Source organism: Amblyomma americanum, chromosome 6 (assembly GCF_052857255.1).
Source record: "Amblyomma americanum isolate KBUSLIRL-KWMA chromosome 6, ASM5285725v1, whole genome shotgun sequence".
Lineage (NCBI taxonomy): Eukaryota > Metazoa > Arthropoda > Arachnida > Ixodida > Ixodidae > Amblyomma > Amblyomma americanum.
In genome coordinates this window covers 9,785,594-9,987,607 of record NC_135502.1, presented here as the reverse complement: position 1 = coordinate 9,987,607, position 202,014 = coordinate 9,785,594, and the positions used below count along the sequence as shown (strand labels likewise).

The 202,014-nt window shown below is 47.3% G+C and overlaps 6 protein-coding genes, 1 long non-coding RNA gene and 1 pseudogene across 11 annotated transcripts; 5 read left to right on the top strand and 3 right to left on the bottom strand.

The window, feature by feature from the left end:
* The first annotated feature begins 4,541 nt into the window (after positions 1-4,541).
* LOC144136281 (aquaporin-7-like) lies at positions 4,542-15,186 on the top strand. Of its 2 annotated transcripts, none has more exons than XM_077668500.1 (7): positions 4,542-4,913; positions 7,829-7,943; positions 10,387-10,513; positions 10,997-11,134; positions 12,642-12,760; positions 13,277-13,494; positions 14,840-15,186. In XM_077668500.1, the coding sequence occupies exons 2-7, from the start codon at positions 7,866-7,868 to the stop codon at positions 14,985-14,987; spliced, it is 828 nt and encodes a 275-aa protein (XP_077524626.1). In that variant the 5' UTR covers positions 4,542-4,913; positions 7,829-7,865; the 3' UTR covers positions 14,988-15,186. The 2 variants fall into 2 exon arrangements, with proteins under 2 accessions (XP_077524626.1, XP_077524627.1); XM_077668501.1 differs by having other exon boundaries at positions 4,684-6,097; positions 6,201-7,943.
* A 2,234-nt stretch (positions 15,187-17,420) lies between these two features.
* Positions 17,421-24,814, bottom strand: LOC144136280 (uncharacterized). The gene is made up of 3 exons (XM_077668499.1): positions 24,657-24,814; positions 22,355-22,708; positions 17,421-17,839 (listed from the first exon to the last, which is right to left on the bottom strand). Exons 1-3 carry the CDS (start codon positions 24,807-24,809, stop codon positions 17,654-17,656), a joined length of 693 nt encoding a protein of 230 aa, XP_077524625.1. The 5' UTR covers positions 24,810-24,814; the 3' UTR covers positions 17,421-17,653.
* A 906-nt stretch (positions 24,815-25,720) lies between these two features.
* Positions 25,721-55,099, top strand: LOC144094465 (disintegrin and metalloproteinase domain-containing protein 10-like). The gene is made up of 15 exons (XM_077628396.1): positions 25,721-25,887; positions 26,831-26,972; positions 27,905-28,023; positions 30,148-30,443; positions 31,740-31,871; positions 35,574-35,747; positions 41,150-41,342; positions 42,893-43,065; positions 44,277-44,457; positions 45,933-46,089; positions 46,896-47,093; positions 50,212-50,429; positions 50,902-51,104; positions 54,097-54,255; positions 54,865-55,099. Exons 1-15 carry the CDS (start codon positions 25,779-25,781, stop codon positions 54,877-54,879), a joined length of 2,469 nt encoding a protein of 822 aa, XP_077484522.1. The 5' UTR covers positions 25,721-25,778; the 3' UTR covers positions 54,880-55,099.
* Positions 55,100-67,726: 12,627 nt separating this feature from the next.
* On the bottom strand, positions 67,727-87,681 carry LOC144094464 (uncharacterized). Its single transcript, XM_077628395.1, has 11 exons — positions 87,646-87,681; positions 83,448-83,557; positions 82,573-82,826; positions 81,670-81,822; positions 80,708-80,853; positions 78,864-79,047; positions 76,924-77,024; positions 72,990-73,096; positions 71,277-71,377; positions 69,271-69,359; positions 67,727-68,014 (listed from the first exon to the last, which is right to left on the bottom strand). Exons 1-11 carry the CDS (start codon positions 87,679-87,681, stop codon positions 67,841-67,843), a joined length of 1,455 nt encoding a protein of 484 aa, XP_077484521.1. The 3' UTR covers positions 67,727-67,840.
* Positions 87,682-89,376: 1,695 nt separating this feature from the next.
* LOC144094546 (uncharacterized) lies at positions 89,377-96,406 on the top strand. Its single transcript, XR_013306519.1, has 3 exons — positions 89,377-89,464; positions 94,356-94,456; positions 96,201-96,406. It is a non-coding gene; the product is annotated as an uncharacterized LOC144094546 (long non-coding RNA).
* Positions 96,407-97,238: 832 nt separating this feature from the next.
* On the top strand, positions 97,239-107,316 carry LOC144094463 (uncharacterized; annotated as a pseudogene).
* Positions 105,515-170,284, bottom strand: LOC144136279 (dipeptidyl peptidase 9). 2 transcript variants are annotated; one of them, XM_077668497.1, is made up of 19 exons: positions 169,891-170,284; positions 167,917-168,223; positions 164,448-164,715; positions 162,811-162,979; positions 154,083-154,187; positions 150,581-150,768; positions 145,615-145,715; positions 144,830-144,983; positions 139,630-139,786; positions 138,949-139,013; positions 136,737-136,807; positions 135,878-135,959; positions 131,102-131,237; positions 126,756-126,842; positions 125,421-125,625; positions 123,589-123,700; positions 118,939-119,041; positions 111,432-111,736; positions 105,515-108,137 (listed from the first exon to the last, which is right to left on the bottom strand). In XM_077668497.1, exons 2-19 carry the CDS (start codon positions 168,216-168,218, stop codon positions 108,045-108,047), a joined length of 2,703 nt encoding a protein of 900 aa, XP_077524623.1. In that variant the 5' UTR covers positions 168,219-168,223; positions 169,891-170,284; the 3' UTR covers positions 105,515-108,044. The 2 variants fall into 2 exon arrangements, with proteins under 2 accessions (XP_077524623.1, XP_077524624.1); XM_077668498.1 differs by lacking the exon at positions 126,756-126,842 and having other exon boundaries at positions 169,891-170,267.
* Positions 170,285-174,678: 4,394 nt separating this feature from the next.
* On the top strand, positions 174,679-187,098 carry YL-1 (Vacuolar protein sorting-associated protein YL-1). 3 transcript variants are annotated; one of them, XM_077668494.1, is made up of 5 exons: positions 174,679-174,815; positions 175,232-175,377; positions 178,882-179,085; positions 184,060-184,256; positions 186,173-187,098. In XM_077668494.1, the coding sequence occupies exons 2-5, from the start codon at positions 175,267-175,269 to the stop codon at positions 186,717-186,719; spliced, it is 1,059 nt and encodes a 352-aa protein (XP_077524620.1). In that variant the 5' UTR covers positions 174,679-174,815; positions 175,232-175,266; the 3' UTR covers positions 186,720-187,098. The 3 variants fall into 3 exon arrangements, with proteins under 3 accessions (XP_077524620.1, XP_077524622.1, XP_077524619.1); XM_077668496.1 differs by having other exon boundaries at positions 174,679-174,820; positions 184,063-184,256; XM_077668493.1 differs by having other exon boundaries at positions 174,679-174,820.
* Positions 187,099-202,014: the final 14,916 nt, after the last annotated feature.

The window sequence follows — 202,014 nt, the reverse complement described above, 5'->3', positions numbered from 1 at the left end:
GTATGCAGACAAAGCAACCCCTCCAGTGCACGTAAATATAGTCAAAATAGCCAAATTTTGTCGAGCCACAGCACCGAGGGTAATCGTGTTTTCGAAATTTTAAAAAGTGGTATGGCGGTTACTAACGGCCGGCTACAAATCTCTAATTTCAACCAGGCTCCTAACTAATAGTTAAAAAGTTAATTATTGGAAATTAGTCAAGTGACTAACTAGTTAACATGATTCACCTGTTTTATGTTCGCCAGCACACGATTATTGTCTGCAGAAACCACCTTCATACCTCGAAAAGTCAATTTTTAAAAATTATGGTTCACCTTCACTGAAATACCTAGTATATTATGATACCCTTGCGCGAAGCAAGGACCTGGTCAGCAAACGGGGAAACATTGAGCCAAAATAAACACCGGGCCTTGTTGGCATTTATAGCCGACACAGATCTGCATGTGTATATATAACTGTCTTAAGCCGAACGGCATATTTGCGCAATTAAATATAAAAAAATTCAATCAATGTCATAAAATTGATCAGGGCAGACCCGCCGTGGTGGCTCAGTGGTTAGAGCGCTCGGCTACTGAGCCGGAGTCCCCGGTTCGAACCCGGCAAGGCGGCTGCGTTTCGATGAAGGCTAAACGCAAAGGCGCCAGTGTGGTATGTCATGTCAGTGCACGTTAAAGATCCCCAGGTGGTCGAAATTATTCCAGAGCCCTCCATATGCCCGCCTCTTTCTTCTTTCACTCCCATCTTCCTCCCTTCCCTTACGGCGCGGTTCAGGCGCCCGCCGAGATGTGAGAGAGATACTGCACCATTTCCATCCCCCAACAACTAATTTTCAAATTTTCCAAACCGCAGGCGTTCCGAAAAGCTATAACACCAGTGTACCCTGAATACAAGACATAACAGAACAAAGCACTGCGCTTGTTGTGCTTGTTAAGTAGCCATCACGTCCATGTTTGTGTCTTCACAGTTACTCGTGCGACAATGAACGACCGACTCACTTAACAACATGCTCTCTTAATCCATAAAGCTCATACATACGTTCCTCGCCGATCCCTAGGTTCCAACAAGCTGCTTAAAGAAAGCGATATACCTAATCGCGGCTAAAACACTCACGGCAACTGGTAGCAGGTCGGCCTCCTCGACGATCAGACTCTTGGCAGTCGGAGAATGCTCGTACTTCGCGTACAATGGCTTCTTCAGGGGACGGCTTTGCGATGCCGGCCTCGTGACCCGCAACAGTGAAGCCATCCTAAGGAAGTCATGTCCGGCCATCTGTTCCTCAACAACGGGTTGCTACAAATCCACATGCGTGTAATCACAGATATTACACAGCGTACTCAGTCGTTCATTGGCCCGTGAACCATGCTCTACGGAAGCAATCTTCTCAGCGGCAAAGATATCTTAACCGGAAAGTAGCCACCTGGTGTGTCGCTTGCTATCAGCATGCGCTGGATGATGCGCCGATGATACATCTTGTGCTCGTGAATGAGTACTTATGTCCGGTGGCTGCATCTTGCACTTGGCATATACGGTGGCAAAAGAGCACTGTCACTACAGACACAGAAGGCAAAACGTGGTGCGTTCTAAAGTTGTCAAGCACGAGCAAAAGCTCGTGTTTTTTCTTTGCGTCATGGTGGGACTCAGCAAGCCAGTAGGCAAGCAAATCGTGGGTGATACGCATCGCCCCGTTGAAACTAGTGCCTGGTTGCGCGCTCTTCGGACAAAAAATGGCACGTGTTATTAAGGCCTTTGTGTCTGGCCTGTAGTGTGCAATAACGCCGCTCACAAAGCATCGCAGCTTGCGAGACTTGCCGAAGAAAAAAGTCAGATGCCGGTCGCTGCTGCCCTTCCTTGTGCACAGAAGGACGTTAACGCAAAAGCTTGTCGTGACATCCACCAGCGCAGCTGTCCCGTTCCACGGCGTCCATTTTTGTAGGAAGCATTTGATACATTTTATCAGTCGCTTAAAACAACATCAAAATGACGTCGCCAAAGGCCGCACGAAAGAAAATGCCTTGGCTGAACACTATCAAGTTGCATCCCATGCCATCGATTGGAACAACGCCTCAGTCATCGCGACGGAGAAGTATTTATCGTCCCGTTTGCTTCTAGAATCACTTCACATCCAAACGACACCACATGTATTAAACCGAACGAGGGGTAATCTTCCTGAGATCTACGCATGCTCATTACGTCACCTGCACCGTACATAAGTAACTACCTTCGCCCATCCACTGCCATTGTGAACAAGGAACCCGTACGGGCCCCGAAACGTCTTTGTTTTTCCTTTTTTCTTTTTTGGCGAGTGCTCCTCTTTTTCTGTTATTTGATAAAACTGTGTAATTTTGTCGGTAATGTCTCGCTTCTTTTATTGGATTTTTTGGGTGCCCACGGGACGGGTGTCACGGATGTCTTCCTTGTTCCTTCTAACCGAGTTACATCGCCATGGCTGCTCGCTTATCTGAAGCACAGTACCATTGTTCAAATGTGTATTTATTTTTACGGTTTGACGGGAGCACCATGCTCGTTCGTAAAGAAATAACCTAGCGTTTATTATAAATGGGGCCGTTATATGTGAGCTCAACGTCTACTTGTGAGCGGTGTATTGTCCCGCCAACTTCCTTCGTGTTTTGTTCTATACTTGCGCATTTTAACCAAAAAAGACCCCCGCAAGGCGTTTCGCCGACATTGGCATAGTGGAGAACGTGCAGGGCCATTACAAACTTACTAATCTACCAAAAACAGGTCGCAAGGTTCAAGTTAAGTGGCATGTTCTAAGGATGCATCATAACATGGCACCAGTGCTACGCAATACTCGCTTCCCTGCCACGTGACGGCACTTGTCTATTCTCCTGGAGAATATTGTAATTAATGTATCAGGACACAGCAAGCCCCGATAATTATCAGAACTGCACGCAGAGATTTTCAACGACCGACAACGACCAAAAGTACTCGTAATATATAAGTGCTGATGCACGTGCGCGCTCCGCTGTTCCGCAGTAAAGGTGCGCTCACTAAGTAATAAATATTGTTTGATGTTGCGATGGGGGCAACGTTTCTGTCTGATCCTTGCAGCATGGCTTTACAGCTTAATACAAGATAAATATATTTGAAAATCAGTCGATCAATATCCAAATTTTTTGTGCGGTGTCTCGGTTCTGTCATTTTATTTTGTACAAGTGTGCGACGCGAAAGAAGCAAAGCAAAACGAAACAAAATAAGCGAAGGAACTGCAGACGCATGAACGACATCAGCAGTGATGTCGGGCTGAAGGAGAACCGCGTGTCTGTTCCTGTTGCGTTCCATATCACTGTGGACGCTGTCACCATCAGCGTAGAGCAAGAAGTAGCTTCGTGGGCGTGCGAGCTGCGCCTGAAGCAGGCACGTGGCCATAGAGCGACAAACGCCAGGTCCATTCCGTTTCAGGCTCATGCTCTTGCTTCGGGCGTAGCTCGCACGCTCCGCTTCTTCGCGCTACGCTGGTGATGACCGCGTCAACAGCAATGTAGGACGCAACAGTTCCCGACTGCTTGCCGGCAGTGTGCGTGAGCTGCCGACGCTCGGTACTTATTAACTGGAATGAAGCTGAACTATCCCTTACAAAAATTTCTTTAGACTTCTGTCTATAATGTCTATAGCTCTCTATAGACAAACACTAAAGAACAGTCTATAGACAATACAAGTCATATAGACAGTCTTTAGACAATCTATAGATTTATGGCCATACACTTTTAGTAGACTTTTGTCTATAGACAGTCCATATATTATGAATAGACAAAAATAAATATCTATAGGAAGGCAGTATGGTCTATAAGTCTATAGACTGTCTATAGACCATTTTTGTTAGGGATGTACCCTCCTAACGATTGAGCGGGTATATGCGAATTTTGTCGACCTCTCTAGCTATATTTTAATATTGTTGAGGAGTCGACCACGTTAGACAGTCTAGAATAGCCTTTTAAAGTGTTTCAGGCCAGTTTCAGTATTACGTATACATTGAAATTCGCAAGAGCCATCGGCTGCACCCGTCAAAAGAAAGACGCCTGTGATTCTTGGAGGTGGCTCTTGAATTCGCCTTCATCGGTTGGCAGTACAGGGGTTGACAGCTTTCCAAGCCTCTATTCTTGCATGTACCATCCTCGATTAAAATTCTTTCTCGACAGGTGTGGTGTGCATCAAAGGCTATCCTAGTTTTAAAGACGGTGTGCCCGTCGCAGTAGTGATTTTGGAGCAGCTGGCTATCCCCAGAGAAAGAAATAATCAGCACCTGCGGCTGGGCGTTGACTGAAACTGCGCTTAGGCTTTTCTCTACCTCCTACTAGCAGTGAGCAGGTGCGGCCGACGCGAAGTAGAAGACACGAGAGCTGCCGAAACATTGAACAAGCTTATTCCCGGCGTATTCTTTCTACCGTCCGCAACACAACAACAGTACATAGTGCAACCGATCACATGGCATGTGGTTTCGGCGCTCCCGGCACATCACATGCCGGCTCTGCCGGCAAAACATAAACGCGCCGTGCTTCTACTTGCGTCGTAGAAATCCTGTTTGTAAACCTGCGCAGAACGCCGCGGACATGTCCAGTGCGCCGCTCATTGTGGAAGCCTGTTGCAGTTATCAACTCGTGGCACGTGACCTGATCCTCGTCCACGACCAGCTACAAAAACGACGTCTGTCCCACCACCGTCATTCTTAGGACAGCGAGCGCAGTGACGGGACGTTCTTGCGTTTCGCCTGAGCATATAGGCAAGGCAAGGCTGCGCTAACGTGGAAAGGTGCTGCAAGTATCCGCCCTCCTGTTGTCTTGGTTAATAGAAGAGTCGACAAGAGGGCCTACCGTCTTCGTTCTGTGTTCAGCAATAGTGACCGCGGAGCGTTGAATTCAACTGCGCCTGGACTCATCCGCAAATCTTCGCAGGTTCGTAGCAGTCACTTTCTACCACACAGCTCCTTTTGTGTGTGGCTACCAATCCTGCACTTTTTGTTGCCTCAAACGTTGTTGGAGGCACGCATGGTTTTAATGGTTCCAAAGGGAATTTTTTTGCATTAGTTTTTCGTAATCAAGGTCTGTGCTCGGTTTTCTTGCGCCGTATGACGCATCCTGTTAAAGGCAAGTTCGCGCTCGTATAATTTTACGCTCTGCCTAGTCTGTCGTTGCACTAAGGTAGGAAGATATAGTAGCGGTCAGAAACTAATAATGTAAGAACATTACCCACCGTGAAAAGTGAGCGCGCGTCACCAGCATACAGTTGTGTAAGGTTTTATCTGGTCAAGGTGTCGCCTTGGTCAGTAGTGGGGGTCATTTGTTGTGCAGATGGCGCCGCGCTGTCGAGAGGCTGTCGCTAGAAGCGACTAGCATAATACCGTACACGCGTAATGCCATCCTGTACGTGCAGTTTATAGTGCACTTTTTATACTATGTCCCACTAGAAAGTGAACCGAATTAATGGAAAGGGTAAGCGAGTATACACTGCTGACGCCAGCAAATCGAGACGGCCGACTCCTACTCGAAGACGGGAACTAACTCGAAGAGTATATCTGCAGCCATTTTTATTACCAGTTAAATATGTACGAGCTGTTATCGCTTGGACTTTACATCCTGCCGCCAAAATGCGTCCGTCTTGCAAAGTAAGTTGTCTGCGGGCATCGTTGCCCCGTGCCTTCAGTGTGGCTGCCATTTCTATCTTAGGCAGCATCCGGGCGTTAGTGAGCGTGTCGAGCGATCCTTCAGCCGGGTGAAAGAAGGCGCGCTGGAATGAGGCAGCTGTAAACCGTCATTGAGCTGCAGTGATTCGAACAGATAGCTCGGTGATTTTCGAGGTCCAAAGATCGTGCATATCTGAATACACCGGAGGACTGCTGAGCAGATTCTAAAGGCAAAGCTGGAACATGCAATATTGTTAGGCAAGTTGGCGCAGCATTTACAGTAAAGTCAAACAGCACAACAGATAATTAAGTGCAGACAGTCGCGGCACGAGCGAACAACTCTCCACTAAATATTTCGTATCCTTGAAAAAGCAAGCTTCAATCGAGAGAACTCTTGTCTCGTGACTTGGGTTCATGCTGTTGTCGTTGTCGTAAGCTGCTGGTGGGATTGGCCTCGCTCTACTTTCTGCTCGTGTAGTTTCACTTTGCCCCAAGTTGAATAAGTATGTCGTTTTTTTTTCCTTCGTCCCGTGTTTTGAGCTGATTTACCTTTCTTTAGGATATTGTACCGACTTGCCCGTGCTTCTTTCTGCCTTGACAAATGTAAGCCTCGGTTAAGCGCCTGGTGTGGTTGTGCAAGCTCACAAGCATATCCATAAACTAGGAAGGGGATGATGCGGATTCAGTCTACCCTGTAGGTGCTGCAGAAAAATGCTTCAGGGGGGCCAAATATTGTGGAATGCAAACTGTCCTTAACCTTCAGAAGCAGCCTATAGCTGACGACGGTCGGCCTGGCCTGCGCGTCATGCGCATACGGCGATTCTGAGTTGGCCAACTCGCTCTGTCATACTGAGTTGTTCAAACGAACAGCTCAGTCTGGCGCGGTATTGCTAAAAAACTGGAAGGGTTCACATGCTGAGCCCCTCCACGCACTCGCCAAAAATCTTAAGGCTCCTGTCATCTTCGTTATTAGGAATTGTCCTCGTGGCGAAGCGTACTGGTTGCTGCAGGCTGGTAGCCACCACCTTTAATTACAATAATTCTGCTGCAGTCTGTTTTCAGCTGTAGCTCACGCTGGATGCTGATAAAATTAAGTCTGCATTAAAGAACTCTTCACCCATATTTCGATGCGTTGACGACGAGGCCAGATGATTCCATCACGGGGTGGTGTGCAAAACGTCGCGCAAGTCGGTATTGTTTTCAGTGCTATACTATTTTAGCCACTTTGTGCACGAAATGCGAAGATGTCCTATGTGATACCTTTTTGTATTCCGTATTTAGCAAGAGGCTTGCAGCTTTTGCCCGCGTCATACATAATGCATAGTCGCCATTACGCCCATGCACCCCGACATTCCGTTGTTACATTGTTCTTTCCTTTCTGATATCCACTTCGAATCGAGAATGCGGGGCTTTGAACCGGCCTGTCCTCAAATCTGGAGAGGACGACAGAGCAAACAGATACTTGATATCTTGCGAGAAGTGTGGCCCAATTAATATGCGAGGCCGCTCAACAGCCGTTGCAGCCGCTCCTATAGCGTACCGTATCAGTCATCCAGACGCTACATAAATAGCTTTCGCAGTTTTTATGTCGCCGTAGTACGTGCGGTTAAGGGATACTGAGGGAAACGCCATTCAAATGCTCTTGGTAAACGTGGATTCTGAAGGCGAAAAGTCGTCTACCGGTTTTGAAGTGAATTTCTGCGTAGCATAGCCTCAGATTCGCGAAAAATGAGGTACGCAATTTACTCGTGAAATCAGCCGGTTACGATGGCACCTGTATTTCTTTTCTAGATGCTAACTTTACTTCTAATCTCAGGGGCCCTTCTGTGATCAGGACGCGGTACCCTATTGTTAGAGGCAAACGTCACCTTGCCCTAGATGTTCCTTTACGAGGCCGTGGTAGAAATCGCCTGTTTCCTGAAAACTGGACAGGAAACAAACGCAGCATGTGCCGGTTAGTTGAACTGACCCCACCCCCCGCAATCCATTGTCGCAACTGCCGACCACTGACCCTCTTATCTATCCTCCTTTCCCCGATGGTCCCCGGCCTTCTAGGGGCTGGCTGATAACAGTTTGCAGCTTAAAGCATCACTTCAGTGCCGAAAGAACCGCTCCGGAAGCAGGGCACGTGTATATACAGGGAGGCCACTTCCGAAATCTAACTTTAAAATTACCATTTTGCTCCAGTCGCATCCTGAAGTTGTGGTATCCAGCAGCGGCCGAGATGTTGGAAAAGCTCAAGATCACCAATGCAACCCTGCGTGAAGCTCTCTCCGAATTCGTCGGAACATTCGTTCTTGTGGTGAGTTCCCTTTTCAGAAGCGCCTGCTCGCGTCGTTTTGTGCAAGCACTTCCCGCTGCTTTACTGCTTTTTTTTATCGTCAAGCCACAGGGTGACGCGTACGTTGTGTTCGCTTCCCCAAACATGCCACGTTCTTGCTACTTGGCGGGTTTCTCATCTTTCCCTATATATCTTTCGACATATCTGTGTATTGCTTAGCGTTACACGACCTAGCCCGGCATATATTTTGCGCCCTGCACTTCATATACCCAGGTAGTCAAAATAGTTTGTCTTTTACTACGCCACCGTTCGGGCCCGGTTGAGCCGTTCACCGATATACCAGTTACTGCGCAACTTCATCTTCTGAAACCGCTAATTCTAGAATATTACTCCCTCTAGACACTTCACTGGCTGCCTGTCTTAGGGAAAAGGCTGTTGCCGTGGCCGTGTTAAAAACGCCAGCCTTTTTAAGATGACCCTGGCGCATTGCGAAGCCTGCTGGCAAAGTTTAATCAGTTTGCTGCCTTGCTTCTTTGCGTGAGCTGTCAAATGCAGAACACATTGAATGTCCATGTGTACGGACCATTTCTGCCACTTCGCTGAATATTCGTATCGGTAGCCTACACACGTTTGGCAGCTAGGCAGATCATGGGGTGGGGGTCGCAGCATTGTCAACACCATTTAAGGTGAAGGGATGAGGGTAAACGTGCCATCCAAACCTTTCACTGCGAGCATTAAAAGCGCTAGTCGTTGATCCTTGGTTATGCGTTTTTTCTAGTCGTTGCATAGTGCATTCTAGCTGCAGCAGGTTGGAAGCACCCTCAGCACCCACCGCTCCTAAACAAGGCAAAAGAAAATCTTGCACTAACCGTACCGCCTTCGTAGCGGCCTTCATCACTCTTTGTGTAACAAAGGTTTTGCCTTTTGACCCTACCCATAGTTTCTTTGTTTGTTTCAGTGTCCTTGACACTTTCTGGAACGCCTTCCTCCAGACCACTTCAGCTCTAGATTCGCTCACTTGCAGCTTGGCGCTCGTTAGCTGCTCGGCTGGCTTACAGCCCAATCATCCGCGAACAACCACGACAGGCTAAGCCGTGTGCCCGCAATTTCCGCCCTTTTTTGGGTATTTGTTCACAGAAGAGCTCGACACGTATCTCCGAACGTTGATAAGTACACACGATCGTAAAATGCTAGGCTGGGGCTGTAAATTTTTCGGCTGTTCGAACAGAACGCCGTCGCGACATGTGGCAAGACGTCGAAGACGCAGCCTAAATTTCCAGTGGTCGCTCGCGCTCGACTCTTTTGAACTGTGCGACCTTGTTTACCTTGTATGTTTGTATATAGCTTCTGCCTGTCCCTTATCGCCGGCGCTTTTCTGTACTTCACCTCGCTATCATGTCCCTTTTGTTTATGGCGGTAGCAGCTATACTGCTTCAGATATTACATAAACCACACCGGTTGTCGTTGAGCTTGGATGGTTTCAAGCCTTCCAATGTGTTCTCGCTGCTCTGCAGAAAGCCAAATGGACTGGACTATTGATACAAATCATCGCCCACTGCCAAGTTATAGTTCTATAAAAAGGCTAACGAAATTCCCGCGTAGATTACATTTGGATAGCGGTGATACGAGCTCGGCGTGGCCTATCTGTTGCTAACGCCGAATGTTTTTCATGGCCAAGTGAGTTTTTCGCTACCGTGGAATCACGGTACACGCTACCAACATCCTTAGTCTCGTCGGGGAGCGCCGCTGAAAGATCTGATTAGTCTCAAGTGCTCGCATACAGCGCGCCTTGTTCGAGGCTAAACGCTCGACTTGCTTTCCATTCTTGCTTTGTCGTTGGGCATATTGCTATTAGCAGTGTCAACCCTCGGCCGTTGCTTGTGCCTCGCCAGGCGTGTGGGTGATGTGGGAAGGCGGAAGAAAGGCGCCATACATTGCCGGCACGCTTGGCAGCGCACTATGCTGGCACGAAAAGCATGACTTTTTATAGGCTAGTTCTGCAGCAAGGGGCCGAAAATTTGCTGCTCTCGACTCATTTGTGCTCGTAGATGTCTGCTTGAATCACAATATTCACTTCTGCCCCTAATGTGGAAGCATTTCTTGGGTCCCACACCTCTCGCGAAGACGCGCCGCTGGGTTGACGTTCACAATTTCCAGGTGATGGGAACGAACAGTTCGTTGCTTTCTGCCTGACGTATTGCAGGTATTCATGTGCAAGTTTTCGCTGTGACTGGGAAGCCGTGATCTGCAGTCTGCACGAGTTCCGCATGTTGCAACACCACAGGATGACCGTATAATGTTGCAATTTCATTTTTCTTTACAATACTACTTCTAGGGTGTCCAAGCCGCAAAAATCTGTTCCTGGCCTGCATATTTTTCTAGCCATTCTCGCCAGCACCTTGCGCTGCCCTTGGGTTTATCTTCTCAACACCAACACGCGAATGTGTGCCGCATTCTGTTGCAGCTGCTCGGCACCGCAGTGCTCGCGTCGCTGACCTTCGACAAGGCCGGCGTGGTGAGCTACAGTGCCGGGTTCTGGGGATGGGGCCTGGCCCTCACGCTGGGCGTCCTCGTCGCTGGAGGAGCCTCGGGTATGAATTTCCATCATACCGGACGGCGCACGCCTAACGTGCCTTAACGTGTGACCTCGATGGAACGAGAACTTTTAAATCAGTGGGGAGGAATTCGGAGCAGTAGATATAAAGTGCGCAGCACTATTGCGACACTCGGCTACGCAGCCTTTTTAGATGATTTATGCGCTTTCATTCCATTGTCGTTTAATGCCTGTTCGCATAAACATGCACAACCCTGCTTTCACGGCACGACCTTAGCAGGGCTGGCGCTGCGCTCCTGCGCACACCGAGGGTCTACGTTAACTAATATCGTAATCGCCCTGCATTTTTTTGCAGCTGCTGTAATTGCAAAATGCCGAGTATGGTTATCGTGCTCCTTCCTATAGTCCCTCCCTTCACGGCGCTGTCCAGGTGTACATCGCCCATTTGTGCCTTTAAAGTAATAAAGTTTAGTACAGGCGTACTCTGAAGCAAGATTATTTGTACGCCCGGCCTTTGCAGGGGCCCACCTCAACCCGGCGGTCACGGTTGCGTTTGCCACGGTGCGCAAGTTTTCTTGGCGCAAGATACTGCCCTACATAGTGGCTCAGTACCTGGGCGCCTTTCTCGCAGCCGTGGTAGTCTTCATCACTTACCTGGGTGAGGCTTGCGTGCTTACTTTTCTGATAAGGTTACATGACTGTGTGGAACATAAGACGGAACATTATTAATGCGATAGCGTTAAAGGTCCCGTCCCGAGGAAAACCCGGCGTCGGCGTGTGTTGAAAGTCCTGATTGATCTAGAGGGTGATGTAGAAAAGCAGTAAAGGTGGTAAAGCGGAATCGAGTAGCGGTCCTTTTAGTTGGAGGGGGGGGGGGGGGGGGGGGAGGCAAGCTCTCTCTGCACCACTGAGAAACGTTCGTTCAGTGGGATAGATCCCTTGTATTTACCTTGTATCTAGGTCGCACAGGAGGCGAACTGGAACGACGTTTCTCCCTCCATCGCAGCCATTTCTGACAGTAACAATTTCAAGACCACTGTATTTTGTGCCGCTTTGTGAAATGATATTGTATAACATGCACTGTTTATTATGTACCTTACCACTCATTTCTGTAACGCCTCCGGGCCTGGAAAGTATTCGAAATAAATTGCATTGCAGGACCGCTCGGTTAATTAGTCCTGAATTAATATGAACGATGATTTGTATGTGATCAGTATGTGATGGCGACGCAGGGATCCTTTAATGCTGTCCCGTCATACTGTGTGGAACTTGTGTTCCCAAAGTTTTGATGTGGTTCGATGCCCTCCTTACGTTCTGCAAACCTGTCGTATGACGGATTCGATAGCTAAGGCAGTGGAAACCACCGGTACATGTCTGTGGTCTGGGTCGCGTACAACTCATTCGGGAGCTACTGTTTAGTACCGTGCCACTTCGCTTAATCTCGATGTATTTATGCCATCAAATGGGGGAATTCTGGGCATATAAGTCGAGCGTGCGTTGCATACAAAAGTCTCAATTTCACGCATGAGCATGGCTGAATTTATTTACGGTATTACGCGTGCTCGCAACCATTTTGCAACAGCGCTCGTGCTGCCAGTTCTTTGTCTTGTGTGCTGCGCTGTGTTAATCCTGGCGCCTTACTCATTGCCCAGCAGTTCAACCGAGTAACATGCATAATGCTGTAGGATGTCGCAACGTGGTGAAAAAAATTGGAGGGGACACTTTAGCTCAGCCTCGCCTTAAGGGTGCGACTCGATAGCGAATGGGTTAATGCCCATGGATATATGCTGAATTTGTCTTTCTCTACATTCATTGATCCCTGGCAGTCGTCGCACCACTCCTGGCGCAGCTGTTAAGCGATGCGTCACTGCCCTACGATGGCAGGTGCTCCCATCGGGGGCGCTTGTGCGCCCCCAGGTTGCAGTCTTTTATTCAACTGCCACCTTCCACTGTGGTCAGTTTGCTCACAATCCGGTGCGCAGGTTGTCCTTACGCCACAGGGTCATGTGATTTAGTTATCCCACCTGATTGCTCTTCTAGGGATCTTACGCTCACAACGCCGACGACGCCCGATTTTCTGCACAACGCGAGCTGTAACGCTGTGACGTCAGTGTCCTCTTTTCGAACGGTATGCTTCTTACTTCATGTCCACCGCCCGTACGCAGGAGCTCTGCACCAGTACGACGGTGGAATCAGAAGCGTCACCGGCGTCAACGCTACGGCTGCGATCTTCGCCTCTTATCCTAAGGATTTTGTCGGCACCGGAAACTGCCTGGTTGACCAGGTATCTGATGGTTTTTTCGAACTTCGGGTCTCGGCAACAATAGTTCTGTCGCTTAACATGGGACAGGTACGATCTTGCTCACCTCCTGTCCATGCTACTGCTCTTTGCGGTGTGCTACCCGTCACACTTGGCACACGAAAGCTTTCCCTGATTAAGGCTCCAGGATATGACTTTAAAATGTATTGGGCGACCAAATGCTGAATTTTTGGAAACTATTTTTAGGAGCGTGTGCTGCAATGGCCTCCCTTTGAATTCCATTTCGGCAACAAGTAGCAGCACTTTAATCGCAGAGCACTGCACGTAATGACTCCTTGCTTGTTGAACCGGGCCTATGATAGCGATATACAATTGCGCTTATCTGACCCTAACGCAGCACGGTCAAGTAATCTGCACGGCAAATACGCCACACTTGTAATTGCGTCGCATGCACGATGTTTCTCTCGGACGCTGTAAGCAGATTACGAGCATTTCTCGGCCCTCAATGGACCCTGGGCACCACCGTCCTCCCCCTTTCAGATCGTGGGCACTGCGTTGCTGATGGTCGCCCTCCTGGCGATCCTCGACGCTCGGAACATGAACGTGGCGCCGGGGCTGCAGCCCCTCTTCATCGGCCTCGCTCTGGCTGCCATAGCCCTCTGCTTCGGCTACAACTGTGGCGCGCCTCTCAACCCGGCCCGCGACCTGTCGCCGCGCATATTCACAGCCATCGCCGGTTGGGGCGTCGAAGTCTTCAGGTGCGCTCGCGGATCTATGATCTTTCGTTACGGCGCCAACAGCGTTTTCTTTCTGCCGTTGTGGTCGAGCCCAAATGCAGTTTTCATGCTAAAGTGAAGGTATTTGCCTCTTCCGATTGCAGCTACCTTGTAACAAAGCAAACCAGAGTGACACGACTGATCACGATCAAGCAATTGCATGCCGGACCAGCCACTCCATTGAACACTTTCAGCATCTCCCGTTTGCATAGCACCTCAAATTCCGACCATATGTCGACTTTTTTTTCTACCCAGCCATGTATTAACTTTCAATCTGCTGCAACATGCATTATCAGTCTTCCTATTTTCAATCTCGGTAGCAAGGCCCATTGATACTTGCGACCCGTCATTAGCATTAAAATAGTTTTATACGGGGCGAATTGGTCTTGGTGTTACTGGAAACAGACGCACGACGCACAATAAGCCCCGCGGTAGTACCGAGGCGCCGCTAATTTGCAGAGTAGCAAAGCCATTACAAAAAAGTCGGTTTGCGAATCTAGACGCCTGCAACCGTCCTGATACTGTCGCTTTGAACCCAACGCTCTCTCGTATGTTTCAATGCGGTAAGGTCCAGAGTAGGGTGCGGCATCCATTTTACATAGGAAACAAATGGCGCACACATTATGCGTCTCACCGGAACTCTGGTCACTTCAGAGGCTCAGCCTCTGTCCAAAAATCCGCCGCGGTGGCTGAGTGGTTATGGCGCTTCGCTGCTGGCCAGAAAAAGTGGGTTCGATCCCGGCCGCGGCGGTCCAATTTCGATGGAGGCGGAATGCTAGAGGCCCGTGTACTGTGCGATGTCAGTGCACGTTAAAGAACCCCAGGTGGTCGAAATTCCCGGAGCCCTTCACTACGGCGTCCCTCATACCCTGAGTCGCTTTGGGACGATAAACTCTCTATAAACCAAACCTCTGTCCAAAAGTAAATATCACAAGAGGGTATCTTTTGGGTCTTACGCTAGCTTCTTATGTGCGCCGGAATTCTAGATCTCTAAGGTGAGAGCGACGTCTGTCCTCGCCATTACATGGTTTAGAAGGAAACCGCGAAGGCTCTTCACTTTAAATACATGGTGCACCTATTGCCCTCGCGTTGCACGTATCAACTTGTCCACAGTATTTAAAGCACGCTTGCAGTTTCCTGCATATTCCATCCATTTGGTTCGTATACCGATTACTAGATTATGCAAAAGAAACATATGGTCCGCTCAACCTGCTCCGCACCAATTCCATTTTTTTTCACTTCGCTGCAGACAGGCTGTCGCGGTTTCTCACCGCACCGGTACGTGCAAATGATTTCAATGCTCCTCTCACTATTTTTCTGCTTCTAGCTTCCGGAGCTACAACTGGTTCTGGGTGCCCATCGTTGGTCCGCACATCGGCGCCATCGTGGGCGCCTGGTTCTACACCCTTACCGTGGAGCTGCACTGCCCTGCCTACGACCACGATTCGCAGGGCAGCAGTCGGGTGCCCTTGTAAGGCGCTACGCAAAAGCACCCCTGCTGCCCACATTTTTAGGGCCCCTTGAGCACCTATGGTGGCCCGGCCACTCGTGTGTTCATTCCATTCTGTAACCATCCTACTGAACTTTTGTTGATTCCTTATGCTGCGCTATCAAAAATAACGTGCGGTATCAAAAATTTTTTAACCTACCAAATAAAGCCACTACTTGTTTAACAAAGTTTCGTTTCCTTGTTTACCGCAACTGTGTATTGCTTGAATCGCCGCAGCTGTGGGGGTGGGGCATTAATTTCGTCCACCTGGAATTTTTAACCACCACGAACATTGCCACCTACAGGCGTTCATTTCCGGCACACCCAGCCGAGCACCAGTAGAGGGTATAACACCACTACTGCCAGACATTCCATACCGAAAGCAAAAGCACGTCCTCGAGCATGTCATCGCATCCTAAAAAGAAAACGGTTACCTGTAGTTTCTACTATTCAGTTATGAGATGGATGTGTGCTGTACCAATTTGTGCTATTGAACGTGAAAATTGTTTCTATCGTTTCATTTTAAATTAAAGGGTGGCCGAGTTCCTGGTGGCTCTTGGAGCGGACAGTTTACTATTTTACGTAACGATGCTAAATTTAATCGTCCATAAAAAAGACATCCAGCCTATCACGGTTCATTTCCAGTGACATTTGAAAGTGCAGACCTCCTTCCTAGGGCTGTAAAGGTAATCTGATAATGACCCGAAAAGTTATGTACTCGAAAGGAAGCAATATTTTTAGTGAACACGGCGCCGATACATGTGCGACGACCTGTGGTGGGTTATCATGGCGCGCACTGGCTGGCATAAGGCCCATGTCTGGAGAAAGTACGGATTTTCTCTCGGTTACATCTATTTTAAAGTCTAAATATTCTGTCTATAACAAATATTCATGAACTCGGAGATGCAACTTTATCATCTTCTTTAGACGATGGGCTATCCGCAGAGACTTGTCCGTGATGTCGAGCTTAAAGCAGGCAGCTGCAGATGCGAGACGCGCCAGCGCGCTTTGGTTCAGTCTTCAGTTGGGCGCGATTTATGCGCTTGGCGGGAGCTCTTTCCCGCTGCGAGTTGAGGCGCATTGCACTGAGCAGGTATCCCATAAGCCTTGCCTGTGTTTGATTCTGGGCGACGTTGCGTTTCGAGACATGTGCTGACGACGCGCCGACCCCTTTCATATCCATCTTGGCAATCTGCCATATAGGCGGCGATTGAGTGGACTTGTGCACGCCTGCATCATTAGCGCACGTGTGACCTGCCTGATAAGCAAAACCTTCTGTTTCCGGTAGCGTGGTGCAGCAGGCACGGGATGTGCTCTGGTCGTTCGGGGAAAGACATAGAAGGGACGCGTCAGAGCATCTAAATAGGCTCTCTTCTGCTTACGAGGCCACGCATTTATTAACCTCATGTTTCCAAACACGGAGAGGTGGATACAACTGCTTGCCCTGTTATAGCAAGAGTGCGTGGCATTTTGCGCAGACGCCAGTATACAGTAAAAAGCGCCAATAATGGTTGTCACTTCAGAACGAAGATGAACGCGCAGTATTTATAAGAGAACCGAGTAATCATTCTGTCCTTGTCAGCGGTTCAATACCACACCATTATCAATCCTCCTCGCCAGTGCGTGCAAATCCAACTGAGGGCGGCAAGTGGCCGAGATCTGCACGCGATGTTACATCGCTTACATCGCACCATCTCTGGCCGTCTAGCATTCAGTTCGCTGGAGGAAAACTCTCTAGTTTTGTTGTTGCTGTATAGTCATCGATCAGTGAACCAACAGAGCCGTTGTTGGCATAGGACTTGGGGAGGAAGAAAGCCACGAAACATATCAACCAATGCACCGCAGGGAACTAAAATTAAACAAGAACTAAATCAATAACAAGAACCCGACAAGTTCATACAGAACGCAAAGCTTTTGCACCACCGCGGTGGCTCAGTGGTTATGGTGCTCGGCTGCTGACCCGAAAGACGCGGGTTCTATCCCGGCAGCGGTGGCGCATTTCTAGGGAGGCAAAATGCTATAGGCTTGTGTACAGTGCGATGCCGGTGCAAGGTGAAGAGCCCTATGTGGTCGAAATTATCCGGAGCCCTCCACTACGGCGTCCCTCATAGCCTGAATTGCTTTAAGACGTTAAACCCCCTAAACAATAACCAAACATATTATTGTATACAGTAGACCCAACATCCTCAGTTAATATAGTTGTCCTGCACAGTTTAAGGCAAAAAGGTCGAATTAGTCCTCCACTTACTAAATTGTGTAATTACGAATCAGTGATATCGTATAGCTGGTGCTGGAGACGGCAGGGCAAGGTGAAGGGGTTGTCTTAATTTACGGTTTATTTTGACACGTAAGAAGTGAAGTGCGCACTGGCTGAACTCGTGGGTGCGCCTGCCCCGAACTGATGGTCGCAGCTGCATATGGGGTAAAAAACAATCCCGCAGGTAAGAGCGCATATTATGGAACCGTCAAAACAATTGCAGTTCCGCGGCCAGGCTGAAAATTGCGCACGCTAAAGTTACTACAGCGAGGCTAATTAACTTTGCCAGCAGTGTAACGAGTGTTCGATTGTATAAATCGAGGTACTTGATTTGGTTATTCTTTCGTTATTGTTTTGTTCATCTTTTTTATCTGATGAACTGTGTAGGCACCCGTTTAGAGTGACTCGTCGTCGCTGGTATTTTCTATCCCGTCTCCTGTCCCATTCTCTTCGAGTATGTCGGCTGCTGATGCCTCGCTGCCGGCGTCCTGGCTGGCGCGAAAGCGTGCAGGACGGACGCGATTCGGCACGCCCTGAACAGCTCTCGGCTCCACTTTGACGGGGTTCTCGGTCTCCACCAACTGCAAGGCGATACGAGGACGCCGCCGTTAGCAGTGCTCCCTTTGGCAAGTTGTCTCCTGATTCCTATGTTCTGTTGCCCCCCTGTACTTAAGAGTTCATCGTCAAAGAAACGACAATAAGAGTATCATCGCAAAATATCACTAAAAAATAAAATTCGCCGTTTCCTCTGCAAGCAAACTGCACAAAGCTCCACGTATACTAGCGAGAGCTAGGTTACGGTGCCTAGGAATACTGTTGCGCTTCCGGAAGTATCCACTTATAAATGTGACAGCATTAGACGCCCCCTCCCCCCAACCAAGAAAAAATGCTTCGTCGACCACATAATTCCCTGAGCCGGAAATGACGTCACCGATCTGAAGTGACAACTATACGTTTCGGTGTATCTTCGTTGCGTCTGTACGCCACCTATAGACAATTTCGAGGAAGCATCTAACGACCAGCTAGAGGACCCGAAGGGATATCTGGTTGTGTGCAGACAGGCGTGCAAGCGTCCGCAAACACAACCATGAAAGAATGACACAAAACTCCATGTAAAAGCATCAACATCTTCTAATACCATCGCATTGCCAACACGTAAAGTAATTATATGTCCCTGTGAATTTTTGCTGACTGCTAGAGTGTGTACGGTTCATGTGTGCAGTCTAAATGTTTCCCCAGTTAGCAAGCGTGCTCTTGTGATTATTTTTTGGAACGCCAGTCTATGGGCGCATTTTTCGCGCTGCAAGTTTCCATGTTGTGGACCTAGTATTACCAAACTTCCAACAAAGAAGTGGTGTGAGAGGACGGAAAGTTTACAGTTAAAAATAAAGTAAAAATTAAGAACTGAAAGGCCAACGAGACATTGAATGCCTGTTCATCCCTGAAGTTGAAAGCAAGTGTTCTTATTCTGCTCCTATTCCTCGGAGGTTGGCGCCCTTATAATAGCGCACGTAATAAAGTGGCCAAAAACCCTCGCATCCAGAATTACCAACGGCGGCAATGGTGGCCCTGACTTTTATTTTGTGTGTGCATTCGGCACAGTCTGAAAGCACGGGGGTCTCGCTAGTCCTAAATTTAAGACAAATGCCTATTGCGAACAAAGCGAATATACCGGGTGTTTCACCGAAAACTTTCAAAATTTTCAAAAATAGGCTTTTGGGGGTAAAAATATACCTTTTGCTTCATAGTATTACTAGTGTTGGCGGACACTAGAAAACCGGCGCATCTTGGTAAGTAGTAAGTTGGTTAACTAATTTTTAATAATTAACTTTTTAAATACTAGAGTTAGGCGCCTAGTGACGTTTAGAGATTTGTAGCTGGTCGTTAGTAATAGCCATATCAGTCTTTAGAATTTCGAAAACGCTATTATTCTCGCCGCTGTGGCTCGACAATCTGGATGCATCGTGCGAAAACTTTCGAAAGCATGCAGACAAAGCAACCCCTCTGGATTACATGCGCGAAAACAGACAGACCACAAGGTAGATAAACGGGACGGAGCGCCTCCCGTCCCGTCCCGTTTATCTACCTTGTGGTCTGTCTGTTTTCGCGCCTGTAATCCAAAGATGTACCAACTTGCCCAGCAAGACGTTCTTTTAAAGCAACCCCTCCCTTGTGTACGTAACTAGTTGCAAAAGCCAAATTTTGTCGAGCCACAGCGCCAAGGGTACTTTCGTTTTCGAAATTCTAAAAACTTATGCGGCTATTACTAACGACCGGCTATAAATCTCTAATTGAAACTAGGTGCCTAACTCAAACAGTTAAAAAGTTAATTATTAAAAATTAATTAGCCGTCTTACAACTTAAGATGATTCACCGGTTTTCTGATGTCCGCTAACACTGGTAATACTATATCTCAAAAGCCATATCTTTACTCCAAAAGCCCAGTTTTGAAAATTTTTGAATGTGTTCGCTGAAACACATGGCATAGGGTGTTGGGAGTCCTTATGCAAAATGCGGACTATAGGACAAAATTCGAGACTGTTTGGTCCTTTATACGTGCGCCAGTAGCACTTCCATCCCAGCCACTGGGCGGCGGAAGAAACCAGTTTTGACATTGGTCTCTCCCGTTTTCCCGGTTATAGCATAGTGCAATCCGCGATCCGCTACCGTGAACCGCTTCCGCGAGACGCCACTGCGCGTGCGCAGAACGCCAAGGGGGCACCAGATGGCGCCACGTGCCCGTCAGCTGTGTGCGCGCCTGCCACGTCGGGACCTATCAGCGCGTGCGCAGTGGCTCCCGCGGAAGCGGTTCTCGGTAGCGGATCGCGGACCGCGTTATGCTATAACTCTAATAATGCGGTGCTACCGCACAGGCGGAAAGCCATCCATTGCGTTACTTCGCATGCGAGGCAACCGCACTCACGCCTCATTAGCCATCAGAAGAACGTCGAAAAGCGTATGTGAAATGGGATTTCTTTGATCGGAATGGAATTCTAATTAGTGTGCACGTTTGGATTTGTATTGTATCGTCTTTGTCAAAAGTAACCGGGCACAGGTGGTATGTTTCATAGCCGCGTAGCGAAGCACTTAGGGCAGCCCTTAAGCTCTGAATTTCCGTGAAGTAAGGTGAACCTTGTCCTCACGTTTTGACAGCTTTCGGTTTTCAGGGGTGCCGTAAAGGCTCCGTTATACGGTTGAGAAGCAAAAACCTGTTGCTCGGTTACTTTTGGCAAAGGGGGTACATTAAATATTATAGATGAAGACCGTTTGACCGTTCGGAGAGCGAACAGTACGGAAAACTGAACACACATTCACTGCACGGGTAATATGTCTCGTCACTTCCGTCGCTTCCTGGTCGGATAGAAGGTTGAAAGGTAGGGGCGGAACAAGTGGGGAACATGGCCACTCCAACGTGCTCCCAAAATTGATTTAAGCGCAGCTCTACAGCGCTATGCGCCACTGCCGAAGAAGTTTTCCAGCGTTGCCCCTTTACGCTTTCAACTAGTGATTAACTTGGGTTTCAGCGTGCAAACATGACCAGGCTAGTCCATATCGATGGAGCGGTGTGCTGCGAAGCAGGTAGAATGATATACTTAGCTCAGCTGCTCTTTTGTGGGCGCAGTGAACGAGCATTTGTCGCCTGTATGTTTATGAGGATGTGTTCGAGAGTTAGTACCGTCTGCGAAACTCAGCAGCTAAAACTGCTGCAAAATTTTGCTTCCTTTGCTCCACACAGCACTGCTTTGTCATTCCAGACAAGCCTTCTCGGGTCTGCACACTTTTTTAGAGCATATGCGAAATCCCAGCTTGGTCTGCGCGAACACTTGCATAATTGTATATACTAGGCTGCGTCGTGTTAGCACCACAGCGGATACTTCGAAACCATGCTACCCCTGCTATACGCGCACACAGGTCCGCCCTCAGTGGTAAACGGCGTGTGTGCAGGTAACGGCAATAAGAAATAGAACACATGGTGAGCAGTCAACCCATGATTGCTACGCAAGTATGAGCGACAAGCTCACCTTCTACCTTTTTTTTCCGCAATAATTCTCCTCCAAAAGAGTAACACGCAGAAGACATATTCAGTTTTAGTGCAGAGGTATAATACAATTATTTATTTTTTCTAATTGCTTGTATCCTTTTATATTGCAGGCCCATGCACAAAATACCGTCGGCGAAGTAGCGAACACGTGCCGGTTAGTTATGAAACTTATAGAATTTGAAAAGAATTAGTTTTTTCAAGCGTGGCATACTCTTTTCAAACTTCTCCGTGATTTGCAGAACAATTCGCGTGCCATTTCCCGCATCAGCTTAACTATGTGCAGATGAAAGAAGGTAACAGTCACTAAAACCAGGGAAAACAAAGAGAAAAGTTGCTTTTTTTTATAGAAGCCCTGATTAGAGGACAAGTTGTTAGCCCCAGAGGACCGTTCAGAAAGTAGAGGGAAATACAACATTCGACCGGTGAGATGTGAGCGTACGGCCTCCGCCAGCCTATTGGCTTCATTTGTACATATATCCCAACAGTCCCCTCATCTCGCTGTCATTTTATGTGAAATAGCTAACAGGATGTTGCACTTCGGAAATTGTTTTCGCGTACACCTACTCTGCGTCTCCGCTATTACTATGGCGTCGACTATACTTGCGCGTGCACTGACCTTAACTAGGCTTGTGACATATATCGCTGGACACCTCTGTTTTCTTGACAGAACGCCATACACAACAGCTGTATCATCGTTATTCGGAGATATCTGCACGCTGCTCTAGACCACCTTCAACCTTTGACCTGTTTTTTTTTTGTTTGTACAGAAACACCCCGAAAAGACGATCCAAGAAATAAAACGCTCCGCAAACGCCGACTCACAGGTTTATATCTAGCCGAGGAAAGGTGCTCGTGGAAAGCAAAAATAAAACAAAAAATATGCATATAACAAATTCGTTTGTCATGTGTATAGCGTGTTCTTATTGCACATTCACTTCCAAGAAAGCGTCTGTGGTGGCACCTTTTTTTTCTTTCTTTGTCCTTTATCTGCATGGCATTTTGTTGAAAATTCCGCCCAATCTACCCCGGCTCTCCGTAGCCCCGCGGTCCTCACCTTCACTGCAGGCAGCGTGAGCGAGGGATGCTGCTTCCGCGCCGTGAGCATCAGGTACACGATGAGGAAAACGATGATGCTAACCATCACGATCATGTACACGACGCCGCACGCGAACCAAGCGTTGCGGCCGGGCTCGGACAACTCGGACTTCAAGCAGAAGGCCCGACACTGCTGCGCTGGCGGCAGCTTCGGCGCGCGAGCCCGATCTGCCGCCGCCGGCGCCGGCGGCGGCGGCTGCTTGTGCCGGGGCCGACCATCCTGCTGCTTGTCGTGGCGCCGCTGCTGCTGCACCTCTGGCGGCGTCGGCGGTGCGGAAAAAGGCTTCTGGCTGCGAGCTGGCCGCCCATGTGGCTAGAACGTAGTCGCAGTGGTCGCTTTCTTAATTTTGGCTAATGCTCAAAACATTGTTCGAGTTATGCAGCCGCGGTCGCGGTGGCTTAGGAACTTTTGCTCTCGCCTTCAGAGGCCAAGGCCCCGGGATCGAACCTCGGCCACGGCGGTCGCATTCCGATGGAAGCTATTTGTGAAACCACCCATATTGATGTGCCATGACAGTGCACGTTAGAAGCCCCAGGCGAATGAAATCCGAAGCCTCCACTACGGCGTCCCTCATAGCCGACGTGGACCTGAGGGACGTTTACCTCCACATCATAGACCACACAAAACTTTATGCAGCAATGAAAATCCGAAGATAGTAAAGGTATTGCCAGTGGTGCGCTGAAAAGCGCGTATGAAAATACTCCCTGGCGCACTTAGGTAACACATGCGGAGGTAAATTATGTGCCTAACCTTAGACAACTGCACACAGATCTAACACGCAAAGCATTATTCTTGCACACTCAATGTATGCGTATGAGTTTGAAGGAAAAAGTGGCGGAATAACCATAATTATTGATATAAATGCACAATTTCTTCCAAATGTCTCCGGAAAAAATAATACATGTTATAACATAAAAAAAATAGCGTAACACTTATCGTGGTTAGTTCAGACTGACGCGTACTCGCAGAAGGTGTATAATACTCTTCTTTTCGGCTACCGGACCATTGTAGCATGAGCAACAGTTCCCAACGGCTCGGCAAGAGTCTGACGCATTTTCAATGGAGCGAGTTATTTTCTCACGAATAAGTATTCTCCCATGCCGAGACGAAGCCAAGTCCTCGAGTCGAAACGTTGGCTATGGACCGAGGCTTCACTCCTGCCCATTGTTTATATTGTATTTTCGCATGCGACATGCTGGAATCGATCAGAAGCTTTGTAAAGGCCATACTGCGTATCGTCGAAGCTGAAACTCTGTTCACACGTTAGATAAAGAATAAAGATCTCGATGGAAAATGTCAAAACTGTTCTCTCCGATTTAGGCTCCAAACGTGTCAAGTAGAAGCGAAGCATGCTGTCAGTCGTGTTCGGCGAATATTCGCGAAAAAAAAAATCGCTTCTTAATATTGTAACCTCTGACACATGGTCATAGACGTAAATATGTTATCTCAATAAACCCAAACGTACAGGTACCCCAAAAGTAAAACGAACCATTCATTCGTGTAAATAAAAATTGCGCTTCTTCTCCCCAGCCGCTTTGTAAGGCAAGTACCGGACTACTGCACTGTCGAGCGGGATGTGCCACGTGCGCCCTCGTGCGTGCATGTGTGTCGGCTCGTTGGCGGATACGCATGCGCGTTTACGTACATCTCCACGATACTCGATGACAGCGTACACCATCATGAAATAGAATTAAGACAGAGAAAACAAAGCGTTCACCCTTCCACCATGAACTAAAAAACATCGAAGTTACGGATTTAAAATATTTGGCCTAAAAGACAGTTCTCGCCGTCATCTTGTTTACTTGTAAGCAGTAAAGTGTGCTAAACGAAATCTACGACGCTTGCCTCTTCTCTCCAGTCATGAGGAACGTAGATATTACCGCATGCCGCAGTGAGAAACTCGCGAAAGCAGCTGGGCCTGATAAAGTGGATAGCTTCCGCTTGCTGTGCCAGAACGGCAGCTATGATAGGGCGCTAAAGCATCGGCACTGTAATCGGGAGGCTCAAGGATGGAACCCCTGCAGGGACTCCCGAGAATTACCCGCTCTCTCCAATTGCCTGCAGGCGTCCCCCAGCCGGGTGGACGGTTTACTCAGGGAAAGGTTGTATACCTGGTCTTCTAGAGCGAGCCGCCCAACAACCGGACGTGACCAGGCTGCTCTGCCTCCAAGCAGTCGGTTCCGAATCGATTCATGACAATCGTGCTTTGAATGACAGCCAGCAACTTCTTCAGCCAAAGATACAAAGAAAAAAATCTAACCTCCTGGAGTTCCCTGTGCGCTTGAAGCCCCGGCTGTTCCCGCTGTACCAGCGCACTGGCCCCTCGTGCAGGTGAGGCCAAGTGTGTGGGAGGCGTGAAGTAGTAACTGGGAGTGCCCTTCACAGCCGACGGGGTTTTCTTGGCCTTCGGCATCTTCCTCCTCGTCTCCGATTCCGTCTTCTTCTTCTTCTTCTTCTTCTTCTTCTTCTCCTCAAGTAATATGGCACATACCCACGTGGGGGGATTGGCCAAGGTATAGGGTAGAATGCCAATGAAGCATTTGCGCGGGGAAGGAAACGTCAGAAGACTGAATCCAGATAAAAAAAATCGGGAAAAATAAAATGAATTCAAGAGGTATGAGTCATCCGGAATAGAATCAATCTAGCCTTTTTTGGACATGCGAAAGAATTTTGTGTATAGCTAACAGGATAATCGATTAGTTGTACCCGTCGAGGCCAGACATTGTCGCTGCTGTTCTTCGTCCTCTTCAATCGGTAATGGGAAATGGCACACGTGTTCACTGGGAAGCCTACTCAGGTGATGACGCCTTGATGCGCGCGAAAATGCCTTATGGCAATTAAATTGAAAACTGGAGGGGAGTATAATTACTAAAGTAAACGAGGATGTTCCATGTCATAACCGAAAATTTCCAGAAATCTCTTTTATCCCTCTTTCCTGTAGTAGTTCGTAAAAGCCAACACTTTGGAAAAAACACAAAAATTTCGGATCTTAATTTTTTTTAAACCAGTTAAGATTTTCTTTCCGTCAAATTGGACTAGTAAATTTCCTGAAAAAGCGAATTTCCTCGAACTAGATGTCACTGAAAGTAAACAGCGAATTATCTTCTCTGAGCTAGCTGAATAACTATCAAGGGAACACGACTTTACGTGCAGGAAACAGAAAACACAGGCAAGGGAGTGCATCCGCTATTCATTCTTTTATACATCACTCATTTTTATCTCGCACACATGGCTGCAGTTCACTTTTTCTCTGATTATAATCACCGTTTCAAAATGTTCTCGCACCGCATGAACCGTGCTGCATGGAACAGTAGTGAAGAAAGCCCGCTGCATCACGCGAGAACGCGCCCGAAATAAGGCAAAGGAGAAGAAGCGGGAGAACATGGCTGACCAAGGGGAAAGAAGAGCGGCGAGCAAAGCGTTCAAGAAGAAAAGCGTCCTCCCAGCCGGCATCGTTCTCGTTCTGTTCTTCAGCAGGGGAGGGGACGCGGGTAAGTACCGGAAGGTGCGACGTGGGACACGAGCACGGTCTTGCCGGCACTCCGAGCAACGGCTGTTCGCGACTGTGCACTTTTGGCTCGATATACTGTATACGGGCTGGCTTTTGAGATAGCTAAAAACCGCCACCGATTGCTGCTCAACAATTGGAAGATCGTGAGGCTCTATTGTCTTTTCTCAAATATGAACCATACTTTCGCTTTTGATCGGAGAGCTCTAGCAATGCTCACGAAATTTTTAACGTGAGAGGGTTGCGTGACTGACCAGCTCGTGATCGCCAACCTATTCGTGATAGCAGTAACCTAACTACAGAGGCCGATGGGAAGGGTACCTGGCCGATCAACGACCGCATTAGCGTAAGCCTATATCCACAAGGGTTCCTTGGAGAAATTTTGCAAATACGGGTCCTGCTGGTTGCGAGTGTGTGCTTTTGACTCGTTATAAATGTATCTTATGCAAGAGTGAGGAACGACAGTTTCGAGTAAATTCAGTTTTTTAGTAACTCGCTAGTATTCTTGGGTTCTTTCTTGCTTCGTTTTTCTTTCTTCTAAACAATAATTGTCAACACCAGCTCATGCCTATAATTAACAATAGCATCCTTTCTAATTTGTCCTTCTAAACATTATGATAGTTAGCTCGCACAGTCAGTGCCCATGACGTGTGGTACAGGTGTCATCGCCGCATCGAGGTGGATGGACGCGAGCCGAGAAGTTGGCTTTTGGCACCGTTAATAAAAGCTATGCATCCACTCAGTGTTGCATTTAAGTTACGCGATGCTGACTTCGCGCATGTTGCCCCGCTGTGCTAAAGGTGGAATCACTGGGCAGCTGGCTTGGCAGGTGCGCAGCGGGGTTCGACAGTTGAACTCAGTCCAGCAGCGGTGATCGGGACACCAGCGCTGTAGTAACGAGGAGGGTTCACTTCACCGCAACGCAGATGAGCTGAGTCCGTTCATTGGCAACTACGAGCTGCTGTCTTACCCAGCCCAGCAGCCGAGCAACGAGAGCGCCCGAAGAGCCAAGCGCACCTCAGGCCAGTGGCACGACGCTGCCCGTGTTCGTTTCAAGGCCCTCGGGCGGTAAGAGTCAAAGCCGGGCGCTCACACGAAATTCGCAGAGCCCGAAAGCTGGCTTTGGACAATTCGCCAGTCGTAGTAATAGCATAATTTCTCTGGGCCGTGATCTAGGAATCCTCGTAATATGCTTTCAGTATTCAACTGCTCGTTTGGGTTCTACTTAAATTCGGTCTAATTATCCGGCTCGGCCTTATAATGATAGCTACACTACTAAAGGCCACCCTAGTATGAAAATGCAAGTGTGATTCCTTGGGGATCCCCATTCAATTCCAGACCTATACTGGGCATATGAAGGGTTAAAAAGCGACGTTATTGAAATCGGCCGTCGAGATATGATGCATTTTAGAGCAACTATCAATCACAAAGGTAAACTGACCTGAGAAATTTTAGGGCACATAATTGAAAAAACAACGGCGCGGAGCTTCATCAACCGCTCAAAACATTTTCTCGGGAAGAGCTCTTATATGCCAAATGAAAGAATACGTCGTGATCGGCCGATTGAGACGAACTGCAGGACTATAAAGGTGTCAAGCAGCAATGTGATAAAAAAGCTTGGACCAAAGCTGCTGCTGCCTGCGTTAGGCTGCATGCAACTTAAGTATACCCGCAAGTAGAAGCTTGGACACCCGCCTCCATAGCTCAATCGGTAAAATACCGTACGCGACATGCGGCGGTCGTGGGTTCGAATCCCAACGACAGCATGTGCTTGCGTTTTCCAGAACCACTACTCTGCAAAAATTTTGCACGTTAAATAATTGCACTGCTAGTTTCTCATTCTGACCAACGCCACCAACAATAACATTCTCTCGTGCCTTTGTTGGTTTCAATAACTGCTCGCTTCTTTTAAGTACTACTAGCGGTATATATGAACTTCAAAGCCGGCTACAAAGAGGCCCAATGCCGATGTTGTGCCGGTCTCTGCCCCTTACTTTCAGGGACTTCAACCTCGTGCTGCACCCAGACCTATCGGCCTTCTCCGATGACTTCGTAGTGACCACATCGGCTGGCGCCGTCGATGTCGATCTTTCGCACATGTACTCCGGTCACGTCGAAGGTGAGTCGTTCCGACAGCGATGACAGGCACGTATCCAAGAGGGGGTCCCCTTCCCACGATTCTCTCGACAGGCACTAGTTCTTTTGCAGGCGTATCACCCAGCAGCCTCCACTCCTAACCCCCATCCATACACAAAGTTACCTTTGGCCCCTCCCGAAAAACATTTCTGGCTACGTGCCTGACCCACCGCGGTAGCTCAGTGGTTCGGGCGCTCGGCTACTGATCTGGAGTACCCGGGTTCGAACCCGACCGCGGCGGCCGCGTTCCGATGGAGGCGAAACGCTAAGGCGCCCGCGTGCTGTGCGATGTCAGTGCACGTTAAAGATTCCCAGGTGGTCGAAATTATTCCGGAGCCCTCCACTACGGCACCTCTTTCTTCCGTTATTCTCTTAGTCCCTTCTTTATCCCTTCCCTTATAGGGCACGTTTCAGGTGTCATCCGCCAATATGTGTGACAGATACTGCGCATTTGCTTTCCCCCAAAACCAATTTTCAATTTTTTACGTGCCTGAGTAACGACATTTCTTAATCTTCCTTTCAGCACGACTGTGCAGCGGATACGGCCGCTACATTTTTCCGCCCTCTTAGTGCTGTTCAATCCACATTTTATTATTTGTTCCTCTTTCCCATAAAACAACGAATTAAAATACCTTGCCGCCAAGAAGTATAACGCTCTTTTTTTGTAATCAGAAGAAAAAAGATGAAATATTCAGTCTTAATTTGGTCAAGTTCCTCGGAAAAGCATTTTGGTGCTTACCACAACCGACCACAGACAGAGAAAAATATTCAGACAGGCAGGCACAGCGCTGCGTCCTTTCCAACGTACACTCGCATCCACCAGCTATACTTGCCACCTAAACATTCTCAAGAAAGTGTGCTGGTTTCATAGGGCGCGTGCAATGAAAGGCCCGAGACAAGACATCCGCGCGGCATGGCTGTTTATTTTCTGTGTCAAGTGAGCTGCGGCGGGCCACCCCGCGGACCGCCGCTGCGAAGGTGGAAAAGGGTGAGGAGAATGAAAGAGCACTCCCGCAGCGCGATCACGCGCGGGATTGTGTTGGTTAACTCACGTAAACGTGGCAATTTGACCATATTTGACACTTCACAGCACGTGCTCAGGAGGCGTGGTTGTCACACACACACAACCAAATTGTTTGCTGGTGACCTTGCGCCGCTACTGTGCGAAAAGAAAGCGAAGCAAAAGCTGCATTGTTGAAATATACCAATTTGAATATACAGTTGAACCTTGTTATAAACGAAGTTGAAGGGGACCGGCCATTACTTCGTTATAGCCCGTTTTGACCGACCTTTCTAGGGGAATTGTCATGCCTTCCTTATAAACCGTTTCTTTAAAACGAGATTCGACTGTATCTGAATATACCATAAAACGAAAAACACATACGCGGACACGGCCAAGATTACTTCTAGATATAACAGTACGCATTGGAGATCATCGCCCTCCAAGGGATAATCTCTGACGCCCATGAATGAGGCGGTCAGGGATGCATTGAATGCACTCGTAAACCCCAATACGCGATGCGTATGCTGCTGCTAGATCTGGTGGAAGCAAAAATTAGTGTTTCTCGCTCCAATATTCCGTTGTCTTAGGGTGTCCGTTAATCTAACGCATTTACCAATCGAACGGAGTAATTATCGGCTGCCATCGGTATTTCTTGAACTTGGCGTAACCGGGTTTCAGCATGAATTCCTGCGAGATAAGAGCTGATACGTTGCACTTTATGGCTTTACACGAAGAGGAGCTCACTCAGTGCACGCGTCTTTTATCACGCGCAACGGCAGAGAATGTGGCATAATCAGGGAATGCAGCGCGACAAAAACGAGGACAAACGAGGAAGTTGACAAGACCTGTCAGTTCGCAGTGCTTTGTACGCCGAGGGCTCCGCGGTTGAGAGTTCCTCTTTGCCACGTATGCGCCTCCTCTGATTTTGGTGCTAGCACACACCGTCGGACGGCGTCGACGCGCATCGCACAATCAGCATTTACGTGTATCGTTGTCAAAGATTAAGTGCTTAAGTTCCAGATAATACGAAGCTGGCTTCCGGTGATTTTTTTTTCGTATGCCTACGTCGTATCATTCGTTGAACTCACGCACTCGTTGATGCAGCTGACCCAGGCAGCCGGGTGTTCGGATCTCTCGTCAACGGCGTCTTCCAAGGGCGCATCAGCACTGGCGATGGGCGCTCTTTCTACGCGGAGCCGGCCTGGATGTACCCTGCGGTGTCCGAGAGCGGCCACTCGGTGTTCTATGCGGCCGAAGACGTGCGCTTCCCGCCGCAGCTGGGCAAGCACGGCGGCTGCGGCTTTGACCGCCTACAGGCGCACTTGCACGCTCAGAACGTAGATCTGGGCGCCCACACCTCAAGCCAGCACGCACACCACACACCGCAAAAAGAGATGTTGGTACGGGTCTGTTCTGTCAGCGCTGCGAAATTTACCGTCCAAATGAGGGAGTTTAATAAAATTAGGTACTGTTCGGCATGCGCCGAACATATGATAGGATGCGTTTTGAGAGCTTGCACGTAAGACATCAGAGACGCCGCAGTGTGCGTCTATGCCCTAACATCACGCAAAATACAGATGTTTTTTGCATTCCCCCTGCATCAAAACGCAGCTGCCGCGGCTGGAAGTCTATCCCAACACCTTGGGCGCAGCAGCCGAACGCTGTAGCGCTACAGCCACTGATCCTCATCCGCGGCAGGTAGTCTGTGTCGTATATGCAATGAACAGTAGCATCGTAAACGATTGTTTTCATTGTTTTTAGTACTCCTGTCTAGCAGCTTTTAAAGCGGAAGCTTTACACCATGGCCGCGAACTTGAGATTTCGCCGTGGCCGCACTCCAAGGAGGCACATGACGTCACAACGCGCGCCTCCCATATCTCTGTGGACACCCGAACCGCGCTTTCTTCTTTCCTTCCCTCCTTTATCCCTTCCTTTACGGCGCGGTTCGGGTGTCCACCGAGATGTTTTAGACGGTTACTGTGTTTTGCGCGCTCGCCGCGCGATCTGGCATGACGTCACACCGCGCGGCTCGCCGCCGCCGCCGTTTGGTATGATGTCAAACCGCGTTCCTCGTCGTTGCGCTCGCCTCCGCTCGCTTCGCCAGCTGCATCGCATGCCTGATAACATTGAGGAGGATTGAAACGGAGAGCTCGCATGCGCCGCAACCACAGATGTGTCGTCTTTAATGCGACAACAACATAGCTAGAAACCAGACTAACCTGGACTTGCAATCAAGATTAACCAAGACTAACCATGTTATGCCTTAGCTTTCGCTACGTATATCCTGGCATAGCCGAGCTAAGCCACTGCCAATTTTCTCTTAGGCATCGTAACATTAACGGACCTCGATGTCATTCCTGGCTGCTCCAAGCAAACATTGATTGATTAATTGATTGATTGTGATTGTTTAATTAACTGATATGTGAAATCTCTGCAACTGTTGGTGAAGTATTGGCTCTGGAAGGGCAAATCTGGTCGGTGTTGAAAGGCCTTTCAAGGTGTGAAATGAAGCGTAATGCGTGTTATCTGTGGATGTTCGTGACAATGCGAGGCAACGCTCATGATCTATGCTAGCAACCGGCTCCTCTGGTTTCGAAAGTGTCGGCTTTTCCGTAACTTAGGGCGTTAAAGTGTTTTCCTCTGCCACAAGGTTTATGCGCCCATTGCACGCTCACCTCTGGCTCTGTCTGAAACAGCGGAGGAAGCGGCGCTCGCCCGACATCGCCGACACGCCCGGAACGGGTACGCGGAAGCCGCATGCCCGCCGAGGCCAGGGCCGGCGGGGCCGCCCACGCCAGGACGCCACTCAGCGCCTCTGCCACCTGCAGGTGAGCCGCGCCTACCGCCTCGCTTCTGCGCTTGGCTGGTGCTGCGCGCCGTGTAAGATACACCCCTCGTCAAAAGCATACGGCCCAAGGGGTTAGCTTGTGAGGCCTGCAACGTGCCTCGTTATGCATCCTCAGCGACCGTGATCTCTCGAAAGAGGAATGGCTTCGCGTCCTCAATCCTGCCAAATTTTGGACTGCTAGATGTGCTTTGGAGCCCCGCTACACAGATTAGAAGCAAACCTCTTGGGCTGCGTATTTTTTTAAGGGAGCTGTACATCATGCCCGGGGCAAAATAACGATTTCGTGTAGCGTGCCAGCAAATATATCATAATTGTGTTGGCTGCATCAATGCAACATTCTTCTCACTGAAACGATGCAGTAGATATTTTATACACAACCTTTCTATTCTACCCTCTCATCTCTCTCTTCTTCTCTGTTATTCGCCAACGGCGAATTCTTCGTCGGGTTGTTACACGCTCCAACTCTCTATCCTCGTTGCACCTGGCGTGATAGGAGACTTGCGTCATGTCGGTAATGAAAACGTTTATTACTTATTTACTATCCATCTATTCGTTTTTTATGCTTGTTGCCCTTCGTCGTTGGCTCAAGCGACGCACCACCGCGCCATCGCCGTGATCTGCCATTTGTCGCGGCGGGCGATAAGAATGGAGCCTAATCGCAGGGAAACAATCGCCCTATAACACCGGCGCGGACCTTCTGCTATTGCACGTAATTGTTGTCGCGAGCAGTCTTGCTTCACCTAATGGCACACAAGGAAGCTTTCAGAGGATTGAGTGTATACAGCCGCTCACCGCCGATATCAGACACCGCTTAGTGACCATCTCGACGCAGCCAGGCGTGAACACGACTTTTATTGCGGATTAGATGAAAACACGAGGATTTAGGACAGCTTAGCAAGTTCTGATTTACCGAGGCGGTGCAGGAGTGTTTCTGTCGGTTACCACCGGGTTCATGACTGATTTATAAACCTTGAGTTCAATGGCGCCCACTGTATTTGCGTTTCAAATGCGTGAAAGAGTTATGAGTTTATTTTGTTAGTTGCGTGAGGGCTGGGTGCTAGAAGAGCGATCATCATCATCATCATCATCATCATCAGCCTTACTACACCCACTGCAGGGCAAAGGCCTCTCCCATGTCTCTCCAATTAACCCTATCCTTAATTGGTTTGATCATAGAAGGTTGTGGCCAAGTACTACACCAGGGTGGCCAAACCCTGCTCTGGTGAGAGAGTGCGTTGTCGGTTCTGGTCACCGAAATCAGGCCACACTTCAGGCCTGGTTATGCAATTCCATCGGCACGCGGAAAAATAAAAGAGCGATAAGTAAGCCTAACTGCTTGCACAGAACTTATGTCAACCTGCTGTACACCTTTCTTAAAAACGAGGACAGAGAACGACCCCGAATGATCTCGAAGAAACTGAAAGAAAGATTGCTGAAGTATTCACGATTAGACACGCCGGATCAGAGGCCTGTGTCAGCAGCGCTGTGTGCGCGCGTGCGTGTGTGCGTGCGTGGTTGTTAATAATAAATAATAATGCTATACTATCATAAACTCATAATACTACTATTCATTAAGAAACAGTTTGCGCTTCGGCGCCATTCTTCCTCGTTTTCTCATAAGGTGCACAGAGCGTTAGAGCAAGTCAATAAGCGTGCGTTAATGTCCCATTCAGTCAGCATCTGAACCGCGCCATGAGGCAAGAGAGGTCGATCCACGCAGCACGCTGTCATCACAAAGCACACAGACAGCCGCTAGCCGCCGTTATCTGATGCTATTTAGGCATGCCGATTAATATGGACGATGATGCCTGATAAGGCGCTATTTAATCGCAACAAGCGTGTCTATGTCTGCGAAAGGGTGCTCCAGAGTTATCCAAACGACCGCAAGGACCCTTTAACGTTATCGCGTTGTACTCTTAAGATGAACCTCTGGCCCAAGTTTTTTGGTGGCGGCAAAATACAAAAACGGCCGCACGCCGTACAATATCAATGGACGTGCAAGAACCCCACATTGTGTAAATTAGTTATGCGCCCTCCGCTTGGGCGTTCCTTGGAGTCCATGTGTCGATTCAGGGCGTTAAACACCACAATTTTCAATTTCACGCGATAGCGTTGAGGAGCTCGTGCCGCGCAAAAAACCGGCGTCGGTGGCGTTGTCAGGCAAAAATCCTGATCGGTCGATAGGGTCATGACGTCACATCCGCATGACCTCACGCGAGATTTGCTAACAACCCACAACGCTTATGTGAAACGTGACGCTACGCGTAGAATTAAACTAATTAAACATGACATTTAATACGAATTAGAGGTCGCCGCGTGTTTTGAATTATGTAACTTTATAGGGTAATTCATTTGGCTTAAAGAAAAAAATTGGTGGCGGTTTAGCTTTGGTTAAACATGGAGTGACGCGATAGCTACAGCTGGCAGAGTGGAAATTGGTCACGTGACCAACCAGGTGACGAACCACGTGATCAGCCACGAAGCCTCGCCGCTGGCAGCTGCTCCGCACCACGTGACCAACCACGTGACAGCATGGCGGCGCAGCCACGGGGTGGCGGCGCGCCGCCACGCTGAAGGCTCGTAATGCTACCGTAATGTAGCTATCGGTACAAAATTCTAAGAATTTTACGCGGGATTCGAACCACGATCTTCGGTTGTGAGCCAGACAGGTTCTAAGTAGGCCACGCAGGACACGCGTGCACGCCTTGAGAGCATCGGGAACAAGCTTGAGTGTATATGCGCGCCGTGTGGTCTTTCACGTAAACTGGTGTCTTGCGATTGTGTGCCGAGTGTCTGTGTAGTTAGAGAAGAGCACAGGCCGACATCGCTGCATACCCTTACGGCGGAGCTTAGGTGTCCCCATAGTTTGCCTACTTCACGAGGTCTAACCGGCTCACCCAGCTCGTGTGAAACTTGAAGATGGCCTTAGCAAAACCGAGCATAGTAACAGTCCCTCCAGGAAGAAAAATATCGCCGCGACTGGGTTTCGAGCCCCCGGCGGCACGAGCAGATCAGCTTTGCTGGCCACTGCACGAGGCACTATGCCATCGCCGCAGCCGATCACGCGTGCCTTAACTCCAACACACACTCGCGCTGTGCACTGCCCATCGCCGTCTTCATCAACTTCCATCGGTGACGCGAACACATCAGCCCAACCTCGATCAGAGCTTAGCCTGAGTCTAATATGGTCGCCAGACAGTGCCGACTGTCCAGCAAAGAAAGCCATGAGCCAACCAGGCTGAACACATGCTATCGCGCGTCTACTCGGTCGCTTTAGCTACGTTAAAACCCTACTACCTTTTTTCACTTGTTCCTAGTCTCAAAAACTTAGTTCAACTTCGCATGAGGCTATGGCAGCAGGAGATAAAAAATTCACAAAATATGTTACCAGTCGGCACCATATGAGAATTATGAAAGCACGTAGAAATGCAGCACCTCTGGGACATGAATTCAAAAGCACAGGCACATTTTCTTACGATATTGTGATTATCGACTAAAGGGAGTGAGTGGAAGGCGTATGTGCATTTTGTATTTGCGGTACCGATATCCTTAATTTACGGCGTTATTTTCTCCTTCAATTGTTTGTTTACACGGCCCTATCCAGCTCCGAAATAGGGTTTCATTTTTTTTAATACATAATGAAACCGTCTGGTGAGCGTAACTGGAGGCTCGCCCGACGCAGGTGGTGGTGGACCACACGCTGTACGGCTTCTTCGCCCAAGGGACGGACGACCACACTGCTCGGGAGCGCATCACCTCACTGGTCGGCACGCACATCACGTCCACCAATGTCATCTACACCGGCACCGACTTCAACGGCATCGTCGGCATGCGATTCGCGATCCAGGACCTCAAGGCGAGCCCATTTTTGCGCCCTTTGGCAGTAAGCTACATGTGGCAAAGAAATTAGAACAGTAGTACACTTTCAGTGGGCGCTCATCGAAGTGGGCCGTTCATAAGCTACCACTGGGGACGCATTTAAACTACTTCCTCAATTTGTCTGAACGCAAGCGTGGAAAGAAGAGATATTAATTTGCCAAACACTAAAGGTCGCGTTTCTAAACTGATGTTAAACTGGATGTTTAGCAGAGGGGGAGTCGTGGGGGGAGGGGGGGGGGGAAGGGGGGCTGGCTCCTGTTATTTATGCTGCCGGATTAATTGGCGCTGCAACCTTAATTATAACAAGACGCAGTATAGACAGCACATAGTACCAGACGAGGCACGATAGCGAGACGCTTGTGGTAGTTGTGTTGTACCGTGTGCTGTCTGTATGCCATCTACTAATTAAGCATGTCGCTCCGGACATGCACGATGTGGAAAGCGCTCAGGTCGGCACTACAGCCGCCGAAAAATCGTACTGACAGGGTTGTGGTCGATACAAGGATAAAGATGCATAGGTGCGGAGAACAAATCACTATGCAGCTAAAGTCTAGTATAGCACTTTATGTAAAAGTAAAGGCTGGTCGTTTTTTTTTCTGACTGTTTCGTCAGAAAAAAATTCAACTGACATCTCGACGCCACAGGGATTTGCGTGATAGGGGGACTAAAGCACCTAGAGACGTCATAAGGCTTTCATGCATGCGCTTAAACCCGATATTTGCAGCGCAACGAATGCTGCGAGCGTTTCTGACATATCGATATATCGTATAGAAACAATCCTGTTTGCGGCAAGATCGACTCAAAACGAAAAGAAGTCTGCTGGGTTTCCCAACATGACTGGCTCGTCGATGGATACCGAACGTGAGAATTCGTCGAGTTTTCCTTAATTACGAGAGGTGCTAGGTTAACCTATGCGGTGGACTTGTGTATTTCGGTTTCGGCCAGCTGACGTACTTGGCCGCTCACAAACCATAGAGCGTTTTACTAAGGACAGGACAGGAAACATGGCGCTACGGTGTGAGCGAGTTCCTAATCTGGCAGTTCATCCATCATTGGAATCACGGAAAGTACAGAGACTTCAGTAGAGCGACCTTTGAATGTCCAGCCCTGTCAAGACATATACAAAGCTCTTTAAAATATATTCTTTACAGTTACATATACAGCAGTGAACAAAAAGATTGATATTTCAATTTTTTTCTGCGCAATAAAATTTGCGCACAAGGTTTGTGAGATGACAATATGAGACTTTTTACACTATAGCAACTGTAGTGAGGTCGGCAATGTGCCACTAGGAATATTCTGACGCCGGCCGAACCATGGCCTGCAGCGCTCGCAGCCGCTTACAAAACCCGTGTCTGGCTCCAGTAGTCCTGGGACCCGGTCATCTTCGGGTTTCCCATCCTCCGGTGCTGCCTCAGCAGACGTAAACACGCACCGTGGGGAGCCGACGCGCCCCTGGAGCCAGGCGAGAGTCGCGGCCGTGTAAAGCAATGCCACGCAACTGCTGAGATAAACAAAGCGGGGGCGGGCTGCACACGGGAGGAATACAGGTTCGGCGGCGAGTATGTTTGAGTTCGAACGGAGCAGCGACTGTGCGCGGTCGCAAGTTCAGAGCGCCCGCGGTCGCACGAACTCTCCGCGTATTTCCGGGCAGTCGTGCGCGGCTGGCCCATTCATAACGGCTTGCGAGCCATATATAAGTGTGCCGTGTGCGGCCACAACCGGGACGCTGCGGCGAACCGAACCTCTTGTATTTTTGTGTTACTTCTAAATGTAACAAGAAATATATCTCTTCTTTAACAACACCTGCACCGTCTTGTGAAACTCCTATTGGAAGCCGATCTCGTCCGCGATCGGACAAACAGAGAAGTCTACCGAACATCAACGGAACATTACTGCAACCAATGTTTGTCATCATAATAAGCGACAGTTTGTTCTCACAGCAAATTTATTGAACAACTGCTTTCTGATCTGCGTGAAGTTATCGGCGATTATATGTTTTTATTACAAAATTAGGCAACAATTTCAAGAATGCCTTTTCACAGTAACCTAATGCATCAATACTTCACACGCAAGCCTTTTCCGGCGATCACTGCTTGATCGCGCCGAAGCATGGAGTCCAGGAGGCTGTCATTGAACGCCCAGCCCATAGTCCCCACTCTTGCAGCAGTTTCTGGACTTTATGCTCGGCGCTGCTGGGTTTTTTGTCGCTCAGACGACTTACGACACTCATCCGAATATATTCAATTGAAATAATCTCGCTACTATGGTTTGACCACTCCATAAGTTCCACCGTCTTCTTCTTCATCTAACATTTCACAAGCGTAGAAAAGTGCGTCAGGTAGTAATTCTTTTGAAACACATATTGAAATCCCAGATTCTTGATTGCCCATGGAAGCATAGCCTTTTCAAGAATTCCCTGATCAACCTTTTCGCTCATGGTACGTTGAATACACTGAAGGAGACAAACTCTATGAGCGGAGAATCAGCCCCGTGCCATTACGTTCCCAGCTCTGTGATTTAACGTGGGAAGTTGACTACGAGGTCCATATAAATTGCGTTTGAGGCGATGTATACAACAGAATCCCATCATTCCCGCGCGACAGGAACTTTGCTTCATCTAATTAAATCATTCCTTTTCATTCGTGTCCTATGCACATCGCGCGTTGCTTTACCTACATCGTCCAGGAAACCTAATTCTTTTCACAAATGTGTGGGGTTCGAGCTGGGCTCCTGTCGTTTAGTTGAGCACGTTGCGCATGACGTCTCACAGTCCATGAGGTTACTGTAGAGCCTGATAGTAGGGTCAAATATTCTGAAATGTCGATAACAGTCATTCTAGAGTTTTTTTTTTTTAAGGATGGCGCGAACAATGTCTTTCTCAACCACTTGGTTGACCATTCCGGCGTGTCTCCTGCGAAGATCGAGAAACCAAACCTCTTCAGAGCCTATATCTCTTCAAAACTTGTGAAGGCGTGGACTGCGCTACTCTGAAAACCAGTGAAACCTGTTGGTGTTTCATCACGTAGTTGCTGCCGCAGATAACTGCTATCTGATAAGTCCTGATGGCGTTAGGTTATTCTCACATTCCGCCCGTTGCTTATAAAATTTGCAGCAATGCATGTAACCGCAGATTATGCCACCTGTAAGTGACAGCAAGTTAATAATAATTTACTCGTGACGGAAAATGAATGCAGTGAGAAGTGCCCATGAAAGGACAAAAACGGAAAAAGAACTGAAAGCAAGCAGTTGCGCCCTCATAAATTCTAGATGGAAAAAGACGGCACTATTGCATGAAAATATAATCAGCAATCATCATCATCATCATTTATTGTCCCTTAAAGGCCCCTGTCGGGGTATAGCCAATTGGTGTTTTATAATTGTGATGTTTTGAATTTATGCGAAAAAATCAAAACATCATGTACTAATATTTGATCTGTTTCACCTTACGCACACTTATCTCTCGCTTGCATAGCTTCCAGAGCTTGCAAATAACTGTGCTTTTTTTAAAAAAAGTTTTGGGAACAGCTTCTTTTTTTTACTGAACGTGGCAAACCAAATTCGGTTTCAGGAGCGGGACCGCTCCCCTGAGCCATCAGCGACTTCCAGGTGGTGCTTCTGAGTTCCGCTAAACAACGTGACGTTGACGCAATTTTTTTTTACATTGCCCGCTAAATAGCAATGCGAATAACTTGTTTCTCGCCCTTTCATGGGAGAAAATAGGCCCAGATGAAGCGCGCCAACAATTTTTTTCATAGCCCCTTTTTGTCAGTTAGACATTGCAAATAAAGCTTTTGTCCCACTTCTTTTAAGCTATGAATGAGACGCAATAAATTACACACATTTAAACAACGAAAGTTGGCTTAAAGTGCATATTTAAAAAAAACTTTCTTGGCACTAAACAATTGGCCCCCGAGTTACCTGGTTAAGCTAAATGCAACTTAGGTGCGGTGCGCCAGCCCAATTGTCCTTTTTTGGCTTTATTTATCTTTGTGTAGCTGCTTTAACTTGAAAATTCGAGTTGCACTGAAGCTTGCAGCCTTTCCTCGGCTTTCTCTTGCGATAAGCCGCCTGGGCTTCTCGTTGCCATTCGAGTCGGCGTTCCTTCTGTTCAGCAGTGTCTGAAGCCACTTGTACTCGAGTCTCTACTGCGCATTCCCCCGGAGACTTGATCATTCGCCTCTTCTTTATGGCGTCTGGGTGCGCACACAACCGTGTTTCTCACTATTCATCTCTTTCAGCATCCCATTTAGCAAAGTTATACTGTATTCGCCGCTCTCCTTCAGCTTGCCGCCTCGCTTGGCGCCTTGTTCTTTTGCGTCGCTGTTCAGCTCGCCGTGCACGTCGTTGGGATTCGGCATCTGTCGAAGGACCTACTTCATCCATGACTTACCGTTTGCTGCACTGCACGTTCCTCCGGCGTCTTTATCCTTCACCTCTTATTCCTGGCACCTGCATGTGCACGCAACCGCGTTTCTCACTCTTCATCCTCGCTCCGCTCTGCTGCAGCTGGCGCGACGCACTTCTCCCATTGGCTGCAGCTGGCGGAAAGCTCCTCCGAGATTACCTGCGTTACTCCGAGGCTTCACCCGGACATAACGGCTTTTTCGCCAGTGGCACATTTAGTGCTAGCGTACTAAAAATAAAGTTGCCTTTCACTCTGTCCACAAATACTGCGTTGAAGGTCAACGCTGCTGGTGGCTTCCCCAGGTGATGTCCTCTTTGCGCGCAGTGGCTGAAGTGTAAAATGTCAACCAGCCCATCACAAAGGACAAGGTTCTTCTACTTTGCTTTTATCGAACGCCATGCTTACGGATGCGTCCGGTCAATGTGTAGTAATTCCGAACGTTGTACAGTGTGCGGATGTGAGCTTTTCTCTGATGTGGTATCTTCATTAAATAAATCATTAAAAGATATGACATGGCTACTTTCTTCGACTGTGTACAACAAACATCCGGCGCTGCTTCGTAAATGAAATTCTAATTGAAAGATTACGTTTATCTTCAGTGCTTAGAGAATTAATTTGTACCAACTGATTAGATAAATGCGAAAGAAACAATGCGCCCATCTGATATTCGCCACCAAGAATGATGCTGTGCGAGTTCTACTGCACAACATACACCTGTTGATTTTCAGCGTTTGGCTCTCGTTACGTGCTACACACGCTCTGAGCGATTGTGTTCGCATATGTAATTACAGATAACGACACTTAGCTTCTCTCCGCAAAAGAAATTTTCATAATTATGGCTTTAAACAAATCAAGAATGGTGGATTATCCTGCAGAAAATTATTATCCGACAAAACCCCAGGAACAAGCGAATTTCCCAGGGTTGACTACCATGCGAGGTGTTCTGAAAGGAGGGTGCCTTGCCGATGCAGATCAACGACACACATGTATGCGAAGGTCGTGATGCGGTCAGCAACCCCTTCTGTCGCCAGGATCTCGACGCCAACCTGATGCTGCACATGTTCGCGGCGGAGAATCGCAACGACTTCTGCCTCTCGTACGCCTGGACCAACCGAGACTTGGGCGAGGGTACCCTGGGTCTTGCATACCTGGCGTACCCCAATGGTAATCTTCACGCAAACTCCTCCACAATGGCTTCCATTGCATAAGCGACAAATGTTTCTTGCGTTCGGGCTCCGAATACTGCTCACCCCACTCAAGTTGAGCTTTCTCCTTCTAGCGCACGAGAAACAGTTTCACGTCGCCGCTTGTGTTCTTATTGAGTGCCCAGGACTAAGCTCGCGAAAAGTGAGCCAACGTCCGAGTTCTATAGGTTGGCCGGCTACAGAGAAAGAGGCGACAGACAGACAGCCCTACTGAAAAATGTATATAGGTTTGAACGGGTCAGCAAATAGGATTATGGCACATTTGGTTTGTCTTTATAGGATGGGCCTCCCAAAGTGGCTCAGTCTATGAGGAACACCGTAATGGAGGGCTCCGGATAATTTCGACCACATGGGGTTCTTAACGGGCACTAACAATGCAAAGTACACGGAATTTTCACATTTTTCCTCCATCGAAGTGCTACTGTAGTGGGCGGGTTCAAACCCACGTCTTGCATGCACTGTGTGATGTAAGTGCACGGTAATTAACCACGGGTAATGGTAGTTATATGGAGCCCTCCACTAAAGAGTCACTGAAAGGCTAAATCACTTTGGAAGCTTCATCCTATAATGTTAAACAAAATGTGCCATAATCCCATTTGTCCCCTATTCAAACCTGTACACATTTTTCAATAGGGAGCGTGAACCACTGAGGAAAGCCAATGAAAAGGCACTGTTACCTGAGATCTGTTCTTGCTAATCTCGCCTGGAAAGCAAGCGCCCAGACCCACGAGGCCCACTGTTGTCTCCGTGTTATCTCCGAAGTTAAAGAATGGGACAACACTGTCGTCATCGTCGTTTCTCGTGATTTACGAGTACACTGATTCCGGCCAGTCAGTAACTGACCTTACGTAGCAACAACTCTGTGAACTTCGACCTCAATTCACAACCTCATCTGTAAGGTCGATCGTCTCCATCCACAAAACAGGCCGTCCCGACTGTTGAGCTTGGGTATACAAGCAAGTCACAAAATGACTTCACGTGTGAAAACATTCAGGCAGCTTTATTCGTGACTGATCGCTGCACAGAATAATAGCGATACTTGTCTTTGTTGTCCTATTATATATAGGGACAAGATAATACACGGATGCAGGCTATGGCAAAGGCATATGTTTCGAGTGAAGACGTATCACCAGCGTTTTGTGAATTTATATTACGTTTCAATCAAACCATGCAGCCCCAGTCGAAGCCAGGGCTGACGTCTGATGATTTAAATTCACGTCACTGCAGAGGCATAAAAACATTTTCTAGCTAGCCAGTTCCCGCGTTAATGTCCTGTATAATCTCAGGACTAACCAGCGATTCTTTAGTACGCACAACGACATGAATGAATTCTCATAAATTTACACTTGCCCTAGCTTCCGTTATAGGCTGCACAGTTTAAATGAGACAAAGCTTGGCTACATTTGTTCCGGCTCACTTCAAGTTGACCCGGTCCTTACAATTCTCGCTGTGTTCCACGTAGGCTGAAACGGTATCTGTGTTTTACCGCGTGGGCCTGACCGTGCGCAGAGAAGCTGGGCGGTGCGTGCGAAAAGATGCGGTCGGTAAACACCCGCGATGGCATCCGGCGCATGGCGCTCAACACGGGCGTCGTGACCTTTCACCTGCATGGCGGGCCGGTCGCCCTGGCTGTCAGCGAGGTCACGGTGGCTCACGAGATTGGTCACAGCTTCGGTGCCCTGGTGCGTATATTCCTTTCTGCTTTCGCATTCCGCTTCCAAATGACAAACTGTGCTGCTCTGAGGAAGCTCTCGTTCGCATCAGGGGCAAAGCATAGCGCAGCGAATGACGATTCCGACTGCCCGCCGCTTTGGACAACGTATTGTTCGCTGCTAGGACAGGCCAGAGCACAAGAGCCGGCAGAATGCAAACCGGAGTTCAGGCTCGCGGAGCTGCTCTTGCTTCTGCGTGGGATAACTCCGGTTTGAACGGCAGTAGAAAACAGGATCAAGCCCTCCTGGTAGGTAATAAACAATGCAAGCAAAGCGGTAAACCTCTGACTAATTGAGAACCGCTACCGAGACTGACGAGCATCTCCTTGAATTCGTTTTCGGCTTCCTTCGTTTGTGGACATCCGGTACGATGCGTTGAGGCTTATAAAAAGAAATCTGAACCGCCCAAGCTTGCAACAGTGACGTGTAATAGGCTTTGCCCAGTCGTATATGGAATTTAAAAATGACAAATGATTACGGTAGTCAGTAATAAGAGATTTAAGTGCAGCTCTTCACACGCCATGAATTAAAAGACTAGCGCATATAACAGAGACACAGACAAAGAAGTAGACAGGACGAGCGCTCGTCCTGTCTACTTCTTTGTCTGTGTCTCTGTTATATGCGCTAGTCTTTTAATTCATGATGAAACACCAACTAGCCCAGCTTTCCGCCTTGACTTCACACGCCATCTGCCACCGCTGGCAGGTGGCGTGTTACGCTGCCGGCCACCCCACGGGATCTTTCCCGGCAACCACATTCCAGGTGGCGCTTCGCTCAGCTTCTTGGGCAGCTGGTTACGCCGACAATGCCGACGCGGAATGCACGAACGGGCGCCTAACAGCTGCGCTGTAAAGAGCCCTAGGAAGCGCTAAGAATAATTTAGCACAGTAGAAGGCGAGAGTGAATGAACACAAAGAAACTGCGAGCAAACCACCGCTGGGTGAGCTGGCCCAGGAAGGCCCCCTTGATTTTTTCTAGAAACAGAAGATGCGGGGAATCAGGAAGTGACTTTCAATACAGGGTTAATGGCAATCGGGATGGGGACTGAAAGAGCGAGGCGTTAAAGCCAATGCTTCAAATAGACTTTAACGGATTTTGAAGATTTCATAGGAGGGAGATCGCCATGACAGCGCTCACTGACACGCTTCACGCTGACTCAGTGACACTTCACATTTGCGCAGCACGACGAGACGCGCGCCTGCGCCCCTGGCGGCGCCACCGGCAACTACATCATGTACGCGCGAGCGACGACGGGGCTGATGCCGTTCAACCGGCGCTTCTCGTCCTGCAGCATCCAAAGCATAGGCGCTGTCCTGCACACCATCCTCAACAGCCTCTACGACAAATCGATGTGCTTCCTGTGTACGCACCGAATTTCCTTCCTCCTCCTAATCCCCTTTCCATCTCTCGTTGTCGCGCTCTGCGCTGCCGCCAGCGCCTCTGCCGCAATAGTGCTATGGACGTTTACCACAGACTCTCCACAATTGTTGCATACAGTACGTTTTGCACGGAGCGCTTTCAATGGCGACGCGTCTCTTACCCGACATGCAGAAAAAAATTACTTCCCTTATTTTTTTTCGAAATGAATGGCAATCCGGTGGCGCCAGCATTAACCAGGAAACGACACAAGATATCCGATAACTTTGCTTACGTCGTGAAATGTACAGGTGGGGCCAAAATATTATGGAGCATACTTCGGCGCTCCAGATTTTTTCACGCGTTCCGCAGAGAAGTGAAGTAAACGTGACGAAAATTTTCGCAAGTTATAGAAATTTGTAAACGGCCGCACATTTAATGATCTCCTGGAGATATTTACGGCCGTACACAAAGATGCCAGACAATAGCGATACAAAATTACATAAGCACAGCTACCTCAATCTGGGTCCATTTCGGTACTGCAAAGCTTGCATGCGCTTTGAGTATAACAAAGCGACAAAAACGATCGCTTCGTTATTGAGCTCTAGTGTCCTGTTTTTATACTGGAGCTCCGTAACGCGCAGCGCAGCTTTTGAACTGCGCGGTTTATGGCGCTGCACTAGAAATGTGTTCACTGTGCTTTCTTTTCCTCTCAGTTCATGCGTTCCCGCTTCGTTAACGACTAACCGTCCCTGAAGTTGGGCGAGTTGGTGATCCATAATAATACAGCAGCGCGTAACAAGGCAGGACAAAAGGAGGAACACAGAACGAGCGCGCACTGCTCTATTATTATTAACCATTTCTGTCTTGCATGACTGAACTAGGTGAAGTAGTAAAAGATCTGGACGCGGAGTCACTGGGTGCACAAGGCTACCGTATGTCCGCCAAACTATGCACGGAGCCGCCATGCTGCTGCGTCGCTGCCCGTACTGCTGCGCAGGCCTTTCCCGTGAACAAAAAAAAAATCTAACCCTTGAGAATGCAGTCTTCAATATTCCATTTGTCGCGTGTATTCGTGTCCCTTTTAATATTCGAAATTCACGGGGCACTGGACTTTTAAATTGAATACGAGTATTAAACGATGACATTTGATTCATGTTTGAAACTTTTGAATGCTCAGATAACTCACTCCCAGGGGAATTCTTTCAATCATTCAATCTTTATTTCAACATCGTGATGTTGAGGGGCACAGGCAAAAAGTCGAGAAGACTTGACGAGGCATGTGCCCCTGTTCTTTCCTCCATGCCCAGAGATGACGGACACCGACTTTAAGGTACAATGCGTATAAAGGACGAATGTTCAGGGGGCGTTGCCTGCTGCCCTATAGACACGAGGTAGGAGGTCTCCTAGCGACCTCTACTCGTACCGCATGCATGAATGCACTCGAGATGCCATTAGAGCCCATGGTCGGTCGTGTGCAGCGCACCAGGAGTCCTTCTGCGGCAACAACGTGCGCGAGGAAAGCGAAGACTGCGACTGCGGCTACAAGGAGCGCGACTGCCACGACCAGTGCTGCTTCGCACGCAAGAACTCGGAGGGGGCGCGAGGCTGCACGCTCCGCCCCAACGCCCAATGCAGGTGCGCCGCACGGCAGAGCGCCTCGAAGGCGCCTGCTCAGACACTGTAAAGGACACGATGAAAAAAGCACAATTCCCTTAAAGGAACAATGGCGACGACTTTATCTACTTTCGCACCTAATAAAAAACGATTCGATGGCCCTTTCTGCCGACACTGATGTTTGTTCGGCAGAAGCACATGCATCTATTGCTGAGAAAGTTGAACGTAAGAATTTTCGCTGTCATTCGGTTCAGGCTTGCCTCGTAACGACCGAAAACTGCTCCGTGGTCATCGTTTGGAAGTGAAAAGCGGTGTAGCTTAGTCTCACTGATCTTCACGGGAAAAAAAAAGGGTCTTGATATCACCCCAGTTAGCATGCGAGAAAAGGACGTGGTGGCAATACCTATCTTCTTTTTTTTACCTTTTGTAACTTGTAAAATCTCCGTTTGTAGTGAAAGTCATCTCTTTGCCATCAGTCAGCCGATACAGACCAACTCCAACTTCCCCTCAGTGTCGCTTAGCCTTCCTCGTGTAAGCATTTGATCATTCGTTTTAACAAATAAAGATTTCCCTATTGGGGAGCGTAAACGGTTTCCTTCCCTCAAAGAATAAGCATGAAAAATCAGTGTGGCGCGTACGCCAGAGCACTCCGTAACATTTTGGTTTGGTGTAAACGTATAAACGTGGACACAATGTGATCTCGACGCACGGCAAAGAACCAAGTGAAGTCGAAATTACCACGCGGCACTTCCTACGGGGTATCTCGTTACTTATGTGTGACGCCTTAACGCTTGAAAGCACGTTAATCTCGGCCCTATTCTGCGCAGCCCATCTGCCGGAAGTTGCTGCACCGCAGACTGCCGCTACGTCAGCGCCAACCATCGTTGTTCACCTGAAAATGACTGCAACCAAGCGTCATACTGCAGATATCCTTTACACGTTGCGCGGTCGTTATGGACACTACGCTATGGAACAGCAGAACGTGATTGGTCAACGCCCAGCAGCAATCCAGGCCAGCACAAATGGTCCCCAGCATCATTTAAATATACATCAGTGCCTCGTTATTATGGACACATTGGCTCCCGAGGCGAAGTGTTCATGAAGCGAGATGTCCGTAATAATCAATCGTTAAGAAAAACAAAAGATTTAGATAGAAAAAAATATTGCGTGAGCCTTCCAGGGATTATCTTCTTTCTCTTGTACATACCATCATCATCCCGTGGCTGCGCCTGTGGCACGCGCCCGGGTTCGCTTTTGGAATAAACACCAGGCACTGCCGTCTTGCCGTCTCGGTTTAGCCTTCCACAGACGTCTTGCCGTCTCGGCTTAGCTTTCCTTCACAATATTATGAACATCTCTTGTGTGCATATTGTGGGCTGTAAAAGTGTACATATTAGACACGTTTTTTTAGAGCTATAAGGGCATTGTCCTAGTCGTTGTTATCTTTAAAATAATGCGGTGGAGTTTTAAGCAGCTCTAGAAGGTATTCATGTGACGACACGGGCGCCATTTTCGTATATACGCGAATCTTCAGTGCACCCTAGAGCAGGTGGCGATCCTGAAGCGATGACAATATGATCAGCAATGCGCATGGCCTTTAACAGTTCTCCATGTACGTCCAGAATTGCTGCCACTGTGTCTTCAGTTCATAATGCTTAGTGGTCGATGAGACGCATAGTGCGTCTCATAGCGTCACCATCTATCTACTACCGCATCTGTTTACATCCCACGAACCGCTGTACATATCCGCACTCAGTCGGCTGCGGAAAATGTTGAGGTGTTAGTCGAATGAGTGATGACTCCCTAATTAAAATGTTAAAGTGCATTAAGCGGACATCTTTGCACTGTAAAACATAAAACAACAAAGGCCATTTCTTGGGCACTTGCGCTATCAGTCTGTCTTTCGGTGCTGTCGTGCCATCGAAAAACATGAAAGAAAACATAGTTCGGGCTGCCGAGATTTTGTTCTCAACACAGTTGATAGTAACGTGACACATATACATGGTCCCTCACGAACTTTGTGCATATTCACCCTGCCCATTGTCCGGACAGCGAGTTTCTATAGTAAGGAAGGTGCAAATACATAGAAAAAATTGGCAGTGGCTTAGCTCCGCTATGCCAGGATATACGTAGAGGGAAGTACGTTTCCCTGGCTGAGATTGTTGTTGGCACTGTATGTTTAGCAATGAGGGACATGTCCGCTTGAAATGTCCAGGTCGCAGATGCACTTTCATAAACTCCAATGGTGTGATCAGTCACACGACGGGCCTTCACATCCTCTTCGGTTGGTTGCCGTTGACTGACGCCTTCCATAGGCTCCATCTCGACGGCTATGCGGCGTCTATTACGCTCGGCAGTCTGGCGTCTCCGTTTGGCAAGGCGTTCCTCTCTCTGTTCGGGCGTCTCCGCTGCTCTCTTCGCCTTCTGACACTCCTCCTCTCTTTGTTGAGAAGCCAACTGCCGGGCGACAACCTCAGGATCGGAAGAGTTAATGTTCTCTTGTCTATACCGCCGTTTAGCAGCGTCTGAACTCTCCTTCTGTGCATCCATATCAAGCGTTGCGATACAGCCGCCAATTACATCTCCGCTTTTTATACGCAATGCTGCGCATGCGACGACGCGCGGTTCGGGGGATGAACGCGGTGTGACGTCATACCAAACGGCGGCGGCGGCGGCGAGCCGCGCGCTGTGACGTCTTGTCAGATAGCGCCACGAGCGCGCAAAGCACAGTAACCGTCTCACATATCTCGGTGGACACCCGAACCGGGCCGTAAGGGAAAGGATAAAGGAGGGAGGGAAACGATGAAGCGCGCGGCGCATTCACTCCACCTCCCCGGTTGCCATGGTAACGGTGCATGCGCACAGCTTTCCTCCCACATGTACCATGGTAAAGGCGCATGCGCACAACTGGCCTCCCGCATGTACCATGCTCAAATATCTCGGTGGACACCCGTACCGCGCCGTAAAGGAAAGGATAAAGGAAGGAGGGAAACGACAAAGCGCGCGGAGAAAACCACTCCTCCTCTCCGGTTGCCACGGTAACGGCGCATGCGCACAACTTTCCTCCCGCGTGTACCATGGTAAAGGCGCATGCGCACTACTGGCGTCTCGCCTGCACCGCGAAATGCTCGACTGGTAGCCTAGTGTAGCTCCCGCTACAAAATTTCTGGTGGTTTAGCTCTAGTTAACCCCAGTCGAAAGCGAAAAGCTGCATCTCTCTGGACATGTTTGTAGTCGAGCGACTGGCGGTCTCCTCGGCAGGCGTCGCATCGAACACACCTAGCGTTAGGCTGAACGCATCAAAGTGCGTTTTATGCAGAACCCACTTTGATGTCCTGCGCATGCGATTCCAGAAGACGCTTTCCCACGCCGCTCAGTCAAGGTGTGTGACGTCACGGAGGGAGTAGGCAGCACATCTGGGATGCCTTCTTTTCTCCTCTCCGCAACGCAGTGACGGAGCGCACACATGTGCCGCTCTCCACGGCAGGCATCACATCGATCATGCAGAACCCACTTCCATGACCAGCGCATGCCATGCCGGCAGACGCTTTCCGCCGTCAAAGGTCAATGTCAGAGGTCAGAGGTCAAAGGTCAAAGTCGAGATAGTTGGTGTCACGGCCGCTGGTGTCGCTGCTGTAGCTGACGTCATGTGTCGAGCCTGACTACCACCAGTTATGCTCATGGTTTGACCCCTAGCTACAATGAAAGTCAAACTTGCGGCCCCACTGACGGCTCGAAAAGCTGGCGTAGTGAAGATTTTCGCTTCAAAAACTTGGTCCCCTCGAAAACTGTCTACAATTGGAGTCGTCTACAATAACAGGAATATTTCTATGTGGTCATCTTGCGTAGCGCTGCAGGCAAGCTTTTGCGGTAGCGTTGGTCACGGCTTTGTTGGGCGACCTCAGCACATTGTTCTAAATCATTCTGCTGTAAAGCGTATAACGGCAGTGCTCATCTGGCCTTTCTGATAGTAAAACAGAGCGAAATCATGACTTGGAGCGCCCTGAAGATCGCAGACACTGCAAACAAACGCTACAGGTGCAGGCGGTTGAAGGCACGTCACGTCGGCAGGTTGCCCACGTCAGTTCGCATCTACAATAAATCATAAACAAAAAGCTTGACTTTGGGGAAGGGTTTAAAAAGCCTTGACGGAAACCTCTTCACCGGCGTGGCAGCCCAGTGCCCGGAGCCGCCGCACAAGCCGAACCTGACCGAGTGCAACCACGGCACTCAGGTCTGCCAGTCCGGCCGGTGCGAAGGCTCCGTCTGCCAGAAGTACGGCTACGATGACTGCCAGCGCGTGAACACGGGGTCCCGCACCAGTCCCCTCGAGATGTGCCTCGTGGACTGCAAGCGGGCTGGTGAGTGGACGTTCCCAGTGACGCTACGTATTTCGCGCGATATTATGGTTAGCCGGGAAACGCTTAACGAGTGGCGGACTTGGAATTTATAAGGAGTAAAAAGAGAGCTATGCGTCGTCTGCGTCCTTCCTTTTTATACGTAGTCCTTGTTCCTTATACCTTATCAGTACAGCTCCTCAATCTGTTAACACGCACTTTTTTCACGCTCGTGACTGAGGCTCTTCTTTGGTAACAAGCGCCACACCAAGTTGCTCAGCATTTTATGAGCTGGCGCGGGAATAATCCCTTTGATCAGCTGCAAGAAGGGCGTGACGCCATGCTAGAAGTCCCAATACTTCTCTTCAACATTTCATTTGATGAACAGCAAGCCACTGCCGCAGTTCGCAGCATGTGACAGGAAAGACGAAGCGTCACCCATTTCGAGCCTTGTGCTTTTCTCAGGAAGTGCATTCTCAAAATGGCGCCGGTGCAGGAGTGGACGGTCCCTGCCTGGACACGTGCAAGGAGTCCGCCCTGGCGCCGCTCTGCAACCGGAGACGCGAGCGCGGCGCGGCGTGCGACCAGTTCCGCGGCTACTGCGACGTGTTCCGCCGCTGCCGCACCGTGGACGAAGGGGGGCCGCTGGCGCGCCTCGAGCAGCTGTTCGTGCCCAACAGGCTGCGAGACTGGATCAGGGTGCGAGCGCTTGCTGGAACTGTTCGCTGCACACAACGTGGCGCTGCTTAGAAGAGCCTTCCGCTGACACAGTCGGAACAGCATGCTTGGTCACGCGTTGCTAGAGAACAACCTGAGCTGTTTAGGAACTGACAACTTGCAGAATTGCGGCCAGGCTGATTTACAGAAAGGTTTTTCTTCCCCACAGAAATTATATGCCAAAGGCTGCGTTTTCGCTCTCATTGCAAACTCTTTGAAACGCGCGTACAAAGAACATCCCATAGCTTACTTCTTTTTTTATTTTTTATTATTATTCATAACATAGAGACAGGCACTGGTGAGGGGAAGACACCATTGTACTCTATCGACTAGTGTCTATACTACTACTACACGGTTGCAGCATATATTAACGCCAAGGCTGCGACACCCGTGTCTTGTCCTCTCGATGAGATAGAGAAAAGACAGTGAGGAGGCTCAACCAGTCAAAATACACGGTTGACCAGCCCGCACAGGGGGAGAAGGATAAAGGAAGGAAGGGGGGAGAGGGAAGGAAGACTAGGAGTTGAGTCCATCCTTTTCAGGATGGACTCAACCTCAAAGCGAATTCGCGAAAATTTTGACGCATCGTACACTGACAAAGGCTCCTATTACTGCAGCATTATATTTCTTTTGAGACGACGGTGTCCTTTCGAGACACTGCTGTTACACTGGAATGCTGTGGTAGGAGCTACCACAGCGTGATTGCTGACAAGTAGCAGAAAATGCGCATTTCTTACGTTCTACAGCATGTTCACTATCGCGAATGGACATTAGTTGCGCGTGCTGTATCTTACATTGTCAGGGTAACCAGTGTGGTCGCTAACGCAGCAAGGGAAAGCCACTTGTGCAGGTATCGATAGCCTTCTGGTTCCAATGGACTGCCAGGTATTTTTTTAATGCAGAGTAAGGTTCAGAACAGCATTTTTCTATCCAATATTACTCTAAATTCCTCTTCACAAAGACTTTGCGTCGAGAATTCGCTTCCTGCACTTCTCTTTCGCCCTTAACAGCTGAAAAATGTACAACAGCCGTGTTGTGTTCTTCACCACACTCCACATGCGGTATGGCTCCCGAGTTGATCTCAAATGGCCTGTGGGATAACTTTTCAGCCACACCATGGAGCTCATTCTTCCTAAGGTATCAACTCCCGAAATGCGAGAAAAAATATAGAATTATAACGCATACTGATCACTCTTCCCGTGTACACCTGCAAATTGCTCAGCGCAGTGCGCCAATGACTGAAGGCATTTACATTTCAGTTATAGCGTGTCGCCTTGTACGCAACCGTCACCATGCATAAATCACACTGCCACCGACTGTTAATGACCAGATTTTAAGAATATGCACTCTTAAGAATGTGCAATCCGAAAGTAATATTCTGGAATGTACACTTAACGCCATAAAACTAAAACAAAACGCCGAAATCGGCCTTTACGGCAATGTGGAAACAGGTGCTGTCAAGTTCACAAGAACCGCATCATCATAAAAAAAATACAGAGGGCACTTAATACTGCTTACGCGCTTTGAATGTGAAGGCATTGTCTTATTGTGAGCTCTGTTGCGAGGTTTATTAAAGATTCCTATTTCTAATGACACACATACTCATTACCATACAGTCGTAATGAAACGCATACACTAGGTTCACCTTAATTCGCCAAAAAGTAGCGCGGTTTGCGGCCTACAACGTGAAGGCCTTGTACGACAGTATTTGGCGAAGTAGGATGGCTGCAAGACACTGCGATGAAGATGCGCGATCTGTCCGCGATTCGAAGAAAACGTATTTAAACTGCGTTAAGTGTACACAGAGCTATGTTTAGGAGATGAAGTTATCAGTCTAATGGGGAAGTTGTGTTCCTTGAAACGGTTCTAAGTTTTGAGTTAAACTCATGTCCGCTCCTGATATTTTGAGAGTGCAGTGCAGAACATAATCTGTTTGCGATCTATTGTAATCTGTCGAAACAGGCAATAAAGAAGCAAAAAAAGCGGATTTGTGGACAATGGGTTGAGCGCTCGCCTCGCAATCGGAAGGTCCTTGATTCAATTCCCCGAGCCTTCGGAAGCAAATTCATATTTTCTTCTTTGCTGTAGACGTCACTATGTTATGGTCTACTGTCGACGTTACGCGAGAGCATGGTGACGTCACTGAGAAATTTCGTGCCATGTACGCTGACGGACGGCGGCTGTTGTGCTAGTGGGACATACAAGGCTTTCGTCTAAATATAGTCTTAATTTCGTATGGTACAAAGAAATGGGTGCTACAGGCTGCTGTGATTGTTCTCGTAGATAATTCTGTGCGTAGCATCCGAAGAATAATAATAATAATAATTGGTTTTTGGTGGAAAGGAAATGGCGCAGTATCTGTCTCATATATCGTTGGACACCTGAACCGCGCCGTAAGGGAAGGGATAAAGGGGGGAAAAAATTACTCTCAGGGCGAATACAACTTGGGTTGTGTCGATACGGCGTTCTAATCACAAAGACACCACTTTCACCGAAAATGAGGGTCTTATAAACTATAAAAGATAAAAAAAAACGAAGTATAGATCTCGCCATCACTGGCCGTTTCGCAAGTAAAATTTCGCCGTCAACCAGATTCTTGGGCGCGGACCCTAGATGCTACGCGACAGCGCCATTCACTTCAAATCGCTGGCAACCCGTCCGCTTTGTAAGGACGCGAAGGAGTTTCAATCGACACTAGCGGGAAAATTTTTAAAGGCGATTTTCTCCGCGATAAATCAGTATTTGTTGCCGGACAAAGGTAGACATAGCCAGAAAGTTCCTGAAACTCAAATTATTTGTTACAACAAGAACTGCATAGAGTTGTCTTCAGTGTCCATTTAACGAAAAAAATTTTAAAGGGTCGCGACATGTTGTTCTTTAATCGACAAGTTTTCTCTCGCGCTCGACGAAAAGTGATTTCGGTCTGCTTGAGACTCCCATGTTTTTTTCTTGGAAACACGCCTGCTGTACGTAGCGCTACACGTGGCTGGTGGCGCTGCTGTGCGTGGCCTTCCTGGGCGGCGTGCTGCTGTTCATTCGCTGCTGCGCCGTGCTCACGCCCACCAACAACCCGAGGCTGCCCAAGGCGAAGACCTTCAAAGAGAGCGTGCAAAACCCCATGGAGCTACTCAGGGTATCAGTCGTTACTTTTTTAAACCGTTTCCGACGACATTCATCGCTGAAATCTAAGAACAGAAGGCACAGCAAGTTGGAACGCGTTCGTACCAAATGTAGCAGCGCAAACGGGAGAAGACAGGACAGAAAAGAGGAGGACGGAACATCTGCGCTGCTACGTCCAGTACGAACGCACTTAAGCATATACTACTCAGTGTAGTTTCTTCGTGGTATTTCCACTATGTCTCTTGTATTCATCGACGAGTTTCCTCGATGTTTTCCCAAGCGGAAATGTCTCTGTAACCAGCCACTTGATTAAGGACAACGCAATGGTGTCTCTGCCGCCCAGTTTAAAACAAGCAAGAAATTCAAATTAATTCATTGCAAATTCCAGCCCGTGTGAGCGACCGCTGTCCACCTCTTATTATAATAGTGAGTTGATGAACAAGCTTGTGACTTAACACGGTTGATGAACGCAGCGCAGATAAACGGCACAGAAGGAAGGGAGACACACACCAGCGCTCCTATGTCTCCCCGTCTTATGTCCCGCTTGTTCGTGCTGCAGTTTCAATAACGCCGGCGGCATGCAATTACTAACTGATGACTGCATCTTCTCTTCTAATTACAGGCTGCCTCGGTGTAGCGTCGACGAATAAGGACGCTTCTCCATCCTGCACGATATGCACATTCTCTCATGCACGACACAAAATAGGGACGACAATTCATTTATCACTTGTACGTTCTTCACGTCGTGATAGCTTCACCTGCCATTATAAGCACCTGTTGAAGCACGGCACCCGGCAACAACAGCTCGGGAATAGAATGTGGGCATAATATAGCCCATGTTAAATGCTACTTAGAACTGAACGCTGCGCGAAATCTTGCTCGCACTATATACTAAATCTTGGCGGACAGCTGGCATGCATCGTATATAATATGTCCTCGCAGCGAAGCATTCTTAACGCAACCCTTTCGCCCTGAAGGCATACTTGTTTGCCATTAATTTTCACACATCGGGCTACAGCTCCAAACAAGTGGCACATTCCATTAGAGGAGAAAAAATGTACATAAAATAAACGTCCCCGGAATTCGCGGTACAGCGCTTAAGAGCATCGCACACAGACGACAATTACTCATTCCATTCCATAGGAAGTTCCAAGGCGGCTTCAGACGACATGAACTGAAAACTGCACGCCACGAAGAGCACCAGAATGGTAGACGTCAAAGGCCGAACAAAACATGCTTCAGTTGCGTGAGGTCAGATAGTTTCAACCTTGCCAGTGCATCCGATTGAAACATTGCTCGCTCCTTCCTAATTTCTGGGGCTCACTCATGAGCCCCATTCTTCTCAACGCAATTTCAATGGGTAAAAGTGGAAACAAGAATTGATCTCGATTCAGTAAACGGCTGATGTTAATAATAAATTATTTTTCTAAAGGTATTTTTGTATCCCGTTGAAACTAGTACTTCAGGTCCATTGTGCTTCATTTTTATACTCATTCTTGATGTCTTAGATCACAGGCAGGCAGGATAATAATTGAAATTGAAATTTATTTTCTTTGTTTTGGACGTAGAGAGCCAGGATAAAAGGCTAATTGGCCTGACGAGGTCCCGGCACCTGAAACAGTGGCAGTGGTGCACAATGCATACCAAAATTATACGACGTGATATTACGGCCAACAAAATGCAAAAGCGGTGGCATGTACAAAAAACGAGATGGAGAAGCACTGCTTTAGGAAGTGCGGCCTCTGTATATAACGCAGAAGAAATATATATATATATATATATATATATATATATATATATATATATATATATATATATATATATATATATATATATATATATATATATATATATATATATATATATATATATATATATATTAAAACGTAATGACAACAAAAATACAAATAAAGAAGCACTGCAATTTGTCACCGTCAATTGCAATATAGGCGAGACAGATCGGTCTAAGCCTTTAGATGGCTTGTATGACCGTGCCAAAAACAATAATAGTGACTTAAAAGCATGAATCATGAGAATATAGGCAAAGAAAACAAAACCACAATAAATATGAGAAGAGCACACTAAAAGTATGTCTATTCAAAACAAAACTTAAAAAAGCATAAAGGCGCAGAATATAACAACGGGAAACAAAATGCGCTAATTCTAAAACAAATTTTACCATTCAATCTTCATAAATTCTCTCATCTTGCCACTAGAATTAGCCGTAAAGTCCTTGTAGCGCCCCTCGCGCCGCGCTCGGCTCGCAGGCCATGGCACGCGGCGCCTTACAAGAAAGAGGAAGTTGGGCTAGGGCGCCGCAGCGCAAATAAACAGTTAATCACTCTCTTTATTATTATTCTTAAAATTTTAAAATCAAAACACTCATCCCTTTTCTGTTCATGACGAAAAATTCACCGGTGTTATGCTCCCACGTGCTTTTCCTTTTTGTTAACTGCGTTCAGGTGAATAGCCACCCGATTCTTGGCCGATCCCCCAGTGTGGGTATGTGCCATCTTTTGATAGGCTAGCAACAACAACAACATAAACAGTTCGAACCTGAACGCTGTCCGAGCTGGTACTTCCTCGCCTTAGCTCCGACAGATTTGACGACCCGGCTTCGAACACGCAACGCCATCATCCTACATGAATTCCCCTGGTTCTTCCGCCCTTCCTATCGGCGGCGACACACCCCAGAACGCTCAGCCTCTCGGTGCTTCGGTGGCCGCGTTCCAGCCAGTCAGCCTGCCGCTCTTTTGGCCCAATATCCCCCGCGCCTGGCTCCTGCAGGTTTAGGCGCATTTCCAGCGGCGACGTATCTCCAGCCAAGGGACCAAGTTTCTTCACCTGGTGTCAACCCTGCCTCCTCCTGACGTCGCTGAGGAGTTAGCAGACGTCATCAGCTCGTCGGACACGGCTCGCCCCTTCGACACGTTGAAGGCAGCTCTCATCGACCGCAAGTCCGCGTCCAAGCGCACCAAGCTCCTGCAGCTCCTCAGCGCTACTGAGCTTGTCGACAGCTGCCCTTCGCAGCTCCTCCGTCGCATGCGCCAGCTTCTAGGAGACTCCGCTGCTCAGCCCGACCCACTTCTGCGTGAGTTGTTCCTTCAGTGTCCTCCCCAACACATGGTTCCCATCCTCGCAGCTGCGAGTGACGTTTCATTAGACAAGCTCGATGAACTCGCTGACCGTGTTGCGGACTACTCACAGCTCCCAAACGTTAGCTCTGTGACCAGTCCGCCTCCAACTACTGCCGCAGATTCTCAGCTTGCCAGCATCGAATGTCGACTTGATGCTCTCGCCAGGCGGCTCGATGTCCTCGCGCCTTTGCCGCGCCGTTCTCCGCCGAGGTTCAGGCCACGCCGCTGCTCCCCGGAATCCCAACCATCCGACGCGCGGCCAGCCACCTCGTCCTCGGCTGTCTGCTGGTACCACCGTATTTTTGGCAGCTCTACCCGCAAGTGCACACACGCGTGCTCCTGGTCGAGAAACGCTGCGACCGGCCACTGACGGCGGCAAGTTGTGCTGGTGGACGGACATGCCGCCTCTTTTACGTCTCGGACAAGATTACTGGCACTCGCTTCCTGGTCGACACGGGAGCACAAGTCAGTGTCATAGCGGCCTCTTGGGCAGATCGCCGTCGCAGGGAACAGACCTCCCCGCTCCAAGCGATCAACAACTCCCCATTCGCACGTACGGCCAACGGTCCCTGACGCTTAACCTCGGATTGCGCCGAACTTTTCGCTGGATCTTCATTATCGCTGACGTCCCGCAAACTGTTCTCGGCGCGGACTTTCTCAGTTTCTTCAACCTAGCCGTTGACATGCAAGCTCATCGCCTCATAGACCTCAGCACGCACCTCTTCGTCAACGGCGTACTGTCCACCACTGCGGAGACGAGGCTTCGCGCTCTCGTCCCTGTTTCGCCGTATGCGAAAGTTCTGGCTGATTTTCCCAACCTCACAAAGCCGCATACCAGAGAGTCACCGGTGAAGCACTTGATCACGCACCACATTGTGACTTCGGGGCCTCCGGTGTTTGCTCGCCCTCTTCGTTTGTCGGGAGAACGCGTTGCTATCGCTCGCCGTGAGTTCGAACACATGCTGGAACTCGGCATAGTACGCCCTTCCTCCAGCAACTGGGCATCGCCACTTCACATGGTGCCAAAGAAAGATCCGGGCGACTGACGACCATGTGGAGATTACCGCGCCCTCAACGCTCACACTTTACCAGACCGCTATCCACTTCCTCAAATACAGGACTTCAAGTCAAATCTGGCTGGGTGCATTATCTTCTCTAAAATTGACTTAGTGAAAGCTTATCATCAAATTCCTGTGGAGCCCGCTGGTATTCCGAAGACGGCCATTACCACACCGTTCGGCCTCTTTGAATATGTGCGGATGCCTTTTGGTTTGCGCAACGCCGCACAGACTTTTCAGCGAGCTATCAACGAGATTACGCTAGGCCTCGACTTCGTGTTTGCTTACATCGATGATCTCCTCTTAGCAAGTTCATCCGGTTCTGAGCATGAAGCTCATTTGCGCGCCCTCTTACACCGACTGGATGAATATGGGCTCGTCATCAACCCGAACAAGTGCCTCTTTGGAGTAGCTACAATATAGTTCCTCGGCCACCTTGCCACTCCACAGGGCATTCGGCCTCTCGACAACAAAGTCAAAGCCATTCAAGATTTTCCCGCCCCACGTCACTCAAAAAGCTCAGCGAATTCTTGGGCCTCCTGAACTTTCATCGCCATTTTCTTCCGAAGTGCACCTCTTTCCTGAAGCCTCTGACCGACCTTTTGACTACGAAAAAAGATTCTGCTGTGCCACTTGAGTGGACTGACAATGCTGCCGCTGCATTTGCTGCTGCCGAGAAGGCGCTCGCAGACGCCATTTTGCTTATACATCCAGTTCCTGATGCCTAGTCACCTGCGCCTCGTCACCGATGCCTCGAGCATTGCCGTCGGCGCAGTTCTCGAACAGTACGTCTCTAGTTGGCAGCCCCTCGATTTCTTCTCCCAAAAGGTGAAGCCACGTACCTGAGACTAAATACAGCACATTCGGTCGAGAATTGCTCGCTGTGCACCTCGCCATCAAGCGCTTTCGCCACTTCCTGGAGGGCCGGGACTTTCACGTCATCACGGACCATAAGCCCTTGACGTTTGCCTTCTAAAGGAACCACAGCACCTACACTACGCGAGATCCGCCAAATGTGTTTTATCTCCGAGTTAACAGTGGACCCCAGTCAAGTCCATGCCCCGGAGAATGGTGCTGCTGATGCGCTTTCTCGTGTGTGCCATGGCGTCTAAATCACCAGTGGACATGGAGGAGCTAGCGGCTGCACAGCGCAACGATCCAGAGCTGCAACGTCTTCGCTCCTCATCCACGTCCCTGTCCTTCGCCGAATGTCCACTGCCATTTTCCTCCCAGTTCATTACGTGCGAGACATCCACTTGCGTCTCGCGCCCCTACGTACGTACTTTTGGCTTTCCGTCGCACCATTATTGAAAAACTGCACCGTCTGAGCCACCCTGGTATTCGAGCTACGCAGAAGCTGATCACATCTCGTTTCCTTTGGCCAAGCATCAATGCCGACGTCCGCCACTAGGCAAGCACCTGCCTTCACTGCCAGCACGTCAAAGTGCATACCGTCACGCCTGCCTCTCCTTTTCTGCCGCCTGACGCACGGTTTTCCCACGTTCACATAGACATTGTTGGACCACTCCCGTTATCACGTGGGGCCTTTTATCTGCTCACCCTTTCACCCGCTTGCCCGAGGCGTTGCCCATTGCTGACACTACAGCCGAGACCGTTGCTTCGGCCTTCATGACCGGCTGGGTCTCTCGCTTCGGCTGCCCGTCTGTCGTCACCACCGACCGCGGCCGCCAGTTTCAATCTGCCCTGTTTACTGCTCTTGCCAATATTCTGGGCGTTCGCCACATGGCATGGTGGAACGTCTGCATCTACAACTGAAGGCTGCCCTTACCACTTATCAGCCAAGGGAACGCTGGTCCGACCACCTTCCCCCGCCCTCTTGGGCATTCGGCACTGAAGGCTGACCTCGGCAGTTCTTCTGCTGAACTAGTCTACGGCGTTCCCCTGCGTCTCCCTGGGGAATTCTCTCCTTCCCCCCCCCCCCGTTAATCCATGACGCTTCCACCTACATGCGAGACCTACGCAACACATTTCGCCGCATTACTCCTGTCACCCCTGCAGCCCATCACCCTGAGTCCTTGTTCGTCAACCAGGACCTGGCCTCCTGCACCCATGTCTTCATCCGCCGTGACCGCGTCCATCCACCGCTCACGCCGGCCTACGACGGACCGTTCCACGTCTTCCATCGTGCGCAAAAGACCTTACGTTAGACGTCAACGGCCGTGGAGACGTCGTGGCTGCTGACCGCCTCAAACCCACCTACACTGCCATTCCTCTGCCCGTCGGCCCTACACTCGCTCTCGCTTCGACCGCGCCACCATTGTGCGCAGCGTCCTCCAAGCGCATCCGCTGGGCGAATCCTGTGGCTTCGCTCTACGGGGGAGGGGGGGGGGGGGGGGGGGGCTCGACTCGCAGGCCATGGCACGCGGCGCCGGATAAGAAAGAGGAAGTTGGGCGAGGCGCAAATAAACAATTCGAACCTCAACGCTGTCGGAGCTGGTTCTTCCTTGCCTTAGCTCCGACATCCTCATCCGGCAGTTAAGAGTATCGGAACATAAGCGCATCGCCTCGCCTCGCCATATATCAACAGGGTGAGTTGTTGGGCTAGTTGGTGTTCGGATTTTACAGGCATATTTTTAGCGCAAAGGACGGGACGAGCTCGTCTTGTCTGTATCTCGTCCCGTCCTTTGCGCTAAAAATATGCCTGTAAAATCGCCATATATCGTGGTTGAACAAGGAACAGCGTGACAGTTATGTTTCCTAAGTTCTCTCGTCGGGATAGTTTCCTGTTTAAATTCACTGTACCAATAATTCTTAACAACTCTATCAATGAACAACGGTTTGGAGTTTGGGATGTCTAGTCCACGGAAGATATTTGCAGCTGACAAAATATAACCAACGTTTTTAAGAATAATCTTTAAAATGCTGTCGATCCTGCATATCCAACGATCCAAGAAAAAGGCAAAGATAGTAATGTCATATCTATCTTAACACACTGTGCGCCAGAGCATGTTCAATCTTTTTTTTTTACAGATAAAAGCACAAAACTTTTGATATTAAACAACAAGCATGGCACTGACCTCACTTTGGAACAAACAGATACGTGGCGATGCCGTGTTAAGCTATTGTCGAAAGACGCTCCTAGATATATAACACATTCCACATATTCAAAATGGGAACAATATACAAGAAACAGATTGAAATATGTAAGTAAAAAGGAATTTTTAGTGAGCAAAGAAAACAGACTAGCTGTATTTTTTGGGCGTTGACAGCAATTCCATTGTCAGTAAACCAGCGCATTGCATTGTAAATGTCATTTTGCAATAAACCAGAGGCCAATTCGTAGGAAAGATGTTTTGCCAGTAACACTGTTTGATCAGCACAATCGAACGCTAAAATTTGGAAATGGCCAAAGGGAAGTCATTGACAAAAATAGTAAACAACATTAGAGATAAAATTTGCCCCTGGGGTACACCAGCATTCAGCGGCAACTTAAACTGAAAATGCCCTTACCATCGGTAGCGACCGCTTGATAACGATCCCTGAGGTAGTTTTCGAGAATGTGGTAAAAGGCCCACGGAATATCGACAAATACAGCTTGTTTAACAAGATTTGATGGTTCAGGAAGTCAAATGTTTTCGCTATATCTAAGAAGAGAGCACGCGTGAAAAGATTCTGATCAAACGGCCCCGAAAGTTCACCCGAAAACTCCCAAGAATTGCAACAGTACCATGCCACGAAACAAAGCCAAACTGGCTATCATTCAGGACAGAAAATGTGTTAAGAAAAGGAGACATAGTGCAAAAAAAAACTTTTCAAAGACCTGGTCAATTACACGTATAAGAAAGAAATTTGCCGGTAGTTTTCAATCTTATCTTTATTTCCTGACTTGTGTAGGGGTAAAACAACTGCAGATTTCAGGCGTTCAAGAATTTTGTCACACTCCGAAAAGCCATTCAGTATGCAAAGGAAAATATCTGACAGAGCATTAAAGTTCTTGACAAGGAAGTGTAATGGTATTTATCATATCCAGTAGGCTTGTTAGGACGGAAACTGAAGAGAATCCCTTCTATTTGACATCTCGATCTCCTAGAAAGAAAAGCTGACGCAGGTATGGATTGCGTTAACGAACTAAGACTAGTAGATGGAGTAACAGCCCTTTTCGACGCTTTTACAAAGTGTCTGTTGAAAGCATCTGCTACTGCTGGTGAAGGCTGCCAAAAAAAATCGAACACAGAACATTTATTAGAATTCCTACCTCCGAGACAATTTACGGCACATTATCACGTTACAGGCAAAGACGCTTTCGCTGTGAGCGCGGTGAGCATCTCCCGCGGGGTAACGGCTACGGTGGTCACGGACCGAGTGGAAGAGCCCGAAGAGGCTGCAATAGCACTAGGGATCGTTCAGGAAGACACCAGAACAGTTCTCAGTGATTCCAAAACGGCCCTTCGCAACTTCGCGAGGAGACGTATCTCCTCCACTGAATACAAAATTATTCGTACGATGCCAAAATATAGGAAGGAAGTGGATCTGGTGTGGGTCCCGTCCGACGCGGGCGTCCCAGGGAACGAGGCCGCTCACCAGTATGCTCGAGGTTTTGTCAGCTGAGCCGGTGAAGGGGTCTCGGGACCGGATGTCTCCCGGGGCGACACGCTATTTACATACAAGGCCACAACCAAGTATAACACGGAACTTAGAGCGAGCCTGCCTCATCCGCATGTTTCGCTCAGCCGCGAACAGGCTGCCTCGTGGAAGCGGCTGCAAACGCGGTCGCAGCCAAACCCAAGGACGTATTCCAATATCTTTACCGATTTGGTAAATCCATATTGTCAGCTGTGCGGAGAGCCTGCCACCTTAGACCACATAATCTGGGACTGCACGGAGGATCCGCCTCCGGCAGATCGGGTCACATCTCCCAGGCTTGAAAAATGGGAAGTTGTTCTCGCCAGCCCGCACCCGAACGTTCAGTCCCGGACCGCGGCAAGAGCGCAGGAGGTCGCCGACAGACTTAAACATGCTGGCCACCTGGAGCTGCTGAAGAGACCCAAGATTATCACCACCTTCCTGGCAATAAAGTTTTCTCTCTCTCTCTCACTCTACCAAAGACAAAATTTAGCTCACATTATTTGAAGATTGCTGTAATTTATAAAAAAAGAAGGTAACGGCGCTTGGCCCCACGCAAAAGGGCTACAACCCTGTTTCTTGCAGACTTGTATTCTAGACGCAGAACTAGGTTTCTCGGAATTCTTTTACACCGCTTCCGCAAACTATCTCTATACGATATTATTAAGAATTTCCGGCCTCATCCAGCAGTGACCCTTTCTGAATACTTTAGTTACCAACCGAGTGCATTGTAGTTCAAAGATTTTCAGCTGCATATATATACAAAGCCTTTCATAGACTTTGTCCGCTGAAATTTCCGTAGTTAGCTATGCCCAATCAAACGAAGCGATAAGATTATCTAGCATAGATTGATTGACAATGGGGACAAAGCTTTTGCGCTGACCAGAAGCAATTACCGTATTAAAGGGTCCAGTTGCGTTCGGTAAAGCAAAACGCAAAACGGCATGCTACGAAATAGTGGTCGGCCAACCGTTGTAAAATTGTGCATGACCGAAATGAGCAATCAGGAGCTCTGACCGCTATGTGATCTAAGTCGGTTATTAACTGATCTAGTTTATTAACTAATCTATGTGATCTAGTCGGTTATTAATTAATTACACTCTAGTAGGAGCTCCAGTTGTACATTCTAGACCATAAGCAGACACTGCGATAGGTAATCAAAAACGGATACTTTCGTAGGGCATAAACTGTTGATATAAAGGTCGCCAGTCAAACAGCATTGTTCCACGGCATTCCAATGCAGCAAAGTTTATTCAAGTTGAATTAGAAACCGTAAAAGGCTGGAGGGGGGCGGTCAAAAAAGAGATGACAAGATGCACAGAAGATGACCCTTTACAGACTTTGAGCATTAGAGACTCAGCATCGCAAGAGATGCATCTACAGTAGAAACAACATAGCTGTCATTAAAAAAAATACCACCAGCATGATGCCCGTTTCGTGTAATATAATGGATAGAAAATTCCTGCAAGGTGAACGTATTAAGGCAAGCCTGGTAACCACAGATTTCAATACAAACACGTCAACATAGCCAGCTGCAGATTCAGCTATAGACTTGCTCTCCCCAGCATTTACGCAAACTTCGAATGTTAACGCTCACAACAGTGAAACAATGATCCGAGTTGTATACTAATTCTGTTTTAGATGAAATAAAATCGGGTAGTTCGTAAAACGAAGAGGGCATAGGGGTTGAACAATGTTTTATGGTTTTATGGTTTATGGGGGTTTAACGTCCCAAAGTGACTCAGGCTATGAGGGACGCCGTAGTGAAGGGCTCCGGAAATTTCGACCTCCTGGGGTTCTTTAACGTGCACTGACATCGCACAGTACACGGGGCTCTAGAATTTCGCTTCTATCAAAATGCGACCACCGCGGCCGCGATCGAACCCGCGCCTTTTGGGTCAGCAGCCGAGCGCCATAACAAGATTTTTTTCCTCTTTTCACCCAACAAAACTGATAAAACTTGTTGCTGTGCTAGTAGGTGACACATACTTGAATAAAATGTAGGGCAAAAGAGACGAGCACGGAAGACACGACAAACACGAACGCGTTCGTGTCTGTCGTGTCTTCCTCCCGTGCCCGTCTCTTTTGCGCTACATGTTATTCAAGAACTGATAACCCTCCGCCTTTGGCTTCGTCCTTGATTTCCAAAAGAGGTCACAGTTAGCCTTAGACAAGTTATCATTGAAAAAGATCTTTGGAAACGATTTATCTTCAGGGAGTTGCTTCAGCTTACCACGAGCGTCAAACAATTTTTTTATTCCTGGCTGCTGAAGTGAAGCGCACAAGGGCCACTGGTGTACCATCAATTTTGGCTTTCAAGCGATGGGCGGTCGCAATGTCGTCAAGCGAAAACCCAGCCAATTCCAGTTAAGATGCAAGTTGCATGAGTGCTTACGTTAAGTTTTCGCTGTTGCTCTCAGGCCAACCATAAATATCAAGATTCATTCCTCTGCAGTATAGTTCGATTTCATTTTGATTTTCCTCCACATTTCGCATTTGCTTTCACACAGCTGCTTTCAAAGCTTCCAGCTCAGCCCTTTGGGACGAAGTTCTTCACTATCCTACTGCTGTTTCAAAATGGAATCGTACTTCTCGGATAGAAACAACGCCGATCCTTCGAGTTATCGAACTGATTTAGAGACCGCCGTGAATTCTTCCTGCATCAGTAGGACAGAATCAACTTTCTTATTTAGAACCGTAAGCGATTCCAGACTTTTCCTGATTTCTCTAAGCTCATCCAACAGTGACCCACAGTTTTCACCAGTAGTCTCAAGTCTTGCTGAGACAAACACAACCAGCGTCGCTCACCAGAAGAATAGCAGGAGATTCTGGATACTCGCCGCAACTGTCGTTGAAGCCGCCAGCATATGTTGACGCTCTGCAGAAAGAAACCAGTAGCGACTAGGACGAGCAGGGGGGCCGAGGCAGGCGCTTTTTCGTTGAGCGGCAGCCCGCAGGCACAGCACGCACGCGCACCAACGTTAAGTCGGCGTGCTGGGGAGCTCTCCAAGAAATGAAGCGGTGGGCACGCTGACCGGACGAAAACTTGTGGCAGTTACCGAAGTCCCGCAACAGCTGCCGTCACATTTGCCAGCTTGCGCATGTGTCCCGCAGAAAGAAGCCAGTAGAGACTACTATGACTAGCAGAAAGGGGGGGGGGGGGGCGAGGCAGGCACTTTTCCTTTGAGTGGCAGCCAGCAGGCACAGGACGCACGCGCACCAAAAGTTAACCGGGGATAGCCGGCGTGCTGGGGAGCTCTCGAAGAAATGAAGCGGTGGGCGCGCTGACCGGACGAGAATTGTGGCAGTTACCGAAGTCCCGCAGCAGCCGCTGTCACAATTGCCAGCGTGTGCATGTGCCCCGCAGAAAGAAGCCAGTAGAGACCATCAACTATAATAATAATAAAAGAAGAAGAAGAAGAAGAAGAAGAAGAAGAAGAAGAAGAAGAAGAAGAAGAAGAAGAAGAAGATGATGATGATGATGATGATGATGATGATGATGATGATGATGATGATTTATCCCCGGCATGGTAATATTGCGAAAAACAAATAAAATGCGTTCGTTAAGAAAACTGTTTTCTAAATGTTGATCACGTCACAAGAAATTTTGTACGTTTCAACAGTAGCATCTTAATGCCCTGTAACACCTCTACTTAGCACCTTAATTAGTATACCTTTTTCGAATGCCCGTTGCATCGCCAGTGCTCTAAGCACTGGGGGGGGGGGGGGGGGGGGGGGGGGGTTCGAACTGCGAACAAGGTGTTGTTTAGCAAAAAAAAAGTAAAACAAGGCATGCTCATACTCTACATATGTAGAGTGTAATTAACAAACAACAATAAAAATGCTGAGTGCTTAAAACACCAGAATAATCTTTTTAGTTATTCCGCAATGTAGGAAGGACGACTTGGCTTTTGCGTCTAAGAAAACCCAGAAATTTCAATCGTAGTACACTATAAATTCCGATGTAAAGGGAGCAACTCATTTCGGGAATTTTTCTTGGGTTAATTCCAAACTAGTCTTCCGGCGAATTGGCCTTCCTCTAGCTCACTATTTCACTATTAAGAATTCAAACTGTACAGCATTGACACGATAGTCCAACGAGAAGGCCTGCCCACTTAGAGGTCTCGTCAGACGAGAAATGTTTCTATGTTAACTAGAATGTATCAGGTGTCGTCTGACGATGCTTAAGAGAAAGTGAATTCCAGTTCGTACACGATGTATCACGGTCAATATGTCAGTGTAGTACTGGTGATCAGAAATTTCCGTTCTAACTTACAGCCCAACGCAAGGTGATCGCAAAAAATAAGGGGTAGGAAATTAACACGAAAGTTTTAAAAAGCAGACGGAAGGAATTATCGCAACAGAATATGCTCGGTTCAAGAATTAGCACAACAGCAATATTAAATTTAGAGTATACAAGTGTATAATCTAGTTTGTGAATTATATTGTCCAAAAAATTCTGAAGCAATAAATAGCTGCTGATTGCAGTTTCTCTAGTACAACGAAAGGACAGCCGCTCAAGTCCTGTGCAGCGACTGGTCAGCATGAATCGGAGGACGCACAGGTAATGTGGAAGGCAACGCAAACTTTATGTGTCAAAGGCGTCATGCACGATAGATACGACGGTTTCGCACAAGGGCATAAAGATCCAACTGCAGTGTGCTTCATTGTTATTCCCGGCACCGAGCTTAGTCGTTTGATCAGTTTCCTTGGCCCGCTTCGACCAGCTTGATTCATTCATTTGGCTAACGGCATATATATAGAGCTGGTCCGCAATACACGCGACAGCTCGCACGGAGCAGGTTCCCTGCACCGGCGGTCAGCTGTCGCCCCTCGAGCGGACTCTGGGCAAAGCGGCGGCCCAGCGACGTCGTCCCGCCGGCAGGCGGTGCCGGTGGTCGCCCTGCGCCTGGTTCTCGCGTGCGGCACCCGGTGCGCCGACCAAGGCGGCAGGCTCCATGTCGAAGAAGGCCGTCAGCCCCAAGACACGTGTCTGCCAGGCAGCAAGGGAAGGCGGCGACTTAGAAACTCCACAGCTTGACCTATCATCGTTAAAGTCAGCTTAGTTAATTCACTGCAGGACGCGAGCCTGTCCCTAGAAAATCCAATCATCGCAGCCCGCCAAACTCCTACCGTTTCTTGCCAGCCGCGGTACGCAGGGAGTACAAGCAGTCCCCGATATCGGCATTTGGCGTCTGGCTCTTCTTTACACACACCGGTTATAGCAAGAGGCTTTCATATATACATAGTGAGAGGGTGAGTTTATTCACGTTTCATCATATTCTTCCGATATGATGACATGTTTCCATATAATGCTGTAAACAAGAACCACAGTGCTGAATTTTCTCAAGTAGCATAATTGCCCTGTTGTTCAAGTGAGCGGAAAGCCGCACGCTAGATGCTATAAAATTGCGGGTCTCGTCTGCATCGATGGCATGGCGCTGTGTCCGGTACTTTATTACGAATCTGAAATGTTTGTTATATTATCACATTGAAATCGTTAAATTTTTCGTAATCTGTTTCTCGTTACACTTCTCATAATGCCAATAACCCGTAACCTTTTTCGCTCAAGGCATAACACGACGCCAGCCGCCAGCCAGGCAGTTAGAATATCACGCGCTTTTTACGCACAAAAACAACACAGCGTTCGCCTGCACGCAAAGTAGAAGCTGGCAGAAGCGAACGACACGCACTAACATGGGTATCAGACCTGGAAGCCCTGTCGGTTTTAGAGACAAGTTTCTTTCGCGCATCTTAATAAAAAAGCAACTGCTACGGTTCCCTCCAAATTGTATGCGCTTAGTTACCTAATCTACAGCAATTACAGAAATAACAGAGCTCAAAAATTTCCTTATCAGAAGTTGCCCAGCAAGTAACCCGTCTCTATACTCGGCCCCGTAATCTTATGCAACCACTTGGAGCTCTCTACCAAGAACCATAACCACGCCGTCACTCCTAGGATGAACTAATGACGCCTGCATCTCAGTGCAACTAACCATAATTTCTAAAGCCATTCAATATGAACTTCGCACTGCGTGCGTTGCGTGTAATTTAGCAGGACAGGCAGTCTTTCTTGGCGAACGCCACCAGCCAGCAGTATACCACCTCCTCTACCTCCGCTTCGGCGCCGACCACTTATCCCTATGCTTACTGCTATAAGGCGTCCTGGAGAGGAACCGTTTTTAGAAGATCACAATAAGATAGCTCGCGCCGTCGATAGAGAAAGGTTAGGTAGGCCTGTATATCCACCAGAATAAGTCCAATGGTGAGCAGTGCTGCCACGGTGAGCGCTCCGGCCAACAGGAAGACAACCAGCTTCTCCGCGAACAGGAACAGCTCTGCAGGAAACAGGAAAGATCTAACATCTTGATGGCTCATAAGCGCTCGAATACTTTAATGTTTTCGCGTCTGTTAACACGCGATAGACGTCACTTACGCATTTTATAATCGCGGTTAGCATCGAACGCTTTTTCGCTCGTGATACTAGCACGACAATGACCAAGATACGTGAGGGACAGGCAGGCAGAGTTTTCGACTCATGCAGCAGTCTCAGCAAGGTAAAGCTAAGAAAAGTGCATAACAGGTGAAAGAAGCGGAAACTTTGCGAGTCTGTTTCCTCTCAACATTTCCCGAAAACGCTCACAAATGTGCATCACAGCTGTAGAGCGTGTGTGGTCCAGAGCGCCAGAGCGAACACTACCTCACCAGTTCGTCGGTTTCGCGATCAGCAGAAGAGCAGCCGGATGGTAAGATACCAGACTAGCGGAAGTAGAATCTGCATTCAAGGAATACTCGCGGGTTCTAACTGCATCTATGACGAGACTTAGCCTTCCGTCCTTACTCCGTTGCGCGCTCATTTGTTCCGGAATAGAGTTGTAATGAAATATTAGAAAACACTGGCTTCTCAAATCTTCGTTTCATTTCGTCCTAATTGCGCAAAAATCCTGAGCCAGGCAGAGAGCTTCTAAATATTAACTGAAAGCAAAGTTAGCCCACCTACACTTCATCTATCAAGGACGCCCTAGCTCTAGGCATGCTGGGAAAAGACGTGACTTCGGATTGACATCTGGTGCCTTGTTGACTCCTCTACGGACTGAATTTGTTGTAAGCTCAGTTTCGTTTTCGTTGATTAATGCTTTGTGGCGGCATAGTTATACAGCTACGCACGCAGTTCATTTGAGATCCGAAGCATCCGAAGGCTGCCATAACTGCACTGCAACGAATATGGTCACCGTATAGAATCCGCAAGTAGAGTAACTGTGCTTCTGCTGGTAAAATTCACAGGAGTGATCTGCTTTCGCTGATAAGAGCGTCAATAATTACACTTAAAGTTGCGCATGAGCTTACCCGTTGTCTGTACGATCGGTCGAGAAATGGAAGCAATTTTTGTTTGCCTTCGGTGCGCCCTTCCGTGAGAAACTAGTGACGCTGACCAAACTTTACATTTTTCACGCCGTAAATAATGATGGCTGCTGGGAAAACTTCTTCGGGTTCTCATTTCCGAATACAGTGCGCTTGTTCTGTATACCGAAACAGCCAGCGCAGTGGCGCAGCGGTTAAGCGATGCGCCACCGCATTGGCAGGTGGCTGTTCCTGTACGGATTGTGCAACCCATGTTGCCCATCCCGAGCAACTTCTCGCGCAGCTGGTGCGACGACTTACCCCAGCTTACTCGAGCTTCCTCCCATCGGCTGCAGCTTGCGCGGCGCTCCTGCGAACTTACCCGAGTTACTGCCGAGTAACTCGGCTAAGCTCGGGTAAGTATCCACACTTTCTGTTCACACCTTCTGTACACACTTTCTGTACACGGAGCCAAGTAACGCTTACGCATTTAAGGGACCTCAATCTCGTAGTACAATGATCTGAGTGCCACCAGCTCTATTCACTCATTTATATATCGTAAACGAGTTTTGGGCTTTAATCGTTCAGCTGCGTGTATGAGATTGGCTTTACGGGCGTAACCGATACGCCCTGAAGTGTGAGACGACGTATGAATACGAGGACGAGCGAAGTACGCTTCTCTGGAACAAATCGCACAAAAACGGGGATTGTGTGAATTCTCTGTTCGTTGAAATCAAAAGGTGCTCTGGGTCAACTGTCAGGAGGACTACTTGAGTAAGATGACGTGAAAACCAAGTAACCAACTTTGTATTATGGAAATAATTCAGCAATTTAGGTTAGGTTCTTGCTCTAAAGTCGAGCGATGCTAAAGGTTAGGAAAACCAAGGTGGCATAGAACTGCGCACGGCTCTCACCGAAGCTGAGCCGGTCTGTGCGGGAGGCAGTGGACGGCGGGCTGAAGAGCACGTCCGAGACGTTGGGGTCGCCCCGGTATGCGCGCACCTGGTACCTGTACCTAAGAAGCACAGAGGTCTAAGGTCTACTAAGGCGTGATGTCGCACTGGGCGGAAATCCATAAGCTAAGGAATGCCCGTTATGATTCAGCACGTTGAACTCACTGCGTATTCAGGTGTGCGCCAAGTAGGAACTGACAGTTTTACTCGGATTTTGTCTTTTTTTGTTACATTTCGTAGGCTGCGGACCTCTAAGCAAGGAAAAATTTGGGGGACGCTTAAGAATGTGATAGCGTTATCAGGTCTCGTTCGCATCGCCTACTCAACACTCACACAACGACCTAATTCCTAATTAGCACACTCATGACTGTACTCATGCACGCATCAGTACATGCCTCTAAGACAGTTCACCAGGTCAGTGACCACAGCGCCTTCCCAAGTTCCATCTTTATTCAGCTGGAACCAACGAGCCTTTGTGGCCTATGGATAGCGCACCCGTCTAGCAATCCTACAGTCCTGAGTTCTATTCCCACCCAAACCCAAAGCTGTCTTATTTTCTTTTCAACGCAATTACTTTCTATTGGTTGCAGGAACCTTCGTGAGAAGATTTACGTCAATGCAGATGTTCTTTGGTCTGTTCCTGCATTTCATTGATTATTTGCATCCGCCGCGGTGACTCAGTGGTTAGGGCGCTCGACTACTGATCCGGAGTTCCCGGGTTCGAACCCGACCGCGGCGGCTGCGTTTTTATGGAGGAAAAACACTAAGGCGCCCGTGTGCTGTGCGATGTCAGTGCACGTTAAAGATCCCCAGGTGGTCGAAATTATTCCGGAGCCCTCCACTACGGCACCTCTCTCTTCCTTTCTTCTTTCACTCCCTCCTTTACCCTTCCCTTACGGCGCGGTTCAGGTGTCCAACGATATATGAGACAGATACTGCGCCATTTCCTTTCCCCGCAAAACCAATTATTATTATTATTATTGCATACATCGAGAATTTTCCCACACGGCCAATTAGACACCGGCTTTTGCCGCCCACCAGCATTGACACGGGACCTTAACGCTATCGCGTTGAGAGCTAGAACAGCCAAGCACAGTTTTCAGACAAACGTTAATAGGCAGAGGAGTGAGGAACACAATGTACACCCGCCCATTCTTCAACAGTATCACTTGAGTGTTGAACAAAGGGGTGCTCAGCGGCCTGTGACGAAGTGAGGCGGCGAAGCGATCGTGAATGCGCATATGCGCACGCCGCTTTCAGCCTATTTTTCCGCTCCGTATGTCACAGACCACTGAGGCCGTTTGTTCGGCCCTCTAATAATGCTATTAAAGAATATGCCGGGTCTAAGAGTGGCTGGAGTGGGCACATAAATAGAGGTCCGATGCCACAGCCAGCAAAACACACTTTCAACTACGTGCGGGTGCGACTTCATAACCCTCTCGGCGTATGGCTTATCACAAGCCACACTCAGAGGGACCACATATCTTTAGATAAAACACAAATTGTTTAAAGAAAAACTCCCACACTTTTCGGACGTACCCCCCACCGCCGTTCTTCCACCGCGGTATCAAATATGCTCCACGGGATCAAATACAAGTATTCGAATGCGGCCATACAAAAGCAAGTTCCAGTAAGGCTTCACCGGACAAAGGGGCAGCGGTATATTTGCTTCACCTGAGGAAGGGCACGATCCCCATCAGAACCACGGAGGTCACATTGTGCGGCAGGTACCGCGTGGAGCAGGCACGGGGGAGTCCGCTGTCGATGCGGCACCAAGACACCTGGCGATGGCGAAAAAGAAACTGCGGTCTCATTTACTGACCCTTGAATTTATTCGCTGCAGAAGCATTAGCCCATGCAAAGGCGTCGGAGCGTTTTTTTTTTGTACAGCGAAAATTCGCTCTTCGGGATCAATTAAATTACTAACGTGCAAATTGAAATTAGCACCTTACAAATTACACCTCAAACCGTGATGAGATCGGACTAGCGACAGCAATAGTTTTACCCCATCCCAGCAGCGACGACATAGAGGTAGAGCGTCCGCCTCGCGTGCAAGAGGACCGGGGTTCAAATCCTGGTGCCGCGCAATTCTCCACCGGATTTTTTAAAAAAATCCGCGTGTCGATGGAATTGCATAACCAGGCCTGGGATGCGGCCTGATCTCGGTGACCAGAACCGACAACGCACTCCCTCACCAGAACAGTATTTGGCCACAATCTTCCATGAACAAACCAATTAACCCTCGGCCCTCAGTCCCCAGCGGCTTCGAAGCAACTGACCAAGGCGGCGGTCGGACCTGTGACGCAGCGGAGGGTGCTAAGAGTTTCTGGCTCCGGACAGGCCGCCATTGTAATCTGAACCTGGCAACGTTTAACGCTAGAAGATTATCTAGTGAGGCTAGCCTAGCAGTGCTGTTCGAAGAACTAGCAGGAATTAAATGGTATATCATAGGGCTTAGTGAAGTTAGGAGGACCGATGAGGCGTATACAGTACTAAAGGACGGACACATACTGTGCTATCGCGGATTTGGGGATAGACGAGAACTAGGTATGGGATTCCTCATTGATCAGAATATAGCTGGCAACGTAGAGGAGCTCTATAGTATTAACGAGAGGGTAACAGCTATTGTAATTAGGCTGAATAGGAGGTACAAGCTGAAAGTGGTGCAGGCCTACGCGCCTAAATCCAGCCATGATGACCAGACCGTTGAAAGTTTCTATGAGGACGTAGAATCGGCAATGAATAAAGTAAAATCACAGTACAGTGTACTGATGGGCGACTACAATGCGAAGGTGGGCAAGAAGCAAGCTGACGACCACACGGTAGGTGACTATGGGTTAGGTTCTAGAAATAGCAGGGGAGAGTTATTAGTCGAATTCGCAGATAGAAATAATTTACGGATCATAAATACCTTCTTCCGCAAACGAGAAAACAGTAAGTGGACCTGAAAAAGCCCCAATGGTGAGACTAAAAATGAAATCGACTTCATGCTATGCGCTCAACCTGGCATCGTTCAGGATGTGGACGTCCTCGGAAAGGTGCGTTGTAGCCACCACAGTATGGTAAGGTCTCGAATTAGCTTAGACTTGAACAGGGAACGGAAGAAGCTAGTGAAGAGGAAGTCCATTAACGAGTTAGCCATAAGAGGGAAAGTACAGGAATATAGGATAGCGCTGCAAAACATATATTCGGCTTTAACTGAGGAAGACGATCCTGATGTTAATACAATGAACGATAATCTGACACCCATCATTACGGAGTGCGCCGTAGAAGTAGGCGGTAGGACAGTTCGACAGGATACCGGAAAGCTATCTCAGGTGACGAATGATCTGATTAAGAAATGCCAAAGGATGAGGGCGTCTAGCCCTACCGACAGAATAGAACTGACATAGCTAACGAAGTTAATAAATAAGCGCAAGGTAGCCGACATAAAGAAGTTTAATATGGAGAGAATCGAGCATGCTCTAAAGAACGGAGGTAGCCTAAAAGCGGTGAAGAGGAAACTAGGCATAGGAAAAAACCAGATGTATGCGTTAAGAGACAAACAGGGCAATGTCATTAGCAATGTGGAAAACATGGTTAACGTAGCCGAAGAGTTCTACACAAATCTGTACAGTAGCCAATGTAACCAGAGCGTTAATGAAAAAGACAGTAGTACACAGCAATGCGTCATCCTGCCAGTAACGAAAGAGGAAGTGAAGAAAGCCTTAGGAGCAATGTAAAGGGCAAAAGCAGCTGGGGATGATCAGGTAACAGCGGATCTGTTGAAGGATGGAGGGGACATCGTGCTAGAAAAACTAGCCACCCTGTATACGCAACGCCTTATGACCTAGACCGTACCAGAAGCTTGGAAGAATGGAAACATTATCTCAATTCATAAGAAGGGAGACGCCAAGGTCTTGAAAAATTACAGACCGATCAGCGTACTATCCGTTGCCTACAAAGTATTTACTAAGGTAATCGCTACTAGAGTTAGGGCAACCTTAGACTTTAATAAACCAAATGATCAGGCAGGCTATCGTAAAGGATATTCCGCAATACATCATATTCACACTATCAATCAAGTGATAGAGAAATTCGCAGAATATAACCAACCTCTATATATAGCTTTCATTGATTACGAGAAAGCATTCGACTCGGTGGAAACCTCAGCAGTCATACAGGCATTGCGAAATCAGAAGGTAGTAGGGCCTTATGTCAACATACTGGAAGATATATATAGCAACTGCATGGCTACTATAGTCCTCCATAAAATCAGCAATAAAATTCCAATAAGGAAGGGCGTCAGGCAAGGAGACACGATCTCGCCAATGCTATTCACTGCCTGTTTACAGGAGGAATTCCGAGTTATGAATTGCGAACAGTTGGAAATAAGAGTAAATGGGGAATACCTAAATAATCTGCAATTCGCTGATGACATTGCCTTGCTGAGTCACTCACGAAGTGAACTGCAAATCATGATCAATGAGTTAGACAGGCAGAGCAGAACGCTGGGTCTAAAAATTAACATGCAGAAAACCAAGGTAATGTTCAACAGTCTAGCAAGAGAACAGCAGTTCACAATTGGCAGCGAGAGCCTGGAAGTTGTAAAGGAGTACGTCTACTTAGGGCAGGTAGTGACAGCTGATCCGGATCATGAGAGGGAGATAACTGGAAGGATAAGAATGGAGTGGAACGCATATGGCAGGTTGTCCCAGATCATGAATGACAGTTTACCAATATCCCTCAAGAGAAAAGTGTACAACAGCTGTATCTTACCGGTACTCACCTACGGGGCAGGAACGTCGAGGCTAACGAAAAGAGTTCAGCTTAAGTTAAGGACAACGCAGCGAGCCATGGAAAGAAAAATGATAGGTGTAACGATAAGAGACCGGAAGCGAGCAGAGTGGGTGAGGGAACAAACGCAGGTTAATGACATCCTTAGTCGAAGTCAAGAGGAAGAATTGGGCATGGGCAGGGCATGTAATGTGAAGGCAAGATAACAGCTGGTCCTTAAGGGTAACGGAGTGGATTCTAAGAGAAAGTAAGCGTAGGAGGGGGCGGCAGAAGGTTAGGTGGGTGGGTGAGATTAAGAAATTTGCAGGCAAAGGGTGGATGCAGCTGGCAAAGGACAGGGTTAATTGGAGAGACATGGGAGAGGCCTTTGCCCTGCAGTGGGTGTAGTAAGGGTGATGATGATGATGATGATGATGATGATGATGATGATGATGATGATGATGATGATTATGATTATGATGATGTCTGCGCCCGGTGCAATTTTGACCTGGACCACGTCACTAAAGGTTGCACACTTCCGAGAGCTTTTTATCTGCGGTTCACATATGTCATGTGACTCAGTGCAAGCTGGATAACATTGTCTAGGGGCAAGGTGAACGTGATCGTTGCCGGTACTCTTTGTGACCGCCCAACTGCTTCCTCCCTGAGCGGGACAGAAATCTTCCATGTGTAAAACCACATTTTCCTTCCACAAAAGAAAAAAGAAGCACGTTCGAGAAAAGGCTCGCACAGGCAAGATCTCTCCCCTGAATCCCTTGTCGAGCGGACCACCGAGGAACGAGGGGGAAGTGCGGAACGGTCTGTACAGCGATGCGTGTCGTCTAGCACCCACCTGGAAGCCGTCGAGTCGAGAGTGCGGCAACGCCTTCCAGCGAAGTCGCACCGTCGACCAGCCCAGGCTTCGCACGGTGACGTCGCAGGGGCGGCTGGGCTCTGTGTTGCAGGACAACGGGAAGCGACAAGAGAATGGACTTTAGCCACGCGCCGACCCGACCTTTGACCCAGTATACGGCTTATCAGCCACTGAGAACTGATATCGTGCAACTAAAATTTTGCGTTCAAATCGAACCCAGGTGCACTTTATAAGCTAAACACTGACCCTGCGTCGGCTGACTGACCTGTAAATAACATTTGACAAAATTGGTTTTGTACGGAACTGCACTGCAAGATTCCGTGGTAATGTGAGTGCAGTTTACTACGTCAGGGCGACAGCGCGGTGGTAACATGATAAAGACCAAACGAACGTTTTTGATGACGTGACCTGGTGCTAATATGCTGCAGTATAGTTCCTTCAGTAGGTCAGTAGGTATTCTGAACTTTTATGGTATCGTGCAACCTGCACTTCCCATGTTAACCTGCAGTACTGCTGACAAGTTAACGTGGGAACATGATAGTCAAGGCTCGCCACGCGCTTGAGATGGAGACTGGTAAAACGTAAAGGTACAGTGAATCCATAGAATTTTTAAATGCAGCTAGGTTTAGAAAAACGGCTGCAGTCGCTGTAACCAATGGGCGCTTTCATTTGCCATCAAATTTGCAAACCGCCAGAAGACACTGCGTGCCCACTGAGTTCGCGCATATGCGGGCGTCGCACTGTCACAATAATTCTTTCCTTCCTCCATGGCCACAACAGCAGCCCTGTGCGACGCAAGTGTGCCTCTGCCACAGAGGCGCACTGGTCATGGCAGTCGGCTGCGGTGTCGAATCCCAGCAATTTCTACGGACGCAACATAAAAACGGCCGTGTATACTGTCGTGTGTATATGATATAGTGCATGGAAAGGAATGAATGGCGTGAGAAATGAACCTGGAGCCCTCCATTGCGGCGCCTCTATCTTTCTCCTTCCCTCACGGCGCCGTTCAGTCACAGTTACAGGGCATTCCCTTTTTGCCCCTGGCTCAAACATACCGCACACACGCGGCAGTTTCATTAAAAATGATTTTGCATTTAAAGCACAGTTGTCGTAATGACGTGTAAAAAACATGGCTATGAATATAGCACATGCTTTTAGCGACAGAAGTGAGTAGCGCATGACTAGCATGTCAATTCGTACAGAAAGCTCATAATCGAAGCCTTCAAGCCATTCCCCGATTTCAGTTGTGATATCCGGATACCTCTGCGCTGCTTTCCGGGAACTGGCTGTCTGTCGGACGACGACCAACGATATGCATCGACGACTAATAATGACAGCCATAGAGTGGTGGTGGGTGATTATAATTATGGTCGTCACTATCACGATCCTGCGGCTACTTCAATGCTAGCTGCCACTTAGAACACGTGACGAAGTTAAGGACTCCAAGTTTTGGGCTGTCTAGTCCACCTGATTTCGAAACACGGGCTCCAAATGAAGTTTCCCAACTGGCTATGTGATTAAAGGGTTCTGCGAGACAGCGCCGTGGCACGGCGTCACTATCTATAGTAGGATACAACTTTAAAAAACAGCAGTTGTTAACGCTGGGCCACGTTCCGAGGCGTACTGTATTATTCCGCTAGCCAGTCAGTCATAAATGTAAACGAGATCATCTTTTTAATTTTTACTTGATTAAACAAGCCAGGTATCAAAATTCTAAACCTTATGACTTTTTTCTTGTGATTGGCTTCTTGTTTAGGTGACAAGAGAAGTTTTAACAACGGCCTACATTTTTGTCGTGGAGGAATTCTGTGCGATGGTCCTGAATGTGGGCGGAGCTTCACTGCAGACTTAAGTTGTATCCGACTATAGACCAAAAGACTGTGCGGCACTGTAGCGCACAGTAATAGAGGACGACGCACCGACTTGCTTCCCGTGGAAAAACGCCTTGAAGACGGCTGCCTCGTGGCGCCCTCCGCCCAGGCTTCGTACACGCAGCTGCACACTGCCGTTGTACAGATCGGCCGGCACGCTGAACGAGCCCTCGGGTCCGACCAGCGTCACCGGCTCCTCGGGGGCGCAGTGAAAAGTGCACGGCAGATGGCGCTGAGAACGGGAGGCGCGCGCGTATGGTGGAAGGAAATCTTTGGCAAGCGTGCCTATCCATGTCTAAGTGCTGCGACTTGTCTAATTGTTTTTCGCATTAGCTGCTTTGAAGGAGAAAACTTCAGCCAATTATGAAGGCATCACTTTTGTATAGCCTCTCAATACTCCCGAAAAGTTCATTAGAAATTACATCACTCAGGGCATATGCAGCGGTAGCAGATATAAAAGCCGCAGAGGTCGCACCTGATAAAATGGTTGCAGTGAACAATATTGAGAATACCGAATTCAATGGTACGATGTGTTATTTTTCTAGTTAAAAGCCAGCTGGAAGGAAATTTCCCACTCTGTATTAAAAAAAAAACTTTATACCCCAGCAACCTCTCCGTTTCAGGCGGCACACATTGGGGGAAGGGTTTAGGAAAAACGACAAACTGCTTTGCTCAAGCGAGGCCATTTCTTGCGCAGAAATTGTGGGCCCCTTAATTGTCGCACAGGAGCGTGACTGGTTATGCTCGAATCAGTCTTAGATTTGGCACAAAACTGTAAGTCCCAACATGAGTCAGCCCTGAATCAGCAGTCGAACCGTCAACCAGCATGGACGTACATGGGCATATATATGGCGGGCGTTTGTAGAGTCCGTGGCGTTTACCACAGGAATGTGCAAGCGCTACTCTGAATATGCGGGCCAGACGCCAAACGAAGGCGCGTCCTTTGTGACTTCAGCATTCCTCCATGAAGCACCGAGACAGGCACGTTGCAACGCGTTCTTGCGCGGGAGCAGCAAACGCGGGAGAGGGCGCCGCAACCGGGCAAGGGGCTATAAACCCTTGAGAAGCGTTTGTTCTGTGTTCTAATTTAGAAGCCTTATGCGACATAGAGGCAACGCTTCGCAGTGTACTCTTAACTGTAGTCGTCCAAGATTTCTGCCTCAGTATATCGCAAAGTCAAGCTGCGCTGGAATTTCGCATCAGTGAGTAATGTAATAGTCGGTCAAGCTTTTGTTGGCATTCGAACAGCGTCACTGCCCCGGTGAAATTATCCAGGCGTTTACCCCGGCCACGTCCAAAAAGTGAAAGCAAGTCAGTATAGTAGCCTTTCTGAGTTTTATGTCGCAACAATCGTTGGCTGAGGCACACCAACGATTTTCTTTTGCTTCTTGTCATAACTTTTGTACGGTCCTATGGCGCAGAACTATTGAACGTACGGGCAAGTGTTACGCTTCAGTTGTCGAATCAATTTTCTGCCCTCACATCTACTCCAACGGCGGAGGCTGGGCAGGTCAAAACGAAATTTTGTCGAAAATGTTATGATAACAGAGATGTTATATAGAATCAAATGAAGTGAAATACATTTTTTTTGCAACTCAGTGTAGATTGCGCTGCGCTGTTTTGTTATTTGTTTATTGTTAATTGGGGTTTATCATGCTAAAGCTGCTCAGGCTATGAGGGACGCCGTAGTGAAGGGCGCTATTGTGTGTTTGTCGGACACCTAAAAATATTGCCTTAAACTAGCATATTTTTCGTCGCGCGTTCTACCTCGGTGTAGGTGGTCACGAACTATTTGTCGTGAATTCGCGACACGTGGCCACAAGAGGTCAGTAAAAGGGACCTCCAAATGCCATCTCTGCACGGGGCGGCCGTCTCCGGTTGGGCGTACTCACCGTGGACCAGCAGGTGGTCAGCCCGAGGCGGTACTTGTGCTTAGAGCGGCGGCGCAGAGACGACGCCAGCGAGGAGAAGCTAATCAGGCGTCGCCACTCGATGCCCACCAGGAAGGGTGAGTACTCGACGGCCCGCAGCGACACGCCTGCGCGAAGCGAGCAGCCAATGAGACCCAGCGCCCCAGCCCTGGGAAAGACGAGCACCTAACCGGAGAACGATTGCACATGTTCCAAAAAGTGGTTCCCCTGAGATATCGAGGCTTGAACCCAATCCGTACACAGGACGAAGGTTCTGCACTATAAGCTATCGGTGCAGGCACTGCATGCTGATAAAAATAGTGTGAACCTATATTTGTAGATAATGCTTTATGCCAGCAGGCACACTGTCACAATAAAAAAAAGTGAAAGCATTTATGTTGTGATAATTACGTACAGTGCGGCCAACTGACGCGTGGGCCAAAAAAGAAGTAGATTGGCGAGATGCCATCTCCTGTACTGGCGCAAGCAGTTCCTTTAATGAAACCTGGTATTATGGCAACGAACAAAATATATTGCCTTCTCTGTGAAAGTGAAGGTCGGTGGAAGCCAGTGCTCTCACGCTGGTGACGTGTACAGTCCTGAGCAATACAAGAGAGAACAAATTCACTAAATTCATTATGTTCTGGTTATTTCTCCACCAGATTTGAGAGCGACTAATGTATTTTACTAGCCAAGATGGAAACTAGTTGGAAAACTAGAAAAACTGCGCTGAGTAATCAATAGATGGATGCTCAATTTTTTTTTTCCCTGTCTCATACATAGAAACCTGCAAATAGTTGCATTTTTTTTACCTTTAGTGGCACAAAACCTAAACGCCACGTAAGCTACCCAGAATGGCCAGCGGTTGAAAGAAACTCGAAAGTGGGCAATAAAAACTGAACATTCTAACTGTTTTGTCTGATCTTTTTACACGAGGCTCTCACCGATTCCCGAGCCCGGTCGGACACGAGCGCAAAAGGCACATGCTCGTCCGCAGGAGCCGAACGCGCAGGCCAGGTAGGGCTGCGAGGCGTCCAGAACATGCCGCGAGTCCTCCTCCTCCAAGACTACTCCGCCGATGATTCTGTGCTTGGAACCTGGATCGAGCGCGCGGTAGACGGGCGGTCACTTTCAAAAAATAACACAGGTATTCGAGTATACGCCAAGTACACTGGCTTTTAAGGAGTCTAAGAACAATATTTTTGTTTCGAAGCTGTGGCTTTTTCATGTCTTAAGTTCACCCACTCTTTAAGGCTCTTTAAGGCCGACGAAATTGTCAAAATATATTATGGGCCTCCAGCATATCTTCATAGCTGGCCTCTATGCAATGCAGAAATATGAAACTGGTATGTTTATTGAATAAAAGATGGCCAGTATGTGATTAAACTTAGCAGATCAACGTTATTTTGAAACAACGATAAACTGCTGGACTGCATGGGCGCGAAGTTGTTGTTCCGAAAGCGCTATTTCCGCAGTTCAGAGGCGTCAAATATAGCGATTTTTAGTGAAGCTTTGTAGGCAGGTTTAGTGAAGCTTTGTAGGCGAGTATATTGAACCCGAATATGTCATTTTTGCAAACATCGAAATTTTCGCTTTTTTTTATAATTTCAATGCCCGCTACTCCCCTTATGAAGGTATTTTTCACACGCCAGCACTGATGTCACCAGGGCGTCTCCGAATTCGTTAGTTTCAGATAAATGCAGCGTCGACTGCAGTGTTGGCGAATGTTCTTGCGCAGAGCCCTTCACACCGGCTCTTCAGAAACGGGTCCGATGACAGTAGCGCTGACTCCAGAGAGTAGTTCTGTGCTCGGCACGTATGTTTGCGCGCATGAATGCCTCGTATACCGTTTCCGAAGCAGTGCAGTCCTGGCGGCCGGCGCACGCGCCCGCAGGGCGTGGTGCGCCATCGGCAGCGCAGCAGTGCGGGCTCAGCGGCAGAACAGCGCAGGCCCCCGCCTGGCTGCTGAGAGGACCCCACCCGCGGGCTGGCCACTCCGCTGCTGCGGTGCAGAGGGGCGCATTTCGAATACACGCTGGACGACCGACGCAAGCGCTCGCTGTGCGACTGCTGGCCAATGGGGCTATGGCTTGGGAGTATACTGGGAAGTACCGTGAAGTCAGGAAGACGAAAAGAAGAAGACGCACTTATGATTTGATGTAACGCAGACATAACGTAAAAATTACTCTGTCACTTCCCCAAAGGTTGAAAAAGAAAGAACACTCCCAACATTTTAAGACCAACTCAGTCCCTTATTCAGGAGCGTCGAAATGCTAAGCGCGCAGAGGACAGACCTCGCTTCCCCTCCGTGGTCACGTAAACCATAGCCACACGGCGTAGGAGGTTCACATAAACAAAGGGGAGTGTTACCGGCTACCTAGTGCACAGTTACTCTCCCAGCTCATTTTTACTGAACGTCACCATGTCACGACTTTCGAACATTCTACGGAGTTTCTGACCTCTATACGGCACAGGCCCCAAGCGAAACTTGCTTCTGAGCTCAGTGACGAACACGACACCCTGAATGGCAAATCAGAAAGAGAGGCTAGTGAGTTGGCCTAGATCGAAGAGTAGAAAGTGTGTTATGATGCTTCGATGTTCCAGAAGCCTGTTCGAGAAGAATTTAGCGGCACAGTGAACAGACAGGGATCCTCAAATCTGAGTTGTATAGCGTCAACTGTACGCTTATCTTTCAGTAAGCATCTCGAAATTAGACTCATACCTGGGAAGATTGACGAAGCAGATGCAGCGAGTCGCCAGAGATGCCGTGGGCGCCGCCGAGTACAAAGACAGGAGCTGCAGTAGGCTGCACCAGAACAGGTCTGCCCGCATCTGTAGGCGCAAAGCGAGAGCCCAACGTCAGGCCACAGAGTGCGGGAGTAGTTGTTTTTATCTCCAATCTGGAAGCTAAGAACGAGTGTTCTGGTGAGCCTTCTCCGTCTTCTTCTTCTCTTTTTCCCGCGGACAACCGTACGCGCTCGTTTTCACCCCCTGCATGAACGGCACTTCTTGAAAAGGTGAGGCCCTCGGCGATGGCATGTAACTTCTGGTCGGAATCGAATGTCAAGTAGTCTTCCTGACGTCACACGCAGTGAGACGGAGACAATAGGCTGAGCCAGGCAGTCGATACAGATGGGACGATAACTCCATTCAAGCCCTAACGGAATACCTTAACCAATGCGGGAATCAGGAAAAATTTCATCTCAGTGGAAGCGCCTAAAATTAATTTCATACCTAAACCGGGCAAGCAAGTGGCAATCGAAAACCTCAGAGTCATATCTCTTACCTCCTGCATTCGTAAGCTCACGGAACATGCAGCTCTAAACATTCTGCAAAAGTACATGGACGAGTACAACCTATACCCAAATACTCTGCTAGACTTCAGACACCAACCGTCTACACAGGACACTATACTCATACTATAGGCTTTAGACTCACCATCAGGAAAGGAATACGGAAATACCTGCACTAAACTTAACTAACGCTTTCTACAACGTTAAACACGAATCCTTACTTAACTCTCTGTAGGACCTCAATTTAACAACAGCTTTCCACAACGTTAAATACGAAACCTTACTCAACTCTCTGTAGGACATGAATGTGGGCTAGAGGGTATTCATATATGTTAAAATTTTCCTACAATAACGCACGGCTGAGATTCAAATTGTATCCCTCAAATCAGACACCATAATATAGGCAACAGGGTAACCCCACAACTCCTAGAGGTTCCTCGCTAAAGGAATGAGTGTTATGTTGAACAGGAGTGGTGATAACACCACTCCTGTTCAACATTACACTCATTCCTTTAGCGAGGAAACTAACACAACTACCCGATGTGGAGCACTCGTTCTACGCGAATGATATCACACTCTGGGCAACCCGGGTAACGAAGGCACAATAGAGGAAAACTTCCCAGAAGCCACTGACATAGCGGCAAAGGAAGCCCACAAAATTGGCCTCAGTTGTTCGTCACAAAAGTGGTACTGCTCGCGCTTTGACCTCTCTCTTCCTGTCCCCTCACCTCTTTCATTTCATTTCTCCATTCTGCCGGCTATTCTTTATTTCCGCTACCCCAGCTCAGGTGCTTCAGTATCGATGGCAGATGCCGGGACTAGCAAAAATTTTTTCCTTCCTTATTATTATTATTTTAATAAAACCACTTACTACTACTACTTCGACCCGCCAGAAGCAAGAAAACGGGAACCCCAATCAGAATTAAGAGTTACTCCCGCACGGTTCCAGAAGTTAAGCACGTCAGAATCTTGGGGATGATCGTCCAAGCAGATGAGGAACACGACATCACCTTAGACAAACTCAAATCCACTGCCAATCAAGTATCACTCCTAATAAGAATCGAAAAACTGGAATTAAAGAGCAGCCCAGAAGACTCATACAATCAATCGTGTTAAGCAGAATCATATACTCGACTCCTTACTTGCATTCAAATCCAAGCAAGTGGAGGACATATACACGATACTCCGTAAAGCCCATAAAGTGGCATTTAACCTTCCCCATTACACTGGCACAGAAAAACTACTGCAGCTAGGAATCCATAAAATGATTCAAGAGCTAAAAGCATCTCATTTAACCACCCAGTACGAAACACCTTCCTTGAACCGACAGGTAGATTTGTGTTAGAAAAAGCCAACATAGGCTATCAGAACACACATCAACTGTATCGAAACATTCCAAATCCTCACAACCAGCTACAAGTCAAACCTGTGCCTAAGAACATACATTCGGAGCATGATGCAGGAGGATGGCTAAACCAATCCAAAAACACTTCTCCTCTTAAGCCTACGCAGTGAGCGTTGATGCTACAGAATACTCCAACCAAAATGCTTTTTCTATATAGCTAGTCGATCACACAGGAAAACTGGTAAATGGCGCCTCAATCAGATGTACGATCCACCCATCAAATGCAATATGAGCTGCCATAGCTATGGCTATTAGCTGCAACCGAATCCAGAATTATAATAAGCGACTTTGAAACGACAATGCAAAGCTTTGCTAAAGGCTCCGTATGCAATACAGCATTCAAAATTCTATCGAAATTACCGCGACAAAATTTAACACCAATTAAACTCGTATGGGTTCCAGTTCACTCCGGCAGTGATGAAAATGAAAAAGCCAGCCAATATTCCCGAGAACTCGTCGGCCAGGCGGTAGGCGATTCGGATCTCCGATCGACTAGAGAAAGAATGGTCTCGTACATGAAATTTATTACTTCCCACTACAGAAACAGTAGACAATAATTCCTTCCCCCTCACCCCTCGCTCAACAAAAGGCAAGGAGTAGTCTGGTGGCATGCAGTTACAAACAGGAACCTTTTTTATTAGGTACATTTATTCCAAATTCGCCCCGTACGAATTAATGATAAAATTAATGATAAAACTACGGCTCATACTGCTTGGGAATGACCAATCTCGTCAGTCCTAAGTTGAGTTGCGGTGCACATGCCGCCCGGTCATTTCGGCTGGACACCCAATTAATTCAATTAAGAGTTCGGTGACTACATGTAACAGAATGTCGCGTTTTGCTCCGTGACACATTTTTTGCCCCGTTGTCCCGATCGCCATTACTACGCCGGTCACGAGTTCACACTTGTCGCCGTGTAACATTATATTCATGGTCGCTCGCAATCATCAGGTGGGCAGGAAAACAGAAGAAACTGTCCAAAGAAAAATATTTGCCGAAGAAACTCGGCGGCGACGACAGCGGAAAGCGTGCTTAGCAAACAACAGTCGCTCTCGGGTGCGCGGTAGCGTGTTCATATCGTTGCGAAAGTCCGGCACGGCATAAAAGCAGTCACCCTTACGCGAAATCCTTCAAGAACGAAAATGCATGCGAACTTTCAGAAACTGTAGCGTGTCTAAAAATGGCTCGATTTTCATGAGGTCTGTGGCAGCGTTTTCTTCTGTAGTGAATAGAGGAATTGTTGCGGACATATATTATTTTTTAAGTTTCATTTTTTTTACAAATCGGAGGTAAATATCTAGAAAAATTTCGCTTTTAGATAATTCGGTCCTTCATGTGATCTCGTGAAAAAACTAAGCCTAATGTGCGCTGAAATCTCACAGCACACGGTGTCCTTGCATTTGAATAAATTGGCTGTTTGGGAAAAGATATGGCGCAGTATCTGTCTCACATATCGGCGGACACCTGAACCGCGCCGCAAGGGAAGGGATAAAGGAGGGACTGAGAGAATAAAGGAAGAAAGAGGTGCTGTACGTGGGGGGCTCCGGAACCCAAGACATTGAGTGTGTTGTTAAAGGTTGCTGTACTTGTCAGTTGACGCGGAATGCTTTGCCGAAGGCCCCACTACAAACTTGGGGTGGCCTAGCCGCAGATGGCAACGAATCCACCTAGATTTCGCATTCACAAACAACCAGTCGCTTTTAATGTTGATGGATGCACACTCGAAATGGGTAGAAGTGTTCGTGATGAATTCAACAACGACAGAGAGGACTATCGAAAAGCTGCGCAGTGCGTTCGCATCGTATGGTCTTCCGGACGAGGTAGTTACGGACAACGGGCCATACGTTCACTGCGAAGTACTTCACAGACTTTATGCTGAAAAACTGAGTCCGTCATACCAGGACACCTCCGTACCACCCGGCGTCAAATGGAAGCGCCGAGAATCAGTAACACCCTACAACACTGCATTGACATGTTCCTGTTCAGGTACCGGAACACGCCTACCACAACAACGGGGCAAACGCCAGCTGAACTGTTCCTCTCGTGGAGACCCCGCACTCTCCTAACTCTGCTACAGCCAGACCTGGAGAGACGTATAGAACATTTCTCCAAAGTAAAGGGCATTCGAAGAGGGCGAAAGGGTTCTGGTCCAAGGCCTTCGTCCGGGTGAGGCCAGCTGGTTGCCTGGGGTCATTGAAACAAGGTGCAGTGCCGTTACTTACATTGTGCGGGTAGGACCCGGGAACAGATTCGTGCATGTAGACAATTTACGTCCGTGTTATTTTGACAGTGACGAACAAGGGCACCGTGAGCCTCCCTGTTTGGTGCCAAGTTCAATTTCAGGCCCTGTGCTGGAGGCGTCTGCTACGAGGCCTGCTGTTCCCGTGCTGGAGTCTACGAGCTCAGAGGCATCTGCTACAAGGCCTCCTGTTCCCGTGCTGGAGACTACGAACTCTGCGGCAGCCCCGCCTAAGCCACTCGAAGACTCGGCTCCCGCGGGTCAGCGGAATGCCAGTCCAAGCCAAGATTTTGCACGGCCGTCTCCTCTTCGAGAACCGGCATCCCCTCAAGGGGCACCGACTCTTCGACGCAGTGCTCGTGCAAGGAAACCTCCCGATTGGTACAGCCCATAAGCAGTGCGCGAAGGAGTGTGGTGTCGTGCGAAGCGCGTGTGCCGTCACATTGATAGCGCTATATAAGCGCTGCGTTTCCACGGGCATAGTGCATTCTCGGCCAATAAACCATCTACGTTGCACGTTACTCTGGCTCTGCCTCATCGCTCTCGGCTACAACAAAGATAAGTAGAATAAACATTGCGACAATGTCAAGCTGAGTGGACTAGGCTGCAGTACTTAGATAATAGCATAAACATTCCGTGAACAACGTGGAAATTCGGGCTTGTTGGTTCATATTTCGTGGCAATAGCGTAAACAGGACAAGGGACCAAGACGAGTAGACACACACAGCGCTGACTTCCAACAACTTTGTTGGGAAAAACACATCAATTTATACAAGCACTTATTGCCGTATCATCATAATGCATGCGCAAAACTCAGTGTGAACGTAGGTAGGCCAGTTCTTTTTTCGATAGTTTGACTGAAGGAGTGCTAACACAAGAACTTCCTAATCTAGCTATCTTTTCTGCTTCTATAATCTCACGAGTGCGCTTGTCCTTACTTTTTCCTACTAAAAAACGCTTGTCTAGTAACGGCCTGCACTTATCACATGCGTTGCAATGTTTGACTAGCTCTCCGTCATTTTCGTTTTTGTTGCATACATTACGATTATGCTCACGTAGGCAGTCGTTGAGGCAGCGACCAGTTTGACCTACATATTGGCGCCCACAAGAGAGTGGAATCTGGTACACTACCCCAACCTTGCATTCAACAAATGGAATTTGATGCTTCTTCGCGCATTGATTGGACACAGAACGAGCACATTTGTTAGCCTTGCATAGGCTGTTTAGCTTTTCAGGGGCAGAAAAAACAACTGACACATCGATACGATTAGCAATGCGCTTAAGATTGTGAGAGATGGTATGCAGCTATGGAATAACGGACATTGTTTTTTCTCTGTATCTCCAAGGGCACGTGCGCACCAGGTTCCGTGAAGTTTACAGCGATGAAGAGCACGGAAATGAATATTTTGGCGGTACATCCACTGCTTGAAGACGACAACGGCGCCAATCAATGAATCTGCTTCTGACGGTCTAAATAGCATAGATTTGCGTCGCGCTACTGATAGTAGCACCGCAGGCATATACTCATTAACTTCATGGTCCGCCTCTGGACACACATTGTTAATATGCGACGTTTCGGGCCAACCTTCGAGATCTCTCGAGCTGCAGATCTTCAGCGGAAACAAATCTTCCCTTTCCATGAGGTCATCGTGTTTTTAGATTAGCTTCTTCCTTTTCCCATGCGGCCCGCTATCAGCAGCGGCAGTGACAGGCTCACAACCACAGCCGCAGCCTCCGAAGGGCAAGACTTAAGGTTGCAGCGCGGAGGCTGTGTTGTCCCAGAACAAATCGGCAAGTCACGAGTAAGTCCGTATTCCTGTAGTGAAAAAGGATGCTTTCTTGGGCTAGTTGGTACGTGTTCATCAGGTAAATGCACAGAGCGACTGGGACAGGACGAAAGACGACAAGCACAGCGCTGACTCACGACTGACGGTCCTTGACGAGTCTTTGCAATAGACTCGATGGTTGTTGTTTGTGGGATATATATGTGTCGCTGTATCTTTCCGGTAATCACCTATGAGGTAGAAACGTGGAGGCCAACGAAAAGGGTTCAGCCTAAGTTAAGGGCAACGTGGCGAGCTATGGAAAAAAAATGATAGGTGTAACATTAAGAGATAGGAAGACGGCAGAGTGGGTGAGGGAACAAACGCGAGTTAATGGCATCCTAGTCGAAATCGACAGTAAGACATGGGCTTGGGCAGGGCTTAATTGTAATGCGACGGCAAGATAACTGCTGGTCTTTTAGTGTAACTAAGTGGATTCCAAGAAAAAGCAAGTGAAGTGGGGGGCGGCAGAAAGTTAAGTGGGCGGATGAGATTAAGAAGTTTGCATGTATACGGCGGCCGCAGCTGGCACAGGACGCGGTTATTTGGAGAGATATGGGAGGGGCTTTGGCCCTGCAGTGGGCATAGTCAGGCTGATGATGATTATGATGGATATATACTGTGAACCAGTTTATGATACAGGTTAGGTTAGGTTTTATAAGGTTCAACGTCCCAAAGCGACTCGGGCTATGAGGGATGCCGTAGTGGAGGGCTCCGGATAATTTCGACCACCTGGGGTTCTTTAACGTGCACTGACGTCGCACAATGCACAGGCCTTTAGCATTTCGTCTCCATCGAAATGCGACTACCGTGGCCGGGATCGAACCCGCGTCTTTCGGGCTATAGCAGCCGAGCACCTTAACCACTCAACCACCGCGGCGGCAGTTTATGATATAAGACATCTTGCTTCACTGTGTACGCGAAACGCCGCAAATAATCGCTAACAAATCCTATGGAAATAGTCAGACTCCCGCAATCGTGTCTGTGTAGCCTAATAAGCGGGAATGCTTGGGCATCCCATGGAGTACTTGTTGGCAGTGTGATATATATTGCTGCTCTTGGCGCCTTTTGGTACCATCGCCCCGAATTTATACTGTTCTACGAGAATAGCCGCGTGATGGACTGTCCACGCTGTAAAGTAAGTCGTTGTTGGCCTCGTAGGTCGTATGTAAAACTCGCGCGCTCCCCTGTTCGCCGGAAACAATGAGGGACATGCGGGCAGGGATGCAGTACAACTCGCGCTGTCATAAGGTTCTTCTAAAATGTACGTGTCAAATATCAGTGGCGCAAGCAGTCATCTTGTTGTGGCATCCAGGCCGTGTGCACAAATAAACCGTAGACCATGCCTATTTAGCTACAGTTTCAGACTAAACTAATTCAGTCCCGATTATACACTAATCCCACAACTAGGAGGAGCAGGAGGACTTTAAAGGAACAGGAGAGGTTTGTCTGGTGGTCGGCCTGGTATGCTACTCCAGGTGAGGGTGAAAGAATAGAAGATTAGAGAAGAGGATGGTGAAAAAAGAGGAAAAGAGAAAAAGAAAGGGTGAATGGTGAAATCAAGCACACTCACGCACTCACAAACACACACGCACATGATTGTCAAAGAATGTCCAGTAAACCCGTGTCTCTTAAAAACACTAAAAATGCTTTTGTCCCGCGCACACCCGAAGCCGCGTCCCCCCTCCAGGGTCCAAGGACATGCTCCAGGTGCAGGGGGCGTCCTGTGGGAGTTCTAAAGCACTTAAAAGTGCCTTGCGATGATTGTTGAAGACTTGGCAGCGGGAGATCAAATGTGGAAGATCTTCGGGCACACCACATGTGGAGCACAGAGGGCTACTTGATGCACCAATTTTATGTAAATAGGCTTTAGTGAAGGCAACGTCCAGGCGAATTGGGTGGAGGCAATTTCGATCATGTCTATCTATATTGCGTGGCATGCGGAAGTCACAAGTGGGGTCGATACGTAAAAGGGGTCTATACTGAAGCTTCGTATCACACCACAGAGCGTTGCGTCTGCCAGGATTTTGTAGTTAGAAGCCTCGCGCCATCACGGCGAGAAAATGGTATAGGTAGGAGCAAGGTGGTGTCGCCATGCGCCGACTTCGCTGCACCGTCAGCGTGATCGTTTCCTGCAAGGCCCCAGTGAGCGGGTAACCACTGCAGCACGACACGGTGGCCAAGCTCACAGGCGTCGGAGTGGAATCTGTTTAAGTCATCGACGATCTGCTCCTGAAGGCTTCCTGGTGACTTTATAGATTGTAATGCAGCACGAGACTCACTAAAGATAACCCACACTGTTGGCGGTTGGCGGGAACAGCATATCAACAAGGGTGGATTTATGGGCTACTCTTCAAAGGAAGTGCTGTAACTATTAGTTCAATAAAAAAAATGAGCGGAGTAGTCACTGGGGCCCTTCAGTAGAAAACTCTCTCATAAGTAGCGGTCGCTCTTAAATCCACCCCTGTGTAATATCACAGAGCAACCCGTGGTCAAGTAAATAGTATTGCCTGCCAATATTTTCTCGGTGCGGCCAACGCACTGCATCACGCCCCCAGCTCCTGAATGCATTTTTAAGCTAAAAATTGGACAGTACGTAGAAGAGGCACACGCCGTTTTTGTTTTTTTTTTTTTTGCTAAGTGTGTCTCTTTGCCACATCCTGTCTAATTTTGCGCTGAGGAAATGCTGCGGAATTACCAAGACCAACTAGCCCGTCTTTCTACTCTATACAAACGATTCTAAGCTCTATGCTTGGGATGCACTCAGTGCGCAAAAAAAAACAAACTAATTATGTGTTGCCTCTCAACATCGTGGTGTTCTTTTTTTTTTTTCAGTGTCTTCGGGGTAAGTTACCTATGTGACGCTTATTTCTTGAATTAAAAATAGAGTTAATGTTAGCTCCAACAGTTCATCCTCGTCTTCAGATTTTAGTAGAAAAAATTTGTTGTGAATAGGTACGCAGTTTATTTTTGGCGTTTTCTTAAACGATGAAACGGCTCCACTCTTCAGGCCCGGAAACGACTCTCAGCCTTAACTTTTTCTGTACCTACTGCACTTGAAGAGCCTCTGAAAACGTCGAGACAAATTTCCGCTCGCGATAATACGCGTATAATCAATTCTTATTTGACTCACCCATCTAATAGTAGCACTTTTTAAGAAGGGTGTAGATAGATCACAATCAGTGCTGCCAATCATTACAGAAGAATCATTCTGCAGAGATTTAAACCAGCGCCAAAATTCATTTGCTCCTAAGTTGTAGAAGAAATGTCCGCGCCTGTAATGTGGCGCGTGTATCTGGAATTTACTGGCGGCTCTGGCATCAGGACAGCCTAGTATTTACTGCGGTCGCCTTATTTCCTCAGACTTCCCAACTTCATACGCCCACCTGACTTTCTGCTTCCCCGTGGTACGCTTGCCTTCTCTTGTTATCCAGTCCTTATCTCTTAGCGAGTACATCTGATCTTTGCGTATGGTTAGCTTCATCATGACCGCTTTTAGACTAGCTCCGCTCTTTAGAACATGCTCGATTCTCTGCATATTATTGAGCTGAATTTGAGTTTATTTCCATGTGTCGTACATGTCGGTTTTCTGTGTCGGTTGCTTATAAGTTAACCTTGATAGTTCTGCCAGTTCTATCCCAAATACAGGGTAATAGTCCTTCCTGCTTTGGCGTTTCTTAATCAAATCTTTCATCTCCTGATAAAGCTTACCGGTATCCTGTCTAGCTACTTCATCCTTAATTCTGTATTGCCCTCCGTAATGATATTTGTAAGATTATCATAAATTGCTTGAACATTACTTTCGTCTAAAGCGAGATCCTGAATTTCTTTACGTTCCTTCCTGCTGCCAATACGTTGATATGGGCTTATTCCTTAGTTTCTTCCGTTCTATCTTCAATTCTAGGCTAAATAGAGAACTTATCCTGTTATATCTACACTTCATTAAATCAGCTTCGGTACACGGGGAGATGTTCGCGGACATTTCGAACATTATCGTTTCTTTGCTGATTTTGCTACTCTTCATTCCTCTTATGCGTTTTTTTTTTTTCAGTGCCCGAGCACCTGGTTTTTCTACATTGTAAAAAATAAAATACCAAAGATGGAAACGACAATGGCAACCAGACAAAGCTGAAAATAAAGCGCTTGCATAGGGCACGAGTGTTGGCATATACGAATACAACCACTCAAGAATGCGTGGTTGAGACGTCATTGATACAGCAAATCTGGGTGTTGAAGATGAAAATATGATTCAGGCTTCCCAATACTATGAACGCCAAATTTTTTTGCTGAGAATACAGTGACCGGCCTCTTCCATTCTACAAGTGCTGTTACCGCAGCGATTATCCAAATAATTACATGAAACGCGGTCTCTGTTATCGAATATAAAACAATGGCAAGTCACTGGATTTCTGATTCCACCCGTGCATCCAGTACTCCAGACAAAATTACGAGTTGTAGACGTATTTGCCACTCTGCTGAGCTACTGAAAAAGCACATTACACGGTTCCCAAAAGAGCACAGTTCACCTTGTTGCCGTCATCGCTGCTGAGAACTAAAAAAAGAGCTTCCTTTGTTATCACTCTGAGAAAATGCCCGACGGGGAAGAGTTACACGGTTGTAATCAACGTCTCAAATGCGAGTTCCATACACTCACATTTCGCAATACAGACTTTACAAAAGAGACAAGCTCTCAGCGTGCTGAGCTAACCAGCAACTGTCCTTTTTTTCCGCTTCAATTACTTGCATATCAAAGCTAAGAACCTCTGAAATGGTTTGTAGGGAACACGGATATGTACGGATCCTTCCATTGATGCTGGAATAAGTGCGGCATTTTATTTGCGCCCACCGTTTACAGTTATTCTTGTTTCAGGAATAATTTCTGCGGGTACCTGTGCAGCGTAATCGCAACCATCGCCGTCGCTACGATCGTCACCTTTGGCGTCCTGGTAGCCCTGGGCATCGTCAGCGTCAGTAAGTACAAGTTACCTCGACTTGCCCTATACTCGACGGCTGTTGAAAGAGAGGGGCAGATAATCAATGCCTTACATAGCTCACACATACGTCTTCGCTGCAGTGCTGAATCTCCTACTCCAGCACGCATTTAGACGCCGTTGCCGCAAATACACTTGGGTGCGCGGCGCAACTCTAGCGTTCAGACTGCGGTCGCTGTTTAGTTGCGTCACCCCAGAGTCCTGCTCCTTTCCTGCAACAGAGCACAGCGAGACTGAGGTCTTTAAACCTCTTCATTTCTGTCGAAACAACTTCGTGCTTGATTGTTTCCTCGCTGCAGGATCCTCATTTTCCGAGCCCTGTATAAGCCCATGAAAACACTATTTTCATACACATGAAAATTACTCGCTTCCTCCCTGTTCTCACAAATGCATTGACGTGCTTGCAATAGCGACTTCTGGAGCTCTGTTGCTAAGACAAGCACGACTTAGACTAAACTGCATTCGGCAGGTATCTTTCCGGCAAAATCTAATAATAATAATAATTGGTTTTTGGGGAAAGGAAATGGCGCAGTATCTGTCTCATATATCGTTGGACACCTGAACCGCGCCGTTAGGGAAGGGATAAAGGAGGGAGTGAACGAAGAAAGGAAGAAAGAGGTGCCGTGGTGGACATGTCTCTTTTCGACCTCAATGTTGGAGGTGTCTACACTGCCAGGAGTTTCTTGTAAATACACTTCATTTCTAGAGTTGTCTACATTGTTGCGGGAAAGGGGGGGGGGGGGGGGGGCGGGTGGATGCGGAGGTGATATACGCGAATAGAAATCAAGAGGAAGAAATGGGCTTGCAGGGCATGTAATGCGAAGGCAAGATAACCGCTGGTACTTGAGGGTAACGGAGTGGATTGCAAGAGAAGCCAAGCGTAGCAGGGTGTGGCAGAAAGGTTAGGTGGGCGGATGAGATTAAGAAGTTTTGCAGGCATAGGGTGGGCGCAGCTGGCAAAGGGCATGGTTAATTGGAGAGGTATGGGAGAGGCCTTTGCCCTGCAGTGGGTGTAGTGTGGCTGATGATGATGATGTCATGGAAAAAACAGTGGATTAATTCCAAGGAATGATCGAGGACCTAGATAGGCAAAGTAGAACGGTGGCTCTGAAAATGAGAATTCAGAAAACTGAAGTAATGCTGAACAGGCTCGGTCGGAAAAACCAGTTTACCAGGTGTTCATCAAGGTGGCAGAAACGTGAAGGCTAACGAAAATTGTGAAGGCTAAACTTGAATTGTGGACAAGGCAGCGAACTATGGCAAGGAAAATAACTCTAAAAGACAGGTAGAGAGCAGAGGGGGTCACCGAACAAAAGCGAGGTAATGACTTCTGAGTAGAAATCGAGAAGAAGAAATGGGCATGTCCAAGGCATGTAATGCGAAAGTAAGATATGATTTTTGGGGGTAACGGGCTAGATTCCTAGAGAAAGACAACCTTATTAGGGGCGGCAGAAATTCAGATGGGCCGATATATGGGCTTAAAAAGTGCTGGGATAAGGAGGCCGCACCTGGCGCAAGACAGAGTTAACTGGAGAGATATATAAGTGAGGTTTTTGTCCATGAGTGAGCGTAGTTAGGATGATAAAGATGATGCTCCGGATTACAGCTTTCTTCACTCGCTGCCGCTTGTGCGCTGATTTCGTCTTTTTGCATCTTCGTTGCGGAGGTGAGAAAGGGAGTTGGGAACCTTTCGGGAAACACCTGACTTCCCGCTGTACTTGCAGAGTTACACTATCAGCGGAATCAAGCTCTGCTGATAGACAAAAACGGAAGTGCGTCCAGGGAAGCTGCACCGAGCGTCGGTGCACAGACCAGCAAGCCCCCAAACCCGGTACCCACCCGTGCAGCAGACAAGCAGGCCGAGGCGACTTCAGCGAAACCAGGCGAAGAGGTCAAGCCACGCTGGAGGTTCGGCCGATGATGGGCCGCAGCACTGTGTGTTTGTCAACAATATCAAAAGTTTGCAACTTGACACAGTTTACGTTATCGACCACGGGAGTCGCGGCACTCCGTAAACAGTCGGAGGTGGACGCTTTTCTGAGAGCTCCAGCGACTACGTTCGAAGCTAAGTGCTTTTCGGTATTTGCGCTTGTATACATTCTGTCAGGCGGTAGTATGTAGACCGAGTTAAGGGTAGGAAGGCTAGCGGAGGTGTGTGTGAATAATTTTTGGCGGGCTTTTACGTTGCGTAGTGCCGAAGGCATTTTGCGTAGGAATTTTGGCGGGCTTTTACGATGCGTAGTCGGCCGGACGATGGGTCGGCAAGCTAGGAAAGTCAAGGTGGACGGGGACGGGGAGTTAGTACAGTGCCAGGAGTGCGACCGTTGGTGCTATTTAGAGGAGACTGAGTTCAGGAGCTTAGCCGAGGCAGGTGAGGGTAGCTTCGCGTGCAAGATATATATGTAAGCGTTTTGAGGACGCCGTTCAGACGTTGAAAGGGGAATGGGAAGCTAGGATTAATGAACTCAAAGGGGACCTGAAGTTAGAACGAGAGGCACGGATTAAGTTGGAAACTCAGGTCGCCGAGTCGCTTAAAAAGAAGGAGGATAATGCCGACTGGTTGGAGCGAATTGTGGGCGAGCTGAAAGAGGAGCGGGAAAAGCGGACCCAGCTAGAAAAACAGGTAGAAGCGCACAGGTCGCGGCCGGCAGGGCACCCCGGTTCGGAGCAGTGTCAGGTGGGGGACGAGGCTCGTCGATCCTACAGTTGTTGTAGCGCAACGGGCTTTGAGTGAGAAAGAGGTGAAAGAGGTAAAAACGGGCATGGAGACTCGCGACAGTAGCGTACGGCGGCGGGGGAGACAGCTAGTGCGATCCGGAGGCCAACAGTCGCAGTTAGGAAGCGAACGGTTAGAGCGCAGGAGGGTTCTGGTGGTCGGTGACTCGAACGTAGCGATGGTTGAGGGAGGCGTTTTGACGGCAGTGAAGGCGGACAGGCAGGTGCAGGTGGAGGCCCAGTCGGGGAAGTGCATGGTAGATGCAGTGGCCAAAATCCGGGAGGTGGTGGGGGGCAGCATGGATGGCGAACACCTTGTTGTTATCCATGCTGGTCTCAATGATGTGCTGCAGGGGAGGAGCCAGAATCTCGAGAAGCAGTTAGAAGTGGGAATGCGTAGGATTAGAGAGGCCTCTGAGAGTGTGCATGTGACCGTATGCACAATCCCAGAGGTCCAGAGGCAGGCTGGCGAAATGGAAAGGAGGGTCATTGAGGCTAATTGTGTCATTAGGTTAATGAGTTGGCGACTAAGATACGGGGTGATGGAAGTTAACAGGGAAGTGTACGAGGTCAGGCCCCATCCTTTTACACAGGACGGCATTCACTACAGTGGTGCCACTGGCAAGAGGGTAGGATAGGTCGCCAGGCAAGAGCTTTTTTGGGAGAACCCAGAGCTCTGAGGGAACCAGCTAGTGTAGAGAAGGAAGAACCAAGATCAAAGGGACGATATTCAGATATAGATTTCATTAACATGCAAGGTGGCAGGAATAGACTGAAATGGGAGAAAATAGAAGAACAGTTAAGGCAGGAAGAATTAATGGTATATGGTTTAGTGGAAACATATCTTAGAGACATGGAGCAACCACCCTGTAACCCAGACTACGCATGGGAATATTGCAATAGAACAGAGTGCAGAAGAAAGGGGGGTGGAATTGGCGCATTCATTCATAAAAGTATGAATATTCAAAGGGTTAAACTGGGATGCAAGTAACATTTATGGCTAAAAGGAACAGTGGAAAGGAAGCAAACACTCCTTAGCTTTGTATACCTGTGGACAGGAGCTAATGCCAAAGAGGAAAACAGGAAAATCTTAGAATGTTTTGCAAGCGACACTGATGAGCTAGGAGGACAGGGCGAGATAATTATATTAGGCGACATGAACGCACATATAGAAGAGCTAGATGGGTACACAGATTCGACAGGAAACATGCTGCAGGACATGTGTGACAGGCATGATTAAGTTGTATGCAACAGTACCGAGAAGTGTGAAGGGCTCATAACATGGGAGGCGGGGAGTCTACACTCAACAATAGATTATGCACTAATGTCACAGAGGATGTATAATAGATTGGGGGTAATGAGCATATATGAACATGGTTCCAGAAGTCTAGGCAGTGACCACAAGCGTATCAAGTTGAGCTTCAGAAGAGAAACCAATGTAGGACTGAAGCGAGATGAAAAATCAGAGGGGAATTTTTACTCAGAAAAGCAATTGGAAGCAGCAGCCAAACAAATTGAGAAAGTAATTTTTTAGGATAGTGAAACAGAATGGACTTATACCAAATTAGCTCGATTACTGGAGCTAGAGCTAGCTAAGGTGCGAGTAAAGCTAAAAGGGAAAAGACGCAAACCCAAGAGTCGATGGGATGAGGAAGTCAAGAGGGCGATAGAGAAACGTCGGAAAGTGTCCAGGGAACACAGATATTCCAAGAAAAGGGGGGAACCAGAAGCTGAAGTAGACAGAAAATGGGATACCTTCATAAAGTGTAGAAGGGAAGCATCCTATTTGATTAATGAGAAAATAAGAAGAAAGGGTGCCCAATGGATGTCAAAAGTAAATAAAAAGGATAGAAAAGCAGCTCAAAAATTCTGGAAACATCTAAATGCAATGAGTAATAAGACTAGGCTAGAACAAAGGTTTATTGTTACAGATCAGGGTATTCGACTAGAAGGGGATGAAGCGATAAAACACATAGGAACAAGGATGACAGAAAAATTTAAAGAAAGGAATGTTGTACATAATTTATCGAAGGAGGATAGACCGGTTACTGCAATAGCTTCACTTGAGCAAGGAGAGTGGGAAAGGGCAGAGAAGAAGGCTCCTAGTGGCACATCAACAGGACCAGATGGTATCCCAATTATGTTGATAAAGAAGCTAGGACCAAAATCCAAGCAAACATTAATACAGGCAGTGAATAAAATGATAGTGGATGGGAAATTCCCCAATGATAATCGATTAAGTAGAATGAACATGATATATAAGGGAAAGGGCGACAAAGCTGACGTAACCATCGTCCCATAACAGTGACATCTGTGGTTTACAGGGTGGTGATGCAGACTATAAAGGATAGATTGCAGGCTTGGGTGGAGAACGAGGGGGTGCTAGGGGAACTACAAAATGGGTTCCGGAAACAAAGGAGGTTGGAAGACAATCTATTTTCATTGACGCAGTGTATAGAGATTGCTGAAAAGGAACACAGGCCCCTATGGCTAGCATTTCTGGATATTAGGGGAGCCTATGACAACGTTATTCAGGAGTATTTGTGGGACATACTGAGCACATTGGATGTGGAAGATGGAGTAATTAATCTTTTAAAAGATATATATAAAGGTAACAGAGTGCTCATAAAATTGGAAAATAATGTATCAGGGCCTGTAGAGACACAGCGGGGGCTTAGGCCAGAATGTCCTCTGTCTCCTTTGTTGTTCATGTTGTACCTGCAACGGTTAGAGACCAAACTAGAGAGGAGCGGACTAGGCTTCAACCTTTCTTTTTTCAAGCAAGGGGAATGGATTAAACAGTCATTACCGGGACTAATATACGCGGATGATATAGTGCTAATGGCTGACAACAAAGAAGACTTGCAGAAGTTGATAGACATATGTGGTACAGAGGGAGATAGATTAGGTTTCAAGTATAGTAAGGAAAAATCTGCAGTCGTGATATTTAATGAAGAGGGCGGCGAGCATAGAATACAGGAGTTCATGCTAGAAATAGTGGATGAGTACAAGTATCTTGGGGTGTGGATAAACAACAGTGCTGAGTATCTGACATAGCATAAAAAATGTGTAATGAACAAAGCTAGTAGGAATGCAGCTGTCATGAAGAATAGGGCACTGTGGAATTACAATAGGTATGAAGTGGTAAGAGGGATCTGGAAAGGGGTGATGGTCCCTAGCCTGACTTTCGGTAATGCGGTCCTGTGTACGAGACCAGATGTTCAAGCAAGGTTAGAAATTAAACAACGGGGAGTAGGGAGTTTAGCTTTGGGAGCACATGGCAATACACAAAATCAGGGGGTGCAGGGTGATATGGGATGGGCATCTTTCGAGAGCAGAGAGGCTAGCAGTAAGATAGCATTTGAGGAACGTTTGAGAAAAATGGGTGAGAAGCAGTGGGCTAGGTAAGTTTTCAGATACCTGTATATGAAGAACGTTGACACAAAATGGAGAAAGCGAACTAGAAAATTGACAAGCAATTATCTGGACAGCAGTAAGGGGGCAAATCAGCAATTATCGTTTAAGAAAAAGGTTAAAGAAACAGAGAGAGCTCTGTGGAAAACGGGGATGCTGACGAAATCAGCACTGGGAACATACAGGATCTTTATGCAGGATATTGCCAAAAAAAATATCTATGATAATCTTAGGGGAAGCTCTTTGTTGTTTGAGGCCAGGACTGGAGTTTTGCGGACTAAGACGTATAGAGTCAGGCACCACGAGATAGACACGTTGTGCATTGCGTGCGGAGAGGAGGAGGAAACGGCTGAACACTTGATACTTTTCTGTAAAGGGCTTCACCCTACAGTGGAAAGCAGCGGGGCTGATTTACCCAGGGCATTGGGGTTTAAGGACAATGAAGGGAAAGTAGATTTTAAGCGGGTAGAAGTAACCAAGCGAAGGTTACATGATTGGTGGCTAAAAGCAAGACAAGAGTAAAATTTCACAAGTCATGGCTAGGTGGCTTGAGCCACCGCCCGATTTAAAGGGTTCAGCCGTTATTCATCTATCCATCCATCCATCCATCCATCCATCCATCCATCCAACCGATTAAACACACCGTTCCTCGCTATAAATACCACTGGCTTTGCTTTGGCTTGTAACTAGTTTCACCCGGGTTGAACCTCGGCCAATTTTTCTTCATTGTCTCTCATTTGTTTGTCCACAACTTCGAGAACAGAAAGTCTTGTTCACATGAGGTTGCATATTCAACAAAGAAGCGCGAGGTTATCGCGAAATTTTAAAACAAACGCTATTCCAACCACAGTAGGCCTCCATTACGCCACCGTACAGAATTTCTTGAGGCGCCCCCTCTAGGGCACGAAAATCACAAATAATTTTTAGTTTTGCGAAAATTCCTTTCTCGTCGTCGCTGCAGCGCAAGCAGGGCTGCGTAGAATACTGAAAGTATCTTCTATACGGTGATTAGCTAAGTTAATTTCTCCATGGCTTCTAGAATCTTTACTGCATACAATATAGCAAACTATTTTCAAAGGGTTTGAACTAGCGCGGCCGCATGAATTTAATTAGGCTATAATTTCTTCAAGGAGCACCGTCGGCGCTGCTGATTTCGTTAAAGCTTAAGCATTCTTGTGAGGCCCTATTTCACTGAGCAGACAAGGAAAGGAAAATGAGGGGCCATATTTAGTAGACTAGCAAGACCTGTTTCTTTTTAAGCAAGTGTTCTTCCCTCGAAGTTGTCTGTGACTGCTCAAATACAATCGTATAAGTTTTAACGTAGACGTGTGACGTACTCCAATAGACTCCGCTGGACGCCTTCCGCTAATATATCGGAGGAGGATGGCCAATTTCGCTTGGAGAGGCTAGTAGACAAGGCGGCAGAAAAAATTAACTGTGGTTCAACCCTGCTGAACGTAGTAAGACGAGCGGAAGCTCTGTTAAGAACGGTTATCTAATCTGACATCTTTCCATATCATACAGAACATCAGATTCCGCTTGAAGGCGACGACATATACACTGTCGAAGCACTACCGGCACGTTGCTCATCCATGGCTTTGTGTGAAGGTGGTTGTTGCGACTGAAAGAGGGATGAAAAGGAAAGTGCACGGGCCTACCTACTGGCTCAAGCTGAGCCACAATCGCTGTCACGTGCAGACAGTAGTAGAATTAAAAGAGATGTGAGAGGAAAGATTGAAAGACAAGATGTGCGTCCCAACAACCGCGCCATCCAATACGACAGCGACGGTTTAGCAACAGATACACCCAGTGAGGTAAGTTGTTGTTCTTGTGACTGCAGCATGGAAATGAAAGCGCATGGGCCTGCCCACTGGCTCAAGCTGGGCCACAATCGCTGCCACGTGCAGACAGTAGCAGAGTTAAAAGAGATGTGAGGGGAAAGATTGAAAGACAAGATGTGCGTCCCAACAACCGCGCCATCCGATACGACGGCGACGGTTTAGCAATAGATACACCCAGTAAGGTAAGTTGTTGTTCTTGCGACTGCAGCATGGAAATGAAAGTGCATGGGCCTGCCCACTGGCTCAAGCTGGGCCACAATCGCTGCCACGTGCAGACAGTAGCAGAGTTAAAAGAGATGTTAGGGGAAAGATTGAAAGACAAGATGTGCGTCCCAACAACCGCGCCATCGGATACGACAGCGACGGTTTAGCAATAGATACACCCAGTAAGGCAAGTTGTTGTTCTTGCGACTGCAGCATGGAAATGAAAGTGCATGGGCCTGCCCACTGGCTCAAGCTGGGCCACAATCGCTGCCACGTGCAGACAGTAGCAGAGTTAAAAGAGATGTGAGGGGAAAGATTGAAAGACAAGATGTGCGTCCCAACAACCGCGCCATCCGATACGACAGCGACGGTTTAGCAATAGATACACCCAGTAAGGCAAGTTGTTGTTCTTGCGACTGCAGCATGGAAATGAAAGTGCATGGGCCTGCCCACTGGCTCAAGCTGGGCCACATCGCTGCCACGTGCAGACAGTAGCAGAGTTAAAAGAGATGTGAGGGGAAAGATTGAAAGACAAGATGTGCGTCCCAACAACCGCGCCATCCGATACGACAGCGACGGTTTAGCAATAGATACACCCAGTAAGGTAAGTTGTTGTTCTTGCGACTGCAGCATGGAAATGAAAGTGCATGGGCCTGCCCACTGGCTCAAGCTGGGCCACAATCGCTGCCACGTGCAGACAGTAGCAGAGTTAAAAGAGATGTTAGGGGAAAGATTGAAAGACAAGATGTGCGTCCCAACAACCGCGCCATCCGATACGACGGCGACGGTTTAGCAATAGATACACCCAGTAAGGTAAGTTGTTGTTCTTGCGACTGCAGCATGGAAATGAAAGTGCATGGGCCTGCCCACTGGCTCAAGCTGGGCCACAATCGCTGCCACGTGCAGACAGTAGCAGAGTTAAAAGAGATGTGAGGGGAAAGATTGAAAGACAAGATGTGCGTCCCAACAACCGCGCCATCCGATACGACAGCGACGGTTTAGCAATAGATACACCCAGTAAGGTAAGTTGTTGTTCTTGCGACTGCAGCATGGGAATGAAAGTGCATGGGCCTGCCCACTGGCTCAAGCTGGGCCACAATCGCTGCCACGTGCAGACAGTAGCAGAGTTAAAAGAGATGTTAGGGGAAAGATTGAAAGACAAGATGTGCGTCCCAACAACCGCGCCATCCGATACGACGGCGACGGTTTAGCAATAGATACACCCAGTAAGGTAAGTTGTTGTTCTTGCGACTGCAGCATGGAAATGAAAGTGCATGGGCCTGCCCACTGGCTCAAGCTGGGCCACAATCGCTGCCACGTGCAGACAGTAGCAGAGTTAAAAGAGATGTTAGGGGAAAGATTGAAAGACAAGATGTGCGTCCCAACAACCGCGCCATCCGATACGACGGCGACGGTTTAGCAATAGATACACCCAGTAAGGTAAGTTGTTCTTGCGACTGCAGCATGGAAATGAAAGCGCATGGGCCTGCCCACTGGCTCAAGCTGGGCCACAATCGCTGCCACGTGCAGACAGTAGCAGAGTTAAAAGAGATGTGAGGGGAAAGATTGAAAGACAAGATGTGCGTCCCAACAACCGCGCCATCCGATACGACGGCGACGGTTTAGCAATAGATACACCCAGTAAGGTAAGTTGTTTCGACTGCAGGAAGAATGGAAAGGAAAGTGCACGGGCCAACCCACTGGCTCAAGCTGAGCCACAATCGCTGCCTCGTGTAAATAGTAGGAGTTGAAAGAGATAGGACACGAAAGATTGAAAAGATGCGCGTCGCAACAACCACGTCATCAGAAGCGACGACGACGGTTTAGCAACGAATCCCCCTGGTGACAAGGAGCCCTCGCCACATGTGCAAGAGCCCCTATAGATAACTTGAAAAAAAAAAGTCACAAAAGACAAGGGACAAGAGAAGGAGTGCTCACACCACAGCGACTGGACTATCAACTGAGATTTATTAGACAAAACAGTCCCAACAAGGCCAGCAGAGCATGCGAAACAGCCTCATCACAACTCGCAGCGCATAGGGCACACAAGGTACACATCTACCGTGACCGGCCTAAAAAAGCAAATTCCTTCTCGAGCACGTTATTTTTACACCGTGTGCCTACTTGAGCCAGCCTACGGCTGCATCGTCCTCGATATATGCGCCACTGACAGTTTTGCCTTGCCGAAAATAAAGTTTATCCTCCTCCTGCCTCGCTGAGTCTTAATTTCCATCCTTTAGTTTGCCATGTTAAGGCTATAATGTTTAGTTTTCTTTGCCGACTGTGGAGTCAAATTATAATATCCATCACCATTTTTGGCCATCAGAACTGAAACGCTGAGGAGGAGAAAAACTTTTATTAGGACATCATCATCAAAACTGTAGTTCTTGCCCATGGAATATGGCACTGCATGCATCCCAGGAAGAATGCCATCGGCTTCAATAGCCCATGTCAATATTCCATGCACACACAGAGGTACTGTGCCAGATACCATGGAAAGACAAAGGAGATATTTGCAGGTACAGGAAAACTGGTTTTTGAGGAAAGGAAATGAGCAGTAATTGTCTCACATATCAGTGGACACTGGGACCAGCCCAAGAAAAGGGAGGAAGGCGAGTGTTAGACTGTAGTGGAGGCTCCAGAATAATTTAGACTATCTGGGTATCTTTAACGTTGCACAGCACATGGGTGCCCTTGTGTTTCCCCTCCATCCAAACGAAACGAAACGTGGCATAAAGGCGGCCGAAGCGGCCCAGGGTGGCCCAGTTCAAACCTGCAGTGGCCCAGAGTCGCCCAGAGGAACTCTGGCTTTGTAGCCAAGCCTCCTCCAATGAGCCACCGCAGCACAGTAATTTGACATTCAGCATTGTTGATCACTTTATTCAAGTGTTAAGTTGCCTTACTCACTGAATGGCAATACAAATCATTAAATTAAATATCAAGCAGGTGCCCATTCACTGCTGCACAGGTGGTGCAGCAGTAGCAGCAGCAGCGGCAGCACATTTTTATAACATTACCACAAATTCATGACTTGCCAGGCAAGCAAAAATCACAAAAATGGCAGCCATACGACGAACATTTATCAACACTCTTCACTTCAGCAGAAGCAAGGATCACATGCATGGGAACCACTAACAGCAGCCCTTATGAATGCAGTGTCGCTGAATCACTCGAGATGCAACTGCCTGCAACTTGACACACTCAGAAGTCTTTGTAAATGCTCATGTCAAATGTGTTGTTCAGCTAAGCTGCCTTTAGAGAGAGAAAAATAAACCAATTGCCAAAGGGCAATCGTTCCTAAACATGGCACAATTAATTAGTTTGGACATGCAAGAACTTCAACTTGACAAGACAGGCCGTCCAGCCAGCCATATCAGTGCATCAATTGTCTTTCTTTTGTAGCGATAGCTACATTACGGTAACATTTCGAGCCTCCAGCGTGGCTGCGCCGGCACACTGTCACGTGGTGCAGAGCAGCTGCCGGCGGCACGGCGCCGTGGCTGATTACGTGGTTGGTCACGTGACCAGCCACATGGTGCGCAGCAGCTGCTGCTGCTCGCGGTGCGGCGCGCCGACGAAACCGAGCTGCTACAGCTGTGCTCATGCACCGTGTCAAGTGGGACGAAGATGAAGGAACGCCAAGCGAAATGGAGCGGCGAAAGACTGCCTTTGCAATTCAACAGAGCAAGTTCCACTCGGCCAGCTGTAGCTATCGCGTCACTCCAGGTTTAACCAGAGCTAAACTACCGCCAATTTTTGTTGCACAGCATGCATTTTTCTAGGAAACAAATTAAAATGCAAGAAAAAAAGCAATACCAGTGGTTAAATTTGCCACATTCAGTTGATCAGTAGTCAGCCACCATAAAATATAAAACAATATAAAAAAGGCATTAAAAACAGACAGCACATGACTCGGTACTTTTCCATTTTCATCCTCAGGCCATTTGTGTTTTATTTGTCCACTCCACCCACAATTTTCCGCAAACTCCATTTATACAAGTTTATTCTCACCCTCTATCATAAGTGATACAAGCTCACTGAAATAACATGGCTGCTGACAGAAACCAATCTCTACACTTTGTTCCTTTGTGCACACTTTAAACGTGGCTATGATTTCACTTGTAACCCTTCCCCACAAAATCACTTTCCATGACAAATGAAGCGTTTTTTTGCCGCAGCACTGTTGCACTTGCACTAGCGGCTGCCTATGTAGCATTGCCTGGTCACTGTCAAAACCAGTCAGTGCCCATCCTCTTCTCTGTACAGATACTCAAACCTTTCAACAAATAAAAAGGTCACGGGTCCAGCACTGCCTTCGGGGCATAACACTCCACAGTAGCAAGTGCCTACTGCACATTCAGCTTTGCACCCTTTTGAACAACCTGCGCTAACTAAAAACACCAAACAACTTTTCTTGAGAGGGTGCTGATGTAGGCAAAGCCACATTTGTGCACTTGAAGACATGCGCAATGTTTTTCACTCATATCCGCTAACCATACATCACAGTGAATGCATAGGACAACACCTATCAGTCAAAACTGTGAAAAGTTTAGCAAACTGTCATGGTGCACGCAGGTGACAGCTGTGCATGTTCTTAAGCCTTTTTGTCCCCCAGGCTGCCCACACCAAGAGGACCACCCCTTCGCATGCAAAGTTTGATCACTAATCAGCACAATCACTGCAGTAAAAAGTCACAGCTAACAAGTCACTTTCATTACCAGGCACCGGTGGGGAACCACACAGAACACAGTACTTGTTGACAAGAATGCACACAATGAGCAACTGCAACCAGCAGTGCTGATTGGCATCTAGAACACCGTCTGTGGCACAACTGCAGCTCCTGCACGACACTGTTGTCCAAGAGGCATGCAGGCCACACGCTTGAGACTGGCTGAAGCCACGATAAGCAAGCCACAGAAGTGAGCACGAGTTGCACTCTCAGCCAAATATTTGGAGCTTCGCGTCGCCTCTAGGCAGCTCTCACGCTCCTCACACTACCAAAACTTGCGGTCGTACTGCTCCAAGCGTGAACAAAAGCTGTCACCTGCCTGTGGTGAGCTGCTCATTACTGGCAACTGCTATAGCAGCACGATGTGAGCTGTGGAGAGGTGGTGACCGAGCCTCTTGCAGTTGCTCACTTACTCCAGGCTGGCAGGTACTGCCTACGACTGCCCCATGAAGGGGAGAACTGACGCAGAGCTGAGAGGCCACTGAAGAGTTTCTGCGTAACCGGGGAAGGGTGAGCCACCGCTCCGCCGATCAGAGAAGCGTAAAGCTATCACGCTGCAGCACAGCGAAGGCTCCGACTCGGGACGAGGTGTTCCCACGACTTTCCGAGCATGCTTGCTGCCAAAGGGAAGGTAGACCGTAACTGGCGCGCACACCGAGAGGCAGTCAGAGGTTGTCTTGCAGGAAGCTGAGCAGCGTGGTCTCATAGTGTTCGCTCGTGTCCAGGTGGCGCAGGCTATGCCGCTCAGCTGGGTACACCTGGAATGCAACAAATGCAGTGCACTGAAAACACTGCACGGGAGAAAAACAAAAGAGGAAACTAATGGTTGGACACACTCACTATCCCCTTTAAAGGTGCCCCGATTTGAGAGTACCACATTAATTTTTCTGGCTGTCAGTTTTATTGCATAACCAACCTACGTTGGTTATGCAATAGAACAACCGCAACCCCAACAACCGCAAAGAGCAGGCCCAGCAGTGGGTACTCACTCACAAGAGAGGGGCTCTACCGTCAGTGCTACTATGAGAGCTGCATCATACATCACAAGAGGCAGTTACACGGAGGAACACCACACCACATCTACTGACAATGGGTATACTTTCCTGCACTAAATGCATAATGGTTTGCAAAGCTTTTCCTTTTCAGACAAAGGCAGCCTAGTGCAAGACTCCTCATTTACCAAACCAAGTATACCAGTACGGGCATCCAAACAACATCGCTACTGAAGTCATTTCTCTTACATATGCTCTTTCTAGCTTTTTCCCCAACAAAAGGGTACGTACTGAGACTAGACATCTAAGGCCCCACACATGGATGGTGCTTACCGATAATATAACTGCCTGCCTGTATGAGACTGCATGCTGCTCGAATAAACCTACATGTATATTTAGTGACACCTTCAAACAGACACGCACCAATGTATAAAAACTGCAACTTGTGTGTTATTAGTGACGTTGCTCCCTACTCACAAGAACACCACCACCATGTCCCAGCCCAGCATGCAAGCCACAGCACTGTCATACTTCACCATTAAGAACAGCTTGACAGCGCAACCTATTTTAATTAACTGGTGCCAGCTCTCATCCATTCTAACTGATTAACGGTAATTCTCCCTCACCAGAATATATGCAATATTGAGGAGCCAAAGCATCACTACAAATGAACTGAATCTCTAATTCAAGCAGGCTTGAAATTAAAATTTTCCATTGTAATAGTCACTGCACAGCTTTTTTTCTCAACATGCAAACATGAGGAAAACTGTCATTGGCAGCTAATGAGTACTCCATGCATATTTCACCAACAATGTATATAATAATAAGATGTTCTACAGTAGAACCCACTTTTATGATCCCAGGTGCTGCGCTTTCCTGGTTGTAACATTTTCATGAGGTACTCCCACTGTAGCTCTCACATGCACTCACACAATACAAACTCAACTACTGCATTATAATAGTGGCACCGTTCCCACACGGTGCGCTCGAAAGTGACGTCACGAATGTCACACGCAAGCTTACGGTTGGCCTCAATTTTCTTGCAATTACTGGTGCTGTTGCACTGTCGCTATGATGCGAGCACGACTTAGTGAAGGCGCAAAAATGAAACTATGCCACGTAGGCTGCACTGTACAACGTGGTTGTGCGGGCTGGCTCCACGGCTTTCATTTCTGTCATCAACATTTTATTTGCTGCCTGCGGCTTAAAAGATACAATTTCTGGATTCCAGTAGATGAGGACTGCGTAGGATCAAAGCTACTGCCGCAAAAACAGAGCAGAAGCACATATGTGTAGCAACTTCGCCTGTTCCCCACATGCTCCCTCTTTGCTGTTGTTGGCTCCCTTCCACCAACAACTGCCCAGACAGATAGAGAGCCAGTGCAGGATGTTTCGGACCCTCTGCACATTCCACAGAGGCATGCTGCGCTAACAAGAAAAAAAAAAAGGCATCAGGCAATGCAGGCAATTAAAAATTTCCTCCGCCGAAAGTCAGGGGCCTAAGTCCTAACTAATCCTAAAAAATTTCACTCTGCGGTCAAAGACCTTTCTAAATGTTCTATTTGTTTTTGCGATTTAGCCATTCTGTTGTCATTGCTACATTTTTTGCTGTCATCAACATTCTCCTGTGTTTCTAACATATTTATTTGCGTAATTTGTGCTCTTTTTTTCTTTAAATTAAGGCTTCAAAAAAGGGGTGCGCAAATTACACAAAAATTTTCTGAACACTGAACACAGTTGTAACACTGAAAATTATGGTTGAGACTGTAAGGCGCTCAGTACTCAGAACTTCTGGCTATAATTTTCACTGAGTGTTAACTACATTTTTAGGCAGAGCAAGGGCGATTTGCCCTAGCAGCCTTGTATCAGACCGCCAAAGTCATTCTTACTTCTCGAAGTCTCGATAAGTTGGAGGAAAGTCCAGGAGATTGCCACTCACGGCACTCAAAATCTGTCGCAACGAAATATGCTTGTGTTCACTTTGGTTGTAGGGCAGACTACTCTTTGGGTGCGGACTTAGCCTCGTGATGAAATGCTGTCACAAATCGAAGGTGCGAAAGCAAAACCATGCCGTCAGATCCCTCAGCGTGCAGGCTGCACTGTAAGCAGTGCAGTTGCACAGGCTGGCTTCAAGGCTGATGCTCATCGTTTCTAAAATCTAACTGACAAAAATAGAAAACAATCAAAGCAGTCACCTTGAAACAACCATGGCAGCCCACGCAGGCCCCAACTTCGCCCATTCTGCTATCCTCCACAAGCCGACTGTTTCCGTGCACGCTGCACCTTTTATCTTAGAGATCTAAAATCACAGGATCGCTGCCAGTCAGGCTCACAGCTAGTTGTCAACTGCATCGTGACGTGACGCAGTAGTGCTTCTCAATAGTGGTCAGCGCATTGACTTTATACAAGGCCTAGCATTATCTTTCGCGGCTTCTGAAACATGCTGATAGTCAGTTATATGAAGAAAGGGCAAGTGAACTCATTTTACAAGTGGCTCAGAGGCGCCACGATGGCTCAGTGGTTATGGTGCTCGGCTGCTGACCCGAAAGACATGGATTCGGTTCCGGCCGCGGCGGTTGAATTTCGATGCAGGCGAAATTCTCGAGGCCCATGTACTATGCGATGTCAGCGCACGTTAAAGAACCTCAGGTGGTTGAAACTTCCGGAGTCCTTCCCTACGGCTCGCTTTGGGACATTAAACCCCCATAAAACGAACCATCATTTTACAAGTGAAAGATACTGCCATTTCAAAATCTTGCGATATATCACAGCAAGTTTAGATGAGCAGGAAATTCAAAATTTCTGAATATTTAGGAGGTTCTAATAGTTTAAATAGTAAAAATTCAGTGCGAATCGAATAGCAAATACTATTGGTAAATTATTCGAAGTTTTGAATATTTGCACACCCCGAGATGAATGAATCAAATATTCTCCGCGATCCAAGAAATTCGTACTATTGAGATCCTGCAGGACTGGCTCTGCTTTTTGATAGGAAAGAACAATGCATTCCAATTCTGCTTCCCCTATGACAAGTTCTCCAGGTCTCGGCAGGAAGCGCACCTGCAGCTGGTAGGGCTTGCCAGCCTTGACAAGCGCAGCCACAAGCTGGCTAGTGTGGGTGAAGTGCACATTCTCGTCCATCAGGCCGTGAACAATGAGCAGCCGGTTCTGGTCACTGGGCAGCTGCCCGACATAGGAGAGCACTGAGCCGCGCCGGTAGCCCTGTGGGTTGTCTTGAGGGGCGCCCATGTAGCGTTCCGTGTAGCCCGTGTCGTACAGGTTCCACGAGGTGACGGGTGCCCCAGCCACAGCCACCTTGAACACATCGGGCCGCTGTGCCAACCCCATCAGAGAGAGGTAGCCACCTGCACACAAAAAAACTGGTCAGCCCCACACTACTCTGGTCAGCCACACTACACTAGTCTGGTCCCCGTGGCCATCCATTGGTATGCACATGTGAAGCATCCAGTGAAGTTGGTTGAACCCACTCTGCTAGTACCTTCACAAGTGCAAAAGACTAGCAGTCATTAGGCATGAACCCCATCATGCGAGGCGGCAAGCTCGAACGAGGATAAGAAGATGAGGGCCTCATTAAGATATTGTCACCGAGAAACGGTTGACGTACGCAGGGCTGGTTTAATTGCGTTACTTATACGCGCAAGACGTTGTTGGGACGCACAAGGCAGCAGGCAGCATGAGAGATGAAGACAACAAAGCATCTAGCCCCGAGATGGCTCAAGGCTTGCCAACTGCCAGGAAATGCAATTTAGCCGCGGTACGGCGCCACTAGAGGAGTTAGTAGTGTCGCATTGCTCCCTCTCTGAAGGACACCGACTCGGTGTGGTAGCAATGGGAGGCAGGACCACAAGGGTAGTCGCACATGTCTGGCGTGTGGTGTAGATACACGCGAGGGGCTAGCGGGCGTGGTACGGCTTCATCCGGGCGACGTGGACAACCTCAGAGGTCGGCCGTCTAGAAGAGCGAACTGTTCCCTGGGGAAGAACTTCGTAGATGACTTCACTGAGCTGGCTGAGCACCTCGTAGGAGCCAAAGTATCGGACAGATATTGCTCGATTATCCACGGCCGTTCTTCGTAGTGCGGTCGAAGTGCATCAAGGGAGAATCCCGCTAGCCCATTCTGCAGTAGGGCAGTGACGGAGAATGTGGCCGGGTTCCCCGCAGTGGTAGCAGAGTGGCCTATTGTTTGGAGTACGCCAAATGTGCGCTTTTCTCATGGTGGACCGGGACTCCTGTGGTTCGGCGGGTATGGCTGCAATTGGATACCACAGTGAAGGCACAGGAGCGACGGGGGAAAAAGCTTGCATCACTGGCCCAGGACGGCTTTGTAGTGCTTCACTGTACGTCATCACGTAGGGCGCCGGCTGCGGAGCTCGTGGTGGCTGAACAACTCGCCGGACTTCACCCGGACCACGTCCGGTATGGCTGCGACGCTGGCTTGTGGAGCTTCGAAGCGAAGTTTCTAGAGTTCTTCGCGTACCATGCTCCTCACAAGCGCTCAAAGCTCCTCAGTGGGTAGCGACACTAACCTGACGACCGTAGCGCGCGCCACGTTCCTGCAGAGAATGCTCCATCATTGTTGCCTCCTTGGCAAAGTCGGCCACTGTTCTTGGCGGGTCACGTACCAGTCCGGCAAACAATTGCTCTTTTACGCAGCGCATTAAGTGGCATACCTTCTTGGCCTCGGGCATACTAGGGTCGGAGCCATTGAAGAGTCACGTTATGTCCTCAATGAACATGGCGACGCTCTCGTTCGGCTGCTGCGACTTCGATTGCAAGGCAATTTCAGCCTTCTCCTTTCTTTCGCTGGTGTTGAACATGGCTAAGAGCTCTCGGCGAAAAACCTCCCAGTTAGTGAGGGAAGCTTCATGGTTCTCATACCACGTCTTGGCCGAGTCCTGTAGCGCAAAGTAGACATTCCGTAATTTGCACTCGCCGTTCCACTCGTTGAAACCCGCCACACGGTGAAAGCTGTCCAATCAGTCTTTGGCATCCTCAAACCTCTCACTGTGGAACAAGGGGGCGACCGAGGTGTGTGGAGGGCGAACGGCGGGGCATTCCCGGAATGCTGACTTGTCTGGCTAGCCGTAGTGGACGTCATGGCCCTTGACAATGTTGTGAGTTGGCCGAACTCGGGTTGTAGGCCTCGCAGGCGGCGGCTCGCCTTGTGGACTGGTGTTGTAGCCACGCGTTGAGAACTGACGTCAAGGGTGCCCTCGGGGTCAGTTTACATGGGCCATAACCCAGCACCTCCACCAGATATGTCGCCGAGAAACGGTCGACGTACACAGGGCTGGTTTAATTGCGTTACTTATATGTGCAAGATGTTGTTGGGACGCGCAAGGCAGCAGGCAGCAAGAGAGATGAAGACGACTAAGCATCTAGCCCCTAGATGGCTCAAGGCTTGCCAACTGCCAGAAAATGCAGTTTAGCCGCGGTACAGCGCCACTAGAGGAGTTAGTAGTGTGGCAATATACAGTCAAACCCTGTTACAACGAACGCCGCAACAGCGAGATTTTAGTCACAGCACAATAATTCCAATTCCCCATCAGCAAACCATACAAAGCAATGCAATTATTTCCCCAAAATGAACAATTTTAAGAGCGAGGTTCCGCTTCAACAAAATTTTTCCAAGTGCCAGTATTTTTTTTGGCACATCCACGTATGCCCAGATATCTCGTTAGGTTTCGGCAATAGCAGCTGTTTGCACTTTCAATAGCGTAATTGACATTCTTTGCAGAACTGGAACTAATAAGAAAACATGTGCGCCTGAAGATGCAATGTGGCGCACGACTGTTTGCGGCAGTTTTGCCGATGGCTCGAACTCAGCACTTACGAACTACGTTCGTTGGTGCAAGGCGGCTTTTGGTTTTTTCGCTCGCTAACACTGACAAAGGAATAATGGAGGCGTTCATTTCAGTGTGAAACAATCGTGCAGATAGAAACCAGTGAAAACAAACATTTTATGAAAAGCGGTGGCTAGTTCCAAAGCGCTTTTCCGTCGCTTCACTGCAGACCAAGTTAGGCCTAGCAACACCGAGCAAACGGTGCGCAACGAATTGCTATCATCCAGTGTGCCGGTGGAGGGCATGTTGATGCAGAAAGACTGCCACCGGCTAGGGTGCACTCCAGTCTTGCTTTTGCGCCACGGGCGAATATCGTGATAATGTTTTACATATTTTTTTTTCCCTGTCTGGTGCACCTGTGCACTGACATAGTACAGGCACTACATGTGACGGTGGTTCTAGGCAGAGAATCAACAGAATGACACTCTACTAATTTATTTGTATTGTGCGCTGCAAAACATCATCGAAGAATCGGGGCTTCCGCATTTCTGGCATGTCGCCTAAAGCATCACTTCAAGCTGCATGTGACTGCTACCGTGCACAATGACGCAGGTGCACGTGCTCCTAGTTCACGCTAAAATGCCTTCAGGCAATGCGGTCTCAGTACGGGTTCTGGCAGGACAACAGCAGGAAGCTTTTAAAATGTGTGCACAAAAAATATATTAGTTTTGACAGCAAATGTAACGGGTGCATTTACAGTTGACGAGCGAAAATTCAGACGACCGATTTTTCGGACATGCTTGATTATTCGACTTTTTGCGGCACCGCGACATGGCCCAAAGAGCGCCTTAAATTACGGACGCACCGCAACTGACTGCTCGATTTTTCGGACCTTGTTCGCACTCGCCGCCAACACCCAAGCCGTCATATATGTGTATACAGTGGAACCTCATTAATTCACACTGCAGGAGAGATCGAAAAACTTGATCAAACAAAATGAAATTCAAGCCTAAAGAGAGCCTCTTAACTTGCGGTGCTGAAATTCTGCACGGGTCAGCACATTGCACCCATGTGATTTCAAGTTCATACAGTTCTTGAATGACCTCCGTCGCACGAACTTGAACAGTAGTCGAGTTCACAGAATTCATCTGTGCAGAGCGTTTCCGTCTCGAATACGGAGAGAGGTAGCTGCAAAGCGTGTGCGAGGCGTATGGCTTCACGGAGACGGCGAGCGTGAGAGGAAATGATGGTGCATTTCAAAGCACGGTCAGCGTACCCCGGCAAAACGCACCACAACCCTGGGTTTTCTATCGTAAAACCGTACACAACTGGCGTTTCAATGACAAGCAAGACGCCTCTCATCATACGCAAGCTACCGCAGAGTGCATATCACCGGATACGATGCTAAGTTTGGCTCTAGTTGCTAGGCCTAATGATGAAGGCCAACGCCGACCAGGTGCTTGCTGGGGCCATTTGTTGGTTCTTATTGTTTCGCCATCTTCGCATTCTCGTTCTGGGCCCATCGTACTGCGGGCACAGCGCCGTTCCCGCAGCAGAGTGTTGGTTTTCTCAGCCAGGCCGAGCTCATGAAAGCGGTCGCCGCCCATCGTCCGTGCACAGTCGCGCGGCAAAATTTAGTCACGATGAGCTTTAGAATGTGTGCAATACAACTGGCCCTTCCTCCAGCATATTGATAATAAGTTCGTGATTTTTTCAGTGAATTTTGATTTTTTGGACAATAAACGTCCATGAACTATTCAGTCCAATCCGTCAACGTTGTGGTCTGACTTCACGACAACAAAGCTTCTGTTTAAACGAAATTTTTCACGGGTACCGTGAATTTCGTTGAAGCATGATTCGACAGTATATGCGTACAAATGACGCCAACAGTCATCAAAACCAAGCCGAGCAGAGGTAAACCAACGCACACATTAGTTAGAGATTGCGGAGTCGGATTCCAATGAGAATATGTAGTCTAAATATTTTTCACATTTTCAACCTCAAAGCAATGCTACCACACAAATACGTACTACGGGGTACAAAACTCTCCAGGATGTGCGACAATGCCATGTTTGTTAGCGATCAAATGCTATCACTAGCACGTGTCATAGCATGCAAGTCTGACGTTCACCTTGACAAGTGCGGTCTCCAGCCAGGGTCTAATCACAGAGCTACCAGCTTTGGTTCCCGATGATGCGCCCTGGAGACTTTTGTCCCCGACAGTACATTCCCTCATTACTTCTCACAGTTTCAATGAATGAGGCTTCTTTTGTACATTATACATTAGAACCCCGCTATAGTAAACTGGTGTATAGTATAACCCGAAAACCCGTAAATAGTAAAGTGAAACTGCAGTTCCATTTCAGCTCCCATAGACGACTGTATATCTTTTTCATTTAGAGTAGAGATTTCTTGCAAAGAAACGGCTATAGTAAAGAGCGCCTAGCCGTGGTGACATACTTTCTGCGGAATGATGACAACGTGGCCCACGCAAGGCCGACTTTCGGAGGAAAATGGATACCAAAGACAAGACGGCGCTCCTTGAAATAACTTCATCACCAAGCTCAGAAGCTGTGATGAGAAGCCAACTTCTTGAACTCTTTGGAGCCGTTAAGTAAAGCGCACAGGCACACATCGAAAAAAAAAAAAGTCAAAGCTGATTATGAATGCAGAAAGAAGGTGGCACTGGTCGCTGAGAAAGGAATGACAACAGAAATGCAGTGAAGAGTAGGGAAGGGAAGAACAGGGAAACGGCGGCAAGAAACGGAGGCGCGGTGGCACTGCGGCGCCTAAACTGTGTCCCGCGCGTCCTCTTAAACGACACAGAGGCTGCGGAAAATGACACTGTGTTCATGCGAAACTTTGGTTTTCACATGAAATCAAACTTGCGTTATATCTGTAGTCGCACTGTATTTGTGCAAATGCGGAACTTCCACAAAACGTAAACGAAATTGAAAACGTGATAACATGGCATGTGATGACTGAAAATAAATAATTACCACATAAATGGGTGATTAAAAAGCAGGATGAACTCTTGCTGGTCCGAGGTACTTTATTAAAGAGGGGTTTACTGTGTGTGTGTGTGTGGCGCGTGCGTGCGTGCGTGTGTGCGCGCGTGTGTGTGTGTGTGTGTGTGTGTGTGTGTGTGTGTGTGTGTGTGTGTGTGTGTGTGTGTGTGTGTGCGCGCGTGTGTGTGTGTGTGTGAGTCTGCTTAAAAAACAGGAATTTGAACAGGAATGTGTAGCAAAAATCAATAAACAAGCAAAACCAGCATTCAGAGACCAACAGAGATAACAGGCAATAAAACGGCACAGCCGTGTGCAGGCCAGCTGACTAGCGGCAAACAGAACAGCCAATGGTTCGGTACTTTTGGATTCCGGTGCCAGAGTTTACCGGAAGTACACGGCGACGGGGCCATGCCAATCCAGTTAAGCCCACTCATAACAATACCAGTTATAACAATATATCGGATATAACAATGGTCAGTCACGGCACTGTCAGCTTTATGTTATGTTCAATGGTAAAATAAACCGCTTATAGCAATGCTGTCAAAGCACATAATCGGTTATAACAAATAAATCTGATCAGCGAGAGCCAACCTTGAAAGAAAAAAAAACATGGCAACGCTGCAACCGCACCAGCCAAGCTACACTTACAGTGCAAATGCGCGCGCATGTAGAGCCGACTGACGGACCAAGCCAGCGCAGCAACGCAGCAAAGCAGTGAAAGCGAAAGAACCCGTGACGCACTCGATGACACCGGGAGGCGCCAAGGATCCTTGCATGTCGCGGCGATACAAGGAGGAGAAACGACAGATGCGTTCCCCCTTGCAAAAGGCCCAGGCAGCCCAGGCAGAGAAGTCTTGGTAGAGCACTCCATTATCAAAGTTTCTGAGGGAGTGAGCCGCTCACAAAACACACTCCGGCACATTTTTTTTTGCTTGTTCTTTCTGTGCAACAGCTGGCAGTGAGAGAGGCGAGAGCGCATGCGTTGTCCCATCTTCCCCTGTTCTTCCGTAACTTCACATATTGCACTTGTCCTGAAGGCAGGCGTTACTGCGTCAGGTGAGCTGTTAGGTTGCTGCACTGGCCACGCGTGCCATGCGCACTCTCAATCAGTGCTGTGCATGCGCATGCATGTCCAGCATGGTTATTCACTTGTCAGCTGACATAACTACAAAAGTTATTCTGCATTGACCCCTTGCCTGTTTTGTTGGTCCTGATGTCCAAATCGACAGTTTGGCTGTTCTGAGCCATCAGCTTGGAAGTGCACACACAGAATGAAACGCACTGCTTTGACAAAGCATACAGCTCAACATAAAACTTCAAAGGAAGTAGCAAATGCTGATATGATAAAACAGACAAGTTCATCTGATCAGAGTTCACACTGTGGCACCTAGAAGAGGTACATGACACAAGGCAATAAATTCAACCATAAGTGGCACTGATGTTCGAAACACAGTGCCCCCTTTCACAAGAGCAAGAGCCTAGATCAGTGAAGTTAGTGAGCTAGTGCCAGCTCATAAAGGCATGTATGCGAATGCATGCAAATGCATGGAGCAAAGTGTAGCAACGAGCAGGTAGGGGCACAACCAAATGAAAATGACTGCTCACTTTAGGCAGTGGGCACAGATACCGCATGCCCCATGTAGCCACTACCCATCTGGTTGGCTGCACAATGCAAGCAGCAACAGTGAGTGGCCAAGCTGTCCAGAGAGGACAAGGCTGCAACAGGTTATCAGGATGACAGCAGGCAGCACCTACCGTAGGACCAACCATGGATAGCAACTCTGGACAGGTCAATGTAGTCCTTCTCCTGGGCCAGCCACTGCAGGACTTCCACATGGTCAGCTATTTCCACTGTACCCTGCAGTGCAGAGGTAGCCACATCAAGACCTTTAATTACTGAAAGCTAACCAGCAATGAGTAAGCATGTGCGAATAGCGAGTTTTTCAGTTCGAAGTGAGTATGAAGCGAATAGTTAATTTGGCTGAATAGTTTCGAAGCGAATATTTTCAAATTGAAGCAAATAGTTTGAGACTAAAAATATCGCAGAAAAAAAAAACGGACAATTCACCAACTCGCCCAACAACTTGCCTTGTTGAATTCATAAGAGCTGAATAGCATACACCAAAAGCCAAGGCTACAGAATACACTAAAGCAACTGAAATAAAAAATGAAGCAAAAAAATGCTTTCAAACTAGCATTACGCAATGTTCACTCAGCAGCATGTCAAAGTACACTAAGCATCGCAGCCTCAAGCCCTTACCATGCGATTCGTTACATGATGCTGATCTTAAATATAAACGTTGTTAACAGATTTTTCGGACATGATTCATACTCCAGACTTCTGTGGTACCGGGTCATGCATCACATATAGTTCAGTGTACAACCGTGGCTGAAATTTCAGACACGCCGCATCTGATGCTGCAATTTCTCCGACCTCGTTCACGCAGCCCACAGTCACCTGACCGCATTGTGCACGCATGATCTTGCATTCGTATCACTGTCAAAGAAGCTATTTGCAAGTTTCACATCCAGTATCACCACCATGCGGCTGCCTCCAGAACTGCTGGAGAGATGATACTGGCGGAAGGTGTTCGGCTTGCACTGAGGTCGCCCACCCAACTTCTGTGCTGTTATTACAGTCGTGCAGCGCCTTTAGCGTGTTACTGCGTTTTTCACACAGCCACAGCAATATGTTAACATAACATCCAAACACCTGTATAACACATGATATGGGTAGAAAACAAAAGTAATCGCATTTTTAATCTACTGCAGTGCTTGAACTGTCCGGTCGAAGGTGAGATAATTCTGCGTACATTCCCTTTAATTCTAAGCTCATGAAGAAGTGGATAATCAAGTTAATTAAAATCTCAGTGTGGGCAATTCATTCACCATCAAATTTTAAGCAGCGCGTTGAAACAGGGACGATGAAGAAACACAAAAACGACAGCGCAAGCGCTGCAGCTGTCGTGCAGATTATGAATTGTGAACCGCCCTTAAAGGCAATACTTTTCAGCAGCGACCACTTGCAATCAGCAGTCGCTGAATGGGCACTGAATTCAGAGTCTGTTTAACTTTAAGGAGGAGTGGACCTACATCCACGGCGTTTGTGACATCGAGGAAGTTCTAGCACGGCTTCTCTTTAAAGCTGGTGCTACCTTGCTTGTCAAGCGATCACTGCTTAAAAATATTTCCATCAGGGCTTGTTCATGATTTATATCAGTAAAAATTGTTGCCTACATGCAATGCTCCAAAATAAATCTGCAGGATCGAAATGCGCACTGCAGACTGTCTATGCACTTTACACCTGCGTCGGGTGTTTTCTATTGCCCCTGCAGTGCCTGCGCAGAGAAGGCTTTTATGCCGACTGATGACGCATATCTTCAAGCCACAGCAATAAACAGGGCCTGCAACGAGAGTTCCTTCGCTTACAAGCTGCACACTTGCATGAACATTTTAAGGCAGCTTCAGGCAGCGCAGCGCAGCACAGCACAAGGCTAGCCCGGCCGCCTCATCATCTCTCGAGCAGTCATGTTGGATTATAAGTGGCACCCACTAAAGACCAAGAAACTCGCGAATGGCCTGAGTAAGCCGTTACGCGAAAGTCGAATAATGTCAGCGAAGGCACTGCGCACACGCCGGAAGGGGAATGGCATGCGACACACAGTCGTGCACCAAGAGGAGGACGTGGCACCTGGGATTTCTGGGGAGAGTCCCTACGTAGACCAACCTTGCAATGTTGCGCGCTGCTGTGCTCTAGACAGAGATACATCGTTGGCATGGGCCAGCACGAGGCATAAGGACATTCGAGCATGCCCTCCTCTCCTGCACCCAAGCGCCACTGCGCAAAGGCATGGCGTGGACCTACCCTTGGAGAGAGCAGGTTCAAGGCATTCTTCTGAGGCGAGTACTTTCGTCTTACACGAAAAGGAACTGGGGAAGCACATGGAAAATGTACCCCTATGCCAAGATTATGAGCGCAAGAAAATGGCAGAGCTCTTCGAAGAGAAGACTGTGCATTTGCGTTGAAATGCTTCACGGTACCGGCTTTCTCACTCGGTACCTAAAACAACTGGCATTTCCTCTCTTGTCTGACTTCAGGTGTCGAAGCGTTTGAACAAATAAGGCATCGTCAGCTTCAAAGTTGGTGTCCGCAAACACCGCAAATACAAAAGCCAACGTTGACAGAGCGCTCGCACTGGTCATGTTGGTAGTTCTGCATTCTTATCATGTTTGTCATCTTCGTCTTTCGGGCCTTCCGTGCAGAGGACGCAGCGCAGCTCCTTCCGCGGCGTGTTTGGTTTCACATCCGGGCTTTGTTCCACCACGCGCACTCCTCGCCATCGTGTCGGACGTATAGCCGTTGAAGGCCGAGTTAGTGGACGCGGCGCCGTGCCGTATGCACAAAGCTTGCAGACTTATAGAGCGGTGTGATCACGCGGAAGTGTCACAGCATGCATAAGACCATTGACTGCTTCTTCCAGCAGCTTATGTTTTTTAATTCTTAAACTTCGAAAATATTCAAGGTTTTCGAATACTGCCATTCGCTTTAAAGCCCGAATTGAAAACTGCATTTCGCTCCTATATTCAAAATGTTCGAATATTTTTTACAACCCTCGTGACGAGCAATCTGAAAGCGCACTAAGACACCCCGTGACACCCCGCAATAAGGGATGATTTGTGGCTCTATGCAGTGGAGTGCAGCGTCTTTTTCTTGCCATAATTTTTTCTTTACCTCAGTGATTATCTATAATGTTCTTTACGGTTACTGTTGAAACTGTTGCATCCAGCCTGTTAACATGCTGTACACATCCAATACTGCACTGATATAACATTTTGCCTTGACCTAAAGTGTGCATTTCTTACATCAGTAATCTATACATCAAGTGTGATGCTTGTGAGTCCATAATGGAAAAAACTTACAGTGCAAAAAGATAATACTGTTTCAATGAAGAATGTAGTGTTGAGAAAGCACACAGAAAGGATGAGAACTGGATGGGTCCTGCGCTTTTAACTTAATGAACTTTGTATAAGCCCCCTCAATGATCAAACAACGCGCTGGCGCAAAACTTCTAAGATTGAAGAAAACCTACAATGACAACAAAAGTTAAACGTCAACCAGTGAATGGAAAAAGAAGAAAAGAGAAGGAGAATGAATGTGCACGAACGACTGTTTGAAGAGCTTGGGCACTTTTTATAAAATTTCTTTGTCCAGGAGATAAAAGGAAGATGTCCTGATGCACATGTCACTATGGCATTTCCCGGATTCCATGTGCTTCCAAGATTTCTCTCGCAAACTGATCTTTACCGTGCCCTAAAGCTTACATATGGTTTAGAAAGAGAAGCCAACTTTTACAGTCCTTGCAGTGCTCAGGCAAGTGTTCCCCAGTTTTCATGCGACAGAAATCTTGTCGCCTTTCCTGTGCGCTCTTTAAACGCTGCACTCTTCGTTCAAATAGTATATGTCTGACCAACTGGCGCCACAGTATACTTTTTTTATCAATAAGATAACGACAAGAGAAGAACACAACCACAGCAATGCGGTTGCGTTCTTATTCTCATCTCCCTCTTTTCACAAGTTTTTTGCAGTGTTAGGCTGCTATCGACCAATCTTCAATGCATCACCTCTTAAGCAGAGCAGGCTCAGTGCTGTGGCAGCCAAACAAAGTACAGTGTAATCTATACTCATAACGATGCCAGATATAAAGATCAAATTCTTTAGATTTATTGATTCTCCTATTGCCCCTAAGTAAAAATAAACCATATATAACGACAAAAGGTTTATGGTTTATGGCGGTTTAATGTCCCAAAGCGACTCAGGCTATGAGGACGCCGTAGTGAAGGGCTCCGGGAATTTTAACCACCTGGGGTTCTTTAAAGTGCACTGACATCGCAAAGTACTCAGAACTCCAGAATTTCAACCCTATCGAAATTAGACTGCCACAGCCGGGATTGAACCCGCGTCTTTCGGGTCAGTAGGCGAGCGCCATAACCAGTGAGCCACCGCGGAGGCTCGGATACAACAATAAAATTATCAGTGAAATAACAGCTACAACAATAAAATTCTGCCTGCCCAGAATGTGTTTATCATTAAAATGTATGAAAGTTTGATATAAAAACAAAATATTTTAAAGCAAATGACACGAAAACTCCGCAAATGGACTGGCATTGCGAAATCAGTGAGGGAGCTTTGTGTACAGCCTTGAGAACCAAGTCACAATCGCTGGAGAGAGGAGGAAAGAGGGAGGAAAGAGCCTGCTTATAACGATCCGTTATAACGATCCGATTTTCCAATCCAATCTTCCACATAACATTACAAGTGGATTGCACTGTACTTGGTAATGGTGCAGAGGCACGACAGTGCTTTCTCTCTTGCACAAGTGTGCTGGCATGCATAAGCTTACTGACCATGCGGCCCTTGATGTGCGACTCAAACTCGATCCCCCGATGCCGTGATCCCCGACAGTCCACCACCACCACCACGTAGTTCTCAGAGGCCAGTAGATGTTGCCGCAGGTGCCTGTGTGCACAGATTACCAGGTCAAGTTACCCTACACACCTCAAGTTTCCTGGCTTTTGGATTTGTGCAGGCACGCAGTGTATAGTACTTGTTTCAGCACATGGCACACTCACAATAACAGAGCGTTCATGCATCTGCAGCATTTTATTTATTTGTCGAGAGCTAACAGTTATGCCAGTCCAAGGGCTCTCAAACTTGGTTCTGTGGAACTCTTTGGTTGCTTGGGAGTGGCACTTGCGCTTCTCGAGCATCTGCTTAAATCCATGTATACTTCAACCCCCACCTCACTTTTTTCTTTTTAATGAACTTATTTTGGGGCCAATCATGCTGTTATTGCTAGTAGCAGACTGTCTCAACTACGACCAGTCGTTAATATGAGCATTTTTTTTAGAGGTCATGTGAATTATTATTTTTTTTTTTTTTAGAAAATGATTGAAGCCAAGACACTTAATGTTCCTTAGGACTTTTTTGAAGCCACTGGTGTTCCCTGAGGCTAAAAAGGTTGAGAACCCCTGTGCTAGTCAGTTATACTCAAAGCTGTGGTAACAAACAATGACCATAAAATGACTCCCGCAAGTGCTAGCAGTATTGCTACAAGATTTTTACCACAACATCAGCATTACTTGAATAACACTGTTGAAAACATACCCTTACTCTTATTCTAATTTTTATTCCAAATCTACATTTTATTGTACTGCTAGGGCTCTACCATTGAATGACGAACACTGAATGTCATTAAATTTTGCTGTATGACAGCAAACAAATGCCATTAGCAGAGAATGCTGTACACTGGAAACAATAAATTCACCACATAAAAGAAGCAATAGCCTCGCAACAAAATGAAATCTTTGCCAGCCTCCGTTTGAAGTTTCAACCCCATAAAATAAACAAGCAGGCAGTCCACACCTTGTTGGTCCACAACACACATCAGGTGTATAGGTATTGCATGTGCTTATCTCAACACTGGAGCCAAGGTTGCTTGTATGTGAGCACAGGTATTCTTACCGAACCAATTTAAGTCACTTCGTGACCAACCAAGCTCAGTGCCACTTTGATGTGATGCTTCGCTAAGATAGGATGACATAAAAGTCGTCAGAGACACTTGAGGTTGCTTACACGTGAGAAGGCATAGGCCCGCTCGCTCACTTTGTGAACACAGTCGCTGCGCACTGCGGCGCGATGTAACCCAATGCCACGCAGCTGGCAATTCTACCTCTGCATGGCTCTACATAGCTGCTGCCGCTATGACGCCGCACCCCTTCTGATCTGCGCTCTAACACTTCGTGACGGCAGTTGCCGCCATACCGCAGCCCACGTTTCGCCTTAAGGGTATGACAAGAGGCCCATAAATGCAGAACTGGCCTTCCTCTACTTAGCATTCACAGTTCCCTGGGAGTCTTCATACCACTCCTGGCGTAGTGGCAGCAGATAAGCGGTGCGTCACTGCCCTGAGATGGCGGGTGCTGCCACCGGTAGAATTTGTGCGATCCAGGTTGCTCTTCCCGAGCAACCTCGCGCGACTAATCATTAATTTAACCGCCACCTGCCAGGCTGCATGAGGGCGCCATCTTTTATGGGCACCATCGAGTGTTATCACACATAGAGACAGGTTTTTGCTCAAAGGAGCAAGTAAGGCTTATGCCTCAATAATGTAGGGGAGGAATCAGAATGCACAAACGCAACAAGAGCACGGTGAAGAATGCAAGGGCAGCCAACTGACCGCATGCCCTTGAAGGAGTTGGTGACCAGCTGGACCTCAGGACCCCCGTAGATGGTGAGCACTGTGGGGTAGCGACGTTGCGGCTCCAGCCGTGGTGGCCGGAACACCAGGCCAAACACCGTGTGGCCTGATGAGATCACATGGCTGAATAGCTCAGGTTCCTGGTAGCCGCCCCCACCATCCAGTAGATGTGCCACAAGAGGCCCTGTCATGTACAGCAACAAACACCCTTTTTGTCTGCTCCTAGAACACCTGTGAGCGTGAGCAACGGGAATCATCTTTAATTTTAAATTTGATATGGTGCAGGCCGGCATAAATGAGAACCCCAGTACCTTCACCGCATTTCAGAAGCAAGAGATCTAGCAAGCACAACCCTACTATGCACAGCAATAGCTTTCCTTCATTCCAAAACCACACACTCAGCAGCACTGCCCAAGCAGAAGAAATTATAACAGCTAGATCACTGCAATAGATTGGTACATGAGCCTGCACCAATGGTACACTTCCCTATGACGTTATTCAGTCATCTGTTTGCACTTGTACCAATGGGATGCTTCCCCTCTAATACAAGCTTGTCCTTAGGCACAGACATGAAACAATTCGTACACCACTACTTCCCACTAGCTTTGTTAGAAACAAAGTGGCCTTGCAACTCCTCACCGCTTCATGGGCATGCTCAAAGAATTAAAAGGAAATACAAACTGACAAAAGTGACAAAGAACCGGTTCACATTTGGTGCTAAACTAGAGGAGGCATTAACAAACACTACCTTTTGGTGTACTATCTGTTCTTTTTTCCACAGAATGCGACTGCTGTCACTCTACTTTCAACAGCTAGGAATCTTTATCCTCTTCAGACATGAAGAACAGACACATGACAATAAATATCTGAGTCCTCTGCACACATGGCCAGGCACATATCCAAAAATTTTTTTTCACAAAGGGCCAAAAGTACATTTGTAATGAGTGGCAGGAGGGGGAGGGAGGAGACTTCTTTGTCCCACCCACTGGATACATGCCTGACTGTTCATGTGTGTCTTTTCGAAGCCCTGTCAATGTCTTCTGGGCTCCCTGCTAGCTAGATGGAATTGCAATCCTAATGACTGTTAAAGCTTCTGGCAGACGCCTCGTTATAATGATCACAGGTATGAAAATACTTCAGCTTCGGATCTGAATGACACAACAACCAGCTGAATAATTCAATCTGGCACCAAGGAAACTAGCATTCAATAACAATTTGAACTGTAAGCAGTCACACAAGCATGGCTTTGAAGATTCATCTCGACCAAGTTGGAAGTGCTGTAGACTGCGCCACTGCTACGCTACTGCACCTGACCTTCACCAAGTGGAGCATTTTCTCCCTTTTCCTCCATGAAAACTCGCCCAGTGCAACAACCGGTGGTGAGAAGTCTGCCCAGGCCACCTGCATGACACAGCAGTTGGCAGCCATTTGTGCGCAAAAATCCAATATGTAGGCTAACTGGATTTTATATTACCTATGACGTGCAGGCATTTCAATGACCCTTGAACAGATAGCCTCGGCAGTCAATTGAGATCTGCTCACAGGCTGCTCCAAAGGCCACTGAGCCAACAAATTAGCAAGGAACTCTGTTGAGATTTCTAGCACTTTTGAGCGGCAACAGCACGCAATGCTGTATGTGGGGCACACAAGAGCTACATGCTGAGAAATAAAATTAAAGCAGCATGATCACTGAAAAAATAACTCAACTAAGAATTGCCGTACTTATTCAATTCTGGCAGGCACATATTTATTTCATAAAAACTGAGCTTCAAAACAGCAAGTGTATTACAACCAGATACAAAAACGGAACTACCCTAAGAACACCCTCAGCACCACTGCCACCTCAAGATGGTGGTTAAGCATTTTTATGATGGCTGTTGGCATTCTGTTCAAGGATTTGACAGTGTTGCAAGTGCTTCTTGCCGTTTCCCTTTACTGATGTTCAATGCCAGCATATTGGCCATCGTTGCTGCTGGTCAAGGAAGAAAAGTGCTACAGCATCTGCAAATGCTTGTCGCAGAATGGCACCACCATGCTGCAATGCACAGAGAGTAAAAGAGAGAACTGTCCGAGACAAACAAGGGCTAACAAAAAAGCAAAAATGAATGTCTCTTCAGGATTTTGCAAACATGTTAAACGGCCGTGCGTCAGAATTGGGAACACATTAGATTTGCGCAGGTAATTATGGTATGTTGCCAGTCATACAAGGATAGCCAACAACTGCTTGCTTAAAGGTGCATGAGTGCTACTAAGCTTGTCCAAAACAATAGCACTGATTTTAAAAGCAATTGCTTCAACAAATAAATACATTGTTTTTTTACCCTTTTGACATAAAACCTGCAGGCTGACTGTGTATGTGAGAAACCACTGGTGGCGATAGCAGAGCCACAAGAAGTTGGGGCGAGATAACGGAGACCTTCAATCACAAGAGAGTTCACCATGTAGCAGCGACAAAACTCCTTCTTGATCAGCTGAGGATGGAAATTTCAAAGTTCCTTGACTCGACTGCCATTCTAGACTGCCTGCGTGACACGGATTATCACTAGCTTCTTTACATTTTTGGATCTGCACTAGCGACTGCATATGCCTCAATGCTCAACTCTGTGCAAAAGCAGTTCATGTCAAAACCTGGACCTATTCATGTACAGATATGTATTTTGAAATTTTTTTTCTTTCTTTTTCTGGAGAGATTTCCCAGTTACATCCACAGGCTCGGTAATTTTCACTCATACTGTTGCCACCAAATGAGGCAAGCAGCATGCACAACAGTGCAACTCTTATCCACAAGTTACAGTGTACTTTCCATGAAAGGCAGTGAAAAAAAAAAACCAATGTGGGCCGCTTATGCAGAGTGCCTTCATGCTTCTGCATTCCAGAGCTCAAGCAACTTTTCAGTCATGGATTCTTTGCAGAAGAAGATACACCATGTGGCCTCTCTATACCCTTGGACTACGGTAATGTCTAAAAGGCATAATGTACTCAGTGGCAAGAAAATGAAGTTCTACTACAGGAAGACAATTTCAGCTAGACAATTTCAGTTGCTGATATCCATAGCATATGATATGCCTGTATGTTTGCTTTACCATGGACCATGCCGTACACCAATTATTAGAGCGTAATAAGCATGTCTAAAAGAAAATAGTGCAAAAAATACACTAGGCAGGATCTGCATAAGGCAGAACATTAATTTATTTATGGTATAAAGTGCTCACTTCGTTTATGCAAAACCTGATGTCATCCACAATTTCCAAACTTTCTCCCTGATCAAAGCAATCTTTTATGTATACCCTCAAACAATAATTCTGGTTTTTCATCACTGATCACAATGACTGAACACATATTCAGCTATAAAGAAAGTCGCTGGACACCTTCTGGACTACAATTCCTATTCTGTCTGTTTCTGAATGGCCCATGCGAAATGTCAGCTATTTGAATTTAATTCAACATTCAACTTTAGACTCCTTTATTTGACACTACAGTAAAACCTCGTTAATTCGAACTCGAGGGGGACCAGAAAATTGTTCGAATTAAGCGGAGTTTGAATTAACGAGCGGGCGCTAAAAAAAGCGGCCATCACGCCCGGCAGCACGGGCCGAAGCTAAAACAGGCATATCTGAGATCGTTATCTCTTACTACGCGCTACTACACATTTGCGGCGGGCGATTGCGCGAATTAAAATCATAGAGCCCGAATGTCGAAGGAAATAAAGTTAATTTGTTTATGCGGTTGCAGCTAACATCAAAATGCATTCGCGTAAGCAGCAAGCTTAATGATTAAATATGACACTATGCTTCAAAGACATGTTTATTAACAGCAGATTGGCAAAGCATATCAAAGAGAAAAATAATCGGTGATGCGCATTTGTTTTCGTTTTCTTTGCCGTGACTCGACAAGCATCGTCTCCAACTTGCCCAACAGCTCCAACGCAGCGTCCGAATTATCATCGGCGGAGAAGTAGCGTGCAGCCAGATCGAGTGCTGACGCTGTTTCACATGCACTCGGGGGTGGCAATGGATCGTCGCCTCCGTCGGACTCGTCGTCGCTGTCAGCTGTGCTCGCCGCGCCGGAGTTGTGCGGCAGCTGGTCACCGCAGGCCGCTTCAATAATCTCGGCATCGCTTAACGGCCCCGATGTCTCCACGCCGCTGTCAACGTCTACGAAGCTCTGGAAGTCAACACCCTCCGATAAAGCAGCGTAGGCAAGGTGCAGCGCGACGGAGTCATCACACTGAGCATCCAGCTCTGCCGTGCTGCAGGCTTCTGGGCCTTCAATGAAGCCGCACTTTCGATAACAGTTCGCGACTGTGTCCGCCTTGACAGCATTCCACGATGTTGCCAGCATGTGGCAGGCTCCGAGGAGATTGACGTCGTACGATTTGCCGCTGTCCATACACACAAGAATCCGCTCTAGGAGGTGGCGCCTGTACAGTGTTTTGAGGTTTTTAATAACCCCAAGGTCCATAGGCTGCAGCACAGCCGTAGTGTTTTTCGGCAGAAATGCCAGACGGATCGCCTTCAGTCCGCTGATGTCGCAATGGGCTGAACAGTTGTCGACGAACAACAGAACATTCCTGTTCTGTGCCGCGAACTTCCTGTCAAGTGTGCGCAGCCAATCCGTGAAAATTGCTCGCGTCATCCACGACTTTCTGTTGAAAGTATAATCAACAGGGAGAGTTTTTAGCCCTTTAAAGCAGCGAGGCTTCGCTGCTTTGCCTATAACTAGCAAGCGGCACCGTTCCGTGCCAGTCGCGTTTGCGCACACCAACACCGTCACTCTTTCCTTGCTTCTCTTCCCGCCTGAACACGTGTCGCCTTTGTAACTGACAGTCTTGTTCGGCAGCAACTTAAAATAAAGCGCGGTTTCATCTGCATTGAACACATCACTGAGCGAGTAATCGGCAAGGTAGTCCTTTAGTTGACCTGCTGCAACGGCTTGCGCCGGAGCCACCGTGGCCGGAGCATAGGCGGCGCCCGCGGTAGGGTGGCTACCCACGTGACCGCGCGTCAGCCAAAAATAGACAAGCCAATGCTTCGACGCTCCAGCAGTGAAAACCTGCTACGGCATGCACCGGAGGGTTGGTTCGGGCAACGAAATTCACGTCTCACCTCGTGCGTGCTGACATGCGTGCTGGCTTATTTTTTTTCTCATCATTCTGCATTTTTTTAAATTTTCAGCGCATTGTATTTGCTACGAGGTGACTTCTATATGCAAGGAGCAAGGCCAGCCATCGGCGCCTAGTTCGAATTAACCGACGTGGATACCGGCATATTCGAATTATCGGGAGTTTTGACTCATTGAAATACACAGGGCTTTGCCGGGACCCGGCCGTCAGTTCGAATTAACCGGAAGTTCGAATTAAGCGATTTCGAATTAACGAGGTTTTACTGTATATACGTCAAATTATATTTCAGTTAAGTCTGCATTACTAGCATACCCTTGACCTTAACTTGCACAATGTCATGGGCATCACTGCAAGCACAATGAAATGGCATCAATTCTGAATGGTGCCCAGAGGACCACACCAACCTTAGTGCTCCACTCCGCGAGGAAACAGCAAGAGTCAGTATTCGAAAATATGCCGCGGTCAAGGTGCATCGCAATAGTATAGATCTTTGTGGCCATACTGGCATGCGTTGCTTGGGGATCAGCAAAATGCTCACGTGATGGCTCCAGCAGGGTGGCCACCAGCCCTGGTGATGGGGGACAGGATGGCTCCTCTGAGTGACTCAGCCAGTACACGGCACTCGAAGGCGGCTCACTCAGGCTGCTCTTGACTGTCACAAACATGCCGCACTCCTGCATGAGGCAGTGATGGATTCGGGATTTAGGCACAAAAGAATCGGCCACTGAAAGCAAGCAGCTGAGCCAATAGCCCCAACTCGCTCATGGTCACTGCTGCAAAAGTTGGTGAAGGAGCAAAGCAGTGCTTATCTACAGCACTCAAAGGGAGACTAAAGAGAAATATGAAACTAAGCAAGACTGACACATTATTCTTCAGGAACGCTACCAATGTTTTTTACACATGAAAAGGTGCCTGCGTTGCTGAAAAAGAAACGCAAATGAAAGTCCCGAGACCGTTCCACATTCAAAGCGACTCTGAAAAATGAGCTGCCATGATGTAAATTCTGACAGACATCGTTGCAATCCGACGAATAAGAGGCGCTTATTCTAAGACCAGAAACATGGCCAGAAACCAAAAACCGAAAGTCAACAGATCAGTGGTATTGGCGGGGAGGTGAAAGTGCAGGTCGTCTCTGACTCCCCCACTATTTTTATGGTTGCTCTCCGCTGCATCGCGTGTGTTTGTGCCTCGCTGCAATGCACACATATGGTAGCTATAGGCTCTGCAGGCACAAAAGAAACTACACCAAGTTAGCGAGGGATGCTGCACACTGCAGAACAAACTGTTGATCATGCTTACGCATGTATATATTGACGACAACATGAGCATGTGGCTTTTGTTAAGTGTACACATAAGCTTCAAGAGATCCTCAAAAGCATGCGAGCAGCAGATGCACTCTGACATATTTCATTCAACACCACACAAAAATTGAAAAATCGCACGCGCATTTCTCATAAAACAGTGCACTGTGCTATTGATTACCGCATTTGCTAATTATGCAGTAAGTATGACTGCAGACAACCCTTGCGATTGACTCTTCTGTAGTCATTGCGACTTCTATGTCCGTGAATTGCTTCCTGTAAAAAGAAACCAGGCTACGTTCCAAACAACTGTAGTCGACCGCCTGCTACCTACAGCTGTCGCAGGGGATGCATGCATAATCTTGACGAACACGCATCAGCTGGTTGAATGTTTTTCTTCCTGGTGTCTTACTGGTTGCATGATAACGCGGGCTGGGAAATTTATTTTCTTTAACGAGCCAAATGAGAGCTGATGGTGCACACGTGTGGTACTTCTCAGATATTTTTCAGCACATTTAAAAACATATTCACCTTTCCACAGCACAGAAAAAACGGAAGACATCGCACTTGCATAGCGCTTCACACATTGACGACATGCACACATGCGCATGTATGCATGAGCATTACTAAAAATAAAGAAACAAACACTTTGCAATTTCATAACATTTGCAGCCTGCACTACACAGCAGATTCGACGGCTGAAGTGAGAACGGTACCACTTCACTGGCTGCTAACTAATCCACAGAGAATGAATGTCGTCCAGAGTTCGCAGTTCTGAACTTGCTGCGTACAATGGCTACATGCAGTCTGAGCACACAGAATGCAAGGCGAAAGATTCAGTGCTCGCGTATGTGACTAACCATTCTTGCCATTGTCTGTTTTGCACTGCTTTAATTACGAGACTCTTCACACTGTCGGCTATGCTTGCCGCACTGCTTTCGCCGTATTTCGACAGTAACTGCCCACCGAGATGGCAAAATAGCACTCCTCCAGAAAGCACACGAATAAGTCGCTCGTCGTCGCTGCATGAACGTTCAAGTGGCAGCGTAACGTGTGCCTCGCTTTTATGCAATATGCTGGCTAATAATTGTTTTCGGTAAGAATGACATAATTGCTATCAGGTGACCCTAACTTCTCAGTCTAGACTGACTTAGTACTCCCTTGTAGTCACCCTTTGTATGCAGCGCCTAATAAGAAAAAAGTGGGTTATTTTATTCACACTGCTTAATACTCTATGCATTATACGAAAGGAGAGGAATTCTGCAAGAGAATTCCCACACTCTTTACTCATCCACACACTTCCCTCACTCACAGAAGTGATCAGAGGAGCTAAAATGTCACTGCGACAGATGCAGCCGACTTTGGACAACGTGAAACATCTCCAACTAAACAAAAGCAAAATAAACTCAGCCTTTCTGGAAGAATGCAGCAAATAAGGACAAGGTTGCACAAATACTCAGCAAAAAACCTGGCATAGTGTGGCCATCGTCTTTGCATGCATGCATGTTCCTAGGTTTATAAAATATGTATTGGCCAATGTTACTCCATTCTAAGATTGTATTTGGGAGAAACAAAAATTATAAACAACTCTTGGCATGTAGTGCACAACTGCAAAGGTATATTAGTACAAGATGACAATCTTCCAGGTGGCTGCCAGTATAAGCTGGAGGCCAAAAATCAACTTATTGTGATACAGTCGATAAATATACTTAAGCGGCCGCCGCGGTGGCTGAGTGGTTATGGCGCTCGGCTGTTGGCTCGAAAGACGCGGGTTCGATCCTGGCTGCGGCTGTCAAATTTCGATAGAGGCAAAATTCTAGAGGCCCATGTACTGTGCGATGTCAGTGCACGTTAAAGAAACGCAGGTGGTCGAAATTTCCGGAGCCCTTCACTACGACGCCTCTCATAGCCTGAATCGCTTTGGGACGTTAAACCCCCATAAACCAAACCAAAAATACTTAAGCCTAGCAATTTTCCTGTGAATAATTGAACTAGTGTCATGCATATGGTCCTCCAGTTTCAAAAACGATACATACTTCCTTCCAGTCAAAAAGCAAAGTGAAGAAACTGCATTCCAAGAAAAATGCAAACAACAGACCCTTTGTTGGACAGACAGGTTGGAGAAAACCACGGTTCTAGGCAAGAGCGGCAATGATAAGGCTAGGCTCGTTCTAGAGGCTTATTATATCCGAAAGCTGTCCGATCGTTGTGTCAGTGACACGTCTGTACACGTTTATTCATCGGAATGTGCCTTTTTAGATTCTTTTTTTGATTAACTTGTGCGCATGTCTGATGTGCGGTTTGTGTGATGGTGCGGTTTGTGTGCCTTTTCCACGCGCATGCTCGACAATTCTGTTCCTATATAACTTCTGTACCTCAGCATGAATAAACAGTTGGTAGTAGCGCTCGTGAACCTGTTTTTTGCGTTCCCTTACTCTGTCCGTCGTCCGGTTTTTTGCGCTTCCAAGTTTACAACAGACCCTAATGGTTTTCATAAATATAAGAGCTAGTAGGACAATGCGGCGAGCTATGAAAAGAAAAATGATAGGAGTAATGTTAAGAGAAAGGAAGAGGGCAGAGTAGGTCAGAGAACAAACACAGGTTAATGACATCTTAGTCGAAATCAAGAAGAATGAGTTTGGGCAGAGCATATAAAAAATAACTGGTGGTCATTAAGGGAAGATACAGGTCTTGAAATGACTAAGAAATGCAAAAATTTCAATTTTTCAAAACTGGCATATTAGGGATCAATACACTCTAAAGCTCCTGACTAAAAAGTTTCAAGGCCTCGACCTCCAACTACTAAAACATCAATATATTTTGCACCTAGAAGCCCGGAAATGGCGATTTCGGGGCAAAAAATGGCAGGCCTTTGTGCCTGTCGCTTTCCACGACCACGTCCCCGATGGCCACCATCTTGGTTTTGCTTAAAAGATGGGCCCCTTCCCCACTACCTGGCATTACTCACTACTGTGAAATATTTTTGGAATGTCCACATTCCACTACTTTTGAGGCCTCTTCAACGCTTTCCAAATGGTTGGCGCGTGCACTTCAAATGCGATTTTCTCAGCTTAGTGTTTTTTACCAACATGACTAGCCTTACAAAAGGTTTTATTAGGTTTTTAGAGTGCAATTTCAGTTATTCTTATACCGTTGAATTCAGAAAGAAGTGTACTTTGGAGCTATGTTGTTTCTGTTTGGCTCAGTCAAATTATTTCAAATTTCTTGAACCATAATGTCAGCTAACTATGCTTTACAATTATTGCGCTTGGACAAAATTTAACATTTTTACATGATGATGTACTTCAACAGCAATATACTTACCTTAGCTCCAGATAGCAGACTTTGACTGCAGTCCCATTTCAATCAAAACCAAAAAATTATAGAAAGTGCTTTAACGACCCGTAAGAATTTCACTAATAAGGCTTTTTATTTTCCATAATATAAGAAGTAATTGCGATATACTGAAAATAATTATATTTTTGGAAACAGGAAGAAGAAACACATATAAATGCCTAATTTCATTAACGTATCTTTAATAATAGAAATGTTTATTTTAAGACCAGTCTCCGCCATTCCGGGTAACTGACTGGATACCAAGAGAAGGCACGCATAGCAGGAGAGGCAGAAAGTTAAGCGGGCGGATGATATCAAGAAGTTTGTGGGAAAATGTGGAAGCAACTGGCACGGGACAGGGTTCATTGAAGAGATATGAGAGAGGCCTTTGTCCTGCAGTGGGCGTAGTCAGGCTGATGATGATGATGATCATCATCATTTTCAAACAGTACCAGTTCACTTCCTGTCACCCATCAATGCAACAGTTTCTTCCATTCATCTTAGCTTGAATTTCACTTAGCTCAAACTTTTAAAAGTGCAATGCAATGCACTGCAATTAAAATCTTTTATTATTCCAAAGTCCAGCAAATATTTTTGCTGCCTTTTGGGGAAAAAAAACAATAAAAATGCAAATAAAAATAAGCCTGCACCAAGATGTCGGTGACATCAGCACGTACCTGATTCATGAAGACAGTGTGGGAGTACCCTGGCTCTGTCAACCTCGATACAGGCAGCTGGCCATCCAGGCCCACAACATACCTGCAGCATCGCACTGCATGTCAATGAAAAGCTGCACCGAAAGTCATTATGCAAGCAGAAATTCTGCTCCTGAACAGTAGCACCCATGAGCTGAACACCTACCTTACATAGTCAAAGTATGTGCTGTTAGTGCCCCTCAAATGGGAGCATGTGCTACATGGGGCTCACATGCCAGTGCAACTGAGGCAAGGAGGTAGCAGGCATAGTCTCCCAGGCACTGAGTGCGTCTTCTCTACATACAGCCTACACTGGAAGCACAGAAAAGCTGCTTAAGTTGTATCCTGATATACTTAACAGCTCCAATACACTGAAGTGCTGAAAACAGTGACCAAATTGCCAAGCCAACATCCCCTGCATGAATATAGTCATTTTCAGCACAGCTAACTTCTGTTTAAGAAGATAACCTACTGCAGAGGCTCTCAGTGCTCCTTGCTCTGTGCCTACTACAACTGCCCTGCACTATACTGACTGCGTTCTCTGCCACCTCTAAAACTGTTTCTATGCACCAGTAGCCCTTCATTACACTAATGAACCACCTGTTTATCCTGTTCACTTAGCATGTGTTGCCCCAAGTATTGCTCTTCATTTCAGCTCAGACACAATTAACATGCATTTATTCCCTAACCTGTGCTTCTCTCCACTATGTTACACCTATGTCTTTTCTTTCCCCTTCCAGCTCTGCTATCTTCAGCCTGCATGTTTTGGGCCCACAGATGAAAAATTCCAACACCAACACAGCCACAACACAGAAGAGAGCATGACAAAGGCAGAGCATACAGGTGCCTCTCCAGGGGAGTGTCCTTGAGGCCCACAAAGTAGACCAACCGCCGGCTCTCGTCCACCCACACCTGCGGCAAGGGGACAGCAGACACACCTCTCAGTCTAACTAACCCCACAGACATAGACCTTCATGAAACTGGGGAATGAAGCAGAGCCTCCGCGTTGCTGAAGGCCCTATTAGGAGTTCTGGCATTTCTGACACTGCATCTGAGGTGTCACCAATACAGCTGTTAAACCTATCATTGGACACTGCGCCTCTCTGCAGATGCCAGAAAATTTGTCAGCTTAAGAAGGGGACAGAAAACTTTGGGGCTGAAAAATCATGAAAAATCAATTTCAGCAATAGCATTTATAAAATCTGCAGCCCATATTCCACAGCGCAATCCACTTATAACGATATTGAGAAAACCAGAAAATCCAATCGTTATATAACAGATTATCGTCATATCTGGCCTGGTACAAAAAAAAAAGCAAAAAGAGCATGCGCACACATTCCCCCATGCATGCAGTTATTGCCCGGCTCTCCTGTCAAGGGTGCACTACAGTGCCTCGATGCACCCCCCCCCCCCCCCCCCTTCCCCCCTTTGGTCAGCAGAATTGTTTTATGCATCATTTGTTTGGGGTACTTGCTGAATCGATCAAAAAAAAGTCAGACAGTCGCATAGTCTGCGGTGACAACGAAACAAAACAAGCCATTGTCTCAGCGATTGCACCAGTGGTGCCATCTCTCTTGTCGGCCGCAGAGGTTCGGCCATGGCATGGGGTGGGCAAACTTTTCTGGAAAAAAGTTGGTTCATTATGCGAGTAAATAAGGTATCGCGTGTGCTTTTCCTAAAAAATTTTGGCTGTGCACTACATGTCTCATGTGAAAAGCCTGCTCTATTTGCGACACCTTCTATCAGCACAGATCAAGCCCACTAAACTCTCATCATGCTTCTGAAAGGTGTTAATTAAAGATGTGTCTAAATCAATACAGTTGAACCTCGCTACAACGAAACTGATGGGGCGCACGAAAAATTTCGTTGCAGCGAAATTTCGTTGAGGCGAAAACAACCTATAAACACTATCAGGTTGGACAACATAGTCCCAAAACATTATTTATTTCCAAAGAAGTCGGTCAACTTCTACTGCTTCTTTTTTTTTTTGCCACGAGTGCCGTGGCGCGACTTTCGCACTCGGTGAGCAGTTGCATTGCGATGTCGTCATCGTGAGCACCAATAAATCTGCGCAGCACATAAAATGCTTCCATCACTTTTAGTGTCGAGGTGGTGCTAAATCCTCTGCGTCGCTGTGGCGAATGCCCTCAATTATGGTTTCATCACTCAGCTCCTCGGAAAAAAGGAACTTCCGCTTCGTAGACAAAGTTTCCATGCTTGTGTCGATTGCAGCGCACAAGCACGAGTGAAAAAAACTATGACAAACTCGCTGCTGCTGTTGCCAGGCTGCTGCATCCATTGGCGATGGATTGGTTGCAACTCTGGCTTGGAAGAAAAGCGGAAGCTTGCACCCACGCCTTGTTGCAAGGCAGCCAGCCCGATTGTCATTACCACTAGGCAATGGCGATCTTCATGTGCGTTTGAATGAGTGGATCAATTGGTTCCAGCGAAAGTTCAGTGAAACAAAGCAGCATGGACCCACGGAAGTGCACAGATAGGCGGCGATATGCTTGTTTTATTGTAAGATAGATTTTTAAATCCAGCTTCACATAGCAAAAATTTCGTTGAAGCAAAAACGCGCCCCAAAAATGGTTCGTTGTGATGAGAAATTTGTTCCATTACTTTCTATTGCGAGCTGATGGGGAATTTGAAATATTTTGTTGAAGCGAAAATTTCATTGAAGCGACGTTCGATTGTAGCGGGGTTCGACTGCAATGCCGGTTGCCATTCCCTTGTTATGTTATGATACCGCTTGAACTTTGCCTTGCCTTGCCTTGCCTTGCCGTCAAAGCCTTCATTGAAAATGCGATGTGTGGTGAAAAAAGGAAAGCACCACAAGCAGCGTCAGATGACACTGCTTAATCATGTGGTAAAAGCCCAAACTAGGCAGGCATATGTAATAACTTAATAAGGGTATCATGGTATAAGCATTAGTCCCACAGACTTGTTAATGGATTGCTGCCTCCCGCACTGCACTATTTTGACAAAGCAAGGAAAGTAACAAAACTCTGCTGCCAGCCGGCAAGATAATTAGTGCTGCCAAATGTACTCACATCCTTCTCGGACACTTCCCACTCCCCGGAGGTCAGCTGTGTCTTGGACAACAGGCGGTCTGAGCCTGCACAGGAGAGACATCAACACCATGGGTCAAGCAAAATATTGGCAGCGCAAGCTCAAAAAAGCACGCCAATTCTCCCCCAGCCTTCTGCATGTCATCCTTCAATTCCAATAAGAGCGCTCAAAGGAGCTCTTTCACCTCCAATCCCCATTTGCACCAGTGAGCAGAGACAAAATGCTTGCCAACTGGCAGTGGCAACAAATTCATGGCACAGTGAATGCAGATCTTTTATATTCCGCCACAGACACTCACTGCAAAGTAAAAAAATTCTCCTGTGAATGTCAGATGCCAAGCTATTCACAGATGCCAAGCTACCAATGGATGTGTAACCCAAGGTATTCTATCTGCTCACACCAAATGGTGAAACAACCATCTGTTAGCCACAGATGAACCAATGTCTGGAGGAGGATGAAGATGTGCAAGGAACAAACTATTAGTAAGAGCAAAGCAATTCACTTCGTCTCTAGATAAAAAGGCCTAAAGTGCAAAGCAACATGAAGGGAACAGTAGCCATACAGCTGAGTGGTGACGACGGAAGAGTACTGCTGGGCAGATCAAGCCTCGCCACAAAACATCTGCTGTGGCAACCTTCAAACAGAGCGCCTCGCTCCCTCACCGTGTCCCGAGGGCAGTGGCAGGGCAGTGCAGGGTGCCTGGCCGTCTGTGCGCAGCCGCAGCAGGTAGAGGTGCCGGAAGCCAGACTCTTCACTCGCCCACAGCAGGCACAACTCCTGGGGAGAGACTGGCCGCAGGAACAGCAGCACGTCGTGTACCTGCACCCGTGTGCGGAGGAGAGGAGAGGAACGCGGATGAAACCCTACGAATTTTTTCACTCCTGATCTCGAGCTTGCCAAATTGACTGTGGGTCTGGAGGTCTTGCTTCCTCCATAGTATTTCAGTGTAGAGGATGTCTTACAGCTTTTTGTTTTAAACTGCTATGCTCCTCTCTGATGCTTGAGCGCTTGCCAGCTCTCTAAGTAGGCACTGGTGCAGCCAGGCGTGCAGTAGCACACCAAGCAAGCCACTGCTGTCTGTGGTCCAGTCAAAACTTTCCGACGGGCTAGTTGGTGCATTTCTATTAAATAGCGTGCGCTAACAGGACGAACACAGGAAACTTAGAGACAGAGGAAACTGTCTCTAAGTTTCCTGTGTTCGTCCTGTTAGCGCACGCTATTTAATGGTCCAGTCAAGGAAGCACAGCGTCTTGGCGCTCTGCCAAGTTCACAAAATGCGCCACCCAACAGGAGCTGTCCTCATAAGATAAACATGCCCTGAAGTTATTAGTGCGCTACCAAGGTCTGCACTGTGGGTGGCACATAAACTGAGGAGCGCACTAAGAAAAGCTCACGTTTAATAAAAAAAATAGATTCTTGACGACAATAGTGGGAGCGGTTCGGTCTACAGTTAATGGGGTTTAACGCCCCAAGCGACTCAGGCTATGAGGGATGCCGTAATGGAGGACACCAGATGTTTTCGACCACCCGGGGTACTCTTTTAACGTGTGCTGACATCACAGAGTACACAGACCTCTAGCATTTCACTTCCATCGAAATGCGACCGCAAAGCCCGGGATTGAACCTGCATGTTTTGGGCCAGCAGCCGAACACCAAAACTGCTGAGCCACTGAGATGGATCAAAAGTGGGGGATGGGTTCATTATGGGAGTAAATACAGTATACTCAACAGTCCAAGATAAGGTATTTATACTCACACACTTGTGACAGTTGTATAATCAAAAAGGTATGGATTGCGTGTATGCGTGAAGGAGAAAAAGAAAAGCTGTAGTTATGCTTGCACATACTTCCCACTCTACACCAGCTCCTGAGGCGACAAGAAACTTGAAATATAGATACAGTTAAAACTCGATTTAACGAAGTTGAGGGGAGCCGTGAATTATTTCGTTAAATCGAGAACTTCGTTAAATTGAATGAGGCATTTCTTGGGCACATAATTCAGTACATTCGATTACAGTAAAACCTCATTAAAACGTACCCGCTTAAACAGTACTTTCGTTTTAAAAGTAGTAAAGTCAAGTCCCCGACTGAGCACCCATTGAACATAATGCATTTTGCATCCGCATAAACCGTACCAGCTTATCGCGGTCGTATCGGTTAGCACGTACCATTTTCACTTTTCGTCGCACTCGCGCGTGACGAATTCACGCCGGTAGCACCGACCCAAAGGACGGTTCGGCTAGCGGCGCAACAATCTTCCCTAAATACCGCCGATGGGACAGCAAGCCACACAGCTAATGACAAATTGGCGCCAAAGTTGGTAATCATACAACTAGCGCAATCTTTGGGGGTCCGTATGGTCATCGTCATGACCCCCCGCACTACTTTCGAGTGGGTAGCGCCAACACCACGACCGGCGCCGCTAGCGCGTATGAAAAGAAACAACAAAAATTCTTACTCGACAAGAAAGGCCCGAGGGGACTACAAATTTATTTTCCGCCAAAGAAGTCGGTGATCTTTGCCTGCGTGCGCTTTGTGAGCAACGGCCGCACCGATTTCTCGTAGGTCTGAAGTGCGTCCAGCGCGTCTTCCGTCCCCTCGTGTGCGCCGGCAAAATGTCGCAGCAGATCGAGAGCATCCATCACCTGACCTGGTGTCGGCACGGGAGCTTCGGCACCTGCAGGGTCGTCGGCAGCGTCTTCAGCCGTCACTCCCTCCACGCTTCCTACAAGCCGCAACATATCGGCATCAGTTAAAACTTCCGTTGTGACTGCGTTTGCGTCGGCGTTCACGTAGTCTGAGAAACTTATGCCTGTGGGCACTTCATCCACTGAGCGAAGGTGTTCCCAGGCATCTTCATCCTTGTGCACGGCGCTCGCGTAGTCCGGACCAGCTTCGGCAGTTTCAGGGCCTAGTGTACCGAAACCGGCAGTCCTGAAGCAGATGACAATTATCGACGGCCTCAATGCTCTCCAAGCCGCCGCCACCATCTCAACCCCCATAAAAATATCTATTTTCGTCTCGCGCTTCAGCTCCAGGTTGAGGAGAACTCTGTCAACGACTCGACTCGACGCTTGTATGCGCACTTCACGCTATTAATTATCCCTTGATCCAAGGGCTGAACCACGGACGTTGCGTTTGGGGGGAAGTAGCGGAGCTCCACGCTGGTCAGCTCGACCTCTGCAACGTAGTGGGCCGTGCAGTTATCCAGCAACAGGCGCACTTTCCTTTTCTGGCGACACATGTCGCTGTCAAATTCCTTCAGCCATGTAGCGAAAATGGCACGCGACATCCACGCCTTTGAATTGGCAACGTACTTCACAGGAAGCTTTTTGGTGCCTTTAAAACAGCGCGGCCTCGCACTCTTTCCGATGACAAGCGGGTCTCGTTTGTCAGTGCCGTCCATGTTGACGCACAGCAAAAAAGTCAGCCTTTGTTTGCTGTGTTTGCCGCCGTGGCACGCCTGCCCCTTCAGGGCGAGTGTTTTTTTAGGCAGCACTTGGTAGAATAGACCGCTCTCGTCGGCGTTGTAGACGTCGCTGGGGGCATATTTTCCCAGAATGTCGGGCACGTTTTCAGACTGCCAGTCGCCGACTACAGCCATGCTTACGCTGCTCGCTTCACCGCTAAGCACTTTCCCGACGATGCCGTGTCGTTCTTTGAAGCGCGACAGCCAGCCGGGACTTGCCTTGAACTCGTTGTCGCCCAGCAAGCACGCGAAAGAGCGAGCTTTTTGTTGGAGCAGGTCTCCACTCAGGGGAATACTATTCTTCGCCCGCAAATCCATAAACCAGGCGAAGAGGGCCTCTTCCATTTTGCTTTGAGGAGTGGTCTTCAGCGTTTTTTTGCACGAGAGATTCCCCGACGAAGTGACGCGGAGGATGTCATCTTTCCCTTTCAATATTGTGGATAGAGTACTCGCTGGAATGCCATGTGATGCAGCCACGTCACATTTCTTCTGTCCACTTGTCACAGCACGAATTATGTCCGCTTTCTCGTCCAGGGTAAGCCTTTTTCGTTTCTTGCAGGGCTCCATCTGCTAGTCAGGAGGGTTAGTGGCGCGCTTGCTCGCACACACCACGTCCGCCTTCACGATAGCAAGGCTAGACTGATGGAGGCCTAACAAGCTGAGCTTGACAAAGACGTGCGTTCAAAGGCACGGGGAAATCCGCACAAGAGCGAACACAGAGCACAACACACACACACAAAAAAAAACACGCGAACTGCAACAGCGCCATCTATGAAATGTGGCACGAAACTTTTTTACTGCTGGCGCCATCTCGTGAGCTCGACTCAAAATTAAAACTCGTTTTGCGCCGCGCAGTTTGAAAAATGCGACGGGATGAAGATGCTCCGCGCTGTTACCGCTGACTCGCAATCAATAAATTTTGGGGTGCTGTCTACAAAATAGACCAAAAATTAACACTTTTTCACCTTTATTTCTCGAAAAAAGGTTCGTTAAATCGGGACAGATCACGGAATCGGTTTCGTTATTTCGGGTTAGTCAAAGCATTGAACCCTATGGGCGTCTGAGGGGGAATTAGGATACCTTCGTTAAATCGAGATTTCCGTTAAATCGGGTTTCGTTAAATCGAGTTTTGACTGTAATGTAAGAGCACTGTTATACCATTTCAAGTAACTCATACCTATGCATTCAATGTAGTCTTGCTTGTACTACAAAGCAGAATGTGTTAACTGCCGAGTCAGTGTGGCAACAGGCAAGTTTGGAATGCGATTCCGCATAGCCCGGATCCAAAACTCTCAGCCATAAATGCGCTTAGGACTGTCCGGGCACGAATGAAGATGACTGAAGCGCCAAAGGGGTTACGAGAGCCTCATGACAAAAAAGTAGGTTACGTAACAAACTGTGGCCGTACACTGGGTGGCTTGCTTTGCAAATGTACACAAAAGAGCAGTCTAATAAATGCTGAACCAGTTCTTTCTGTTAGTTCACCTGTGTATAATGCCACTGCACTGCAATACTGAGCACTAAAATGCTTCTTTTTTTCTTAATTCACAAGTGTCATAACAGGCAGAGTTCAGTTGATCTTCTCGAATAAGCGGGCACAGCTCAATCAGGCTTTCACTGCCTAACCTAAAAATGCAGGGCATTGCAACAACGAGTACGAGCTCTGAAGCAGAAGTCCTCCTTATTTTTAGCTTCGAAGAGCTCTAATGGTTTTCAAAAGGTGCTGAGGAACCCAGTGTGTCTTAGCTTCCATCCTTGCCTGCTGAACATGCACACAAAAAAGAGCATGCAAATGCAAGCCTTGTCAAAAAATGGCCGATAATAATAGCTACTGTATAGTGAAACAGTCTACTACAATGTAATCGAGGGTTTGACGGCATACCATCTGGTCAGGAATCATGGTGATGAGGAGTACTGGTCACTGGCCAAGGTCAACAAAAGATAGAAATTTTGATGTCTCCGGAGCACTACGGCTCCCTTGTTCACTATCAGTGACAAGGTCAATGAAAATGGAAATTTTGACGTTTTTGGAGCACTACAGCTATCTTGTTCACTAAAGGTGAACAAAGATGAAAATTTCAACGTTTCAGGAGCACTACGGCTCCACTGTTCACTATCCGATAGTGAACAAGGGAGTCATAGCGCTCCCGAAACGTCAATATTGACCTTGTCCAGTGACCAGTACTTGTCATCAGTCTGCTACAAGCGCATAAAGTATGATTAGTCCCAAAGAAAAAGGCAAGTGTCGGAAATGCAGAGGTTAAAACATGCATGGATATAAGTGAAAGGCCCTAGCAATGACATTGAGAGGCCCAAGGAGTCCAGTGGCCCCCGGTTGAGAAGCGCAGGCATGGACAGCCGAAAAGTAAAACTCTCACTGGCAATCTCACGCACGTTTATCCAGACGTGGGAGGTCTCCTGCCAGAGCAACAGGGACTGCGCCGCAGCCGTGGTGTGCACTCCTCCTTCGGGTGGCTGGAAGCAGCCAAGCGGGAACAGCACCAGCTGCAGACGCTGCTGTGCTCGGTCCAGCAGCTCTGCCCACACCCTGCACACCAGAACACAGCACGCTCACTGGCACACTCCAGTGCTCAGGACTTGCTTCAAATGAAAACTATGATGGGCATGCTTGGCACTTCACCCATTGACAAGACAAATTTAAGCCTCAATACAGTTTACTTCAACAAATGCTTCAATATTTATTTTATCAAAGTAAAATGAGCATTTGGCAGGAGAGAAGGCTTGGTAGTCAAGCCAATGTATCAAGAAGAACAAACTTACTTCGTCCTGTTTTCCTATGCAGGTGCATACGTTGTGTATTTTTCTAGGCACAAAACATGCTTGCAATATCAAATTAGTCATTAGCCATGACATGGCACAAGCGTATATGTTATAGGGCAGAGCAAAACATCTGTGCACTGTCAGACTGCAGTGAAAGAATTTAGTCAGACAAAACACAAGGTAACTGGTATATGAGGGAGCATTTACTGGCTGGGCTAACAATTGCAAAGCAACGAAACTTGTCAGTCTCATAGCAAAAAAGCCCATTTACTGTTTATCAAAGCAGATACTAGCTACAGCTTACGGCCCACTACGTACGAAGTGTTTTCTATATTCCAGATCTCTCTGTGGTTAGCCTGGCAATGGATAGGAAGTGCAGACACATCGGTGACACTCACCCGGCACCGTCGGGCATCCAGCCCGCTCTGAGCAGATACTCAGAGCTTGGTGAAAGCGATGACAAGGGTTCAGCCAGGGACAGCAAACATACTTGCTCAATCTGCATCAGTGGAAGAAGAAAAGGGCACTCAAAGGGAGTGCAGCTGACCTCTTCCGCTCCACAGCAAGCAAAAAGCTGGTCCCTTTAAATAAAGGGAAGAGTGACACTCACTTATTTCTTCATTTATTTAATTCTGGTTCCTCCATTTCACCCTTGAAGCCCCGTAATAGGCTAGAGCATTTGGACAGTGGCTACTAAAGAAACATTGACAATACTTATACATTAATTTAAGCTCATGGCAAACAGAATCTGCACATACATTGAAAGCTCACTAATTCAAATGTAATTAACTCGAATTTTCGGATAATTCAAATTTATGGCATTGTCCATCCATGAATGGAGTCTGTAAAACATAGCCCGTCAATTCGAATGCAAATCAGTTCCGCCAGCGATAATTCAAACTATGCACCACCACAAATGAGTGGCCTGGGCACATGGCCAACACAGCACCAAAGCAGTGATAAACGGAAAAATGGTTTTTGAGAAAGAGAAAGGGCACAGTTAACTGTCTCATTTCTTGCTGGACACCTCAACCATGCCATGACGGAATGAAGGGAGAGAGAAAGAGGTCCATAACAGCGCGACAGACGGGACAAAGAAGAGGAGACAGTGCTGTGTGTTGTGTCTCCTCTTCTTTGTCCCGTCTGTCGCGCTGTTATGGATCATCGTCAGCACCAACTCACCCAACAACTGGTATTGAGAAAGAGGTCTCGTAATGGAGGGCGCTGAAATTGTTTTGACCACATGGGAAACTTTCATGTGCACCAACATCGCACAGCACCAGGGCACCTTTTGCATGTCATCTCTACCGAAACACAGCCATCGCTGCTGGTACTGAACCCAGGTTCTCCAGCTCAGTAGCCAAGCAAGCGCTCCAACTACTGGGCCACCATGGTGCGTCACAAGGCTGCATCACCTCTTCAGGGCAGATGTGGAAAGAGTAAGACAAGCGTGTGAGGCCTGAGAATACAGCTAGACTAGATAGGGGCACTGCATTGGCAGCTCTTCCTGTTCAGCAGTGGCACAGTGCAAGCAACTATACTCAGGAACAGCTTTCTGTGCAACTAGAACCAAAGCAAGAGGACCGGAGCACCAGTCTCACTGAGTGGTGGAGTCTCGTTCATTTGGCCTTCAAGGGATCACCCTAAGAAAACTGCCAAAAACTGTTTGCATCAAAGTAATTTTATCTAATGAATACATGGACAGTGGTTGTCTACATCAGAGAAGAAAACCAAGCGACAACAACGATTTTTCTGGGGTTTTGTTAGGTGCTTTGCGCACACTGTCGGAAATGTCCAAGAACTGCTCCATGATCGTAAAGGCCTCTGAAGCCCTTTTCGCAGTGCAACACAGTAGCAGTAGTGCTTCTTCAAAAAGGCCTCTTCAAGTTTTGAGGATGCTTTACTGCATGGATTGGGAACAGTGCACTTCAGCATACTGGAAGAAAGGAAGAAGCACGTGGCACACGGATGCAAACAAGAGGAGCATGCATAGGCATTAGAATGGTGTGATGCCATCCAAAATAAAAATAAAAGTTCAGTGACACACCAAGCAGCTTCCAAAATGGCGTGAATGGTTGATGCGCGCGCCCTATGACAGCAACAGGAGGCTGTGAAGTCAGAAAAGAGAAACAACTATGCAAGTGAGCTGAATTTCGATCGTCGCTGTGCCTGCCATAGCGCACACGCCTGAGGTGCGTGGGCACCACTGTGTCGTGCAATCCAGGTTTGGGGAGGCCAATTTGGATGCAACCGTCCCCTTCCTCCATCCAAATTAACTGGTGCAAGCTCGCCCCTGTCTGAGTTAACAAGCACCTGCCACCATAGACCGCACTCTTAGTTTGAATTATCCAAATTAATGTGGGTAGAATTAACAAGATTTCACTGTATCGTCCCAAAGAGCATTTCTCTCTGCCACCTTGATTCAGCCACAAAGGACAAAAAACTTCTAAATTACTCTCTTTACATATTTTCCAAGCACATAAGATATTACCAGAACAGTGCTGATTTCCTCGAGCATCAAGAAGGGTCCCAGACAGGCTCACTCAGGCCAGCCCACTGTGACTGAAAACCAGCTTAGGCACCGAATCTGCTCCCTTCTTCACTTTCCTGGCTTCCCAGTGAAATGCTCTTCCGCCTCAGCTATTATAAAAATAGAAGCAGGGAGTGGGCTCACTACAAAAAAAAAGTTAATGCTAGTTTATAGGCCAGACTGCATGGCACAGTGACACATGAGCAGAGGTCCCTTCCCTTTCATGCCTAGCCTTTGCTGCTTTGCCAGAAAAACTTGTCCACGAGTACAGCCGCATGACAGCCGACATATGTACCCGGCTGCTTTTCACTTATGATCTTGAAGGTTTCAGTAGCTTGCTGTGTTAGCTTCTGTTGTCGAGCAATGGATGACGTGAACAGCACTGAGATGATGTGAATCAGGCATGTCGCGGCATCACCAATATTCAAAGACCACAGAGTTTACGCCAATGTTCGCTCCGCATCTTTGTTTTGGTTTTCCAGTGCCCTCTGCGTCATGTTACCATGAAACGGGTTGCAACGGTCACTCTAAGTTAAGCCTACAGGGCGTGCCACGGCGCAGTTGAAAAATGTCGTCCGTCTGCCGTAGCTACCATGCTAAAACGATTCGAGAGAACAGTGAAACCATGCGTAAAGTTGACGGCATACCATTTCCTAAACAGGATATCGCGACGAAGTACACTCATTGGTTTAATGGTTCACAATTTGCGGTCGGGAGGATGAAAAATTGAGCAGCATGCGACCATACTGTGAGTTTTGCTTTTCAACCAAGACAGCCACACAGCCTTTTTTAAGGGGGAAAACTGGACTTACAGAAAAAAATTTTATTAATGCAGTCACATTTATGAAAAAATCAGGAAATACGTATGTTTGTGTACTGATTCCAAATGCGTAATTTAATTTTATGCAAAACAAGTCCCTGTGTACTTATATATGTTGTGTAACTTTCTGCCGAGAGCTTTGCTGCAAGGAACTTGCTTGAATGTATGCCATTAGCTTCTCTTGACATCAAGCTATGCAATAAGGGTAAAATTATTATCCTGCCTATCACAGAAGTTTAGCTACAGAGTTTTGATCGATCAAAACTCTGTAACTAAATTTCTATGATAGGCAGGATAAGTGGCAACTTCGAAGTTGCCACTTCAAAACTGAGAAGAAGAATTTGTAATTCTGCTTCTTAAGTGACAACTTCGAAATCCTATAACTCAACTTCTATGACAGGCAGCATGATAATTTTACCCTTATTGCATAGCTTGATGTCAAGAGAAACCAACGGAACGCAATCTAGCAAGTTCCCTCAAGCAAAATTTCTTTAAAGCTCTCGGCAAAAAGTTACAGAACATATTGCATAAGTGCACGAGGACTCAAACATAAAATCAAATGACATATTTGGAATCAGCATGCTAAAATACATGTTTCCTGGTGATTTCATATTTGTGGCTTCATTAATAAATTTTTTTTGTAATTGTAAGACAAGCTTCCCCTCTTAAATTGCAAAGCTTGTCAGACCGTTTTCATTGCAAAGTGGAAGCTCACAGTACAGTCGCATGCTGCTAGATTTTCCAGGCTTGCAACCATGACAACAGGCAGTCGCATGACGCACTGAATGCTACCTACCTTCTCTTCAGTTTTTAAGGTGAAAAAGAGACCTTCTGCTTTGTTCAGGCTTATGAACAGAAGGTGTTGGCTGTTTCCTTCCAGAAAAAAAAAAAGCAGAAGGCTATCACAGTACTTTTTACAACAATAAAATAGGGTAATCTCATTACCAAACTGCTTCCTTGTCGCACTGCACCACATTTTATGTTCACTTTCGTTAGTTCAAACTTTGGCTAATTCTACCTGCATTAGTGTCCCTGCGCAGTTCGAATTATTACCTTTTGCTATACTAGTACTACAGAAACCGGATGTAGGCACTGATATGCGCTGGTGTGATGTATAAAAAAGAACTTCAAAAAAATTTCAGCATTATAAGAAAATCAGAAATTATGCAAAGCTGTCAACCTTGTGTTCCTTAGAGCAATGGGCATTTTGGCAAGGCAGCAGAAGTCTCATCAAAAGCCGTAATAGTGGAGGCAGGGAGCTCCACAAGGTTACCAAGATGAGGTGATCTCAATTTTAATCCTTCAAAAGAACTGCAATTTCTTAAATGAAGTAACTTTTAACCACTAAATTATTTCCAATAGAGCCTCGCCATGGTGGCTCAGTGGATAACGTGCTTGACTACCAAGCCCGAGGATGCGGATTTGACAGAACGCAAGGCACCCATATACTGTGTGATTTCAGTGCACGTTAAAGAAACAAACCCAGGTGGCAAAAATCATTCCGCAGACCTCCACTACAGCGTCCCTATAGCCCCTGTCAATTCAGGACATTAAACCAATATGCCCTACACCAAAGATTTTTATAAAAGACATGTTTAGCAATTGCTTTTATTTCCTTATATGTACACTCACATCACTCTTTTTCCATTCATGTATAGCAAGCACGCAGGGGCATATTTAAGGAGGGGTCAGAGGTGGGGGGAGGAGGTAACATAGGCCCCCCCCCCCCCCCCCCCCCCTTATAGAGAAATTTTAAATAGAAAAGCCATGCTGAACCCCACTTTTTCGAAGAAAAAAGTCCAAGGAATAGTGGTTCAAATGGGATTCCCCCTCCACCCCCGAGTGGCCCCTCTTTAATCACCGATAAATCTGCTCTGCATCATGCATGCATTGGTTACTCACACTCTTAGAAATGTTACTTGCAGTATGAAAGTTCAAGCCTTGCCCATTAGGGCGTATTTACGTAGTTCCTGAACACGAGCCCTGGGCACAGAACTGCCAATAAACTGCTCACCTGGCCGGTGTGGGAGAGAGAGAACTGTGCAAGGGCGAGGGAGGAGCGAGCATTTGGGGAGCCCGCGCGAGGAAAACGATGCTCTTCTGTGCCAGCCATGCCATCTTCCCCAAAGGAAGGCAGCTGCAGCACTTCCACGTCACTCTCGTCCACCACCTCATAGAGAAGGCGGTACGTGCCATCAGCATCTGCAGGGAGCACATCACAGGGGTGGTCACCAAAGAGAAAAAGGACACAACCTTTGTTTGCACGAGCCCAACAAGGGCACATCGAGTCACTTGTTGGGTCACCCCAACACAACAACTGTGCCTTCACACGGGCTTGCTCTTGACAAGTCGAGCCCAGCACAACCTGTAGCGACACCTAGCATCTCGCAGGACAGCAAAAGCAATCTAAGTCAGCATCCAGCGTTACCCAAAGGTGCAACAGCAACCGGTTCTGATTTCTCCTCTCCTCTCTGACTGGCCCAAATGCTTGATTCACAACAGTTGCATGGACCAGAGGAGAGATGGGGTCACAAAAAGAAGGAGTACACAGGACAGCGCATGCGTCTTGCCAAGCGGGTTGGCCTGAGTCGACCTACCCCTTTCAAATGGGCTGGCTCACTCCAATCCAAAATAGCACAGCAACCTCTCAGCCCACGTCCATCACTTGCACAGCACCAGATAAGGTTGAGAAATGACTGAATTCAAGACCTTATTTCAGTAAAGTAAAAGCTTGCTAATTCGAACTTCAAGGGACTGGAAAAATGTTCAAATTATCAGAAAATTCTAATGATTGAATAACCCCGAAAATACTGTCAAAAACTGCTTGAGTCATGGCAAATTTATTTGGTGAAAGACAGGGCAATGGTTGCCCAATTTTTACAAGAGCGCATTGCGGCAATTACTTTTTTCATCAATGCTTTATTGCATGCACTGTCGGGAGCATTGAAGCAGAACCGTTGCGTGTGAGGAGGCTTCACTGCCCAAACAGCGAACAGCACATGACAAGAGTGTTGTTTCGGCACACTGGAAGAACAGAACAACGCTGATGGAAGGGGAGGAAATCACACCAAATCGGCGAGAGAAAAAAAAAAGGGAAAGAAAACACCACCGACGTGCCAATCAGCATCCGAAATAGTGCTCAGCTGGATTAGGTTGGCTGGATGATGCTGGCTGGTTGAGCTGCTGTCACTGCGGACGGGCGCAAAGCTCAGACAAACGAAACCGAAACTACGGCGTCGGAATATTCTTGGAGATGGGGCCATCAGTTTGTCATCACGCCTGCCGTCGCATGCACACCAGAGGTGTGCGAGCAACTGTGCAGAATGTAGCTCAGGTTTTGAGCAGAGCTTTTTCGAAGATCTCGTGCCGCGCCAGTCATAAATGGATGAGGCCTCCCTTCGAGAGCCCGTTCGAATTAACCAGTGCAAGATCCGCAGTGTCCGAATTAGCAAACGTCTGACGCCATAGGATTGCGTGGGCACTGACCGGGACCAGCTGGAAGTTCAAATTATCCGGATTTCCAAATTAATGAGGGTTGAATTAACGAGATTTTACAGCAAATAATCTTGAAAAATTAGTCAGTGAAACAAGAAATTTGTCTCAACACAACCAAATAGTGCAGCATTCTCACATCTACAAAGCAGTTATTGACACATGTCAACAGAGTAGCTGCACAGGGAAGCAGCATTGCACATCACAATGGCACCCAAGAAAGCACAATCAGTATACAATGGCCAGACATGTAGGTATGCCCGACCGGCAAGGGGCAAAGCATAGTTAAGCACGCTTCCGCTTCATGACAACAAAACTGGCACTGCTGTTCTCAACCAGGCACTCGTGTGCATGTCATCTGCTACTTGTCGCAATCGCACCTGACTTTTCACTGACTCCGATTTCGGCTCATAACGTTACTTTCTGTGTTGACTATCACTAGACACCACGAGCAAAGAAGATATTGACTATTTGGCAGCAAAATGCAAAAGGTACGAAACAGCAGCTACTATATTTTGTTCGTTTCCGTCAGCTCAAGCGCAGCACAGTTCGCAACATACCGAGTTCGCAACAGACCCAGTGCTTTATAGTAGAAATGATGAGAAGAATCTTATACCTGCCTTAAAACCGGCAAGGAAGAGACCTAAACTGCCACTGCTTTTGTGCCACAATGCCCCAAATTGTTATGGGAAATGTGAGTTGCCCACCATCGGGCTAACAAGAAAGTACCACCTTGAGTGTGAATGCCACTTTTCAAGAAGCCATTCATCGAATGGGACTGCACGTTTTTCACTGAAGGTAAAGCTTTTAGTCTAAAAGGATCATTTTCTACGCCGCATGCTATTCCCACATGGCGCTTTGGACAGTTTTGCAATCGCTTGCCCCTTTGTTCGCTCACTTAGTGAGACAAAGCATAGGCGAGTTTGCCTGACTTTTTGCCTGAGTTTGCCTGACCCGCAGCTTAAATTAAGGTGTCCCAAGATTGGATGTGAGCAGCATACATGATGAGCTAACCAATCCCGTCAAAAAGCTTTAATCTATCGCAGGCCTTCATTTCTTTCATGGTTAAATTCACCCCCCCCCCCCACTTCCTGAAAGAAAAAGTAAAAATGGTGCATGTTTAAACCATGAGGAAAGGAGGGTATCACAGAGATGCCTGCTTGAACACATGGAGACGTCATTTATTTGACTAAATGTGCTCATAAACACTCCTATGTCAATTATTTACTTTAGTGCACTCATTTACTCATTCACTTCACCTAGAGTATCGTTTTTAAATATAAACCCAAATTCTACCGATCAATCATTTTCGACTTGTGAAATTCTTGTTTATTGTGTAAATGCACTAAGCATGCATTATGTTATTTTAAGATACATGGCATATAGTTATGCGATGATGCAGACATTTCCTGAAAAAAACTGGAAACAATTGCCATGATGACATTTAAGCTTGCACTCAGGGTATAGCCTTCTTCGAAGTACTGAGGGGAAAAGATACAGCACCTATCACAGCAGAGCTGAACGAGTCAAATATTCCAAACTGAGTATCCCTGCTGCTATAATATGTATACATCTCTCTCTTTTTTTCCTTGTGCTGTTTTCTCGCAACAAAATCATGGGCACTTAAAAATAGCTGAAGTGGACCAGCTTCATAGAGGCACAGCAAAGGCCGGAGGAAGCGGATGCAAACTGGGATTTAATCTGTGGTGGTGTGCTGCGTTATGTAAAAAGGGCGCGCGCTTCCCCTGCCGGTCAGCACACCTACTCATCTAGAGACCACAATCGATGTGCCAGACCTTAAACCAGACCCCAGGCTGCAGAAACACAGGTTATTTCTGAACGCCCAAGAGAAAGATGATTTTGGCATGTGGTGCGATGAGCTGCACTCTGCCAGCTCCCCCATTGCAGGAGTGCAAGAAAAAGCAAACACTTTTGAAAACAGTAATTCCACACCCACCTACACGCATTAAGGGGCTGGAAACACCAGAGCACAAGAAGACACTTGCCAAGAAGGTTTTGCTTACCAACGGTGGGACTCCACCAGAAGCCAACATAGCGGTTGAACTCCTCCTGGGTCACGTAAGATGGAATGCCCACGCTGATCGGACTCTCTGACAAGCTTGCACCTTCTGTCGATGTACCACATACAATGAGATACAGATAGTCAATACAGGGCTGTGGAAAGCAGCAGCTTGCAGTGAGCCAAACAACAGACAGGGTACCCTTGCATATGATACAGAAATGCCTTCAAGTAACAGCACGCATGGCAAAGCTCTTTTGATGCAGATAAAGCTCATTCCAGCAGGACCCCAAAGCACAGGCACAGTGGTGTGCTGTTCCCACCTGAATAGAAAGACCCATGCCACCAGTGTAATACATATACAGAAACCAACTAGGTGACTAACACAATATCAACATCACTGTTCAGAGCTCAAGTAATAGCTTCACTATTACACACAGGGCAACTATGAAGTCATCAACCCTCCACAATAGCACGAGGATTATTTTTTAAATGGCACTTAAAAAGTCCCTGAAAAGGCTGTTTGAGGCTGGATATAAAATGCTTGCATTATGTAGAATAGAGGCCACCGAGCATTTTTGCCACGTACGAGACTTCAAAAGAGAGCGGATAATTTAAAACACATTTTTAAAAATTCTTGCTTTCACACATCATGATGAGCAGCAGTGCCGGGCTTCCGTGTGAATCCTGGCATATGATGTCATGTCGTGCAAGTGACGTCAGCAGCCGGGGGTTATCATTGGTTTGCCGCGCCAACTCTTTCAGTGGGAGGAGAGCTGACATAACAGCTTGCAAAAACTGACGAGAGGAGAGGGAATCGCGTGAAGACGCGGAAATTCAAATTTTGACTACAGATAACAGCTTCCACAAAACAAATTTAAAAAACTCTTGTTGGAGAACATTTGCGAGCCGCGTCCTTTAACATTCTAAATATAACGCAAAATTATTCACAACCCCTTTCAGAGCTGCTTTAGCTTAAGTTTCGGAAAATAAACTACCTGCAACCATGCACTGGGGTTTAAAATAAATTGAACTTTCTGGCAATTTTGGGAACATCTCCAGCTGGTCAATAGGCTCAGAATATGAAAGGTTCACATGTATGCAGACGTCAACACTTTTCTGGTTGTATCCAACTGTGAGGCAAAGGCCTTTTTCAGTAGTCTTTAATTATCCCTGTCCTGCAAAAGTTGTGCAAACCCGCATCCAACCACACTATCATACTTAGTTTCTTAACCTTGCCGCTCCCCATTTGATTCACCATGACCACCCTGAAAAATTTTCTACTTAAGTTTCAGGCATTACTCATGGCCATGCACTTAGTGGATACTGAGGCAGAAATCTGCAACATGTACAGTCAAGCTCCACTAAAAAGCACTCACAAACACATGGTACTTGTTGGAGTTCGTTGTACAACATAAAACTTTCATCTTTGCCAATATTCCGAAATATGCCTGCTAGTCTGAGCAAGAAGTTACTAAACTTTCTTCTTCCTACTTTATCCCTCCTTCTTTTTCAAAAGTAGGCTAATCCTGGACCTCGCCACCCTATGGTCAGTACACCTCAACTTGTCTCACGCTGCTGCATCCTGCACAATGATGGGCAGGATGCATATTATAAAGCCTATTTCACTTACTCTCCCTATCAAGGTCAAATATCAAATTAGATATCCTCCTATTTGATTCGCTGAAGGAATCAAATACAGTAGAACTCCTCTATAGTAAACTAGCTCAAACCAGCAAAAATCTTTAGTATATCAGTTGTCGGTGATGGCATGGCTCTCTATGCTCTCTGAGTGCTTACTAAGCACGAATTGTTTGTTTATAAAACAAATAATCAGAAATACCTTACATCCTGCTCTTATCCTCCCTTTATCTGATAATTACTTATGATCAGTTATCATATGTTATCACACTTTCGCCATCATTTAAGTTTTGGGGAAGTACTGCATATACATGACTACAACGTGGCTACAAAAATAAAGAAAGTGATTCCATGTGAAAACCAAAGCTTTTCATGATCACGGCGCCATCTTCTGTGGCTTCAGTGTCATTTAAGAGGCAATAGTTAAAAACGTGCTTGACTTTGTCGAACGCGGCAAAAACCCTGACGCAGTTCCACTGCGCCTCCGTTTCTTACCACTGCTTCCTCATGCTTCGTGCTGCCGTGCTATGAACTTAAGCAATTTTCTTCCCTTTTCTACCGCTCGCTGCAATTTTACTGTCTTCCTATCTCAGTGACCAGCGTCGCCTTCTTTCTACGTTCATAGCCAGCCTTACTTTTTCAGTGCGTGCCGGCGCTTAGCTTCAAGGCATCTAGGTCTTCGAAAAGTTGGCTTCTCCTTGCGGCTCTACAGCTCAGTGGTGAAGCCACCTCAAAGAGCGCATTCGGTACTATATTTGCCTCGCGATCCTAGATTTCGCGCGTGCCGCGATGTCATCATTCCACGGGAAGTACATTGCCACGCCTACATGTTCTTTACTATAGCCGTTTCTTCAAAAAATTCTTTACTATAACCGAAAAAAAAATGGACAGTGGTCTATGGAAGGTGAAATGGGACCGCAACTTCGCTTTACTATATCCGAGTTTTTACTAAAACAGAGTTTACTAGCGGGGTTCTACTGCAGTGCATATTCAAAATATTTTGAAATGGACTGAATACGATCTCAAGTTCTTCAATAGTTTCCGATTAACAGACTCAAAGTTTGAATCAGGCACGCCTAGTTTTATTCGACGGCTGTGTCAAAAACGGCCCGCTCCGACGTCGAACAGCATGCTGCCGCCATATGTGCTTGCATGATGCTGAAATATACAGCTTCCAAGGCTGGGTCAAGTGGCAGTGTTCAGCCAGATTCAGCAAGCCCTTCATGCCTGATATCGGATGCCATGGCTCATAACTTGCATTCCTCTCATCAACTGAGATGTGGCGTTAGTTTGTTAGCTGTCGTCATCAGCAAAAAAGGCAATTTTCCGACGCACATGAAATGATGGTCGCAGTGTTAATATATTTACTTAGTGCTGCAAGCCTCATAGTTGAGAACGTGGTAGCGTCTTTAGTTAACTCCACAAGTTGTACACACTGCCGCAAGCTATTCACTGTTTCGAAATCATATTCATTTTGCATGAACATTAGCACAAGTAGTGAATAATCATACAAATATTCGATTCATATTCGATTCGGCTGCTACTGAGACTATTCATGTCCGATTCAGTTTCGGAAAAGTACTATTCGCACACCCCTACATTTAGTAAAGAAATATAGTATAGGCCTATCAGACTAAGTTAAACTTGTCCCATTTATCTCCTTCCTACCATTAATGACTGCAGCAATTCAGCTCAACAGCTTTTTGCACCACTATGTCACACAGTAAAGATTTTTCGTACACTGTCATTATTCCATGACTTACCACTGGCCTTTCGTAAAATAATTTGCAATATTTTGCAAGCAGAACAGTTAAAACAGACAAAAAGAAATATGACAAAGACAAAAAAAACCTGCAGCCAATGAAGCCAGAAAGAGCATAGGAGAATGTGTGTTTCTTCCAGAGGTGTGCAAATGTCAAATTTTTGTTTGTGAACGGAAGAGCAATGCCAGCGATTTATTATCGGAGGGGTAAGGCACAGGGCACTACTAGCAATACCCAACAAGATGGCTTGCAAAACGGACATAAGAGCAGCAAGCAGCGGAAACGCGGGCGGGACTGTCCCTTTCACGCTTCTTCATGACACCTCAAGACCAAGTGCCAGTTAAGGAATGCCATCCCAAACGCAGTGTTCGAGACAACACGTAACTTGCTTAGCCCTCACATATTGGCTTTGCCAGTGCAAGCCCAATGATGGGTCCAAACGCTGCTGTACGCGGTGCAGGGGCATGGGCTACGCAGATGTTCCTGTCTTCCACATTTTCCTGGTCCTCTGTGGCCTAAAACACGCAGTTTCTAGATTCTTACTGATGAAAATTGAGAACAATCAAAGCGGCCACGGCAAAAAAACTACAGCAGTGCATACAGGCTACAACTTCCCCTCTTTGGCTATCCTTGCAATGCACAGCAGAGGTGCTGCGGCAGCGGTCAATAGCTGTCAGCATATTTATATTATGCACCGCTTTTGCTGCGTGCTGAAAGTCAATTCTATGAGGAAAGAGTAAGTTACCACGTATGTGACATGTGCACGGTACTGCCATTTGGAAATGTGATGCTTTGCAGAGTTTATATGAACAAAAGAAGTCCTAATTCCCAAGTGTTATTTAGGAGGTTCAAACAGTGAAAGTGTGGTGCAAATCGAATGCAGTAGCCTTTATTGTAAGACTCACTAAAAAAACATAAAAGCCTAAAACGAATGTGAGGAGGGATCGCCAACCGATTTTTTGGACTCCAGTAATTCAGACTGACGCACCTCGCAGGAACATGCACATATTCATAACAGATATTTCAGACTCTGTGCAGTCCAAACATTCATTTTTTTCAGCATAATATAGATATTCGTGAGCGTCGCTGTGAGAACCAACCAGCTCATGTTGGATTTTAATGAGAGTCGATCAGACAGACTGGCTTGGCTATTTGTTCTTCATTGTTGCCACTGGAGATAACGCTACGCTCTTTACTGCCATCAAGGTGGCCTACCAAAAATAACGCATATCTCGCTAAAAATGGGACAACGACGCCTGTGGTGCAGGGCAGATGGCGGGGAGGCGGGGGAGTGGTTTCGGAGGTGCTCGCTTCTTCCCGTGGGTTCCCTCTCTCGGTATTTGTGACCGTTGTTTCCCCTGGAAACAGGCTGTTCTTACTTCACGCGGTGTGTGTATTCGTTTGCAGCATGACCTGCAACCGCATATCGCACTGTCTGGTATCGTGATGTGAAGTGGTGCGACATGGTTAAAGCATGACTCTGGCCCCGATGTAGTCTAATACAGTCGACGACAGATTTTTCAGACTTTCTAAAAACTGCGAAAATGTCTGAAAAATCAAATTTAACTGATAAAAACATGATCTTACTGCCAATATGCCAGAGGAAGGGGGTCAGCAGTTTTGTGCACATTCTGAAACTCCTCATGACTAAATCTCGCTGCGCGTCGTGTACACAAACCAAAGGTGGCAACTGCTTTCACGAGCATGGCATACAATTCTGTGCTGCCTTCGGCATGTTGCCGACGAACACATGGGTTGGAACAAAACTACATGTGAAAGTGAACCCGCCGCTAAGCAACTGCGCTGCACCCGCAGCACGAAGAGCCTGAAATGAGAAGGTGAAGATGGTGAAATTGATAAGAACCAACCAATGGCCGAAGCAAGCACTCCATCGACATTGGCCTTCGTAATTAGGCCTAGCTAGTAGAGCCAAAATCGGCATCATAACACCGGCGATATGCACTCTGTGGTGGCTTGTGTATAATGAAAGGAGTCTTGCCTGTCATCAAAATGGCAGTTGTTGGCAATTTTACGACTGAAAAGCCAGGGTTGCGGTGCACTTTGCCGCAGGTATGCTGACCTCGCTTTGAGATGCACCACCATTTTCTTCCATGCTTGCAGTCTCCCGTGAAGCTGTACACCTCCACCGCGTTTCACTGCTGCCTCATCACGTGTTCAGGACAAAACACTACGCATGGATGAATTCTGCAAACTGTGACTACTGTTCAAGTTTGTGTGGTGGATGATGTCCAAGAACAACACAAATTCAAAACCACACAGGCGCTTGCAGAGAATATCAGCCCCACAATATAAGAGGCTTTTGGCTTGAATTTCGTTTTGTTTGATCAAGTTTTCGAGCACATTATATATGGCGGGTAGGGTATTCGCGGTGAGAGCAAACAAGGTCCGAAAAATCCGAGCAGTCAGTTGCGGTTCATTCGAAATTTGAGGCGCTCTTATGCATTGTCACTATGGGGCATGTTGCAGTGCTGCGAAAATGTCCAAATAATCAAGCATGACCGAAAAATCAGGGGTCTGAATTTTTTATTGACAACTGTATTACTACTCGCAAACAGAATATGGGCAGCAGCACAGAAAAGAGATTTTCTTTCTTTTTTAAGTTTACGGATGTTTCGGACTGTCTGATTATTCAGACCATTTTCCTGGTCCCGCCAAGTCTGGAAAAATAGTTGGCCACTATATAATAAATACCATTCATAAACTATTTAAAGTTTCGAACATTCGCACGTCCTTAGTTTTTTTCCTTAATAAAGGTGTTGAAAGAAATGGGAAATCAACTGTGCAATAATAAAGATAATTTTTTTAATTAAAGAAAAAACAACGTTTACCGCACGTTGTAATGGTCGGAGATAGCGGTGTGAACACTCTCAGCATTAGGCTTCAACAACATTCCATATTTAGTTCCGCAATCTGCGCACTTCTTTCTTTAAATTAAGGCTTCAAAAAGGGGGTGCGCCAATTACGCGAAAATTTTCAGAGCATATCCTAAAGAATGCTGCAAAGGTCATAATGCACAACATATACTGTATATTGCTACCTATAAGTAGATCGGGTCCCCATCTCGCATCTCTTGTTGGCCACAAAAAAAGTAGACTCCAAATATAAGACCTATACCCACTCTCGCGCCGCCTCACGTTACCTAGTTCCCAGCAGGGTGGCACGACAGCGCATGCACGGCTCAAAACAATAAACACACAAAGATAGAATCGTGAAGCTAGCAGTGGGAGGCAAAAGAGATAATGGGCGCAACAAAACGGTGTCCTCTCACGCGCGGCCTGACTGACTAGTAGCAAGCCGAACAGCAAACGGTTCGAGTTTCGGATTCAGGCACATGCACAACTGATCACCCAGGAAAGCGACCACCAGCGCTAGCGAGCCGGGTAAACGGCGCACAATTCATGCCCTCACCACTCGCACTTTTCACAATCGCACATGGCAAAGTGGCTACACCAGTCTTCCCAAGCCTGCCTTGCACGCACCCGCATACAAGCTGGTGGTCTGGCACAGCAGAGAGAGCAAAATATGTGAGAAAAAGTTTCTTTTTTTTTTCAAAAATACGATAAAAAATTAGGGGTGTGCAAATTATGCACGGGTGCAAATTACATGAGTTAATACGGTAGATACATTTGAAAGTACAAGAAATGGGGAGCCGCCACCACAGCAGAGGTGGTAGAGCACCATTTGCAACATGCAGAGGAAATGGGATCAAATCCCACAGGCAAAAAATGGTTGTTTTATTATATTTTTGAACTATCTTCCATCCAAATATCATAAACAATTGATTTCACATACCAATTTACACCTTAATTAATAAAAGCCTCTCCTCCTAGTCTTTCCTTTGTTGGAACGGTTGACGGCTTCCTTCATACATGGATCTTTACATCTATGTACGGTTGCTTACGCCTGGTAGAATAATAATAATCATCATCATCAGCCTTACTACACCCACTGCAGGGCAAAGGCCTCTCCCATGTCTCTCCAATTAACCCTGTCCTTTGCCAGCTGCATCCACCCTTTCCCTGCAAACTTCTTAATCTCATCCGCCCACCTAACCTTCTGCCGCCCCCTGCTACGCTTACACATTCACAATTTCACCAGCGCTGCGACTAGGAACAAGAACAGAGAAGGAAGACAAGGACCTTGTCTTCCTTCTCTGTTCTTGTTCCTAGTCGCAGCGCTGGTGAAATTGTGAATATGTACCAACTAGCTCAAACCACCATTTTGCTACTGCTGCTACGCTTACTTTCTCTTGGAATCCACTCCGTTACCCTTATAGACCAGCGGACCTTCTATGATCAAACCAATTAACCCTCGGCCCTCAGTCCCCAGCGGCTACGGAGCAACTGACCACGGCGGCGGTCAGACCTGTGACGCAGCGGAGGATGCTAAGAATCTCTGGCTCCGGACAGGCCGCCATTGGAATCTGAACCTGGCAACGTTTCACGCTAGAACTTTATCTAGTGAGGCCAGCCTAGCAGTGCTGTTCGAGGAACTAGCGGGAATTAAATGGGATGTGATAGGGCTTAGCGGGCTTAGCGAAGTTAGGAGGATAGGTGAGGCGTATACAGTACTAAAGGACGGACACATACTGTGCTATCGCGGGTTAGAGGATAGACGAGAACTAGGAGTGGGATTCCTCATTAATAAGAATATAGCTGGCAACATAGAGGAGCTCTATAGTATTAACGAGAGGGTAGCAGCTATAGTAATTAGGCTGAATAGGAGGTACAAGCTGAAAGTGGTGCAGGCCTACGCACCCACATCCAGCCATGATGACCAGACGATTGAAAGTTTCTATGAGGACATAGAAAGGGCAATGAATAAAGTAAAATCACAGTACACTGTACTGATGGGCGACTTCAATGCGAAGGTGGGCAAGAAACAGGCTGACGACCACGCGGTAGGTGACTATGGGATAGGCTCTAGAAATAGCAGGGGAGAGTTGTTAGTAGAATTCGCAGATAGAAATAATTTACGGATCATGAATACCTTCTTCCGCAAACGAGAAAACAGGACGTGGACCTGGAAGAGCCCCAATGGTGAAACTAAAAATGAAATCGACTTCATACTACGCGCTAAACCTGGCATCATTCAGGATGTGTCCGTCCTCGGAAAGGTGCGTTGTAGCGACCACAGAATGGTAAGGTCTCGAATTAGCTTAGACTTGAAGAGGGAACGGAAGAAGCTAGTGAAGAGGAAGACAATTAACGAGGTATAATAATGATATGCTCTCAAAGGCATGCAGAGTGCTGCAACACAAAGAAATGAGTGGACAAGGAGGAAAAAGAGTGAGAAGGCATGACCCACCTAAACGAGTGTGTGTGAGCCGCACCTCAGCCCCCGACCCCAGGTGCGTGACCCAGAGGTCACCGGCAGCCACAAAGGCCACCAGATCTCCATTGCAAGGACACAGCTGCGCATTGAGGCGTGCACAGCTTAGTGACGTGCGAAGTTCCACCGGGAAATGTGGGCCACCCTGGGCACAAACACATCAAATTAAGTTCCAAGGGTGCTCGGCACATTTGCAATCAAACAGCAATGTCAAACAAAGGAAAACAAGCAGTACTGCAGCCTTCCTTTTTTTTTTTTAATACGACACCGTTAATGCTCCCGTTCTACAGAAAATCCACTGTCGCTGGTGCTGTGAGTGAAAAATCCCTGGAGAAGCAACTTAGGTAGGCCACCTAGGTGACGCGGCCTTGTGGCGTCGTCACAAGCTGCCCACCAGGGTGTGAGCAAACTGACCACCGTGACAGGTGGCAGTTAAATTAGTGATTTCCTTCTAGCTATGCAATGGTGCCACAGCTGACAATCCCGCCAGCAAGGGCTACATTGGAACCCAAGAGGGAATTCATTCACAAGTTCAATGAGAAGTACCCAAAACTCAGCTGAATCAAATGAAGTGTTAAGTGATCACACATTAGACATAACAAAGCAACTACCATTTTACCACTACAGTGTCTGATTACCACATAACACAAAACTTTCAATTTTGTTCCATACTGTAACGGATTTTCATGGGATCCCCATCAAGGCATGAGGAAGAGGAGCGATACTGTTCTTTGATCAAGCATCATACAACACTGCACTTTAAAATCAAGTTGATATCTATGATAAACTTTTGAAAGCTAACAGATGACGGCAGCACTAATATGCCCCATAATCTGCTGTCTGTAGTGCTCTGTCATTTCATTACACCAAAAAAAATGAGCTTTACTGTTTTACTAGGACGAAGGCTGTCAGGCCTACGAACTTGGGACCAAATTATCACGCCACATTATAAAACATGCAGCCCATTTCGTACTTGGCACAATCACACAGCACTGGAAGCAACATGTGGCACAGTACTAAGTTGCTACAAGCACACCGCCACATGCTTACTGCAAGCTTGAAATGCATGGACTTGAAAGATGCACTTGTATTCAAGACAAAGTGCACTGGCAACTGTTCATTGCTGCACAAAAACTAGTGAAGAAGAAAACTAAAATCTGAAATGCACAACTGCAAAAGTGGGGAAGTGAGGAACAAAAACACAACAGCACGAAAAAAAGGTTTCTCACTTATACATCAGCTGTCAAGCAACTTCACTTTAGATTCTGTGAGAGCAATGGAAGTGTGGATCATGTTCCAGCTACCTGCTTCTGCGATAAAATATGCCTAGACTATTTCATGCACTCATTGATCTTTATGCTTAAATGACAGCAGTTTCATCAAAAACAACAATGAAAACAAACTGTGTGTTCCAGACTTACTTTCTTTCTTTGCTAGTTTTCGTGCATCAATAAACAGTAGTGAGTGCACTTTGTCCGGTGTACAAGTCCGTCTTTCATGTCCAAGTATTTCGTGATTCAAAAAAGAATGAATTTACAACAGTTTGCCCAGCTTTCATTTCTGACATGGCTACAGTGGCACAGGTGTGAAGCAAAGTACAGAGTGGTTCGCACCAGGGGCACGTCGTCACAGAAGAAGAGTGAGCCACCAGCAGGGAATACAAAGCGTCCGGCCTGGTGGTCGAAGGCCGTGATGCCCCACGCCATGAGGCGCCTCCGTTCCCATTGTAGCTGCTCCTCGCGTGATAGCCGCCCGGGTGGGTGGCACCGGTGGAACTTGGGGTCCAACAGGGGGCGCCATTGGAGGACGGGAGGCACTACCGATGCTGGAGTTGCACCCGTTGTCCCTTCACTGCTAGTGCCACAGATAGAGCCATCAACCCTGCATGGTTAATCAGCAGTGCCATATGAGACACAGCCACAGCGTTTCAAGGCAGGCACGTATTTAACAGCTAAACGGATGCATTTTGTCTGCAGAATTGTGCACTATATTTAGTCTGTGTTTTAACTGTCCACAGGACTCTTGGAACTATGTGGGACCATTGTTATACACATGCAACCCATACATGGGTAACATATGGATGAATGAAAATGTGTCTGCAGTTATCTGCCATCAGCCAAAAAGTCTAACACCCAGGTCACCTGGCTAATTTACATGCTGGCTGTGGAATGGGACTCTTGTGACTGACATCCTTGGTCATGTCATTGAGATGTGCCCGAGTGGGTGCATTAAGGAGGGGAAAGAGCCGCCGGCATGGCGCAGTCGTTATGGTGCTCGGCTACCAACCTGAAAGACACGGGTTTGATCCCAGCCGTGGAGGTCACATTTCGATGGAGGTGAAATGCTATAGGCCCATGTACTGTGCGATGTGATCCCACATTAAGGAACTGCCGGTGGTCAACATTTTCCGGAGCCCTCCACTACGGCATCCCGCAAAGCCTGAGTCACTTTGGGACATTAAACCTCGTAAACCAACCCACTAAAGAGGGGAAAGGGCAGGGGCATAGTCAGCCAACGTTTCCACTTCTTCGTATTAGTAGAAAATGAGATGCTGAAGACTGGGAGCACAGTCCCTATAGTGCATGACGCACAGCAATGGCAACCTGGTGTATTGTATAAGAAGTGGTCACATATGGCAGCACAAAACAATAGAGAAACGCTGCTCTGGCAGTGTGTGCCACTCAGGGTGTACATGGGGGTACAGTTTTGCTCGATGCGGTCACCAATGTGCTGCAGCTTGTTTGCTTAAGCTGTAATTTTAAAGTAACACTGCAAGAATTTACTCAAGGAGTCAGTCCGTCAGTTTTTATTTGCAAGAAAATCTCATCTCCCTGCGAGCGGCAGAGACTAAAGGCATGGTTGCCTGATAAGGTCTCTGCCCCTGTAACAAAAGGAGCAGCCTACAGCAGTACATCAGAGATCTGGTACAATAATTAACGTCAATATGAAAAGAGAAGCCGTATTACAAATACACGCATACATTCTACATAGCATGGCTCTACTTAACCACTACGGACATTTTCTTTTTTTTTTAACATTGAACATTCGCTCATGTCAAACGAACATGTAAAAAAGAAATGAAAAGGAAACATAATGAAAAGGAAACTTACATCTATCACTGTTACTTGACAATGTCAAATGAAAACAAAATTACCACCAGTTCATGTTTGAGCGTTTTCTGGGTAGGCAGAAATCCAAAATAGAAGCATAGTTATTTAACATGTCTATTACCTGACATTCCATGTCTTGCTTTCCATAATTTGTTCTGACTTTTTGATTTCTGCGTTTGGGGTTACGAATATCATATTGCGCCAAGACAGGTGTGTAAGTACTGTGGAGTTTATATATTTGCAGCGCCAGTAACCATAAACAGACTTTATTTGCTGGTAAAACATCATATGTGGGAAAAAGTCGTTATGTTGACAACAATCTAATAGGGCCAGTGTGGCTTGCAAAAATCCGGAGAACACGTTTTTGCAGCAGTTGTAGCCTATCATAGTTCCCTTTTGTCGTCATTCCCCAGACTAGAATGCCATACAAGAGTTTAGAATAGAACAGGGAGTAATATAGTGATTGCTTAAGCCAGAGAGGTAGAAAAGAGGCTATTTTTCTAAGATATCCAACAGACTTTGCAAGTTAAGTGAATTTTATATCTACTTCAAAAGTTCATCAAATGCTATTAACCAGTTACCTTGGCCACGAAGTTTTCCACACACTGAACCCCACCTCAAATAGAACTGCTGCTAAAAAAACAATTAGCACTGCTACAGTGTGCAATGAGGAGACGAACTAATGGTTCAAATGAGCACTATTTCCATGACATTTCTCTTGTTCAGAGTGAACAGAATGGCCTGTGCAGTGCTTAGAACTAAAAGCTCCAGAAACTACAAGGGTTATTTATTTCATTAAAGAATACTTCAGGGAATGATACCAGACCTTGTGACACAAGTCTGTCTTTTTATGTAACCAAATATAAGTAACCCCTACCGTGTCTCAACCCATGGGTGAACAATTCTTTAGTAATTTGACTTGAAACGTGTTTTCCTGCTTTGTATCATTGGCAGAAATAGTGGTTTCCAACCACAGGAGTCAACAGTCACATGCATGTCATGTTTCTCTTTCAACAAATGATCACAGGCAAACGTTGCCATGAAATGTGATTTGTGCCAGCAGGTAACGGCAGTTAATAAAGTTTTGCTAAATCAATGTCCATCATGCGCTAAGTGCTTGCTGCATACCATACATAATACAACTATGCCTGTCTTTCACATAATCTTAAATGCAGCCTCTATGCAGACCGCAACAGCCACCTGTACCCCTATGTGCTCCAAAGCACTGGCTACCCATGGCTGAGCAAGCTTCTATGAGGTTTCAGGCTAATTGATACCTGTTGTGCCACTAGTGCATAAAGTGTGACATTCACTGCCTTATCTCATTCATGCGGTGCCACATGTACAAACTTACAGCTAATCAACCTAACATCATTAACAATTTCACGAGTTTGCCACAGTTCATTTGCTAATGAAGTGCATGCTCCTACCTGCCCTGCTTATGCCAAACGACATAAAACTGTGCTATAAACAATATTGTAATGATTATCAAATAATTCATTTATAATTTTAAGACAGATAGGCCATTACAACAACATTACACTTGTGAATGGCACCATTCTCACTGGTTCTCATTAATGACATTGCCTGGCTTGTGTGCGAACACATGGGCTTTTGAGGCCCACAGTTATTTTACAACCTTCCAATTAATTTCGAAAATATTTTCTTCAACATATCTGATATTTTGCTCGAAATTATTGTTGCCATTTTGAGCTTTTGAAATTTCTTCGCTAGCTTTCAAGTCTAACCTCCACGGTGCATAACATCATCAAATCTGAACATTTAGCACCAGCTCTGAAAATAATGGCATTAAGAGCTTGATGTCAAAGAACCTGGATATCATTCCGGGTGCATGTGTGGCATGGGCAAAACCCCGCCAGATCCAAGTTCCTTTTTGACACCAAACAGCTCCTGCTGTTAAAGGGCAAAGATTACAGCCTCGCCCCTTTCTGTCAACGTGTGCGTCTCTCACCCGGCAGCCTGGGTGCTGCCTGCCTGGGGTTGTGGTGGAGGCAGGTCAACATAGTGCAAGCTGCTCTCACGGCCCTCCGTCAGCGGGCTGAGGAAGTAGAGGCGGTCCTTGCCAAAAGTGACGCTGCTAGGCAGGCGTGAGGCCAGGCCATACAGGCGGCAGCGGGTCTGCCGCACGGCTTGCCGCAGCTGCTGCCAGCTGCGCTTGTGTACATTGCCTCCCAGCGGGCCTGGCGCCCCGGCCACTCCTGTGCAGAACTCAGGAGGCGAACCCAGCACCCCCTCAGCGACCAGGCCCTCCATGGGCCCTGCATCACAAGGGGAAAAAGAAAATGGCCTAAGGTTGTGCAGTGGTCATATCGCCAATTTGGCCGCAAGCTTTTTCACAGGCTGTTGATCAGAAAAAGAATGTGAGTTTGTATTATAGCTGAGATTAAGCAGAAGTGGACATGAGAAGGTCATGTGACATGTAGAACAGGCAATCAGCAGCTTCTAAAGGTGGACTCACACCTGTGAGTCACTGATGTCGTGAGACTGATTTTGCTGGATTCATTACAGTCCCTCCGCATTTTCCTAGAGCTCAGTGATCGTAACCAATGGATCAAGATCAGTCGTGTGACGTCCATGACTCCCAGGTGTGAATGTGCCCTTACAGCGACAGAGGGGATGCCAGGAGAAGGAAAACCTAGTTGGGGATGGCAGAGAATGAGGGATAATGATGTGGTTAGTAAATTTACAAGTGTACAAGGACAGAGATAATTAAAGAGCACATAGGGAGGGCTTCGTTCTGGAACAGACTAATATGGCTTATGAAGATGACTATAATATGCAAGCTAGTTGGCCACATCTCATCATAACACCAAGATCGGTTCAAAATGAAATATCCCATTCACAGTAAGAAATGCAAAGCTGCCGCATTCCTGGCTGCAATGTCCGCTTAAGTTCATGCTGAAGGAGCAAGTGATGCAGGGCAGAGGGGCAATTAAAAACAGAGAAGCACACTGGCCCACTAAGGAACTGATTGCAAGGGGCAGGCAACACTGCAGGTATCAAGCACGCAACGGAAAGTCCAAACAGATGCACTACAATAGCCCCAGTTTGTGCACAGAATATGGGAAACCGGAGCACATGCAGTACAGCCCATTGCTACCAAGAAAGAGCGTCTTTAAGGCGAGACTCACAAATAAGGCAAAGTGCTCCTCAACTTTCTAGCTTGCACATGTTTCAAGGAATTCATAATTAATATAGAAAAATTAATTGCATGTGCCAATGGGCTGTTTCATATGCAAATCATGGTCCTCACGTGACGGCACATGGAAAAAAATGAGCAATGCCCAGCTTAGTTTTGCGAACCATCTACACGAGATGTGCTACAGCTCAGAACTGTTGACGATTTTTGAAGGGCGCGCAGAAAAGTTGGCTGGTACCTCTAAAGCACCACTATTTCCTTTCACCCTGCTGAAGACCGGCAGTGGCTTGCGTACGGCAGCTTAACACTCCCGGGCAAATCACGTGAGGTTTCCAAGTTGTACCCTTGCGTACGCTTTTGCTTTGCGCGTCTGCCGATCGGCCTCCGCATATGCCGGCTGCTCAAACGAACGTCACCAGCGCTGATAAAGACGCGGTGGCCCACGAGGCTCGATTGTTTTCCGGCTTCGCTACCACTCATCGAAAGCGTCCACTTTTATCTACACACGTCGCACCTGTTGAGAAGCGTCGACAAGCCCCCGTGGCTGCCAATCCGTTACACAGAGCCACGAGTTCCTCGCACGCAAACCAGCAACGAGTGGGCAGGTTTCTTCGCGTCTGCCCGCCTTGCAAGGAAGCCGAGAGCGAAAGCACCGACAGAACACCCTAAATGGACTGCCGCCAAACTCGCGGGCGGTTGACAAGAGCTGCGCTCATTTGCCGAGATAAAGCGGACCTGAGGAATGTCCACACTAGCATGCACGGTAGAGTGAAACCAGGCACTTACTGGGCTTTCCGTAGGCCGCTATAGTATTAACTAGCTGTCCGCAAGAGGATTCCTACAGTCTGCGTGCATCCCTTAGAGCTTCGTAGCCGCATTGAGCCGAGTTCTCCGACGAACTCCCGATTCGCAGCATAAGCCCTCCGTCGGTCCATGCGTGCCACTGGCCGATGCGGAACCGCCGAGGGTCCGAACGGGCGACACCGTCGTTATGCAGACACAGCGACGATATCCTCCCGCAGCGCAATTACAGAAATGACCCCGTGGCACACGTTGCGCTCGCATCAAGCGTTGGTTTAAAATAAGCAGCACACGGTATTTCGGAACACCGGACACATACCACCAGCACCGACGGCGCCATTGAACGCGACCGCCACAGTTTTCAACAGCCCATGCAAGTGCAAGCGAGAATGCCAGCAAATTCAGTACAATTGGTTTTCGTTATAAACGCTAGGAGCGCTGGTTACTTTAAACCAGAAAAATCAGTAAAGTTTACAAACACTTTATTTAAAATTTATTACGAAAAACACCCTAAGGAGGACAGATTCCGAAGTAGCAGAACAGTAATAGAAGCATAAATTGAAACTACACAAAAGAGAAGAACGCTACCAGAACAAACGGGACCAATTTCCGCGCGTAAATAGCCGGGGAACAGACGAGAAGGATAAAAAAAAATGGCAACACAAGCACTGCTATTCTCTCGCTACAATGAACTAACCCCGCTAAACTATAGTGACTAAATTATATTGCTAAACTATAGTGCCTAGAATATACTGGTTAGTGCGTCGAACGCCAAAGCTCCGCAATGGGAGATGGTGGCGCCGTTTGCAATGAAAGCCCACCGATGGCGACAGAGGACGCTGCTTGTCGGGAGTGGTTTAGGGATAGTGAAGGGAAAGTGGATTTTGAGAGGTTAGAAGTAACTATAGTGAACTATAGAAGTAACCAAGCGAAGGTTATACAATTGGTGGCTAAAAGCAAGACAGGAGTAAAATTTCACAAGGCATGGCTAGGTGGCTTGAGCCACCGCCGGATTTAAAGGGCAACGTTTTTAGATCTAAAAACGTTGTTAAAGGGTTCAGCCGTATCCATCCATCCATCCATATTGCGATTGCTGAAAAGGAACATAGGCCCCTATGGCTAGCATTTCTGGATATTAGGGGAGCCTATAACAACGTTATTCAGGAGTATTTGTGGGACATACTAGGCACATTGGATGTGGAAGATGGAGTAATTAATCTTTTAATATATATATATATATATATATATATATATATATATATATATATATATATATATATAGATATATATATATATATATATATATATATATATATATATATATATATATATATATATATATATATATATATATATATATATATATATATATATATATATATATATAAAGGTAACAGAGTGCTCATAAAATGGGAAAAAAATGTATCAGGGCCTGTAGAGATACAGCGGGGGCTTAGGCAAGGATGTCCTCTGTCCTCTGTTGTTGTTCATGTTGTACCTGCAAGGGTTGGAGACCGAGCTAGAGGGGAGCGCAGTAGGCTTCAACCTTTCTTTTTTCAAGCAAGTGGAATGGATTAAACAGTCATTACGGGACTAATATAGGCGGATGATATAGTGTTAATGGCTGACAACAAAAAAGACTTGCAGAAGTTGATAGACATATGTGGTACAGAGGGAGATAGATTAGGTTTCAAGTATAGTAAGGAAAAATCTGCAGTCATGATATTTAATGACGAGGGCGGCGAGCATAGAATACAGGAGTTCAAGCTAGAAGTAGTGGATGAGTACAAGTATCTTGGGGTGTGGATAAATAACAGCTGCTGAGTATCTGACAGAGCATTAAAATTATGTAATGAATAAAGCTAGTAGGAATGCAGCTGTCATGAAAAATAGGGCACTGTGGAATTACAATAGGTATGAAGTGGTAAGAGGGATCTGGAAAGGGGTGGTGGTCCCTAGCCTGACTTTCGGTAATGCGGTCCTGTGTATGAGACCAGATGTTCAAGCAAGGTTAGAAATTAAACAACGGGGAGTAGAGAGGTTAGCTTTGGGAGCAAATATAATTAATACACCAAATCAGGGGGTACAGGGTGATATAGGTTGGGCGTCTTTCGAGAGCAGAGAGGCTAGCAGTAAGATAGCATTTAAGGAACGATTGAGAAAAATGGGGGAAAGCAGTGGGCTAGGTAAGTTTTCAGATACCTGTATATAAAGAATGCCGACATGAAATGGAGAAAGCAAACTAGAAAATTGACAAGCAAATATCTGGACAGCAGTAAGGGGGCAAATCAGCAATTATCGTTTAAGAAAAAGGTTAAAGAAACAGAGAGAGCTCTGTGGAAAACGGGGATGCTGACGAAATCGGCACTGGGAACATACCGTTAAGCAGGAAATTGCCAAAGAAAATATCTATGATAATTGTAGGGGAAGCTCTTAGTTGTTTGAGGCCAGGACTGGAGTTCTGCGGACTAAGACGTATAGAGTCAGGTACCACAGGATAGACACGTTGCGCATTGCGTGCGGAGAGGAGGAGGAAACGGCTGAACACTTGGTATTTTTCTGCAAAGGGCTTCACCCTACAGTGGAATCCCCCTCCCCACATCCCCTTTCCCCATCCCCGCTCCAAGCTGTGCCCCCGCGATATGGGTGGCAGAAATCGAGCACATTCCCCCCCACATAGCCACAAGAAGAAGAACAGTGGAAAGCAGCGGGGCTGATTTAATTACTCAAGGCATTGGGGTTTAAGTCTAGTGAGGAGAAAGTAGATTATATGCATGGTGGCTAAAAGCAAGACAGGAGTAAAATTTCACGAGGTTATGGCTAGGTGGCTTGAGCCACCGCCCGATTTAAAGGGTTCAGCCGTATTCATCCATCCACCCATCCATCGTGCTGCCGCTGCAGACGACGCGGTTTTCTCGGTTCGGAAGGCAGCAGCCTGCATGGTCTTGTGCGTGCGTGATTAACCTACTTGTGCGCGTGTTTTTTGTTGAGCGAGGTGTAGTGTTTGTTGTCCTGTGTGGCTGCTTGCACATGCAAGTCATCGCGTCCGCTACTGCCTGTAGTTCTGTGTGAATTCGTCGGTTTTGTGCGCGCGTGTACCCATTCTGCGCATTTTAGTCGTGTAGTAAAATCATGGACTGAGCTCCTGATTGTTCTTTTCACGTGCTCATCACTAAACGAGCTAGATGTCACGGCACAAGAAGATGTCAAAACCAAGCGACCATGCAAAGAGACTTTCTTTCGAGTGTCCCTGTATAAAGGCGGTTACCGCTCGAACAAAGAGCGTGTTTCCATATGTTTACTGCACCACCTTATGGTACACGGCTTGCAGAATGGGAACGAAAATTCAAAAGAGAAGAGAAGGCATAGGCCGGCGAACTCACTCATATGAATCGACTCACTCGGGCTCACTCACGTATCAGATCATGATCTGAGCCGTGGAGTGAGTCCGGACTCACATTCATATGATACATGTTCTGAGCCGTGAGTGAGCCCGGACTCAAGTGCATATCATGATCTGAGTTGTGAGTGAGTACGGGCTCGCGCTCAGATCATGATGTCAGTCGTGAGTCCGGGCTCACATTCAGATCATGATGCGAATCGCGAATACGCGTGCCCTCATTCAGATCATGATCTGAGCCGCGGAGAGAGTGGGTCCTGTTCAGCCCGGTACTGAGTGGGCCTGTCAAATCAAACATGTCCATGATGTAAGGTTGAGCAATCCGGCCCCATGATCCCAAGTAAATCCATGATGCCGATTGGGCACGGGTTTGTAACGTTCATAAATGCGTTTCCTGCGCACTCGCAACACGCACTGAATAGCTTTTGGTCGAGATGATGTAGAGCATTTTTATTATTTTACTGTTTCGTGATGCTGCACTCCAACATTGCTAAAATGCGAAAAAAGTCGATTAGTCGCCGCGCTTGGCCTCGTTGGATATTAGCTATAGCTTGTTGTATCGCGGTTGTCCTAGCAATTCGTTTGCCGTTTTTTTTAATTGGTTGCAGAACATATTCAGCGGCCTGAGATTTTTACGACCCGCGAGCGGCAGCTACAGGCCTCTGAGCCTGGCCAGGCTAGCTGCAGTCTGGAGCTCATCACTGTGTCTTTGGCAGTTTAGGCACGTAACTTGCGCTGTTGGGAGTAAAAGCTATTCATCTGTCCTTTGTGCGAGTTTATAAGAGCCCCGAGTAAAGGGGAGTCTGGGTTTAGCTGATCAGTTGCTGGTAGTCCATATATTCAGCTCCTGGTAGCGCAAAAGCTCTCGGAAATGTGTTCCCTAACATATATTAGAGATCAATGCAGCAGCCTAGTAACAACAGGAGAACTTTTTAGCGAGTGAATGAAGCGTCCTTCTGCGCGAACAGACGACGCACGCCGAAACGTTCGCACTTGCAACGCTGTTTCGCCATTAATTCAAATACGGAACGCCGAGCGCGGACCAAGGAGGTTAACCTCCTTGGCGCATGTTCATTTTTTTGCTGCATGCTGAGCATGCATGCACAGCATGCACACCTTTTTTAAGACTTTATTCGCGCATATTAACACATGAAGAGCCAAATTCAAGCTTGTAAATTTCGCATTTCAAGCAAAGCGCTCTACACACATCTCGCCGAACGACCCGGAAGTCGGAGTACCCAACAACATGTCTTGCGGACCGCATCCGCTGTTACGTTAACAAAAGCCAAAGTGAGCCAAGGCGAGTAATTATAAGGGGCCAATATAAGCCGAAGCCAGCCGCAACTTCAGCCGTTCTAAGCGCAAGACACTGTAGCGCAAGTAGCTTGAGTCGCTCAGAGCTCGCTGCGGCGTTCGATTATGTCGCTTGCGTAGTGTGCTTTTGATTTCTTCTCATCGGTCTTGAGTGGTGGCATGAGCGGGTGCCTGCTGAAGTCTAAGCGCTCGTGAAGTGAGGTACCATTGCCCTAGGCAGCCTAATACGGACGTGTTGTCATTCCACTTTGTTAGTGCGCCGACTTCAAATGCTTACTGTCTGCTGAGTTAAAATTAATGCTGCGTGTTTTGCAAACAATAAGATGGCTTTTGTTTCTGTCTTCAAGCTTTTTCTTTGTTTCTGACTTGCATTCATTCTGACCTAATGCTTGCATAAACGCGAAGGTTCTGGGGAACGGCTCCCAACGGTTGACTTTACGTTAAAGCTTCTAGGCTCAGTGTGATTTATAGAATTTCTTTAAAGCTTGCGTTTAAAAGATTGCAGTTTGACATCAGTGCTGTTTGAGTGCTAGTTGAAAGCGTCGCCTCCACAATATATCATGTTGGCGCACATTTTGTTGTTTTAATGGATCTTCTTCCTTTTTGCCTCAGACCGCGCAAAGGGGTTGGATTTTGTTGAGGGCACCATGGCTGCCACAAGAGAGCGTCGTGCCAATGCTGGCAACAAGATGGCCCAGCTGCTTAATGAGGAGGATGATGCTGATGACTTCTATAAGACTACCTACGGAGGGTTCAATGTAAGGTCTAAGTAGCTGCTGAAACCTTACGTCATGTGTGGTAGTACACAGACCATGTTTCCTTTTGGTAACTGCTTGTAGCAAAAAATTTTTATCCTCTTCTGTCATCATTGATCTTGCAAGACCATGAACAAAGGATTCATGGCTTAAAATTTCAACTGGCTGCTGGATTGTGCCAGCAGATTAGCTTCACTCCACAGCATTGTTACGTTAAGCACTACTTGAGCGTACTGGTGTGTTCCCTAGTGGCATCACGTTTATTTAAAAAATTGAGCCGTTAATTTTAGGAGCATAGAGTTTACTGAAGGAGGACATTCTGGCGGGCCAGTTGGTTCATAATGAAGGAAGTCTGCGCTTTGTCTGTCCTTTTGTGTGCCTTACGTCCCATATTATTCGCGCAGTTTGTAGTCATTCTCATCATAGAATTTACGATTATTGGTCTGCTGCATTCGCTGAAGACCCTTTCTTCAGATGCATAGTTTACTTTTAATCACAGTGTTAGACACTGAAAGGTTTAGACAGTATTTTTCTATAAATTATGTTATGTTGTTTCTGGAAACTTCTCATTGTTGTCTTGTTATTGTTGCCTACCTCTAGGAATGGGGTTCTTAAAAATTTTTAGGAGTTGAGGCTAAACAGTCTCCTTGCTTGACTGTCTTCTTGATGCAGCCAGAACCGAAGGTCTGTTGACTCCACCTGTTGACCCTTTTTTAGTAGCCATTTCTGTGGAAAAGAAAAGGATAGGAGTAACGTGTAGATCAGAGAAGAAATGCAAGTTTATGACACCCTGGGCTGAATTAAGACAAGGAAATTGGCAGGGCATGTAATGATCATATATCTGAAAAGATTGGGCAGAGACACGAGGACAAAGCCGAGAAAGACAAGGACGAGCGCTGATTCACAACTGAAGTTTATTCCAAAAACACGCACATATGATGATTGAATTTGTATTCTTTTAGAGTTGCAGAGTCAGTACCAAGAGAAGGGAAATGAAGCTGACAGTGGAAAAATTGGCGGTGGTTTAGCTCTGATTAAACTTGGAGTGACGCGATAGCTACAGCTGGCCGAGTGGAACTTGGTCATGTGACCAACCACGTGACTGACCACGTGATCATCCACGGCGCCGCGCCGCCGGCAGCTGCTCCACACCACGTGACCAACCGTGCTGAAGGCTTGAAATGCTACCGTAATGTAGCTATCGCTACAAAAGAATCAACTGGTGGGATGAGAATAGGCCATTTGCTGATATGGGGTGGTCATGGCTGGCACAGGTGTAGAGGCAGAAGCCTTTGTCGCGTAGTAGGCTTGTCTGCCAAGATGAATATGGTAATACCATGGATATGAGAGCACGCATGAATTAATAATCTACGGGAAGTGAAGAGGATGAAACGGACCTCAAAAGGGTGTGTAATGCACAGAACACATTTCTGGCTGTCTGTCCTGGTAACAGAGTAGGTGTTAGTGGAAGTGACATGTACCCAGGAGTGGCAGAGAGTCGTGGAGAGGTAAGATTACAAAATTTGCAGTGCCACAACTGGCTCAGGAAAATGCTGATGCAGATCAGTGCAAAACCCTTTTGTCCAACAATGGAGTTACATGCCTGATAGTAGTGGTGAAAAGAAATTGAAGAACCAGTACTGGGTGTGGGGTGTTCTTTATCTTTCCAGCAGGCCAATAGTAATTTCAACCGAATGGGAATTTTGCCCTAACACTTTAAGCAGCTTGTGTAGTGTGTTCAGTTTTAGTCTGGGATCAACAGTATTAAAAAAAAAAGTGTGTGATGCGAACTTAGGGCGAGGACTTGCTTTTATACTGAATATTGAAAGGGGCTGTCAGATGCCTTGTGACTAGTGCTGATTCCTGTCATTGGACACTGTGTGTGAGCTAAAGACAAGTGGAATTGCCTTGTTTTGGTGCCTTATCACAATGTATAACATTTCATCAGCGCTGAGAACTCTTGCTGAACAGTTCAGAGAGTTGAAATTGAGGGCAAGCCCTTGCATTGCAGGCATCTAAGGGGCTGGCAAACAATATTGGCTTGATAGCACCATACCTGCAAAACAGCTTACCATTGCTTCTAAGATATTGCAATGGATAATATGGAAGGATGACCAGGGCACCATACAGGGCTTCTGCTTTCTCTAAAAACTTGTAGACTGCATTCTTCGTTCCTGCTTCACTAAACATAAGCTGACCACCGCTTGTCACCCCCAAGCAAACAGCTTCAAGCCCTACCTCCTGCCATGCTCCGCAATGCCCGAATCTACACCAAGACTGTTTTTGTGTCCGGAAGGCCATGCAGTGTATAATATGCATGACAATACTGTGAATGAAATGTCCCGTCGGCGCGGTTGCTCTCTGCCCTGTTCTACCTTATGTGCCCTCGGTGGCCTTTGTAATGTGCCCTGGTCATCCTTGCATCTTCCTTGCATTGGGCCAGATAACATTATTAATGCTACAGTGCATAAGTAGCTACAGTAGAAAGGTGGTTGATTTTTAAATTGTTGCACCTAGGAATCTCTCTACATTCAATCTTGAGACCAATTCTCAGTGGCTAGCATCATATGTGTGTCTTTTATAAAGAGCAGACAACAGTTCTTCTGCACCCTTTTGTCTGCTTACTGATGATTTTGCAGTCTGCAGATATCTGAACTTTAGGCGAAGCAATGCTTTATTCATGAAAAATATTTTTTGAGGGTTTGAGGATTTTGCAACACTTGTGAAAATCAAAGACCTCAGGCTGGTAATACATCTGTTTTTCTCAAGGCTGACTTTTGGCATTCCTCAACATCACCTTAAGACTAGTTTTTGTACTTGTTCAAGCTCTAGTAGTAGTAGTAAACAAGTTTTTGGCAGAAGCGTGCACTACTTCAAATCTTGGGGCGCATCACTGCTATAAGAAGGTTGTCATGATGATAGGGAGCAGCAATTTCAATATAAAATAAAAATGTTGGACAAGTATTTAAAATTGTCCCTGCAATTTTGCTTGTTAAATGAACAGCAAAAGGAAATTGGGCAGTCTGAAGAGCCTTTTGGCATTGGAATCATCTTCACAACAGCTTTGTTTCAGTTGCTTGGAAACCTTTTGAGGGGCTTCTCATGCCACGTCTGGTAGCTCTTGCATTCCCATATTAGGTACATGCAAAATCCCACATAAAAGCTTTGCGAGATTATTTGCTCATCGTTAATGTAGAAGGGGGTGTGCTGTGTTAGTTTTTTCTGGTTTGTTTATGATGAGTCATAATAGTTTATGATGTGTCATAATAGTGAAAGTGACTTTTGGCGTTGTAATGTGAAGACATAGCTGCAGCACACTTGTCTTAAATATTATTAACATGTACAGTTTCATGACTTCCTTCTTCATGGTTTCACTTTCACATCTGCGTTGTTGCTGCAATAAGTAAAGCCTTACATGTCAGCCAACTCTTACACATCAGCATGTTTTCTGATAAAACGCCTCTGAGGAAAACTTTGGCCACACCACAAGATTGTTGTTCCTTTCAGGAAGAAGAAGACGACAAAGAGTATGAGACTGAGAATGATGAAAGTGATGTGGTAGACTCGGACTTTGACATCGACGAGCAAGATGAGCCAGTGTCTGATCATGATGATGAGGAAGAAGGCACAAAGCGTCGACGACGGGTTGTTACAAAGGCTTATGTTGAGCCAGTCTCAGAGAAGAAACGTAAGCGGGCTACAGAAAAGGAGGTAAGCTGTTGCATTGCGGCTTTAAGTAAGCCAAGAGTTGCATGTTTGTAAAATTATGTTGTTGCACGAAAACAGAAGTAAAAAAGTAATAGAAAAAATGACAAGATTGTGCTTTAAAAAAAAATTGGTTTGCTGGTTCTTACAGTTCAGTTCAGTTTTATACCTTAAAGGCTTCCATACAAGGAATGGGATTACAGTTGAGTATAGGAAAACGAATGATGATGATTATTTAGCATTGAAGATGATCAGTTATGCAATCTTTAAAAGCAGATAATGAAATGATACCGAGGATGTCGTAGGGTAGGCCGTTCCAGTCTGTAGCTGCTCAAAAAAAGAAAGGAGAAAACGTAGTAGTATGTGGTGGTGGGCGCCCAACTTGAAGTGGATAACTGGTACGGTGAGCTGTGTGCACTGTGGGTGTGATATATGGTGCTTGATTGAGAGGAGGATCAAAAAACTTGTGCTAAAGGGCAAAGTGTGTGACGTAAAGAGAGTAGTGCAAGTCTAAATTTTGCTTTCAAAGATGAAACACTTGAATCATATGAACAAGCAGAATAAATTAATCAGGTGGCACGATTTTCAACGGCTTCCAATTCAGTGATTAGATACGCTAGATTTGGGCTCCAGATGGCTAATGCATATTCCAGTTTTGTTCTTACAAGCAATATTAAATGCGACGGAGGTAGCGCTTAAGAAATCCTGTAACGGCGCTGGTATTGCCGGCGGCGCTGATGACGAAGGTGAAGTTGGGAGCGCGACCTGGCTCGCACAGTACAGATCGCATTCGGCAACCAGCCTAACCAGCAACGTCGACGGCCCGCTCCTACGTCGGAGCCCCTCCCCACATCGGTCTCTCCACCGTCGCTACCACCAAGTGAGCCTAAACCCATGGCTCGGCAAGGGCAACACGCGCAAGCGTCGGTCCCTTGCCAACATTCTCAGCCGGCTGCCTCCTCCTGGGCCGCCGTTTCTCCCCAGTTTGCATCATTGGCCTCATCTCCCAATGCATTCAGGGAAGCCCCGCATCCAGTGCACAACCTCATAGTCTCAGATTCTACATTTTCATCATGTCCGGGTCACTAGATGTGGTGGATGGTCCACATTTATTGGATGTCCCAGTAGCTGCGGCTGGTGAGCCGGTGGAGCGGGCCGTCGACGTTGCTGGCCAAGCCGGTTGCCGTATGCGTTCTGCACTGCGCGAGCCAGGTCGTGCTCCCAACTTCACCTTGGTCCTCAGCGCCACCGGCGATACCAGCGCTGCTACAAACCTAGTGTTTTGTTCGATGCTGAAATGATGTTAGTGATGTTTGAATAAAACACCTTTCCGCTTTCATTTGTGCAACATGACTTTCTTGCAGTGCTCTGTTACGATCACACACTGTATGTATTAAGTTGCTCTGTGTCATTTCTTAGGTTCCTTTTCTCATTCAGCACCCTCTGGCTTGGAGCAGGCATGTATCTGTAGAGGGTTCTCTTGTGATCTGTGAACTGCTGCTGAGGCACAGGCCTTGCTTCCTAGCCTCCATGTAATCAGCATGTATTGTAGATCCTGCAGCTGAATGGGGGTGTGCAGGTGAAGAACATGGTTATACAGCAAGGGACAGTTGTTTGAAAGCAGGGATTGTTTGATATCCACAGTGCAGCAGTTTGTAAGATTTAAAATTCATCCTAAACAGAAAAAATGAAAATTGGTCTTTGAGGAAAGGAAATGACGCAGTAACTGCCTCGCATATCTTAGTTGACACCCGACCACCAAAGAACTGGGTAAGGGAAGGGATAAAGGAGGTGGTGAAAGAAGAAAAGAGAAACAACTGCGGTAAGGGAAGGGATAAAGGAGGTACTAAAAGAAGAAAGGTGCCGAACCACCTGGGGATCTTTAACACGCCCTGACATCACGTAGCACAGGGCGGTAGCACAGGGCGCCTTTTGCGTTTCGCCTCCATTGAAATGCTGCCGCCGTGGTCGGGTTCGAACCCAGGTACTCTGGCTCTGTAGACTATACAGTAGCCGACCTGCTTTTCGGGATCCAATAATTCGGACTTGAACGCGATTTCAAACCTCACTGTAGAGCTGTCATGCACCTCATAGGAATGTGTACATTTTCATGACCGGCATGCATGCGTTACTAAGGTCATAGCTCTTGTTAGCCCTTAAGGTGTGCAGGCCACAGCTGCCACGGCCTGTGACTTTCAGCACGTGGTGTGTGTCTTTGCATGCTGTGCTTGCTCTGAACCGCATTTTTCTACTTTTCCTTTTATGCCCCATCATCCCTCTTCCCTAGTGCAGGGTAACCAACCGGAACATCCTTCTGGTTAACCCTCCTTGCCCTTCCTATACCGCTGTTTTCTCTCTCTCTCTCACGACCAATATTTCGGACTCTATGTATTCCAAAAGTTCAATTTTTTTTATTAAAATAGACGTCAGCAATACCATGGAGATCATTTTTCAACCGAAAATTAGTTTTTTCGCCTGAATATAGACTCGAGCGGGCATCGCTGTCGCGACCAACCGGTTCTCTGCCAATGTGAAAGGTGTCATCTTGTGTTTAAACATAGTCAATCAGACAGGCTGGCTTGGATAGGCGTGGCTATTCTTTATGGCTGCCACTTTAGATAATGGCACACTCATCATTGCCGTTAAGATGGCCTACAAAGTGCATGTGATCGCATTAAAAACGGCAGCTGCAGAGTCTGCCGCGGCTTGGATGGTGCAACCTGCAGTGCGAGGAGGTGAGGGGCGGTGCATTTGAAGGCGCTTGCTTTTGCTCGAGTCTTCCCGTGGATTACCTCTTTCGGTCTTTACGAGCGTCGTCGCCCGGGGACACAGGCTATTCTTGCTTTATGCAGCGCCTGCATTTATTCGCGGCTTGACCTGCGGCCGCATCATACTGTCTGGTATCGTGACGTAGAGTGACTCTCATCACACGAGGTGGTGCAGACATAACGAATGCATATGACGGCTCAGGTAAAGTCTAATATTATCGCTTGCTGTCGGAACATGGAGAGCGATGAAGCTCACGATTTTTAAAGCCGGTTTTTTGCAGAAAGACTATTTTTTTGAAGGTCAATGATGTTTCGGACTGTTTGATTATTCGGAGGATTTTCTGGGTGCCGCCGAGTTCGGAAAATTGGTCGGCGACTGTAATTGTTCTTAATAAAAATTGATTCTCAGGCTCTTTATGGCTATGTTGAAGTTTGTCCGCCAGTAAAAGACCCATTTATCGTCGAGAAAATTGGATATAAAAAAGTCTTTCCACCATTTGATTAAAAAACTTGTTCTTTACTGAAATTGACAGGTTGCCGCCATTTTGAAGTGAATGGTGTTGTAGCATGTGATCCATGCCAAAAAATTGGTGTAAACGCTTGCATTTTACTTGCGAAACTAGCTGGGGATAGCAAGACATGTATTTCATTTTCTGGTCTTTTCTAGCTTACAAAATCTGTTTTCGGTGAGAGTGGTCTTTTTATGATTTTAACTTAATGCCCTATACATACGCGTGAATTTATATATTTGTCCTTTGTTCCTTTATTAGTGGCACTGGCTGTCTGCTTGGGCCTAGCAGCTTGTTTTTGCATAGAGAAAATTTTGTCAGTGCTTATGAAAATCTGTTGTTCTCCCGCTGCCAGTTGTTTTGCTTCTGCTGCTGCTGACAAAAGCGTTATCGGGAGGGAGCATGGTCCTTGTCAAGCCACTAACTAGATTGGCTATATGACTGTGCTTCCAGCATCACGTTGATTGATGCAAATAAAAGAGGATTGATCAGCAAAGAAAGAACGTGTTTATCTGTGACCTTTTGCTGTGGCAGCTGTCTGTTTACTCACTTTGGCACTGTCCAGCTCTCACCTATTTTGGTGTACTTGCATGTGACGTCCTGTAGCTCCTCATGGCCAGCATTAGGGATCAGTTTTGGGGAAAGTAAGAAACTACCTAGTTTGCTGCAAACAAGGGCAGAGGAAAACAAATCACAATGGCGGTGGTGTCGTCATTGGCAGTGTCAATGTCCATGCATTCATCACACTGTGCGTACCCCCCCCCCCCCCCCCCATGACTGGTTACCAGTTGCAATCAACAAAAAGGAATTCTCTAGAGCTTACCCATGACACTATACAACTCTGGTGGCTTAAATACGCCCCGCATACACACCTTTACTCAGAGCTACAGAACACTCCAACTAGCATCAGCATTTATTTACCACAAAAGTAAACATCCGGTGAATTTTCTTTGTGCTGCGTCTTATAAGCAGCAGAATGTATTAAATTCCTAGATTCAGTCGTAGCTGCACTAGCCACATTTCAGTTGAGCAGAATAGCAAGTGTGCCTGTGTACCAAAGTTTCTATGGAAATTAACATCCACAGGTTTGAAATTGATCCGAAGTGCACTACTAGAATGCTCCTTATACTGCATAGTGTTGCTTTGTGAAACGATAAGATTAACATATGCCAGCAAGCGCCTGTATTGTTTCATCTTTTTCGTTTCATGTTCCCTGTTTAATAGTGCTGTTTTCTTTGCATAATGTGCTGGTAAGGCATGTTTAGCACCACTGTTTGGTCTAACCATAATGCATCTCTCAAAAGGTTTTTATTATGTTGGTACAGGTGTGGTACACTGCTGGGAGTTTTTAATAAGAGAGTGAATGGTAGCCTGGAATGGAAGCCAATGGCAGCACTCCTGTGCAATGCGCTCACGCAAAACTTGAGCTGATGAACAACCATTGTTAACATGGTGAACACTGTTTTCATGAAAAAAAAAATAGTTCTTAATGAGCATTTCATTCTCCAAGAATTTTGTAACCTTTGCTACATTACAGAGGGTGAGAACTTTGCACTCTCTTAAAAATAATTCTTGGAAAAAGCCAAGCTGGTTATAAATTGAATGTGCTCCTTGTTCTTATGCTTTATACTCTTGTGCCACTCTACTTTATATGTATTTATACATGTCCTGAAAAATATTCTTTTCCTCCTTTTTACTGACAGCAGCAGCAGAAGATAGAGAAGCCAGCAAAAAGACGACGCACTCGAAGTGCTGTTGAGAAGGAAAGCAGCTCGGAGCTGAGTGCACCTCTGTCGGTCGAACGCAAGTCTGTGCGGAGGTCTACGCAGGCCAAAAGCCAAGAGACAGAACGGAGGCGTCAGGCTCATGAGGAACAGCGTAAACGGCGTCACCCGCGAAAGTTGGTGCCCATTGACCTCGTTTCACATGATTACATGGGTTGGGTTGCATTAGTAGTCCAAACCAAAGCTTACCAATATCTCTCAGGAGAAAAACATGTGACAAATATACTGGAGGTGAAAGGGAGAGATGCCAACCACTGCAGAAGAGTAAATGCCTGACATTTCGGCTCTCACACGGGGAGCCAAACATTATGTCTCTCCCCGACCAGATGGAGTGCCATCAAACTCTGAATTTCATTTCACCAATATACTGTTCGCTATAATAGGCCAAAATTTGCAGACTAACAGCAGTTCAAAAATGGACTGAGGTCAGTGGCAAGAGCTATCGAACCACATTGCTACTGTTGGAATGACAATTAATATTACAATTAAACCTCTATAATTTGAACTCAAGTTATTTTAAATTCTAGGAAATACGAAGAATTTCTGTGGTCCCATAATTTCGAATGTCAGTTTTACTGGATACTTCGAAGTGATGGCTTACATTTGCCTGGTTAATTAAAAGATCTGGGATGCTAGGTGGCAATGCTCAGTCCCGATTTCGCCGCAAACGCGGTGAAGCGACGGCGCTTAGGAGCCATGAGGCAATGCCACAGGGTGATGCTGACCGATGCTTTCTAGATGAAGTGCCGCAGCCCCAGTACTCCTAGCATAACTGGTCAGCGATACAGCTCGCGAACCGCCGAAGCGTGTGCTTGCAGAGGGGAGAAGCTTGACTGCAACACAGCAGTTTCAATGTCACATGGTCTTGCCACTTCAAGGCAGCGTCCAGTGAAGGCAGTGGCTTTAAAACACCCCATACCCCGAACAACATAAGTGCGTGTCTTGCAATGCTACCACTCATGGCAGGTTGCCTGCGTGCTATGCTGATCTGTGAAAGTTCTTTGTGTTGTGTGCCATGGTTAGCAAGTTGGGTGATCAGCACCTCTGATTACTTTAAAAAATTGCAAAGTTCATCCAATGAATGTTGCACATTCCTGCTTGTATTTTTTTTGCCCAGGGCCCATCTTTATTACTTTGCTTGATTCGAAGACCCACTTAATTTGGATATTTTTTATGCTCCCATTGACATCGATTTAACGAAGTTTTTACTGTACTGCTATGGGCGGTGTGAATATTCAAAATTTGTCCTGATATTTGGTTCATTGATCAAATCTAATAGTGCACGCTCAAAATTATTCGAAATCCCAACTATATATTCTCAACTTTTCGAATACTTGTGAATTGTAAAATTACCCACAGTCCATTCGAGTCGCGGCGTTCATAATGCTCACGCATGAGCTCCGAGTTTAGCAATGTGCAAGCAGGTTCAACAAACCCTGCTTAGATGCCCGATCTCGGAGGCCATGACTTAGATGTATAGTTCTTGCTGTTCTTATCCACTGAGATGTACCGCCGCGGTGGCTCAGGCCGGCCGCTGTGGTTGAACTTCTATGGAGGCGAAATTCTAGAGGCCCGTGTACTGTGCGATGTCAGTGCACATTGAAGAACCCCAGGTGGTCGAAATTTCCAGATTCCTTCACTACGGCGCCCTTCATAGCCTGAGTCGCTTTGGGACGTGGGCAGTTTGCTCACTGTCCGATGGCCAGGCTGTGATGACGCTGCAAGCTGCAAATTGGTCTTAATTTGGATAATAGTGCTGTCTAAATCTACAAATTCTTTATAAGCTACGTCTGCTCTTATGCTGGTGAGAGGCTGTTGTGGCTTGGTACTCAGCTTCATGTTACATATGTTTGGGGTCTTGGAGAAGCTGTCTGTGCAGTTCCTCTTTGTTTGTGAATTCAAGCAAGGCATTGCCTCACGTTCTGTTGTTTGTAAAAGTATATCAATATGTGTTTCAGAAAAGGAAGTTGTGTGAAGCTGCCTGCTGGAGCAACATTTGACAAGTCCATATGATTTGTTTCTTGATATTTAGGTCCGGAGCAGAACACTCGTGGCACCCAACTCAGGAGGAGCTGCTTGAAGAGGCAAAGATAACCGAGCAGGAAAACCTGCGTTCTTTGGAGTCCTACCAGAGGCTTGAGCTGGAGAAGAAGAAAGCCAAGATAGTTAAGAATGTGCATCGAGGTCCCATGATCCGCTACCATTCCATCTCCATGCCTCTGATTGAAGAAGTAGATGCAGAGGGCCCTGCCACGCCCACGGCACGCTGCTCCCGCAACTTCATCACCTTCCCCGATGATTCCACTCTCAAGGAATATTTTCCTGGTGGCCGACCCAAGCCAGCAAACCGCAGCGTATGCCCCATCACACGTCTGCCAGCCCGCTATTTTGATCCTGTGACCCTGATTCCTTATGCCAATCTGCAAGCTTTCAGAGTCCTTCGTGAGGCTTACTACGCACAGCTGGAACAGAAAGGGGACACTCGGCAACCAGAAGTGGCTGCTTGGGTGGAGTGGCGCAGGCGCAATCGAGCTCAGAGAGCAGCACTTGCCAATGCCAACAAAGCCGCTGCATCATGAAAACACTATTGGCACAGGCACTGTGAGAGTGGGTCGGTAAACATGGAAAGTCCAACATGTTCGGATAGTGACTGGAATCAGCCTTTTTTTTTTTAATGTTGCTTAACTCATCATCTCCATGCACTGTATATATACAAGGATTAGGAGACCGTGTTTAGGTAAGCACTGCAAGATGTCTGTGAACAATAATTATATATTCATCTGCCACAAATTTTTTTTCTATCATCTCTTTAAAGGCCTGGAGACAGCAAGCTTTTGTTGTGTGAGTTCTGTTTGCAGTGATGTACATATGCAGCTTTTAATTGGATTTCCTCTTCTCTGTAGTTTGTTTTAGCTGCTGAACTGTGGCTGTGACACAATTAGGGCTGAGATTATATGAGGCATACAAAATCTGCAATACAATTGCTGCTTTATCACTACAATTGACTCCAACTTCTGCACGAGTCTGCCCCTGGAGCCTGGATGCAACCAAGGGAGCACGCAGCTAGTACGTTGCAATTTCTGTTCCTCACATTAGTTCCTCTAATTATGCGCTGACAACAAAAAAAAACAAAAAAAGTTCCGCATACTCTTCAGCTTTTGCGCGAGCTTCTAGCGCCTTCGATTTTGTGTCCACTATTGAGAGCATATATATTCGGTTGTCAACCTTCTACTTGTGCCATAAGCTCAGTTTGGATACTGAAACTGAAACTACGGTGTAGCAATTCAAATGTAAGTTATTTACTGGATGAGAGTGAATTCCGTGACATGGTCTGTGTTTACTAAAGTCTTCGGAACATTCCAAAAAGAAAGGACTCGTCAAATTTTTCTGCCTGAACCCATTTACCATTTATTGCCCTCTACAGTCGTTCATAGGGCATCTTAGGAGCAAAAAAAATATAGATGTGCAACAAGTGTGGAGAAATTGGGTTATTTCATGTTTGCTGTTTCTCGGAATGTCGCTGCCACTTCTGGGCACTCTGTTCTTTTTTTTTTTTTAGCTAGGAGCGGCTGTTGATGGATTCCCTCGCTAGGAAACGGGCTTTTTGCCCCTGCGATTTACCCTGTTACGTCCAAGCATCGAAAATATCGGACAAAAGTTATTAACTTCGATTTCTCCAGTAAACGGCCCTTCGTTGCAAAAAAAAAAAAATGGCGGTGGTTTACTTTGGTTAAACCTAGAGTGACGCGATAGCTGCAGCTGGCCGAGTGGAACTTGCTCAGTTGAATTGCAAAGTCAGTCTTTCGCCGCTCTGTTTCGCTGGGCGTTCCTTTTATCTTCGTCCCACTTGACACGGCGCATGCGCACAGCTGTGGCAGCAACAGTTGCTCCGTACCACGTGGCTGGTCACGTGATCAGCCGCGCCGCCGGCAGTTCCGCACCACGTGACAGCGTGCCGGCCCAGCCACGCTGAAGGCTCGAAATGCTACCGTAATGTAGCCATCGCTTCAAAATAGAAAAAAACGGATAAATTTATGGATAAGAAAAATGCAGCATAAATAAGTTTACAGGCTAATTTTGATATCTGAATGTGTAAGGATGACAAAACTTCGGAAATATATGCAGGCGCATACAGTACAAATCAAGAGGAAAATTCATAAGTGCTCCATCATCTGCCAATGCAGCATAAGGGCCATGCATCATTGAGCAGGCCTGCTGCATCCCTGGCAACTGGCACTGTGTACTTGCGTTGTAAATATTTTGAAGGTCGTTTCTGCGAGCACAAATAAAACCTATTTACAGTTTTATACCCTGCCAGTAGATAGGCCTAGTGGCGAGTTTATTTCGCCCGCATGACGATGCAGCTGGCTGGGCTTTAACATCTTTAAACTCGAGCCCGCATTCACGGAAATTGTCGTTCGTCGTTCTGGTTCTCCGTGTAACAGGTGTTTTCCACGATGGGCAGGAAGAGATGACGTCGCAAGGTCACGTGACCTAGGTGGCAAGTGGGCCACCTGCTTTTCCGCTCAGAACGACGCCGGATTTTCTGCAGAACGGGAACCGTGACTTAAATGCCTGCACAGAACGACTAGTACTGTGTCATGTATAAGCTGTGCTTCATCCGTGCCGTGCAAAAAAAAAATGATATACCGCTTTAATTACATAGCAGCGTCATGAATAGCGAAGCGTAAACACCACAAACAATGCAAAACGGCCCCACAGCGCCAGCGCGCCTGATTGGCATTTGGCCTACGCGTTTGGTAAACTACGCAAATCGGTCGACCGTCATTTCTTGCTCTTAACTATGAACATTGAAAATTGGCAGCAGGGCTAGAAGTATCCCTTGAATAAGAAAACTAATAACTGCAGTGCAGGAAGAGAGGGCTTGTTTCGGCTCCGTCGTTTTCGCTTCACTGCCAGAAAAGGTGCTGATGTCCTCCTGCAAGGTTGTTGAGCGTTTCCAGCTAGCTGCCACGATGGATGTTTCGGCTATGTTCAAAGAAAGCCAAGGGAGAGATGTAGCACAGACGCGGAGGTGCTGCGCAGTGGGGCTGTAATATACAAGACGGTAAAATTATAATAAATGAGTGTAAATATCCCACTTGAACACTTTCTTTGTAGACTGTTCATATAAGCAGTGAAACTTGTGTTAACCCCTTGAGGTACAAGTGGCACGTGTCCTCGATTTTCACAATTTTTTACTTGTAGTAGCGGCGGTTGTGTCGCAGCGACCACTGCTTTCTGCGGCATCTAAATGCTAAGGATTTGCCACGCTGTCACGCATGGTACGGCAACAAAAAGCGCGCCAAAGGAGGAGGTTGCCGGTTGCAAAGGCAGGCGTGGCGCCTCTCTTTACTCGTGTAAGTGCTATTTTGAACACAAACCTCACGTAGTTTATTATGATTTATTGTGTACAGTATACCTCATAGCACTTCAGAAACCGCCGCGCATTGAACGTAAATGCCCATTCACGCCAAGAACTGTTTTAAGGTCAACATGAGGCCTGGGCCGTATAGGGACAGATGTATCCCGGAGCTTGTCTCTTGTCTGCAACAAGAATTTTTCAGAGCGGAAGCTCTGCTTCACGACCAAAGCTGCAAAAGCCGGGCCATCGCTGAAGCCTTGACCTTGAATAAATACTGCCGCGACTGGGATTCGAACCCGCGACAGTGCGAACAGATCAGCTCCGCTGGTCACTGCACGAGAACACTATGCGCAGCAGATCGCTCCTCGTTGTTGTTGTTGTTGACCTCACACAATGGCACATACCCACAAGGGGGATTGGCCATAACCAGGCGTTGAACTGCAACACACTCGCGCAGTGCATTGCACATCGTCGTCTTCATCAACTTCCATCTGCGGCGCGAACAGAGCAGATCAGTTTAACCTCGATCAGAGCTTATAAGCCGAGTCTGATATCGTCGCCAGACGTGCCGGCGACCCAGCAAAGCAAAACCATGCATGGGCCAATCAGGCTAAACCACGGTGGGCTAAACATATGCTTTTCCACGTCTACCCTGTTTAACTACGTTAAAACCCTACCATTTTTTTGTATGTTTTACCGTCTACTTGGGACCACATATAAGCGGGAGAAACTACTGGACTAATCTGATTGCGCGATTTGTTATGCACCTGAAGGACTTACTATCAATTATTTTTGCTTGAAGAAATAGCCCGAATAAGACCAGAATTACAATATACCACGATCTGGACAAAAACGTCTAATTTTGACTCCAAGAGCTGAGAGAGAGAGAAAGCCCCGTATACCACACCATACCAATTTTGATGCCTCTGGTTTATTTAGCAGTGAAAGGCTTTGTTATCGTGTTGTGATTGGTTAGTGGCGCAACGAGCACGGTGACGGCCATGGGCTGCTGTTTCCAACCGCTGCAGAGTAATCTCGCAACTCACCCGTCGCACTAATTCAGAGGCTGCTGATTCCTAGGTCGTGGGTTCGATCCCAGCCGCGGCGACCATATTCTATTGAGGCAATATACAACGACGCCTGTGTGCTGTGCAATGTCAGCGCACGTTTAAGAACCCCAGGTGGTCTAAATTAATTCTGAGCCCTCCACTAGTACTACGGCGTATCTCATTAAAGCCGCACACCTTAAACCCGCATGTTAAAACAGCACCATTCAATTCACTCCAAAACTGCTTGCTCAGAACGTCTTGCGGCGTTTTCGAAAACAATCGACGAAAACAGAACTTAACGGTAATATTGTTACGGAGCAGCACGATGAATTCATTTTAGAGGCAGCACTGCCATTAGGGTGGGCATGGAAAAATAAAATTACTGCCTTGCCCGAACCACCAATGGCACAACGGGCTGACAGACTCGACAAATGCTATTGTGAACCTGAAAAAAAAACTAAAAAAATTGACAGATGATTACGATAGCCGGTAATGATAAATATGAACGCAACTCTTCACGGCTGGCATGTGGTCTGGTATACGCTGCCAGTCACTCTCCGGAATCTTCCCGTGGCAGCCACCTTCCGAGAAGCGTTTCGCTCTGCTACTTGGAAAACCGGTTACGCCGACGACTACAACGCGGAAGCCAGGAACGGGGGCCTAACAGCTGCGCTCTGCTAGCAAAGCGTCCCTGATCGTGCCACAGAGCATAACGAGCTTTGACAGAGGGCACAGATAGATTGGTCGCTCGGCAAGAGCAACCTGGGCCGCACAAGGCCCACCGCTGGGTGCACCTGCCATCGCGGGGCAGTGGCGCATCGCAAATTTTGTGTGCCCTCATCATGCCTGCCCCGTTTGGACAGCGCTAAGAAAACCAATGCTTCATCGAGCTCTCCTGCAAACTGTACCGCATGTAGCCTACAGATGACGCACAAGAAGTGCTTTCTTGAGATGAGAGGTCGACTCTTCCTCAGAAGCGCCTTCCGATCAAGGTAAAGAGCATTATGAAAGAAGGATGGAACCAAATGACTGAACGCGCGCGCTGACCCATAAATTATAGATTAAGCTCATTGGTCGGTGACCAGTGAAGTTTATCAACCTGATTCCTAACCAGGCGGCATGCGTCGACTACACCAATACACTATCGTTGCCATGGGATCATTGAAAAATTGTAGGGGACACTTAAGCTCAGCCTTAAGCCCGTATATGCGGAATTGGTCATTCCCGACTTTTATAGATCCCTGATAGTCCTCGTACCAGTCCTGGGGCAGTGGTGCAGCGGTTAGACGATGCACCACTGCCATGCGATGGCAGGTGCACCCAGCGATGGGCCTTGTGCGGCCCAGGTTGCTCTTACCGAGCGATCAATCACTAATTGAAATGCTGCCTGCCACGGTGCATGGGCAGTTTGCTCACAATCCGGTGTGCAGGTTGTGATGACGCTGCAAGGTCACGTGGCCTGGGTGGCCCACTTAGGTTGCTTCTCCGGGAATTTTCCGCGCACAACGCCGACGATGCCGCCGCCGCCGACGGATTTTACGCATAACGGGAGCCTTAACGTTATGGCGTTAATAAAGCTGCAAGTAGCAAGACCGTCAATCATGACTCAAGTTTATGGCTTTTAAATTTTATTATATCGTGGTGAGCACAATTTACACGGATTTAGTGCACAATAACCAAACCGGAACAAACGACTGGGCTGCGTAACCGCTGTCATTCCCATCGCGGCTACGGTCGCTGTGTGCTAGAACTCTTCCAGTGCGCGCTCTGATCGGATGCGCGCATTTGAATGACAGTAAAAAGGGGTTCGATCTCCAGTGCCGCCGGGTGCTCACCGGTTATACAAGGACTGCAAGCTTTTCCTGGCCTCGTGCTCGGTTTATTTAGTGCGAAATGCATGGGAAATGGGTCTTTGACCCCACCTTGAGCAAAACGAAAACACCTTGTGCCATGCCCCTTTGGCCGCAGATGCCCTTAAGCCATAAAAATTCATCAAGGTCATCAACATCAAAGTCAATCGCCAGTGGTTGAATGCTTTAAACTGGATGTTGTTGCCAGTGTCGAATCGGGGTCCTGCAGCAGTCGTTTTTCTCCTTATCTCGATCGTGCAGTTGTGTCGCGAATTGGTAGCGCGTCCCCGACGTTCCGAAGGGAAACACTATCGCGTGCAGGGTCGAACAAGACAAGAGAACAAAGAGATGAAACAAAACAAAACGAAGCCGTATTTATAACTTAAAGGAAAAGAGCCGATACGAAACGAAGACAAGGAACACACACCCAACACGCGTACAACACTACAGAAGTAAAGGAAAGAGTTCACCAGGTACTGAGCGTCCCAGGTGAAGCGGGGATGCCTTGCAGACAAGGCAGACGCGGGTGAATGTAGTGCGATGCGTCGCTGGCGTTGCGTCGAAGAAAGCGGCGGAAGGGAGCCAGGTGGTGGTATAGGAGCGGAGAGCAACACAGGGAGACGCCGGTGGTCTCCTTTCAGCAGTCCGAAGAACTTGGCAGCAGCAGAAAGAAGAAGCGTAGACGAGACCCGTAGACGGCGGCCCGAAACGCCAGAGGCAAGCAGGCTATCCAAGGGTGCCTTTAGGCAACACGGACCCTCAATCCATCGGCTGCCACCTCCACGCTTGCAAGGAACGCAGGAGGTTTGCGTCGGTGATCCAAGGGAGGTCACGGCAGCACGGAACCAACGTCCGACGGCTGCCACCTCTACGCTTGAATGACCCGATCTCCGCTGCTCTGTCTTCCTTTACACCTCGGTTTTCTGACACGTCAGCTCTCCGCTCCTCGTGCTCACCACGCTCTTCGTCGCTGTCGCATCGCACACACTATTCGCACGCGTACACGCGTAACGCTGGGCTGGCACGCGCAGCGCTCCGCTGTCGACGCACCACTGTCGGCGCACGCACCGCACTCAAAAATCCCCTGAGGCTTGGTGTGAACCTCACAAGTTGCCCACAAAAGTTTTCGGAACACAAAAAGTAGAATAAAAATGAATTTCTGCGAAATTTAAGCATGCAGATATAACCTGAATGGTGCGGTCTTCACTTTCTTGTGCGACATTTGTAATCTATCCCTCAGTGCCTGGCTGCGCCTCTAGGAAGCGAAGAAATTATGGATTTTGCGCGATTTTTGTGTTCCGATAGCTTTTGTGGCCTTCAATACATCCTCGCGCCGCCACGTCACGTAAAAAAAATGTAAATTAAAGTTGCCGGCCGAAACATCATGACGCTGAAAGCACCATACACCTTTCTCGAGTGTGCCTCTACGCCCCCTCCGCAAGAGCTACCGCCTATTCTCGATCCTTTTTCGTCACAACATCCCGGGACTGGAATGATCTACCGTGCATCATATCAACGCCATCCATTTTAAGAACACTATCAAGACCATTGTTGTTTAACTGCCATGTCCATCCCTCATGTAATGCCCCATACTAGGGGCCTTGAGAAATTAAATAATAAAAAATTGTTTAGCTGTCGATAACGCGGTTTGTCCAGACCACCGCCACAGTACTCTGTAAATGGACTAGGTTGTCTTGAGTTGCCACTAAGATCATTCATTTCCTTTGTAGCCATGCTGCTACAGGAAAACGATACTAGCTCTGGAAAAATGTTGGGGGGAGGGGGTGACTGCCCCCCCCCCCCCTGCCTCCCCCCCCCCCCCTGTTCCAGGGTCCCTGGACCTGAAGTTTCTTAACATGCACTGACATCGCACAGTATGCCGGCAGCGCTTTCGGTTCGCTTCCATAAAAACGCAGCCTCTCCAGCCGGGTACGAATTTCGGACCTGAACGAAATTTCCAGCTACGAATATTTAACGGAGCTTTGCATAGCTCTTCTTTCTAGCGTCATGGTTGCGATGGACGCTGATAAAAACTGCCTGTTTTTTTTTAAATCTATCTTTGGAGTGAAGTAGTCGAGCCTGCTTAGGCAACCATTTCACCGACTGCTGTACTACAGCCCCTTTGTGGGGTTTAAAGGAACACTGAGGATAAATTGAAATTGGCCTCTATAGACAGATTACCGCATTCTGTCGTCAGAGGCGCTACTTTCACTGAAAAAACAGCCTTTATGGGCTAAAGAAGGCCAGGTAATGAAATGAAGGTTTCGCCATCATCGGCTGATTTTGCAAGTGAACTCCGTGCGTCCACAATTTTTGGGCGCGGATCCGCCAGGCTAGGCTGCACCGCAGTTCACTTCACCGGTGATTACGGAGTCTAATTCAGTGTAGATGTCAACAATTTGGATCAATCGGCGCGAAAATTTTTTCATCTAATTATCTCAGCAACAAATGTGGCTTTCACTATCGTAGACACATCAACGCGTTTAAAAAGAGCCATATAGTGTCGAATTTTACTACAAACAAAACTTGGACGGGGTTGTCCTTACAGTCACTTAAAACTCGACTCGCGTCTTGACTGCACTGGGCCCTTATCAAATCGACGGATGTCGACGAAGAAGAGGAGGAAGAAGAATCGACTTGTGGTAACGGCAGAACTATGTCGCACACTGAAGGCAAGCCCTCTTCCCGGGCCTCATCGTATTCCGAAGCGGGCCGGGAAGAATCCGACGAGTTGCTCTCGACATCTGTCACGCCACCTGCCAGTGACTTGGTCTCTATCAACGAGTCTCAGCCGGGGCGAGATGCATCGGAGACTTCACTCTGCGGCTCAGAACGTCCAATCGGTCAGCGAAGCGAGCCGTCCGTCCCGACGGCTCGAACTGCCAGCGAGCGGAGGCCTGCGCGCCCAGGACGCAACCCTTGGAACTGGGCTCCGAACTTCGGGCCGGTAGCCGAAGCTCCGGGCTGCCGCAGTTCCTTTCGCACCATCTATATCGCCGTGAGTGTAGCTGTGGGCACTTGCCTTATCGCGCTCGGATCGTTGACCCTGCTGGATTTCTACCGCGACAGCAGCATCTTCGCTAACCTCGAGGGGACTTCCGAGCACACTGTCATCGCGAATTCCGTTAACCTCAGGCACGGCTCAGCGGTTGCGAACTGGACGACGCGTTACGTTACCAAGCGCAGCCGCGTGTCAAAAAACTTGAACTCAAGCGCCCACCGCACACCTGGAAGACATCGCCTGCAGACGCTCAAGTGGAGGACCTTCTGCTTGGTCAATATTTCGTCGTGGTCATTCGGGTCCGCAGATCGGGCGAAGGACTCGGTGCTGAGCGACCTAGAGGAGTACTCCGTGATTTTCGCCTTCTGCGACAACGGTCCTGGGGCCATGTCGCACAAGCAGGGTTCCCCGCACATTCTTCAGGAGGGTGCAGGCCGGCTTGCTGGGCCTGACGGCGAAGAGAACACGCTGAGCATGCTGGTCGGGCTGCGCGTCGGAGAGGCCGCCTTCCAGGCAGTGGTCGACGCCCGTCGCGGTTCCCGAGAGCGATTCGTTCGCAACGCTTTGCGTCTCATGGAGAACAATGGATACGACGGCATCCGCTTATGGTGGCACGGAGCGGCAACTTGTAGTCAAGACGACCTCATCGAAGCCGCGAAGGAGATCAGCGACTCCCTCGGCAAGAGACGCTATAGTTTCGGCTTCTTTCTTCCCTACGAGCCCTCGCCGAGCAGCAGCTACCTGACGAGGCTGTCGAGGTTGCGGAGGGCGCTGCGCGGCGCTCCCTACAGCCTCCTCCTTTACCCCACGTTCCCCGCGTTCAGGAACCGAACCTCCTGGCCGTCTCCGGCCGACATGGCCATCCAGTGGAAGGCGGCCCGGGGTGACCTCACCTTCTGCCACGTGCTGCCGCAGCAGCCGGTGTGGGTGGCGCTGGGCGAGAAGTGCGACGTGAGCAGATCGCAGCGCATCTCGCGACTGGTGTCTCCGACTGCGGCAGCCCTCTTCGAGCCCTGCCGCCTTCTCGGGGAAGACTCGTGGCATCGGACGACGCGCCGGTTTCACAGCTACGCCTGCAGGAACGGCACTGGCGTGCTCTACCAGACGGCTGTTCAGGCTGACGCCTTCCGGCACGAGTTCCTGGCGGAGACAAAGATGCCATGCGTCGGATCCATTGGAGAGGCCATATCGGACGTTGACTGCGACGAGAGTGCGGACGATGCTGCGCGCTGACAATAGGTTCCCCTGTCCTTTCTTCTTTTCCTTCCTTCATTTCCTTCTATTTTTATTTTTTTTGTGCGCGTGCAGCCGCTTTCGACTACATGTGCCATGTTATCTGTTCAGCTGTACGGGAGAGGACAGCTGGGACTTTATAGTCTATAACGAAATGCACGTGCACGTGCTTCAAAGTGAATGTGTATTTTTTAGAAATGCCTCTGGAAGAGTTATAGTTTCACTAGTGGCGTTTTATCTCCAAGAGTGCGTAATTCGGATATTATTAAGTCGCTTGCTCATGTTTCGGCTTTCTTGATGGAAACCGATTGAACAGAGCTAACAGACAGGACGCGAGAGAAGAACATGAACACAAGCGCGTCCTGTCTCTTAACGCTGTTCACTCGGTTTCTATCAACATGCACCAACCAGCCCAAGTAAGCTTTCGTCTTGAATTCTGCTTTCTTGTTTACGGCAGCAAATGATTCCGGAAATTCTGCCTACTGTAATAGGTGCGTAGCTCGAAAGCACAGCAGCTGCCCAGTTGTGTGTTCTGTCTTCGTTTTGTCCATTATGTCGTCTTCTTTTTCTAGGCATGTGCCCTTGATTTATATTAAGGTATTCTTTCATTTGATGGTTATCTTTTTTTTTTCACTTGAACGAGACTGGCCAGATGCACACAAAGATAATCCATCGTTTTTCACCCGACCCATTTCTCGGTTTCGACTTCTTGGCCGTGTTCATTGCAAAACTTCTTTCATCGCTACTTAATTTAAGTTTGTTTAATGGCAGTCATGAATTCTAGGTGTTTTATCAAACTTGGTCGAGTGTGCCAAAAGCATGCCATAGGTTTTGGACGGCAAGACAGTGGACTTAACCTCGATGTTGGACACTGAACGCACAAATCTAAGGGCAGCTCACCAGTCATCATACGTTGTGTAGACGTTTTCACTGCTGGGACTTTTGCTCAGAAATTCCCCGCAATAAGGCAGAAAGAGAGAACAATATAATGGCTCTTCTTTTTTTACCCCGCCCGCACCATATTTATGTCGCGCATGCCTCCTCACTGGTAAAGTTCCCCAATGCAATCGTGCTATCTCTATATAAGGTGCTCTAGGACGTTGCGGGGATAGGACAGGCAGAGCGCACCCTAACGCAGTAGTTTTTCAAAGCATGGTTCGCCAAAAAGAGCTAGATGGAGTAACAGATACTCGTTTGTGCGGAAAGGCGACAGGAACTTGTCCTTATCGAGTGCTTGCAATTTTGAAGTCGTTCAGGCTGTAGTCTGACAACGTGAGGATATTTTCTTAGCCTCAGTTGCTGGACACGTACAGGTAGCTTTCATATTAAAGGGAGCACTTTGTTTGCACAAATGAACGAACTTTGCTATTTCTGCGCTAAATTTGAAACTATCTCATGGGCATAATCGGCTCGAGAAAAACTATTTCGGGGAAAAAAAGCGTGCTTGTCACGAATAATTGCGGAGAAGTCAACGACTGAATGCTCACGATGTGTTCCCCCTGAATTGCCGCTACGAACACAAACGCAGCAGACAACTAGCAGTCGGTATAGCCGTTGAAGCAGATCACTAAGGGCACGTCACTCGGTTCCAGAGAACTTGTGACCATAGCTGGGCATTTGACCTCAAAAATCTGGACCTCACCTCAGCCTCAAAAAGAATTTGCCGACCTCACTCAACGTCAACCTCATCAGCTGAGGTTTCCTTAGACGCCCTCAACTCACTTTTCCTGACGCCACTGGTGACCTCACTCAACCTCACCTCAACCTCAAATTGTGAGGTTGAGGTCGGCTGCTCGACCTCAGAAAACAAACAAAAAACAAAACAAGAAGCGACTAAGAAGTGTTTCCGTTAAAAACAATTCTTAGAATCCTGTGAGACAGGAAAACCAAAATGATTATGGTATTATTTAATAAGGTGTGTACAGACACCGTTGATGTGCACGCAATAGGAGAAGCTTATAATCTGGGATGAACCCTCAGAGAGTATATGGCCTGCGGGCAGGGGTGTCCCATACGCAGTTACCACCAGTACGTCGGTGAGTACTTTATATGTGTTAATATTCGGCAACCTGCTTCGTGTATACTTATTCGTATTGGAAGCCTCTCGCTCATTCACGCACGAACCGGCAATTTACTAACACAGCCCTTCTACACAATCTACCAGAAATTGGGAGGAGGGGGAGGTATTCACGATACTCTTTTCAGGCTTGAAAATGGTTACCGAACATAAAGAAACTGGTCGTCGATGTACTTTCCAATGCGACGATTATGCAGACGCATATCAGTATATTTCGATTTTCTAGCTCTATCCAGCATAGCGAGAACGCCCTTTTCAGTCCCCTGTATGTTGCCTTCGAAAACACATAACAAGCTGCAACTGCAGTACACAAACAGAGGTACGTTGTACTTATGCCTGTGTAGAAGCGAGCGGCTTCTTTTATTAATGAGAACGCATTAGATGGCTCACTTTCAAGGTCATATCCGCAAGAAATGGCACCATGCGAAGTCAAGAGCCGACGAGTCACGCGACGAAGGTGATGACGTGGCATAATTAATTAATACCAATGTGCTTGGGAACGCTAAGACTAATTAGTATAATTAGTGATGACATCATGCGAGTGTGACGTCATACCAGGTCACGTGACAGCGATGTAATGTGCCATCAAACCTAGTCACGTGACGATGTTGTAATATGACATCACACCTACTCAAGTGACAACGATGTATTTTATCGTCATACCAGGACCCATCCACCCCCTTCCACCCCAATTTCAAGATCCATATGGATCCCACATTACTACACATGCGCGCATGACGCATTACAAAGAGTGCCCACAACCCGGTCTATATTAATGGCATTCGGATTGTCCAGCAGGTGAACGCAGCCAGTTCTCATGTATGACATACTACACAGATCATGCAACGACACATGCCTTTGACTCTCGAGATGATGGCGATGATGATGATGATGCTAACAGTGTATCCTTATGAGCCCGGGGAAGTCTGATATAACGCTACCAAATTAAAAGTTGTCAGAATATTGATTATTGATTGTACATTACCCAGCAACCGAACACAATTATTGTGCGGGAAAACAGGAATACCTGCAGCTAATAATTAAGGATGCCGGTGTTGATGTTCCTGGGAGGTCAAGTCCCACCCCCGTTTCCGCCACTTCCCTCCAGGTGGCGATGGTAATTGTTTCTAAATCGTGGGTATTCTCCGATGACTCGGTGAACCCGCGGCATTTTGAAAGAAAGAGCTAGATTACGTCTTCGAACACTGTGCCAACTATTAAAATCACACGGGTCAAAACAACTGGTCTAGAGTGGGCAGCGTGAACCACTCTGTCAAGAGCACCATGGCACTCCGCTCAAATTTCCCTGCAGCGAAATCTTTTTCCGAGCCCCCCACCCCCGGGAAACAGAAAACTTCCTAAATACTCATACGCCTCAACAGAATTCTGGTTACCATTTCGTCAACCAGTCTGAGACAAGCTGATTTAAGTCAACCACTTGTTTTCCTTCAAAACTGAACTAATCAATGGTACACCAGCATCCTCGACGTTTTTTACCCGCGAGCACCGCGTGAGCATTCTGCAAAGCCGTTTAAAGTGAACGATGGGTCTCTGCAAAATAGTTAAAAGAAAGATAACGTATAGTGCCTCGTCGTCTGCAAGGCACGCCGCCAACTTAACTGATCCCATACGAGAAAAAAAAAAGAGAATGCGTAGAAACATACAAACAAAAATGGCACACTAAAAACAGAAGCGAACAACAGTGTTCCCCATTAAACGTCACATTAGAAGGTTTTTAACTGCGAATTAGCAGCACAGCGCGAGCATGTAATCAGTTCCATTCCCACATCCTCATAAAAAAATGCGGGGGGGGGGGGGGGGGGGAAGGAATCAGCTACCTCATTACCATACATTCATTATAGTTTCGGATTTTTTCGCCGCTGCAAGCCCCGCCGTGGTGGCTCAGTGGTTAGGGCGCTCGACTACTGATCCGGAGTTCCCGTGGGTTCGAACCCGACCGCGGCGGCTCCGTTTTTATGGAGGAAAAACGCTAAGGCGCCCGTGTGCTGTGCGATGTCAGTGCACGTTAAAGATCCCCAGGTGGTCGAAATTATTCCGGAGCCCTCCACTACGCCACCTCTTCTTCCTTTCTTTCACTCCCTCCTTTATCCCTTCCCTTACGGCGCAGTTCAGGTGTCCAACGATATATGAGACAGATACTGCGCCATTTCCTTTCCCCTAAAACCAATTATTATTATTATTATTATTATTATTATTATTCGCCGCTGCAACACCGTTGTGCTGGTGTGTTCGCTTCGTGTTGCGGGGTTTCGGCATAACAGGCGAATTTCCGAGAAGGAACAAGGAACCGGAGACCAAAAGAGAGGTTAATCGGAAGGATGAAAAAGTGAAATTATATTTGCATCTGCTAGCATTACGGAACGGGAATATACAGAATTAGTGTGAGATTCGAAAGGGGAAGTCACCGATCAAAAGCTTCGACGGTGTTGTACAGGTTTTTCTGGCTTCGTGCTTTCTTTAATGAAATCGGCAGGTGTCCCTGTTAGGAACCACCTGAATCATATTCTCTCGCCTGTGCTGACTATTCCATTTTCTGTTAAGTCATCTTGTAATGTACAGCAGGATCCCCTTTATTCGACTGCTAGGCAAGAGCCATGATGTCAGCGCCGGCAACGAGCATGAACACGAAGCAGTCTTGCTTGGGGCCATCCGAGCTGCGGCGAGGCTACCGCGGGTCAACGTGAGTTACGTGCTTTGCGCGCTCCCGGGAGTTAGAGCCGTCCGGCAGGCAGCTACGAGTGCTACGCCAGCGGGGCAAGGGGGAGGGAGAGTGGTGTGCGCTGTGACAGTAACACTCCTTCCGGGGAGACCAGAGGGGTGCGTCTTCCTCTAGGCTCGTACTGAACTGACATTACGGCGCAGCATCGGAAGCTAAGAGGCAACTGTGACATCCGGTTTTCCAAACAGGGGAAACCGAACACCAAGCGTCATTGCATGAGCACTGCGGTGATGCGCTGCAACTCCACTTCGGAAGCGGCACTCGTCGGAGTAAGACGTGGCAACTGCAAAAAGTGTCGACCTCAAAATTTCGACCTCACTGAATGACGACCTCACTCAACGTCAAACTCACGCGTCAGGTTGAGGTCTGATTTGCTGACTTCACTCGCCGATTTGCTGACGTCGCCGACCTCACCTCACGACATGAGGTTGAGGTCGACCTCATGAGGTCGAAACCTCATGAGGTTGCCCACCTCTGCTTGTGACAGGCTCCTTAAATGGCTGCCGTTTCCTGTAAGAGCTTACGCACTTGTCTCCTGCGCAGCCGCCGGGGTGGCTCA

Excerpts from the sequence above, each read along its gene's own strand:
- LOC144136281 (XM_077668500.1), top strand. The coding sequence starts at position 7,866 with ATGTTGGAAAAGCTCAAGATCACCAATGCAACCCTGCGTGAAGCTCTC. Across the intron at positions 10,514-10,996 it reads CGTCGCTGGAGGAGCCTCGG|GGGCCCACCTCAACCCGGCG; the intron begins GTATGAATTTCC and ends CGGCCTTTGCAG. Across the intron at positions 11,135-12,641 it reads AGTCTTCATCACTTACCTGG|GAGCTCTGCACCAGTACGAC; the intron begins GTGAGGCTTGCG and ends GCCCGTACGCAG.
- LOC144136280 (XM_077668499.1), bottom strand. The coding sequence starts at position 24,809 with ATGCCGAAGGCCAAGAAAACCCCGTCGGCTGTGAAGGGCACTCCCAGT. Across the intron at positions 22,709-24,656 it reads CGCACAGGGAACTCCAGGAG|CCACATGGGCGGCCAGCTCG; the intron begins GTTAGATTTTTT and ends ACTACGTTCTAG. Across the intron at positions 17,840-22,354 it reads TCACGCTGCCTGCAGTGAAG|TTGGTGGAGACCGAGAACCC; the intron begins GTGAGGACCGCG and ends ATCGCCTTGCAG.
- LOC144094465 (XM_077628396.1), top strand. The coding sequence starts at position 25,779 with ATGGCTGACCAAGGGGAAAGAAGAGCGGCGAGCAAAGCGTTCAAGAAG. Across the intron at positions 44,458-45,932 it reads CAAATCGATGTGCTTCCTGT|CGCACCAGGAGTCCTTCTGC; the intron begins GTACGCACCGAA and ends GGTCGTGTGCAG. Across the intron at positions 47,094-50,211 it reads AATCCAGGCCAGCACAAATG|CCTTGACGGAAACCTCTTCA; the intron begins GTCCCCAGCATC and ends GGGTTTAAAAAG.
- LOC144094464 (XM_077628395.1), bottom strand. The coding sequence starts at position 87,681 with ATGCACGAATCTGTTCCCGGGTCCTACCCGCACAAT. Across the intron at positions 83,558-87,645 it reads CCGGGTCCTACCCGCACAAT|ATGCGGGCAGACCTGTTCTG; the intron begins GTAAGTAACGGC and ends TTGCGCCTACAG. Across the intron at positions 68,015-69,270 it reads TCACCATTGGACTTATTCTG|ACACGTGTCTTGGGGCTGAC; the intron begins GTGGATATACAG and ends GCTGCCTGGCAG.
- LOC144136279 (XM_077668497.1), bottom strand. The coding sequence starts at position 168,218 with ATGGAGGGCCTGGTCGCTGAGGGGGTGCTGGGTTCGCCTCCTGAGTTC. Across the intron at positions 126,843-131,101 it reads CACCCTGCTGGAGCCATCAC|GTGGCCTGGGCAGACTTCTC; the intron begins GTGAGCATTTTG and ends TGTGTCATGCAG. Across the intron at positions 119,042-123,588 it reads CGCACATCAAGGGCCGCATG|GGTACAGTGGAAATAGCTGA; the intron begins GTCAGTAAGCTT and ends TCTGCACTGCAG.
- YL-1 (XM_077668494.1), top strand. The coding sequence starts at position 175,267 with ATGGCTGCCACAAGAGAGCGTCGTGCCAATGCTGGCAACAAGATGGCC. Across the intron at positions 175,378-178,881 it reads CTACCTACGGAGGGTTCAAT|GAAGAAGAAGACGACAAAGA; the intron begins GTAAGGTCTAAG and ends TGTTCCTTTCAG. Across the intron at positions 179,086-184,059 it reads AGCGGGCTACAGAAAAGGAG|CAGCAGCAGAAGATAGAGAA; the intron begins GTAAGCTGTTGC and ends TTTTACTGACAG.